This window comes from Sus scrofa, chromosome 15 (genome assembly GCF_000003025.6).
Source record: "Sus scrofa isolate TJ Tabasco breed Duroc chromosome 15, Sscrofa11.1, whole genome shotgun sequence".
Classification (NCBI taxonomy): domain Eukaryota; kingdom Metazoa; phylum Chordata; class Mammalia; order Artiodactyla; family Suidae; genus Sus; species Sus scrofa.
In genome coordinates, this window is record NC_010457.5 from 98,238,817 (window position 1) to 98,527,174 (window position 288,358).

At 34.5% G+C, this 288,358-nt stretch overlaps 1 long non-coding RNA gene across 4 annotated transcripts; it reads right to left on the reverse strand.

Annotated features, from left to right (window-relative positions):
- Positions 12,106–219,182, reverse strand: LOC110257012. Of its 4 annotated transcripts, none has more exons than XR_002339148.1 (3): positions 218,865–219,182; positions 210,578–210,661; positions 12,106–14,114 (listed from the first exon to the last, which is right to left on the reverse strand). It is a non-coding gene; the product is annotated as an uncharacterized LOC110257012 (long non-coding RNA). The 4 variants fall into 4 exon arrangements; XR_002339147.1 differs by lacking the exon at positions 12,106–14,114 and adding an exon at positions 131,288–131,930; XR_002339150.1 differs by lacking the exon at positions 12,106–14,114 and adding an exon at positions 204,408–206,873.

Below are 288,358 nucleotides of genomic sequence, written 5' to 3' on the forward strand. Positions count from 1 at the left end.
GTAAGATAGGTATTTGGATAGGTGGTTGAATAAATGATAGATATATAGATATATAGATAGATAGACAGATACGTTGATAAACAGATATATAGATAAACAGAGCTGTGGCTTGAATTGTGTTCCCCCAAAATGTATGTGCAAGTCCTAACCCTTGGTAACTGAGAATTGAGCCTTATTTTGAAATAGTCTTTGAAGATTTAATCAAGTTAAAATGAGGTCATATTGTATTACGGTGGACCTAATTTATAAGTTTGTAAGAAACTACCAAATTGTTTTCCAGAATGTCTATGCTTTTTTACATCCCTCACCAAAAGGGTATGAGTTCTCCACATTCTCCAAATTCATGTCGTCACTATTTTTATTTATTTTTGTTTTAGTTATGATAGGCATGTAGTCATATTTGATAGTAGTTTTAATTTACATTCCCTTAATGGCTAGTAATGTCAAATATCGTTTTATTTATACACTTAAGTGCCATCTATACAACCTCATTGGTGAAATGTCTGTTCTTATCTTTTGTCCAGTTTGTAGTGGGTTGTTCATCTTTATATGGTTGATTTTTTTTTTTTTTTGTCTTTTTAGGGTTGCACTAGTGGCACATGGATGTTCCTGGGCTAAGGGTCCAATCAGAGATGTAGCTGCTGGCCTACACCAAGCTCATGGCAATGCCAGATCCTTAACCCACTGAGTGAGGGCAGGGATTGAACCTTCATCCTCATGGATACTAGTCAGGTTCATTAACCACTGAGCCATGACAGGTACTCCTATGGTTGTTTTTTGAGAATTTTAAAATATATTCTAGATACTTGTTTTTCTTTGATATATGATTTGCATATATTTTATCCCAGTCTGTTGCTTATTGTTGTCATCTTTACTTGGTCTTGTTCCAGAGAAAAGTGGTTAATTCGGGGTGCAATATATCAAATTTTCTGTAATAGATCATGCTTTTGGTATTAATTCTAAGAACTGTTTGAGTATATCTAGATTTCCTCCTAAATGTTTTTTTTCTAAAATTATAAGCCCCAAGGCTTAAAAGCATTTTATTTTCAAATAAATTCCATAGATCTGTCTTTGAGCTTACTGATCCTACCCTCTGTCTTCTCCACTTCATTATTGAGTCCAACCAGCAAGTTTCTTATTGTATTTTTCAGTTTATGATTTTTATTGTATTCTCTTTTATAGCTTCTATTTCTTTGCTTAGATTTTGTTTTTCATTTGTTTGAGGAGAATTTTAAGTTACGTATGGAAGTATTTTTATGATGGCTGCTTTAAAATCCTTGTCAGATAACTCTAAAATCTTATTCATCTTAGTGTCAATAGCAGTTGATTATCTTTACACAAGACATTTGCGATGGTTGTGTTGTTGTTTTTATTGGTGCTTCTTAATAAACATCCTAGATATCTTGGGTATTGTGTTAGAAGACTACTGGCCTTATTTAAATAATTTATTCAGCAGTAAGTCAATTTATTTAAGTTTAGCATGCAGATCTAGGTCTACATTTGTGAGCTGTGATTCCAATGAAACCTAATTTTCAAGGCTGTGTAGGTGCTATTTTCATCTGCTTGGTTTATCTCTTGCCGGTAGAGTCCTCCCGACTTTTTGCTGATACTGTTTGTGAGATGGGAGTTGCTTCTCAGGCAGAGCTGCCTGGTGCCTCAAATGGGGAAAAGGCCTCACCAGCCTAGAGGAACCAAGAGCTTTTCCCAGATCTAGAGCTCCTTGTAGCATGTTCTCTCCTGCCTTTGGGGGAGGAAATGTACTTCCCAGCCTGAGTACTTGTGACTAGATCAAACTTGACAGTACTGCTTGCCTGTCTGGTACCTCCAATGAAGAAATAGAGTTCTGAGGGCAAAGAGAATTCCTAGATTGAGCACTTACTGTGGCTGGGTCTTTCTCGACTGCATACCCCACAACCTCTATGGCCCTATGTCTCTTGGATGGGGAGGGGATTCTCAAGGCCAGAAGAAATCAAGAGCTGCATCTGCTTATTGTAGTGTGAGGTCCTCTGTAGGTGCTCCAGGGCCATGTGCTGTTTGAGTGTGGAAGGGATACCTCAGTGCTGGAAGAGAAGAGGTGTACTTTTCCTGGCTTCTTATTGTCAGCATGAGTTTTCAATCTATCTCCCTTGATGGTTCTTGAGTATTAAATTCCAGTTGAGGAGGTAGAATATACACTTTAGAAAATATGTAATTAAGAAAATCCACCAAGGCATAGTGCCTAGCAAATAAGTAGTGTACTGACTTTGGTTAATTAAAAATTAGAAATGAAAGAACATTTGTGTCTTTGGATATATGTGTCTTCACTCAGTTTAGTAGACTCCCCTGCAATTCTTCTTTAGCATGTGTAGATCTATCCAAATAGAGCTCACAAACAAGCGCAATTTGATACAACTCAAATTATATGTGATGTGGAAATATTTTGGAGTTTCTAATCAATTTGTAAAGTAGTTTATTTTGAATTTTTAGATTATCTCCTAAAAAGATTGTAAACATTTGATATAATAACTCTTCTAACACAGTAACCGAGAGCTACATATATTGCATATTGCTCCAAAGTATTATATAAATAATAGCAGCAAAAATATTTATTGAGCTCTTACTGTGTTAGTTCTCATCAAAATATCTTATATGAACATATTACTTTTATTCTTATAGCAATCTTATGATTTAAATAGTTATTACTCCTCTTTGTGTATGAGAAACCTGAGGCACAGGAGCTAAGTAAATACCTTGCCTAAGGTCACATAGCTGGTGACAGGGCTGAGACCCAAACACAGGGATTCTGGCTCATATTCCTGGGCATACTACTAGAAAAAACTTTTAGGACAGTAATTAAAAAATCCAGACAATTTATGGAGCAAATAGAATAATTTGTGAATAATATGGCTATACCAGATTTAAGAAAAAAATGATAAATTTTAAGATAACCAGTTCGTTACATCTTTTCCTTAATACACGTAAAGGGAAATGCATATATTGGTTTGAGTTAAGGTGATTTTTCTTGTTAATGTGAACATAAATGTTTTGCTTTGTCAATGCCCAGAGTGTTTTTGCATTTTAAGACATTTTTACATAAGAAAGAAGAATTCTTCAAGTGAGCTCTAGTTTGTATTTTACAATAGTTCTTCTCATTGTCTACTCAGACATCCTAGGCTACTTCACAGTAAACAATGCAATGTTTGCTTCTTTTTAGTTATATGTTTAATCTTTGGTCTCTTAAAATTACTAATATACCTACTAAAAAATGACGACTGATTTTTAAATGACCCTATGCACTTCGATAACGTTACTCTAAAGCTTTCCAAGACCTTATATGTTCTACTTTTGCTTTCAAAGTTTATGAGCGTTTAAGAGGAAATTTAAGGACACTGATAATTTACTACTTGTGTGCCACATTTTAATTTTATTTTCCATTTTCTCATGTTAATTTTACAATCCAGTGTAAAACAAATTTTTGTTGCTGATTACTACTAACTGACAATATTATCAAATCATATTGAATCACAGAGATGTTGTAGCCAAACTGAAATCGCTTGTGATTATTTGGACTAATCTATGTGTTCACTGGTGTATGTAAAACATTTGTAAGGAAATAATAAATGCTGTATGTGATTATGACTATGTCAAGGGGTGGTGCATAAATTAGTAAAATTCTGCACTGAGGAAAAGTAATTTAGCTAGAAAAATACAGATAGTTAAATGTAAAACGATTACATCATATTTTCTTAGAAAACATTTCATCAAGTAAAAGTCATTTAAAGTTTAAAAATAATTTATTTTGCATTATTATCCAAAGATAAATGGATGAATCAATCTTGGATTTTATTACTTAAACTATAATACTATACAATTGTTCTAATGAGAATACTTTTGCAGGCATAAATTTTTGGCACTTCCTAGTAAATTTTGAAGAGAAATATCAAGAAAAGTTCTTAGGTTAGTAAGTTCCATGATACCTGGTTTTGCGAACATTGCCTTCTATTCTTGATGAAACTTTAACTCATGTAACTGTATCTCTTTGCACATAAATAGAATGGGAGGGCACAAATGATGTAAAAGAAGAGCGATTATATACTAAATAACCACTTACGAATGTACAAGCTTACTAAAGTGAGAGGGTCTTTTCCATACCTGCAACCTCTCCATCTTTAATAGAATTTGGTTATTCTTCCAGTTATTTTCTAGAAATAATAGTGTTTTTAATGAAAATCACTTTACAAGCCTGTTTCATTTGAGAAACACTTTTATTGTTTCTTTTAAGCAAAAGTTTTGTAATGTGCTATCATCAGAGAAGAAATTTTTTTTCTTTTTTTTTCATTTTTTTATTACTCAAATTAATTTATCACATCTGTAGTTGTATAATGATCATAACAATCTGATTTCACAGGATTTCCATCCCACAGCCCAAGCATATCCCCCCACCCCAAACTGTCTCCTCCAGAGACCATAAGTTTTTCAATGTCTGTGAGTCAGCATCTGTTCTGCAAAGAAGTTCGTCTGTCCTTTTTTCAGATTCCACATGTCAGTGAAAGCATTGGATGTTGGTGTCTCATTGTATGGCTGACTTCACTTAGCATGATAGTTTCTAGGTCCCTCCATGCTGCAAAAAATGCTGGTATTTCGTTCTTTTTGATGGCTGAGTAATATTCCATTGTGTACATGCACCAAATCTTCTTGATCCACTCCTCTGTCGATGGACATTTAGGTTGTTTCCATGTCTTGGCTATTGTAAATAGTGCTGCAATGAACATCGGAGTACGTGTGTCTTTGCGAGTCATGGTTTTCTCTGGATAGATGCCCAGGAGTGGGATTGCTGGATCAAATGGTAGTTCTATGTTTAGTTTTCTGAGGCATCTCCATACTGTTGTCCACAGTGGTTGCACCAATTTACAATCCCACCAACAGTGTACTAGTGTTCCTTTTTCTCAACACCCTCTCCAGCACTTATGTTTGTAGACTTTTGGATGATGGTCATTCTGGCTGGTGTAAGGTGGTACCTCAGAGTGGTTTTGATTTGCATTTCTCTAATAATGAGTGACGCTGAACATCTTTTCATGTGTTTCTTGGCCATCTGTATGTCTTCTTTGGAGAACTGTCTGTTAGATCTTTTGCCTATTTTTTGGTGGGGTTGTTTGTTTTTTTGGTATGAAGCTGCAGAAGTTGTTTGTAAATTTTGGAGATGAATCCCTTATTGGTCGATTCACTGGCAAAGATTTTCTCCCATTCTGTGGGTTGTCTTTTTGTGTTGTTTAGGGTTTCCTTTGCTGTGCAGAAACTTTGAAGTTTGATCAGGTCCCATTTGTTTATTTTTGTTTTTGTTGTCAATACTCTGAGAGGTGGATCTGAGAAGATGTTGTTGTCGTTTATGTCAGAGAGTGTTTGGCCAATGTTTTCCTCTAGGAGTTTGATAGTGTCTGGTCTTCTATCTAGGTCTTTAATCCATTTGGAGTTTATCTTTGTCTATGGTGTTAGGGAGTGTTCTAATTTCATTCTTTTCCATGTGGCTGTCCAGTTTTCCCAGCACCACTTATTGAACAAGCTGTCCTTTCTCCATTGTATAGTCTTGCTTCCTTTGTCATAGATGAGTTGGCTGTAAGTGCATGGGTTTAATTCTGGGCTTTCTAGCCTGTTCCACTGATCTATAGGTCTGTCTTTGTGCCAGTACCATGCAGTTTTGACGACTGTTGCTTTGTAGTATAGTCTGAAGTCCGGGAGCCTGATTCCTCCAGCTTCATTTTTCTTTTTCAGGATGTCTTTGGCTATTCTGGGTCTTTTGTGCTTCCAAACAAACTTTAAAATATTTTGTTCAAGTTCTGTGAAAAATGTCCTTGGTAATTTGATAGGGATTGCATTGAATCTGTAGATTGCCTTGCGTAGTATAGTCATTTTGATAATATTAACTCTTCCAATCCACGAGCATGGTATATCTTTCCATCTATTTGTGTCATCTTTGATTTCTTTCAACAGTGGCTTGTAGTTTTCAGAGTACAGGTCTTTTGTTTTGAAGAGCGATTATATACTAAATAACCACTTACAAATGTACAAGCTTACTAAAGTGAAGAGGGTCTTTTCCATACCTGCAACCTCTCCATCTTTAATAGAATTTGGTTATTCTTCCAGTTATTTTCTAGAAATAATAGTGTTTTTAATGAAAATCACTTTACAAGCCTGTTTCATTTGAGAAACACTTTTATTGTTTCTTTTAAGCAAAAGTTTTGTAATGTGCTATCATCAGAGAAGAAATTTTTCTTTACTCACCCAAGTTGTATTTGACCGTGTGCTACTATCATGGTAAATAATTCCAGTATTTGAAATTTAAACTTTGCTTTAAAAAGGGGAGTTATTTCAAGTTATCAGTACGGCCACAATTTAGGTAGTAGGAAATATAACAAATTAATTAAATGCCATTATTCTAATATAAAATTTAAGCACAGTTTTGAGTGTAGTACTAAACCGAGGGCAACTTACATTTAAAATTAGGTGTTGGAGTTCCTGTTGTGGCACAGCGAAAATGAATCCCACTAGGACCCATGAGGTTGTGGGTTCAATCCCTGGCCTTGCTCAGTGGGTTAAGGATCCAGCATTGCTGTGAGCTGTGGTGTAGGTTGCAGACATGGCTCAGATCTGGTATTGCCGTGGCTCCGGCATAGGCCAACAGCTGTAGCTCCAATTAGACCCCTAGCCTGGGAACCTCCATATGCCACAGGTGCAGCTCTAAAAAGCAAAAATAAATAAATAAAATTAGGTTTTTATTACTCAAAAAATACAGGAGGAAGGTACCTGATGAGAGTCAATGTAATAATAATCCAAGGGAGCTAGATCTAATATATTTGTAGAAAGCAGTCTACCTTTCAAATAAGTCAAAAGTAAGGTATGTGCACCCCATTAGTTATGGCAGGTCCTTCAATTTTCTATTGTTTCAATCATTTTTAAATTTAACTAAAGACAAATAATGGATATAAGGAAGTTTATTTTGCCAATTCAGCAAAACTGGATAAGTTCATAGTTACCTTTCAAAAGTGTGTTTATATCTGGTATCGATGAGATGGTATAGGGTGCTCAGTAAAACTATAAACCATAGAAATATCACAAACGACAAGTGAAGGCAAAACCTGAAGTGTGGTAAGTAAGGCCACATCAGACTGGAAAAACAACAGTATCAGAATGTCTTCACATTCCCGGTGCAATGGAGAAAGAAAGCTTGACTGGGCATTTCCTGTCCCCCAACCTCTTACCTAAAACAGAAAGCAGCACAGATAGTATCATTCTTTCTTTAATTCAACCAGGGGTCCCTCTGACGGTACGAGGAGAATCAGAGTATCCACGCATGCATGTGTACTCACACACACACACATGGATCTATGGTAATAAAGATTGGTGGAAAAATAAACTCATCAATCAATGGATCAAGAACTCTAAAATAGACCTACACAAATATATTTAACTAAATTTTGACATACAGGTGCTAAAACAATTCAATGGAAAAAGGAGAGTCTTTTCAACAAATGTTGGAATAATTGAATATCTGTAGGCAAAAATATGTATCTCAATGTAAATCTCAGGTCTCAAACAAAACTTACATATTTTTTACCCTGGACTTAGATGTAAAATGCCACACTATAATTATTTTGTAAGAATAATAGTAGAATATATCTGGGATCTAGAGATAGACAAATAACTCTTATAATTAAGATCTTAGGAATAAGCAAATAATTCTTATATACTCATGTATTATTAAGAATATTACTCAACCTTGAAAAAGAAGGAAATCTTGCTGTTTGTGACAACATGGATGAACTTTGAGGATATTATGCTAAGTGCTATAAGTCATTCAGAGTTAGATAAATACTGGACCTGGATGGTATCATTTATATTTAGAATCTTAAAAAAGTCACACTCATAGAAACAGAGTAGAAAAGTGGTTGCCATGGAGCTGGAGGAGGGTGGGGCAAAGAGAAAAGCATGCATAATTTGACCACTTATAGCACTCAGAGTTAGTGACTGAAATAATTTCTCTAGGTATCTGAAGAAGAAAAGAATAAAATTATTAGGTCATAAAAAATCTATAGAGAAGGTGGGAGGAACTGAAATTGAGGAAATTATTGGGATAACGGTTTTTACGTGAATCACAAGCCAGTTGTCAAGATATTGTGGTGGGTGCTTTGTACACCGCCATAACTTCCTCCCATAATGAAGATAGTGGTTAGACATTGGCGTGTGGAGTCCAGCCACTGCACATTCTGAGTGTGTCAGAATCTGTCACCAATTGCCAAAGCAGGAAGATGGCCTCTGTCTCACTTTTGCCTCCCAAATCTGTCACAGATTTATGTCCTTCTCCAAACCTTAATCTCATTTCGGTCTCAAAAAGCAAAGGCAGAGAGTTCCTGTTGTGGCTCAGCAGTTAATGAACCTGACTAGTATCCATGAGAACGCAGGTTTGATCCTTGGCTTTCCTCAAGGGGTTAAGGACCTGGCTTTGCCATAAGCTGTGGTGTAGGTCACAGATGTGGCTCAGGTCCCGTGTCACTGTGGCTCTGGTGTAGGCTGGTGGCTACAGCTCTCATTGGACCCTGGGAAGCTCCATGTGCCATGGGTGCGGCCCTAAAAAAAAAAAGCAAAGGCATCTGAGAAATATATTTTGAGACTGACAGTGCCTGAAATTCCTGAGTAATATAGAAAAAGATGTGAAGGATGCCACCTTATTAAGTGCTGAGCCTTATCCTAGTCTCTTGTCCCATTATTTTGTACAGCCTATACTTTATATCATAGATTTTCTTTGTCCAATATGTGTTGTTATATTAGCTATCAATCTTCTCAGAAACCAAAATAGACATATTATAGTTGCTCAGCATATATTATTGAATAAATCTATGAACTTTGGCTAATAACCCCAAAGTCCCTGGACACATCACTTTTAAGTAGCAGGAAAGCTTGCTAATAGATTAGCAACAGGAATCTATTTTCCCCAATATCACTACTTTCTCTCACATTCATCTCCTTTTCTTCTTAATCACAAAATGTCAGTAAGATTTTGCTTACATCCAAGAAGTCAACTCTTTTGTGAGACAATAGAGTGGTTTGGATTTTGTTCAATCCAATCTTGCCAGGGCTATAACCAGTACATGTGTGTCAAAGTTTCTGGTATGTGTGCAGCAGGAGTCCTAGTTCAGAGTGTCACCACCATGCTTTGTCCTCATTTCAGTTTTTGTGTTGTAAGAGTTATAAGAGTCTGGCTATATTAGCCACTTAAGGGCATCTCTTTTGTTTACCAGAATATAATTCACTATGTGCTCAGTACGAAGAAATTTTCTCACGTATAGAAAGTAAATAAATATTGGTCAATGAGTGAATGAACAGACATATGAATAAAATGAATGAATGAACCAATAATGAGGAAATCATACTTCCTTGCTTAGGTCGGTGCTAAATTTTCCAGGAGGGATACTCCTCTAATGAAAACCTTAAAACCTTTTGTCTATAGGAAAGGAAAATAAATTTTAAATATTTTAAATATTTTACTTCCTTCTCTTACATATGTGAGATTTATAATAGATTATTTATGGTGAATGGTTGCTTGCTTGACTTAAAAAACAAACCAGAAACTGAAATGAATTGTGTAGGGCATTTACAGTGAAATATAAATTAATTTAAAATATTACTCTGTAGAGTAATATAATTCTTTAATAAAATTAATAATTAAAATCTATGTTTTAAACTATAATATGTAATTATTATAAAATCACTGTTCACCTGTGCCCAATGTTTAATGTGAAGTAAAATGGAAAAGAAAATCTGCTTTACTCACTTTATCTGAGTTTAAAACCTAGAAGAAGTCAGGGGTGGCAGATGGCAGGGTAAGACCGTTATGAGTTTTGGTTGCCACTGAGACTGGCTGAGCAATGTCAAAGGCAAGATAGCCACACTTGCCAGATTTCAGCTTAGCATTGCCTCATGTAATAATTGCCTTTTTCTCTTGGAATAAAATACATACCATGGTCTTTTAGTAATAACCTGAAAAAGTAGGTAAATTTAAGTTACACATAATTCTTCAAATGCTTCTCAGCTTAATTACGCCTTATGTATTGTTGTTGAGATTTGAGAAAAAAACTCATTCTTATTAGTCCAGGTGATGTTTTGTTTTTATCTTCCAAAATAAGAAAATAATCTACCTTTTTCTCAGCAATGCTGGATCCAAGCCATGTCTGCGACTTACACCGCAGATCATGGCACCAAAACCTTAACCACTGAGTGAGGCCAGGGATTGAACCCACATCTTCATAGATTCTAATTGGGTTCGTTAACCACTGAACCATGAAGGGAACTCCTTGCCTTCTTTATTCTGTGGATGAAGAGAGTTCCACTGTAATATTGGTGGCCTCAAAGGGCAAACATAAATTAGATTGTACTAAAATGCCAGCCTCAGACATAATTTCACAGCTTGTAATTATTTTAATGAAAATTGTGCTACTTGTAGAACACAAAATTTAGCTTATATTCAGTCATTTTTCATGGCCATAGAAGCAAAATTAAAATAACCAGAGTTAAGCATCTCTCATTTATTCTAAGATATTCTATTTAATTATAAAAACCATAAGCTTTTCAAAAATATGAAATAAAAATCTTAGCTAACTTTCAGAATACAGAATTTTTATTATAGTTCTAAAGTCTAAAACTGTTTTCATCGTGGACTTGGAGAATAGACTTGCGGCTGCCCAGGGGGAGAGGGAGAGAGTGGGAGGGATGGGGAGCTTGGGGTTAATGGATGCAAACTATTGCTCTTAGAATGGATTTACAATGAGATCCTGCTATGTAGCATTGAGAACTATGTCTAGATACTTACATTGCAACACAACAATGGGAAGAAAAAGTGTGTATACATGTATATGTAACTTGGTCCCCACACTATACAGTGGGAAAAAAATAATAAAACTGTTTTAATTACATATATAATATAAATATTACCTGTTAAAATCAGTTATCTTTGTCATTTTAACTAATAAAGATTTGAGATCCAATTGATTTCCTTATGCTTTAGAATTTAAAATCCATAAAAGACCCAATTCTATCAAATTTTATTTCTTCAAAAATTTTTGTGATATTTGTAGAAATCATATTAGTGATAATTGTCTGCTTACACTCTCCTAGCAGGAGAGAATCAGCAAATGACATTTTAAATATCTCCCACTTTATTATAAAGGAAATGTTCTTTAAATAAGGTTTATTTGAAATATCACTAAGAGGCGTAGAAAATAAAAGTGAAACAGCTATTTCTAATAACACTAAAATAACATCCAACTGTGGAGTCAGGGAGTCACAGTTGAAGAAGACAGAAAGAATTATTTTAATAATCAAATTTTCTGGTATTTTTTTTAAAAAATCTACCTTTTTATACAGAAAATCCTATTATCAAGTCCTTTTAAAAATAATTCTAATAGAGCCAGAAAATCATCCCCACTTATGACTCTATACTTTCTACACATGATTTCTTGTCCAGTCCGTGGAAATAGAATTCCATGTGTGTTGGAGCCACAAATTACAAATGTGGAAATATAACAGTTCCTACAGTTTAACTGCAGTGAGCCTGACATCTGGCAGCTACACTGCTGGGACTCTCCACTTGAGGGCAATTCTCTGCTCATTTTTAGGTTAGTGTAACATTTTCCCTGTGTTGCAACTTGTTGTGTCTCTAGTATAAATCGTTCTGAGATAGAAAAGAACAGCTGAGCATGAACTGATGGCAAGGGAAGGGAGCTCACAAATAAAGCCATTCTTCCTTATTCTTTCCCTCTCTCAAGAGGAGCATATGTTATATATGGCATATCACTTATAAATAGCATCAGGTGAGAAGAATGGTGACGTTTCTCTCATTCACTAGAGGTTGTAATTTGTTCTAGAATTTACTACTCTCTTAACTTTTTAAATTGTTTTTGTGTTTTTAGGGCCACACCTGTGGCATATGGAGGTTCCCAGGCTAGGGGTCCAATCGGAGCTGTAGCCACTGGCCTGTACCACAGCCACAGCAATGCCAGATCATCTGTGACCTACACCATAGCTCTTGGCAACACCGGATCCTTAACCGACTGATGGAGGCCAGGGATTGAATCTGCATCCTCATGGATGCTAGTCAGATTATGTTTCTGCTGAGCCACAGCAGGCACTCCTAGAATATACTACCCTCTTATCTTTGATTTATCCTATATTTTTATAGTTTGATTATCCTAAGTTGTTTTAAAATAGTTCCCAATAGTTATAAACGAGTAAATCAGTGCTTGAAGTTTCTAGGTCCAAAAGGTATTTCATGAGTTAGTTTTACCAAGATGAAATAATATTGGAATATGCTGTATTTTATAGTTATTTTAGAAAATGCACAATAGCTATTAGCATAACAAAAGCCATGGGAAAATAAGAGCTAAATCTTCAGTTAAGTTTTGCTCACCAGAATTTCTTAACTTCAGTGGCCCTTTTGACATAGATAAGTACTGTGTGGAAAAAGGTGGGAACAACTGAAAAGAATGATTTGGTTAAATAACAATCAAAAAATGCACATCTGTAGAAATAAATTTTAACACAATAAATTCAATTCCTAGTGAAATTTGATAGAAGGTTTAACAAGGGTAGTAAGTAATATCAAGAGGCTTTAGGCCATCTGCTTTACAAGACATATCCATGGGAAATGCTGGAAGACAGGCTGATATTTTTACTTCCTAGGATGTTCTCTACAGGTACTGTCATTATAGTTCATTTTAAACCAGGAGGAATCATAGATAAATAATACCAGCCATTTTTTACCATTCTGAATATAATGCTCTCATGTCAGCATAGTTTTAAAAATATAATCATCAATATTATGGAATTATGTGATGTGTTATTCTCAAGATCCAGAGGCAAATATCTTGACTTTCTCAATACCGGGATACAAACATGCAATTTTAAATAACAAGAATGTCTTTCAGTAAATTGTATGTTCCATCTGTCACAGTTTTCACATTTTACCATTGACAACATTTGTGATATGATCTAAGAAATTGTTCCCAGCAGGACCCATCATACTGAATAATAGTCTCTTTTATATGAGCAGGTTGTTAAATCAACAACACTTCCAATTTCAGATTAGAAATGAAAATCAACACTAAAGTTACTAGATGAGTTAAACTGATGAATTCTTATAGAGAACTATATGTGTGAATTTAGAAATGTAGTTAATGCAATACAAATAATTTTTTAAATTAAAAAAGATTATTAAAATCTGATTCTACTGTAGAAAGAAAAAATATGACTTCTTTCCTATGTGTCATACTAATTTTTATAATTAACTCAGTATATTTTGGGGGGTTCATTCAAGCTCACCTCAACCTCTAAGGCAAATATAAGAAATATTGCAACTGGTGCTTTTTTGGGGGTTATTTCTTGCTTCAGAACAAGCTACCCTAGAATATGGTGGTTGAAAATAATTTTGTTTTAGTTATATTTTTGTATGTAATTCAGCCAGGCCTCTCCAGATCTATCCTCTTGTATGTGGTATCTACAGGGTTCACTTAGAAGAATTCAGCAAAGAGCTGACTGGTGTAAAAGATCTGAGATAGCATCACTCATACGTCTGATGCCATTCTGGGAAGTCTGGAAGGCTGTGCTCAGCTAGGCATGTTTCCATCTCCTTGCCATATCATTTCCTCTCCAAATGATCTATCCAGCAGAATAGTCTCATTTCTTACATGGATTCCAAAGTGAAAAATAAAAGGCTTCTAGTCCTCCGAAAGGCTAGGTCTGGATCAGATTAATTCAAGTAGTCACTGAGCAAGACTCGATATACAGGGAGTGAAATTAGACCTTAATTTTTGATGGAGGGGTATCAAAGAATTTGTGGACCTTTAAAACCTCCTCCAGTCTACTACCTACTGAAAAAAAAATTACATTTCTCTCATATGCAAAGTATATGCATCTATTCCGACGACTGCTGCAGATTCATCACATTAGGAGGTTGATGCAGATTCCAAGGTATAATCTTCTAAATCAGGTCCAGATGCAGATCAGTCACCTTGGGTGGGGCTCCTCAAGTACAATTTCTCTCTTTCAGAAAATGGGTGAAAGATAGCATTCATTGGTCCATATCAATTCTGAAATCAAGCAGAGCATATGATTAGCATCTTGTTCTATTTTGTAAGAGAGGTTCTTCATTGCTTTTAGTTCTATCTTCCGGGATCTTGGCTAAAATCTCTTAATCACCTTTTTCATAAGGATGACCTGTATTTTTGGATGGTCTGAGTAGTTTCTTAGCCTATTTCCTGCTTATAGAAGGGTTGAGGCATTAAGGGTTGTTTTCAATGATCTTTCAATTCAAACTCAGAATACTTCTGTGAGGAAAATTCTCTTAAGAACCTGTAGGTTTCCTATTTATGGTATTCAGAGTTACAACATGAGACAAAAGCTATATACACAATCTTCAGACAGGCCAAATTTTGCTTTGATCTGAGTTACATGCTGTGAAACAATGACCTTAAGATTCTTCAAAATCCTAATGGATATTTTCTTCATGTTTTTCTCAGGTGTCAATAAAATGTTTTAAGTCCATACCCTTGGTACATTCATCTCTGTGCCATACTACACTGCAAGTGTCCTGGATTTTATCTTTGTTTTGAGTCTGTTTATTTCTTTGCAAGTCTTTTGGCCTCTAGAAGGATTGGGACCTAGTTTATTTTTTAAATATGATTTCTTAAAGTTACAGTTTATTTACAGTGTTGGGTCAATTTTTTGCTGTGTAGCGTAGTGACCCAGTCATATACATATATACATACACACACACATTCTTCTTTTCATACTATCTTCTATCATGTGCTGTCACAAGAGATTAGATATAGTTCCCTGTGGTGTACAGTAGGATTTCATTGCTTATCCCTTCTAAATGTAATTGTTTCCATATTCCAACCCCAAGCTCCCTGTCCATCCCACTTTCTCCTCCCTTCCCCCTCAGCAACCATAGATCTGTTCTCTATGTCTGTGTGTCTGTTTCTGTTTTGTAGACAGGTTCATTTGTACCATATTTTAGATTCCACGTATATATGATATCATATGGTATTTGTCTTTTCTTTCTGACTTCACTTATTATGAGAATCTATGGTTGTATCCAGGTTGCTGCAAATGGCATTATTTTGTTCTTTTTTATGGCTGAGTAGTATTTATACATATATATGTGTGTGTGTATATATATATGTATGTATATATGTGTATATGTATATATATATATATATATGTATATATATATACACACATTCTTAATCCATTCATCTGTTTGTGGACATTTAGGTTGTTTCTATGTCTTGGCTATTGCGAATAGTGCTGCAATAGCATAAGGGTATATATCTTTTTGAATTATAGTTTTGTCCAGATATAAGCCCTGGGGTGGCTTATAGTAGTTCTATATTTATTTCTCTGAGGAAACTCCATACTGTTTTCCATAATGGTTGTACCAATTTACATTACCACTGTAAAGGATGGTTCCCTTTTCTCCACACCCTCTCCAGCATTTGTTATTTGTAGACTTATTGATGATGGCCATTCTTACCAGTGTGAAGTGGTACCTCACTGCAGTTTTGATTTACTTTTCTCTAATAATTAGTGATGTTGAGCATCTTTTCATATGCCTATTGGCCCTCGTATGTCTTCTTTGGAGCAGTGTCTATTTAAATCTTCTGCCCATTTTTTGATTGACATTCAAATATATATATAATACCACTTAGCAGAATTCCTGATACATAGTATGTACTTAGTGAATATTTCCTGTTACTTTATTATTCATTTTTAATTTTATAAATAACTTTATAAAAATCATCTTTGCCTTAAAAAATGCAAGCTGAAAATTAATTTCTCTACTCTGACTTTCTTTATCATTTGAACCATTATTTTTATATCAGATATCTTCTCTCTTGAATTCTTTGTTTGGAAAATTAATAAGATAGTTTTATTGTTATTAGAATTATAATTAATGTTATGTAGATTTATTAATTGTATCAAGCATTGTGTTTATATTTTACCAATGTTTACAGATTTATACACATTTTATTATAGCCAATTTACCCTGGGCAAAGAAAAAAATATATTCTTACTTTTTTATTATGTATAAGAAGAATATTACTAATCGTTGATATATTTCAAGGTAACATCTAATTTTTATAATGTTATCACAAATAAATTTCATGCAAATAATTGTGAAGAAGAAAATACTTCGAAAAAAATCACAATCTAGGAAAATCTTTACTAACTAGAATGATATGAGAGAGGAAAAATAGAGGGTCCATTATCTTTGCATTATTCATGTTTTAAATTTACTGACTGTAAAATACAGGAAAAGGCAAATAAAGCTATATAGTAGTTTCTGAAAAGGAATTTCAAGAGAAACAGCCATGAAAACTTGAAGGAACTATTTTTTACCCTGTTTCAAATGCCAGAAATGATCGTGACTTGCTTGTCAATTTTAGGTCACTTGGAAAGGATATAGTAACTGTGAAGTCATAAATTCCTGGAGTGAAATTGCTACAGAATGATTGAGGAACATGCTTCAAGTGAATTGGCTCTAGTCCTAAGAACTATCTATTCAAATACAGGAGAGAGCAAGCTAAAGTATTTCATATGTATCTATTATTGTTTTTTACAAGCAACTTTCAAGATCATTCATTTTATACAAATTTATGAAATCTAATACAAAAATCTTTATAAATAATGTTCAAAATATTCATGAGGATACTGGAGATCACTGTGTGGTGATAAATTTTGTATGCTGCATATAAAAGTAATATGGATAATTGGCAGTTAGAGCTATTTTTCCCAGGACTACGGCTTTTCCTTTTATGTATCATTTACAATATATACCAAGGGAATAAAGATAAATGATGTTTCACTACTTTTTATTCTTATAATTTTTTTTACACATGTCACCTATCACACCTTAAACTTAAATTGCACCCAACTAGCTACATAATAACTGTAATTCTTGGAATGAAAAATAGAAATTGATGACACTAACCAATTAAATTTTTAACATTTTCTACATTATTTGGGAACAATAAATATATCATAATAGGCAAAAAGCAACCCAAGTTCACACACACACACACACACACACACACACACACACACACCCCAAAACTCATGATTTTGCTAAGTTGGCAAATGCAAATATTCTTGTCATTCAAATATTTGTCATTCAAATTTCTGACTCAAATTATTTTCCTTAGTCATCACCTGACAGATTTCAGACTAATGCATTTAGATCACATTTAAGTATATGTTGGAATGTCAGAGAATCACACATGTTCTCAACAATGTGAGGTGTAAAAGATAGCTAAGAGATGTATAAATAGAAAACGCTGATTGAATATTTGTATCACCATCTGAAATTTGAGAGGTATATTTACAGGCGAAAATGACATCTTTGCACTCCGGCTCAAGATCTAACTAAGCTGAAAATTAAAACATAGTAAAGAATAATCAAAGGAATCACTGTTGCTTAAACGAATGAGAAATTCCTTTCCTTCTTTCTCTGCCCCCCCTTTTTCTTTTATGTTGGGGGAGGTGTTTTATGAAGAGTGAGAGGGCTGTCCTCAGGTAGCTCTCTTGTTATAAATTTGGAAAAATCTGTGGAGCCATTAAAACGAAGACATATGAAGAACATTTTAACAGTTATTTTCTCAATAATGGAAGAATAATATATTTATATCAATACTTGTTAAAAAAATACTCTGTCACATTTTATTTTCTCTATAATGTTTCTTACATTACCCTCAGAATCATCCAAAGATGCAATTGCGTATCTCATGTAATATGTATGGATTGTCCCTAATTGGGTATATTCTAATACAGACTCAATAACCACTGGTAAATGTGCTTCTGAGAAAATATAAAAATTTGAAGAGGGGGAACAACATAGGTTTAACATTGTATTACAAACTTTGTATTCCATAATGTTTTATAGTTAAATATGGTATTGCTATTGTGTTCACATAATTTTTATTAAGGCTTTAAAAAAATATAACAGTTCTTTTGAAGAATTATCCTAATTCTGGATAATCTAGAAATAGTATGTGATAAATTTGCACTTTCCATTCATATAAAATAGGCAGCCATATGTTATCATGTCTTCAAGATAAAGGAAAGCATATGACTCATAGCAGTTATAGAGGTTGAATTACTAATTCTGAAATTTCAAGCTGTGACTGAGGTAAAGTAACATTTTTTTTTTTTAATTTAGAAGTCAGAGTGAGATGCAATTAAAATGAGGTGAAGTTTTTAAAATATTTTATCGGTGTATATTAGATTTACAATTTTAAATTAGTTTCAGTTGTACAGCATAGTTATTCAATGTTTTTATAGATTATACTCCATTTGAAGCTATTGTAAAATGTCTATATTCCCTATGCTGTACAATATCTCTTTGTAGCTTACTTATGTTTACATAGTAGTTTGTAATCCCCTGCCTCTAATTTACCCCTCCACTTTTCCCTCTCCCCACTGGTAACCACTAGTTTGTTACCTATATCTGTGAGTGTTTCTGTTTTGTTATATTCTTTATTTGTTTTATTCTTTGATTTCACATACAAGTGATAACCTACAGTATTTGTCTTTCTCTGTGTGACTTATTTGACTAAGCATAATACTTTCCAGGTCCATTCATATTGCTAAATATGGCAAAATCTCATTCTTTTTTATGATTAGGTAGTGTTCCATAATGTGTGTGTGTGAGTGTGTATGTTTACATATATCACTTTTTTTATCCATTCATCTGTTGATGGGCACTTAAGTTGCTTCCATATCTTGACTACTGTAAATAATGATGCTATGAAAATTGGAGTGCATCAGTCTTTTTTAATTAGTATTTTTGTTCTCTTTGAATATGTACCCAGGCATGGAATTGCTGGGTCATATAGCAGTTCTGTTTTCAGTTTTTTCAGGAACCTCTACATTATTTTCAACAGTGGCTGCAAAAATTTATATTCCCACCAAAAATACTCGAGTTACCTTTACTCCACATCCTTAACAAAATTTGTTGTTTTGGGTCATTTAATGATAGTTGTTCTGACTGGTGCGATGTGATATGTCATTGTGATTTTGATTTGCATTTATTTAATGATTAATGATGTTAGCATTTTTTCATGGGCCTGTTGGCCATTTGTATACCTTCATTGGAAAATTGCCTATTAAAGTCCTCTGTCCATTTTAAAATGGGTTTTTTTGACATTGAGTTCTATGAGCTATTTATATATCTTGGATATTTTCCTCTTGTCAGTCATATTATTTGCAGATATTTTCTCCCACTCACTGGGTAGTCTTTTAATTTTTTGATGGTTTCCTTTGCTATGCAAAAGTTTTTAAGTTTAATTAGGTCCCATTTCTTTATTTTTTTAATCTTATAATGATTTTAATTTTTTCCATTATAGCTGGCTTACAGTGTTCTATCAATCAATGGTTTGGGAAATAGGTCCCATTTCTTTATTTTTGTTTTTATTTCCTTTGCTTAAGGGGATGAGATTAAAAAATAAATTGCTATGATTAATGTCAAAGATTGTTCCTATCTTTTCCCCTAGGAGTTTTATGGTTTCCAGCCTTACATTTAGGTCTATGAATTTTGAATTTTTTTTTTTTTTTTTTTTGGTATATGGTGTGAGGAAATGTTCTAATTTCATTCCAGAAATGAAATGAATTTTAATAATTTTCTTTGTTGATTGTGACCAGCTATACCATCAGTGCAGGTTCATGAATTATAACAAATGCCCCACTGTGTGCTTGTGTAAAGAAGGGGTACACAGGATATCTCTGTACCTTCCCCTCATAGTTGGCTGTGGATCTAAAAATGTTCCAAATGGTAGTCTTAGTACATTTTTTTAAAGTAATGCTGAACAAGTACACAACAAACCTGTAACATTAGTTGAGTAAATTTTATGACCAAATATTAAAACTGAAACTGGTTTTATCTACAAGGAAAATAGGAACTAAAGAGCACTGAACGGAATAGCCAGTTTATAGGCATAATTTAGAGGAAATACAACAGTCCAAACATTTTAGAGGTGGAAAATACTTAGTTGTGGCCATTAAGAGAAAGCTTCATAGAAGATGGAATCAAGAGCATAGAAGTAACACCCTTTTTGAAGACCTCTGAAGGTGTCTAGTGGATCGTTCTTACTCTATAGAATTGCTCCCAGAAAGCTTAAGGACACCGTGCCACAGAAACTTAAGGTGCCAAATTTACCTGTAATCAAGTTTAGAGATTAAAAACTATCTCTTAAAAATTATGTTTATGGATCTTGAACATGAAATTGACTTCAGTGTTGTACTCTTATACACCTGGATTTCGTCATATGATGACTTGGGGAGCTTTTGCTTCAAGGAAGAGAAGAGACAGGAGGAGAAAATCCAAATCTTAACTACACTTTTGAGCCAAGCCCAGCCATGCTCAGCTAAATTAAGTGACTCCAATCTAACATGAAAGTGGGAGAGCAGGGAAAAATTTAAAAAACCCGGTAACAACATCAAAAAAAAAAAAAGATGCTTAATTCTGTAAGGCAGTGTATTTCTTCTTTTTCTTTCTTTTTTGGCCACACCCATGGCATGCAGAATTGCCTGAGTCAGGGATTGAACTCACACCACAGAATCAATCTGAGCTGCTGCAGTGACAACACTGGATCCCTAACCCACTGTGCCACAGGAGAACACCAAGCCAGTGAATTTCAACTTTGTGTTTTATAAAATGATAATCTAGATTGCTTCATTGCAATAACAGCACACACCAAAATTTATTATATAACTATAATAAGCCAACTTTGTGTTAATGTGAATACAAAGATGTGTAGAAAATTCTCTTTGACTATATTTTAATCAAATTGCTAGTGATGTCAAAATAACATAACATTTAAAATCATAGTAGAATTTTTCTTTTTTTTTGGTCTTTTTTTTTGCCATTTCTTTGGGCCACTCTCGCGGCATATGGAAATTCCCAGGCTAGGGGTCTAATCGGAGCTGTAGCTGCTGGCCTACCCCAGAGCCACAGCAACGCGGGATCTGAGCCTCGTCTGCAGCCTACAGCACAGCTCAGGGCAACGCCGGATCGTTAACCCACTGAGAAGGGGCAGGGATCAAACCCGAAACCTCATGGTTCCTAGTCAGATTCCTTAACCGCTGCGCCACGACAGGAACTCCAAAAAAAAAAATCATAGTAGAATTTTTGATAGGAAGATGGCTAAAGAATTACACTACTTAATGCAGGTCATTTCTTCCCTCAAATTCATTATTGTCTGGGAGTTCCCAGTGTGGCTCACCAGGTTAAGAACCCAACTAGTATCCTTGAGGATGTGGGTCTGGTCCTTGGCCTCATGCAGTGGGTTAAGTACCTGCCAGTTGCTTCAAGCTGCAGTGTAGGTGGTGGATGTGGCTCAGATCTGGCATTACTGTGGCTGTGGCGTAGGCTGTCAACTGCAGCCCCCAATTTGACCCCTAGCCTGGAAATTTCCATATGCCGCAGGTGCAGCCCTAAAAAGACAAAGAAAAAAAAAAGTATTATCTGAATTTGTTTGTCTCAATGATTTTCCCTTTCTCTAAACCTGTGATTTTGCAATCCCACGTGATTTTAGGAATGTTAAGAGCTTACATTTAGTTATGGTCAAATTGATAAACTAGTAGACATCACACACATGAAAATGGTTTTTGTAGAGCAGATATCTCAAGTGTTACAAACAAATTTATAACTTACCACCAGTGTGAGGATTATCTTCTTTCTAAGTCCTTGATTGAGCAGGACCCCAGTGTTTTGGGGGGAACATAAATATGTTACTCTAAATATGAATACATAAATAAAAATAAAAAGAATGGAGAGTATCTAAATTAACGTATGCTGACAATTTAATTCTGTTTATTTGCTTATTTGTTCAATGCCTGTTGAGTGGGATTTTAGGTTCTCAAAATGATGTCTAATGGTGTAAATCCTAAAATAGAAGAATAAACTAAAGTAATGTATTTCTTATTGCAATGATGAAAAAACCTTAATAGACTTTGGGGAGATGCTTTGGGTCAAGGATCCAGCATTGTTGTCACTGCTGTGGCTCCAATCACTACTGTGACTTAAGTTGATCCCTGGCCCAGGAACTTCCGCATACTACAGACACAACCAAAAAAAAAAAAAAAAAAAAAACCACAAAACAACACACTTTAATAGATTCTGAAATAAATAGCTGTTGTATAATAAATGCATTACGAAAATATATATGTATATATATGTTACATTTGTCAACTTTTTTAATATGTATTATCTATTGCATAAACATTATATCATATATTACTATATAACTTTATCACTCATTCAACAAACAATTTGCAGGAGTTCCCATTGTGGCTCAGAGGGATAAGGACCTGTGAGGAGGTGGACTGGATCCCTGGCCTTGCTCAGTGCGTTAAGGATCCTGTATTACTACAAGCTGCAGGGTAGTTTGCATATGCACCTTGGCTGTTGTGTAGACTGACAGGTGCAGCTCCAATTGGACCCCTGGCCCAGCAATTTTCATAAGACACAGGTGTGGCTATGAAAAGAAAAAGCATGTTTTTATATAGAGACTAAAATATAAAATCCAAATGTTCTTCCATTTCAAAGTGTTTTTAACTTATTTTCTTTAATTTTTTTATTCAGCTTTCATTGGCATTTCATTTCATACCTATATGAATAAATAGATGAAAACATCTCCTGACTAAAAGATGAAAACTACTTTAGTGAGTTATGATAGAACATGTAAGTAAAAGATTCTTCCATTTTTTAAAATAGGATAAGAAAAAATGATAGCTTACCCTTTATTTTTTGTTTGTTTGTATTTTTGCCATTTCTAGGGCTGCTCCTGCGGCATATGGAGGTTCCCAGGCTAGGGGTGTAATCAGAGCTTTAGCCGCCGCCCTACACCAGAGCCACAGCAACGTGGGATCCAAGCCACATCTGCACCTACACCACAGCTCACGGCAATGCCAGATCCTTAACCCACTGAGCAAGAGCAGGGATCAAACCTGCAACCTCATGGTTCCTAGTTGGATTCATTAACCACTGAGCCACGAGGGAACTCCAAGTTTACCCTTTATTTTAGACTGTAACAATTGTATTAGAAAATATTTGTGCATCATGTTTAATGTATTAAATCATATGGATAGCCATCGAGCATTAAGTAAAAATGAGAATGTTGTTTTTTAACAATTAACCCTACTACCTCCAAGTTTTTCATGCCTTTTTTTAAAGAGGCAAATTAAGATACTAATATATCAGTGTCATTTGCACAATTCAGTCTCAAGTTTCTGATATATTACTCATCATTATTTGTCATGTTTTGTACAGATTTACAAGCTTTATTATGAATTTTGCATTCTTCATCATTTACAGTTAAATGTTCTAATACTTTCACATAGTTAATAATACATTATAATCCATTAAATAAAAGCCATGTTTAATACCCTTACATTTGATTGTTTTAATTAATAATTTTAGACTCTTTTAAAGAAGAGAATGACAAGGTTAAAAGTAAGATCATTTTGGGGTAGTGGAGGAATCCATGGAAAGAAAAAGACTTCTTAAGACTAAAAATTAGCTATAATTAATGTCCATTCTTGAGTGGACAGTTTATTTGCTATATGGATTCAAGTTGACTGACATCTTTATTGATTAATTTTATTTTGTCAAAATATATATGTCTTTAAGCTATAAAAGCTTTTATATCAGTTAGTCTAAAGTGCTATCTGAAAACAGCTGCAGGGTAGAATATTTAAAACAAAATCAATATTGAGTCTCCTGTTGTTGATAAATAATATTTTGCTGACCTTCACCACTCTGAGTGACATTTTTTTTTCCTGCTTGGCAAACAAGGCACAGGGGCTAAGGATACTCACTGTCAGATATTCCTTGGCTGCCGGAGGTCAACAGAAAAATGAAGGTAGTCAAAGAGATGCCACCAGCTTCTGTGCCAGACGAGCAAGATTCCAGATTTAGGTTATGTTTATGTGACATTTATCTAATAAGGAAGGCCAAGCAGAATGATAAATGCTTTTCACTGTGTCTGTGCAGAAATGGGTTTATAAACAAGCACCTGCCATAAATCACAAAAACAGCTTTGTCAAAAGTAACTAGAGACTAGATGCATCTTTATAATTACTTGAGACATCTTGTGTCCTGCTTTCATATCCTCCAGTGTGCTCTTAGATCAACTATTTTATTGTGCTTTAAACCCAAATTACTTTCATTCCATTTAATACATGCATTATGGCTAGAACACTTTTAGGGTAATTCCTTAATTATTGCATTAGAATCTATAAATATGTCTGGGTATGATGGTTAGATGCCAATAATAAAATACCCCAGATGAACCTACCATCTTTGTCCAATTTTCCAGATCTTTTTTTCCTCAATAGTTATCACTCTTTCTTTTAACACATTTGATCTTTTCACATGTGTATAGTAAGTTAGTGATTTCCAGATTTGAAAAAAGACATGTTCAGAGAAATCAATATTTTAGTCTGGATAGTGGCTGAAAGATTTTATCTGGAAGTTTTAACCATGTTAAGCAATATATTGAAGAATAAAACAAATGAACACTTAGTAATAGAAATAAGACCAAAAGTGTCAAAAAATTTTTTAGAAAGATATGATACATTGAAAAGTATTATGTCACGTTCTAGCAATTTTTCACTCTACAGTATTATCAACCATCAAGGAATAGTTTGAGTGCGAGAAGATACTCAATTCATAATAGATATTCACAGCATAAAGAATAAAAGTTTAGAGAGAACAACAGCTTGAACATAAAAGCAGATTGAATTTGACTTCCTTTAAAAATTTATTTGTATTTCCTCCTGTGGCTACAATACTTAATTGATGCACAATTGCTCTAATAGTGTTTCTTCATATTGGTTTACAAAAGAGCTTTGCAGTAATCATAGAGTAGAAAGTGCAGAGCTACAGAATAAATGTCTTAGCACGTAGGTCAGCCCATTTAATTTCTCTTTCAAATTCAATTGTTCACCTGCTGTGCTTATTAAATACAAGCATACTGTCTGTATTTGAATGCACTGCCTGTGTCATTTTGGCACTGTCTACCTACTGCCTTTGCCATTTCTAATGAGAGCTGCCTGTGTCAGAGCAAATCTCTAGAATTAAAATTAGGTATACTTTTTGACATGCATTTTGTAGATATTCAAATTACCATATAACTAATTTATAATCATGGCATCGCCACTGGCTAATCAACTTATTATTTTTATAGTAGCTTGAGGAACAACACACACTGCCAAAGGGAACATTTTAAATTAGTCAGGTTAGTGAGTTATGTGAGTTGCTTGGTTATTATGAACAATTAAGAATGCTTTGGGATTTCAATACATTTAATGTTTGGATACTCAGGTATTTGTTGATAGACTGATGGAAATACTATGTAAAGAAGAACAATTTTTTTTTTTATTTTAAGCTGGTCAGAAACAACAAAGACAATCATTAAAAGTATCTGGAGATTGGAGATTGGAAATCCCATCGTGGCACAGTGGTTAACAAATCCAGCTAGGAACCATGAGGTTGTGGATTTGATCCCTGGCCTTACTAAGTGGGTTAAGGATCCGGCGTTGCCGTAACCTGTGGTGTAGGTCGCAGACGTGGCTCAGATCCCGCGTTGCTGTGGCTCTGGCATATTCGGGTGGCTACAGCTCCAATTCGACCCCTAGCCTGGGAACCTCCATATGCCGCAGGAAGTGGCCCTAGAAAAGGCAATAAGACAAAAAAAAAAAAAGTATCTGGAGATTGATAAAAAGGTTTAAATTGGGGAATATTTATTTAACAAAAACTACTGAAACTTGGAAAGAACAGTGGGAAATCATAACATTCAGCTATACGCTGCATAAATTTCTCCTCCATCCCCACATGCCAATACACCTGTACCTTGTAGAAGGCCTGTTCTTCAGGGCATGGAGGCCAAGTGACAGTTTCTTACTCAGCTCCCTGAAATGGGAGAGACATTCTAGATGGATTTATCAGCCATCAAACAGGACATATCTTACTTTCCACAGTTAAAGGGGACAAGAATATTTTCAACAAATGATGTGGGGATAATTGGAATATCTACATGCAAAAGAATAAAACTTGGACCCTACTCCATATCACACACAAAAATTAACTCCAAATAGTTCCTAGGCTGAAATCAAAGAGCTAAATCCAAAGGTATAAAACTCTTACAAGAAGATAAATCTTTGTAACTTTGAATTAGGTAATAATTTATTAGATATAACACCAAAAGCACAATTGATAAGAGGAAAAAAATAAATAAATTGGACCTCATCAAACTTAAAAAAATTTTTTTTCTGAAAATAATCCAAGCAAGAAAGTAAAAATGTAAAACACAGAAAGTGAGAAAACATTTCCAAATTATTTATGTTATGAGGAAACTGTATAAAGAATACATAAAAATTCTTATAATAATAAAAGAACAATGTATAGATATACAAAAAATGCAAAATAGACAACCCAAGTGTTCATCAGCTTATGAATATGGAAACCAAATATGGTAGATTCATGAAATATTATTCAATATTATTAAATATGATATTGATGCATTCAATATCATAGATGAACCTCAAAATGTTATACTAAGTGAAAGAAGCCAATCACAAAATACCATATGAAATATAAATAAATTTTTAAGTAATTTTTACAATAGGTAAATCTATAGAGACAGAAATTAGATTAGCGATGGCATGGAGGTGGAATAATGGTTGGGAAGAAAAATGATTATTAACAAATACAGGGATTTTAGGGATTTGGGAGTAGGTGATGAATATATTCTAAAATTAAACATTGATGGTTGTACCACTCTGTGAATATACTAAAAAACATTGATTGTACACTTTATTTTTTATTTTTATTGTTTTCTTTTTAGGGTCACACTTGCAGCATAAGGAAGTTCCCAGGCTAGGGGTCGAATTGGAGCTACAGCTGCCATTTTATGCCACAGCCACAGCAATCTGGGAATCGAGCCACATCTGTGACCTACACTACAGCTCACAGCAACACGGAATCCTTAAGCTACTGAGCTGGGCCAGGGATTAAACCCACGTCTTCATGGATACTAGCTAGGTTCATTACTGCTGAGCCATGACAGAAACTCCATGATTGCACACTTTAAAAGTATAACATTTTTATTATGAAACACATCTTAATAAAGTAGTTGAAAATTATAAGAATATTTGTAAAGTTCTGTTCAAAGGTTTAAAAAGCAATGACCATACATTCATGTTTCAGATGTTGACAAAAGTTTATTTTCTCTGAATCACTGAAAATTATTGGTATAAGATCTAAAAGAAAAAGAAACCTAGAGAACTAAGCCCATTACTTAAGACTAAGAAGCTGAGCTTGTAAATACCCCATGAGTAAGAAAAGAAAATGTATGTCATGGCCTCTAAAGCAAATGAGGAAAAGTAAATGTTCCTCCACTTGAACTGTGGTCACACGGCTGAACAATACACATAAAGCTGTACTGAAAATAGACCCGATAAGGACAAAAATTCTTGTTCAAATCGCATCAATCTTTGATAAAATTAAAAAGGATATGAGAATACTGTGATCTTAGCCTAGCCATCTTACAGAACAAATTTAAATCCTCTCTGGAATGAGATTTTACCATTCAGAACATTAAATTGTATGCGAATTGTCATATACAATAAATTGACCAAATGGAAAGAACACACAATAGAAACAATTAAAGGGGATATAGAAATTTAGCAAAAACTTTGAAGTAACCCTTCTTCTTATGTTTGTTTAACTAAAAGATGAAGATAAATATTTTTATTATTGAGGTGGGGCACTATAAAATAAGAAAAATAATTAAACTATGTGGATGACTTAGTATTTTAACCTCAGTTTATGAGCAATTAGAAGAAAATATATAGACAGACAAAAAATGGATAATAGAGAGAAAAGCCAAAAGACTTGTTTGCAATATCGTGAAACATAGCAATATACTTTGATTTTGATCTCCAGGAGAAAGGAGGCGGGGTTGATGGGAAACTTGGAGATAAAAGCAGTAATGTCAGCATCATGGTGGCATGAGATGCCTTCTTTTTCTCTCCTTCAGTCTACAACTAGCAGAAAATCCGTAACTCAAAAGGTTCCCTCTGCCAAATTCGCCAGGACTTTGGAGAAGCCCACATATCTGTATTTCTGAAGGTGAGTATATTGGAACATGTAGAGAGGGCAGAACCTAGGGAATATCAGAAGCAGTACCCACATTCACAGCCTACTGGCTGCAACAGCTGAGCCCACAGTCCCAGAAAACCTGGTAATAGCATCAGAGGTGGTGCATACAACTACAGCCTCCTGGTCACAGTGGTGCCCATGGTCATAGTGAACCAGGCAGCATCAATGGCAGGGCTCCTACCCCTGTGGTGCTGCCCATGACTCCAGGCCCCCCTGTCTGTGGCAGAAATTCTCTTAAACCTAACAACCCCAGGCATGGTGAAGGTATCCATAACCCCATCTCTGCCCTTGACCATTTCCTCCCCAGCTGCAGCAGCAGTGCATGAAACCCAGTTGAATTCAGGTGCAACAAAGATGCCCACCTTTCTAGTGTTCCTGGTAGCAACACCAGTCACAGCCGTGATATTGGCAGCAGTAAGTCACCAATGACCCTGGAAGCACAAGCAATGATGATAAGGGCACTGACAACACTTGTGGCAGAGACAGTAGAGAATGGAAGGTGTGAATTCTCAACTCTAGCCAGAGGCAACTCAAGTGAAAACAAACAAAATCTTGGGCTATTGCACCACCTACTGAAACAAAAGAAAAGCCTCTATATTAAATTGTTAGAAACAAGGTAAACAAAGCTTTACTGATAAGAAAGGTGTTCACTACTTCAAATGTGTCAGCAGGGATCCACCCATCAAGCACCATAAAGTACATGGTAACATAGTATCACAAAAAAGAAAAGGACAATTCTGCAGAAACAAACTTATGGTCATGGAAAACTGCATTAACTGATAGAGAATTCAAAATAGCTGTCATGAAGAAACTCTACGAGCTACAAGAAAACTCAGAAAGGCAGTTCAATGAGCCCAGGCATAAAATTAATGAAAAGAAGTTATACTTTAAATACCAAAGAGATTAGGAATATATAAAAACCAAAATTCTGCAGCTGAAAAACTCAATACATGAGATAAAGATTACATTAGAAATCACTGGAAATATGATGGAAGGAAGCATATAGAAGAGAGAATTATCAGTCTTCAAGATGGAAATACAGAAGTGACAGCTATAGGAGAGAAAACTAAGATTTAAAAAAAAAAATGAAGAACCTCTATGACAACATTTGAGTCCAAGAAAAAGCTACATAAACATAACGGATATCCCAGAAGAAGAAGAAAGGTAGAAGAGAGCAGACTTTTTTTTTAAAGAAATAATAACTGAGTACTTCTCAAACCTAGAAAGGAATCAGACATACAAGTCCATAAGGGTGATATAACACCTAATTATCTCAGTGCAAAAGATTTTTCATGACACATGTTACATTAAAATTGTCAAAAGTTAATGATAAGGAAAGAAAGACCTTTAGAGGAAACTAGGGGGAAAAAACCCTGTAACCTACACAGTTAGCTTTGTTAGCCTATCAGAAGATCTTTCAGTTGTAACTCTGCCAGCCAGGAGAGTAGAATGATAAAACACTGAAAAATAAAAACTGTCAGCTAAGAATACTCTATTTAGCCAAGTTATCCTTCATATATAAAAGACAAAAACTTTCCCAGGCAAACAAGGCTGAGGGAGTCCATCACAATTATACCTGCCTTATAAGAAATGTTGAAAGGAACTCTTCTACCTAAAATGAAAAAAAAAAAAAGCTACAATTTTGCAGCTGTATGTAAGAATAGGCTTTAAAATATTTAATTTAAGCATAAAGGTTAAAAAGAAAAAAATAATTAAAAGTAATGACAGCTACCTCAACTGGTAACAAACTCACAACATAAAAAGATACTACAAAAACATAGAAGGGGAAGAGGAAAAGGATGGCACCTATACAGGCAAATGAAGATAAGATGCTATTAACAGGACTATTTCATTTTGAGATGTTTTATACAAACTTCATGGTAACCAGAAAATAATAATCTACAATATAGACACAAAGCATAGAAAAAGAAGAAACTGAGAAAAACTGAGAAGAAACTGAGAAGTCCATGAAACTGAAATGGCAGATAGAAACACAAAGAAAATGCAAATCCAAACCACCAAGAGATATCACCTCATATCCAGTAGAATGACTATCATCAAAAAGACAAAAACAAAAAAAAAAAAAAAAAAAAAAAGCAAACAAACAAAAAATAAGTGTAGGGAGAATGTGGAGAAAAGGAAACGCACTGTTGATGGGAATATAAATTGGTGCAGCCACTATGGAAACAGTATAGAGATTCCTCCAAAAGTCTACTACCATTTGGTCTAGCTATTTTGCTTCTGATTATTTATCCAGTGAATACTTGTGAATACTTTAGTTTTCACACTCTTTCGAATATATATATATAATATATATTTTTTCACCCCTATGTTCATTATAGCAATATTTATAATATCCAAGATATGGAAACAACCTAAGTGCCCAAGAAAGATGATTAGAAAAAAGATGTTTTTATATATATATATATGTAATGGAATACTATTCAGCCCTAAAAACAATGAAATCTTGCTATTTATGACAACATGGATGGAAATTCGACATTTTACATGCCAGGTGATGTAAGTCAAATGGAGAAAGACTGTGTTTTCACTCATATGTAGAATATAAAATACACAAATAGATGCAAAATGAAGTAAAACAAAAACATAGATACAGAGAAGAGATTTTTGGTTATCTGAGAGGAAAAGGGGGTTGAAGGAGGATGAAATGGATAAAGAAGGTCAATTTTATGGTGATGGATGGAAACTAGACTTGGTGTTGAGTATGATGTAATGCATACAGAAATTGAATTGTAATGTAAATATGAAACATATATAATGTTTCAACCAATGTTACCTCAATTTTAAAAAAGTGAGAGATAACATTATAAATATTACAAAATGAACAAGTCATCACACTACATATTTAAAAGTACTAGGAACTCTAAAATTTATATACAACTTTAAGTAGAGAAAAATTATATATGTGTATAATCATTAAAGAAAAAACAATGACAGATAATTTGTCAATAGAAGCAATTAAGTCCAGGAGGAAAAATGGAATTTTTTAAATGAAAAATATGATTGCCAAACTAGGAAGAAATAAGAATTTGCTCTAGCAAACAAAACTAAATAAATTCATCCTCATTAGAACCATGTTAAATAAAATACTGTGGACAGAGGAAAAAATATTAGAAGAAACCTCAAGATGGAAGAAAATGATAGTAACAGAAAGGCAAAATATGTGAAAAATTTAAATGTATATTTATAGTATGAAAAATAAAGATGTTTTTGATGTCTAAAACATGGCATAAATCACAGTGGTTAGGTAGAATCTATGTGTTCTGAGGTCTTTCACTATATGGGAATTTGTGACAGAATAATATACATTGATAATAATGCTTTATGTAAATTACTCAGTATGCTTTAAAAATAGCAAAAGTAGATATAACTGAAAGAAAAAAAGGAGCTTCCCTCTGTCCAGTTCCAAAGGTCCATCAATAAACTTTGAGAAAATAATCTACCCATGTATTGCATATCTTGAATAGGCTATAATTATCCACATTATATATTTATCTTAACGATCACTGTAATTTATTTTTAGACTGTTTCAATTTTCTACAGCTGTTCCAATAATTATATTTAATAGCTATAATACAAATAATTTTTCAAGAGTAAATCGATGTGAATGAGAGCATAATGTTTTTGTACTGTGCTTCCATTTAATTCTATATGAAAATTAGTGCCAGAATTTGAGAAAATTAAATATATCTTTGGCTGTAATCTCAATTTGAGATGTACCAAGTAGTTTTATTTAGGCCTAAACAACTCTGAATGCTCATGATTAATCTTACAGCCATAGAGCCTTAGAGTAATTACTATAACAAATATTACTAATAATTAAAATGTATGTAGCACTCACTCTGAACTAGGTAACGTTCTACAGGTTTGAATATCATCTCATTCTCACAGCCACCTCACAACTATTATGACACCAATTTTACAAGAGGAAACTGAGGCACAGAAAAGTTAAGTAACACCCCTATGGCACACTGCTACTCAATGTCTAAGTGAAATTCTAATTTAGTAAGTCCCAGTTCGAAATACACTGCTTTTAGTCTCTAATCTCTCCCTAACATTTAAGGAGTGGTAGACACTGGCCTTTTAGAAATTGTGTTGAAATGCCAATATATGGTCTGGCAGAAGAAGTGACCAGTTAGCACCCCCAATGCCCCCCCCACTTCCAAGCTAGTTGACATCGAGTAGTTTCTAACCTTTTAGTTGTAGCTTTGGTAATTGTAGAGACTCTGGCTTTTGTAGGAGACACCAGGAATACATCAATTTCCATGACACATGTGAAAAGTTAGAAGGTGGCTTATAAAATGCAAATGAAATGCCCAAATGTGTTTGGCAAACCTATTTTGTTATTTATAAATCACTAAGGCTCAGCTTTGGAGTTGAGAACCCTTAGCTTCAAGGATATTTAACAGAATCTAGCAGTCCAACAGTCTGTGCAGCAGGTTTATCCCCCACTACCTACTGAATTTCAAATTGTTCCCCTTTTCTGTCATCTGCCATTTGTTTGCTCAACCCTCTGTGGCTACACCCTTTAGATTTCCAAAATATCAGTGGGAGAGGGAGGTCTTTATCTCTCTGGAAGATTTCTTTCTTTCCTTTTTTTTTAATCTTTTTAGGGCTGCACCTGAGGCATATGGAGAGTCCCAGGCTAGGGGTCAAATCAGAGCTGTAGCTTCAGGCCTACACCACAGCCACAGCAATACCAGATATGACCCACATCTGCAACCTACACCTCAGCTCACAGCAATGCCGAATCCTTAACCCACTGAGAGAGCCAGGATGGAACCTGAGTCCTCATGGATAATAGATTCGTTTTTGCTGAGCCACAATGGGAACTTCTCTGGAAGAATTCTTAAGACAGCATATAATATACAATAGAAGGACATTACACTCCTTCTCAAACAGAAGTTGTCTCATTATCTCCTGGGTTGTGTCTTAATGCTAAGTCATCAATTTTCAAACCAAAATTAAAGGGAACAGTGAAATGGACATTACATATGCAGACTAAAGATAGATGAAATGGAGATCTTACTTAAACACTGATTCAGCTTATGTTCACGGCACAGGTAAATTACAGAAACATTTCTACCATATCTACTGTGTAGTGCAATCTTAAGGAAGCCAACCTAAAATGGGGGAATTTAAGCTGGAAAAGCAGAAGAGTGAATGTGATTGGGTACATTACTGGTCCTGCTGTAGGTACAGCAGATTGCATGGTCTTGGGAGCTATATAGAAATAGGTTATATGAACTGCTACAAAACCCTTCTGAGTAGAAGGATGAAGAGGAGAACCCACCAGTGTCCTACTTTTCCCTGCCTCCCATTGGTCCCAGTCTGCTCTATAGACGTCTGCTTCCCACACTACCAGATTGTATCATATAGACTCTCCAGGTAGCAACTGGGGAAGCTGGTAGATGGTAGGCAGGCCCAGGAGCATATGCTTGGCTCTGCCATAATGGAAATAATGCACAGAAATTCTTCTTAGGCCATGTCAATCCTAAGCAAGTGACACACATCTGTGGCTGTATTCCCTGAATACCATACCCTAGAGTACAGACCTCCAAGAAAGGAAAAAGAATAGAGTAGGAAGAGGATAGGGCAGAACTCTAAGGAGAAAAGGCTAGAAAAAGGAATATAAGCTCTCTCTCTACAGGTCCTCTGGGGAACAGACAATTATTAAGATGCAAATTTTCATCTTGTATGCAGTGTAGAACCAAGAGGCCCTATAATCAGGTGAAGCATGTCCCCTTATTTAACGCTGGTGTCACAGTGCCCCAAGACAACTACTAACAGGATCAGCTTTCAGCAGTTGATATTAATCCACCTTGCAATAACCCACTTTTCAATTCATCCACTAAATCCTGACTATGTTCCATGTTCTTCCTTATCTGTCCACACAGATATCAGATTCTACTCTTTGAGTTTGACTTAATTAGACCTTGATTGCCCAATAAAACAGATCCAAAAATATTTACACCTAAATGAGAAAATCAGCTTTTCTTCTTCCTTACAAAGTTTGAAGGAGGTGGTGGGCACAGACATAATTCTTTAAGGTTTAGAAAATTATGAAATGGAGTCTTTTTTTCAGATTCTACATGTAAGTGATAGAATTTGATGTTGGTGTCTCATTGTCTGACTGACTTCACATAGTATGATAATTTCTAGGTCTATCCATGTTGCTAAAAATATCATTATTTCTTTCCTTTTAATGGCTGAGTAATATACCATTGTATATATGTACCACATCTTCTTGATCTGCTCCGTCGATGGACAATTAGGTTGTTTCCATATCTTGACTATTGCAAATAGTGCTGCGAGGAATTGGAGTACATGTGTCTTTGCGATTCATGGTTTTCTCTGGATAGATGCCCAAGAGTGGGATTGCTGGATCAAATGGGAGTTCTATTTTTAGTTTTCTGAGGAATCTCCATACTGTTGTCCACAGTGCTTGCACCAATTTACAATCCCACCAAGAGTGTTCCTTTTTCTCCACACCCTCTCCAGCACTTGCTCTTTGTAGACTTTTTGATGATGGCCATTCTGGCTGGTATAAGATGGTACCTCACAGAGGTTTTGTTTTGCATCTCTCTAATAATGAGCGGTGTTGCACAACTTTTTATGTGTTTTTTGGCCATCTGTATGTCTTCTTTGGAGTATTGTCTGTTTAGATCTTCTGCCCATTTTTTGTTGGGGTTGTTTGTTTTTTTGGTATTGACTGGTAGGAGGTGTTTATAAATTTTGAAGATTAATCCCTTGTCAGTCGCTTCATTTGCAAAGATTTTCTCCCATTCTGTGGGTTGTCTTTTTGTTTTGTTTAGGGTTTCCTTTGCTGTGCAGAAACTTTGAAGTTTGATCAGGTCCCATTTGTTTATTTTTGTTTTTGTTGTCAATACTCTAAGGGGTGGATCTGAGAAGATGTTGCTGTCATTTATGTCGGAGAGTGTTTGGCCTATGTTTTCCCCTAAGAGTTTTATAGTATCTGGTCTTATATGTGGAATCTAAAAAAAGGACACAATGGACTTCTTTGCAAAACAGATATTGACTCACAGACTTTGAAAAACTTATGGTTTCCGAAAGAGACAGGTTGGGAGGTGGGGGGATGCACTGGGGGTTTGGGATGGAAATGCTATAAAATTGGGTTGTGAAGATCATTGTATAACTATAAATGTAATAAATTCATTTAGTAATATAAAAAAAGAAATTATGAAATGGAAAAACCACTAAACAATTACAGATAGCTAGCACACTTATGAAAATATATTCAATCTCAGAAGTAATAAGAGATATGCAAACTCAAAGAATATATATTTTTGCCCCAAGGTTTGCTAACAATTATGTCAGGAAGCATATGGTGAGATGGGTCTACTTATTTGTGAGGATGCAACATATTAAAGCATTTTGGAAGAATCTGGCAGCATATAACAAATTTATAGAGACAAATCCAAAACTATAACCTAAAATAGGCATGTGTATTTGTATGTATGTATTATATATGATAATGGAATCATTATGTAGCGTTGATAAAATAACTCTGTATAGCCATTAATAGGTGACTGATTATAAGTATCATACTTTGAAAACTAAACTGCAGTGATTCATAATAATGGAACAGTTCTAAATGACTTGATATGGAAAATATTAAAGAAAAATGATGGTGTGTTAAAACCAATCAAGGTAAATTTAGCACTTAATTTGGATTTTTAAAGATGCAGAATTTCATTTAGAAAAAAATACGGGATAAAAATCCCAGTATTCTCAGTGATTAAAGACATGATTGCATGTATTTGGATAGAAAGAGTTACAGAAGAATTTCACATTGTGTAATATATACTTTTATATCTTTTTATAATAATTATAAATGTATGCATTATTTATAGAATATTAAAACTGATTAAGCCCTGCAAAAATATTAGAATAAAAATAATGTCTTTTACACTTGACAGTTATAGAGAATTGTAACAGCATTTGATGTTTAATCCCTCTGTAATCCTATGAAAATAATAGACTATCGAGGTAACCAATTGTTGATACTCAGTGCTTCATATTTATGAGAGAAAATAAACTCTCCAGGTGAATTTTCTGAGAAATAGCAATCTTTTCTAACAAATAAATATGATCTATTAATTTTCATATTATCAAATATATGCTTTTAAATTGTTGTATTGAACTTTAAAACACATATCAAGTACACAAAAGCAAAGTTAAACAGTCTTGTATGTCTGGGATAATGGCAACTTTGCCAAGAGATATAATCTGTTTTATATATCACTAGATTTGATTGGTTAATATTTCATTTAGATATTTATTTCTATGTTTGAGAGTAATGGCCAAAGTAATTTGATTTATTCAAATACCCCTGTTGGTTTCAAGGTTACTCTGGTCTCCTAGTGCATGTTGCCATATTTTCCATCTTTTCCCACCTTCTGCAACTGTTTGTGTAAGTTTCTTATTTCTGTCAATGTCCAATGTCATCAATAAAATCATTCTGCTTTGGAGATTTTTTTGTAAGATCTTATTTTTTTCTTTATTTTAATTTTTTTTGTTTTTTTAATTTTTAGGGTCGCACTTACAGCATATGGAAGTTCTCAGTCTAGGGGTTGAATCAGAGCTACAGCTGCTGGCCTATGCCACAGTCACAGCCACAGCAAGGGGGAATCCAAGCTGTATCTGTGATCTACACCACAGCTCATAGCAATGCTGGCTAGATCCTTAACCCAGTGAGGCCAGGGATCAAACCCACATCCTCATGAATCATAGTCGGATTTGATAACCACTGAGCCATGAAGGGAACTTCCTTTTTTTGTAGTTTATTTATTTATTTATTATTATTATTATTTTATATAATGATTTTTTCCATTATAGCTAGTTTCCAGTGTTCTGTCAATTTTCTACTGGACAGAATGGTGACCCAGTTACACATACATGTATACATTATTTTTTCTCACATTATTATGCTCCATCATAAGTGACCAGACATAATTCCCAGTGCTATACAGCAGGATCTCACTGCTAATCCATTCTAAAGGCAATAGTCTGCATCTATTAACCCCAAGCTCCCAATCCATCCCACTCCCTCCCCTCCCCCTTGACAACCTCAAGTCTATTCTCCAAGTCTATGATTTTCTTGTCTGTGGAAAGGTTCATTTGTGCCATATATTAGATTACAGATATGTGATATCATATGGTATTTGTCTTTCTCTTTCTGACTTCCTTCACTCAGGATGAGAATCTCTAGTTCCATCCATGTTGCTGCAAATGTCATTATTTTGTTCTTTTTTATGGCCGAGTAGTATTCCATTGTATGTATATATACCACATCTTCCTAATCCCATCATCTGTCGCTGGATATTTGGGTTATTCCATGTCTTGGCTATTGTGAATAGGCTGCAATGAACATGCGGGTGCATGTGTCTTTTTCAAGGAAAGTTTTGTCTGGATATATGCCCAAGAGTGGGATTTCTGGGTCATATGGTAGTTCTATATATAGATTTCTAAGGTACCTCCATACTGTTCTCCGTGGTGGTTGTACCAGTTTACATTCCCACCAACAGTGCAGGAGGGTTCCCTTTTCTCCACACCCTCTCCAGCATTTGTTATTTGTGGACTTACTAATGATGGCCATTCTGACAGGTGTGAGGTGGTACCTCATAGTAGTATTGACTTGCATTTCTCTAATAATCAATGATGTTGAGCATTTTTTCATGTGTTTGTTGGCCATCTGTATATCTTCCTTGGAGAAATGTCTATTCAGGTCTTTTGCACATTTTTCCATTTGGTAGTTGGCTTTTTTGCTGTTGAGTTGTATAAATTGTTTGTATATTTTAGAGATTAAGCCCTTGTCAGTTGCATCATTTGAAACTGTTTTCTCCCATTCTGTAAGTTGTCTTCTCGTTTTCTTTTTCATCTCCTTTGCTGTGCAAAACTTGTCAATTTGATTAGGTCCCATTGGTTAATTTTTGCTTTTGTTTCTGTTGCTTTGGGAGACTTACCTGAGAAAACATTTGTAAGGCTGATGTCAGAGAATGTTTTGCCCATGTTCTCTTCCAGCAGTTTGATGGTGTCTTATCTTATATTGAAGTCTTTCACCATTTTGAGTTTATTTTTGTGCATGGGTGAGGGTGTGTTCTAGTTTCATTGATTTCCATGTGGCTGTCCAGGTTTCCCAGCAATGCTTGCTGAAAAGACTGTCATTTTCTCATTTTATGTTCTTGCCTCCCTTGTCAAAGATTAATTGACCATAGGTGTCTGGGTTTATTTCTGGGTTCTCTATTCTGTTCCATTGGTCTGTCTGTTTGCACCACTACCACACTGTCTTGATGACTGTGGTTTGTAATATTGCCTGAAGTCTGAGAGAGTAATACCTCCTGCTTGGTTTTTGTTCCTCAGCATTGCTGTGGCAGTTCTGGTTCTTTGGTAGTTCCATATAAATTTTTGGATTGTTTTTTCTAGATCTGTTAAAAATGTCGTCATAATTTGATAGGGATTGCATTGGATCTGTAGATTGCTTTGGGTAGTATCGCTATTTTTACAATACTAATTTTCCAACCCAGGAGCATGGAATATCTTTCCATTTCTTTACATCTTCTTTAATTTCCTTGATGAATGTTTTATAGTTCTCAGCATAAATCTTTTACCTCCTTGGTCAGGTTTATTCCCAGGTAGTTGATTTTTTGGGGTGCAATTTTAAAAGGTATTGTCTTTTTGTATTCCTTTTCTAATATTTCATTGTTAGTATACAGAAATGTGACTGATTTCTGAATATTAGTCTTATGTCCTGCTACTTTGCTGAATCTGTTGATTAGTTTGTGTAGTTTTTGGGTTGAGTCCTTAGCGTTTTCTATATATAGTATCATGCCATCTGCATATAGGGACAGTTTTACCTCTTCTCTTCCTATTTGGATGCTTTTTATTTCTTTTGTTTGTCTGATTGCTGTGGCTAGGACTTCCAATACTCTGTTGAAAAACAGTGGTGAGAGTGGGCATCCTTGTCTTCTTTGAGATTTTAGTAGGAAGGCTTTCAGCTTTTCTCCACTGAGTATTTGCTGTGGGCTTGTCATAAATGGCATTTATTATGCTCCCTCTATACCCACTTTGGTAAGAGTTTTTATCATGAATGGATGTTGGACTTTGTCAAATGCTTTTTCTGCATCTATTGAGATGATTCATCCCAGGTTCACAAGGATGGTTCAACATACCCAAATCAATCACATCATACACTACATTAATAAAAGTCAAAAACCCTTTCTGTAAGATTTTAAATTGCTGCATTTTTTCTTTAACAGATGAGTAAGTGTTCAAGTTTTTTTTTCTTTCTGTCTGCCTGTCTTTGTTAGGTTTTTTAATGTTTTTTTTTTTTTTTTTCTTCTTACAGCTGCACTTGTGGCATACAGAAGTTCCTGGGCTAAGGGTTGAATTGCAGCTGCAGCTGCCAGCCTATGCTGCAGCCACAACAATGCCAGATCTGAGCTGCTTCTGTGACCTACACTGCAGCTTGCAGAAACTTGGGATCCTTAACCCACTGGGCCAGGTCAGGGATAAAACCTGCATCCTCACAGACACTATATTGGGTACTTAACCTTCTGAGCCACAAGGGATCTCCTTAGTTTTTAAAGGATTTTTTATATCATGTAAGTTTATAAATGTGTTGGCATAAAATTGTTCATGTACATTATTGTTTGTTGTGTATAGGTATGATAGTATTCTTTTTTTCATTCCTCATATTTTACCCTCTCTCCACCCTTTCTTATATCATCAATTGCTATCTTTTTGAGAATTTTTCATTGAATTTCTGTATTTTATGTTTTCAATATCATTACTTTCTGCTATTATTATTCTTTCCTTTTATTTTCTGTACTTTAATTTGTTCCACTTTTTAACTTCTTGCAATAGGTAAAACATCACTGATTTCAGCATTTCGTCTTTTACATTTATGTAAGCTATGCATTTCCTTTTAAGGACAGCTTTAGATGAATAAGACAAGATTTCTTAGGGACACTCCTTTGTTAATCCTCAATTCAAAATATTTTATAATTTATGTTGCAATTTTTCATGAATTTTCTAACATTTGCACATCTTGTATTTATCCTAGCCATCCTAATCCCATAGTGACCAGAAAATATGTCTGCTCTTATTTTATTTTTTTATCTAAAAATATTGTTGACCTGGTATAGGAATATGGCAACTATATGTATGGATATGGATTTTTAATATCTCCTTTTATGTATATATTGATGCTGTGTTATCAAGTATATAATTTTTAAATATATTCCTGTTGAACTGACAAATGTTTTTCTTTATATGTAGTAATATTTATTGCCCTAAGGACTATATCACCCTTTTTTGATACACGTAGATTTATAATAATATATCATTTCTCCATGCTTACCTTCAATACACTTGTAACTTTATTTTTACAATACATCTCTTATAAAGAGCATACAGTATGTTTTTTTTGAAAACTCATAAAGAGGAAATATTAACTCATGGCCTAGAAGGTAAGTGTTCCCTAGAATAATTAGATCAAAATCTAACACAATAACATTCTTTCATTTTATTTTGAAATTAACATAAACAGTTAGTATGAAGTTTAATAAAAACCCATTACCCTAAGGTACAGATTCCAGTTCTGGGGAAAATGGATTAATCTCTCTGCAGCCTTTCTCTCTCAGTGATTATAATTAAAACTTCTGGCCAAATGGAACCAACACACAAACACACACAATGCCTGAAAATACTGAAAAGTAAATAGTAGTATGGAAATTGCGAAGGAAAGTCAAAATCTGAAGAAAGATCAAGCAAGAGGATGCAATGATTTTTTTTTTTTTAATTTACTTCTTTCTTGCCCTCTTTTATTTCCCAGTTGTTACCCAAAGGTGGACCAAATACATAACTAGGTAACAGGAGAATTGAGAACAAACTCCAAGAGAGGCCCATCTTTCTGGACAGTGGGCAAGGGAAAAAGGTGTCTCTGAGCCAGAATATGAAGACAGAATCCACATGATTGGCTTTTTTTTTTTTTTTTTTTTTTTTTTTTCCTGTCCTGAGCCAGCTCTGAAGCTGGCTCCAATCCCAGATCTCTACGGCCATTGCCATCTTGGGGGTGCAAGTACCCTAGACAAAATCTGTGCCTCTGAATAAGAGAATGATAAAAGGGACCCTGGTGTGTAAAAATATGAAGGAAGAATCCTGTTACTGGTTGATTGACTAAGTGATTGATTGAATTTCTCTTTTAACTGTGGGAACTGTGTGAGAGCTCTAAATGCTAAAACTTAAAATTGTAAGAAATATCATTTCTGGCCATTACAACTGGTGAAAGAGTGGTTGCATGAGAAGAGTGTAGGGAAATCCTGGAGAGGAGGATTCCGGAAAAGGATCTTTGATGAATGAACACACATAGATCCTTGGGCTCAGTCTCAAACTGCACATGTTCAGAAGTAACCCAAAGAACTATAGTGAAGGCTTTGAGGATTGAATTACAATAGAACATGTCTGAGTCCTACATCGACCCTTGAGTGGGGCATAGCTAGGCTATCTCAAATACCACCTGCAAACACTTTCAAAACTCAGTCATTGTTTCAGCCACTGCCCCAGAAAGTCAGAGGGAACTTGCATTCAGAACCTGACTAGCCTTCCAGCTCACTAAAACGGAACCAGTAACATTCCCCAGAGGATTTTAACAGGATACAGAGTCTCAAAACAACTATTCACAATATCCCTGTAAGAGGCAATAAGCATATTCCACTTATGTTTTCTGGCAGGCAAATCAAAACAAAACAAAACAAAAAACGTATAAAACCAGGACAGGAGTTTTGAAGAGAAGCTTATTTGAGGAAACTCTGAAATAACCACTGTGACATTGACAGGGACAGCTCATGGACAGTTTTTAGTTCTGGGTTGAGTTGTAGAAAGGGAACTCCTAAAGTTCAGAGAGAAGTGTGGAAATCAACCCCTCTTTCGAATTTCTTCTCTTAGTTTCTCTATTGTCTTAAAACTCTACACAGGCAATCCTTCACAGTCCATGGCAGTGATAAAGAGACAGCTGGAGCTGTAATTCTGACAGAGAGAAATATGACCCTCCATTTGGTTGAATTGTAGGTACAAAAAAAACAAAATAGGCAAAGTCACAGAAGCACAAAAAATCTTAGTTTGTCTTGAAAAGACAGAAAATTCAGCATGGTGATAAGGGTCAGCCTGGTTAAAATGAAAAATAAACCTCAGAAGAAAATGACCTTATGGATCAGAAAATAGGATAGAGAGAGACATTAGAGTGAAATACTCTGTGATAAACTCATGTCACTCTCTGAAAACTCTAGATTAATGCAATAATCACATACAGTGAGTCAATATCTATGTGAAGATAGAAGACAGAATAAAGGGCATTTAGTGAGAGAAATAAGATTTTCATGCAAGGGTGAGAGAAAAAGGAGTCAAATTTGTTAAAAGCACAAAGGTAAGTGTTAGTCCTATGAGTCCTATCCTAGATGCAAACATAGGATGAGGGGTGCAGAGATTTATTGGAAGGAGTGAAAGAAAAGGAAAAAAGGAAAAAAGGTAAGGAGAGTTTTCAAACCATATCACAGGCTGATACCTGTAAGAGGAGAAAAGGAGTGAAGAATTGGGTAGAAAGACACTCAGCTCACACTTCAGTTCTGAAAAATACTCAACTGGCTGGTACTAGAATTTAGAAAAAGGATGTTGGTAAGACTAACCACAACCCACATAGCTGAAATCAGCTTCAGTGTTACAATGGGTAATATCTCTCCTTCTTGCAAAATCCACTTGAAACAATCCTTACCTCATCAGGATGTGGCAGGTCCTGACGGTATGACACAAACATTATTCCTAAAGGCTCAGAGATCTTGGTGATTAAACTTAGATCATGGTGGTCTCTGGCACAGAGTCTAACATGGCCTGGTAGCAGATATACCTTGTAGGCCCTTGAAACAATTACTGTTTCCTAGTAAGAGGACACCATCTTTGGGCATCCTGATCTCCAACTACATGGAGTCCAAAATTGCAAGGAGAGGAAATGCAAAGGTCTTTATTGGGTCACTGGAAGATAATGTAGGTTACTATAATAATGTAGGCCAAAATAATGTAGGTCAAAATTACTATAATAATGTAGGTCAAAATAAGGAAAGTAGGTCATTCCTACTTTCGTCCTTGACTCCCAGACACATATATTCTTTGTTTCAGAGACAGAGTTCTTAAAGAAATATCTGATTTGGTGCCTATACTGTGTCTAAGGATTGAAATTCCATCCTTGTGGGGCATTGTCTATGACCCAGTGCTTCAGCTGTGTCCATAGTAGTTCATTCTATTCACTTATGAAGTTAGCTGCCACTGGATGGAGCAGGGGCAGATCTTTGAGTTCATTCTTGTTTTTAAACTTTGTGACTGTATACAAGCTGCTTATACTCTTTTATATGCATGGCTCACGTATCAAAGCAGATACAAAGGATGTTGTATAATTATGACATCTGAAGACCAGATAAAGAACAATTTATCTGGTTTAATCTATCTTCGAGCACATGATATATTATTCAGAAAAAAATAGTAAATGGAATATTGTACTTTCTACTGGGTAATCCATGACCCCTCTGAAAATAAGATTCTTAGTAAATTTTTATGAAAATGCTTTTTCTACTATGTCATTACATATGTCAGTAATTTTAACACTCAATGTATAATTTATCAACTACAACTTTGGTGAAATTTAAAAGCATAATTGCTTTTACAAAACAGGGTAAAGAGCTCTGTATTGATTTCCTTTATTGATTCTAGAAAGAGGTCAGTTTCCTCTTTGTTTCTATATTTCTTAAGAAGGTGACACAAAGATTGCCTGAGGAATGTATGAGCTATAATTTGAGTGGAAGACTATTACAATAACAACAACTATACCAGCAAACACTATATGAATATTTATGTTAAATTTACCTGTATTGATATCTATACATAGTCATTCATCGACAGCATAAGTCTACAAGTTTGAGAGGGAGACATTTAGAGGATAAGGCCAACAAAAGCACTACCTTAATATTGTTTGTGTCCTCATTTGTGGCTCCTGGTGGTCTGGGCTGGATCTTAAAATTTCCTGATACTTAAATAAAGCATGTCTAAGGCCAATCACACTCTAACTCAAAGCAAACTGACTTTCCCAGAGGTCCAGAGCTTGTGATAACTCTCTAAATATGCTCATAAAGAGATCCAAAAAAAATAAACTAAAAGAAAGTTGCAATGAAAGAAAGACCCAGAAGGAGTATTTCTTCTTAAGCCAATAGCAGTAAAACAGAGATGTTTACTACAAGATTCAATCCTCCTTGTCATCTGCTCTCATTTTTATAATATGTACATTATCTTAAAAGGCTCTGTCAGTGTTTCTCAACCATGGATGCCCATTAGGCTGTCTTGAGCAAATATTTTTTAAAATTTCAATGCACAGACTGCACTGAAGTCTGATCATTTAGGGATATACTATCCTGTACACTGACAGACGTCATTCAATTGTTTTGACAACCATTGGTGATATTTGATTGAGTTCATAATTCTCTTAGGAGTTGAAAAATGTTTTGCTAATTTTATTATTCTTCCTACATTTATTATGTGAACTCCAGTTGCAAAGTAGAGTTTTACCTGCCTCCTATTTTTTCAAGTCAATATGTACCCGTTTTTTTTAGTATTCAATATAATTCATTATCATCATTATTATGTTGATGTTCAAATTATGCCAAATCTGGCCATGGAATTCCCTTTAATTTAACTCCTGTGTCCCTTTGATATATTCAGTAGGATCGAAACAAGATAAGAATGCCCATGTCTATATGACCACATAACGCTGTACTGGCATTATTAACCAATTCAGTTAAATGAAAGAAAGCAAATAGGCATAGGAACTTAGGAGAATTTTAATAATCTCCATTTGTACATTACATATTTTTAATAAAGAAAATACTGAAAATAATTGTATTTACAGTTAATTTAAGAAGTAGAGGAGTTCCTGTCATGGCTCAGTGGAAACAAATCTGACGAGCATCCATGAGGATGCAGTTTCAATCCCTGGCCTTGCTCAGTGGGCATTGCCCTGAGCTGTGGTGTAGGTCACAGAAGCAGCTCAGATCCTGTGTTGCTGTGGCTGTGTTGTAGGGCAGTGGCTACATGTCTGATTTGACCCCTAGCCTGGGAATCTCCATATGCCATGGGAGTGGCCATTAAAATAAAACAAAAAAGAACTAGACCTAAAGCAATAGATTTAAACTAAAGAACTTGGAGAGAAACATTAAAATAAAAAAAAATAGAAACGTAAAATAGAAGAAAAGCAGCCAAAGAGTTCAATAATACATAGCTATTTTTGTACTTTTTAATTATGTCTGTATTGAAATATACTTGACATATAACACATGTAAGTTGAAGGTGTACCACATGTAAAGTTGGTACATTTTAGTTTCAGCTAACCCTTGTATCACTTTTCTATATGATACCTTTTTATCCACTTTGCTGGGTACTTAATGAGTCCTTTAAATCTGGAAAATGTTGTTCTTCAATTTGGAGACAACTTTCTTATCTTGATAAGCTATTTTTAATATCAATATGAATGACAAACTCTAAAATATATCATAAGCAAGTATGAGTTTGAACCTGCTGTAAGTATGTAATCATGGAACATTAACTGTTGTTCCCTTCTCATCTCTTGCTAAGCCCTGAGGAATGTGCTGAGTTTTTGCCTGCCCTTGGCAATAGAGATTTAGCCAAAAGCTTCCAAAGTAATTGGATGGAGCACAAGGATAAGAGAAACCTCAAAAAATGAATAAAAGATCCTATTCTGTCCTCATCAGGATCAAGTTACCAGGAGTCTTCTTTGGGATTTTATCAAGATGTTGAACTGCTTCTCTGTAGCAGAAATTGTTGCTAAGACTTGAGTGTGCTCCTTCAAGCAGTTAAGTGATTTCACACTTTACCTACAATATGGTAACTTTTAGTCTTTCTTTCACCATTTACCATCATTCTTGTGTGTCCTTTCAAACTCTTAATAGATCTTACCAGGAAAAAATATTTAGAGACAAATCAGATAAGCAATCCTAAAACAAGTAAGAGTAATTGTTAAATAATACATTGAACAACTGTATACCGATAGATTTTTAATGTAAAATAAAATTTTTAGAAAATATAAATTTATAAAGACTGAAAAATAAAATCTGTATATATTAATGAGCATTAAATATGAAATAAAAGTTCATACCAATAGGAAAGCTATATATCTTATTTCTTCTGAGGATGAATAATTTTTTTTTTTTTTTTTTTTTTTTTGCTTTTTAGGGTTACACCTGTGGCATATGGAAGTTCCCAAGGAGTTGAATTGGAGATTCAGCTTCTGGCCTACACTATAGCCACCACAACTTGGGATCCGAGCCACAGCTGCAACCTTCATCACAGCTCATGGAACACTGGATCCCTGGCGCACTGAGTGAAGCCAGGGATCAAACCCATAGCCTCATGTATACTACATCGATTCATTTCCACTGTGCCACAATGGAAACTCCCAGGATGAATAAATTTTGATATCAAAACCCAGGACGTGGAGGAAGTACAAGAGATGAAAATTTCAGACTAATCTCATGTATAAATATACATGCAAACATTTTAAATAACACATTAGGAAATCAAATAGTTTTTTTTTAAAGTAAATAGTAAATAAATATATCAGAAAGCAGAATCATTTAATATCCATATGGTAGTAAATGTCATAGTGTGTAGAGAAAAAAATTTGACAAAATAGTACCTTAGTTCATGCATTTAAAGAAAACAAATTTTAGCAATCTATTTTTTTTTTTTCCGCTTTTTAGGGCCACACTCCCAGCATATGGAAGTTCCCAGGCTAGAGGTCTAAACTGGAGCTGCATCTGCTGGCCTATGCCAAAGGCTACAAATGTGGGATCAGAACCACATCTGCAAACTGCACCACAGTTCACAGCAATGCTGGATCCTTAACCTACTGATTGAGGCCAGGGATCAAACTTGAGTACTCATGGATACTAGTTGGGTTCAACTGCTGAGCTGGATAGGAACTCCACAATCCAAAATTTTAAAGGGACTTTTAAAAAAATGATAAATATAACAAAAAGATATAGCAAACAATGTACTTCAAGGTTAAGTCTAGAAGCATGCTTATTGAGACAGGAATAAGCCAGCTATAGCGCAAGGGAAAGAGACACTGTCCATATTTGTAGATTATATGATTTTTATGTATTTTAATATAAAATATAGAGACAAAATATTTATTTTACTAATGGTGCAATAATGTTCCTGGATGCAAGATATAAATGATAATAATAATTGATAGCAATTTTATTCCTCATGTGGAAAAATAACTCCAGATGGCACTGAAATCTCCTTTCCTCTCCAATTTAAACTACTTCATTAGTTTTCTGTTGTCTTAATCTTGTATAGTCTTTACCACACCTAAACTTTGTAGGCTCCTTTTTCCCAAGAAGGCCATAACCTTGATAAAGAAGTTTCTGTTTGTTCACTGTTAGAGTGAGCCCCTTTCTCAGAGTGTTCTCTATGGTGCATCCTGATAGGATCTGCCTAAACACAACTTTTTTGAAGTAATAAGAGTTTGTGGAATGATGAGTGTTTTGTTGCTTCTCAGCTTGAATATTTACCTAATAAAGATTATTTTACATTTAAACTGCGGAGTTAGTATGTGTCAGTGATCCTATGTATGAAACTATAATTATGCATTTAGAAAAAATAGGGGAAAATATACATACCATTACAAGAGCAATTCCATAAATTATCTAGGACCAAATCTACAAGAAAAATATACAAAATCCCTGAAGAAAACTGCAAACTATTTTGAAGACTGAAAATGAGACATGAAAAGATATGCATGGATACTAATATTCAAACAGCAAATTATAAAAATGTCTATAAATCTATAAATTAACATAGAAATTGATATTAAAAATCCAAGAAAAAATTATATAGGTTTCATGTATATGATAACATATAGTAAAAAATAAAAATATAACAGCGTAACTTAGAATAGTAAACATATATTTCAACTGGTTTCATATATATCAGACAAGTGGTTACTTCTGTGGAAAAAACACATTATTAGAGCTACACATATGGGGATGAAATAAATCTAAATTTCTTTTTTCTTGAAATGAATGAGATTTGACTTTAAAAGTTAAATATTAATTTTGAAAAACTTGGTCATTGGTATATGGATGTTCATTATATGCTTTAAAAGATTTCTATATATTGAAATATTTAATGACACTTTTTTTTTTTTTTCCTGTTTAGGGCCATGCCTAAGGAATATGGAAGTTCCCAGGCTAAGGGTCAAATCAGAGCTACAGCTGCTGGCCTGCGCCACAGCCACAGCCACAGCAACAACACTGGATCCAAGCCACTTCTGTGCCTTACACCACAGCTCATGGCAACACCGGATCAACCCAATGAGTGAGGCCAGCTATCGAACCCACATCCTCATGGACACTAGTTGGGTTCATGACCACTAAGCCACAAAGAGAACTCCCAACACAACATTTTAAATACTTGTGGTTCAAAGCTGTATCAAATAGGGACAAATTTTATAGCTGAGATTTAAAATTGAGAATGACGTTGGTGGTCTTTTATTTTGTAAAGACTGTATTGTTTTAGAGCAAATATAGTAGCAAAATCGAGGAGGACATGTTGTGATAGTCCCTCTGCCCTGCTGCCCCCACACATGCATGACCTCCTTCATTCTCAGAATATCCCACCAGAGTACTTTGTTAAACTGATGAATTTACGCTAGCACATTATTAGCACCCAAAGTCCACTGTTCACATTACAGTTCACCCTGGGTCTTGTATATTCTTTGAGTTTGACAAATGTATAATGATGTATATTCACTCTGGTGGCCTCTTAAATTCAATAGGACATCATGTTTTTTTCTGAAATATATCTTATAATTTCTTTAAAGACTGTAGAAGACACATTGAATAATATAATGATATATAACAATATAAAAGATAATGAGAACAAGATTTGCATTTGAGATTTAAAATAAGGCAGAAGGAGGAATATAAGAACTACATGAGGAGTTCCCACTATGCCACAGTGGATTAAAGATCTGGAGGTGTCTCCGTGGAGGCACAGGTTCAATCCCTGGCTGGGAGCTTCCGTAAGCTGAATGTGTGGCCACAAAAAGGACTACATGGATCTCATGGCCTAAATATTATCAATATAGATTAAGTAGTAAATCAAGATTTTCCCAACTGAATTTCCTTGAGGATTCCAGAAGACACGCTGAATACTATAACGAATAATATTCTCAATAGATGATATTACCTCCACAGAGGTGAGCCATTGCAGAGGTGAACCATTTATGACCATATCATATTTCACCCTTAATGAAATCTGATCATGTAATTTTCTTAAAATATAATTTTATAAAATAGGATTTAGATGTTAGAATTATTGTTAGCTTTGGATCTGACTTTTTGTTGATCTTTTGACTAAAAGGTAAATCTTGCAGAATCTGAGAAATATATATTTAATAAGTCATGCAAACTCTTCTTAAATCCCAGCCATCTTTGCAGACTTGGCAGCTGCTGGAATGTAGCCAGAATGCCAGAAATGAAATAATGTAAAGTCCCACTGAACACACCAGAGGAGTACAGACACTGTATAAGAAAGGGTATCCAACCCTAAAAAGTTACTCTGTAAGGATTATTCTAAGCCATTGCATATAGGGGTGGTAGAGAAACTAATTTATAGATATACAGAAATGACAAAAGCCCAGTGAAACAATATTACTGTTAATATTTAATGCATCATCTTAATAGGAAGCAAAAGATCTCTGCTTTCTCATCTCAATATTATCACAGGCAATTGCTTTTATTTAGGTGACTATACATAAATATAATTAAACCAGTTATATTTTTATTTCCCATTATTAAAAGAATATTAGACCCTAATTACTTAGTAGTCTATAATCAGAACTATTTCTGCTGTAGTTTATTCTTTAATAATATTCCATACAAGTTTTCTTAGATTAGTAAATTGATTCACTTATGCCCACAGTAACAATAACAGCAATAAATAGTTTCATTCTCATCCAGTATGTATACTTCCCCATGATAATATCAGGCTAATTTAAAGCAAGTGAAGTGTTTATATTCATGATTATCATTTTTGAAAAGTCACAGAATTCTCTTTAGTAGAAAAGTTACTTTTTAAAGTCATGATTCCATGAGCTAGTGTGTTAAGTAAACAAGAAAAAAAAGGTGGAGGAGTCTGCCAGGTATGTTGATATATAAGATTTTGATTACCCTGTCTAGCAGCAAATACACAATGACATTACTGAAATGTGAAAAAAAATTATAAATACAAGCAATAGTAATTTGTGCTTTATTTACTACATTTTTTTCTCCTAATGAGGGATTTTAAAAAGCTTTTTCTCTACATGAAAAGGTGAATGCTGCTCTATGAAAGGCAACAAGTGTGCTTGTTAGAATCTTGCTTTTGGAGTAATTAATGATTAAGGATATAAACAACAGAAGTCATTTTTTGTGTTATTGCTAAGGCAGCAAATTCTGCCTGACATTTCCACAGCACATCCTCCAATTAAGAAGGCAGCTGTCATATTACCTGAATTGATAATCTGTTCATATGTCACCAGAGAATGAGAGGGTTCAAGTTTAGAAATTAATGTTTCCTTGGATTTTTGTCACTGACAACAAGAAAAAAAATCATCTTGATTGTTATGGCTTTGCAGAGTTAGTCTTGTTTTCTGTAGGTCTGAATTATTAATAGTGGTACAGGGCAGGAGTCTTTAAAAAACAATGCAATAAAAATAAGGATTATTTATCTATCTTCTGTCCTTCGTGAAGACAAAAATAAAAGACTGAGATGTATGATAAATGGTATGTTTGAGTGAAAAAGTATATATGAAAGCTTATGAAATTCTGTCATACCAAAATTGATTTTAGAAATCAAGCTAAAGAATTAATATAATAATAAAGTTTACAAATCCTTATACTATGCCTTGCACATAGCTTCTCTGCATTGCCCTCCAAATACTTTTCATCTATGTTTCCATGTTCCTTATAGTATCTTTGATACTAAACATGATGTCACACACACACACGCAGAGGTGTGGAGACTGAAAAAAAATCAAGTTGGCTGTTTTTATGTGTTTTGTAGTATGTGCATCATCAATTTCTTTGCCTTTCTTTTTTTGGAAAAAATGTTAGCCTCAAATCCAAATGTTGATATGATGACAAAGGTCATCAGGTAGAATAAAATATAATGAGGGGAAATCAGGTGAGAATTTGGAGAGGAAAGGTGAGAGAGAAGTACGGAACTGGGTAAAAGAGGAAGAGAGGGAAGAGGAAGAACATGAAGAATAACAGAGAGAAAACAAGAACAACAAACAAGAAACATTGAAAATCTGCATGCTTCTAAGCACCTCATTTGGGGAAAGTAAAATAAAAGACAGTTTAAAAAACTTTAAAACTGAATCTTAATTGGTTTAGAAAATTCATATTGCTCTTTCTAATCCTTTAAAATACTACTTCCCTTCAATTCTCTCTCCCATTACATTTCTCCATACTCTGCCTATCAGTCATTTGAGTTATATCTGTCTAATACAAAATGTTTTAGATCTTAGAAAATACTAGAATTACAAATGAATATCAATTAAAAAGTCAATTCTAAAATTAAGGTATATGTTTATTTCCAGGATATTGTGACAGTGAAGTAAAATATTAATTTGTGTGATAAAAGTTAAGACATTTATATTAAGTGAATAAAGAAGTTTATAAGACAAAAAATATGATTCCAAAAATTTGAGTAGAACTGGAAAGACATCCTGGTCTATGGAGACTTGAGTTTGCACCTGTCATGATGAGGTGCTTTTGAAACTGAGTACAATGCTCCCCTCCTGCTGTGGTTGAATTCAGAGGTGAGCAGAAGGAATGTGACATAAGACACCAAAAGCATCTGCTACAGGAGTTAAGAGTGACTGCAAAGAGTGGCTGGCCTGAGTAGTTGAAAAAAGGAAACTTGCAATGGTTGAAATGAGAAAAAAAGTATATGGGGCATATTTTTGGTCAAGCTGAGTTTAAAGGGGCCACTGTTGCTCAAATAGAAATGTCAAATCGTCAAGTAAATCTGGCTTTCAGTTTCTATTCTGAAAATACGCATTTAAATGCCATTAGCAGGTTAATGGTATTTAAACACATTACTATGTTTTTGTAAATAATTTGATTCCTTTTTCTATATTCTATCTGCCCATTCCCCAGCTCTTCAAATGTGACCAACCTATTTACAAACGATGGCATCATTTATATTTGAGCTCCATTCTAAACTACCTTGAGCTCATTTATATTCCTTAACTGATTCTAAGTCATGTTTTCAAAATCTATCACATTCTCTGGTGAAAATTCCTGGTCTTAAAGAATCCCATTCTTCAGGTTATTCCTGCTAGATTGCCTGTAATTCAGGTTGACACAGACTCATGCTTCAAAATTTCACATAACTATCACTGCTGCAGAATATGCCCAATTTTGGAACTCCACTTCTGCCTAAAAGTGAGATTTCAGTCCTCAATCCAGTTGGGCTTCCTCTCACGGATATCATCAGACATGAACCCCTACTTTTATCTTGTTTTGCCTATTCTTAGCTTTTTGCCAATATTTCTGACCAATGATATTTGTATATCTAGTAGAACATTATGTACCATTGGTCATGAAGTATATGATGATCATACTTAGTGTTTTAAAGAAATTCATTTTTCATTTTCAGTCATTTTAAATTTTCATTTCAAATTCATTTTCAGCCATTTTAAATGCACCTTTTGTTTTATACAGATATTTATTAATTTGTACTTCATTGGAGCTTGTCACTAACTGATTAATATTTTATACATGCTATAAAAATAAGTAAAATTTTTAAGTTCAAAATGTTCTGATACTGGAAATGAATGCGACTAGGAAGCATGAGGTTGTGGGTTCGATCCCTGGCCTCACTCAGTGGGTTGAGGAACTGACATTGCCATGAGCTGTGGTATAGTTTGCAGACTCAGCTCAGATCCTCCGTTGCTGTAGCTCCAATTCAACCCTAGCCTAGGAATCTCCATATGTCACAAGTGCGACCCTAAAAAGCAAAAAAAAAAAAAAAAAAAAAAAAAAAAAGTTTTGGTACTTATATGATTGAATCCATCTAAATACTTACACATAATAAATTCTGCAGTAATAAATCTAGACAATTATTTAACACAGAGTTAGTGTTTAAAAAAATCATGGCTGTAAACATTTTCATTCCATTGGCCATTTTACTCCTATAACTTGTCATCTCTTAATTGAACTAAATGAATAACACGATCTAAGTAGAATATCAAATAATAAAATTTCTTTCAAATTGTTACAGTATCTTACTACAAGAAACTAGAAATTGAAGACAAAAATAAACCCAAAGTAGTTGGAAGGAAGGACATAAATAAAGATACTAACATAAACCACTTTTTTTTGAAATTAGGGAAACAATAGAGAAAAATCAATGAAACAAAAAGCTGATTCTTTGAAAGGATTAATAAAACCGATAAAACTCTAGTAAAACAGACAACAGTGTAAAGAGAGAAGATACAAATTACAAATATCAGGAGTGAAATAGGGCATATCATCCATCACAAATACTGAAGCTGTTTAAAATGATAAAGGAATTACAAGCAATCTTAAACTAATAAGTTAAACAACTTAGATGAAGCTGACAAATTCCTCAAAATCTACAGACCACTAAAACTCAACTAATTGAAAGACTAATAGTTTATTTCAGAATTTCAAAAGCTCCCATAAAACACATCTGTACCTCCAGACAGTTTCATTAAAGAATCCTATCAAATGTTTAAAGAACAATTAACACAAATTGTGCACAATCTCTTCCAGAATGCAGAAAAGAAGGGAACATGTACTAGTTTCCTATTGGTGCTGTAGCTAATTTTTATAAACTTAGTGGCTTAACACTACACCAATTTATTTTCCTATAATTCGATATCTTATGGGCCTAACACCTAGGTGTCACCATGGCTAGCTCCTTCTGAAGACTCCAGGGGAGAATTCATTCCTTGACTCTCCTGGCTTCTGGTGATTGTCAGCATTCCTTAGGTTGTCGTCATATCACTTTAATCTCTGGCTCCATCTTTTTCAATTTTTTTTTATTAAATTATAGTTGATTTATAGTGTTGTGTCAATTTCTGCTATAGAGCAAAATGACCCAGTAGTACATATATATACATTCCTTTTCTCATATCATCTACGATCATGTTCTATCCCAATAAGTCAGATATAATTTCCCTGTGTTATATAGTATGACCTCATTGCTTATCCATTCTAGAGAGCTTTAAATTTGTTTTTTTATTTTTCTTTTTTGCCTATCCATTCTAAATGTAATAATTTGCATCTACTAACCTCAAACTCCCCATTTATTGCCCCCCTGGCAACCACAAGTCTGTTCTCTATGTCTGTGAGCCTGTTTCTATTTTGTAGATAGGTTCATTTGTGCCACATTTTAGATTACACATATAAGGGATGTCATATGGTATTTGTCTTTCTCTTTCTGACCATTTGTGCCATATTTTAGATTACACATATAAGGGATATCATATGGTATTTGTCTCTTTCGGACCTACTTTACTTAGTATGAGAATCTCTAGTTCCATCCATGTTGCTGCAAATGGCATTATTCCATTCTTTTTATGGTTGAATAGTACTCCATTGTGTGTATGTACCATATCTTCTTAATTAATTTATTGGCTATTGTAAATAGTGCTTCTATGAACATATGGGTGCATGAATCTTTTTGAATTGTGGTTTCATCTGGATATATGCCCAGGAGTAAGATTTCAGGATCATATATTCTATATTTAGATTTATAGATCATAATTCTAATTTAGATTAATCAGGAACCTCCATCTTCACATTACCTTCTTCTCCAAGTGTATCTAATTTCTCTCTACCTACCTCTTATAAGGACTCTTGTGATTAAAAAAATACTTAGGTATATTTTTAACAAAACATGCATAGACCCTATACATTGAAAATTACAAAATGCTGATGAAAGAAATCAAAGAAGACCTAAATAAATAGGCAAACATGCTATGCTTATGTACTGAAAGACTCCATATAAGGAAGATGTTCATTCTAAAAAATCTGTAATTTTAAAGCAACTGCTATCAAAATCCCTGAAAATTTTATTTTGTTAGGTTTTACATAGACGAAATTACTCTAAAACTTATAAGGGAAGCCACTGGTCCTAGAATAGCTAAAACTATCTTAACAACAACAAAAAAAGGTGAAAAAAATCACTCTACTAAATATTAAGGCTTATAATCATGATAACAATGCCTTCATGGAAAAGGGTTAAAAATACAGAGAGCAGAACAGAACAGAGGACACAGAAATGGAACCTTAAAAATATACTCAACTGATTTTTTAAAAACTGTGTAAAAGGGAGTCAGTGTTTTCAATAAATGAACAATGGAACAAATGAACATCCATAGGTAAAAACAACAAAAATAAAACAGAATCACATAAATTTCACATCTTATCCAAAAATGACTCAAAATTGATCATGGAATTAAAAGAAAAAAAAACTTTAGAAAAAGATCTTCAGGATATAGAGCTAAATGAAGTTCTTAGATTTGACACTAAAATAGTAACCAATAAAAGGAAACATTGACAAGTTAGACTTCATGAAAATTCAAACCATCACCCTTTAAAAATGCATGTGAAAGAAAAGAAGACAAAATGGACTGAGAGGAAATATTTACAATCCACACATATGATAGTGGACTAGCATTTAGAAAATACAAAGAACTCTCAAAATGTAACCATAAAACAACAAAAAAATCTAATTAGAACATGGGCAAAGGATATGAATAAATATTTTACTTAAGAGGATACAGGATAACAGAATTCCCATTGTGGCTCAGTGGTAAGGAACCCAGCTAGTATCCATGAGGACACCGGTTTGATCACTGGCCTTGCTCAGTAGGGTAAGGATCTGGCTTTGCTGTGAGCGATGGTATAGGTCACAGATGCTGCTCGGATCTGGTGTTGTTGTGGCTGTGGCATAGGCCAGCAGCTGCAGCTCCGATTTGACCCCTAGCCTGGGAACTTCCATATGCCATGGGTGTGGCCCTAAAAAGACAAAAAGGAAAAAAGATTATTAAATCTTTTCACCAAATATTTATTCCAGGTACTGCAACATTTTAAATTAACATTTTTATTATAAACATTATAGATTAATATGCAGTTTTTATTTCTCTGGGATAAATGTACAAGGATGAAACTGCTGAGTCATATGATAATTACATGATTAGTTTTTTTAAAAAAAAGTCAAAAAATGTCAAACTGTTTTCCATCACCAAGTATGACCAATCCAGTTTTCTACATTATTTGATGTTGGTACTTTTTCGTTTTGATTTTAGATATTCTCATTTTTAGTAATACCTCATGGTGGTTTTAATTTACATTTCACTAATGGCTAGTGATATTAAATATCTTTTGTGCTTATTGCTATCTATGTATCTTCTTTTTTTGTCTACTACCTGATTCCTGAACACATACAATTTTCTTAGTTGTGGTTAATACGTCATAGAAAGAGGGGGCTCTGATTTAAAGGTTGGATTACATTTTGAGAGATGGCATATTGTCCTTGCAGAATATGGCTTCTAAGCTAATTTTAGCTGTGCCTTTAAAAGTCTGCTCTGGTATTCTATGAGGACAACTTTTCTCAGTGGTGCAGAATATGATATAGCAATCAGATTCCATGGTCTTCAACCCATTCCTTCCTCTCCTTTGCTACGAAATGACGTGTGTGGTTGGGCTATAATTTATGTGTTACCATGCCTGAAGACCAGATTTCATGTAAGCCCCTAGAGAGGACTAGGCTCTTTAAGCAGAAAGTGCAAACTCATACAGAATAGGTATCTGTTCCATTAAGAGTGAGCAAATAATTGTTTCAAGATAGAAGCAGCTTTATATACTCAATTTGCCGAGTGATTGGTGAGGGTCCTCCATGAATTGTGCCATACCGAAAGCTTAGTTTTATTCTCTGATGCTGGAGACCTGCTGGTGATTCTTCCCACTTTACTCTGCTTATGTAAAAGCATTTCAATTATTCTATTTCCTTTGCATTTCTGTGTAAATATTAGATTCAGCATGCCTGCTGTGATTTAGATTGACTTTGTGTGAAATCTATTTGGGTAAAATTGATACCCTAACTATTTTGTCTTCCTGTCCATGCACACCATGTATTACCATCTATTTAGGTCCTCTTTCACTTCTCTCTGCATCATAAGCATTAGTCTTTTTATTTAGTCTGTTAATGTGGTGGATTACATTGATTGATTTCAGAATATTGTACTAAGTTATTCCCAGCATAAAAACAACTTGGCCATTATAAGAATATATGTAAAAGTGCATATGTGTGTGTCTTTGCTGGATTTTATTTGCTAATTTTTTTAGGGGAGAGACTTTTTCTTGTGTTCATAAGGGATATTTTCTATAGGTTTTTTTTTTTTTCCAAGTAGTATTTTGTTCCTATTTTTGTATCACAGTAATGGTGGCCTCATGTATTGGGTTGGGGAGTATTTTTCTTTTTCTATTTCCTAAATGAAATCGGGTTGAATTGGTATTACAATAGCTTTAAGTGTTGGTAGAATCCTCAAGTGAATATATGTGGAAATGAAGGTTTCCTTTTTGGAAGATTAACTAGGAATTCAGTGTTCTTAAAAAAAAATGTAAGAATAGTCTTTTACTTTGGGTGAGTTTTTCCTAGTATTTTCTTGTAATCATGTCTAGTGTCTGCAGGGTCTTTGTTGTTTTTCTCTCTTTCATTATTGACAGTAATAATTTTGGTTTTTTTTTTCTCTCTCTCTTTTTTCTTTCCCTGCTGTGAATTCTAGTGTTTGCTTGAGTTATAAATAATGACTGAAAGGTCAAGAGAAAAAAAAAGGAATTCCCCAATTTGAAATTAACATGTTATTGATACAGAAGCATACCTCTTCCTATTATAATAGTCTCTGAAAAAATTGTATCACCAAATGAATGGAGATCTGAATACTATAAGATTTAAAACAGGTTTAATAGATCCTATTTTTTCCCTGTAATATAGGGTTCTAAGAGTAGGAAGAAAGTACATATGTGAGAATGAACTTATCATGAAAATATTCAGATTTCAAATATTTGTACTTCTAATTCTTTATACTCTCCTTTACTAACTCAATAAAGTGAACTAAGGTGCTAATTCTATATAATAGTCAATCTTATTTCAGAATTATCATTATTTTCTCTTTGTTTTCTCTTCTATGTAGGATTTTTAAGCTCTGATAAAGGAGATTACCTACCAGTTCTGATTAGTGCAATTACAAATGAATTATTTCCTATTTCAGTTGATATGTGAATAAAATAAAGCAAACTTTATCTATTAAATCTTTACATTTTAATTCCCAGTAAACCCTCTCTCATATTCTCCATCATGTCAAAAGCAACCACACATATTGTGAGCAACTTTCTGTCTAAATCCTTCTCATTCTTTCTCAGGATAGTTGATCTCACTTCAGCAAGTTTGGTGAATTTGCTATACATGATATTTTTCTATAGTGATAATAGTTCTCTGAGTGTAGGAAATTCTCATACTTAAAAAGATAATCATTATTTTTTTATATACCTTCATCCATATATTCTACTCATTGAAAAAAGTACTTTTCTCTTATCTAGGGTGAGCTACTTTTACCACTATTATCTCCTCAAGGTTTTTACTCCCTCAAATTGTGCCCTCTTCTTTTTATATAATAAATGTTTCCACCTGAAAGGTTCATCCCACAAGATTAAAATCCCTCAAATCCCCCTGGCATTTAAAAAAAAAAAAAAAAAAAAAGGAGTCTCTTCCCCTGTCTAAAAATATACCCACATTCTTATTACACTTAATTTTCTCTTTATTTCCTAATTCATATCTTCACCTAAGTTTCAGCATTCCCAACATTATTGTTAACTTGCTGTCCACTCACTCAAAAACACAAAACTCTTGGGATTTATTACAGATCCATGCTGAATTCTACCTCCACTACCCAAGTCATTATCAGCAGTGTTGCTTACATTGTGTAATTGTACTTGCTTGGTATTTTTTCCTGTTTGCATTCTCCCATCATTTTAATCATGGCCTTAGAGTCTACATCTTTTTTTTTTTTTTTCAATTTGGCAATACTATAAATGTCTCCCTGTCTTCAACATTTTCCCCTTCAACTTACCACATTGCCAATACAACAGTTTTTGTAAGAGACATATTTTGCTTCCAGTGCTCAGTGGTTCTCCTTCGTTAACTGTATTATCATGGTGAAAATATCCTTCATATCTAATTCATTCATAGAATTCCCAGTTGTTACAGCTTTACCTTTAGTGTAGCTTCTATACAGATGCATAATATAGAGAAATGTACTTTAACTTATTTTACAAAGGGATGCGGAAGAGGAATATTGGATGATGAATCAGAAACACAGGAACTCAGAGTGCCTCTCCTGGCTGACATTTGAGCCTTTCTCCCTTAGTTTCACAAATGTAAATTAACATGCCACATCTCATATTATTGAATTATTGTGAAGGTGTGATAAATTGTACAGAACTCATTTATGATAATTTTTCTACTTATTTGGAAAGTATCTACTTTTACTTAGTGGCCAAAACTATTAGATCAAGCTATGTGTTAATTAACTCAGTATGTAAGTTTTTTTAACAGTCTGGCATATTGTTGCTGGATTTAAGTTAGTATTTATGAATGTTAATCACAGCAGAGACTCTCTAATCCATATTTCTTGCTTAGTATTTTCCTTACATATAATTATTTAATGTTCTGAAAAATATTTCAAGCAGAAATAATAATACTGGGTTGTGGGAGAGAAATCCTAAGTGCCTTGCCATTTTGTTGCAGATCTCTGAATAAAAATGCACTATTTTTATATTTTATTAACCATTTAGAAGTCAAAAGTTTTCAAATTTTCTAACTAAACAAAAACAGCCACTCATTGTGGCAGCTGACCCACATTACAAGTATTGCAGCATAATATGCCTTTTAGCCAAAAGACTAGTAATTTACTTAACCGAAGGCATAATTGGTGAAATTAAACTCAGTAAGCATTAGTACACTTATTGAAGAGTAGTTTAATTATATTTGGCTTTATTAGCTGAAGCAACTAAATAGAGAAGTTTCTCTGAACTTCAAATATTTAAAGAAAACAAATACAAGACAATTTAATAAAATTAACTACTTGTGTTAATTTGGTATTCATTACTTGCAATACTCATTATACTGTAGTGTAGTTAAGAGCTTGATAGACTATTCACATTTACTGTTATTCAGAGATAATTCAAATATATGTTCCAGAGGGAAAAAAGACTTCTTTTTAGATAAACCATGGATATAAATTTTTATCACTATAGAAAGAAGCTTTAGATATTTACAACTAGTTACTCCATTCTCCCTAATTCCAACATCCATAGACCTAAAGTACCTTATTAAAAAAAGATACTTCATGTACTTTTCAAAATTTAAATAACTCAATGTGTTTTCCTTTTATTTTCTGTTTGGGGAAAGGAAAAAGGGATGGCTTGCTTTACTTTTACGGCAAATGAACACATACTTTTGCTTATATTTTATGTATATTTGTATATTATGATATTAAAACATTTGTAAGCAATTTAATTATTTCAAAATTTCTAACAAAATCTACCCTCATTAATAGGAGATATTCTGAAAAAAAATTAGAGATGCTCACAGTCATCTACATTTCACATTTTCCTTTTTTGTCAATGGAGTTTGGGGTCACATAATTTCCAATAAAAACAAAGTGATTGAATTTCTTAAACTGTCTCTGAAAAATTTTACAAAAAACAGAAAATGGAACTAAAAACTGATTTACCCATATTTTTAAGACAAATTATCATTAAAACATTTAACCCTGTCAAGATTCAAACCACTGTAGCATAAGGGGACAATAATGAATTTATAATCTCCAAAATGACTATAAACTGAAAGTACTTGTAATTTTTACATGCATATTAAGTGAGAGAAATTTGTGTGCCAAAATAAGATTGAGAGAAATAATATAGGGAGATAAATATAATCAGGGCTCTGTAAATAAAAATATATTTAAGAAATTATGTTTTATACTAGAATAACTATAATATTTAAAGGTAAAGTGTTGCGAGACATGTCTCTACAATATTTTCTTAGCCTCTTTGCTGAAAAATCCCATCTTCCTGCTTTACTTTATCCCATCTTCCTGCTTGAAAAACAATCACAGTGCTGGTAAATGACTTAAGCTTAAGAACAAAGACCTAAAAGCATAAGCTATTCATAGGGTCAGCTGAATGAGGACATAATGAGTTGGTCTAGGCACACAGGACCTGTGCAGATTGGCACACCATTTGCACAAGCATGATATGTTCTCTAAGGGATAAGAGAAAGAGGAACCTCATGGCCAAGTGGTTTATAAGTGGTCATTAGCAGAATATGCTTAGCAAAGAGAACCAAGGTGCAAACCTAGGCACACTGGGTTGCTGAAAATAGGCATGCCCTTTGTGGAACCACAGTGAGGATTCTCTGGAATGCTATGCATAGATAGCTAACTCAAAAGTTATGTGCCTAAAGGTCAGAATAAAAGCTTAAACTTTTACTAGCTAAGTGGCTTTTAAGATAATAAAAGAACTTATAAAATAATAAACAATAGTAAACAAACCCTATATCCTCCACCCATAGCCCCTTCTCATTTGATGTCATCCTAAAGAGCACAACAAAAGCAGTGTGGTTTCTTGAGGCAGTGCTCTTGGTCCCTGAGACCTTGAGTCCCCCTGGTACCCACCTTTACTTAAGATAAATGTCTCTGTGTCTTGTTTTATGTTAACTTTTTTTTCCTTAAGTTTCACAGCACCCGTTCTTCAGCCCTATCCTGCTGAGCTGGTCTTGGCAGTAAAGGACTAATCATTTCAGAAATAATAGAGTTTAAATTAATTTCTCAATGTTTTCCAATGAATGAGACCAGTGAGTGATATGAATATGTAAGATTAATATACTTGTCTAAATTCTACTGTATTTACAGTAAAAACTATGTATTATACACTTTTGTGCATAATTTTATAAATTAGAATAGTTAAGAAAGTTGCCAAATTCTTACATATTGTATATGACAGAGCTGGAACTTAAAATTATGTCAATTTGATTACAAAGTTTCTTTTAACTTTTAAATTTTGTTACAAATATTTTCCTTTATAAAATGGAAAATTAATATTAAAAATTAATCTTTAAAAATATCTTAACAATCACTAAGTAGTGAGATACTTGTAAAAGAAGCAGTGCTATTTGTAGTATTGATATAAAGGCCTTATTAATAATGATCTACTGTAACATGAAGGTGGACAAAATCAAATACAGAAAAACATTTACTCATTCACTCATTCTAAAATGTCATTATTCTTAAATCATTGTTTTCATAACATTCCAAGTGTTAGGTAGGATAGGGTAGGATAGGGTAGGGACCCAGAATGCAAAGGAATGGATACAAGTATGCCACAAAATATAAGCTGTAGGATTATTTAAATTTTTGTGTGTGCATTGTATTTTTTCTTTTTAGCACTGATTTTTTTTCTCAACCTATGTTCTAGTTCTTCAATACAAGTGAAAAAAAAAGAATAGTTTTTAAGATTTCCTATATATTATTGCACAAAAGAAGTAGATAAGCAACTTCTTTCCCCATGTTAAATTTGAGATTAAATTTCAATCCATTAGTTTACTTCCACTATGGCTGAGTAAATTCTTCATTGATCCTACCTTCCTCAGATAACAACTCTAAAAATGGATAGAGTTAAAGCATTTTTTTAAAAGTAAAAACAAACAAAAAAACCCTTGAAGTCATGGGAAAATAAACAAAAACAGGAGACAGATTCTGGAGGAGAATAAGCTATCAGCATAGGATGACTTCTTTATTTTCCTTTCTGACCTATGGAAGACCAAGTTAGTACAGCATAAGCAGATAGAAATTTCAATAGAGTTTCCCTGCTCTGGAGAAGCTGTGCAAGAGATGGGGCAATCTATATCTGTTGGATAGTGAGGTGGGGTACCAAAGAGAGGAAACTCAGATGCTGTGTATAAACTTTGCCCAAACTCTATGCATGCTTGGCACAGAACACTGCTCAGGGTATACAAATTCAAACGAGATTTTAGCTACCAAATAAGATGCAGAAATTGCACTTTGAGTCAAACTAAGTTAATTGTCTGTTTAAAAAATTAATCAATACACTTAAAAATATATAATAAATCTAGAGTTTTCAAAATAGAACAATAAAGGCATCCTGAGAAAAATCCAGAAGTACTCATACAAACAATAAAAAATGTGTCAATTCTCAAAGAAAAAACATTGAGCCTCAAAACGACATATATGTTTGAATTAACAGACACAAATTTTAAAGCACTAATGAAAGCTAACTACACATCATAGAGATATACTCAGAAGAGCTAAACACTAAACACAGCAAAATATTACTGTGAAAACTTTAAAAGTTCTGTGTAAACACAGAGATATCCCATGTTCATGGACTGAAATAGTCAATATTGTTAAGACGTCAATTCTCCTCCAAATGACCTATAAAGTCAATGTTTGCCTAAAACAATTATAATATTGATATGGAAGTAAAAATATTTAAAATCTAAAGCAATCCTAAAAAGGAGAAAAACATTGTAAGGTTTACATTATCTTACTTCAAGGACTGCAGTAAAGCTATAGCAATCAAGACAGCATGACACTGCAATAAAGACTAACAAATATCAATAAAAGAATATATAGAGAAATCAGAAGTAAACTCAGATTTATAAGATCATTTCCCTTTGGATAATGATGTCAAAACCACCTAATAGAGGAAGAGAAGCCCTTTCAAGAATTTTTGGAATAACTGGATAACCATGGCAAAAGATAATTTTGACTTTCCCTCCAATTGTACTCAAAAATTTGAAGGGCACAAACTTTACAAGCCAAAATCATAAATAATTTTTTAAAAAGATAGACACTACTGAATTAGATATATAGCATTTAGTATTGAAGCTCATAAAGTAAAAATTACCCAAATGTTCCCTAGAATAGTACTAATAAATACACTGCATAGAGGTGCTGATTGAAAAACTACTTTTATTTTCTATCTGTGACAAAATAAGCTAAAAATTGAAAAAAGTGTTTTGAAATTTTAAAGCAATATGACATTGCCAGCATATTATCCATGATTCTCCTATGAGAGTTTTCTGAGTGTTGCCAGGATAGCATTTCAAAAGTGTGGTCTGTGGACAGATCCTGATTCAGGAACTTTTTTTAAAGTTTCTCTACAACAACATAAGCCTAGCCATTGAAAGGTAATGTTATAACATTTTGATTGCAATATGAGCCATTACCAGGATGTTGACTGGTGTTGAAATAAGTTCAAGTTTCTTGAATTTGCATGGTGAGTTAAATGTGGGGCAAACTGTGGGCAGAAACAGATTAATTACATCACAGTATTCTTTATTTTATTTTATTTTAATTTTATTTTATTTTATTACATCTGCACCTGTGGCAGATGGAAGTTCCTAGGCTAGGGGTCAAATTGGAGCTGCAGCTGCTGGCCTACCTCAGAGTCACAGCAATACCAGATCTGAGCTGCATCTATGACCTATGCTGAATCTCTCAGCAACTATGGATCCTTAACCCACTGAGCAATGCCAAGTACCAAAACCACATCCTCATGGATCCTTAACCCACTGAGCCACAACAGGAATTCCGAGAAACTTTATTTATAGTTAGAAAATTAGTAGATAATCCAGGGATGTAAAATATTACTTAAATTCTAACTTAAAAAAAATCTAAAGTCTACTGGTATTATTTGTTAAAAGTAAAAAGAAAAAGAAAAAGACATGTATTTCTCAGTGTGACAGCAGCAGTAAACCAAAGGACCATGATGGAGTAATTTTGAAAAATAAACATCAAATTGTACTGGTTTTATACGAAATGTGATAATTCACAGTGTTTCATTTTATAAGTATAAATAAAGTACTAAACCAATATGTTTTCTGGCAGACATGTACTAGGTAATAGTGTCACAGAATCATCAAAACTTTAGCAAAATTAAGAGACAAATCATAAAATTAAGTTCAAAATGAAGCAATAAAAATTATTTGAAATAGTTTTGAATTTAACTGCTGTAGTGGCATACATGCAAAATACCTTACTGGCCCGTGAAAATATTAATTGAAGGCTTGCCAAAGATATTTACCTGAGTGTTTGGTGAGGCTGTGACAGTATAGAACAAACTCAGTCATTTTATAACTTTGATTTACCCTCTTTTTTTCAAATCTCCAAGAAAACAAGCAATAATGGTTGTTTAGATTAAAAATTTTTAAATGCATATCTTATTATATAAAATGAAAAATTTATGTAAAATATTCTAACAGTACTTGCCATGTTGATCATTTACTACTTATAAATTCAGGGTTAAGCACTCTACAAGTATCATCTTTTAATTTTCCTGTTATGCAAATAACAATTGCAATCTCTTTCTTCTCTCTGTATATATACGTTAGACCATTATAATGTATTTTATATAATCAGGATGTATTAATAGAAATATGCAATCATAAAATACATCTATGTCAATATGTGAAATGTATATATGCCTATATTTATATTTCAAGATTAAATTCTAAAATAATTACACCCAAGAATGTTTAACGTCACTGCTAATGGTTCTGTCAGGTTCCTCTGCTCTGCACTATCTCTCCCTCAGTCCTTGCTTATACACAACCAGTATTTGGAAATGTAGGGTGTGAAACACTCTGGTTGCACCAGGATAGAGCTCTCATGGTCTTGCTGTGCAGGGATGGAGGCAGGTGGTCTCCCTGGGCAGGAGTAGAGTGGTTCTAGGTGGAAGGGAGTTTTCCCCTCAAACCAAAAAGGCAATGTGACAGCTCTGAAGTGGGCTCTTTTAAATGAGCCACAGAGGTTGCAATCTTGATAGCAATCAAGAGTCAGGTAGCAGTGTACAGCAAGTTTTATTTAGGCCCTCAGAGAGAGCGGGCCACCCTGTGGTAGGGACTGACCCTGGCTACAACTGGGTCTCTCCCTATATTCCTATATCATGGACCTGTTTGGGGACCTCTATTCTCTTACTCTAGGCCCACTAATTTCCTGTCCCACCCGCCCCTGTGCTGTATGTGGTTTTGAGCTCAGTATGGGAGGTGAGTTTTGATCTTCTGATTTGCTCTGGGCCAGGACACCTTATTTGTATGGGAACAGGTTATACAGAGATGAGGTGAGGAAGGGGTGACATTCCTTCTCCAGTGGGAAGTGAGGAGCCCAGGCTGGTCAAGGGCGGGAAGGGGCCTTTCAATGTGACATGGCAGGAGGCTCTTGGTTTTAATCTCCTTGAACAGGACCTGAAGTCTGTAACCATTCTACTACAATTCTCTTTTATCTTCTGGGAAGAAATATTTAAACCTATCCAATAAACCACATGGCTAGTATGTAAATACTTTCAATGTCAAGAACTGGTATCACCCACTTTTTGAAAGTTCACATTACTTTGGTTTTACAAAAGACCTACCTTAGTACCTCTTTTCACTAACCAAAGAAATGGAAAGAGGGTTCCTGCTTTTACCAAAAAGGCAAAAAGTTAAAATAGCATTCAACTTTTGTATTGCAGCAGGTGTAACAGAGGTACTGGGTACCTTGAACAGAGTAAGTGGTACCACCAAGCTCCATCACCAAGATCTATTTTCAGCATCTCATCAAGCCACCATAGCTTTGAATTGTGTCTGTGAGCATCTGTGCTTTATCTTGATTTATTTTGTGCATTTGTTAGCAAGGTATGTATAAGGTAATTGCTTCTTCACTTTATACCATTTCAGTTTAGAAAAGGTTTCATAGGAACATTCTACTTTCAGATAGCAGGGGAAACCTGTACCACATTTCTAGCCATTTTGTATATCTTTTTAAAACATGCTATGAATGATATATAGCTGAAGTGCAAATGCTTCATATACTCATTGTGAAAATAAACAAATCCCAATAGCAATTCACTGCCCAGTGTGAGTCTACCATACTGTGGAGATTTGTCTTTATTATGCTTTTGACACAAGTAAAGAATGGGAAATATAAAAATCCCTAAAGCTTTTGCCTTAAAGACTTCAGGGTTTATTCAGCAAACCCTCATAAAATTCAACCTCTCAGCAGGTGAAACTACTGTACAGTAACTTAGGAAGAAAAATAAGGATACACTTGTCTCAGATGCAGCATCTTAAAGCCACTAGGGATATTCTTTGCATTCTATGGAGTCTGTGTTAAGCTAATACATTACACCGTTACAATTTAGTGTGTTCTTTTGTTACTTTTAAGTGGTTTGACTATTTCTGCCGCTGTGTCCTCAATAAGAGAGTGGTAATAGTTGTAGGATTAATGAAAAAAGTTGAACTTCTGAAAAGAAAGAGCAAGAAAAGAAGAATACAATTTTTAAAACATATGCATCCCCTAAATTTAGCATTTGCAAAATAATTAATGTTAAAATGCTAGGGTTAAAATTGAGCTTACTATTTTTATTAGTCAGTTATATTTGGCTGAAAATCAAACCTCCATGATTTTAAAACAATTTTTGTTATTGACCTTCATTATAAAATTGCAGAAGTAGCTCACCAGACTAAAATTTGTTATCAGAATTAAATGTCATAATAAGGTCAATTAAAGATGTTTTCTTGAGGAATAATAGCATAAAGTGTTGCTATTTGTAAAATTTTGTGCCCTTCCTCCCCCTCCTCCCAAATCCTTATGTTGAAGTACTAACCCCAATTTGGAGTAAGAAAGTAAGGCTAAATGAGGTTGGTAGGTGGGGCTCTGGTCTTATAGGATTTGTGTCCTTATAAGAAGACACACCCAGAGACCTTGCTCTCTGCAGGCAAACAGAAAGATTGTGTGAAAACACTGCTTGTTGGCAGCCACCTACAAGCCATGAGAAGAGGCCTCAGAATGAAACCTGCCTTGCAGCCACTTTGATCTTAAAAAGCTCAGCTTCTAGAACTGTGAGAAAAAAATAACTATTGTTGAAGTCACCCAATCTATGTATTTTGTTATAGCAGCTTCAGCTGACCAATACATGATGTCTGCTGGAATTATTGGTTTACCTTGCCTTTTTAATATTTTTCCATATTTGGTGTATTTTTAAAATTTTGGCCTCTGCTCTCTAAATTTACACTCAATTACAGATTCTGAACTGATAGAAATTTTCATAGTTAAATGCATATTTTGATATATGTGTATACATCATCCCTCCCAAAACATTTGGGTTACCTCATACAAATGGGAACTAAGAATCGTCAACAACATATTCCTATAAACAGAATAAAATGATTATTGTTCTGAAATACACCACTTAGCTTTAAACTTGAAACTCTTACTGGAATAGTGTAGAGGAAATTTTATATTTTATGTTAACACTTTATCATGTGCATATTTTAATGATATTATGGTTTTCATTATTGTTCTTTAGGATTATTGTATATGAACGTATACCCAATGATTATAACTTTTCTCAAGCCTTCTCTTAAGGTTAAATACTTAGAAATTTAATATTTTTATTATTAGAAATAATACTGCAATAAAATTTTCCTGCACTTATCTTTTTCTTATTTTGAATTATTATTTTAAGGAAATGCCCAGAATTGTAGTACAAAATCTTGTATGATTCTAAGTAACTTTGGAACCCACTAGTAGTATGTGAAAGTATCTGATTTGATTTTAAATAATCAAAATTTGGTATTATTTCTTTAAAATATGTGCACACACTGACTTATACATGTGAGATTGAGAGTAAATAACACATTCCATGATTTATAACAACCTCACAATACAAAACAAATAAAAATTCAAGCAACTAAATACATCCAAAACTATACTGCATTACAGAACACACAATGGAGAGGTAAACATTTTTTTAAAATCTTGAAAATCAATGAAGAAAAGTATGCATATTGGAATATCTTTTTTTTTTCAAAATATTTTATCAAATGATTATTTGCTTATTGATTCTTGGTTCCTGAATCAATTACAGTTGCTTCTGCTATTAATACCGTTTATGTGTTCATGAAAAACCTCATGGTCTGAAAAATGCCTCATAAAATATAATAGCTTTATGTTTATTATTCTTTCAACTTCTTTGGAATGTTCTTACCAAATATCTAAAAGGCAACTATAACAGGTAATTGAAGAGATATATGTCAGCCAGCACTTGTATTTAGACTTTTTCATTTTTGCTAGCATGGTGGTATTACACTGTGGTTTCCATGTTCATTTCCTTTATGGTTTATTAGGCTGAGTAGCTTTTCATATACTTATTGCTCATTTGGCTATCTTTATTTTTTAATATTTAACATTATAACATTTTTTTAACATTTGCTCTGATGGCTTGTCTCAGAGATGTCTACTCTTGGTTCACCTCCCTATTTATACAATGTATCTTTTTTATATATCAATACATATCTTCTATTTCAGGTAGAGTTATTGAGTTTGTTTCTAAGATATTAGAATGATGATTTTGTTGCATTGTTTTACTGCTTTTATTTAGACATTCCAATTATACTTATGTTGGACTATTTTTGCCTCATTATATATAATCTTTTGTGTGTGTGTCTTTTTAGGGCCACACCCATGGCATATGGAAGTTCCCCGGCCAGGGGTCAAATTGGAGCTGCACTTACCAGCCTACACCACAGTCACAGCAATGAGGGATCTGAGCCACATCTAGGATCTATAACACAGCTCAAGGCAATGCCAGATCCTTAACACACTGAGGCCAGGGATTGAACCCACATCCTCAGAGACACTTTGTTGGGTTCTTAACCCACTGAGCCACAAGAGGAATTCCTATATATAATTATTTTATGTTTTTTTAATCCTTCATTTTCTTGGATCTTGTTATTCTTATCTTTTCTATGTTCTTTGATTATGTCTATAGTTTCATCTAATATCTCTTGTGAATTTAATAATTAGCCTTCATTGTATCTGAGAACTGTGGTCCTGGTCAAAAAATAATTTATAAAGGTGGGAAAGTATCTTTGGATTAAATAATCTTAAATTTAAAATTTCACTTTCAAAAATAAGTTATTTATAAATCATCATGCATAAAAGTAGCTAGAAGGTAGCTATGGAGGAGTTCCCTCATGGTTCAGTGGGATAAAGATTCTGCAATGTCACTGCAGCTCTTGTTCTGTGGCATATGTTCTATCCCTGGTCCAGGAACTTCCACATACCTCCAGAAAAAAAAAAAAAAAAAAAGCGAGAGAAAGAAAGAAAGTATCTATGGAGAGCAGCTTCCCCCTTTCTTTTTTTTTTTTTTTTTTTTTGTGTGTGTGTGTGTGTGTGTGTGCTTTTTAGGGCCCCACCTGCGGCATATGGAGGTTCCCAGGCTAGGGGTCGAATGGGAGCCAAAGCTGCCGGCCTATGCCAGAGCCACAGCAACACCATATCTGAGCCATGTCTGCTACCTACATCACAGTTCACGGCAATGCCTGATCTTTAACTCTCTGAGTGAAGTCAGGGATTGAACCCTCAATCTCATGGTTCCTAGTCGAATTCATTTTTGCTGCACCACGATAGGAACTCCAGCTTCCCCTTTAGCTCTGGCAGGTATATTTGGCAAATAATTGGAGGAATAATTTTCAATGAGCATGTAAGAAATATTAATGGACAATTAAAGAGAAATCAAGTTCATAAATCTAGGAAAAAGAAGAGGTTATTGTAAAGAAAGTGGTGATAAAATGATTTTCAGATGCCAGATAATATAAAAAGGATAGGATAACATGTACACTAATAGTAGGACTACAGTGAATTAGAATGAAGGAAGAGAAAGAAAGGGTTGGTACCTAAGATATATTGTCTTCTGGGTTCCTGGATATTCCTTCGTCCCATTGTTTTAGATCTTTGCTTCATCTAAAATGCAATCAGGTGTAAGGAATGATTCTAGAAATGATTAGTTTTCAGCTACAGTATGATGTTATTTTACTTCATATTGTTTAAAAGTTTAAATATGAAGAAAAATAATCCATACCAATGATTGGAAATTGTCCAATTCTGGTATCCTAGATTAATCTTTATCTTTCATTTCCTTAAAGATTTCTAAGTCCTTCCATACTCAAATATTTGCAATTCATTTTTATTTAAAACAGCATTATCAATCAAATATTTGCATATCAAATATTTGTAATATTTGAATACCTTTTCTTTTTTTCTCCCAAAGGACCATTTGGAAGCAAAATAAGCAATAGCATTCATTTAAATGTTTGTACAATTTGAGCATTTGTTAATTCCCACTAAGTGATTATTACTTTGTTTAAACATCTATGAATTATTCAGATAAATCACTCAATTTGTGCCTCTGAATGGGAAGGCTGACAAATGTCAGTGTTAAACCTATCAATTCTAACTTACCTCCTTTTGAGACAGCACTCTCTTGGCAAGGGTAGATTAGAAAACACTATGAAAAGACCAGCACTTCATTACCCAGAAAAGGATGACAGCCAAAGTCAATCCAAGGACACAAAATAAATACAGAGCTGCTTTAACAACTTGGCATGAGTTAACCATATACCCCTTTCTCTCATTCAAAGAACAAAATATCCAAAAGTAGCCTCGTGGAAGAACATTGATAAGAAACACATATGTAGAGGGCCATTTGGAAAATATTTCTCTTCAGACGACTATGTATGAGTATTTCTCCATATAATTGGGTCTATGGCTTCAATTACTTGGCTGTCCAAACAGTGAAGGTTAAGGGACTATGCCTTATCAGCAATAAGATAGCTATTCTCTAATGTAACACTTCTATATCTTTGGAGAAACTTCTAAACTACTTTTGCCTAAGCTGTAAAATATGAAAATAATATAATATCTTGATAAGAGTTTATAAGGATTAAGTGACACGGGGAGCACCAATTATATGATGGGTATATATAGTAAGCCTTCAATCAAGGTGAGTTTCTTTGTTGCACCACATTTTCAAATAACTTATTGTTCACATTTTGGGATGTGACTTCTTCATGTTTTGTGAAACTTACAGCTATGTGCAGTGCAGAAAAGCAATCTCAGAAGTGATTATAATGAAATATCACTCTAACGGCAAGCAATGAGGTATACACATTTAATGCTACAATTTAAATGATCAGATAAAAAAATAAGCCACCCCATTTCTTTGTATGTATGTGTTTGTATTCTGTTAAATGTCCTCTTTTGAATGTATGTCTTATAATGCCTTTATGTTAATAGATGATTACATATAATTCATAAATATATGTATACCGTGAATGTCTGCTAATACTTTTACTGGTATGTGATAATAAAAATTTTAAAGATTACTAGTTTAGTTAATAAGCAACACAAACTTTTGGAATATTTGTGAGGGCCTGCATAGATGTCCATTATAGAATAAATTGAAATTAATGGCTAAATTTCTTTGGGTTAAAATCTGACTAGGAACCATGAGGTTGCAGGTTCAATACCTGGCCTCACTCAGTGGGTTAAGGATCCGGCATTGCCATGAGCTGTGGTGTAGGTCACAGACGTGGCTCAGATCTGATGTTGCTGTGGCTGTGGGTGTGATTGGACCCCTAGCCTGGGAACCTCTACATGCCGCGAATGAGTCCCTAAAATGCAAAAAAAAAAAAAAAAAAAAAAAAAGTATGGAAGTGATGGATAAGATCATTTATAAAAATAAACAACAACAACAAAAAAAACAAAATCACTCCCCCCCCACACACACACAGAAAGAGAGAGAGAAAACCAACACCAAAATATTCCTGCCTGAATCTGGTTAAGCTCCTGACAAGAAAAATGCAAAGCAGAGTGCTCTAGGGCTAGTAAGAGAGGCCTGTTCTGAAGAATACTAAGCCTGTTTGCAAATGAGCATTTTTCCACTTGACCTCCTTGCCATATAAATTCAGTATAGCAAGGAAAATGGTTAAACTTCAGGCAACTGTTTAGAGATGATCTAAAACCAATATTGGATCCCCTTTTCACTTTGAATCTTATTTAACAAATTATTACACTTTGGTGAAGTTGCTTTTGGCAAAGTCAAATCAGTAATTTTTATTTGTTTTTCAGAAAAAAAAAGTATTGCATTCAAAACAGAAAAATACTAAAAAAGTTAAAAAAAATGGTTTTTCTAATATCACTGCTTGGATTTCTTTTCAGAGAAACATATGGAGAATTTTTCTCTTCTGTGTTTCATTAGATATATCAAATCTCCAAACAGATGATGTACCAAAACAACAAAATATAAAATAAAATAAAATAAAATAAAGTAGTATATTTCCTTAGGATTTGTGAAAGTTCAGTGCTATCACATCAGAACATAAGAACATATTCCCACCGATTAAGGAAAGACACAGTAAATGTAACACTTGTGTTTTCTTGTATTATCTCTAGTGATAAAAATAAGCTTTTCATATTCCTCATGTTTAATGCTCACTGGAGTTAAAAATGGCTAAATGGATGTATTTTTCTGTTTCATGGAATTTTTCTCGTATTATTAGAAACTTCTCTTCTGTCAATTATAGATGTAGCAAGATAGGTAGAAGATGTTTATGTTAAGAACTACTACATTCTTCTGGTTTGCAGAGTATTAAACAGAAAAATAATTTGATTCCAATATCCAAAGAGAGATGAAAGTAAGACAAATTCTAATAATATCATAATTCTTTATGTTGTCGAATAAATTCTGTTTAGCTTACTATATGTTAGTGATTTTAATACAAGTATAGTGCTAAGTGCTTAGATTCAGACAACACCTCATTGGCAACTTGCATTATAAATGTAAAAGTGCTATCATTGGAGGAAAAACAAAAGAATCATGCATTGGGTAGCAGGGCGCACATGATCCCCCATTTCTCATTATGCCAGAGAAGAATTCTCATACCAAACTGTATACCTCATGGAATGGGCTCTGTAAGAGGATGCTTCCCCCATGAAGCTCCCATAATTGTCACAGAGAAGGCTGAAGGTGACCATGTATCATATGGATAAGTCTTTTTGGTCAAGAAAATACCCTGATTAAAAAGGGGAGCCTCCTGAGCACAGTGATATCTCATTGTGTTTTTCACCTGATTTAATGATATTGAGGGTCCAGGGTATGTCTCTCTTAAAAAGCTGCTCTTAAACAACTAGAGCTATCCTCATAGTGCTGCTATCTTAAATTTAAATTACATGAATCAAGAGTTGGAAGTGGCTTCCACTTCCATATTCCAGCTAACAAATACCATTGCCATCAAGACCATTTCAGCAATTTACAGGATAATCTAACGTTTCTTTAATTAGGAGGAACAGGACGTTACATAGATAATTTTATCTACTTGATTTTTCCATCAAACTGCGTATGACTGGTCTATTGTCGTGTGGCCAAAGAAAATATATACTCATATATCATAAATAATTACATATAGATTTAAAAATAAATGTCTTAATTTTGTCTATCCAAATTTTACTTTATCAGATTGACATAAAGAAAGAATAGCATAATCTTTATAAAACTTTATTCATTTGGTGGCTTATAAGCTTATCTTTTAATTCCTTCAATCTAAACCAATGTAATGTGCTTGCATATGTTAAGGACATAATTTACGTCATGTAAGTATGATTTAAATTTGAGAACACGTGCAATGTGAATTGTTTAAAGCTTGTAAGTTACACTGCATTTCATGTTAATTTGCTGATTAGTAACACCATATTTTGAAGATCTGTGAATTCAACTGGCTTCACTTTAATTTATTATAAATGAATGTGATTAAATAAGTAATATTAAACTTCATAAAATATTTATCAAGATAAAAATAACTTCATACCACTTTTATTATAAATATTGCTATACTTTTCGAATTCATAAGTATTGATAAGAAAAAGCAAATCATTGAATATTAAGGAGATAAAAGTTATATTTTAAAAATACATATGTGGTAAACATAGTACTCATTTAAAAAGATAAAATAGGAATCTCTGTTGTGGCTCAGTGGGTTAAACTGGACCTGATATTGTCTCTGTGAGGATGCAGATGAGATCCCTGGCCTCACTCAATGGGTTAAGGATCCATTATTGCCACAAGCTGTGGCTTGGATCTGATGTTGCTGTGGCTATGATGTAGGGTGACAGCTGCAGCTCCAATTTGACCCCTAGCCCAGGAACTTCCATATGCTGTAGGTGAGGCTGTAAAAAGAATTAAATAAAAATCTTCAATAACTTAAGAAAAGGAGACATGCTAGATGGATATTTATACAGATAGATATATAGGTAGACACGTAGAGAGATAAACAGTTTTACATTCCATTTATATTCTTTCAAATTTGAGATCACCATGTATACATAGTTTTATGTTTTGACTGTTGGAAACACATTGTATTGAGAGTATTTTTCTTATAATTACATTCATACTCTATGGTCCCAAAATATTTCCATCATGTAACTAAATCTTAACATTCTAATTACTGCATTCTTTTTTTAGGATAAATACATTTCATAGAAAGCATCATTCCTGTCAGACTATCTCAAAGATAACTACAAAGAGTTAGAATCACTTAATCAAATGGTAAAACTCAGTACCATTTTAAAAAATTGTTTTGACTGTAAAATATTTTATTTTTCACAGATAGAATAATGGCTAGCTGCAAAGGAAGCCTTCCTAATGTAATCTTCAGCCAAATACTAAACAATCTTTTGGAAACATATATTCTTTTTCTTTTTCTTTTTTTTGTCTTTTTGCTTTTTTAGGGCCACACCTGTGGCATATGGAGGTTCCTAGATTAGGGGGTCTAATTGGAGCCACAGCTGCCAGCCTATGCTAGAGCCACAGCAACACCAGATCTGGGCTGTATGTGTGAACTACACCACAGCTCACAGCAACGCCAGATCCTTAACCCACTGAGCAAGGCCGGGAATCAAATCCGCAACCTCATGGTTCCTAGTTGGATTCGTTTCTGCTGCGCCATGACGGGAACTCCCTGGAAATGTATATTCTTTTAATACAAAACCTGAATCTGGAAGTATAAAGTTAATGTTTCTATGGTTACCTCAACATCAAAAGAAGAGATTAGTTTTTGAAAACAAAGCTAATAGCATTATTTTTTCCTAAAATCTGGTAGAATGTTTTATTAGCCTGATGGTTTAGAAGTTTAACCAGAATTTATCTACCTTTTTATCAGACCTGACACTTAGAATTACTTCTAAGCTGTGAAGAAAGCCTAAGAAACAACAAAACAAAATGAAATATTGTATGCTAATATTTTTTTTCTTCCTTGCTCAACCAGGATCTGTTCCATAAAGGAATGTGACCTCTTAATCTAACTTCAGTGTCTACTGTTTCGTAGTTTGCACTTTTGCTTTGTGACTTTATATAGTTCTTCAAGACTGTTATACCCACTTTTGCCAGTGTCTGTTCCATTCTTTATATTCTCAATGCACTTTTAATTTCAAAACTTTTTTTCTTTAGAGAATTTGATAATGGGTTCAGCACATTTCATTTATGAGTAACATATTAAAATCATTAAAAACTCATTAAATATGTCTGTTTGCATGTTTTCCTTTTTAAAAAATGAACTTAGCCTTAATTTGATATGTTTTCATAATTGTTTTGCTTAGTGTCTTTCCATCACTTTAAATCAGAGTGGTTTGTAACACTGGATGTTTACTGGAATTGACTGAAGTGTTTACAATAATCCACGGCCTGGTTATGCTCTAATTAATTTAGAATCTTTGGGTGTGGGTCCCAGGCATCACTATTTTTTTAATTCTACTAGACGATTCAGTGCTCAGCAAAGTAGAGAACCATTGTACTAATGGTTAGTAATCTTTCTTTGACCACATATTTACTTATTTCTCATATTGAAAACTACTACTGAATTTTTCTCAATGTTTGTAGTTCGGCAGGCAGTGAGAAGGGTAATTTTTATTATTTTTAGTTTCTTATACAGCTTAAATTTAATCTCCATATATGTTATTAGTTATCTCATAATTTTTCACCAAATTTACTGATACAACGTGTATAAATAAAAGTGCCCCTTCAATGAGTGCCCGAGTGTATATACCTGTGTAAATAAAACTTAATCGAAACACAAACTTTTTTTCACCAAAAAATTCTCTCTGGAAGTTTCCATGTGGCACAGCAGGTTAAGAATCCTGCATTGTCAGTGCAGTGGCTTGGGTCACTGATGTAGCATGGGTTCAATGTCTGGCCTGGGAACTTCCCCATGTTCCCTCATATCTATCTGCTGTCAATTTCAGCCAACCTAGGCCAGCATAATCATTGATGTCATTCGTGATTGGTTCTACCAATCTCGGCCAACCTAGGACAATGTAATAATTCTGTCACTTGAGATTAGCTCTACCTATTCTGGAATTTTATACAAATGAACCATATAGTAAGTTCTATGTTTTGTCGGGCTTTTCTTGCCCAACATATGTTTGCTATTTGTTTCTTTAAAACTTTTCTTTGCTCATTTTCTTTCTTATTTCAGCTTGGTTCTCTTTATCACATACTGTTGCCTTGTGTATTCATCATGTTACTTTATCTCACCCTTTCCTACTCCTTTTTAATTCTCTTAATCCTTTCTAAGTGTCTCAAAATACATTTTTCAGGTCGCTGTGTCTAGTTTCTATAGCAAATATATATTTCAGAAATGTTATGCTATTATTTATCTATCAGGGTCATATTCATGTTTATTTTGTTTTGCTTATTTATTTATTTTCATCTAGAACTAATGTTAGTTCACCTAATATTAACATTTTGAGTGTTAATTCAAAAGATATAGTCATATCAAATAATTGTTAATAGACTAAATTTCATGGAGCAGGTCTGCTAAGTCACAGGAACTTACTCCCCACAAATACATCTAGCAATATGCTTACCTTTGCTTCAAACTTAGCAATTAAATTTCAGAATTTGTGCCTCCTCCGAAACTGTTTTACTGTCTTTGCATCCCTGATTTCTTCTAGTTTCCCCTCTGATAAAGTCTCTAATTACAGGAAATAAGAACCTAAGTTAGGTAATACAGCAGTTGACTCAGTTAAAACAAACAAATTGAGAGAAGAAGAAGTGTGGTTTTTTTGGCATTTGTACAGATAATTGGGGAAGGATATGGTACTTTTCACATTTTCAGGAGCTTAAAATTAAATTACGTTATGTTACAATATATTTTTCCTCCAAGTCTTATTGCCCTCCAAGTTGTCAGATATAACTTCCAATATATTATCTGTTTTTTTGTGTGTATTGCTGAGAATTTTATTCTTTTATTTTTTTAGGATGATTTGAGATAAATTGTGATAGGGCTTAATATTTGGATTATATTTTTGAATGTAGGCCTGGGGATAATTTTTAAATTAATTAATTAATAACTGAAATTTAATAGACTTACTATAATAGTCTTAAAACAGTAGTCCTGACTCATAATTTCTTTTTCTTTTTTTTTTTTTTTTTTAAGCAACTGCTGCTTCTGGATGAAGGGGTTTAGAAGGTCTCACCTGAATTTTTTTTTTTAACTCAATGAATTTCATTACATTTATAGTTGTACAATGATCATTACAACCCAATTTTATAGCATTTCCATCCCAAACTCTGAGCCCATTCCTCCCCACCCCCCAACCTGTCTCTTTTGGAAACCTCAGTTTTTCAAAGTCTGTGAGCTGACTCATAATTTCTGCTACACATTAGCAGTAATCAAAATGAGGTTAAAGTCCCTCAAAACTTAGGCTACATTTTAGATACATAGAAAGAAACTAAAGATAGCTCAGAAATATTTATTTGCATATATACACAGCCATGCTTTAGAAAGTTGTAAGATATTTCTTTAAACTGGAGTTCATCTCTCTCTCTTTCTCTCTCTTGGCAACTGAGTATTTTTCTTTCCTAAATTTGTCCTTTTCCCCTCATATTTCTCTAATGAATCTATTCTAAGTTATTTTCCATATAAGTTCCATGAAGTAGCAAAATATGTCCCCTCCAGTTTTTTATGTGTATATGTAAAAAATCTAGCCATTCTAGATAAAACAGATTATTTTAAAATTTTCAATTAAATGTTTTATATACACAGTTGTTATTTCTTGATAATGGAGTTGAATTATGACCAACACAAGTTATTTCTATTTCTAAATAGCAAATTCAAATTAAATATTATCCCAACACCACAATTTGTTAATGCTTAAAATATAAACTTTTAAAGGATATAATAAAAGATCTTTTGAAATAGAAGGTATCAGTCAATATTCTGTTTCTACTTTTGTTAACTTACACACTGTGAATGAAATAATGTAATATCAAGTACTCATTTGTATGCAAAAAATGATTTGTATGAAATTAGCACTCTTCCTTATGAGAGTGATTTCTTAAGGAGTAGAGTTCCCAACAATTTACAATTAACCTTTAATTAGAAAAAAAGTAAAACTGAAAACAAACTTTTACAGCCTATCAAGAAAGTATAGCTGCTAATTTGAAATACAAGTACTGAGATGATGAAAAACTTTTAAGACACCAAGTAAAATTTCAATGTAATTATTTTTTAAAATAAGAGCATGTAAAATAAATTCAATTTTGATTTATTCAGCAATGTGTTTTTTTGCTTCTGAGGTAATTCCACTTTTTTTGCCCAATGATGGAACTGTTAGAAATAAATATCTGATCATATATGAGAATGCTCATGTCTGCCATTATTAGATGAGATTTTATACTGTATTTAAGAATTTTATAATTATATTATGAGAAAGAAATTATTTAAAGGCCAGAAAGGATGTTCATTTACTTTCAAAATTTCACAGTAGATTTAACTTGAAAAAATAAGCATGAATATCTTGAGAACTCAGACAAAACTAGAAACCTTCAGGTTGCATTGTTTTCTTTAATTTTTGGTAACACATGAGTTGTTTCCTTGTGCCCCTTTGGTATTTGCAGTGACAATGTTTATAAGCACAGGATCTTAACAAGAAAACTGGTTAAACTTCAAGATGTCCAACTATGCCTTAATCTGTGATGACCTAGAAGTTAGATTTTAGGCAATCAAGTTAAAGATTCTGGGGCAGCATTTGTTCAGATTCATGTGCCACTCCTTCATTGGCATTTATCAGTTTTTTCTTTAAACAAAAATTTTCTTGGATGATAACAACTAAATAAGAAATACATGAAAACACATCTCTTTGAAAAGAAGAATATTGGAGTTCCTATTGTGGTTCAGCTGAAACAAACCTGACTAGTATCCATGAGGATACAGGTTTGAGCCCTGGCCTTGCTCAGTGGGTTAAAGGATCTGGCATTGCTGCTTGCTGTGGTGTAGGTCACAGACACAGCCTGGATCTGTCATTACTGTGGCTGTGGTATAGGCCAGCAGGTGTAGTTCTGGTTTGACTCCTAGAATGGGAACTTCCATATGCCACAGGTACAGCCCTAAATAAATGAATAAATAAATAAATAAATAAATAAATAAATAAATAAATAAAAGAATATTAAGAAAGTTCATCTTCAAAACTAAAGTTGTAATCTCGGATTAGGATTATAATGGACTCTAAAAACTGGATTGCACTAATCTTTTCTCTCAACTTAGTTATCTTTATACTATTTTAGTCTTTATAAAAACGGCTCTTCATAGGGTGGTTTATTTAGGACAAAATAAGAAAGTTCAATATTTGAAGAACTTCAGTTTGGTCTACCTACTGCTGATTGAAAAATGTCTATATTTTTTTTTCTCTTAGTCCTAGAAATTAGCTGGGTTATGGTTGATATGAATTGAGTAATATCAGAAAAGTTTGCCATTTTTCACAAATTACTTCTCCAAAGTGTTTATTTTACCCCTGAAATCCACAAGATTTACTTAGATTTGTAACTAGCACAAGTATCTAGTGTATAGTCATTAAATGTTAAATGAATGAATCAGGCAAATATTATTTAAAGTAACACATTACTATATTATTGATATTAATCCAAGAGACCTAATCAGATACCTATGGGAAGAAATTATATCTCAGACTATTATGATTTTCTGGGAGGAGGAAAATAGGAACTAAAACACTAGAATAATGGTGGGGACAAGAAGTCTTTTAAAGCTGGAAGTATGAGTGAAAAGGGTTGACATTTTGAAAAGTAAAGGAAGAGGGTTAAAAACAAATAGATTAATACTGAGGTAAATTTAGGTACTTCCTAATTTAAAAAACATCCAATATAGAACATCCACAAGTATTTAGAGACCAATTTCTAGTTAAAAAATAAAAAAACCCAAAGTTCCAGCTCAGTGCCAAATTTCAGAAAAATTCAGAGTAGAAAGGTAATTTGATAGGTTTCAGAAATGGAGAAGTCTTTGAGTAATATTGTAATCCTAGTCTCTGCATATATCCTATCTAAACAGAATCTGCTCTGGAATCATTCTTTCTGGTAATCTCTAAGGTGAGAGGTTTGTATAAGACCAGAGTGGAAGATTCAGGAACATTTTGAGTAACTTTAGGCACAATTATGTGAACAGCTGTCTCCAAAGTCACCGATGGAAGATCTTTTGGTAACCAAGTGCCTTTTTACTTCACAGCTTTGTAAATTGCCATAAAAATAAAATAAAATAAAAAATAATAAAAGAAAATAAAAGAATAAAATCACACTGTCCTATCTATGTATCTATGTATCTATCTCTCTATTATCTATCTATCATCTTTCTATCTACCTATCTATCATCTATTTTTCTATCTATATCTGTATAGACAAGAGATATCTAGCTATCTGCAGCTGAGCAACAAATTCTCCCCAAACTTAGCAAAAAAAAACAAACAAAAAAAAAAAAAAAAAAAAAAAACAAAAAACACAAGCAATTGGCTGGGGCTGTAGAGCCACCTGAAAGCTCAGCTGAGGAGGATCCATTTTCCAACTCATTCACATGGAGCTTGGGAGGCCTCTGGTACTAGCCGTAGACATCAATTCTTTGCCAAATCAATCTCTCCAAAGGGTCGCATGTAACATGGCTGTTTGCTTCCCTAAAAGTGAAGATTTCAGAGAGACAGAAAAAGATATCCTTCGAGGCCACAGCTTTTTGTATAGCCTTATCTGAAAGGTAATTCCATAACATATGTCATTTTTTATTCATTAAAAATGAGTTATTCAATCCAGATATGACTCACACTCAAGAAGGGAGATTACACAAGAGCATAAATGTCATGAAATGGAGATCATTGAGAGCTATCTTAGAGTTTGTCCACCATATTCACACACAATAACTCAAAATGAACTGTTGGGTTATGATTTAAATCTTACTTTTGTTATAAGGGCTTTTTTGTTTTGAAGAATTAAGGAGCAAAAATATAGATTTTTAAAAACACTGCTTTTGGGGTCTAGAAAAACATCACCTTTTTTCCTCTGCTCATTTCTAGGCTTCCTTGAAAAAACTTGCACGTGTGAACAGCTCGACATACTGCAATCAGAGCATTTTATCACGGCTTTCAGAAAGAAATTACCTCTAAATTATGCAAATTGCCTTAATCAACTGGATAAATATGAGTGTGAACAAAACGCAAAGTGTTGTTGGAAATTCATTGATATGCATGTTATCATATTCATCATTCTTACTGTTAGTGAATGGCCTGTGAGAGCCCCAGAAAAATATGGGTTTCCTGTTGTAGTTTCTACCCTCTGCTATTTATCTATACTTTGTTGTTTTATTATTGTTACTGTCAGTCAATTTGACAACAATGTACATAAAGTCATGAAAAAAATAAGTGGGTGTAATGTTGTTTGTTGACTGATTATGTGAAAGAGCAGTTTGGTAATGTTTGTGGTTTTTTTTCAGTTTTACTGACAAAGATTGACCTAATTTTCTGGTTTTTGTATTAAATGCATAAATACACATATGAAAACATTTTTAAAAGAGAAAAAAATACACAATAAAACAGCAATCTCATTATTAATAGAAAATTACATTTGAAATCATGAAAAATATACTGACTAAAGACACAAATAGATAAAATATATTGTTTAGCCATATGACTGTACAAAAATAATTAGTGCAATTGGAAAGGATATTACGCTTAATTTTATTCATTGTTATTTCCAAGTGAACAAGAATGTGAAGTTATTGAGATAAAGACTGCAAAAAATTATTTATGGAACATCCTCTCATATCTTATGGACAGTGTATTATCCAAAAATGTGCCCTGAATGATGGTTGATTCTAACATTTATTTTAAATAGCGCAAAGCTATATTTCCATGATAGAAATTTTATTTTTTTTCTGAATTTCACATGTTGAACTTTTCTAATTTTTTAACCCAAAGCTATTGCTATTATGCAAAAGTCTTTCATTTTACATAAAAATTTGTTTTATGTAAAAAATGAAATTCCACAAGTATATATTTTCTTCCAAAACTCAAAATTCCCAAATATTTAGTCATTTTTCATGGTCTGTTTCACCATTCCTTTTGTTTCCCTACAGTTCCTATCTAATTACCACACAGCACATCATTAGGATTACCACGTTTTGAATATCCACAGGGAAATATAGCACTCAATGAGGACTTTGAAGTTGAAAAAGTTTGCTGCATCCTTGGCCCTGAAAGAGAATTCTAATTGCATTTAGAATCTAATAGATTTTAGTCTGATATAATGTTAGCATGCCAACAATATTCCTACATGCTGCAGTAATGAGGGAATAGCATGAATACAGGGTCGAGAGGTAGAAGTTAGAAATACAGAGGTAGAAATACAGGGTCAAGAGGTAGAACAGAGAAGAAGAATGCATCTGGAGAGGATTTATTAATTGCTCTCAGGTTTCTATGTGGCTGGCTCAAAAATCATTTTTCTAGAAGGGTCATATGCTGCATACATAAAAAAATCATTTCTCCTTTTGGCAAGAGCTCTCAAATAAGTGTCTTTCATGAAGCAACCATCATGTGCTACTATTGCAACTTATGTATTACACAGACTGACAGTACATTCAGAGATAGGGCCCTTGTTCAGCAAATTTTGCCCAGACCTCAGCACTGTATAAATTACTGTGCATCTAAAGATTATTAATATTGGGTCTGTGTCTTAGGAGTGTGTTCTTTATAAAGTTTTTGATAAAGTATTTTCTCTGGAAATAGTCTTGTCTTCCTGTTTGAGGCTTAAATTGAGTATTTCAATTACTAATGTAATAAAGTAAATAATAAACTAGATGAGACTTTTTTAAAAATTAACTTTCTGCATTATAAAATAACCATACACATGAATATTTCCTGTCTCTGAAATTTTATCAGACATAATGCAATAATTTAGAAAAAGTAATAGCAACATAAGATAAAAAGAGCAAAAACTTATAAAGCAGAATTTATGAAATACTGCACACTTTCAGTTGGTTCATGAGTAAAACATATTTTCTATTAAAGATCAATTTGGATTTTGAATAATTTAAAAATTCAATCTGAAGAGATATGATGAAAACACTATTATTGATTTATTTGTTCAGCAATTTGCAATTATCCAGCAGCATTTAGCAAGTGCTTCCTATTTTTCTGGGTTGCCTTAAGCTAACTAGTGGAATAAAAGTGCTTATGGGATTGTGAGATAAAGAGCCAATAAAGATTGTTTTTGACTTAGGACAATTCTCAAATTTGTAGGCAAGTCATATGGGACCCTGAGTAAGTAGGGCTGTCTTCTCCAAGACCTAGTTTGTTCTGGTCTTGTTCCTAAGCACTCAGATGTAGCCTACTCTCCACATTGTTTCACGACTTTGGTCTTGGTTTCTGGGTTTCTGACTTGCACTTTTTCTGCTTGAGCCAATAGGATCATGGGAAGGATAAGGCCTAACTTCTAGGAGAATGTTCTCTTCCATTTCCCCTGGTACCTCCAACCCCTCAGTTTAGCAAACACGAATTAAGCAACCATCATTCATGCTCCAAAGCAGCCTCCCATTAGCAGGGATCTAACAGATTAAGTAGGGGGTAATGGCACTAAGCACTTGCAACCTCCCAGGACAAAGACCACGTATGTCTCAAGGTGGCACATTGTGGGGATCCCTCAGGAAGGTGTTGATGGCTGGCTAGATTGTGACATGAGTGACAGTTCTCAGTTCAAGCTCAGACACTTTGTGGGCTCTCAACTTCATAGCTCATTGGAGGGGGAATACAAATGAATGGGGTCTAACAGCAGCATCATTTGGATAGGAAGGATGTGATTGTGTCTCCCTATTTCTACAGCCTACCTTTCTAACCTTAGAAATGGCTTTCTTTCAGCTTGTAAGTGATGGCAGGGAGAGGTTCACTTTTGACTGATGTTTTTACACATAAGCATAACTCACTTTGAGCAGGGAAATATTTTGGATTAACTACTGCTTTATATTGCTTTACTAACAATATATAAGACTGAATACCAATAATGAGCATTTTTAAATCTACTTTCTTGACTCAATAATATATCCAAAACTAAATATTAAAAAAATCCCTCATTATTACCTGCCTGAAGTATATATAGTTTGCTGTTTTGAAGTATACTTGGTATGAATTCTAAGTAATGTCTCAAGAAATAGATTGTTTATCCTGGCATATTTTCATCTGAATTTGGAGTTAATTTCTTCTGTGATTGACATGTTAGATGAGATAATGTAGATAAATGCTTAGCACAATGGCTGGTATATAGTAAATGCTATTACACACTTGGTTTGATCATAAATGATAACCAGAGAAGAAAATTTTACAAAACTGTCTATTAATTAAAATTAATACAATGATATTAATTTTAATACGTGCGTACATGAAAAGTCCACCTACTTTAACTCTTTAAAAAATTCTCAACTACGTGCTTAATAAAGTAATGGTTTTTGCTACAGAAAGTTGGCAATCCTGAGTGTATATCTGGGCTAATGTGGTGCCTGACTGTCTGTGCCCTCTGCAAGTGAAGGCAGACTGAGAAGGATTTTTCACTTCTCCAAACGTCAGGCAACTCTGACTGGACAGTCAGAATGGTCTTTAATAAAAGGCAGAGTGGCAGGATGGTGTATGTGTAGCCTAATAGAGCACTTTATCTTCCAACACTAAAAGTGCTTAACAATAAATCCTTTCCCACCCATACATCAGAAAACCTATGTAGCTCGCTTTAGTTCAGCCAAGAGAAGCTAAATAACAGGATTTATTTTTATAAACTTCAGGTTCTATCTGGTAAGGATTTGCCACCTATTTGAAACTCATCGTTGATGAACCTGGTCAGTTCTGTTTGTAACTTTTTTTGAGACTTTCTTACACATTTATCTGAATAATTTTCCTATTGTCAATGCCATGAACTTTAGGGTGAAGCCACTTAATATATTGATAAAATCTTACTCTGCACAATAGAAATAGTTTGTTTATTATAAATATTTATTTATATGACCTTTAAAAGTTTCATTCCTAGAGCTAAGATTCATACAACTTTACACTTCATTATAGAAGCAAAAATATTTTTGAAACTCATGGACATTATAGCTCTTTGGAGTACATTAGTAGCAAACTTTTAATAATGAAAAAACATGACTTCTAAAGGCACAAAGAGCTAAGACTGAGAGAGGAAAATTATTGACGTGCCTCAAAGATATTACAGGTTCTGTTCCAGATCTCCGAGATAAAATGAGACACACGAAAGTTTTTGTTTCTCAGTGCAGATAAGTTACGTTTACATTGTACTATAGTCAAATAACTGTGTCGAAAAATACATAGCATTATGTCTAAAAAATGTACATATCTTAATTTAAAAATACTTTATTGCTGAAAAATGCTAATCATCATCCAAGCATTGGGGAGCTGTAATCCTTTTGCTGAAGGAGGGTCTTGCCTCAATGTTGACTGCTACGACCAGGGAAGTGCTCGCTGAGGGTTGAAGCAGCTGTGGCAATTTATTCAAATAAGGCAGTGAAGTTTGTCCCATTGATTTACATCCTTTCACAAATGACTTCTTTGCAGCATATAATGCTGTTTGATAGCATTTTATAGCATTTACCCACATCGAACTTTCAAAACTGGGGTCAGTCCTCAAACCCTGCTAGGCTGCTTTATCAGCTAACTTTCTACAATACTCTGAATCCTTTGTTGTCATTGAAACAGTTTTCACAGCAGTAGATTCCTTCTCAAGAAACTATTCTCTTTGCTCATGCATAAGAAGCACTCCTCATCTGTGCAAGTTTTGTCATGGGATTGCAGCAACTCAGTCCCATCTTCAGGGGCCACTTACAATGTTAGTCCTCTCCCTATTTCCACTGCATCTGCAGTTACTTCCTTCACTGAATGTGAGCCCTTCAAAATCATCCATGAAAGCTGGAATCAACTTCTTTCAGACTCCTCTTAAAGTGGATATTTTGAACTTTTCCTATGAGTCACAAATGTTCTTAATGGCATCTAAAATGGTAAATCCTTTCCAGAAGATTTCCAACTTACTCTACCCAGGTCCATCATTGCAATCACTGTCGATGGCAGTTAGAGCCTTAAAACGTGTATTTCTTAAACAATGAGACTTGAAATTCAAAATTATTCCTTGATGCCCGGGCTGCAGAATGGATGTTGTATTAGCAGGAATGAAAATAACATCTCCTTGTACATCTCCATCAGAGCTCTTGAGTGACCACATGCATGGTCAATGAGCAGTAATATTTTGAAAGGAATCTTTTTTTCTGAGCAGTAGGTTTTAACAGTGGGCTGAAAATATTCAGTAAACCATGTTGTAAACACATGTGTTGTCATCTAGGCTTTGTTGTTTCATTTATAGAGCACAGGCACAGTAGATTTAGCATATTTCTTAAGGGCCCTAGGATTTTTGCAATGGTAAATGAACACTGGCTTGAACTTAAAGTCACCAGCTGCATTAACCCCTAACAAGAGAGTCAGCCTGACATTGACTTCTCTCTAGCCAAGAAAGTCCTAGATGGTGTCGTCTTCCAATTTTAGAGGGTGCTTTGTCCACAGTGAAAAATCTGTTGTTTAGTGTAACCACCGTCATTAATTATTTAACTAAATTTTCTAGATAACTTGCTGCCACTTCTACATCAGCATTTGCTGCTTTACCTTGCACTTTTATGTTATTGGAGATGGCTTTTTTTCCTTAAACCTCATGAACCAACCTCCACTACCTTCAAGCTTTTATTCTGCAGCTTCCTCACCTATCTCAGCCTTCCTAGAACTGAAGAGATTTAGGGCCTTGCTCTAAATTAGGCTTTGGCTTAAGGCAATGTTGTGGCTGATTTGATTTTTTCTCTTCTAGACCACTAAAACTTTTTCCATGTCAACAATAAACTATTTAGCTTTCTTACCATTTGTGTGTTCACTAGAGTATCACTTTTAATTTCCTTCAAGAAGTTTTCCTTTGCATTCACACATTGACCAGGTGTTTAGCCCAAGATGCCTAACTTTCAACCTTTATTAGCTTTTAAACGTCTTCCTCACTAAGCTTAATCTTTTCTAGATTTGTTTTAATGTAAGAGATATGTGACTCTTCCTCTCACTTGAACACCTAAAAACCATTGTAGGGTTATAATTAGCCTAAGTCTAATATTGTGTCTCAGAAATAGAGAGGCTTATAACTTGAATTATGAAATACATACTCATGAATACATATTTATATAATTAAATGATTAAATTAATAAAGACATTTCTCATGCAAAAGAAATTAAAAAAGACATTTCTCATGCAAAAGAATTCCAAATAAATTATGTAGATACTCCAGGCTAAAAGGGAGGGCAAAATTCCTCACACCTTAGATGTGGGATGTACATAGAGACTTCCATCTAAAGAGCACAGCATGGAAAACAGAAAAAAAATGAAAGTAACTCTGTAAAAGAAACCTGACAAACACCACTTCAACCAGATATTTAAGACCAACATTAACAGTCAGAAATGACACTAATAATAAGTACCCTTGCCATGATGTGATAAAAAAGCACTTTCACCCTGTGATTTTCCTCCCCCAAACCCATACCCCAGTCTATCTATAAGTTAAAAACATCAGATACGGGAGTTCCCATTGTGGCTAGTGGGTTAAGAACCCAGCTAGTATCCATGAGGATGTGGGTTCGGTCCCTGGCCGGTCAGTAGGTTAAGGATGCAATGTTGCCACAAGCTTTGGTGTAGGTTGCAGACGCAGCTCAGATCCCACATTACTGTGGCTGTGGTGTAGGCCAGCAACTGCAGCTCTGATTCAACCCCTAGCCTGGGAACTCTATATGCTGCAGGTGTGGTCCTAAAAAGACAAAAAAACAAAAACTCATCAGATACATTCCAAGAAAAAAGAAGTCTGACAATATGCCTGACCAGTACTCCTCAAAACTGTCAAAGTTATCATAAACAGAAAATCTGAGAAATTTTCATAGCACAAGGAGCCTTAAAAAAGTCATGACAACTAAATATAAAATGAATGAGATCCTGGCACAGGGATAGGACAAAACTAAGGTAATATGAATAAACTATGGACTTTAGGTAATAATACATCTTTTTCTTCATTAATTGTAGCAAATGCACCTTATTAATATAACAGGGCAAACTGATTACAGAGTTATATATAGGAATTGACTGCACTATCAGCTCAATTTTTCTAATCATAAAATATATGAGATTGCTCAACTACTTTTAAGTCAGAGAGAATCAACACATATCAACACAATATATGCTAGTGAATTTTAATATATATGTTAAACACTGTAAAACCATTTTTTCTTAACATATTTAAATATTTATCAGGGTATATTTCCTCTTATAGGTTGATACTTACTATCAATATAGTTAATTTTTAAGGCAACAGCATGTATTTAACTTTTCATATTCCATCATCTTTTTCCCTCAAGCCTAGAGCATTTCTAGACTAAAATTTGAATCAGTGCCTTAGGTAAGCTTAGCATTCAGGGTTGTTTCTGCAAGTTAATTAAAAAGAAATTAACAATAAAATTTTATTTGACACTGTTAAAATTAATCATTCTCTTTAATTAAAATATGATTTACTGAAAGAATTGTTTAAATGAGGCTTTAAAAATAGCTAAAGATAAATCTAAGCCCTTCTACACCTAATGCAACTGCTTTTGTCAAAGGTATAAATATGGCATGATATTTTTGTTGTTTCACTTAAATATAAACCTGTAGGGTATATCTTCCTCCTAAAATCACCATATAACGTGAATATATTTTTATGAGCAACCAGGCCACTTTTCAGATAGTTATTAATGCTCTTCCATTATTAGATTACTTTTCATAGAAACTAAGAGAAGCTAAATTTTAGTTCTCAAGACACAATTAATACATTTTAGTGCGCAAGTTTAATTTACAGAAGATATCACATAAAGCAGAACAAAATTTAATTAAAAAATTTATTGTTATTGTGTTAGTTTACTATGTCTGCCTCAACAAAACACAACAATCTTGGTGGCTTATACATGTTACAGGAGGTCCTATAACGTATCTAAGTTTTTTTGTTTTTTGGGTTTTTTTTTAACAGATATTTGGTCATTCAGATGACATATGAGAAAAATATGTTTGGTCTTCATTCACAGCTCCTGTCTCACGGCTCCCCAAACCTGTGGACATTTCCTGAGTGATAAAAGCAATGAATTACTATTTCTTCTCTGTCCTTAGTTTCTGAAAATGCTTCAGAAAATGCATTTTGGATCCCACCCAAGGGTGGGAGCTGGTTGCCAGGAGAACCAACCATGCGATTAGAGGGTTGGAGGCTTCAATCTCATCTTCTGATTTAGGAAGAGGGAAGAAGGGTTGCAGACTGAGTTAATAATCCCGGCCAATGATTTAGTCAATCAAGAAATGTACTGAAGCCTCTTTACAAATCAAAAAGGAAAGTTTTTTGGCTTTTCTTCAAAGAACTTTCATTTTGGGGAACTGTTAGCTTCCAAAGTCTACCACCCAGGCCCATGCTCCAGGAGAACAGTAGTTCTTTTCTTTGAGAACCTCACTCTGTGTAACTCTTCATGTGGCTATTTATTCCTATTCTTTTTTTTTTTTTTCTTTTTTCTTTTTTTTTTTTAAAGTCCACGCCAGTGGCATATGGAGGTTCCCAGGCTATGAGTCTAATCGGAGTCACAGCTTCCAGCCTACACCACAGCCACACAATGCAAGATCCAAGCTGTGTCTGTGACCTACACCACAGCTCACAGCAATGCCAGATCCTTGACCCACTGAGCAAGGCCAGGGATTGAACCCACAATCTCATGGTTCCTAGTTGGATTTATTTCCACTGCACCACTAGGGGAACTCCTATTCCTATTCTTTATATTCTCTTATAATAAATTCTCTTATAGTAAATATAGTGAGTAAGTGAGTTTTCCAGAGTTCTATGAGCTGTTTTAGCAAGTTAATCAAAACTAAGATGGGGTTCATGTGAACCTCTATTTATAGACAGTCAGTCAGAAGCACATGTAATAACCTGGGCGTGTGACTGCTGTTGAAGTTGGAGGGTCTTCTTGTGAGTCTGAGCACTTTGCTTGTTGAATCTGATTCTATCTCTAGGTAGATAGTGTTAGAACTGGGTTAAATTCTCTGACATTCTGCCAGGGACTGAGAATTGCATGTTGGTTTGGGGACGCCTCCATACACATGTTTGAATTAGTCAAGAAACCTTTTCTATTTCTGTTCCCCCTCCCCCAACTCCCAGAGTTTACATGATGAGATCCTAATGTCCAATGTGATGGTATTGGAGGTGGGGGACCTGAGGTTTAGGCAGAACTAGCACATAATGCTCTCTTAAGAGAGGTACATGAGAGATCTTTTGCACCTTTCCACTCTCTGAGGATAGAGCACAGCCACTGACTATGCCCCAGAAAGAAGACTCGCACCAGATCCTGACCATGCTGTCAGCTTGGTCTTAGATTTCCAGCTTTCAGAACTATAAGACATAAATTTCTGTTATTTGTAAGCCACCCAGTCTGTGTTACCTTATGCCAGCCTGAGGGACTAAGTCAGCTTCTATCCACTTATTTTTTCATATATAAACTACGCTCTGTATTTCAAAATGTTTCTGTATAGTAACTTAAATCTTCTAGGAATCGACATCTCTCTTTAGTTTGTTTTTGATGTTATGTTCATTGAGGTTAGTATTTTGTGTCAAATTAACAAAAAAATATTTCTCTATTTATATATAATCCAATATTTTTTTGCATATGTATTTCTATTGTTTAATGAATTACTACTTTTTTTTATGGCTATAACTTCTGCATATGGAAATTCCAAGGCTAGGGAAACTACGCCATAGACACAGCAACACTGGATCTGAGCTGCATCTCTGACCTCACAGAGATCATCTCTGACCTCGAGCTCGCAGCAATGAGTAAAATAAGTGAGAAATTCAATTACAATTTGTGTGTATATAATGGTAATATCTTCACTGATTGTTATATTTATTTGTGAAAGAACTGAGAGAAAATGTCAAATAAATTTATAATGGTTAACTCACTGAGGCCAAGGATCAAACCTGAAACTTCACAGACACTATGTAGGGTTATTAACCACTGAGCCACAATGGTAATTCTGAATTACTACTTTTTGTATATTATCTAAATGATTTGCTTTAATTTTCTTCTCAAAGTCAAAATAATTCTTGTTTATGTTTTTATTGATGTTATCATTGGTCATATATTTCCCATTATACCATTATATTATTATTTGAAATTTTCTTTCAGTTCTTTCACAAATAAGTGTAACAATATGTAAAGATGCTACCATTTATATATACTCAAATTATAATTGAATTTCTCACTTATTTTACTGAGATATTCCAAAATTCTCACCAAATTGAGTTAAATTTTTTTAGCTTAATCAGAAACTTGAATAAACATTTTGTATCTCATTTGAATTTGAGCTGCTCTTCCAAATCTTTAAAAATAAGGGTTAGAGTCTTTAAAATGTTGCATTATGCATAGTTCAAGATTTAGAGAACTTTCTATGTGCAAACTATATCATTACATTTACCCACTAAAAATTCAACTTCAAGTGTGTTTAAAACTCCATCTATCACTGAAGTGAAAATAACACATAATTATTTCAAAATACCAAACTAGTCAACAACCTCAGGAACTGTGCATTTTCTTCAATAAGATTAAAGCAATGAGCTGTGCACAACACAGTTTGCATAATTAAAGTTTTAAAAAGTGCATCAGCCCTTTTTCCTCACCTTTCAAAACAGTTTTGTGGTCACTTTGACTGGCATTGAATATTGTTCAAAAGTAGGATACAGTCATCTGGAACTTGTTTCACTTGGTTGAATTAAGCCACGGATATATTTTTTCTTAAGAAAAAAGTTTAAAACCATTTGTAGGAATTTCTGTTACACTAAAAGGGTAAAATTGTCTCTAACTGGTCAGTATTTTGTGTCCAAGTTCATTTTATTGTTTATTTTCTATATTATATTTTCCATTTTTAATTACTTTGTTATTTTCAAGATAACTAAGTCACTTTTTTTCAATTTAATAGTTTTTGAAATGTTCATGAGACAATTCATCAGCTTTGGCATTTATTTAGATTCAATTTCTGTTGCTTTGAAAACCACCACTTTTGGCAAAAATCTCACTATCAAAAGTAAAAATACAATCATCGCAACAATTTTTTTCATGCTTTCAAAATAACGTTTCATTTTATTTGTGCTTAAAGATACTGATCTACTGAATTGTATTTGATTAATGTATAATTCAAATAAGCACAGCATTCTGTACTCTAAGGAATCTTCATGTTTTCTGAAGATTCTTACACTTAGTCTGAAAAATCACATTAAATGTTATCACTTTTGTTAAAATCAGTTTATAAGCCCATTAAAGTTTGGAAATTTTATTTTTTAACATTATGTTTTGAAAAGCATCTCATTTTCATTGCCTATCCTGTTTGAGGATCCTTATTATAACCACTATTTTTAATAAACAAGATATCTTTCATTAGATAGGCCGGCATGAAAGAGTATGCTACTTTTCAAAGTCATTACATTTATGAAAAGGAAGCTACGCTAACATCTATACATTCTCTATTGACTGTAATTTGTGCTTTTCTTTATAATTTTAAAAAATTTTTTGTTTAGGCTTAAGGAGTATCCTCATTCTTACAAATTTTAAAAAGTTTCTTCTATTATCATTTATGTGTATTTATTTGAATTTTTTACCTTCACAAATTTAGTGTTTTCATTCAATTGCATTAAATATCAGTTTTTGACATCATCAGGGCCTACTGGTTCTTTCTTTAAGCTTAAATTCTTATGTATTCCATTGAGACAGTTCTCGTCATAATAAAAAATAAACTAAAATTTAGCCATATACATAGGCAATTTAAGTGAATTTTGAAAATTGACACTATGTATGTCTATCAGCCCACTAATGAATATTGCAGGAGTTTTTCAGCTGTGACAATTGTTCCTTCAGGTGATCTTTACCGTGTTTATCCCAGTTTTGTGGGTTCTTTCATCTAGAACCCCAGAGTACTTTAAGAGAGGATTCCTCAGACACTAAAGACCATCTAGCATGTTGGGATGCATAAAACATGAACCTTCAACAGACAGACTTAATCCCTAATTGTATACTACCACATATTTCCCCCTTATAACACCAGGATATTGAAACTTTTTTCTTTGCATGATCTCAACAAAATGTTAAGATATTTGTATATAATGCTATATATTACATTATTAAGTATATTCCTGTGAGGAGAAAACCACTATTTTAATAAACTTATAACATCTGCCTACAATTTTATAGGTTTGATGATGAGAAGCATTTTCATACAATAGGATTATTCTTGTTTCTCCTTTGCCATATTCTATACATTTCCTGTACTAGGGGCCATAAAACATGTACTATTAAGAAAAGACCACTGGCCTTGCATCTCTGTGCCAGGATGCTGGTGGGTCGGATGAGTCTGTATCATGCACGAAGTATTTACAGAAATCATGCCTACTCAGAATGCCTACTCAGTAAACCAAATACACATAGAAAGTGGGGAACCACACCAATATTTCCTGTTAAGTCAAACTAAACATAGCAGAAGATGGGTCACAGTGATAGACAGGGCCCGCCTATGTTAGGCATGGAGACCCACATGAAGTTTAGCAGAGGACAGAAGTAATAGCCTCAGAGAACTTGAGGGCCTTTATAAGATTGTGATAATTATTAACTACTGAATTCCAGCCACGTTTATCTGTTAAAATTGTTAATTTTATAATTTAGTTCTAATTACTTTCAACTGGTGTTGTGGGATAAAAGACAAATGAAAAAATAAAAATAAAATGGAATATATAATTTTTACGATGGATATTGTTACTTTATATTTTTTTCCAGCACTCAAGCATGATTTTATTCACTTAAAGTGCTGATGTACTCCAAATCTGTATTTATGTAATCTCAGACCCAATCTTTGGGAAAAGCAAGAGATGTCCTCTGAAATTAAATGTTCAATAGCTAATTACAGATGTCATTTAGTCGTTTGCTATAAAATATTTAAGTGAAATAGGCAAATTAAATTTGAAAAGAAAATGCCGAAGTGACAAATAATATTAAATTCCACATTTGCACTATCCTAACACTGTATTCTCTGAGGTAATCATTAAGATAAACATGAAAACCGGTCCAGTTTCATCAGTGCATTATTCACTAGGTAGAAGGCATGTGAGCAGATGCCTGAAAAAAGTATAGACATGATACATGAGGATCACTGGGAAAGACCTCTCAGACAGAAGGATCAGTGTATATAAAATATCTAAGGGAGAAACCCACTTATCATGTTCAAGAAAGAATTAAGAAATGTGTGTCAGAAGGAGAAAGAGCTATGAGATGAGCTAAGGCGAATCACCACGGACACTCCAGTGGAGATAGCGCCATAAATATTCCATGTACTCCATTTATGCATTAGAACTAACTGAGGGGTCAGATCCTATTTGCCATATTTTAAGGGTATCTGTTCTTACGTTAAGAAAAGTGAGATGGGAGTTCCCGTCATGGCTCAACAGAAATGAATCTGACTAGCATCCATGAGGAAGCAGATTCAAATCTTGACCTCGCTAGTGGGTTAAGGATCTAGCGTTGCCATGAGCTGTGGTATAGGTCACAGACGTGACTTGGATCTGGAACTGCTGTGCCTGTGGTGTAGGCTGGCGGCTACAGCACTGATTCAACCCCTAGCCTGCGAACCTCCATATGCTGTGGGTGTAGCCCTAAAAATATAAAAAAAGACAAAAAAAAAAAAAAAAAAAGAAAAGAAAAAGAAAAGTGAGATGCCACTGGGGATCCTGAGCAAAGGCGCAATGTGTCCTGACTTACACTGTATTTATTTATTTATTTTTTGGTCACATCCATGGCATGTGGAATTTCCAGTGAAGAATCAAACTTATGCCACAGCAGTGACCCAAGCCACTGCAGTGACAGACACCAAATACTTAACCTACTGTGCCACAAGGGAACACCCTGACTTACACTTTAAAAGTATAAATTTGGGAGTTCCCATTGTGGTTCAGTGGGTTTAAGGAGCCAACATAGTGTCCATGAGTTCTAACCCTGGCCTTGTTCAGTGGGTTAAGGATACTGCATTGAATGAAGTAAGCTGTGGCATAGATCACAGACATTGCTTAGATCTGGTGTTGCTATGACTAGCTCTGATTTGACCCCTAGCCATGGAACTTCATATGCTGTGCTGCAGGAATGGCCATAAAAAGAAAAAAAAAAAAAAGTGTAACTGGTGTGGGGTTGAAAATAGACTCTAGGGACAACTTAAATAATTTATGTTAATGCCAGAAAAAAAAAAGGATCAAATTCTTATGTGGTAAAACCATGAATTTTTGAGGAAAAAAAATTGCAATAGTGGCAAACTACCTATTTGATTTTGGAATTCAAATATATTTGTAGCATTTTATTTATTTGATAGATGTGTGTTTATTATTAACTTTTATAGCCTGCATTTCTGCAATTTATAATTTTATATGGATTAAATATCTTCCTTTTTTGTTGTTGTCTTTTTAGGGCTGCACTCACAGCATATGGAGGTTCTCAGGATAGGGGTCAAATTGGAGCTGCAGCTGCCTGCCTCTGCCACAGCCACAGCAATGCCAGATCCGAGCTGCATCTCTGACCTACACCACAGCTCATGGCAATGCCTGATCCCTAACCCACTGGAAATCTAATTCATTGCTAATGCAAGTATAAAAGGTACAATTTCTTTGGAACACCAGCAGTTTACTACAAATTCAAATTTACATCTACTTTGTAACCAATAATTCCACACCTAGGTATTTAACCCAGAAAAAACATAAACATATCCTCAAAAACCACTTAAAAACCAAACCAAACAACACTCTCCCCCCACATAGGATCTTTATCTATAACAGACCTAAATTAGAAACTAGTCAAATTGTGTACTTAGAATCAAATCTTATACAACATTAAAAAGTACTCAGGAGTTCCTGTTGTGGCTCAGCAGGTTAAGGACCTGACATTGTTTCCTAAGGATGCACGTTTAGACCCTGACTTTGCTCAGTGGATTAAGGATACAGCGTTACTGCAAGATGCTGTGTAGGCTGTAGATGTGGCTTGGATCTGGTGTGCTTGGGCTTAGTTCCCTTAGCCTGGAAACTTCCATTTGTAGTGGATGCAGCCATAAAGAAAAGAAAAAAAAAATAGAGTCAAATACTAACACACGTAGCAACATGAATTAATCTCAAAAACATTCTATTGAGTGAAAGAATAGCACATAATTTATGATTCTATTGCGACGAATTTTAAGAACAGAGGCAGAAGTAAATATGTTGTGACAGAAATCAGAGCAGAGTTTGCTTCTGGAGTGTAGAAAATTGACTGTGTAGGGAAGGAAAAATAATTTTCTTTTTACTCTTCTAGGTTCTTGGCTGAGACCATTCTGTAATAAAAGGCAGATTAACAAATATAAAACAAACAAATTTAATAACATGTAAATCTCTTCTATGTATGGGAGATACCCAGGAAAACAGAGTAACTAACTGAAAGGGTCCAGGCCATCCATTTAAATACCATCTTGCTCTAAAGGCAAAAGATATAAGTAAGGGGTTGGGGGAGCCAGGTGTGGGAATTTATCAGAGAAAACAGTAAACAAGGGTAAGTTATTAATTAGAATTAGGTCATTGCCTTCCCCTTCCATGAGAGTTTCTAGAGAGTCATCCTTCTCTTCCTAGTACTAAGAGAGAGATGCCTTTGGAAATGGAGATTTTCCTTGTAAATGCAAATGTCTCTTACAAAAGGGTAACTGCTTCTCAGTTTTCAGAGCTAATCCTATATCTGCTGTTTCTTAAAAATAATCCTCATGCTAAAAAGCACGTTTTGGAGTGGCAAATTCTGCTCCCCTTCAGCTGTAAAGAGATATAACGGAATTCCCTTAGGTTGGTGAAATGTTCTATGTTGTGACCAAGGAGTGGGTTTAATAGCTATGTACATTTGTCTAAACTGAAATTAATTTAAGATCTCTGTATTTACTATAATCATTTAAAGACAGAAAAAGTAGACACTTCTTGGAAAAATGTTTTTGGAATTTGGTTAGGGTAAAGGGGAGAAGTGTTGAATTTTATTATAAATCTTGTATTACTCTTATTTGTAAAATATGTAGTATTTATAATTAGAAAAGAAGATTAAGAGACATGTACCAAGTATAGCATTAAAGCAAATTAAAAAGCAGAATAAAGTTTTGTAGGGAGATATGGTGAGCCTTTAAATAAACCACTCTAATAGGAGTAATTGATTTAAAAATTACATATTTTTTTTATTCTTTTCCTTTTCTGAGTATCTGGCCTTTGCCCTGGACTACCCTAGGTGTCCATCTACTTAGAAGATTAAAATTTGTTACAGATGGAATGAAAAGAGAAATGCCCAAGCAATATTAATTTTTTGACATTCATATTGGATTATGTACCAAACAATAGCTTTGCAAGACAGGCTATTATCTTGAGAAAGGATTTTCCAAATCCTTTTATTCTCTCTTCCCATATCAACAACTCTAACTCCAGACAACTGAAAATATTAAATTTCCTTGTGGCAAGGAGAGGATGCAGAATTCACTTGTATCAGCTAGGCAAAAAAAAAAAAAAACAGAGGAAGAGTGGAAACAAATTCAACTGCTTTCCTGGATTGAGGTATTGGGGAACAGGAAGAGAGAGAAGTGACTATCCAAAGTAGGTCCTGACTTCACTGCCTGCTGACTGAAACAAAAATTCACTACGTGAGAGTTGTGAGTTAAGTTCGTGGCAAAATGAGAACTACATCCCAGAAGACAGCTTTTCAGATAGCTCTGAGAAACTGCTCTAAAGAGGTTGGCAGGGAAGTCAGTATATATGTGATTTTGGTGAAGTGGGGAGATACATGCAATTAAGCACATGTTTTGGCAGAAAGTTGTTAGTCACGAGGAGCAGATGTCTCCATTAATGATTTTATTGCTTTTCCAGATATGAGAAGATTACAAGAATTTGGGTTCATAAAATCTTCTGAAAATATCTAACTATCTGAAGGCCTGTTTTGCCAGTTTTTTTCTGGAGCACAAAGTACCTCCTTCACCCCTGATCTCCACCCTGAACTCCTTTCAAGGTGTGTTGAAGGTCAGTGACTGCAGTGGCTTGTGACTTAAACCTTGCAGAGGCAGATAAAAAGTGACAATTTTCAGATGGCATCATGCTTTTTTGAAAGTGCTGCCTTCAATGAGTAAAAGAACTGAGAGCAAAGAGAGGTCCCATTGGCCCTGCTATCCATTTAGGATCTGAAAAGAGACCCTTCTCTTCACAACCAACAGCTATCTATGGGTATTGCTAAAGCAGCATGGTCACGCAGAAGTAGGCTCTAAGATTTTGCCATCTGAGTTGCCTCTGACTCTTTCATAATACAGAGAGATTGCAGATCTCCACGAGAGTCAGAGGGAATCTCTAGTAACGAAACAAGGTGACACCAAGGCAGCAGCAGAAGAGAAATCTATCCAAATGACTAAGGGTTTTTATCCCAGTTAGAGAACATTTGCAAAAAGGACTAATTGAATTAATAAATCAAAGATAATTTATACTTTGAGCCAACATCATCTGTCTCCCTGTGAACCAGTATATAGATGAGGGTACAGGGGGAAGGCCAAATAAGTCATAGAAAACTTTTTCATTCTGTTATTTTAGGTTGCACCCCTAGTGTATGGAAGTTCTGAGGCTAGGGGTCAAATCAGAGCTGTTGGCCTACGCCATAGTCACAGCAAAGCATGATCTGAGCCATATCTGCAAACTTTGCTGTTGCTTGAGGCAATGTGGGATCCTTAACCAACTGAGTGAGGCCAGGGGTTGAACCCCCAGCATCCTCATGGATACTATTTGGGTATTTAACCTGCTGAGCCACAATAGGAACTCCAAAACTTTTGTTTTTAATAGCATTCTTCTGAAGATCTGGCTTTTAATAGAGGTAAATTTTGCACTGACTATATTCCCATTTTTAACCTCACTTCTACTATATGTTATTTAAGATTTATAACCATTTTTCATACTTTTATTTCTTCATATTCCTCTTGAGTTTTATCCCTTTCATTTCCTACAGTCTGATTTTTGATTGTTTACCCTTCTCTAGAATTTCCCAATACTTTACCCAAAAAAGAAGACTAAATTAAATATTGAAAATTGATAAAGAACTTAAAGTAATAATTTGAATATGATTTCATTTTCTCTTATTTATACTATTTATGGATTATTTACTTTATGTTGACTAGATAAAATACGCTAGGATAATTAGAAGCAGTTGCTTTTTTGTTTTTTGTTTTTGTTTTTGTTTTTCTTTGGTCTTTTTAGGGCCACACCTGCAGCATATGGAAGTTCCCTGCTATCAGAGGTCAAATCAGAGTTGTAGTTGCTGGCCTACATCACAACCACAGCAACACAGGATCCGAGCTTGGTCTGTGACCTACACCACAGTTCACGGCAACGCCAGATCGTAACCTGCTAAGCAAGGCCTAGGATCAAACCCACATCCTCATGGATCCTAGTCGGGTTTGTTACCCTGAGCCACGACAGGAACTCCCTAGAAGCAGCTTTTAACATTAATTTTAAAAATGGTGTCTTACAAGAGTATCCAATAAAATGCAGTATCCAAAGTATGTAATCTTTAAATGAGCAATACTGAATTCCAGCTTCCCAACACTCACTAGAGTGAAACCCCAAACTTACTGCTTTATAGCCCTTGACAAATTACTGAGAGAAGAAATAATATCAAATGAAAATAGTTTAATTCTCGAATGTATTCCTTCATAAATTTTATGTTAAATACCATTATTAAATATCTTCACAGTTAGAAATACAGGAAACACTAACATAGAAAGCCACAAAATAACTACTTGAGTCAGAGATTTGCACTGGTATTATTTTTTTCAAAGTCAACATAAATTTAACTTATGCTGACAAACTTCATCAACTTGGTTTAAAAATAAGTAAAATATTTCAGAAACTTTAAAAAGAATCCCAAATTTCAATACATTTTAGCACCTCCTCTCCCTCTAGCCCTAAAGAGAATCACGTCCCCTTCAATCATCCTACAGGTTTTATTCGTGTGTGTGTGTGTGTAATCCCCAGAAAATAGTCCATCATTTGTAATAATAAATTCATCATGATTTTTATCTTCCCCTAGCTGTCACGTTAATAATTGCCATTGATAATTCTCCTTGAAGACACTGTAACTTTAACTTTCAAAGGCTATTATCATAAAAAAAAAAAATATAAACTCCATGTAAGAATTGCAATCCTTGGAGTTCCCGTTGTGGCGCAGTGGTTAACAAATCCGACTAGGAACCACGAAGTTGCGGGTTCGGTCCCTGCCCTTGCTCAGTGGGTTAACGATCCAGCATTGCCGTGGGCTGTGGTGTAGGTTGCAGATGAGGCTCAGATCCCGCGTTGCTGTGGCTCTGGTGTAGGCCAGCAGCTACAGCTCCGATTAGACCCCTAGCCTGGGAACCTCCATATGCCGCGGAAGCGGCCCAAAGAAATAGCAAAAAAAAAAAAAAAAAAAAAAAAGAATTGCAATCCAGATGTTCACAGAACTACCAGGTTGCCATAAAAGACCAAAGATCTACAGAGGCAGGCAACTTAGTCACTTCCATAACCAAGAACACACTTTGTCACCAGGCACTAAAGTAGCTTTGCTTATTATCAGCATCTCACAAAATGTCACAAGGCTTTTGGACTTTGATTTTTCAGAGGTAAGAAATACAAACCTACCCCAATCTATTGACCTCCTTCCCTTCTGGTTTTGTTCTGTTAATCTCAAGAGTAAACTCATGCTGGGATTAGATTTGCCATGTATTCAAAATCTGTGTGTGTGTGAGTGTATAAATACATTTGTAAGCTTATATGTGTGTGCATGTGCTTGTGGGCATGAATGCATGGGTTTTTTTTGTGTGTTGATGGTGATTTAGTTTTGTTTGTTTTCCTCATCACCAAATCAGTAGTTTAAATCCCTGGACCCAGTTCTGAAACATTTCCATTTCAGTTTGCTTTGGTTTTCATGTCCAGAAGAACTGATTTTGTTGTTTTCAGCCCACTGGTTTCCTCAAATTAAAAAAACTCTTGATCACTATTAAAGTAGAAATCTGCTGATTCTTTACATATTTTTCTGGTTTTGTGTTGTTTTGTTTTCCTTCTCCCTGCCCTGCATAAGCAAAGATTTAACACTAGATTTTGGCCACAGATAAAGAAATGTGTGCTTATTCCAACTTTGACGATCTCTAGAACAACTACTGTCCTTCTTCATGTTTCAAAAAACATGAATAAACAAAACTTTTTCTTTAGTTTTTGATAACTCTTATTTAATAACATTATTAATAGGCTAGTCAATGCTCTTAAAGTAATAAACATTACTTAGAGAAGTTTTAGGTTCACAGCAAAATTGAGTAGAAGGTTAAAGAGGGTTTTCTGCCCCCAACTCCATGCAGTCTCCCCCATTATCACTGTCCCTTACCAGAGCATACTTTTATTACAATCAATGAACCTATACATTGACACGCCGCTATCATCCAAACTCCATAGTTAACATTAGATTTCACTTTTATTGTATATCCCATGGGTTTGGCAGATGAACAATACAATGTATCCACCATTGCAGTATGATACATCCTCTATGTTCTGCCTATTCATGCCTTCTTCACTACAAACCTCTGGCAAAAACCGATGTTTTTAACTGTCTCCATAGTTTTGCTTTTACCAGAGTGTCATATACTTGGACCCATATAGTACATTGCCTTTTCATATTAAATTTTCTTTATGTTCTTTTTTGGCTTGATAGTTTATGTTTAGCATTGAATTATATTTCATTGGCTATAAATTCCTCAGTTTATTTATTCAGTCTCCTACTAAAGGACTTCTTGTTGCTTCTCAGTTTTGGAAATTATAAATTCAGCTGCTATACACATCCCTGTGCAGATAACATAGGATCTTCCCTCTTAACAAAATTTTAAGTATACATAAAATATTTTAATATAAGTGCAGTGTACAACAGATCTATAGAACTTAATCTTGCATAATTGAAACTTTATACCCATTTACGTAGCAACACCTATTTACCTATCTCTGTTAATAGCCAATTTACTTTCTACTTCTACGATTTTGACTATTTTAGATACCTCTTGTAAGTGGAATCATCCAGTATTTGCTCTTCTGTGATTGATTTATTTTACTTTGCATAATGTTCTCAAAGTTCATCCATGTTGTCACGTATGGTAGGATTTCCTACTTGTTTATGGCTGAATAATATTTCCCTCCTGTTTATACATACGTATATAACACACACACACACACATATATATATATAAAATGTATGTATATACATGCACACACATATGCATTCAAAGGAACATGTATATATATCACATTTTAAAATCCATTTTTCCATTGGTGGACATTTAGATTGTTTCCACGTCCTAACTATTTTAAATCATGCTGCAACAAACATGGCATACATATGTCTCTTTGAGATCCTAATTTTAATTCTTTTGGAAAAACACTCAGAAGTGAGATAGCTGAATCATATGGCGATTCTATTTTTAATATTTAGAAGAACCTCCATGTGTGTAGGTTTTGGTGTGGGCATAAATTTTCTATTTATTTTGGTAGATACCAAAGGACATGGTTTCTGATCATGTGGTGGGAGTATGTTTAGTTTCGTAAAAAAAGGCTGAACTCTCTTCCAAAGTGACTATCCCATGTTGCATTCCCACCAGCAATGAACAGACTTCCTGTTGCTCCACATCTTCACCAGTAGGTTGTCAGTGTTTGGGGTTTTTACCATTTTAATCGGTGTGTGGTGATATCTCATGGTTTAGCTTGTAATTCCCTAATGACAGATGATGTTGAACATCTTGTCGTATGTTTATTTGCCATCTTTTCATCTTATTTGGCGAGGTGTCCATTCAGATCTTTTGATCAGCCCTTTTCATAAGTAGTCCACACAGCAAAACTCAACCAACATGTGTTATCAAGAGAAAAGTTGTTTCTCCAGTTTTTGATTAGTTTTATTTTAATCACTTAAGATAATTATATTTATTGGAAAGGCAAAAAAGTCCACTTAAAGAATAATTTGCTACCATTTCTTTTACATATTAGGAGACAGAGCAAAAAAAACTCTTAGTAGTAAAGATGATAATTTATAAGGAGTCGACAATGGATCTTGAATGATGAAAAGTGAGTAGGCAAATGCCTTCCCCAGATAATGTTCTCAAAGGAAACCAAAATAAAAAGTGAGCTGAGTCACTTTATTTAATAAATAAAAAGGATGTTGAATTTCTGAGGCAACATAAAAACTAAAAGATAGTAAGACTTGAGGAAAAAAATATACATATAGAGAGGAGAGAGGGAGGTAGAAAATAAACTCAACCTGACTGAGGTGGAATTTTACCTGGGATGTGCAGTGGGTACAGTTTTTAATAATACTAAAATGCACATTTTCAGTAATTTTTTATTTTATAATTGCCATTTCAGTAAATTTTTAATTCCTCGGGTTCTGTGTTGTCAGCTAATAAAAAGAAATGAAATAGTATGGTAACAAAAGTGGCCTAAAAGAGAAAATGGTGAACACAGGGAACAAAAATAGATGACAGTGAGAAAATAGGCTGCAGCATATGTGACAAGAGAACAGAAATTCCTTAGAATAAAATTCTGAGCAGTAGAATAAGACTCTTCTAGAATTGTGAAGGGATATTTTGTGAGACTCCCCAAAGTTATAATATGGGGGCATGAGGCATATTTTTAATAATAAAAATTATTAGAAAGCTGGAAGATTTGTTTCATGTAGATTGGAGTTGTTATTTTTGTCCAAATGCTTAGCTATAGAAAGTTTCCAATTAAATTAAATACTCATGTATTCAGTTTCAGTATTTGACATATTTAATCCCTTGACTTTTGCTCTCCTTTATCTGATATTCTTAAACTACATGTGAATGAAAATAGTTATAATTTATAATAAAATGTACACGATAATTTAAAATATATTGTAACAAAATTTCCCTTTGTAACTTTCTTCTTTGCATATATTTAGAGACAGGCTTAGGTTACTTTATAATTTTATAATTTTACTTTATAATTCACCTAGATGAAATGGACATTGTTATTTTTTATTTGAACTATGAAGCAAATACATATATGTTTACTAAATTTAATTTTTTAAACTTTAAAAGTTTTTACTTTTTAATTTTAATTTTTCTTCATCATATAGTTACCTCTACTCTTAATACAGGCATTTTACATTAGCGAAAAATACTGATTTCCAGGCTAGTTCTCTGTGGGTGACTGCATTTAAATTCTTTCTCTCCAGAGCATTAGACAAAAAAAAAAAAAAAAAAAGGCTCATGCAAATATCACCTCCTTGGGTGGGGAGAAGTATAGTCACTCAAATGAGTGGGCACTAATGAATTGACACAAGTGATTCTCTCAATTAAAGTAAAAGCGGAATTCCCGTCCTGGCAGAGCAGAAACAAATCTAATTAGGAACCATGAGGTTGCGGGTTTAATCCTTGGACTCACTCAGTGGGTTAAGGATCCAGCATTGCTGTGAGCTGGTGTAGGTTGCAGATGCAGGCGGTGTTGTGGCTGTGGCATAGGCCGGCAGCTACAGCTCCAATCAATTAGATCCCTAGCATGGGAACTTCTATATGCTGCGGTTGCAGTGCTAAAAAGACAAAAAAAGAAAAAGAAAAAGAACTAAAGGGCTGGATATTTTAGCCAAAAAATAAAAAAGGAAATGCAATATGTTTATAAAAATAATGTCCATAAAATGAAAAGATATCTTGATATTTTGTACATGATTGCACTGTCCCTGAATTGTTATTAAAAATGTGGAGAGGAGATAAAATTAACATTTCTCTTCACATTCCACAGGGGATATTTTTGGCATGTAATAGGCTTTTATGTTCAGTGTTCATTTTCCTTCATAAACCTTGAATCGTACTTGATTACGCCCTCATCACATTCAATCAGTCATCCAGTTTCCTTGATTCTACTAGGGTAATCTCTCTCTCCTTCCCCAGTCAGTTCCTATTCCCTTTGCTCCATTTGAGGGCCTTCCTATAATTTACCACAGTTGAAATAATAATTTATTTCTGATCTCTAGATCTACTGAATTGTCATATCCAAATCTTTCACATAATGAAAAAAAAACCATAAAAATTCCAAATACATACTGATATCACTTAATTCTCAAATAGATACAGTTGTTTGTAAAATCTACCAGAAAATAGCCTAACTCCTTGCATTCTATCATGGCCATTATTACAACATCATCATCATCACATCACCATCAAAATTTCTGGAAGTCCACTTTCTTAACTCCCCAATCATTTTTAAATCATGAGGCTTTACTCTCCCCATTGATCATTTATTAACAAGTCTTCTGCACTGTGTTTTATGCTCTGTGTCGAGTCTTGCAAACATAATAGTAAATAACATATGAGCTCTGGAGTTGCAGTTGTGACTCAATGGTTAATGAACCCAACTAGTATCCATGAGGATGTACATTCCATCCTTGGCCTTGTTCAGTGGGTTATGGATCCAGCGTTGCCATGAGCTGCGGTGTAGGTCACAGACATGGCTCGGATCTGGCTTTGCTATGGCTGTGGCATAGGCTGCCAGCTGCAGTTCTAATTTTACCCCTAGCCTGGGAATCTTCATATGCCATAGGTGCAGCCCCAAAAAGACAAAAAACAAAACAAAATATATATGTATGAACTCTATTACTGAAGACCATTCAGTCATGAGACATACATGTAAATAGAAATTTAATACTGTAGCCAGTGATGCAAGGGTATAGACACCAAAAGATCTGAATTTGGAGAATATTTGACTGTTTCTGAAACAAAGCCAAATAAGAAGTACTACAAAAATGGCAAGTGCTCAGGAATTATGTTGAATCAGGGTTCTGGTAGGTCAGAGATCCCAAACTGCTTGTATCTGGGACTTGGCCAGTGAAATTTCTACTCTGTAATTAGCATCTTTGCACCATTTGTACCAGAGCTTTTGACTACAAAACTAACCAATGACCATTAGAAGAGTCTACTCTATGGTTTGATGCCCTGATCCACCATTGTCTATTCAGTTAGTTTGTTACAATTATAACAATGTCATTAAAAAATAAAAAGTTGTTTTTTTAAATTCCTGAAGGGATTCCTGTCCACTCAACTTAGTAGTGCTTAAAGCTCCTATAACTATGCTTATTACATAATTAAATACAAATCAAAACAAAATAAAACCCTCAAATCTGGGACAAATGCCTGGGCAATGTATTCACAAATAAAAAGCAATACATATTTTCACCCAATTTTCGGAAAAAATACTGTCATGGGTATCCTCTAAATTCATTTTTGAAGATATTTACTTTAAAAAAGTTAGCATTTAATGTATAAAGTCTTGATGTGAATGACTTTAAGAAAGTAATTTCATGGTTAAGTGAGAAAGAATTATATAATAATAACATAATATTAAATATTTTGTGTCTCCAAGACTATGCAAAGGTCACATGCATAAACTTGTTTTGTGAAGTAATCAATAATATATGGACTCTTTGTTTTTGCTAAATAGAAATTTGAATAGCCTGGAGAAATCTCTTTTTAAATAAAAACAGTCAAGTTCCTTGACTACAATTTGAGGTCATGGCCTTTAGATGTGAAATGTTAAGTGACACCTGAAAATCAACTCATTTATCCAGTCACTATTTTGTTCACTCAACAGGTACCACAATTAGAAACATAAAAATGATTATCAATCCATCACATTCAGTTTCTTCCGGAAAATTATAACATTGTACTAAACAGCATGTATAAAACAATTCCCAGTGAAGTCATACAAAAAATAAAATTTTCCAGCAACTTCTAAATAAAGACTGAAGGGAGCAAATCCATTCGGAGCCCTTTTGTACTACTGTGGGGCAAAAATCCCTCTCATGACTTTTGTTTTTAAGCCAAGAGTAGATCAGTGCCATTAGATCAATGGCTTGATAAAGAGTCATGTCACCTTATTTTTAAAGCTGAGAGCTAATCATTTTGGAAGAGATGAGTAAAGTTACGTGTCAAAGAGCTTCTTGTGAGGAAAATGGGTGAGATTTGGAAATTCACTTCTATTACGATCAATAGTAATAGAAACCTCATGATGGATCAATGATGGTATAAAGAATCACTGATAGGAAAGCACCTGGAGGCAAGAAAACAGTGACATCATAAGAGAAGGGAGTTAAGTCATGGCCTGAAGTTTCATCAAGGAAGACTAATACCATTTTAATTCTGGTTCCTGAGCTTGGAGCCTCCCCAGTACCAACTACCTTAGCAAAATTTGGACATTAGAAATAGTCTGAGCATGTGAGCATAAACCTCAAGAGTACAAACCTCAGAAAACTCTGTATTTTTAATATAATTTGAACAATCACAGACATTTAGTAAAATATTTTACCCAATATGTTAAACAAGTTGTTTTTAAAAATAATATTTTTAACTGGCTTTTCCAGTATAGCCAGTTTATGCAGATACATATTACCATAGAAAAAACTAATACCTGATTAGCCAGGAAGGCAATAATGGATTTCCTCAAAATAGAAGTGCCCTACCCTATGGCTATTTCTAACCCAAACAATTCACTGTGTTACATAAATGTTATTACTAAAAGAAATGGAGAATCTGAGGGTTAAAAAAGAAATGCATCTATATACAATTAAAATGTACACTTTTAAATTTTAAACACAAAGTTTATTTATTGACTGTTTCTAAAGTTAAATGTTTTTGTTTGTTTCTTGACCCAATAGTGTTTTTAATATATACCCTAAACAAAACGAAAAGACAACCCATAGAATGGGAGAAAATCTTTGCAAATGAATCGACTGACAAGGGATTAATCTCCAAAATGTATAAACACCTTCTGCCACTCAATACCAAAAAAACAAACAACCCCACCAAAAAATGGGCAGAGGATCTAAACAGACACTACTCCAAAGAAGACATACAGATGGCCAAAAAACACATGAAAAGATGTTCAACATCACTCGTCATTAGAGAAATGCAAATCAAAACCACTGTGAGGTACCACCTTAAACCAGCCAGAATGGCCATCATCAAAAAGTCTACAAACAATAAGTGCTAGAGAGGGTGTGGAGAAAAAAGAACACTAGTACACTGTTGGTGGGATTGTAAATTGGTGCAAGCACTGTGGAAAACAGTATGGAGATTCCTCAGAAAACGAAACATAGAACTACCATTCGATCTGGGCATCTATCCAGAGAAAACCATGAGTCGCAGAGACACATGTACTCTGATGTTCATTGCAGCACTATTTTCAATAGCCAAGACATGGAAACAACCTAAATGTCCATCGACAGAGGAGTGGATCAAGAAGATTTGGTAAATATACACAATGGAATACTACTCGGCCATTAAAAGGAACAAAATACCGGCATTTTTAGCAACATGGATGGACCTAGAAATTATCATGCTAAGTGAAGTCAGGCAAACAATGAGACACCAACATCAAATGCCTTCACTGACATGTGGAATCTGAAAAAAGGACAGAATGAACTTCTTTGCAGAACAGATACTGACTCACAGACTTTGAAAAACTTACGGTCTCTGGAGGAGACAGCTTGGGAGGTGGGGGGATACTCTGGGGTTGTGGGATGGAAATCCTATAAAATTGGATTATGATGATCATTGTACAACTACAAATGTAATAAATTTATTGAGTAATATATAAAAAAAATAAAAATAATAATTCCATGAAAAAAAAATACATGACTTAATCACCTGGGTTATGGATACCTAACAACTTAAAATATACTGATAGACTAGTAGTGGATTATGATTCTTTTAAGAGATGGATAAGACATACATACATAATAAGAAAGATAATTTTTGGAAAGTTCTGTAGCTTTAGGTAATAAAATTGATCAAAATATCAATAGTGGTAATTATTAGTAGATCATGCAAAAGTACTGTAACATATTAAACTGGCACTTTGGAGTTTCCATTGTGGCCCAGAGGGTTAAGAACCCTACATAGTCTCTCTGAGGATATGGGTTCAATCCCTGGCCCTCCTCCATGAGTTAGGGATCTGGCATTGCCCCCAAGTTGCTGCATAGATCACAGATGTAGCTCGGAACCTACATTGCTGTGGCTGTGGCACTGGCCAACATTTGATCCGTAGCCTGGGAACTTCCACATGGAGCAGGTGTGGTGGTAAAAAGAAAAAAAAAAAATACAAAAACCAAAAAACAAAACAAAAAAAGAAATGGCACTTTGAATTAAACTGCTTTGGTTTTACCCTGATATGTTTTAAGGGGCTGGGAAAAAAACAATATTAACTTAAAATTTAAAGGACTAATGGGGATTATCTGATAAATTTTATTACAAATATAATACTATTAAATCAAGTCACTGGGGATATAGGCATTGTATTGAATTATGTGTATTCTTTTAACTACATTAAAACTGAAAGAGATTTTATACTACAGCATGTGAGTAGGAAGGCACTATTCAAAGTGCATGGTTTTGGTTGTTCATGGTACTGATTTGAAAATAGATTTGAAGAAGAAAACATGATCAGATGTCTTCCTAACTAGTAACATAAAATATGTTAGAAAAATCTCAAAGTTTAAATGCAGAGAAATTTAGCACAATAACTATCACAGTGTTCCTTAGAAAAATAGAGGAATAAGATTTTTTTTCCTATTTTTACAGGATTTCTAAAACCCATCATCCAAACCAGTGCATTAATTTACCATATGCATTTTAGATGTATGACTTGGATATTTCAAAGTTCTAAGGAAGAATCAGAGCATATTGCTGATTTCACAAGACTCCAACTCCTAGGGTTAGCTGGTTGCTCAAATGAGTCTAAAATTCCTCCATGTTTTACCCTAAGGAAGCACCTAGCCACTGGGACACATGAATCTTGTACAGGGCTAAACTGAGGAAGCACACTTGTCTTTTTCCAAAAAGATACAATTTTAAAACTAGGTAAGCATGAGAGTATGAGGGAACAGTAAGTAAGACCAATGAAATAAGGGAATCAGTATTAATTTTCAGTGGTGTTTTGTATTACTATATACTCTAAAGACACAGGAGTTACATTTAATTTAATACCAATGAAATACTTTAATTTCCTTTGTCTGGGTCAAAATTTTAACTTATTCAATGCTATGGTTTCTCATGAAATGTCCATTAATGGAGTAAAGTCAGAAAAATCAACCAACTAAACACAATTTTTCATATTTCATTTTATGGTATATGCTCCAAGGTGATTAGTTTGAAATAAGAAAATCCTCTTTAAAGAAATAAAAAGTATGTGACAATATTAAGGAAATCTCTGTAACAACCACAGAGGAATACATTATTGTACCTAGATGAAGTGGGAAAGATATAAGTTCAGAATATGATAAGTAATTTTCCCCAAATGTGACATTGAATAGCTGAGTGTGGATTTAGTGTTTCGTCCTTGTTGTTTGACAGGGATGGCACCTACCTGCAATACACTTTTTAAAATAAAAATCATAAAAAGTTGCCTCCTCTGAGTTAAAAAATTAAAACTACCCTTTTTTTGGAGGGGAGAGGAGTATATTTTTCAAAGCTCATGCAATCTTGTGCTGCAGACTGGATTTCAGTCCCCCATTGGCCACCTATCTAGAGCCTTTGTGCCCTGAGTTACCACATTCAGTGGTCCCATTTCTCCACCACACTATGCTGCTCTTATAAAGAGTTTACCGTTATTATTTTGAAAAAGTTTATGAAAGATAAGCACAACAAATAATATTAGAAAGAAACCTGTGCATCTACACTCTGAAGTAAGAAATGTTAACTAAATTTTGCACAAGAATGTTTTTTAAAAAGCAAATATTATTGCAGATAAATTCGAGGTCTCTTTGTTTTCCATCCTCAGTATAGTTTCCTTTCTACAGAAACTCTTATTGTACATTTGGTATGAAATTTTCTATGCCAGTTTTTATGGTCTTACACATTTACATATTTGTAGCTGTATACATACATGCACAAAGTTTATAGAGGCATATATATACATATGAGTCTTATTTACTGGTTTTTTTTTTTCCTCTCTTTTTTTTTAGGGCTGCATTCACATATGGAAGTCCCCAGGCTAGGGGTCGAATCAGAGCTACAGCTGCCAGACTACACCACTGCCACAGCAACGCAGGATCCGAGCCATGTCTGCAACCTACACCACAGCTCATGGTAATGCCAGATCCTTAACCCACTGAGCAAGGCCAGGGATCAAATCCACATCCTCATGGATCCTAGTCGGGTTCATTAACTGCTGAGCCACAAAGGAAACTCCTTATGTACTGTTCATAGACAAATATATTTATATATACATACTATAAATATAAATATGTATATATAAATGATCATAACATTGTTTATTTTTGAAAAAATTAAATTATATCATACTGTGCACATCATTTTTTAAACTACTTTCTATGCATGAAGATTTAGCTAATTTTTTCTACCACATAGTATTTTTACATTATTGAATATTTTATTTTCTATTCCCTTATTAGTAGAAATTGACTATATTATCACTTTGCCATTTTTATAAATAATAATTCTTATCCTTGTGTATGTTTGCTGGGAAAAAAAGGCATATCCTTATATTTAGTAGGGTTCAATTTTTCAATATATTTCATAATTAATTATATAAATTATAAACCTACCACACCAATTAGGATACTTCTGAGCTTTCTTCCTTGTCAGGTGCCTAGAATGCTGTCAGTCAGAAAGAGGTAAGAGATTGTATAATTTCTCTGAAGAATATGATCTTCAAGAGAGAGAAGACGAAGAGGATAGCACATTTTGGAGCCTCCCAATTAAATCACATCATAATTCTTGCAAAAAGTCAGCAGCCAATAACAACCATATTCATATACAGTGCTTTCAATTGGGATTTTAGTACCACACTTTTATGTAGGAAGTGAAAGCTGAAGATCTTCAATATATGTTTGAGAGAAACTTCAAGCTAAAATTAAGTCTCAAAAAGAAGGAAGAAAGGCAGGAAGGAAGGGAGAGAGAAAAGAAGGAAGGAAGGAAGAAAAATAATGGATAGAAGAAAGAAAGAAATGAGAGAAAGAAGACACGAAAAATAAACTTGGGAAAAAATGGAACAGAAGAGGGAAGAATAAACTTCCAAAAATATTTCATTGATATCCTGAAAGATAAAAATTATATATCACCCATCTGAAACAAAAAAGGATTAAAGGATCATTGAGAAATCTAAACAAAAAGATCCTTTGGAAATTAAGATTATGAAAGTAGAAATAAATATCTCAATATAGTTATTGGAAAATACGGAAAAGAATTTTCCCAGGAATTTGAGGGGGAAAAAAGAAATAGAGACAGAAACCAGAGAGCCATAATAAGAACAATAGGGCATTTGTTCAGAAGGTGAAATTCATAGTAAGAGTTCTAAGGAAGAGAGCAAGAGAGAGACAAGGGGGAAATGGAGGAAAAGAATGTGGGAGAGGGAATTATGAAAAAGACATTCAGAGATATTCTCCATTACCCAAGGTCATAAACTTCCAGATTTAAACATACCAAGTACAAAAGCTTCCTATAGCAAAAGACTTACACACATCCTGAACCACAGAACATAGAAAACTGAGATGATACCCAGGTTTTGTAAAGCCAAAATTCGGTCCAACGCAGAGTCAGAATAAAATGATCTAATGTTTTGTAATAGCAACATTTAAACATTAGAATAGTTAATACAATTTTAAAATACAAAGTACTTCAAAAATATTTCAAAAATAGAATGTTCTACTGAAGTAAACTCTCAATTGAGAGTGTGACTTCAATAAAGATGTTTTCAGGCATACAAATTCTAAAAAAATAAAGAAAAGAAAGAGAAGAAACACATATCTGCACTTTTCAGGGCAGCTACTGGCAAATTTGCAGCAGCAAAGCAATGAAGCAAACCTCATCTGATTGAGCATTAAACACAAACACAGATCTTAAAACGGCTTAGAAGGAGTTGCATATAATCCTCCCCTATGTGTCTGGCTATTCAAAGCCCTCTTATGCATTAGGCATTTTGGATTCCTTACAATCATCAAGCCAGTTCTACTTTGGCACCCTTTATCCACGTGACACTTTCTGATAGACTGACCAGCATGCAGATAAATTGGTAGAAGTTTGATGATGTCTAATAAAATTTTAAATATTCAATGAATTCCTGCTAGTCTTCTTTAGATGTTAGTAGTCCTTAACTGTACAAATTAGTCCATGAACTACTCATGCTTCTGTAAATTTTAACACTTTTTTAGAGTGAATTTAGGGCATTCCTTTCAAGTAGTACCTATGGTTAAAGTATGTGTTGAAAATGTAGGGAGATAAGGATGGAGAGGCAAAACTTTGACTAAAGAGAAATACTCATTTTGGCAAGATATCTTTAAAAAAGTCAAGTCTGATTATGTGTTTTTCTTGGGGGTTTCAGTATAGCAAAGAAGATCATTGAATGTCTGGAATTTTACCTCCTTTATTTTGTTAGTTCTTTGTTGTACTCAGGATTTTTCAAAGAAAGAGAATCAACGGATGATATAAAATCTGGGCTGGCAAGTCAGAAATCCAGAAATTTGTAAGGCAAGCTAGAAGGCTACAGTTTCAGGTAAGAGTTGAAGTTGCAGTCTTGATTAGGAAGATCAAAAACTCAGACAGAATTTCTGTGTTGCAATCTGGAAGTGGAATTCCTTCTTCAGGAAACCTCAGTCTTTGCTCTTAAGATCTTCAGCTGGGAGTTCCCACTGTGGCTCAGTGGAAACAAATCTGGGGATGCAGGTTCAATCCCTGGCCTTGCTCAGTGGGTTAAAGATACTGTGCTGCTGACACTGTGGGGTAGGTTAGAGAAGTAGCTGGGATCTAGCATTGCTGTTGCTGTGGTGTAGGCCAGTGGCTACAGCTCGGATTCAGTCCCTTGCCTGGAAACTTCCATATGCCACTCCTGCGGCCCTAAAAAAAAGAAAAAAAATTGTAGTGATATCTAGATTGATGTTTGACCAAACAACTGTGTACCATAGCCTAGCCAAGTTTTAGACATAAAATTATTCATCAAGACTCAGCTTAAATGTGCTAATTTAGTAATATTACACAATATCTGTAGGGACTAATGCAATTCCAAGTCATTATCTGAAGAATTTTGACATTTACAAAGATAGGCACACGTATTTAGATTATAGTGAGGAAACATGTAACAGTTAAGAATTCTCTCAGGAGAATCTGAAGCTTAGATGTAGACAAACCCACGACAGATGCAAAAGAATATGTATTATGGTTGGAATAAACTGGAAGTGTATGTGATGTTTTAAGGAACAGTTCTTATGGTATGTTGGGCTCTCTCCAGACTGTGGCTTTAGGACCACACTGCAGAGAGGTTAAAAACCAAGCCAACTTATCACAAGAAATCAAAGGATATTCTCGGGTAAAATAAGCAAAGAAATTGACACTGAAGTGTTTAACAGAGCAATCATTTCCTTATAAAATTTGTTTTTAGGAATCCAAAAAAAACGAATCATTAACCTAAAGTTTATAGTGAAAATTTGCATTCATAGAGAAAGATGTTGCCAGTTTCATAGGGTGCATAACCCCAAAGTCCCAGAGTGGACTTGAGCAGTAAGTTAGGGAGTCTGGTGAACATTTGTTTTCTATGAGCAATTCCTAAGACACTAGGACGACATTGACAAAAAACAAGCAAACAAACAAACAATCAAAACAGTGAGGAATTACAGGATATAACAGAGTAGTTTTTGGTTTAAGTGTCTTTTTTTTTTTTTTTTGCTACTAAAATGCATTTCAAATTGTTTATTCTAATTTATTTTGCAGGGTTTTTTTAGCATATTTCTCCTACGTCTTTTTTATTCCATTCTTGCCTTCCTTAGAGGTAATAAGGTTAGCTCATTTATCTGTTTTCTGCCATTTTGGGAATTATAGCCTTTATTTATGATGTATTTTACATAATTTTAATTGTTAAACCTATATATCATGTTTTTACATTTCTTACAAAATAGTATCCTATTCATTATGTCCATCTGCTAAAATATTTCCTATCCCATAGTTTATCTATAATCTTAATTCATTGTCTAACCAAAATAAAACTAGCTATTATTACCATTGTTATTAATTACAATTGTCATTTTATTCTATTGATAGATAATAAATTTGCAAACTAATTCAGTAATATTTTTGGAACAATTTCTTCGTACATTCCACCTCTTCTGGGCTTACTTTTTTTTTTTTTTTTTTTTTTTTTTTAGGGCCACATCTGTGGCATATGGTGGCTCCCGGGTTAGGGGTCTAATTGGAGCTACAACTGCCGGCCACAGCCATGCCAAATCCAAGTTGTGTTTGCAACCCACACCACAGCTCATGGCAATGCTGGATTCTTGACCCACCGAATGAGGCCAGGAATTGAACCCACAACCTCATGGTTCCTAGCTGGATTCATTTCCACTGTGCCATGACAGGAACTCCTGGGCTTACTTCTTGACGATGAATATTCTGTAGCATTCATTTTGCATAATTTCTTCAGTGATAAATTATTTTATTATTTTTTATTTATTGTCTTTTTAGGGCGACACCCATGGCATATGGAGGTTCCAGGCTAGGGGTCAAATTGGAGCTGCAGCTGCCAGCCTACACCACAGCCACAGCAACACCAGATCTGAGCCACATCTGCGACCTACGCAGTTCACATCAACACTGAATCTTTAGCCCATTGGGCAAAGACAGGCGTCGAACTTGCGTCCTCATGGATGCTAGTTGTATTCATTTCCACTGAGCCACAATGGGAACTCCCAATGATAAATTATTGATTTTGTGTTTATTTTACTACTGCATTTGAAAAAATTAAAGTGTAACATTCAAAATTATGTATTTCTTCTGGCTGCTTTTGTTGTTGTCTTTTCATACCTATTACTGTTGATGAAAAATCTACTGTCAATTGAAAAGCACAATAAATAAAATGCCATTTTAAAGTACGTACTCAATATAGTGCATGATTATGATATTTTCATTGGTGAAACATAAGGGGAAAAATATTGCTCTATCAGTGGTAAATTAGTGCCCCACAAATGTATAATTAGGCTGCTGTAGGGCTAAAACAAGAGATTAATACATGAAATAATAATCTTGGACCATGAGCTCTCAATCAAATGATCTGGCTAGGAATAGTCCTGAGAAAAAGAAATATGGCATTATATAGTCTGTATAGAATTTTGAAATAGTGATAAACTAACAGAAATATATGCCCTGCTTTTTGTTATCACTATGTGCCTGCAATTCTAAAAAATGTCAGTCAAAACATACTTCTCTCAGAAAATATTTTTATTGTTCTAAGTTCTAAACAATATTTGTGCTTACTATTAATTTTAATAACACTATGGAAGTATCAGGTTGGCACATTTTATTACTTTTTCCTTCATAAATATTATATTCTACTTGGAATTAAATTCTAATAACTGTCAATTACATAACTAACCCTCAAAGCACACAAACTCTTCGACATATATTTGTTTTGAGATTAAGTCCAAAGAGGTTGAGAATTGTTGAGCTAGTTTTTAGAGAAATATGGGTCTCCAGGCTCTCATAGTTCTACATATTCCTGATTTGAAGCAGTAGTTTCAAAATAAACAATGATAGCACAGTGATTATAAATGTAAAGAACAGAATTTAATTTGGTTAAATGCTTAATTTGGGGTCAAAATTTTTATTTGTGTTTATAATTTAAAACTGTGAAACAATGTGCTAACTGTAAGGTTTAACTTTTTGTTTTGGGTGTAGCAAATTTTAGTCTGTATATAGACATAAAATATAGCTTTAAAAGTAAACTTTACTCTTTTAAAATAATTATTTTTAAAATAATGAATCAAGAGCATATCTTTTATCACTATAAGATTTTTCTGAAAGTAATTGTATTGTAGCAGAAAGGAGAGTGTTAAAAAATATCCACTACGTATATGCTAGGCATGCCCTTGAAATTGTCATTCTGATGCACACACACACACACACACACACACACAATTATATTAAGTTTATTGGAATGAAACCTGTGAGTGAGCCATGGCTAATTCTTCAAAGCAAAAATCAACATGTAAGTACCTTGGTAAATAAGTAGTTGACTTTCCTGGGCAGCTGCCTGACCTCACCATGCCTTTTTCCTCCATAATCTACCGGTAAAAGATGGGCAAAAGATCTAAACAAGCATCTACCACATGAAAGAATTTATACAGATGGATAGAGTAAACATATGAAAATATATTCAACATATGTCATTAGGGAATTCTAATTAAAATAATGAGATACCATTACACACCTCCTAGAATGGCCAAAGTCCAAAACACTGACCACAGCAAATGCTGCTGAGGATGTTGAACAACAGGAACTCTCATTTATTGCTGGTGGAAATGCCAAATGGCACAGTCACTTTGAAAGACAGGCAGTTTCCTAGAGAACAACACATAACCTTACCAGCAACTGTACTACTTGGCATCTTCCCAAATGAATTGAATGTCTGCACAAAAACCTTCACATGGATGCTATATTAGCTTGATTCAAAATTACTGAAATCTGCCAATCCCATATGCACACCAGAGTATATGGAATGTTTGGCCAATGGGGAACTGCTGTTTGCACGCAGAACTCTACCCAACATTCTGTGATAATTTATATGGGAAAAGAATGTGACAGAGAATGGTGTGTGTAATGTATAAGTGAATCACTTTGTTGTAGAGCAAAAATTATCACAACCTTGTGTATCAACTATGCTTCAATAAAACTTAAAAAATACCCCACAAAATTACTGAAACGTGAAGCAACTAAGATGTCTTTCAGTTGGACAGGTAAACTATGGTTCATTTAGACAATGGAATGATTCAGCACTAAAAATAAATGGGCTATCAGGCCACAAAGACATGGACAAATTTTAAATGCATATTACTAAGTGAAAGAAGGCAACCTGAAAATTCTATAGAGTGTATGATTCCAAAACATATATGACATGCTGGGAAAAGCATACTATGGACAGAGTAAAAATATCAGCAGTTGCCAGGTGTTAGAGAGGAGGAAGGGATGAATAGGCAGAGCCAGAGGATTTTAGGACAATGAAACTATTCTATACCGTACTGGAATGGTGGATACAAGTCCTTGTACATTTGTCAAACCTATGGAATACACAACCCCAAGGGTGAAATTCAATGGAGTATGAGTAATAAAGATGTGTCCATATACTTTTCATTGACTGTGACAAATATACTGCTTTGGTAAGGGATACTCACAGTGGGAGAGGCAGTGCCTGTGTGAGGGCAAAGTCTATATGGGGACTCTGTACTTTCTGTTCAATTTTGCTGTGAACCTACAACTCCTCTATGAGAAGTTTATTAATTTAAAAATATATCAATAAAAGTAAAAAATGTTCACAAAAAGACATTTTCCAAATGTCACATTAAATTATGAGCAGCATTTGGTTCAGCATTTTAGAGAACTGGTTCGCACATGGTGAATATAGTGATTTAGAAAATAAGAAGAAATAGTGTTTTCAAAAAGACTAAGGTCAAACTGCCCATGCTGAGGCCCCATGGAGCCTGCGCATGAGTTTCCCCCTGCTGGGCTCTGCAACTAGCACTTCTTCTCTCTAATGACAGAGTTTCATACATGTGCCAATTTTTTTTTTTTCACCAAATGGAATTGTAGCAGGCCTGTCATCAGGAGTAAAATGCTCTAAAATACTTTTGGATTTGGTTTCAAGAAAATTATTAGACACATGATTTTATAAAGAAAAAATAAAAAGTAAAAGGAAGAATAGATTCAGGGGAACTGCTAATAGATTTAGATTATAATTCTTAAGAAAGAAAAAAAAAAGATTTTCTCAAGGGAAGAAGAAAGCTAGTAAGGTATATTATTACGGAATTGTTAGATATTGACATTCTTACTGTCCATAAAGGATAGAGACCTCATTTTTTCTGCATAAAATGTTTTATGACGCTATTCTTTTTTTCCCCTCCTTATCATATAATGATAATTTAGCTAGTTCTCTTGAGAATTGATTATCTGACATATAGTATTTCCTCCAAAATAAATTTTAGTTTAAGAAAAACTCTACCTATGTTATTTCTTAAATAACTTGATTATTAAAAATTAAGAATTTGAAACATTCAACAGGTTATGTGTGTGATTATTTTTTGTAGACAATTACACTGAGATTCTTTCATAAATCTCTTTCAAAATAAGTAATTTAAAAACTAATGGCTGACAGTAATTTCAATATATTCATTCAAAACTAGACATAGGCACCCATATTCACACACATAGCTGTTGACCTTGTCCTTTAAAAATATCTCCCATAATTTTATTTTGCAGTTTTCCCCCTTTGATTCAGTATCTTCTGTTTTCAGATTTCAGGAAGTGAAATTTTATATTTGAATTTATGAACTTGTCATTTTCTAAACATCCTAAATCATTTTATATAATTTATTTAGCTTCACTGGCATGTGCAAAACACCTAACAATTTACTTCATTTGGGAATCATTATTATTTCTGTCAGAATATAAATAAATACTTTAAATAATAATTGTGTTGCCACAAATTTAGTCTCTTTCCAAATTATCTGCCTTGATTGCCTTGCTTGCAAAAGCTGCAGTCGTTATAACAATGCTCACATCCACTCAAATATAAATGTGTGCCTTTATGTGTGTATACCAACCTGTATTATTTTACTTTAGAGTGTCCACCATTGTCTTCTTTTCTACAGGAGGAACAAAACAACCAGGATACAATTCTTAGGACACAGAACATTTGGAACATGGCAGAGGGTTCTGAATGAGTATTTTGGAGCTTAACAACCTAAGTTGTTATCCTGGCTCCTGCTTTTAACAGTAAACTTGTATAAGTTTCTTAACTTATTTATATTTTAATTTCCTCATCTGAAATAGGGGTAATAGTTTGCTATATATAAAATACTTTGAAAACTTGGCAGGGAGGTAGGCAGTTCACGATGGCAACATAGGAAGTTGTTGAACTCATCTCCTCCCACAAACACAATGAATCTATAACTGCATATGGGATAGTTACCTCTGCAAAAGACCTGAAAACTGGATGAACAGAGCCCCTATAAACAAAGGAAAAATGAGAAACATGGGAGATGGGTAGGAGAGGCAGAGACATGGTCTTATATCCAAACACCCAACTCCAGGTATGGTGATCCATAATAAGCAGGCATCTCACAAGTACAGAAATTTTCTTAAGCAGCAAGAAGTTTGTGCTCCATATCAGGTATCCTATTCCTTAGATCTTGCTCTAAGATCTAAGGAGAGACAAGCCCCCAAAACTCCTGGCTTTGAAAATTAACAAGGATTATGTTCTTAAAAAAAAAAAAATTATAGGGAATAAAGAACCCACTCCTAAAGGACTCATTCCAAGACTCACTCACCCCAGTATTTCAAAAACATTAGTTTGAAAAATACCAGTATGGCCCAGACCATACATGAAGAAGACTATTTACTACCTATGCCACAGGTGCGGCAACACCAGATCCTTGAACCTAGTGTGTCAGGCCAGGGATCAAATCTGCATTCTGGCACTGCAGAGAGGTTGCCAATCCTGTTGTGCCAGAGCAGGAACTCCCCACTTAGTAATTTTAAAGTGTGTGCCAGAGAGGCAGGAGTCTACTGGGACTCTCTCTGGGGATGAAGACACTGAAAGGTGCATTTTTACAATCTTGTTCTATCTTGCAGTGCAAGCACTGGAAGATACCATTTTGGAACTCTTCTCTAAACTGCTAGTATCAGGAGGTATGCCCCACTGAGACCCTGTCCACCCCCATGAAGTTTCATGCCACAGCTGGTCCAGGAAAGAGCCCCACCCACCCTTATGCCAAAGCAGGCAGGCATGCTCAGCTCAAACAGGGGATTCCCCTTGAATACCTATCTTTAATGCCTGAGGGGTAGATTGTGCTTCTGGATACCATGGGCTATCTCTTATACAAGGCCGCTCCTTCAAGATTGGGAAAGGTAGCTGATTTCACCTAATGCACAGAAACAAACACAGTGTGTCCAGCCAATGAAGGGACAGAGGAATATGTTCCAAACAAAAGAACAACAACAACAACAAACTCAGTAAAAGCCCTTAATTAAATGGAGATAAGCAATCCACTTGATAGAGTTCAAAGTAATGGTCATAGAGAGACTAACCAGATTCAGAAGCAGAATGAATGAACACAATGAGAATTTCAACAAAGAGACGGAAAGTATAAGAGAGTATAATACAGATGTTACAGGGGTAAAAGATACAATAACTAAAAAATATAGTAAAAGTGTTCAATACATACTTGATAAAGCAAACAGGAAAATGGATCAGAAAGCTGGTAGACAAAGCAATAAAATTCACTAAACAGAGCAGCAAAATAAAAAGTATCTTAAAAATTATGGACACAACCTAAGGGACCTTTGGGACAATATCAAGCAGAAATAACATTTGCATTAAGGGGGTTCCAAAAGAAGAAGAGAAAGAGAAAAGGCTGGAAAACTTATTTGAAGAAATAATAGAAAAAGACTTTCCTAACCTAGGGAAAGAAATAGACATTTAGGTCCAGGAAGCCCAGAGAGTTCCAAATAAGGGGAACCCAAAGTGATCCACACCAAGATACATTACAGTTAAATGAAGAAAGTTGGGAGTCCTCTTATGGCTCAGTGGGTTAAGGATCCAATGTTATCACTGCAGTGGCTCAGGCCACTGCTGTAGCCCAGATTTCACCCCTGGCCCAGGAACTCCCGCATCCTGTAGGTGCAGCCAAAAAATAAAAATAAATTAAAATGGTAAAGTTAAAGATAAAGAGAGAATCTTAAAAGGAACAAGAGAAACATAATTTTTCATGTGTGTACAAGGGAACCCCCACAAGGTTATCAGCAGATTTTTCAGCAGAAGCTTTGAAGACCAGAAGGGAGTGGCATGACATATTCAACAGGCTGAAAGGAAAAAAATTTCCAACCAAGAATTCTCTACCTGGCAATGTTGTCATTCAAAATTGAAAGAGAGATTAGGACCTAGTTTCCAGATAGGCAAAAGCTAAAGGAGTTCATCACTGCTAAACTGTTCGTACAAGAAATGTTAAAGAAACTCTTTAAATTGAAAAGAAATAGCACTAATTGACAACAAGACAACCTACCAAAGTAAGAGTCTCACTGGAAAAAGAAAAACATATAAAAAAGGTAATGCAACAATAACTTATAAAACAAGTATGAATATTAAAATAAAAAATATAAAAGTACTAAGCTTAACTAATAAATAGTTAAGGGATGCATAAAATGTGACATAAAATCAAAGTGACATAAAAATAAAAAATATGAGGTGAATGAATAAAAATGTCAAGTTCTGGAATGTGTTAAAGTTTCTACCAACTTAAACACAGACATTTAAGTACATAAGATGTTATATGTGAACCTCAGGGTAACCACAAAGAAAAACTTTCTGGTAAAGACACAAAAGAAAATGAGAAAGGAATCTAAACAGAGCACTAAAGAAAGTCATCCAGCCACAAGCTAAGAGTGGATAATTACCCAGGACATTGTAAACATTCAATAAATGTTAGTTCCCATTATTAAGTATGTATTAGAAAAAATAATCCAGGAGCGAATTTAAGAACATAATCAGGTGGCTGTTAATAAACACTTTACTTTTTCAGTTAGCTTATGAGAACAATTCACTTTTAGGACTGTGTCTCTCAGGGAAGGAGGCATCTCAGCAAAAGCACCAGCTCCTTGTTGTTTAAGGGCTCTGAGTCTGTTCAACCTAACTCTGATTATGTTCAGAGGTAAAGAATCATCAGACAGGCCCAAAATGTCATAGCAGAGTCTTGGACAGGCAGATAAAAAGCAGAAGACCTGATGTTGAGTGACAGTATTTATGTGTATAAAATGTATTTTTTACACTGATCCTTTATCATAAAATTTTGTTGAATTCATTTACTAGTTCTGAGGGTTTTGTGTGTGTAAAGTTTTTCTATATATAAGAATTCATCTGCAAAATTATTTGCAGAACAGAAATAGACTCACAAACTTTGGAAAACTTATGGTTACCAAAGGGAACAAGTGAGGGGACTGGGGGTTGGGGATGAAAACATTCTAAAATTAGGTCGTGATGATGGTGGTACAACTATAAATATAATAAAACCCACTGAATTATTTTAAAAAATAAAAATAAAAAATGTTTTAAAGAAAGAATTCTTTATCTGCAAACAGATGCAATTTTATTTCTTCCTTTACACTCTGGATGATTTTTTTTTTTTTTTTTTTGGTCTTTTTAGGGCCACACCCTAAACCTATGGAGTTTCACAGGCTAGGGGTTGAATTGGAGCTGTAACCACTTGCCTACACCACAGCCACAGCAATGCCAGATCCAGGCCATGTCTGTGACCTACACCACAGCTCATGGCATCCTCAACCCACTAAGCAAGGCCAGGGATAGAACCTGCGTTCTCATGGATAATAGATTTGTTTCTGCTGACCTAGGAGGTAAATTTGGGGTTAATAGATGCAAACTATTTCCTTGGAATGGATAAGCAATGAGATCCTGCTGTGTAGCACTGGGAACTATATCTAGTCACTTATGATGAAGCATGATAATATGAGAAAAAAGAATGTGAATGAAAAGAAAAATGAATGTGTGACTGGGTCAACTTGCTGTACAGTAGAAAATTGACAGAACACTGTAAACCATCTATAATGGAAAAAAATAAAAATCATTATAATTGAAAATAAAATAAAAAATTTCTTTTCTTGCCTAATTACTCTTGTTGGAACTTCCAGTGCAATATTAAGTACCAAAGGCAAAAAGCAATGTCTTTCACTATTCAATATGATGTTAGCTGTTTTGTTATTGCTGTTGTTGTTATTATTTGGTTTTACTTTTAATGCCCATAACCTCAGCATATGGAAGTTCCTGGGCCAGGGATTGAATCAGTGGCTTTAACCCATGTGTAGGGCTGAGAAACAAATCCTCACTTCCACAGAAACCCCAGCCCCTGCAGTTTGGGTTGTTAACCCAGTGCACCATAGTGGAAACTCCACTGTTGGTTTTTAATATATGTTCTTTATCAGGATGAAGAAGTTCCTTTCTATTCCTAGTTTTTTGTTTGTTGGTTTGTTTATTTTAAATAATGAATTTTGTCAAATGCATTTCTTGAATTGGTTGAGATAACTATGTCATTTTTGTGCTTTAATCTATTAAAGTTGTGCATTACGATAATTGATTTCCTTATATTAAACTAACTTCTCCTTCCTGAGACAAACTCTGCTTTTTCATGGTATATAATTATTTTCATATATTGCTGGATTCATTTATAATATTGTGCTAAGATTTTTTTAGTCTATATTCAAAAGATATATTGGTCTTTAATATCCTTTTCTTGTGCTATCTTTATCTCATTTTCATTTCACAGTAGTTTGACCTATAAATACTTGTTAGTATTCACCAGTAAAAGCAATCAGGACTGAACTTTTCCTTGCAGAAATTTTAAATTATTATTTACATTTCTTTACATTTCACAATTCTGTCCAAGATTTTCTATTTCTCCCTGGGTTGGTTTTGCTGGTTGTAGCTTTCTAGAAATGTTTCATCTTTTCTATGTTCCCTAGTTTTTCTAACATACAGTCTTTTTTATAGTATTTCACTGTAATCTGTTTTTATTTCTATAAAGTCTCCTCTTCTTCGATTCTTAAATTTAGCATATGAGTCATATCTCTTTTTCTTTTCTTGGTATTTCTAGCTAGTTGTTTGTCAATTTTGTGACTCTTTAAAAATGTTTAATTTTGTTGAATTTCTCTATTTTTTAATTCATTATTAATTTCAGCTCTACTCTTTACTGTTTCCATTTTCTTCCAGCTTTAGGTATAATTTAATCTTCATTTTCTTGTATCTTCAGATGAATAATGTGGCTATCAATTGATGTGCTCTTTTTTAATATAGGCATTTACAGCTATAAATTTCCCTTTAGATATTGTTTTAACTTCATTTCCTAAGATATTATGATGTATTTTTTTCATTCATCTCTAGTTATTTTCTAATTGTTTTGTATGATTTCCTCTTGATTAATTGGTTTTACAAGAATGTGTTATTCTCCCAAATTTCCCTCTTTTTGATTTCTAATTTTATTCTATTGTGGTTAATTAACATATGGTTTTATTTCAAGCCTTTCATTTTTTTTTTCTTTTTTTGGTCTTTTTAGGCCCACACTGTGGCATATGGAAGTTCCCAGGTTAACGGTCGAATCGGAGCTGTAGCTGCTGGCGGATGCCACAGCCACAGCAATTCGGGGTCTGAGCCAAGTCTGTGACCTACACTACAGCTCAGGGCAACAATGAATCCTTTAACCCACTGAGTGAGGCCAAGGATCAAAACCACATCCTCACTGATTCTAGTCAGATTTGTTTCTGCTGTGCCACAACAGGAACTCCCTCAAGCCTTTCAATTTTTTGAGGCTTACCTTATGACCTAGTATATAGTAGCCTAGTGTAAAGTATCCCATATATGTTTGAGAAGTATATCTTAGTCTGCTGTTTTCTGATGGAGTGTTCTTTGCAGGTCTCTTAGGTCTAGTGGGTTTATGATGTTGTTCAATTCTTTTATATCTTTGTTAATCTTCTACCTTGTTGTTCCACCTAATATTGAAAGTAGGGATATGAAGACTACAACTATTATTAAATTGTCTCTTTTTCTCTTCAATTCTGTCAGTTTATCCTTCACATACCTTTCAGTTCTACTCTTTGGTGCCTATATATTTATACCTTCCTGATGGCTTCTCTTTTTATCCTTGTGAAATGCACTCTCCTCTTTTAGTAACACGTTTTTGTTATAAATCTATTCATATACTAGTACAGCTACTCTCACTTTCTTAGCATTGCTGTTAGAATAATATATGTTTTTTCCAACACCTCTTTAAATCTGTTTGTAAAGATGAATCTAAAGTATACCTAATGTATACATCGTCAGGTTGGTCTGGTTTCTTTTATCCAGTCTGTCTCTGACTTTTGACCTACTTGCTTAATTCATTTATATTTAATGTAAAAGTTCTAGATCATACAATACAAAAGAACTCAAAAATACAATGAAAAATCATTATAAGAATTCAATTGTTGCACTAGAAAATACCTCTTAAAGAAAAAGAAAGCATTAAAAGAATAACTGAGGGACATCAAAGACATAAGACATATAGAAATCACAAAGACGTAAATTCAGCCAAATCATTATAATGTTAAATGGGAAAGAATTAATCAATTAAATCGAGTCAAAGATAGTCAAACATGATAAAGAAATAAGAACAACTTGATAATATATAGAAACTCTAATCCTATATAGCTCATTTCCTTTTCTCCATTTTTTTGTGCTATCATTGTTGTATACATTATCTATACATGCCACCATCATGGAGCTAGAAGCTTCCTCTTAACTGCTTATCACCGTAATTTCCATTGTTTGTCTTTGGCTTGACCTCTTCTGTGCTTTTTTCCTAATCAAAAGTGAGTTAAATTGCTCTCTGCTCTCAAGGCCCACCCCTCCCCTAAAAATAAGCTGTGTGCCATTGCTTTGGAGCTTGGGACAGGAACAACAGTTTACTTTTCTGGGATTGATACTCCTGTTCTACTTTTTGGGTTGCAGGGAGGAAACTGGTGTTTTTGATTTGTCTCTCTTGACAAGAAATCTCTCTCCTACTATGGATCGAGCTAGAGTTAGGATGAGCAGGACCAAATATTCTTGGCCTTTTGTGGCTGGTGTGAATCTTCCACTTTAACAAAAAAGGGTGAGTGAAAGAAGGAAGCTCTGACCTCTCACCCACATTTGCCTGGAGTAGAGCTTCTATACAGAGCTACATATCCTCACTAGGTAGTGAGATATGTGGGTGGTCTACCCCTCCAATGAATAAAATAGTAACCCCAGACTGATATCTGAAATGAGATGGAGCCCCATCTTTCTGATCCACCCTCCTATAGGAGAGTTTCTGTCTCGCTAGATGGGAGCTAGTGGGGTAGCAGATTGTGACTTGAAAGGCCATAGTTTCTCAGATTTAGTTGATTTCTGGGATAACTATTTCTCCATTTATTTCATGATCTTAGGTTAATTTCCAGAGGCCAGAAGTGTGTGTTTGCGTGTGTGTGTGTGTGTGTGTGTGTGTGTATGCATGTATATGTGTGCACATGTGCTTGTGTGTTTAAATTTTCATCTATTATGGTTGCTTTTCTGGGGAGGAGATTCAGGAAGTTTGCCACATCATTGTTCAGTGTCTCCCTTCTTGAATGGCACTTCTTTTATAATATCAACATGTATTTATTTGAATAATTATTTGAATCTTTCATTAATGTATTCCCTCTTTTACAGGTAGATCAAAATTATGGATATACTGAGTTACACTAGACATATGGTTTGGTACAGCACTTGACCTTGAGTAGTGAGTTAATTTCTTTGAACATTCATTAACTGATCAACAAATTTTTTTAATGATTTTTATTTTTTCCATTTTAGTTGGTTTACAGTGTCCTGTCAATTTTCTACTGTATAGCAAAGTGGCCCAGGATCAACAAAAAATAACTATATTATTTCCTGAACAGAAATTTTACTAGAATTAAATCATGTCATTCACCTCCTCTCTAATCCACTAACTTTCCCAGCTTTCTCATAAAATTCATACTTCTTGGTTTATAATATAATTGTAACTAATCTCTAGTCCAGGCCTAGATCTTCAGTGCATTTTAGCCTCTAGTTTTCTTTCTTGAATGTATTTACAATTTGTCTTAGCTTATGCCTCAGGAAATATCATTTCATTGCCTGGCATATAGTTCCTCTATGTATCTTTAATCCCACTTAGTTTTCAAACTTAAGCATAAGTATAAACTTCCTTGAAGCCTGGTTAAGACCTCCAGTCTATCACCATCTTAATTAACTCTCCTTCCTCTGAGATTTTATATGATTCCATTAAGAAATAGTTCCAACACTTTTCATAGTTTATAAAAATCTGATTTATTTTCTGTTTCATATATTTGGTAGATTAAAATATTTTGACCATATTCTGTTAATCTGCCAAATGTATAACACTTCCTTTGACCTCAGTGTTTGAGTCATTTTAGGAGCTTGAATAAAAACCCACAACAGGAGTTCCCATCGTGGTGCAGTGGTTAACAAATCCGACTAGGAACCATGAGGTTGCGGGTTCAATCCCTGCCCTTGCTCAGTGGGTTAATGATCTGGCATTGCCGTGAGCTGTGGTGTAGGTCACAGATGCGGCTCGGATCCTGAGTTGCTGTGGCTCTGGTGTAGGCTGGCAGCTACAGCTCTGATTCGACCTCTAGCCTGGGAACCTCCATATGCTGCGAGAACAGCCCAAGAAATAGCAAAAAGACAAAAACAAACAAACAAAAAAAACCCACAACAGTAAAAACAACAAAAAAACCCACCTTATTCTCCCCATCAAAATCTTCTATACACAGAGCCCCTTAATGGTCCTTAGTACTTATTTTACTGCAGAGCTTTTCAGCATGGGAGACCAGACACTAAAAAGTTATGGAAATATAAATACTTTATTTTTTGGTTATTCAAGTTGATCCCTGGTTCCTCTGTTTCTGCAGATTCAACTAACCATGGACCACTGTATATATCTGCGTATAAGTGGGCCCATGCAGTTCGAACCTGTATTGTTCAAGTATAAACTATAGAAGTATAGGTTTTTGTAATTTATAAGTAAATTTATTTTAAACCCCCTCATTTGGCCCTTCTCTAGATTGGAAATGTTATTGCTATGGTCTGAATATTTGTAAACCATTTGTATTGTATGGTCTGAATATTATGGCCACAAAATTCATGTTACACTCCTAACCTCCCAAGGTAATGGTATTAGTATGTGAGGGCTTTGGGAGGTGTTTAAGTCATAAGAATAGAACTATCTTAACAAGGATTAATACCATATAAAGGAGTCTCCAGGCCCTTCCACTATGTAAGGATACAAGGCACAGCCTGCAAGCTGGAAGAGGCCCCTCACCTGACCATGCTGGCACACTGACCTCAAATTCCCTATCTCCTAAACTGTGAGAAATAAATTTTAATTGTTTATAAGCCACCCAGATTGTGCTGTTTTATTATAGTAGCCCAAATGGACTGAGACAGATGTAATTATTAATATTTGTTAACCTTTTCGGGTTTTTTTGGGGGGGGCACTGGTGTGGAATATGGAAGTTCCCAGGCTAGGGGTCGAATCAGAGCTGTAGCTGCCAGCCTATACCACAGCCACAGCAACATGGGACCTGAGACTTATCTGTGAACTACATCACAGCTCACAGCAACGCCGGATCCTTGACCCACTGAGTGAGGCCAGGGATCGAACCTGCATCTTCATGGATATTAGTCAGGTTTAGGTTCATTTCTGCTGAGCCACAACAAGAACTCCAATTATTAACCAATTTTATACATAAGGATATCAAAATTGACAGAGGTTAAATGCCTTTTCCAAAGTTTGTGATACAACTCGCCACTCTACAAATCCATCATAATCAGAACACCAATTCATATCTCAATATTTTTCTCTGATGTTGAGAATATTTTCCTTAAGCTCTATCTTTTACAATGCAAAATGAGATGACAGGGAGAAATGACAAACTAGAGCAGTGGTGGCCTGATAATAAATCTTATTTTTCACCTAAAGGGCTTTCTCACATGGAGACAGTCCACTTGGTTTAGGTTTATTAGACACATTTAATATCATCTTTACATTTTTCAAAAGCCAGCAAGAGTTTGTTACTAGGAGAGAGAGAGCATTTCCCCTTCACAGCAAGAGACATTCTTTTAGATAATCCTTAGAACAAGCTAATGCTGAAAAACCTGATGGCATGAGGGAAGAGACCCATGTTGGAAAGGGAATAGGAGTTGTTTACTAAGGGAAGAAATGCCAGTATCAGGTGCAACAGTCATCTAACAGTAGGAATACTTGTTACATTAACAAGATTTACTGACAGACTCCATCTGTGTCTTCTCACCAAACAAGGTCACTCAGTCAGATACTATGGAGCCTAATGAGGAAAGTGCCAGGTCTCTGGAGTGTTAATGGAGGTTCACTCTGGCTTACGCCTCAGGCACTGGCAATATTTTTAGGTCTAGAAAATAAAATAAGGTACAGAAAAAGGTCATAATTTTTATCGAGCTGATCCACCTTGAAAAATAGCTGTGCATGTAAGTGAGTATGTTTAGTATTTTTTTTCTCTTTCCTGAGACTCAAGGTTACTCTTCTATTCTTCTTCAAAGTGGTCCTTAAGGGTCTTAATACTTCACCTGAACATTAAGTTTATATAAGTTATTTGGTTAAAAGATTTTTCTACAGCTTTACAATTTTTATGTCTAAGAAAGGAAGTATTTACCAAAAGCTAAAGGGCTGGTTTTTTTTGGGAGGGTTTTTTTGGCGGGCGGGGGCGGGAGGTGCAGGCAAATATTATTAGCTCTTTTTTTTTGCAGAAAAATTCTCACAAAACATTTTGGTGCTTTGGTTAACATATCTTTTAAAGTTGGGAACTAGATGCCTGGATTCATGTTGTAGCAATGGCTTTTAAATAGCTTTTTTGGCTTAGGCAATAGCTTATCATCTCTGAGCCTTACTGTCCCTACTGAAAAAACAATGGATTTACAATAAAAGTGAAGATCCTTTCCAATGTAATATTCTCAAGGCTCATTAGCTATATGTGACCTTATGTGCTCTCAAAAGAATTTCAGTGCACCTCTCCCAATACACATTCTATTTAGCTCTAGTTTGTTCACAATAACATCATGATAGAACACAACTAACTTCTTGATTTTTATCATCCTTGTACGTTATCCCCTTTCTGCTCATTAATTTATTGTTCCATGTATATTCATAAAACCTTGCAGCATTTGCTTCATCTTTCTTTATTAATTCCAAATTTCTTCATAAAAATAAAAATGAATAAAACATTTTCTGGTCTGCCATCTACTTCAACTCTTCTCAGATAAGATTCCTTCATTAAAATCAAACTAAACACAGGAGTTCCCGTCATGGCTCAGTGGTTAACGAATCCGACTAGGAACCATGAGGTTGTGGGTTTGATCCCTGGCCTTGCTCGGTGGGTTAAGGATCCGGTGTTGCCGTGAGCTATAGTGTAGTTTGCAGACACGGCTCGGATCCTGAGTTGCTGTGGCTCTGGCGCAGGCCGGTGGCCACAGCTCTGATTAGACCCCTAGCCAGGGAACCTCTATATACCGTGGGAGTGCCCCTAGAAAAGGCACAAAGACAAAAAAAATAAATAAATAAAAATAAAAATAAATAAAATCAAACTACACAGAAACTTACTGTGATACTACTGTCACAAGGTAATCAATTGCTTCATTTGCTATAATAAAGAGCACTAAAAATATCTCGTCTTAAATTTAATGGAAAGAATTTTCACAGACTAAATGAAAAAAAAAAAAACCTACCCTTGTGAATTTGCTGACCTTTGGCAGTTCAATTGAGTAGAGAACTTCCTAGGACAATTTGAAAATTTTTATTCAGCAAATATTTCTGAAAAACTACTGTGTCAGTCAGGGGGATCAAGAAAGACAACAATCTTAAGACTTTTTGAATCTGAGATATCTGATCTAGAAGATACCATAGAGTTTGAATAAGAAGAGATAGATTAATTGTATTTTTAATTTTGGAGGGCCATTTCCTTGAAATTTTGGAGCTAATAAACCTGGCTAATGAGGCAATATGCCTGAAGATAAAATAAGAGATTAACTATTAACTGTCAAATATTATGAAGGAAACAAAATGGTGATGAAGAATAAGTGGCCAACAGGGGACAGGCACTGGCTCCTACTTATAAGGAGAGGGTGATCAGAGAAGCCTAACTAAATAGTTGAAAATATACCAATGTATGAAGGTTGAGGAGGAGTCAGTCAGGTGAAAAACAGTGCAGAAGTGTATGTGAAAGTCTAGGCCAGGAAAGAGTTGGAACTCTTTTTTTCTCTTGAGGACTTTTTTAAAATGTCACAAAACAAATTTATCATTTTGATAGAATGATTTTATAATTCCTTTAATTTACATAAATTCTCTTTGGATATCTCCAACTGTGTAACACAAAAAGATAAACACTGTATTTCTTATATCCATAAATTACTCTTACAGAAAGCATCTCAAAAGTTAGTATTTTGGGACAGAATTTCATGCACTTCTTTCTGTCTCCATACCTTAGGAAAAAAATACTTAGTTCTTTGTACTCTTCATATTTCACAATGTAGTAATCTGATATTCTACTAATTTTTCTCCAACCTTCCCACTCCCAACTCCTCCATATACAGACTCACATATTTAAGCAATTATCACCTTCAAGTAATGACCATTTCTGGAATATGTTGTTAATTTCAAGGCTCTATTATACTCTTGCTTTCAAAAGAGTACTTTCTTCATTCCATTTTTGATTCTTTATCATTCAACATTAAAGTTCTACCTTATCTTAGTACACTGGCCATAATTCTATTGTCCAAAACATATTTCTCCATAATTATTTCCAAGAGCCTACATCTAGATAGGAGGCAAAATGAGAGCACCCAAGAATCAGAAAATACCTCATTCATGTTTTCCGCCCAGTATTTATTCATCTCTTTATTCTAGAACCTCAACAATAGAAGTTGCTAGTACAAATTTGCTGAGTGAATGGATTTGCCAAAAATTGTGAAGAAATATAAAATAAATATTTTATTTGCTATTTATGTGCCATTTTGATTTGAACATACTTTCTGAAAGTGAACCATATAAGCCAGTATGGATGGCTCAGAAGTCATTAACTTTTTATAGATCCCAAGGAGGAAGAATGTCTAATCCTATGTAGAGAAGTGTTTTACTTTTTACTTCTTTTAGTCACAAATTATTTGAAATATAATGAAGGAATTTCTTCAAAAGATGATCCCTCACTAGGGAAATATGATTAATGCATAAAGTACAAAAGCACTAACATTTACATAGAATATAAGCATAAAATATTTAGGGTCAAATTTAGATTTAAAAATTCTAAGATCACTTATTAACCATAGCACTCTGTTTCCTCAAATATGTGGCTATCACTTCAAATCTTTCTCTCCAACTGCCAATGCACACAATTAAGAAAAGTTTGTAACTAAAAAAAGGAACTTTTATTATACTTTACTTATACTTGATACTTATATAAAACTTAAGTATAAATAATTATAAACATATATAAAATCACAGAAACTTGTTGAGATGTGCATGATTTGCTGCTCAACATTGTCTGTATGAGTCTAACAATGACTGAATTTGCTAGTTCTTAAGAAAAATAAAAGCATTTTGAGAAAATGTCCTCAAAATTGTTCTGTAAATTGGTACAGAATGTGAGGCAGAAATAAATATTTTAGTTTTTTATTGTTTTGTTCTGTAGTTATTCTTCAGGGTAAAACTATAAAAAAATTCAACCTTCAAGCTTAGCTTCCTTATGCTGCAAGTGCGGCCCTAAAAAACTCACAAAAACAAAACGACGATGACTTATGTAAACTATTGTTTATATAACAAAATTACAATAAAAAATTTATGTAAACTATTGTGATTTAAAAGAACTACTCTTTGACATTTAAAATTTTGAGAGAATAAATTCTCTTAAATTTTGCAATATTTGCTTAATCAGTAAATATTTAATTAATCAGTAAATTCTTGAATATAATGTAAATAAAGTTGGATATCTTTTTAATTAAATAGTTTCATTCTGTTTTTCATTTTGGTGCATAAAAGATAATGACATTAAAGATAATTTAAATCTTCTTTAAATAAGAGAAAAAGAGAGTTATCCATAAGAATGAGAAAGGTGATTAAAATTTTTGTGCAGAAGTTTAGAGTACACAATGGTTATTTGTGTACACATAACCACACATATGACTTTGCTCAGTGGCTTAAGGCATTGCCACAAGCTACAGGGTAGGTCACAGATGCAGAACATACCTATTCTTTTTTTTCCTTTTTATGGCTGCACCTGAAGCATATGGAAGTTCCCAGGCTAGGGGTTGAATTGGAGCTGCAGCTGTCGGCCTACACCACAGCCACAGCAACACCAGAACCAAGCTGCATCTGCAATCTGCCCTGCAGTTTGTGGCAATGCCTTAACCTGCCAAGCAAGGTATGGGATCAAGGATCAAACCCAATCCGCAACCTCATGGATATTATGTCAGGTTCTTAACCTGCTGAGCCATATTGGAAACTCCTAAAACACACAGATTCTTGTGTCAGTACATGTAATATATATTTTATTTGATACAGTGATTATTACTGTGAGATCAAAGATATTCTTTTTAATATGCCTTGTAATTGTATGTCAAGGTACAGTCCTGGACCTTTCAAAGCAGTCTTAAGGAGAGAGGACAAGATGGCGGAGGAGTAGGGGGACACACTCGCCCTCTCCCACAAACACAACAAAAAAAGCACATCTACAGAATAAATGACTCGCACAGAACAGCAACCATTCGCTGGCAGAGGAACCTAAACTCCAATAACAGCAAGAAGTTCGTGACATTACTGGGCAGAACGGGAGAAAAGAGGAGAGTGAGAGAAGGTGAATCCGAGCGGGACGGGCGCTCCCGAAAGGGAACTGCGGAGGAGAAAGGGATCCCGCACCCTGGAAAGTCACCTACACGGGGGAAAGATCAAACGAACTGGAGGAATCTCCAGATGCAGAGAAGAGTGTAGCAGTAAGTTGGAATACAGAAAAGCCGATCAAGAACCGAATGGACCTTCTGAACTACGGCACAGTCACCAAAAATTGAGACACCTGGGTGGGGGCTGGGCACCGAGACCTCCACTCCAGAGGTTAGTCCACGAGAACGGGCTGGGGGGGTAAGCGGAGCGGAAACTGCTTGGGAGGTCTAGAAACCATTTGACGGGGCAGAGACTGCCTGGGAGACTAGAAAACAAAGCTGTCGAAGAAAAAGGGAGCAATACTCTAGGGGTGGGGAAGTGGAAAGCCGCATCAGAGGGAACCTGGGAGAAGAGCCTGGTCTGCGCCCATGCTGGGGAGGGGAGAGAAGAAGGGGTGGGTCCCCACAGAATACCCCCCATGCCACAGCAAGCTTACAGGCCCACTAGCTAGCTGAAAGCTGTGCCTCCCAGTGCATCCCCTCCCCCCACCCCCTACACTCTCGCCGAACCTGGGGCTGCTGCCATCCAGGAGGGCTGGCCTCAACAATTGCCTGAAGCCTACCACCACAGGGGCTGTCCCTGCACAGGCCTGCTTGCCCTTTGGAGGGGCTACACTTCCGCAGAGCAGCACCAAACACCACCAGCCCCCGAGAAAAGGCCTGCAGCCCAGAAAAGCTAGAACAAGCCTAGCCAAGCCGTGAATAGATCTGCCTAATTCTCCGATGGTTTCTCTGAGTCAGGCTGCCCCGGGGAGGAGCCTCTTGGGTTTCCAACGGCCCTGCTACCCGCCCAAGCCCCCAAGCCTTCCACTCCCGTGGAATTGCTGCTCAGCACCACCAGCCCCCTGGAGGACCCCCTGCAGCCCAGAAAAGCTGCAACAAGCTTGGCCAGACTGTGAAAAGATCCGCCTACATTCGCAGGCCGTCCTTCTGAGTTGGGCTGCCCTAGGGAAGAGCTTCTTAGGTTCTCAGTGACCCAGATAGCTGCTCCAGCCCCCAGGGGGTGCTGCACTCCTGAGGAACAGCTGCCCAACACCGCCAACTCCCTGCAAGAACCCCACAGCCTAAAAACACCAGAGCAAGCTCTGCATGACCAAGCGAAATCTGCTACCATCGTGGTGTGGACCTCCCAGGCCTGTCTGCCCTCAGGAAGCCCTCCTTTGCTTCAGAGAAACACTATTAGCCCCATCAACACTCCAGAAAAGCCACACTGCCTCAAAAAAGATTGACCAACAACGCCAGCCCTCAGGAAATATTCCACGGCAGTGACAAGGCAAACACTGCCCGATAACGGAGAGTACAACTCCCTCAGGAGAAAGAAAACAACAAGCAAGATGAAGAAGCTGAGAAACCACCCCCAGTCAAACCAACAGGAGAACTCACCTAAAACAGTCAACAATGAAACAGATCTCTGCAGTCTGACAGACCTGGAGTTCAAAAGAGAAATAGTGAAAATACTGAAGGAATTAAGAGAAGATATGAACAGTAATGCAGACACCCTCAGAAAGGAACTAGAAAATATAAGGAGGAGCCAAGAAAAACTAGAACATTCATTTGCAGAGATAGAAACTGAACTAAAGGCAGTAAAAACCAGAATGAATAATGCAGAAGAACGAATCAGTGATATGGAAGATAGAATAATGGAAATCACTCAATCCGGTCAACAGATAGAAAACCAAATCAAAAAACTGGAAAGCAATATAAGAGACCTATGGGATAATATAAAGTGGGCCAATCTACGCATAATAGGAATTCCAGAAGGAGTAGAAAAAGATAAAGGGATGGAAAATATATTTGAAGAAATTATCGCTGGAAACTTCCCAAATCTAAAGGATACTGGGTTCAAGATACAAGAAGCAAAGAGGGCCCCAAACAAACTGAACCCAAATAGACCCACACCAAGACACATCATAATAAAAATGGAAAAAGTTAGTGATAAAGAGAGGATCCTAAAGGCAGCAAGAGAAAAACAGAATGTTACCTACAAGGGAACGCCTATAAGATTATCAGCTGATTTCTCTACAGAAACACTACAGGCCAGGAGGGAATGGCAAGAGATATTTAAAGTGCTAAAAGGAAAAAATATGCAACCTAGAATACTCTATCCAGCAAGAATATCATTTAAAATAGAAGGGGAAATAAATTTTTTTTCCAACAAACAAAAACTTAAAGAATACAGCAACACAAAACCCAGGTTAAAGGAAATATTGAAAGGGCTTCTCTAAACCAAAAAGAAGGAAGGAAAGGGAAGAAAAAAGAAAAGGAAAAAAAAAAAAAAAAGAAGAGGAAGAACTAGGACTGAGGAAACCGCAATCAGAGAGCAGTCACTCAAATAAGCCAGCATACAGATTTAATCATGAACATGCTTCAGACAAAATAAAATTAAAAAGAAAAAAATAAAAAAGAGTCATCAAAACCATAAAATATGGGCAAGGGATGTTAGGAAGTAAATAACCCTTTTTGATTGTTTGTTTGTATGTTTCTCTTCTTAATTTTAATATAGTAATGAAGTGTTTTAACTTACAGGACCATCAGGCTAAAACACACAATTATAGGAAGGGGTTAGCATACTTAAAAAACAGGGCAACCACAAGCCAAAACCAAATGTTGCATTTGCAAAACTTGAAAAAAAAAATACACTCAAGCAGATAATAACAGGAGACCATCCAACCAAAAAAAAAAAAAAAAAAAAAAGAAAGGAAGAATGGAGAACCATAGAATCAACTGGAACACGAGGTTCAAATGGCAATAAATAATTATCACCTTAAATGTCAATGGACTGAATGCTGAATGACCCAATCAAAAGACACAGAGTGGCTGAGTGGATAAAAAGGCAAAAACCTTCAATATGCTGCCTACAAGAAACTCACCTTAGGACAAAAGATACATATAGATTGAAAGTGAAAGGGTGGGGAAAAATATTTCACGCCAATAGACATGACAGAAAAGCAGGAGTCGCAACGCTCATATCAGACAAAATAGACTTTAAAACAAAAGGCATAAAGAAAGACAAAGAAGGACACTATTTAATGATTAAGGGATCCATCCAAGGAGAGGATGTTACTATCATCAACATATATGCCCCAAATATAGGAGCACCCAGATACATACAACAAATATTAACAGACATAAAGGGAGATATTGATGAGAATACAATCATAGTAGGAGACCTAAATACCCCCTCACATCAATGGACAGATCCTCTAGACAGAAAACCAATAAAGCAACAGAGATCCTAAAGGAAACAATAGAAAAGTTAGACTTCATTGATATCTTCAGGACACTACATCCAAAAAAAGCAGAATACACATTCTTCTCAAATGCTCATGGAACATTCTCAAGAATCGACCACATATTGGGACACAAAGCGAATCTCAATAAATTTAGGAGCGTAGAAATTATCTCAAGTATCTTCTCTGACCACAATGCCATGAAATTAGATATCAACCATGGGAAAAGCAAAGAGAAAAAACCTACTCCATGGAGACTAAACAACATGCTACTAAAAAACCAATGGGTCAATGAGGAAATCAAGAAGGAAATTAAAAACTACCTTGAAACAAATGATAATGAAGACACAACCTCTCAAAATCTATGGGATGCTGCGAAAGCAGTGCTCAGAGGGAAATTTATAGCAATACAGGCCTTTCTCAAAAAAGAGGAAAGATCCCAAATTGACAACTTAACCCTCCACCTAAATGAATTAGAAAAAGAAGAACAAAAAAGTCCTAAAGTCAGCAAAAGGAAGGAAATTATAAAATCAAAGAAGAAATCAATAAAATAGAGACTCAAAAAACAATAGAGAAAATTAATAAAACCAAGAGCTGGTTCTTTGAAAAGGTAAACAAAATTGACAAACCCCTGGCCAGACTCACTAAAAGGAGGAGAGAAAGAACCCAAGTAACCAAAATTAGAAATGAAAAAGGAGAAATCACAACGGATACAGCAGAAATACAAAAAACCATAAGAGAATACTATGAACAACTATATGGAACAAGTTTGACAATCTGGAAGAAATGGACAATTTTCTAGAATCTTAGAGCCTTCCAAAACTGAATCAAGTAGAAACAGACCAACTGAACAGACCGATCACTAGAAATTAAATTGAAGAGGTCATAAAATCACTCCCTACAAATAAAAGTCCAGGACCAGATGGCTTCACAGGTGAATTCTATCAAACATATAAAGAGGAACTGGTGCCCATCCTCCTTAAACTCTTTCAAAAGGTTGAAGAAGAAGGAATACTCCCAAAGATATTCTATGAGGCCACCATCACCCTCATTCCAAAACCAGAGATACCACCAAAAAAGAAAACTATCGCCCAATATCATTGATGAATATAGATGCAAAAATTCTCAACAAAATCTTAGCCAACCAAATCCAACAACATACCAAAAAAATTATACACCATGACCAGGTTGGGTTCATCCCAGGTTCACAAGGATGGTTCAACATATGCAAATCAATCAGCATCATACACCACATTAACAAGAAAAAGTCAAAAATCATATGATCATCTCAATAGATTCAGAAAAAGCATTTGACAAAGTCCAACAACCATTCATGATCAAGACCCTCGCCAAAGTGGGTATAGAGGGAACATTCCTGAATATAATCAAAGCCGTTTATGATAAACCCACAGCAAATATAATCCTCAATGGGGAAAAACTGAAAGCCTTCTCACTCAAATCTGGAACAAGACAGGGATGCCCACTCTCACCACTGCTCTTCAACATAGTTTTGGAAGTCTTAGCCACAGCAATTAGACAAACAAAAGAAATCAAAGGCATCCATATAGGAAGAGAAGAGATCAAACTGTCACTGTATGCAGATGACATGATACTATACATAGAAAACCCTAAGGACTCAACCCAAAAACTACTTGAACTGATTAATAAATTCAGCAAAGTAGCAGGATATAAGATTAACATTCAGAAGTCAGTTGCATTTCTGTATACCAGCAATGAAATATTAGAAAAGGAATACAAAAATACGATACCTTTTAAAATTGCACCTCACAAAATCAAACACCTCGGAATACACCTGACCAAAGAGGTAAAGGACCTATACGCCGAGAACTATAAAACTTTAATCAAAGAAATCAAAGAAGATGTAAAGAAATGGAAAGATATTCCATGTTCATGGATTGGGAAAATCAATATTGTAAAAATGGCCATACTACCCAAAGCAATCTACAGATTCAATGCAATCCCTATCAAATTACCCATGACATTTTTCACAGAACTAGAACAAACAATCCAAACATTTATATGGAACCACAAAAGACCCAGAATCGCCAAAGCAATCCTGAGAAACAAAAACCAAGCAGGAGGCATCACTCTCCCAGACTTCAAGAAATACTACAAAGCCACAGTCATCAAAACAGTGTGGTACTGGTATCAAAACAGACAGACAGACCAATGGAACAGAATAGACAACCTGGAAATAAACCCTGACACCTATGGTCAATTAATCTTTGACAAGGGAGGCAAGAACATAAAATGGGAAAAAGAAAGTCTATTCAGTAAGCATTGCTGGGAAACCTGGACAGCAACAGGCAAAGCAATGAAACTAGAACACACCCTCATACCATGCACAAAAATAAACTCCAAATGGCTGAAAGACTTAAATATACGACAGGACACCATCAAACTCCTAGAAGAAAACATAGGCAAAACACTCTGACATCAACATCATGAATATTTTCTCAGGTCAGTCTCCCAAAGCAATCGAAATTAGAGCAAAAATAAACCCATGGGACCTAATCAAACTGAAAAGCTTTTGCACAGCAAAGGAAACCCAAAAGAAAACAAAAAGACAACTTACAGAATGGGAGAAAACAGTTTCAAATGATGCAACTGACAAGAGCTTAATCTCTAGAATATATAAACAACTTATACAACCCAACAGCAAAAAAGCCAATCAATCAATGGAAAAATGGGCAAAAGACCTGAATAGACAGTTCTCCAAGGAAGATATACAGATGGCCAGCAAACACATGAAAAAATGCTCAACATCGCTGATCATAAGAGAAATGCAAATCAAAACTACCATGAGATATCACCTCACACCAGTCAGAATGGCCATCATTAATAAGTCCACAAATAACAAATGCTGGAGGGGCTGTGGAGAAAAGGGAACTCTCCTGCACTGTTGGTGGGAATGTCAACTGGTACAGCCACTATGGAGAACAGTTTGGAGATACCTTAGAAATCTATACATAGAACTTCCATATGACCCCGCAGTCCCACTCTTGGGCATATATCCGGACAAAACTCTACTTAAAAGAGACACGTGCACCCGCATGTTCATTGCAGCACTATTCACAATAGCCAGGACATGGAAACAACACAAATGTCCATCGACAGATGATTGGATTCGGAAGAGGTGGTATATATACACAATGGAATACTACTCAGCCATAAAAAAGAATGACATAATGCCATTTGCAGCAACATGGATGGAACTAGAGAAACTCATCCTGAGTGAAATGAGCCAGAAAGACAAAGACAAATACCATATGATATCACTTATAACTGGAATCTAATATCCAGCACAAATGAACATCTCCTCAGAAAAGAAAATCATGGACTTGAAGAAAAGACTTGTGGCTGCCTGATGGGACGGGGAGGGAGTGAGAGGGATCGGGAGCTTGGGCTTATCAGACACAACTTAGAATAGATTTACAAGGAGATCCTGCTGAATTGCATTGAGAACTTTGTCTAGATACTCATGTTGCAACAGAAGAAAGGGTGGGGGAAAAATGTAAATGTGATGTATACATGTAAGGATAACCTGACCCCCTCGCTGTACAGTGGGAAAATAAAAAAAAAATTATAAAAAAAAGCAGTCTTAAACAAGCAACATATTATGTAATGGAATTCAGTGATTAAGTTACTCAGCTCTGTTTTTTCTCATTTGATTCCTCTTAACTCTGATGGTTCCTAAATTTGGCTTTCACTCCAAAACTTAATCCTTGAATTGACCACATCATATTTGGCAGATTTGCCCTACAAGGGCAGAGTTGAGAAGCAAACCTTATTAGCAAAACCCATTCACGCAATTATGTTCTCTCAAGTCATTTAGATAGCACTTCATGCTTGATATTCAAAGCACTCAGTATTACACCTAGTAATTGCATCATTAAGGACAATAGAGGTCTTATGTCTGGGTTAAATGTCATAATACATAATGATTAGGGCAGTTCATTGTCTCTACAATCGCAGTCCAGTTGTATTAAAAACTGTACCCTTCCAACATTCCCATATGGCCATATTTTATAGACTACATCCAAAATTTTGTGTTATTTTTGCAAAATTCTATTTGTTACTGTCCTAATGACCTCCATCTTGGCCTGGATCATCTATAATCCTGACCCTAGTACTCTATCTGAGTTTATCCAGGGCCAACATAATTATTTATACAGTAATTATATACTGTCAGTGCATTTTTTCATGGCAGCCTGTAACTAAATAACCATGAAGTGTGAGAATCACACAGAAAAAGATGGACAATTTTGATTATGTAGGCTTTTTAATGATTTTTTTTCCTGATTATGATAATAACATGTTTTAAACAGCAACATTTAGAAAAGTATAAAATATAGGCAAAGATGATCCTTCTGGATATTTTGGTTTATTTCTTTTAAGGGAAATAATAAAAAGTAGATAATATTAGTACTACTAATAACCATAGCTATTATTTAATGAGAAATTTTTATGTCTGACACTTTGAGCAGTTTTCCATATATTTACCTCTTTAAATTTCCAATTAATGCTATAGTTAGGTATTGTTTATCTCACTTTATAGATAATCAGAAAATTTAAGCTTTCACAAGGCAGAGAATTATTTGGTATAGTAGTCATGATTCAAACCAATATCTCTCTGACTCCTTAAATTAATATGTTGATCACTACATCTTAGGAAAATCACAGGATGATCATTGATATACACTTTTAAAAATTGTTATACAGAAGTGGGGAAATTTGGAGTAAGGAGTGAAAAAAAGACAACAGAGTCTTCTGCTCTAGGTAGATGGGCTTAAATGTGCTGAGAACTTTCTGAGCACATATGTAAGCACTAGGTGGCTTAGGATACAAGTTAGTTGACATGCAAGGGACAAGTCATCCAGTATACAAACTAGCCTCTCTGTAGTGGAAGCTAACTGATAAGTATTGAGATGAGCCTCCAGTTATTTAAACGCTTTGTGTCTAGTAACATAAGAAGAGCCACATGGACAGTAGGCAGGATAATGGCTTCCCTCAAAGAGATCTAAGTTCTAATTCCTAGATCCTGTGAATATATTAGATTGAATAGCAAAGGAGAATTGAGGTTGCAATGGAATTAAGGTTGTTCTTTAAATTACCTTGAGATGAGGAGATTTATTAATTATCTGGGCGGGCCCAGTGTAATCACTGGGTTCTTATAAAAGTGGAAGAAGTAGGCAAAAGAGAGAGTGTCATGGTGAGGCAATGTGGGAAAGATTGGAATGGCTATTACTGAAGATGGAAAGAAGCAACAAGCCAAGGAATGCAGGCAGTCTAGAACAGGGACAGAGGCAAGAAAAACTATTTTTCCTTAAAGGAAAGTTAGTCCTACTGGTATTTTGATTTTAGATCAATCACACCCACTTTAGACATCCAGCTTCTAAAAGTATGTGACACATTTGTGTTGTTTTAAACCACAGTTCTTATGCTTTGATAGAGAAACTACAGAAAATTAATACAACATGATTTTCCTTCAGACATCCCTTTTTTCAACCATGTAACCCCTTGATGCACATCTAAGCCATCAACCAATTCCCAGATGGATCATGATTCCCTCCATACCAAAGAGATAACCACATGTATTACTCGCAGTTCCGTCCATTTACCACTGCTTTTTGGTTACCTTTGAATTAGACCGTAGTGAGGCAACCATCTATTTTCAACTCGGCATTATATCAATATGAATCCATGAACTGGGTTTCACTTTTTTTCTTCCTCTACCAGCATGCCATAGGAAAATTCTCCTTGAGGTCATAGGTTTGAGCTGAGTGAAATGTGTTAGTGTATTAAAAGTAAATGGCATGGTTTTAGAACCCCCTGTTTGTACTATTTACTTAAGCCCGCTAAACAGGCTTAGCCAAATCCTGAATAAGCCTTTTCTATCATATTGCAAACTTTTGACTTGACTGATTTAAAAAATCCAGCTTATGGTGTTAGTTCCTATTATGTAGTCACTTGATGTTTCATGATTAGCTCCTCTATTTGTGCCTAGTATCCCAGGAAAGACTTTTCTAGTTCTAAGTAGTTTGGTGCTTGTGGACTCCATAGACATCTATATCTGGGATCCTGGGATCAGCGTGGGCTGAGTGGCAAAGCAGCTTGTGGGAGAATCCCAACTTGGTACAGAGCCCTCTCTTCTAGGGCGCTACTCAAAACTGCAAGCCAATTAGGCCATACAATATGTGCTTTAAAAATGAGCTTTCTAAGAGTGATATATGTATACTGTATCTCAAAGTGTGGTATATAGTATCTCCACAATCCAAAAAGTTTCATCAGTGGTTTGCCTTTAGCTAAGAAAGGATATAAAGATCATTGAACTTCTAAAAAGTGGATCAATTTTCAGACCATTGAATCATTCTCAGTTTTAAGGCACACATTTTTCAATTTATTTCTCTTACAAGGACATCCAAAGCACCTGCCCTTTTCTGTACATTAGGTCCAACAAGCACAATGTCATCAATAGAGTGATGTTTGCAGAATGTCAAGTTAATCAAGGTCCCTTTAGACTATATTGTAATACAGAGCATAATTAACATAACTCTGGGATAACCCAGAGAATATGAACTGCTCCCTTTCCCATGTGAATGCAAACTATTTTGATCTTTTTTGTTGAGGACTGACAAAATGTGTTCATCAGATCAGCAGTCACATACAAAGTTCCAAAGGCTGTGACAGTTTGTTGCAGTGCAGAAATTACATAAGCACAACAACTATGATTAAAGTTATTACTTGATTACATTTTTAGGGGTCAGTTGTCATTCTCTATTAACCATCTAGGTTTTCCAGTGGTCATTCTGGTGAACTAAACAGACTAAAATGAGGTCCATAGCCCAGATAGGGTGTCAAGGGTTTCTGCAATCCCAACCAGGATACAGTGTTACTTTTATTTGACTAATGGTGGGGGGTGGGGGAGGGGGGTCATGACTATTTTCCAGAGCTTGCATTTGATATTTCTACGAAGGTGACTTTTACTCTATGACCAGAAAAGTAATATGTGTGCTCTACATATCTATTCTGATTATGCTCTTAGGACCAGAAAAATAACCAAAGGGTGGTGCCTGAAATCCACTGCACCATAAGTGAATATTTTTTAAACCAGAAATTAATTTCATATCTTATTATCTCACTCTATATCCAATACAGAAATACGAAGTTTTTTTTTCCCTGTCTACAGTCACTCTGGCAAATTGCGACGGGTCCGTCTGAGAAATGAGTGAGAAATGCAGCACCATTTTAGAGTCTTTGTTCAAGAGTAAAGGAGTTTCTCTTCATTTGATGGACTCTAGGTCTGAAAAATGGCTCAGACCTATGAAATTAGGTGAGAAATTTCCCATTTTGGTGGCTGACATCAGCCTTCTGATAAATTTTGATAGATTTTAGTCATATAAATCAAGGAATAAACTTATTTGCTGTCAATATATCCTGTCTTTTGAATATCATGGTCTTTTAGCCATCACTACAATTTCTTCAGGTCAATGTTCCCTGGTTGCCACTCTGCCCTTAATGACTGTTATGGTAAATATGCCACTTTCTCTCTCAAGTTTAAATCATGCTTACTGGCCTTTGCCCTTCCAGATTCCTATTACTGTTATTAAATTTAAAGAACCCCCTTCATGGCAATAATACATAATGTTAACCCTAATAAAAAAGATAGTTATCACTGAGATTCTCAAAGATGCCATTAATTCTTCAGTAGTTAATACCTTAATGCTTTACTTAAAGAAATGGGGTCATTTCTGGGGACCAGTTAGATCAAAAAATAATCTATTCTAATACATTTGCATTCACCTCTCATAGTCACCAGACTTCTTTTTCAAAACTCTGTCAAAGTGGTTCTGACATGTCCTCCTTATTTTCTCTAAGACACTATGTGTCCAAGCTTCAAGGTACCATACCTGCTGAATCATGGGCAAGAGCCTCCTTGTGATAACGTTCTTATTCTACCTATTAGCCAGGTACTGCAGCTATTTTGTTGAATTAGTTTTTTCCTTCTGTAGAGGGACTGGATTTCTCACTCATGTTGTGATGTAACTATACTTATTAGAGGCAATGAATGTAGGCATGAGTGGAACTTCAGGGAAACAAACATCATCTAGTGAGGCTTTTATCTCACAAAGCCTTTGAATCTTCTCTAAATAATGGGAGGTTCCTGAAATCTTATGAGATGGAAGCAGCAACTTTTACTAGTCTGGAGAGAAGAATAATCTGGGGTCTCAAGTTTATCAAGCACATCTATCCAAATGCCCTCATCCTATTTTGCTGGGAACCACTTCTTTTCAGGGCCAAAATTTAGTATAGAAGACTTTCTAAGTTTCTACCTTCAGGGCCATTTTAAAAAGTTTTATTGAAGTATAATTGATTTACAAGGTTGTGATAATTTCTGCTATACAACAAAGTGATTCAGTCATACATACACATATCATACACATACATATATCAAATCTCTTTCAGATTCTTTCCCCACATAGATTTTCACAGAATACTGGGAGGACCATTTATGTAATCCTTAGTATCAAATTTTGGTCCTGATTTGTCCTACAGTCTTCCCTCCAAATACAAGAGATAAAAATTTTCTTCCTCTTTTTTTTAAATTGTACTATGGCGTTCTTCTGGTTTTCACAGTATGGCCTGAGTTGATAGTTGATAATCTAAGGCTACTATTTCCTTCTTAAGATTTCTAAGGCATTTGACAAAAGTCAGCCAATACCATAATCATTATAATTACTATGCCTTTTGAGTGCTATATTAACTTCATAAGCAAAATTTCCCCTTCCTTCCCTACATCATATCAAACACAGGGAGACATTTACCACTGGTAACAATTCAGCATAGCATGCTTTACATGAACACTGATAACACAGCCTAGGGTAGATTTCTGAAACTACTCATTCTATATTTTTAAAAATTCTTTTATTTAAATTTTTAGTTTTTATATTGAAAAAATCTATTTAAATTTCACTAGTGCCAGGCATATAGTGATGAACAAAACTGAATCAAGTTGCTCCCTTATTGGAGCTTATATTGTAGTGGAGGAGATAGTCAATAGGAAAATAATTAAAACATATTTTATTACACATGGAAATACATCTTTTAGAACAATAAGGCATGGAAGAAGGTTAGTGAATTCTGGGAAGTGAATTCTTGTTTTTAAAAAAATAGTAAATAAATTTGCAGGAATTAAGGTCTAACAGTTTTTAAGTGTGGTTTTCCCACATGCTGGCCTCTCAGAAAAAGAATCAGGCTCCTACAAAAATCCATGGAAATAAAATATAGCCTAATGTGTGTGACAATAAATTCAGGTTTACCGGAGTCTCTAACCTCATGTGCCGATCATCCTAGAAAAGAACAAGGCAGAAGGAATATTTCTAACATTTATTTTATTTTTTCTTTTTACAGCTGCACCTGTGGCATATGGAAGTCCTGGACCAGAAGCTGAATCAATGCTGCAGCGGGGGCCTAGACCATAGCTGCAGCAATGAGGGATCTGAGCCATATCTTTGACCTATGCTGTAGCTTATGGCAATGCTGGATCCTTAACCTACTGAATGAGGATGGAGATTGAATCCACATACTCACAGAGACAACTCTGGGTCCTAATCTGCTGAGCCACAATGAGAACTCCTCTAATATTTTAGTAGAATAACAATGGGCCAGTGTGGCTATAGCCATAGTGAGCAAGGGGGTGAGAAGAAGGAGCAATCAGAGAGACCAATTGGTCAGATAATATAGGGGTTTCTTAGCCTTCTTAATAGGACACTGGCTCTGGATGATTATCAATGTTTGTATTGCTCTAAAATCAATATGTTAAATCCTAATACCCAATACGTTGGTATTTTAAGATGGGAAATTTAGGAGGAGATTACTTCATGAGGGCAGAGCGTTAATAAGTGGGTTAGTGCCCTTATAAATGAGATTACAGAGTTTCCTTGACCCTTCCACTATATGAGGACACTGTCAGAAGATGGCTATTAACCAGAAAGCAGTCTGCTACATGTGAGATAGTTTTGGTATTTTCATACTCCCTAATTGCATAACTATATTTATACACCTCGAATATATTTATTTTATAGTCCAATGTATCTCAAATTTGCTAACACATAGTAATCACTTTGGACTTGTTTAAAAACAAATTCAAAGAACCTTCTGCATATTCTGACTCTCAAGCCTGGTGATCTGTTTGTTTAACGAACACCATAGGAAATTCTCAAGGTCAGACAAGTTAGGGCATGGGAAACAACAGATGGCAACAAGTTGTGATCAAGTGTGATTATATTCTACTTCTTGGTGTGACATGGAAATTTTGTGAAATTTCAGCACATTTTAATTTATTACAGTTATAGACACTTACAGGTTCTTTAAAGAATAAAGATTTATACAAAAATTAAATGTAGAAACTTGTCAGAAGTCTCTGTTGCCTAACTCAGGTTTCACAATGGATTAATATTTTAATTTTATATAATAATAGGAGCAATCACAGGAGTGAATAACCATTATCATTTATTGAGTGTTTACTGTACAACCTGTGCTGTGGTCTCATATCTCATTTAATATTCCTACAATCCTTTGAAAAACATTATAAGCTCCATTTTATCAACAAGAAAACTGTATTACAGACATTTTGTAACTTGACCAAGAAAAGATAATTATTCAGTGACAGAGACAGCATGCAAACTTGGGGGGGGGGGATCCAAAATCTGTGCTTACAATGACTTTGGTTTTATTTATTTTTTTAATACGACAGAGGGAAAAAGTGATATAGATGATTAGATTTTTCATAAGCATGTATATAGGAACTATGTATGTATAACTAGGTAGAAAAAAGTAATATGGAAGCTATAGGACAAGATAGAAATATAGGTCAGATTTTACTTAAAGAGAAATAAAGCCACTGCAGCATGGGGGCATCATCTCAGCCATGTAGCCCAACCTCCTATTTTCAGATTAGGAAATCATGGACTATGGTAGCAGTGACTGCATTCTCAGTACATCAGGACAGAAGGAAGACTAAAATTCATTCTTTGCACACATACCCCCCTCTTATGTTTCCATTCCATCTATGTATTAAATTGTCAGATAGCCTTAAGCTGGCTAGTACATCAGACCTATATTTTCATACTGGATGTTCAAAAAAAGGAATTAATGATGCTAAGTGTTTACATCACAAATTCCCTTAATGAAAAATATTCCTGATGGCCTGTAGGTAACTCTTAGTAGCGTACCATGTGACTTAGATTTCAGGACATTTCCAATAGGTGATTGAAATCTTTCCCCGCCGCCCCCCCCCGTCTCCTGCTGGGCTCCATCTACTCAGTTCTCAATCCAAATGTCAACCACTCAAGGACACATTTCCTGACCTTCTCATTAAAGAAGGACTTCTAAATCTCCCTTTCTCTATTTCACATTTAGTGCTTTTTTAAAAAAATACTTATCATCATTAACTAAAATCTACACTCCCATTTATATCTTATTTGCTTTTATTAGTTTTATTTCAATGAAGAATAATTTCATAAGGTAAATTTATTTTCCAGATTCTTTTTCATTTTCACTTCCTAAATTCCTGGAACAGACTACACACACAAGAACTAGGACATGTTACTTATTAAAAGCAATAATAAAATTCACCTCTCTGAAGCTCAGAAAATCTGCTTTTCCTGAAGGTTGCAGTTTTGTTAGTCATAAGGTTATCTACAGAAGAAGAGATAGTCAGCTAGAGGTAAAAATATCAGCATTAGTCATGATTAGCTGATTACAGAATATGCAGACAAAGGGTTTGCTAACATTCCCTGATTTAGAAAGACTCAGCCACTAAGTCTCAGGGCCTACTGGATAAGCACAAAATTCCCCTCAGGTGCAGGCTTTTACTTTCATGCAGAGAAAAATCTAGAATGAGTCTTCTTTATCTATAGGCTGAATTTAAAAATAAAAGAAAGATCAGAGGGCCTCAGCCTTTCCTGACCATTTCTTTCAATGAGAACAACCAATCATATATGCTAGCCTTTATCCAGTGCAGAGGTGAGAAAGAAGATAAAGAACTTATTTCTAAATCAGTGTGCCCAAAAGGAAACCTGAGATCACAGACATGGTGCTCTGCCTCTCATCATCCCCAGTACTGGTTTTGACGAAGCTGTATATTTCATGTTTTATTAAAGACTATCAAAATTTGAATAAATTAAAAGTATATTGGGTATATGTCAATATAGGAGTTTGGGATTAACATATACACACTACTTTATATAAAATAAACAACAAGGACATGGGAATTACATGACAGGTTTAGTAATATTAGTTCTGTGTGATTTTTCTTTTGATAAAATTCACATTTTTCTATCTCTAACAGATGCTTCTTGATTTCTTTATGCCAGAACAAAATACCTAACATTCCATTTATCCCTTACAACCTCACCCAACTTCCTTGGTCAAATCAAAACTGAGCTCAGAGATGATTCTCTGTTCTCAAACTTTCTTACCCTTCCTGTGTTCGATTCCTATCTATTTCCCTCATGTTGCTCTCCCCTTCCTTGTATGAGCATTATACATTCTTGCCTAGGATGCTGTGATTTTCAGTGATGCTTGGTGGGAATATACTTCCATCCCTCTTTCCTCTTGGGCTTAAGCTTTTCGTTTTGGCCAACAGAGTATGAGCAAACCTGATATAAGCCATATTCTAGCAGACACTGTGAGCCACTGTGTGGGTGGATTTTGCTCTTTTCCTCTCTGTTTAGTGAAAATCAAGTCTTAAATAAGGGATGTTTCTTATCTTGGGTCATAGAAATAGAAAATTCATGGAGCAAATCAATATTAGCTATTCCACAGCTACTCACATTCACTGCATCGAGAAATAAATATGTGTTGTAAACCACTGAAATTTGAGAATTTTTTGATCCCATGGAAAAGCTGTCTAATAAAATTCATATGGACATGTTTCATTTTTTTATTTAACCCTAAGAACAATCTATTTGTGAATATGGTAAATAATATATTCTGTATGATTTACCTATTTTCATCTGTTTGTGTATGATCAATATTTTTATCCAAAATCCTTTGGGATATGGTTTTGGAAAAAGAGAAGACATATATCTCTGTCATAAGTCACCCACTTTTTAAATAGAGATTTGAAAATCAATCCTAAAAGGAGGACACACATAGCAGGTCCAGTTTTAGTGTATCTTTATGTGGCCTTTTCCCAGGCCTCTGAATTTCCTATGAAATTTGCTACTGCTAAAGACACTCTATCCACAGGTAAGATATTGAGAAGCTGATTAAAAAAAAAAAAAATCTTTGCTGTTGCTTTAATTCTCGAGCTTACATTTTCAATAAAGAAAGACACACTAACATACAAACACTGGTATAAGGAAATGTTTGATATTAGCCTTTTCTTGTTCTTGGGCCTAATTTAACATCATCCAAAGTACATCATTATCCAAGAAAAAGGAGAAAAGGCAAAATCAGTTTTCTAACATCCCTGAATATTCCTGCGTTATACTTTTAATTGGCTCTGAAAATCCGTATTCCTGCAAAGACTATTTCATCAAAAGATTTGACAATCGTCTTACCAATTTCTGAATTTATATTCTCCTTGAGGGAAAGAATCAATCTTTCTTTTCTCAGAACATCTACTTAGTGTCTAACTTGTTACCCCCAAAACAGTGGGTATTTAGGGAATGTGTGTGAAATAAATATATGTTAGTTTAATATTGTTTATTAGTTAGTACTTTCTAAGAAACAGCAATATTAACTAATATTTTACATTAATGAGAAAAAATTTTGTACTATTATATGTATTAGTTTATGCTGTTTGAGTAACCAAAGGGATGGGTTGAGATGTTATATAATTATGGAATGGACTTTTTAAAAATAACAACTAGAAACTTTCAGGAAATATTCTAATGGAGAATAAATACAGCATTCTGACATGAAACAATCTTGTGGAACTACTTATGCAGACAAATCTTCAACAAAGAAAACACTTTTCTGCCATTTTTCATTGGTGACTTTAATCATGAATATTTCTCTAACAGGGATATGGGTCATAAATTGTTTTTGTGGCCCTTGTGTGAATATGTACTCAAACATTGTCAAGCATGAAGGTCATCAACAGAGTGACACATTTAGATAAAGTAATATTTCTTTAAAAATCCTGTGTTCTCTATGATGAAATGGTGCTAAATTGGCCTGAAAATAAATAATAAAATTATATTCAGTAACAGGATGATAGAAGGGGAAAGGAAGTCTTTATTAGAAATGACAAAGAATGGGCTGGATAGTTTTAAAATTAATGCAAGATCTGTTCATATTTTTTTAACGAAATGTAGAAGCCAAGAAAAGTTAAGTTAGAACACTATGAAGGTTTTTGAATTCTTTCCACAGACAACCCCACTGATACTATCCTTATTAAAGGAGAGTAAATTGCATGTCCCTAGACATCTTTGATTAAATAACCAATAAAACTGAGATTATTGGCCACCTCTCTGAGGCATTGGAATACTACTAACAGACTGAAAATTAACTCCCCAGTGGCAAGGATATTTTTTGTTTTATTAAAGATTTATATAAAATATTGCTACCTGATATTTTATTTATTTATTCATCCTTATAGACTTCTTTATAAAAATTTTAAATGTTAAAACAGCAAACTGAATTGCCATGGCATGTGGCAGAAAGTTTTGTTTATTACACAGTACAAAAAGATTATTCTATTTTTTAATAAGTGGTAGCACTAACTTCTGTCTTATGTAATTGTGTCCTTTCTAGCCTGCTTGCTTACAAACAAATGTACAATTAGAAAATGATTAATTTGTAATGATAAACAGCAATTTAGTATACTTTGAAGGGAATAAAAACTATTGAATATCACATAATCTAATATTAATATCACTGTTATTAGAAAGATAAAATAGGATTGAGAACCTCAAGTTAACTTAAAGTTCAACTTACTCTGCTATTGTCATTACAAGTTTATATAAAGAGATAGAGGAATATATAGATCTAGGTAATTACAATTTCTAAAAATGTATATGAAAATACACAATTTTTACTTTTATCTTTGACACCATTGTTGTTATATTGTATTCTCAAAGATAACTTCCAACCCCAAATAATTTAATGTGTATTTAGAATTCTTTATAGATGCATTATTATTTACATATTTTATACTTATATATTTGAATAAGTATAAGATATGTAAGGAAATAAAATTATTTTTTTTATATATAAAATCAACTTTTACAGAGTAGTCTAAAACAGTGAATTTGGAGCTGAGGGGAAATAAACAGCTGACATAGTGACATAGTTGCCTCTTTTTTTCTTTCTTTTTTTTTTTTTTTTGGTCGTTTTTGTCTTTTTTGTTTTTTTTTTAGGGCCACACCTAGGTTCCCAGGCTAGGGGTCTAATCAGAGCTACAGCTGCAGGTCTATGCCACAGTCACAGCAGCACCAGATCTGAGCCGCGTTTGCGGCCTACACCACAGCTCATGGCAACACCAGATTGTTAACCCACTGAGCAAGGCCAGGGATCAAAACCGCAACTTCATAGTTCCTAGTCAGATTCGTTTATGCTACACCACGAAGGGAACTCCCTGCCTCATTTTTTTTTTTTTTTTTGGCCACTCCCATGGCATGGCATGGCATGTGAAAGTTCCAGGGCCAGGTATCAAACTTACACCATAGCAATGACAATGGCAGATCCTTAACCTGCTGAGCCACCAGGGAACTTCTATGCCTCTTTGATATTAGGAATACCCATTCGTGCTTTGATTATTTTTAAATATATATTTTGGTGTGACATACTTAATATCAGTAGAAAATTAAAAGCATGGATTATTATACAACATGACCCTCTTTTACAAACTGTTGTTTCTATTTTCATCTTTATTGTTTTATTGACTGGAATTTAGAAAAATCAAACATATTTTAAGTACATACTCAAGGCAAGTACCTTTACTATGTTTATGATAAAATGACCCTGTCATATGTCTATTTTGTTCTTTTACAATGTGAAAGCTATTATCTCACCACTACAATTTCATCACTTTCAGCTTGTGTTTAATATTCACCTTAATAATCTGCAAGGCAATATCTGTAGCATTTATTCAAAATATTTATATACATAAGTACACAAATATAGACCTTTTTAAAAAAGTTAATATCATGAATGATAATTTCAAATATAAAAAAGGAAATAAATACACCATTTCTCTATAATCTGTTTTTTTGTTTTTTGTTTTTGGAATAAGAGAGAAAATCACTCAGTGATTTCAATTTTATCCTGGGAAAGTGAGTAGACTAAATTACACTTTATTACTTTCAAGTAGTTAATTAAAATAGGTTGCTCACTGACTCATTATTGCAAAACAATGTTTTATTTACATGTGAATGAGCAAGAATCTTTAAACTACAAAATCTAAATTCAGCCTGAGGCCTTGGGCTGTTTTTTGTTTCCTTCCAAGAAACTCATAAAAGAATGGACAAGATATTTTAGAAAAAAATAAATATTAATATATCTATTACACTAGATGATGAAAAATACATACACACATATATATATAAACACTCTTCTTCAGTAGGAGACAAGATTGGGTACTATTAGGGCTTCATTGATTAAGATGTGGCAGTCTTGATTACTCATTGGTGGTAATTGTGTGTGAGGATCAGGAGATTGGGGTATATGAAAATTCTGACGCTTGATAAATTAAAGCTACTGTCATTCAGAGAGAAATTATATTTTTCACTGGTCCCTCTCACCTGCATTAGAAGCCAGGGCAAATATGTATGAATTAAAATTATCCCCTAGGGTCTAACAACAACGATGGTGATAAAGGATATAGGTCTAATTCTCACATAAGCACAATGCACATTCATTATTCTTTATTCATGGGTGACTCTCCTCTTTTACAAGTGGTAATTCTGGGATCAAGGCTGCTTCTATCTTGTAGCCCCATCATCATCATATTCAATATAAGAATTACAAAATCTCAGTTATCTGCAGTAAGCCAGTGGAAGGGGGAAAGAGCACAGAGGATTGAAAGTGAGAGATTTTTTTTTTCAAGACCATGGTGCACCATATGGTGCACTCTATTTCTATTCACATTTTATTGGCTATATCTTAATCACATGACTCCTGATGACTGCTAAGGAGGCTGGGAAAATGCAGTTGTGTGCCAAGAACAAGAAATGGGTTTGTTGTAGTTGTTGTAGTTTTCTACCTAAGAGGATTTATATTGTATTGGTCTAAATCCTCATAAATTTAAATATAAAAAGTAAAGTCTGACTACCAAATGCTGGATTATTTCTCTATTTCTTAAGGAAATAAAGTTACCACATAAAAATGTTCTTTGGACTTTACCATTAACAAACTATTCTCATTTTTATATAATTTGATCTAAATTATACCTATTAAATAACTTTGTCTCATGGCAAACCTTGTTATTATTTTTATAGCATGGAGAATATATCTAAATATTTCTGTAGAGGTTACTATGTGCCAGACACTGTTCTAAGTGTTCTGCAGGACTTAGGTATTTAATCTTTATAGCAACCATTTGATGTAACATCTATGTCATCCCCACTATATAGATATAACAATGGCCCCAGAGAAGTTAAGTGATATCTAGACAGTGGAAAACCTTGAATTTTGAAGCATAGGTGTTTTGCTCCAGAGTCTATAGTTTTAAAACCTTAGTATAAGTTCAGGAAACCTATGTTTTTCTTTTATCTTTTTTTCATTCCAACTTCCAAGGTTAGTTATTGTTCTAGATTGTTTCAAGCAGGAGACTTGTGGATCATTCATAAACCATATTAGCTTCAAAAACTACTTCTTATCAAATACACTGCTTGTTAAAATTGCTAAAGGTAATTTATAATTTCCTTACATATTTGTGGAACTAAATGCAAACTTTATCATAAAATTGCTATTTGACTTCTTTATACCGTAGCATTTTGGTATGTCCTAGAAGATAATATACCATTAGCACAGCTGTAAGCTTCTAGGAAGTTTTAGATGCATGAGCTACATTAGCAGGTTGTGAGACTATGCAACTAAAAGTGTTCTCTGGCCAGAAGAACCCAGAGTTATTCATAACCAGGGTATTAGTCTTATCATCTCTCTTGTTGTCAGGGAAAGACACTTTGGAAAAAAACAAGAGATGATCACTAATCTTATTTTCAGGAATCACAAAGGGACTTTTGTCAAGCTGCTTATCTCATAACAAAGAGAGATTTTTCGAAGTATTTTAATTCAGTCCCTGATATTTTCTGTGATTTATCTTGACACATGCATTTTCTTGCCAAATTTTATAAGATATGTGTATGTACATGATCTTTTCTTTTCTCTTCAGTATATGCCAGTAGCAAAGCTAATTATTTGTTAAGTAATACATTTAAGGATTGGCAGTAGGTCTAAAGATGACTTCCCTAAAGTTCCTCCTAAAGGGATGCTTCGTTTAAATACTAGATTTACCAATAAATTTTTAATAAACCAAATTTATTATTTGAAAGGAAGCTTGCTGTATAAATCCACAAAATGATTTAGTCACATCTCTTTATTGGATCTCCTGTACAGTCTACCACTATCAATAATGACAAAAAAATATAATATTATTATAAGCACACTTATTGAGTTCCTGATATTTTTTTCAGTATGTTAAGCAATTTAAATATATAGAGCCTGTATAGCTTTAGAATAGCTAGGATAGATTTGATGGAAAGTAGACATTTCCCTTGTTTGTTTTTACTTTGGATAAAACTGTAGTCCAATGTTTCCAAAATACCCACCTTCACCCTGTGCAAAAAACAAAACAAACAAACAAAAAAACTCTACAGGAGAAAGTATACGTTAGAAAGAATAAGATGAATCAGTCTGTTCAAATGTTAGATTTTGGAGGGGGCTGAGAAAAAAGAAAATCCTTTTCTTTCAGACATTAAAGGTAAAAATAACTTTTTCTCTGCATAATAGCTGCTTAAAAATAAAACTAATTTTCATTTCCAAAAAAGTTAAAATTTTCTCTCATAATTTATACTTTGATAATTGTCATCTCTTTTTGGATAGCAACCCCCACCTGAATTTTTTAAAAGTTAATGAAAACACATAAACACATACTATACATATGTTACATGCACATATGCTACTGCTTGCAATTATGATTTTGATCATTTTGAGTATAAATGCCCTTTGCATCTTCTTCCTCTTATTATTCCTAAATTGATGTAAGTTAGGAAATCCGCTAAATATATTTGTTAGAATTGTGTGTAAAATAAGAGTAAGAAGGATCTGAATTGAAATCTGAGGACCTTTTTCATGATTATTTTGCATGAACTTTATCAGACTGGATTTTGCCTATTTAATTCCCTTCTCTATAGAAACTCAATTCCTTGAAGTTTTAGTAATTTAACATAAATGAATGAAATGATCTTCAATAATACAAAAGATATACACCTTAATTATATTCTAGCAAATAGAAATGCCTAATTATACTACTTTTTAAAAACCTATTTTGAAAAACAGACTCACAGACTTTGAAAAATTTATCATTACCAAAGGAGACAGGTTGTGGGAAGGGAAGGACTAGGGGTTTGGGATGGAAATGTTCTAAAATTAGTTTGTGATATTGGTTATACAACTATAAAGATAATAAAATTCATTGAATTAAAAAAATAAAAACCTGTTTTGGCATTGCAAAACAACCAGACAGCTTGCATCAAGTCACAAGTAATCAATAATTTGTTACATTGGGATAGATGCTTTGTTTTATTTACAGTTTGTCATTTGTATTAGAATAAATGATGTGGCCATAGATCACCCTCCAGTAAAGAAGCTTTGACGCTAGACCCTAAAGCTAAGCTCATTGTTTCAAATCCTAGATCTACAATTTTATTGGGTAGAGATTTGGGGAAAATTTCTTGACTATTCTTTGAATGTTATTGTGAGGTCGGACTTAACCACATATAAAGTATTTAGTGTAGTGCATGGAGAGAGGTAGATCTCAAGTGAAAGGAAAGTAATGCAATTATTTTTACTAATATTCCCTTTAGGGTGATTATATCTTTCTCTGAATTTTTACTTTTAAAATAAAAGTGTTTGTGCTGATATTCTGCATTTCCTATTTACTTATTATGAGGACTCAAAATATTCATATATTCCATTGAGGACATTAGCGGTAACAAGCAGATTAAGAATGAACAAATTACTAGCTTTCCTTTAGTTAAATTGTATGCACCATATATTGGTGATTCTCATATAACATCAGACAAAAATTGTGAAAACATTGTTTCTTTCCCAAAAGCATGAAGAGGGGACAGCAAGAGATGTAATTAGTGATTACTATATAAGTATATTCCTGCAGATGACTTTACATAGTATGTGTATGTGTTGCTATAATTGTGAGTGTCTGAGTTAACAGAAATGATTAGGTGTGAGAATATGACCAAATGACAGAAATAAGGGTAGGCTTTTATTTTCATAACAATCTATTTGGATATACCTCATCATCTTGTACATTTACTTGTAAAATCAACAGAAGGAAGAAAACATAACTCATAAATATTGCTTACAACTTTGAAAAGAAGCATATTTTATTTAAAAAATATGTAAAAGGTATTTTATTCAACTCAGTTCATTGTCATTATAGGTCTAAATAAACTTACAAAAATAATAGAACTTATGGTTCAGAGTGAAAATCTAAGAATGTCTCCCAGTGTGCATGATGAATTCAAATCATTTAATTTCAAACATGAGAGAAGATATTTATATGAGTTAGTGGGAAGGAAAGTGCTGCAAGACTTACTCTAAACAATACTGTCCTCATATATTTTCAGTATTTAGTCATAATGAGACCATTTCTATGGAAATGAGACTATCACTTAGTAGTTTCTTGCAATTGATTCATTCATAATAGTTCTTTGAGATCAATGATATATTTTAATGCAACTTCCCAGGAACTTCCTTTGTCATAAGAACCAAAGGCAGCAAAGAAATATTTTACAGCAATATAATTCACCATGTTCACAAACCACGTTTACATTTTCAAAGTGCATTGAAAAGTTAAAAGATGGGACTTTATATCAATATTATAATAATTAATAACAGTAGATCCCTTTTGTGTCTCAACATGTTTCTATCATAATTCTATATAAAGTGTACTCCATATGGTCTGGGTATCAAAATCAGAACAGTAACAACATAGAGTTGACCTTAGTCATCCTACTATATGAAAAGTCATTCAGAATAAAATGGATTGCAGGTTCTTTAAAATTAATATTTTGTTTGTCAGTTGACACAGCAAATGTTAATAAAATGGGTTTTAATCAGATAGAACTGGATTTGAATTTGGCTTTATAACTTCACAGGAAAATATTCTTAATGTCCTTTTACTTCAATCTTTGTTTCGCACATAAAATGTGGTTGATAACATTCCCCTCATGGGTTTGTTTATGGGAATATATGCCTGAAAATTCAATGACATGATGAGTCCAAAGTACATACCAGAATGCCTAGAATATAGTAAGTGCTTGATAATTAATATTTTATTAGTATTTACTTAGAGTATACTAAGATTGTGTACTGTACTCCTGTTTTAAATCTGGAAAAATATCACAAAAATAAAATTGTCACTCAATTCAAATTGTTCCTTCAGTTCTAGAATAAATTTTCATTAAGGAAAACAATATATAAATCGTCTAACTCTCCTACCAATAAAAATAATTTCAAGGAACAGGTTAACAAAATTAATTATTTAGCCAAATCCTGAAAGGGATCTTTTAACATGAAGCAATACATTTTCACTTTCTTATTAATCATGTCCTCTGGTCATTACATGCCCTTTAGATATAGAAACACTGATTTCAATGAGCATACCCAGTTGTTTTTCTCTATCTCATAGCAGAGTTAAAACATAAAATATTTGAATACTCTATATCATTTAATAAAATTGAAAAATGAACTCATTAAAAGTGCTTTATGGGGGGAATTGGATGAAGATTGTCAAAAGGTATGCAGTGCTGGGGATGTAATGTACAACATGATAAATATAATTAACACTGTTGCATGTTAAATATAAAAGTAGTTAAGAAAGTAAATCCTAAGAGTCTCATTACAAGGAAAATATTTCTTTTTCTTTTATTTTGTGCCTTTGTAGATGAGGGATGTTCACTAAACTTATTGTGGTAATCATTTCATAATCCATGTAAGTCAAATCATTGTGTGTCAACTGTATCTCAATAAACTGGGAAGAAAAATAATTGATTGATTAGTTTTAAGGCCAGTTAACATCTGTTTGAGGAGATCATTCGTTGTCAAATTTAGTTGACAGCATTAATCAATTTGACCAAGGTATTAGAAGTTTTTTCAGTATTTCACATTAAATTTATGTTCAACATCTATATTAACTTAGTCTGGGTAACATAGAAAGGAAATTTTAAGATGCAGTATTGCGTGGCAAAACACTCTAAATCTAGAATTTGTACAAAAATTTATCAAGAAGTAAAACCTATCCCTCAGAGCACATATAATTTATAATTTTTGCACAAAATTGGTTTTGGTATTGGGTGGAATGACATAAATGCAAATTCTCTCATACCCATGCTGATTTTTTTAGGACAGTGCTTTTGGAATGAGCATTAGAGCACAATTCCACTTAATGTTTCTTATTCCATTTTTGTTAATCACTCCTTATATTTTATGAATCATTTAAACACTGGCCACTTATTTTTGACTTCGTATAAGGCTTAGGGAAGATAGCCAGCTCTCTTCCTTCTACAGTTCCAAGCTGAGAGCCACAATTAGGTCTATCATTTCTTTTTCATATCTCTTGTCAGTAGCGAAACTGAACTTAGAAGGGGAATATTTGAAAATGTTACTAAGTGTGGAAGACTGGGATTCATGGTGCAACTCTTCTCTTACCACCACTGAGTAAATACGGATGTTTGGTTTTATTTCTCTATTCTTCCATGGAAAAGAAGGACAGATCATAACAACAACAACAAAAAAATATATACTGAGTGCTAACTGCAGGCTAGTATAATGCTAAGCAATTCACAAATATTTTTTTCATTTAATTCTTTGCAATGAATATTGTGGATGGGTAATATCAGTTTTTAAAGAAGAAACTGGGGACCTAAAATATTAATAAACTTATCAGGGACTGTACAACTAGAAAGTAGCAGTGCCAATTTCAACCAGGTCTGCTTCTATCCTAAATCCATAGAGTTCTACTAATAATAATATCTATCTCAGAGATATTGTTAAATAGCTATTGTAATTTTTTTTAGGAAATATAAAGTGAAATAGAAGTGATAGTTATTATTGGAACTTATAGTACTCCAACATGGCTTTGTCTCTCAAGGCTTGTGCATGTGAATTAAACATTCATCAGCACTCAGGTTTTAAGTATAAAGATAAAAATTCTTCTATATAAAGTATAAAAATAAATAAATGAATTATTTATAGTAATAAGGAGACAGTGTAAACTGAAGAAATAAAAGAAATAAGAAGATACTATGATCATTAAAATTATTAAACATACAAAAAGAATCATGGTATTTATTCATTTGCTGTTGCTTACCAAAATATTAAGAGAACAGTTGCATAAACTGTATACTCAGCATATATATGTGTGTGTATACATGTGCTTTTTAAAAGCTAGTTATAGGAGTTCCCGTCATGGCTCAGTGAAAACAAACCAGACTACTACCCATGAGGATGCATGTTTAATCCCTGGCCTTACTCAGTGGGTTTAGAATCCAGCATTACCATGAGCTGAGGTGTAGGTCACAGATGCACTCAAGATCTGGCATTGCTATGAGTGTGGTGTAGGCCAGTAGCTACAACCTGATTTGACTCCTAGCATGGGAATCTGTATAGGTGGCCCTAAAAAGACCAAAAAAAAAAAAAAAAAAAGCTAGTTATAAATTATATGAGCTCTGAGGGATAGGTTCTGTGAGATAAATTTGTTATATATGTATAGATATTTTACATATTTCATGCAATTTATCTATATATGTCACAGATACATGCAAACGTTTAGACGAATCCACCCCAAAGAGATGATTCTCCTTGGATATTGGTATTTTAGGTCATTTTTATTTTTCATTGAGCTTTTCTGTTTTCTTTGCCTTCTGAATCAAGTAAATAGAAAATATTCTACATATTAATAAAAATCTTGATTAGCCACAAAAAACTAAAAAAAAAAACCCCAAAACTGTTTATTCCTCATGTTACACTAAACCATTCATGAAACTGTCTTGTGTATGAGAGTATATCTATAACTTCTACTACAGAATTAGAATGTATCTAAAACAAATATCTTATAAAGCCTATTTGTTTGAATCAGGGTTTCTCAACCTCAGCACTATTGACATTTTAAGCTAGATAATTATTTGTTATGGAGAGGTTGGCCTGTGCATCATAAAATATACTCTTGCATCCCTGGCTTGTACCAAGCTGATGCCCTTTATAGCTCCTCTCCCACACCCTCCACTCTCCCTTGCCCTGTTGTGACAATCAAAAATGTCTCCAGATATTTCCAAATGTACCCTGGAGGAAAAACCACCTCTGGTTGAGAACCACTAGTTGGAGTTAAGATCCAATATAACCAGTAGATTGAAACTGGCTGACACATCTTATTTAATATATAGGTACCTGGTGTTCCCGTCATGGCTCAGTGGTTAACGAACCCGAGTAGCATCCATGAGAATGTACTTCAATCCCTGGCCTCACTCTGGGTTAAGGATCCGGCTTTGCCATGAGCTGTGGAATAGGTCGCAGACATGGCTAAGATCCCAAGTTGCTGTGGCTGTAGTGTAGGCTGGCAGCTTCAGCTCTGATTTGACCCCCGGCCTGGAAACCTCCCTATGCGTGAGTGCAGCCCTTAGACAAATATTCCTGTTCACTCTCTCCATCCTTTTTTTCTTGCAATTTATTTTTTAAGAAAACCAGTAGTTTAACTCAATATCATTTTCCACAGTCTGAATTTTTGTAGATGACCTACCTTTTGTATAATTGAACACATTTCTTTGTTCTTCTACTTCCTATAAATGGGCAGTTAGACTTAAGAGAGGCTTGATAAGATTCTGGGTCAATTTTCTAGCAAGAGTACTTCAGAGTTGTCATCGTGTGCTCCCATCAGAAGGCACATGATGTCAGGTTATTTGTACATTTATGATATCAGATCATTGCCCACAACTAGCATTTTACTCAAGGTTGCCAAACTGAGATATCTTAATGTCATTATGTCTTTTAAAAAATATATGACCTTGATTTATAATATTATAAGAATATATTTTCTCTCATTGACAATTTGGTTACCTTAGGTTACACATCATATAAAGATGCAGGAGAAATTCTGGATACTCTTTATTTAATTTTTTTCAAATATATATTTTAGTTATTACTATATTTTTATTTGTATATTTAGATAATACTCTTGCTTTTCACACATTTCCTAGTGATAATAATGATTTTTTATTATACATTGATTTACAATGTTCTGTCAAATTCTGCTGTAGAGCAAAGTGATCCAGTCATACCTATAACTTCATTTAGCATCACCCAAAATCTACCAATTATTTTTCCCATTTTAAATTATCTTTTAACTCAAGGATTTAAAGGTATTTGTTCTATTTCATCCATCACAAATATTATTTTTATTTTTGTTCATGTTTTCCATTTCTGACCAGGAGAAGCATTTCCAAGTGGGACCCATTTGATATGATCACAGTCATATGTATAACTTTCATGCTTTGTACTCTAGCTAGATGCTTACACTACATGTAAAATAGATCCTTGCATTATATATAAAGTTATACATTATTTGAAGGTAGATTCTAATGAAATATATATATTATAACCCCTGGGTCAACCACTAAAAGTGGTAAAAGGAAGAGGGCATATTATATATTCCCTCTGTTCCCTCCAAGCCATGCTGAGTCCATTCTGCCTACCTAGTGACGCACCTGTGATTAAGCAGCATCTTCTTTACAGTTATCTTTAAGTTGTTGTAGCCACTCTCACCTTGTCCTTTACTCACACGTGAGTAAACAATCTTCTAATTAAATTCATCTTATTGAACACTCTGAATATCATATCATAGAATATCAAATAATTCAAGGATTATAAGAATATTTGTTTTGGGGAGGAAGTATTACTGAACTCAACTTGGGTCCACTTGCCCAACGCACAGCAAAGCCGGTCTACTGACACTGAGTTGTGGTGAAGGAAATTACAGCAATTATTGCAGGGCACCAAGCAAGGAGAACTGTCAGCTGGTGCTCAAAAAAACTGAGCTCCCTGATGCCTGCAAGAGAGGGCTTTTAAAGTCAGTGTGCGGGAGAGAGTCACAGCTCCTGAACAATTCTCTTTGATGGTGAAGTAGCAGGGTGTTGTTTTAGGAATATCAGCCATCATCCTTCTGATCTGGTGTCTATGTGCTGTGGTCAGCATGCAGTTAACTTCCTCTACCTGATGGGGGGTTTAGTATCTGTAAAACAAACTCAACATTGTGGCTCAGGATATTCTCTATAGCCCTTGAGGAGGAACTAAAAGGTCCTAGAACTATTATTATTTTGTTTTTCTTGATTGCTTTATTTGCTTCTGTATTTTCACACTTTTCCAGTTAAATTTGCTCTTTGGAATTGGGGGAAGGCCTAGAAGTTTAAATCTTTTCTACAAACAAGAGGCAAGGGACATAGTAAAGGTGGGGGGGAGGGTGTCTGTCCCTGGGGAAGGTTCCACAGAGTCCTATGTGGTTTCAGAAGGTGAGCAGGGAAACTCAGTGATAGAGAAATCTAAGTAGAAAAATTAAAATTAAAAAAATTAGATTAAAACTTAATTCTAAAGGATCAGAAAAGGTTGTGTGAGAGAGAGAAAGAAAAGAAATGATAAACATTAACTATAAAAGAAAATAAATAGATTGAAATTGAAGGAAGAAAAACAAAAGGGCAAAATAAAGTTATGAATATTATAAAATAAAATAAGCATGAATGATTATGCCAATAATTTTTAAACATTTAATAACAAAATTTCTATTAGCTATCATACAGTTAGATATTTTTCTGACTGCTCTGAAATCACAGGGACAGAGGAAGACTTAACCAATCCAGGGTGGTGCATTACAGAAGAAGAAAAAAAAAACCACATGGAACAAAAAAAGAAAAAAAGAGGAGAAACAAGAAATCTAAAAAAAGCAAAAGGCAAAACTAAACAGGAGTTTCTCAGCAATTAAACCTACAGCAAAGCTATAAAGGGATGAATGAAAGCCAAACAATTACTAAGTAAAGAAACTAATCTGAAAATGCCACATGTTATGTGATTCTATTTATATGACATTATTAAAAAGACAAAACTATAAGAATAATAAATAGATCACTGGTTGCCAGGGGTTTAGGGAATGTGGAAAGGGTGAATAGATGACCAACAAAGGATGTTTAGGGGCAGTGAACTCTTCTGAATGACAATATAATTGTGGATACATGAAACTCTGCATTTGTCAAAACCCAGTGAACTTTACAGCATAAAAAGTGAAACTTAACATATACAATTTAAAAAATCATTTAAATGTCAGGGAATACCATCATGAAATACAGACTATGATGAACTATTCTAACTATATTAACAAAGGTACTAACCTCACTAAATGGAGCTAAGGGAAGAACTGCTGACCTAAGAAATTTTAGAAATAGTGGAGACTGTAAGACTAAAGGCAAAAGGAACTGTATATAAACACTGAACTCTGTTGGCAAAGTTCTGGACCATGGGGGTATGGGTTAAAAATTTGAACCTGAAATTCTTGTATACTGAAATTAAGCAGGCAAACGGATGGCAGATACTGGGTGTGTTGGTGTGGGGATAACAGAGGAGCAAAAGGGGAAGTCTAGCATAACCCAGTTGGTATTATATTAGAGCATGAACTCATATGCAGCTGAATATAGATCCAGATCTATATATCTATATATCCACAAATGTTTATAGCTGTGTATATATGTACAGGTAATTATACACACACATATCTTATTTCTCTCTCAGTTGCGAGATCCTAGAAGCAAGGCTACTGCAGTGGCAATAAACTTACCCATCACCCAGATCTTGATTTCTTATAGTACTCTAACCCAGGTCCCTTTGGGGAAAAAGGAAATATCTGATACTAAGGCTTAAGATTGTTTCGGAAATATACAAGATAAGTCTAGAGAATCTTGTAGTACCAGAAAGCAAGGAAGTGCTAGGAATAAATAAATAAAAGATGTCAGAATTCCTGTCATGGCTCAGGGGAAAGGAATCTGACTAGCATCCATGAGGACACAGGTTCAATCCCTGGCCTTGCTCAGTGGGTCAAGGATCTGGCATTGCCATGAGCTGTGGTGTAGGTCACAGGCATGGCTCAGATCTGGCTTCACCATGGCTGTGGTGTAGGCCAGCAGCTACAGTTACAATTCAACCCCTAGCCTGGGAACCTCCATATGCCACAGTGAAGCCCTAAAAAATACCTAAATAAATAGTGTCAACCAAATGACTAGTAACTATAGGGGCAAAATAGCAGCTTATTTGAAGCCTTAGAATTACAATTATTACAGATTCAGGAAGATCCCAGGATAGTGTCCCACTGGACAAAAGTGGGCAGAAATTTTTATGAGAAAAGGGGGGCAGTTAATGCAGGCTTAAACACAGGTGGGCTTTTTTCCTGGTTTTTTTTTTTTTTTTTTTTTTTTTTGGTATTTTTAGGGCCACACCCACAGTATATGGAAATTCCAGCCACAGCAGGATCTGAGCCGCATCTGTGACCCACAACACAGCTCATGGCAGCACCAGATCCTTAACCTACTGATCGAGGACCGGGATTGAACTTGTGTCCTCATGGATACTAGCTGGGTTTGTTACTGCTGAGCCACTATGGGAAGTCCTCAAACACAAATTCTTTACCGAGAATTTGGATGGGTGGGTAAAACTGTTTCCACACACACAATTGGGTTATGGAAAACATCTTATCTGTTATTAGGGAAAGCTTTGTTTTCCTTAGTCCAGAAAAAGTTCAGTTCTCAGGATTAATTTTTCCTTTTGACAATTCGGCAATGATTCAGCAGTTTTATTTTAGAGTGTTCAGCAGAAGTCCAGCACAGGCAACAAACCCAGAGGTCCTCAGGTCAAACCTCAGTCATTCCTGACACAGTTCTTTTTATAAAGGAAAATAAAACTATGGTGACATGTCCAAGGGACACTTTCAATAGCCAAGAGGGAATAGTTTGAACTACAAAATAAATAATTTTAGAATGGGATCATAATCAAAATGATTAAATATCCATAAGTCCATACTGATATAAATAAATGACCAAAACAAATAAATGAAGTGTCAAAATGCATGCTACATATTAGTACTTCATACTGTCTCCAGCTATAATCCAGAGCCACATGGATCAGTGAAGAATTACAAATAAAAGGCATATCTTATCTTTCAAAAAGGTGGAATATAACTCTCCTCTTCATAAGTTTGGATTGTGAATAGTGACTTCCTTCCAATGGGTGCAGTATGGAGAAAGTGAAGGGTGAAAGAATAACTTTATGATAAAGAAACTTGACAAATGTTGCCTCATTCTCACCAGTGATATGAAATGGTTTGAAATGATATGACTAGAAAGGCACTTTACATCTGTGATCTTTTTCCCAAAAACCTGAAGTCCAGCCTAATTATGAGGAAATCATGACCAGATGAGGGTCACTATATAAAATATCTGAGCAGGACCCTACAAAACAGCTTAGGTCATGAATAATAAAGAAACTCTGAGAAACTGTCGCAGCCTAGATAGATAAGCCTAAGGAGACATGATGACTAAATATAATGTGGTGTCCTGAATAAGATTCTGGAACAGAAAAGAGACATGAGGTAAAAACAAAGGAAATCTAAATAAAGTGCGGATTTTAGTTAATAATAATAGGTCAATATTGATTCATTAATTTAAAAAATATATTTCCTCATGGAAGATGTTAATAATGAGAAAGACTAGGTGTGAGGATATAGACACACAGTTCTATGAATCTACAATTGTTCTAAAATATAATAGTTATTAAGACAAACATACTATGTGCTAAAAACACTGTATAAATTTTGTCTGCCCTCCTACTTGCTGGATATATTTTCTCCTCAAATTTCTACTGAAGCTCAAGTAATATTTCAATGACATCCTCAAATCAAACAGTCATATGTATCTGACCAGGATCCAAAATAAATTATCTACAAATCTAAGGTCTGGTCTCTTTTCGCCAGTGTACTAAAATTAATAAGCTTGTAGACATCCTTTATTTGAAAGGAGTTTTTGTTTACCTTCAAGCAGCAATAAACATCTAACACTATGGGTGGAATACATAATCTGTCTATAAGGTCATGTAATAAAGGAACTGATAAAACTAAGAAGTTATAAATTAATAAGAAATACGTCAGAATCATCTTCCTTACTTTATAGGATTATCATAGTTCATGGAAAAAAAATGATAGGACGTCTAAATTTATCAACTTTAAATGTTTCCATGAAATATGAAGCAAACAGTTGGTGCTTATAATATTATCAGAGTTAACGATTTTGCAGTTTACTTATGCTTTTAGACTAGATCATCTATATTCACCAATATAAGCGGCTGAAACTATTTTCAACATCTTTGAATTTTTATATTTATTTAAGTGCTTACAAATTTTAGAAAACTTATACAATCAGATTATTCGCTACATGAGATAATGTGATTAAGGAAAGAACTGTGGATCACGATGACTTTTATGCACCTAACAGCATTGCCAAATTTAAATGCATGCCTTTTACTTTGACTTTTAAAAGAAAGCAACCCATTGATTAATGATGGTTGAAATTTCTTTTCTCCTTGTGTCATTCTAATTCCTGAAAGTTATAGCAGGTCAGAAAACATCTGAGTGGTTTGTTCAAGAGCCAATTACTTTTATGAATACATTAAGAGGGAAAATGTTCAGTATATCACCAGAATTTAGTGGAGGACTGAAGTGAAGCTTTAAATGCTTCCTTCCCAAGTTGCCCTTATAAAAGCAAAGCAAACACAAATATTTATATTTATGATGATGATTTTCTTCTGAATTTTGTTATATAATATATATTTGAAACTAATATAAACAATTCAATTGACACATGGATATATACATTAAGCTGTATTAGATGCCAACATATTTGAGACAAATCCTTCACATAAGAATAAAATTTATAGAAAAGATTTCATATAAGTTTGTCATCCTTTGCTACTCCCCTTGAAAGTGAATAGTAGTTAATCTACTTAGTTTCATAATCAATAAGCTAGCTAATAATACAAGAACATATAGAGGGAAACAGTTCAAATTTAAGGATTTTTAAAACAGTGTCTTGTACCTGGCTTCCAAATGATTTAGGCAAGGATTTCTCATGTTGGAATTTCTAATGATATTCATAAGCATAGGAACATGACACACATTTACAAAGTTTTAAATGTAAATGTCTCAGGTAAAACACCCCAGAAAGTCATGTCCCATCCTGAGGCTAATTCATTAGCACTTCACCTATGACAGTCACCAGCATTAACTTTCAAATGAACTTTCCTAACTGCTAAAAATAGTAGGAACATTTGTTATTCCTGGAATGGTTTTACACATTGAATATTCATTTTAATGTCCAAAATAATGCCTTCAAGATACAAACAGATATAAACTAGTATACCCTGATAATTTTGTGTCTAGATACATTCAGAGACACTTGAAGATTCTGAATAGAAAAATCAAATAACTAAAAAATAAGGTATCCTTATATGAATGATAATCTTCATAAACAATGTTGCTAATAAATTACCATGTGAGATTGCCATTATGTTTTGAATGGGCAATATCCATTTTTTGTCCTGTCATTTAAGCCATTCATTAATTGTGACCTCTATTTCAACATGGTGATGTTCAAAATGGCATGCACAATTAATTATGTATGAGGTTTGTTCAATACTTTCTCTGAAAGTTTTGTATTTTCTGACTGTACCAATAGCTTTCAATCGAGTGAATACTGCATAGGATTAAATACCTAGGAAAAGATTATAGATAAATAAATTCAATGTTTTATGGGAATGAAGTATTGTCATTATATTACCTTTCATTTGTACAATGTAATAAAGTTTGCCAAATTGTTTTACACTGTGTAATACATTTAAAATTTTGAGCTATGCATTGGGAGATATTGCTATTTCCATTTCAACAAACTGAGCAAAATCATAATGAGAGGGGTTGAAGAAAGAAGCAAAAAAGTAAGAGTCAAAGAAGCAGAATAATGGGCAAGCTCTATTAAGGATGAAATATATATGCAGTCTTATTAAAATTGCAGGGGAGCTGGATATTCCATAGGAGAATTAAAACTGATGTAGTCGTCTTATCAAAGTTAATCTAATGGATATTGTTTTTCAAGGCCTGAATTTTAGGTCCCGGCTTTTTAAAATGTCTCTTTCTGTTCCCTATTCTGTCTGTGAAGAAGTAAAGAAGCATCCTAGTGATCTCAGATAGACAATATTTCCTTGTGCCCACAAGTAGTACAAGAGGAGCATGTGAAAACTGGCAATGCAGCAAGCTGGGATTCTTGTCCCATGAGTTATAAATACAGGCAGTTAGCATCTATTAAGTTCTCTTTCTGTATAAAGTGCTGCAAGACTAATGTCGTCCTTTTTTCCCTGCTAGAGTAAGGAGTTTACAATTTAAGACTGCCAGGCTTTCAGTTTGTTATATCGTGAGAGATAGTAAGCCTAATCATTAAAACCAGTTGTCGTTATTTGGATTAAGGCAATGCAGTTGTTATTATTTGACATTAACAAAAACTTTTCTTAAAAATTACAGGATCTTGACTCTAATACATTTTTAATCTAATCCTATTATTACTGGTTTAACGGTTCTCGTATCTTCATTTTACCAATAATTTAACACTATGTACTTATTATTTTACTATCTTTTGGGATTTCTGAAGCTAATAATTGACATATTAGAGTACTAAAAAATTAATTCAGTTTTATCATTGCCAATTCTTTGCTGGAACTTCTATATCATCAGCCAGAGAGAGAAAGTATAGGAGTAAAGCAAAGAAAGTTAAATAGAATCCTATTTATTAGCGTTACAATTATTGATTTAATATTTTAAGAAAAGAACCTGTGAGTGAAATACGTGGTTCAAAGTCATAAATGCAAATTTGTGTTACTAACTCAAATCCATGTACTCATTACAGGTAGCTATTTTATAAGTCTGTTCCCAGAATTTGCTTACATTTTTATGGAAAATTTTGCATCCTCTCACACAAAGATCATGCAATTTTTTATTGATTCTAAGGTAGTAGTTAACTTCAAGAGAAAACTGCCTATGCCACAGTAATAAAATGGAAAAAAATTAAAGAGCATCCATAGTAAATGTCTCTGTTAATCACTGTGACAGTCAATTAGTAAATTCATATTCTGTCATCCTAAAGTAAATATATGTGATAAACTATTTTCTATTCTTTTAGTTATAGATTTCTTTTAGGAAATGTTGTCACTAGTTTTTCTATCTATTTTTAACAAGAAGAGACCACATTTTGTCATGTTTAAAATGATGCGTATAGGACTTTTTGCAACATGGTAGCAGTGACAGAAGCCTAATTTTGAATCTTTCTGAATTTGAACATAAAAACAGATAGCACATTCATGGAAAACATTTAAAACAAACTCTATTGCAATGCACCTCTTCAAAACACAAAGAAGTAGGGCCAAATCATGAAGAGCCACAAGACCTGCCTTGGATCCACACCCGAGCAAGGGAAATTAACAGGAAAAATGAAAGACCTGAGAACAGGAAAACCCCACAAGAACAAACATATTAATTCGAAGGTGAGCCAAAGTGAGCTAAATAATTATAGACCTTACTCTTAGAAGGAGAAGGGTCTATCTGCTACTATAATGTGAGCAAATGAAGGAAAACATGTTTGAATTCAATTAGCAAGTGGTATTATGTTCCTAAATTACTGTTGATAAGACAATTTAACAATAGTGCCTTTTATTTGATGTTATGATTCATTGTTTTTCTCAGCAACTTCTCAGTGAATATCCTCCAGGCTAATTTTTTTTTACATATACATAATTCTTTAAGACTAGGTTCTTGGATGCTATATTCCTTATTCAAAGAGACTCAAAACTTTTGTTATACTGTCTTTCAGCAAGTTTAAATGTATCCTTTATCCAGCAGTCTATTGAAACCCCATGCTTCCCAGAACACTGCAAATATTTGATACATATTTACTGACTAAATATATAGATAAATGATAGATTGTATAGTTAAGTAAATAGATTAGTTTCAGACCACTATCTTTGGGAATCATTGCAGCCATAAAATTATATAACACTGTCAATCTCAGAAACAATGTCAACAAAAAGTATGCACTCATTCTTTCTCTCCAATGGGCATTTTATTTATTTATGTAGATAATTTTTTTTTGTTCTCTGCTTTTGATTTTTGTTTATTACCTAAGTTTCAGGTGTTAAGCAATACAATTTGGCATCCATATATACCACCTCAAATCACTTTTCTACTTAACCACTGAAAATTAGAAATTTTAGCTTTGGCAAATCTTTGTAAAACACGTTTTGCTTTTTAGTAATTGCTATACCGAAGTTTTAATTTTGAAATTATTATATCTATATATCTTTTTTTTTTTTTTTTAATGGCCGCACCCTGGCATATGGAAGTTCCCAGGCCAGGTGTTGAATCCAAGTCATAGCTGTGACCTCCATCACAGCTGAGGCAAGACTGGATTTTTTTAACCAATTGTGACAGGTTGGGCATCAAATGCACTCCTCTATAATGACCTGAGCCACTGCAGTTGGATTCCTAACCCCCTGTGCCATGGTGGGGACCCCTGAGGTTACCTTCTAAATGAAATTGCTATTGTTTAATAAACTTATCTAGCTTGGAATCAAAAACTTTGGCATTAAAATTGATTTTTTTCACATTCTGAATGAGTTTGTAACACAAATGAAACCATTAGTACCCAAGATTGTGAAAATTCTACCATACTAGCAGTAGAAAATTTTGAGACAAAGGCTTTAAGAATATCAGAATTGAAATAATTAGTTGAAAAAAGATCTTTAGATTTGCTAAAGTAATATTTCACAAGACACCCTCAAACAAATTAAAACATGTTAAAATTCTTTTATAAAATAATTTTTGTGGTTTCTTTTAAATTTTAAATTAAAAAAAAATTTTTGGATGCACCCTCAGCACACGGAAGTTCTTGGGTCAGGGATCAAATGGAGCCGCAGCAGTGACAATGCTGAATCCTTATGTGCTAGGCAACCAGGAAATTCAAAAAATATGTGTGGTTTTAATACAACATGAATACATATTTTTCTCTAGTTCTTTTAGATGGTTGACTGAGCTAGAGAACTAATATTGTTTCAGAATAGATTTTCTTACTGTTAATGAATGGAATAAAATGCTATATAAAATTATTAATAATCTATAAAACCTATAATATCAAGCATTTTTACGGATTATTCCTCTTTATTAGTATTAAGAATAATACCTATCATTGTAATTTGTAGGATAGACTTACTCAATTTCCAATTTATTTATTTATTTTTTATTTTTGTTTTTTTGTCTTTTTTTTGCCTTTTCTAGGGCCGCTCCTGTGGCATATGGAGGTTCCCAGGCTAGAAATCTAATCGGAGCCGTAGCCACCAGCCTATGCCAGAGCCACAGCAACACGGGATCTGAACCGCGTCTGCAACCTATACCACAGCTCACAGCAACACCAGATCCTTAATCCACTGAGTAAGGCCAGGGATCAAACCTGCAACCTCATGGTTCCTAGTCAGATTCGTTAACCACTGTACCACAACGGGAACTCCTCAATTTTCAATTCAAATAATGTATTCTACTTGATATATACCAAACTAATTTATAAATTTTGCTGAGTTTCACTACTAGTTATGTGACAGTGTTAAAATGTTATTTCTAGATGACTTTTTTGAAAAATTGTCCAATCAGTTGCTCCGTACCTTCAGTGATCATGGAGTTGTAGCTAGAAATTTGCCTTGAACTTTCCCTTTTGCAACATAATGGGTTGATTTTTCAAAATGAATGATACTTTGATAGCTTAGGCCATAGTATTGAAACTGGGAGATCAGTAGAGTTAAACTGGAATCTTATTAAACTGAAAATTCCTGCCCCCCTGCCTCATACTTCTGACTGATTTATTGGGGCTGGAGTAAGGATAAGAATTCAAGTTAACAGAAATCCAAATGGTATGTACTAGTGAGACAGATTTGGGAATCAGTGATGTAAAGAACTATATAGTCCTCTCTTAGTTGAGGGGCATATGTTCTAAGACCCCCAGTGGATGCTTGAAACCTCAAATAGTACCAAACCCTATACATACTGTGTTTTTTTCCTATACATACATACATATGATACAGTTTAATTTATAAATTAAGCACTACAGAAGATTAGTAACAGTAACTAGTTATAAAATAGAGCAATATACTGCAATAAAAATTATAGAAGTATAGTCTCAAAATATCATATTGCACAAGATTAATGCCTTTTCCATCTTAACTATGCACTTCTTCACAGTGTGGTCATAACTTTTGCAGTATGAGGTATTAGAGAAAAAATAGCACAAATTTCTTCTTCCTTCTTCACAATTTCACAAATATGAGATTTACCTTACCACAGACCTTAGCCACCTCAGCATATGATTTTTTTTTTTTTTAGTCAGAATGTTCATGTTTCATTTAAGAAGCATTTATGTTTTCTTTGATATCAATTTCCATCACTACTTTTTTTTTTTATTAGGAAATAAGTTACTTGACTCTCATAGGACTATGGTACTATGAGAGTCAATCTGATAAATCAAGGGGGCTACTAAGAAACTATGGGATATACTGGACAAAGGCATGATTTACATCCTGAATGGGACAGAGCTGGTTAATGAAAGATTTCATCATGCTACTCGAAATGGGTGTGTAACCTACATTTATGAATTGTTTATTTCTGAAATTTTCCATTTAATATTTTGGACTTCCACTGACCATGGGTAACTGAAACTGCAGAAAGCAAAATCATAGAAAATGAGGGGTTATTGTATATATAATAACACATGTGTGCCAAAGGTCTCTCTGATTTTTTTTTAAAGGACCAATAAATCCTTCTCCTAATGCCCTTCACCAAATCTAGGAAAAAGGAAGTGAATTGTTCCTTCTTGGTATAAGTATATGGATCTGAGGGGAAAAAAAGTATTTTGAGTTTGGAAAAAAGCAAGAGAACTTACTCTGGGAAAACATATGTTCAAATCTGAAGATCCAACATGAAAGTTTGATAGATTTATAAAAACCCGGAGCACTAAAATGATTATGGTACTCTTAACGTGTAATCCAAAATGAAAATATTAACAATTACACATGAGTATTTGAGTATGTTCTAATCTTTCCTATTTTGATGTCATTAATGTTTCCTGAAATAACAAATAAAATTATTTTAAAACGATTAAAATGACTTTTCATTTGATGCCCTGGGCCATGATTTCTTCAAATATTTTTCTGTTCCTCTTTTTTTTTCCCTCATTGATTCCAGTTACACATGTATTAGAACTCTTGAAGTTGTCCTAAAACTTACTGATTCTCTGTATATTTTATTTATTTTTTGAGTCATTTTTCTTTCTTAGCTTCATTTTGTATGCTTTCTATCACTATATTTTCAAATTCCCTAATTTTTTATTTCTTCAATGCTTAATCTATCATTAATCCCCTTCATGGTTTCCGCATCTTTAAACTCATCATTATAGTTTCCACATCTTGAAAATTTTTTCACATCTCAAAATGTCTTTTTGTCTTCAATGTATCTCTAAAACATTTTATTTTTGAACTAATAGAATTCTTTCTAATGTTTTGATATCCCTTCTACTCATTATAGCCTCTTCATCAGTTTTTCACTGGTTTTAATTCATTTTTCTCCCCATTCTTTTTGGTAGTTTCCTGGGTTTTTTGTTTTTTTTGTATGCTGGATAGTCTTTGACTGGATGACAAAACATTGTGAATTTAATTTTGCTGGGTGCTCTATATTTTTGTATCATTATATATGTTCTGGGGCTTTGATCTGGGATGCATTTTTTTTTTTTTTTTTTTGTCTTTTCTAAGGCTGCACCCCCAGCATATGGAGGTTCCAAGGCTAGGGGTCTAATCCGAGCTGTAGCCGCCGGCCTATGCCAGGGCCACAGCAACGTGGGATCTGAGCTGCATCTGAGACCTACACCGCAGCTCACGGCAATGCAGGATCTTTAACCCGCTGAGTGAGGCCAGGGATCAAACCCACAAGCTCATGGTTCCTAGTCGGATTCATTAACCACTGTGCCACGAGGGGAACTCCTGGGATGCATTTTAGTTACAAGAAAATATAGCATTGCTCTTAAGATTGTTTTCATTCTGAACTGAGGCAGTATTTGTATAGAGTTTATTAGTCTTAATTATTGGACAAAAACTTTCTCAGTACTCTGCATTGTCAATTTTGAGGATTTCCAGCTAGAATAATGGAAACAGTCTATTCCTGACCCTGTTTAAAACCTGAGTACTGCTCTCGTTAGGTCTTTTAGGTGCTCTCCCCCAGCCTAATTACTTTTCTTATTTACTTGTTTTAATCAGTACTCTATGGAACATTCTAAAACAGCAATCTGCAGCTCTCTAGAATGCTCTCTCAGTTCAGTACCTCCTTAGCTTTCATCCCTTAAGACTTTTTGGCTTGGGTTCTTCGTTTCTGCCCCATGTTTTATAAATTCTTTCAAGATAGCACACTGTGAGTACTGTAGGATTTATCTCATGAATTTTCCACCTCTCACTATCCTTCACTGACTGATGGCCTATCTTGAAAACCTTTGTTTCAGACAGGAAGTAAATCCAATTCCTGTTTAATGCCCTTGTCCTGAATGCGACTTTTTTTTCAAATTATAGTTGAATATATCTATATATATATATATAGATATATATATTCTTTTTCAGATTTTTTTCCTTTGTAGGTTATTACAAATTAATGTAGTTCCCTGTGGTATGTTGCAGGTCCCTGTTGTTTATCTATTTTTTATATAGTAGTGTGTATCTGTTAATGTCAAACTTCTATTTTATCCGTCTTCCCCTTCCACTTTAGTTACCATAGACTGGTTTTTGTATCTGTGCTGAATATACTTTTTAATCAAGAAAACTTCAAAATAAAAGGAAGTGCAGTATAAAATGGTAAACTCGATGCATTAATCTTTAAAAATATATTGACTGTAAAAAAATAAAAATACTGTGTTGGTGATTTTGAAATATATACAAAAATTTTCAACCGTGAAATAAAAGGGCACACATGCTTAAAAGGCTCAGTAATGGGTGAAAGTGTTCTAAAGTCCTTTTCTGTTTGAGGAAATGTAAATGTGTCATTAATATTAGCTATTCACAAGTCAATGATGCATGCTGTAATCTAGAGTAACATTTAAAAAGTTATAAAACTATATATAAATTTCAAAGTAACAGAAAAAAAAATGACATAATGGGAAATAGCTAGATAATGCCAAGGAAAGCAAAAGTCAGGGGGGGAAATATAGTACAAGTAAACCAATAAAAGCACAGATTAATACAGTAGATCAAAAATTATGTACTATTAATTTCATTAAGTAAATTTGTACTATGCCACCCAATTAAAACACAAATATAACTAGACTGAATTAAAAATTAGACAAACAAAAAGACAAGCCAAAAAAAAAAAAAAAGATTCAACTATCTTCTGCATACAAGTATTCATCTAAAATTAAAGAATATCAAATGGATGAAAAAGAAAATTTAGAAAAGATATGATTTGAAAATATTAAAAGAAAATGGTCTAGATATATGGATGTCAAAGTAAATATCAAGACACAAAACATCATTGATGATAAAGAGGAAATTTCATAAGAAAAAATTTAATTCACCAACAAGAAAATAAAAATTCAAAATTAGTATTCATCTTTAAAAATATGGCCTTCAAAAATAAAAGAAGCAAACATTGGGAGATCTGCTAGAAAAGAAGTGATAAATATGAAATAATACACATGTTCCTCAGCAAGTTAATGAAAATAGGCGAGAAATAATGTAAAAGTAGACAAGATTTGGAAAAAGTGGTTAACGATTTAATATAAAGATCTCTCAGCAGCTACAGAAAACTCAATCTTTTCAAGCATATCAGATGATTTTCCAAATATTCTTCATATATTCTACCATAAATATGTCTCAACCACTGACATTCTTTGGATAAATTAGAAAAAAATAAAAACCAGATAACTTGTAAATCACTATATTTTTTAAAATTTAAAATATACTTCTAAATAATGTATAGGTTAAAGAAAAATACCATGAAAGTCAGTTCAGACAATTTAGACCAAATGATAAAAAAGAGTTTGCACATCAAAACTTGTGGAATGAAAAACTGTAACCTCTTAGAAAATTCTTATGCAAATTCACTATTAGGAAAAATGTTAAGTTAAAAATAGCAAAGTATTACAAGTATAATTTGGTTATTTAAAAGGTATTAAAATTTTAAATCTTCCTATCAATTTAATTAATTTCAAACACCAATGCAATAAAAAAATTCTCTCCATATATGCATAAAATGTATGTTCAAAAATACAATATGTTTTCATAAGTAAAAAGAAAGACTAGCAAACTAGAAATCAATGGATACATCCTTAATTTGATAAAGACCATTTACCAGAAAAAAAAAAAACCCTTTAAAATGGATATTTAGACAATATATTTATTAGTAAAAATATAAAAATTTTAAATATGAGATTAGGACAAGAAAACTGTTTATATTGCCTAGATATGTGTTCAGGTAAGAGAGGCAATAGAATTAATTATGTTAGTAGTTTATGACACATGTGTTATCACTTTGAAAAATTCTGCTCTCAATTATAACTGCAGTGACATCAGATCCCTGCTGAGCCACAAGGGAACTCCAAATTTATACCTTTTAACGGAAAAGAGTCTGAATATATTTTATCATTTTAACTTTTTTCTGAGTCCATGTGTTGCATGCTTTTATACTCTTTTATAAATATATTTGTTAATATGATTATTAAAATACAATAATTATAAAATATATTATATATTAAAGTAAATCGCTATTTCTGGCATTAAGTTTACCGATTAGTTTATTAATTTCTCATTTTCTGCTTTATTTTGTATTTTATTAACCTAAAAAATAATTCTAATTAGAATTTTATGTCTTTTTCATTTTGTAAGTTTACATTATTGAGAAATTCAGATAGATAACCTGAGAAACTAGGTAAAATGTAAATTGATATCATCTTAAATGTAGTTGTACTAAAAATTTTGTTGTTAAGGTAATGGACCTTGAAAACTTACTCATTTAGAGGGCATCATGAATTAACACTTATATTTCAGAGATTTGATAAACTTCATTATTAATATAAATCACATTATAAAATAAATACAAATATATGATATACACATAAAAAGACCAAGTATTAGTCAAGAATTACTTTTTTTTTTTTTTGTCTTTTTGCCTTTTCTAGGGCCGCTCCCACAGCATATGGAGGTTCCCAGGCTAGGGGTCTAATCGGAGCTGAGCTGCCAGCCTACACCAGAGCCACAGAAATGTGGGACCCGATCCGCGTCTGCGACCCACACCACAGTTCACAGCAACACCGGATCGTTAACCCACTGAGCAAGGACAGGAATGGAACCCGCAACCTCATGGTTCCTAGTCAGATTCGTTAACCACTGTGCCATGACGGGAACTCCAAGAATTACTTTTCTTTATTCACCTGGTTTCTAGATATATAAACATATCTAGAAACCATTTCAAAACTGGGAAAAGGCTTACAGAAGATGATTACAATTAGTGTTATCATCTAGAAGATGAAATTATATTTTATATATCACTGAATACATTTATATAATAATTTATTCAATAATAAAAGAGTAGTTGACAATGTAACACATTGCCCAAAATGAAAGATTGTTTGATATAGAATTAATAAAGTACTAAAGATAGAATATACTTCATAATGCTAACAATTTTATAGTAATTAATTGACTAAGAAAGCAAAAAAAATTGTTCAAAATAACTTGCTCTTGAGGTGATTTTGATTAAATGTTAAGTATCATAATTTAGTTTGATTACATACAAAATACTCCCAATAGTCAAAATACATTTTATGAGAAATACTCTGTTAATTATAATGACTTTCTTAATGATCAGTCCCAAATTCTGGAATGCCATCCTTTGACATGAGTTTTAAGTGTTAACTGAAGGTGACAATTAAATAATAAGGTACTTATAAATTTTCCTAACGATAATTAATCAATCAGGGACTTTAATCAAAGCATCTTGATATTTTTGGTGTGTATTTTTAGAATGTAATCAAAGTCATGTGATACTCTGTCATTTTATGTGGTCAGAATATTCGGGAAACACATACTCAAAAGATTGCTAGGTACAAGGCAACGTTTTAAATGTGAATGGGAAAAAGAAAACAATTGTCCTAAGGGAACTGAAATCTAGTCGTGGAGGTTATGCTACAATATACAAATTACTACTAACAAATATAATCTAATAGGTGCTATACAAACCAGACGGACGTTTTAAAGATATTGATATAAATGGATAGTTACTTCCAGTCAGAAAATCAGGGAAGATTTTGGGATAATTTACATTTTTGATCATTAAAAAGGCAAAGATTTGAACAGATTCAAATCTCATTGAAAGAAATGAAGCAGAAAAAGTTGAGTACTTTCTAGAAAATGGCCATATAGATGGATGCATATAATAAAATTAATGGCATGAAAGATACTTTGCTATTAGACTGTGGTAGGTCCTGGGATCCCAACAGAGCCTGACTGTTGGGATTATCTATCTAAATATTGTTTAATAGAGAATGTGGGAATATAAACATGGGAGAAGAAAAATTATAGTTTTTATTTAATAAAAACTATTTTTGTTTAATAATCTTTATAGCATTCTCTTTTCCATGAATTATATTCAGAAACTGATTATTTCATGTTTGTTCATGTTTACAGGGTGACTTCTGACTACAACTTTAAAAGTCTGCTCTTTGCCAGCAGATAGGTAGTGTTTCTAAGCATGATCATTTGCAAGGAATACGGAAAACACATTGTTAGATACTTTACAAAAAGCAATGGAAAGTTTCTACTTTCAAATTTTCATGTTAAAAAAACTGCAGTTTTGAAATGAGTTAGTTTCATCCTCAACTGTGTATTTTTTAGCCAATGGAGAGATCCAGGGGCAATTTTGTATTACATTTTTATCAGTAACTTTTTATACTCGATTACTTTAACAAGTACTTTTAAATTTTACAATACTTCTAGAAAACTACCTCTAGGTTCTTACATTTCTAATCAACTTTTATCCTGAAATATTTGTAATTTTTCTCTTGAACTTCTGAAGCTTTCCATATGTTGCCAGGAACGATATGATACAGAATATATTTTATTTTCCCTCTAGGTTTATTCAAGGTAGGCTTATAAGAAATAATCTGAATTTTGAGTTTTTATGAGACCTCACACAAAATGTAGTGATGGCTATAATTTTCAGAACTATTGGTTGGAATTATATTCCTATATTGCACAAATGTTTGATCAACAAGTAGGATTACATATATGAATCCCTCTACCTATTTTCTAAAGATGTTTTACTTTATCAGTCCTCTTACATTCCATTCCATTTTTCCATATTTCAAACAAAATAACAATTCCAGGAAGGACTTGCATTTCTCAACAAAAACATTTATATTTAATACTTTCTCTTGATAAGCACTATAAGGATCTATATTTTATCTTTCCAGATTAAAAATTTAGCATGACTGCTTTACTTTCTAAAACTATGAGTATGAGATTCAACTTTAAAAGGGAACAAATAGGAATATAAATTTGGCATAAAAAATGACAGGGAAGATATTCCATGTATCTGGAAACAACTAGTGTTGATGAAATGGATAGAAAACTCAAGAGTCAGCTGTTTTCTTTATTTTAGGCATGCAACAATTACTGGGAAATACAAACTCTTTGTACATAGAGCCTGTGCAGTACATGCTATTCAAATATGCCTGGTCCACATGCTGTGGACTGTTGGCTCTTCATGCCTTTCAAATCCCTAGGTCAGCAGCAAATTCTGTTTTTCCAAATTGTTATTTGATGTATAGAAAAGAAGGGTCCTTTTTGACATAGCTTAAATGTTTACCAGCTTCTCTTGTATGATTTCCCCTATAGTATAGGTACTAACTATAACTGTTATAGATTTGTAATTCTTTAACAGAGGTATCAGTGGTTTAAAAGAAAACGACAATAAAATTAGAGTACATGAATTTCAAACAATAGGCAAATACTTACTTGTTTGTAGCAATGGAAGTTTAATATTAAATAAAACAAAATGCCAAAAATCCTCAAGGGGTTTAGATTCTAATGGAACACATTGAATTCAAGGTAGATTAGTAAGAATGCCGTTTAGTCACATAGTGCTGATTTGCTTACTTCTTGAGCTAAAATGATTCTATGTCTATCTAGAAAATGTGTTTTCTTTTTTTATGGATTTTCCTAACACACAGCACTTCCAATGAATATTGTTCTGATAATTGCTTCCATTAAACCAATTTAGAAACCATATATTTTATGTACGGATCAGAAAGGAAGCAAATTAGATTCAAAGTCATACTGTGCTAAGTTCTGTGGCTACATATGAAAATTAAAGAGTATTGAGAAAGGCTACTTTATTTCGGATCCCATTGTCAATTGCTTGACTCTGCTAACAAAACAACAGTAGGAATCTGGTTTCACATCTTGACAAAGCAGCACAGTAGTCTTTTACTGAACAGGAACAACGTTATACTGTAAATATTTTCTGAAACCACAATTCATTTTCTATTCCTGAAAGATGTTTGCAGCTTTTCTTGTAAGCTTTTCTTGTAAGGTTCAAACTTTGTAATATGACTGAACTAGGACAGTAATATATATATTACACAGATTAACTTGCTTAAGTCCTTAGTGAAGGACTTTAGATTTCTATTTGAAGTTCAATAACTTTGAAGGTATTCCTTTTTCTATTATTTTTTTTTGCTTTGGCCCTGATCATCTTCCTTTCTGTTATTATTTAAAGAAAGAAGTGTATTTTAGAAAACCAAACGTTATCATAACCTCAATTTGAAGAAAAGGTATTGTTTCATATAAATCTGCAGTCCGGTTTATAGCTAATGTTGTTTCTCATTTCCAAAGTGTGAGTACAAAGTAAGAGAGAATTATGCTAATGTTTAGAAAAACTTAGAGAACAGGCTCTTCCTCCTTATCTGGCCCTACTGTCATTGCCTTACTTCTGTTGCTTTGCTTCTCTCAACTACATCATTTCATCAAATTTAACTGCGAGTTAAATTTCCTCTTTGAGGGAGTTCCCTGGTGGTTCAGCAAGTTAAGGATCTGGCATCTCGCATTGTCACTGCTGTGGCTCAAGTCACAGCTGTAGTGCTTGCAGGTTTCTGATCTCTGGCCTGGGAACTTATGCATGCCATAGGATCAGCCAAAAAAAAAAACTCTTCTTTGAGTCTCACTTCATGGTACGTCTAGGTTTCTTTTTAAGCTAAAAGTTTATTATGATGTTTTCCTGAGCCTGGAAATGTTTAAGTGATAGAGTTTGCTTAAGTTGACAGTTGACTGTGGTGAGGCAGAGAGTTGGAATGACAGAGAATGAGAGGGTTCTGGCTTTTCAGGTTTTATCAAGCAGAAGAATGAAAATTCTGTGCATTGCCTTGGACTGGAGAAGACTATTTTGCAGAGTGGATGATGATTTTTATCTTCTTAAGGATGTTACGAGATTTCCAACTACTATACTACTTTCAGCTTCTACTTCTAGAAATATCTAGTAGATGGTTATTTGGTTCAGGAAGACAAGGAAGAGATCACCTTGGGATTTAAATTTTGGCTCAAATATGATGTCTATAGCAGTGGAAGGAAGGATTTGAAGTATATGGGGTCATTAGAATTGTTGCAGCGTGGGAGAACAAAAACAGAACCTTGGATAACAGGAACAAGTAGGGAAAACAGGGTTGGTGAGAGATGTAGAAAAATGAGCATTTAATGATATTTTTGAAATAAAAAATAAGTGATTAACTTTTTTTCCCCTTCTTTTTAGGGCCTTGCCCATGGCATATGGAGGTTCCCAGGCTAGGGGTCAAATTGGAGCTGGTCACTGGCCTATGCAACAGCCACAGCAACACCAGATCTGAGCCACATCTACAAGCTATACCATAGTTCATGACAACACCGGATCCTTAACCCACTGAGCAAGACCAGGGATCAAACCTGTGTCCTCATGGATGCTAGTCAGATGCATTTCTACTGAGCCATGACAGGAGCTCCAAAAAATAAGTGATTAACTATAAAGGCCTATAGATAAAAGCATAATACCCACATTATCAAGAAAAGGGTTAAAGAGATGAATATAGTCATGGTAATAATACTCAAACTACGCTAGACTCAGAAGTGGAAAACCTAATTTTTTGTCCTTGCTTTGAATTTAACTAAGGGCATGATATCTAACATACCTCTTATTCCTTCTGAGACTTGGTTGGTAATAAAAGGATGACCAAGGAGACTTCGAGATTTATTTCAGCTTTAAATTCCCATGGTTGCTCTATTATTTCTCCAAAATATACCACACTAGATAATTGCAACAATATTTGAATATTAAATCTCTATAACATATAACTAATGTTTAGCCCCCTACTAATCTATTCAACAATAATTTTCTTTGCCTATTAGCCCAGTGCAAAATACTGGGAAAAGAACACAGAACAAATACATTTTCTGGGTTTATATTTCTTAAAATCTGGGTGGAGATAATGAATATAAGCTAAGAATTACATAAAAAAAACACACTAGGGTAAAAATGCTATAAATGGAAATTAGAACAGTGTGACATGCAAAGTCATAACAGGAACTAATCTATCACAGGCAATTTAATATAATAGCATTTGGTGAGACATTTGATGAGAAGATGGGTAAGAATATACTATGTGAAGAGGCTGGGAAAAGAGAAGACATGGTGATAGTAAGGTAAGTGTGGTAGTGATGATGTGATGGAAGCAGAGTGAGCAAAAAGAATGTAGCTTAGAAAAGCTGGGGAAATATTCAGGGACAAGAACATGCAGAAATGTGTTATTTGTGTTTAAGATACAGATATGGCTGAGTAGAATTCCACTGTATACATGTACCACAGAAAGGCAGATACCACATGATGTTACTTATATGCAGAATCCAAAATATGGCACAAATGAACCTAGCTACAAAATGTAAACAGACTCACAGACGTAGAGAACAGAGGTGTGGTTGCCAATCAGGAGGTGGGAGGAAGTGCTAGGGAAGGGAGTTGGGGGTTAGTAGATGACAACTATGACATTTAGAATGGATAGACCAGCAAGGTCCTACTGTATAGCACGGGGAACTCTATCCAATTTCTTGGGATAGACCATGATGGAAATTAATGTAAAAAATAGCTATGTATATATGTATGACTGAGTCATTTTGCTGTGCAGCAGACATTGACACAATATTGTAAATTCACTATATTTTAATAAAGATACATTACAAAATCCTTAATATCACCCTTAGGTGATTACAAAGCCATTGGGGGATTTTGAAACTGAGAATAATGTGATCCAATTTGTATTTTTTGAAATTACTCTGGTTACTATAATAAGGAAGTTCTGAGGAAGATAAGAGTAGGATGTTGAAGGAGGTATTGTCAGGCTAGTGAAGTAGCAGAAATAAAATGTGATGACAGCTAGAACTAATGTGATAGCAGTGACAAGGCGGAAAAGAGGACTACTTGACATACATGCAGAGTAAAAGAAAATAGCATACCTGGTGATAGGTTGGATGCAGGCAGGGTGAGTGAGGGAGATGTAAATGATGACACCCAGATTTCTAGTCTGAGCCACATGAAAAATGGAAATGTCATTCTCTATGATTGGGAGCATTAGGGGTAGATCACACTTAGAGAAGAAGATCATAAGTTCAGTTTTGCATACATTAAATTTGAGAAGTTAATTAGGTCTTGTCAACTCCATTGCTTGTCTATTTTTTTTTTTTTTTTGTAAATAGATTGCCCCACACTTAGAGTGTTGCACTTCACTCATTTTGTATTTTTTCATTAATTTAATATCCTAAACTTTGGAAAATTAACCTTATCCAACCAGTAATTTAAAACACATATTCTTTAATTCAATAAATTTTTATAAATTTCACAGATCAAAATGATGATGTGCATCTAAATAGAGTCTTCAAAAATAAGGATACATATTCTGAAATGGAAATTCTGTATAAAATTCATACTGAAAACCATTTTTGGATATATACAAATCTATAATGGACCTCAAAGTTCAGGGTTGATATTATGAGAACATAAACATTAATAGGGAAAAATAACAGTGGAAAAAGGCTTTTCATTAACATTGTGGAAAAAGAAGAGGAATGATGACAGCTGTGTCAGTAAATATTATCTGAAAATGGTTTCAGGTGATATCATATAAACAGTTAAGTTTAAAAGATATTCTCCCAGTTCATACACTTGAAAGTCAAAATCCATACATAATTAGGATTTACCCTTACAAACAAAAGTAACTTAGTTTCACTACTGGTGTGTTGCTTTGGTTTTAGATTTTGTTTCGTTGTTGCTACTGTTTTCCTTTGTATAAAATCAAAATTTGTAATCCAAATTTGGACAGAATTTGTTACAAGTTTTTGCTTTATTTTCTCTATCAAGCAAGAAGCTATTTATTCACTATAATACTGAAGGTTGCTCCTTTGTTGAGTACATTAGATACTGGCATGTACAAGCCTTAGGGTTTGTTTTGATTTCAACATTTGGTCTCTTGGTTTGAAAGTCAAATAAAAATAAAATTAGGCCTTTTTTTAAATTGTTGTCGAGCATTTTCAAACTACTTTATCCCATGCCCTATCCTACCTCATCTTTATGTGAAACCATTATTTTTTGAGTGCCAGAAGCAAAATTTTAAAAAGAAATAAAAATTTAATTGCTTTATTGTGTCTGTCTATTTCAATTATTTGAATCTCCACTATGTGCTGTTAGCTGAAGGAAAGTGCTACTGCTTTTTTTCTCTGTTCTTTGTCTAACCTCTATACCTCACATGAGTATTGAGATTGAAATAAATACCAACCAAAAAGAGTAGTTAATACAAACACTGAAACTCATGGTGTGCCCTACCTTATTCTAGAGAATTGCTAAAGCATGACATTGCTACACTGGGACAGAAATTGTGAAAGTGCTTAGGGAACAGAAAGCACTGGTATAAAAAGATAAAGAGAAAAAAAATTAAAAATGAACAATATCAAAGCAAGTGAGTATGGTGCCTGATAGGTGGTGCTAAAATTAGCTTGGTGAAATAAATTAAGATGACACCAATTATAAATGGATAATATGTGGGGAAAAAAATCTCATTTAGAAAATATGTCATTACACATCTAGATAAGCCACAAAGTCCTACTATTTTTCATTGCCAAACATAACACTTTGTGTGTTACTGATGACTGGATTTTGTGGACCAAAGGGGGGAAAATGGGTATTATTTAAGTCTAGAATAACTTATTCATTTTTCTCAATAATTAAATTAGTAAATACAACTTAACTTTTTCACTTTTATTTTTCCAGTAAATAAAATATTAGAAAATGTCTCCAGCTTATTCTCCTTCATAGAATGAAATAAAATATGTTCCTTATGAGTTTGAGAAAAATGGACCCTGGACTTCTTGTTAAATGGGGGAGAGTGATAGACTTTAGAGCTAATATACCATAAAAATACTTTTATTATAGAAAATCTATTTTCAATCTACCAACATTCAGTACTCACCTCTCTCCATGTTAGGGGAAATAGCCTATTGCATTACTAGGAAGGTATGGCACAAACATCACAAGTTGACTTCAGTGATTGACAATCTTGTATAATTCCTGTATTTTGAGTGTTGGTGGTTCTTCTAACTTGCTCCTAACCAACAGAATATGACAAAAATGTAGGGATGACACTGCCTTGATTAGGTTACATTATATGGCAAAGGTGATGGTTTTAGCTTCGTGAGTGTGTGTGTGTGTGTGTGTGTCCACTAGAGAACCTCTCCTGCTGACCTTGGAAAATGAGCTAGAATACTGTAAAATTCCTTAAGGATGGAACAATGTGTGTGGCAGGACAAAAAATGCACAAGTCAGGTAGGAGCTCAGGACTGCTTCCAGCCAATAGCCACTAGGGTGATGGGCCTTTTCAAATGGTTTCATCTCAATGGTTCATTCTTATTCAACACTCATTACTGAGAACCAAATGTATACCAGCTATTTTATTAGGATAGTATAATGAATAAATGAGTGAAAGGAAATGATTGCCCTTAGTTCAATATAGATATAAAAACAAGCTTTATACTATAATTACTAAAGATTATTAGATAAGGTTATCTATAAAAGTCCTATGGGATTTTCAGGTAGGCATTGAGAAGGCTGAAACTGATTTCTGGGAAGTAACTGCAGAGAAAATTTATAGCTCAAAATGAACAGCTCAAAACTCTAAAATTCAGAGTTTCCTGATGGCCTAGCAGTTAAAGATTCTGCTGTGGCTCAGATTCAATTGCTGACCTAGGAACTTCTGAATGCTGTAGCTGGCAAACAAACAAACCAAAAAAGGAGCAAAGCAAAAATAAATAAATAAATAAATAAACAAACTTCCTCATAAGAAAACCCCTCTAAAAAAGAAACCCCCCAAAATATAAAAAAAAATCACAATATGCACACTGTCTTGAATGTTCTGCAGATTCATGTAACTTTAAACTGCAATTCTAATGTCATATTAGGTAACTGAGTTAAAGCCTTGGGAATGTTACCAGGATAGTCAGACGAGAGACACCTGAATAGATCCATGGGCCTCAAAGGACACACTCAGTGAACAAGAATTCTATGAAAGTCAACCCTACACACATGGATAGTAAGGAAATGCTTAAATCTTGTCTCTGAGTAAAGGAGAAAAATGTCTCTACTGAGAAATTTAACCAGCCCTCAAGTGGACTGGTAGCCTGAATACACACTACCTGTATGACACAAAAATCCTTCAAGGCCAGATGAGCCTATTTTTGAATTGTTCTTGGTAGTATACTTAACAGATTACTGAAATAAATATATCTAAGACATTCCTTGTAAAGTAGCATGCTGGAAACTGTTAGTCATCTTTGCCTAAGGGGCATACAATTTCCTAACAAGTTAGGTTATTTCCTTGAAGGTGGCTAAGGGGTTCCCAAGAGACATTCTTTGGCTTCTGCTCTTTTTACTCACTGAGTTTAGATTGCCCTTAGCAATTATTTTACAAGATAGTTGGGCTGCGGACTAAGTAAATGAGAATTACCCAGAATAATTTTTTTTAATTGCATACCTCTGTGCCCTACTCCAGGCCTGGGGATGTAAATTCTTAATATCTAAATTTGAGAAATTGGACCACATTGTGGGACTGCTCTTTTGTAAGTGTTGGAGAAGCCAATTAATGTTATTTTTATCATAAACAAGAGACACTTATAAGAAGTGCAGCACCAAAACTAAAGAGGAAAATTTTAAGGTGGGGGGCAATAGCAATTATTTAGAAGTTGCCTCCAAACAGAATGTCATAAAAGAAAGAGCTGCTGGCTCCTCTCAAATGTTAGCCTTGGAAGCAGTATGGAAGTGAGAGGGACTGTGATAGACTCCAGAGGCAAATAACAACTAAAACACACAGGCAGCCAATGATGATAATAACAGAACTATGGGAGACCATCAAGAAGACAAAAATGTGTCAAGAGCCTAGTGTTTGGCAGGGGGTAAATGACAGCCTAGTGAGGCATATGACAAGGCACCATAAATACAGGAGAGGTGGCATGAAGCTTTCCAGCTCTGACTCTTTCTCTCTCACTCATACCCCAAACTCACAGTGGTATAATGATACCTGGCCCACAGCCGCCAGGAAAGGAGCTGTATAAATCATGGACTCTGAAGGCATTACAACATTAGAGGAGTTTGGATGCATCTTGGGTTAAGAGATATTTTAACAAGTGCAGTTCAGCTTGCTGTTATTGATACTTATATTTCCCTTTCTATTCATACTGATATTTTCTTTTTCTATCCCAATGGGATAGATTAGCTCAATAGGAGGTGGTCTGGGGAAAAGAGCAGTGCCCAGATTACACTGGGAAGGCTTCATAAAATCAGAATGATAAACCCAGACTGCAACACAAAAGTTCATCTGAATCTGAGGAAGTCACCCTCCTTCATTCACCAGTGGGGTCAAAATTCTTATAACCTGGCACACTGTGTAATAATTTTCATGTGATATAAATTAAGAGGAAAACATGAAATCATTGAAGAATACAAGCACTATTTTAAAAATGAATAAAACTAAGCCTCACAATAAAACAAATAATTTAAAACAGAGGAATCAGAGGAAATAAAACACTCATAAAGAACTCAAAACATAAAACAAAATGTAATAGCTATGGAAGACAAAAGTAGTGTTTAATACTTATATAAGTTCCAGATAGAAAGGTAAAACCAATGTATACATCTAAGGATAACCTGACCCCCCTGCTGTACAATGGGAAAATAAAAAAAAAAAAAAAAGAAAGGTAAAACAATGCATGAGGAGAAACACTTGAAGAAATAATGACTGGCTGTGATCTAGAATTAAAGAAAGATACAAACTATCAGATTGATAGGTTACAGAGAGTCCAGAATAAATAAATAAATAAGGAAGAAAAAAAAACCACGCAAACCTCACAATTAGATATGGAAGTAGAAATATAAACCATTAGCAACAATAAATAAAGTCAAATGCAGAATGAAAGAGCAAGTCAACCACAAAAGGACAATCCTCAGATTGATGACAGATTTAACATAAATACTACATTACAGAATAAAATGGACACATTTTCAAAATGTTTAAAAATATTTTTAAATGCTTTGAACATAGGTAAAACATTATCTGAAATATGAAACCTCTAAAAATTTACCAAAGATTCTCTTTAATTGCTGTCTTGAACATTGTCAAGAAAAATTTTTTTTTAATTTTTTTAAAAAACCTTTCTAGGCTTGAGATCCAAAAGGAATCAATGAAATATGGAAAATAAAGTGAACAAATGATCCATTAAAGTATATTCTCTAACATGGATGTTGGATTGATTTAATAGAAATTTGTTTTTATTTTTTACCCTTTACTGTAAAAGACCCTTTCAATGTGAATTTGAGCTTTATCCAACAAACTTTTCTTCACCTCTTGGCCATCCTAGTGATCTGCTTTAGCTGATAGAATGCTATAGAAGTGGCAGTGGCCTCTTTCCTAGCCTGGGCTCATATCATACCCATGCTTGCTCTCTTACACGTTTAATGATGACACCAGTCTGCTAGAAAAATAAAAGGCATGGGCCCTAGCCTTGAATGACCCACTAGTGGCCAGCTGATCTTATATTTTCTTTAATATTCCATCACCTTCACAATGGATGGTTCCACTTCCTTGAAGAGTCCATAATAGGATCATCTGCCATAGTTTATTCTCAACCACTCTTCAGGCTCAAGTTTTATACAGAACATTGTAGACTCTTCGAATTGAAAGAAAACTTAAAGGTCATGTCCTTGTCTAAACTTTCAGACACTCCTCTTAATCCAGAGAATTTATTAGTTTCCCTGTGGCAGATCACAATGTTTCCCAGGTCAGATCTTGGTTTCTGTTCAGAACTTTCTTACTTCCACTGATTCTACCCTTTATTTAGAAGCAATAGATAGAGGCTTAAAAAAAATACTTTGGTTTATCTTTTCTCCCACCTAACATATATCAAATCTCTTGAGAACCTTTAAACAGTATTTATGGAAATGGCCCCAAACCTAAAAAGACCAAATGATCATCTTTTAAGGTGCTTTAGTGAAATAATAATTGGCCATTAGCTTGAAAATATCCATTCTATTCATTCTGATGTTGGTAGGAATGTTATGCACAAGAACAGAAAAGTAGTACACATTTCTTTAGGCAACAAAAATAAAAGATAATTGTTGACTTACAGACTCCAACCCCAGGAGGAAAGAATAAAAGATGAAACCAGCTAGTTTCCACTTTTAAAATAAAAGATTTCACTGTTTCCTGCTAGTCAAAAACCGAATTTGTTCCAACAGAAACACCAATCTACAAGAACAATGTCTGGGCCAACATTCCCATAGATCAGACCTGAAGGAAGAATCTTGTGGGGAGTTAGTGTGGGTGGAAAACAAGCTAAATGCTTCCCCCAGGGTTCTACCTGTGGGTAACCACAGGGCATCGGGGCATTGAGATCACTTTGCAGAAAGCTAATGGGGGTCTGTACTTTGGATATCATTTTCCAAAACACATTAAACAGCCCTAATGCACTCTAGTGGGCCTTTTATTACGATCTTAAAGCAAACAGAATCAGATCCCTGAAAAGCATTGTTATTGATATGTTTACCAAAAATCTATGTTGCCATAAGTAAATGGAAGTTACGGGTAAAGCATTTCTGACATGGTAAGGTGTGACGGCTCTGGGAAATTCCACAGGAAAAGAGTCATTTTAAATTAATACAGATTGAAAATTTTACACTGTTTGTACATTTTTTAAAAAGCTTGAGCATTTTAAGTATTTTAATCTAGATGGATTTGTTAGTCCTGAGTGTTTCTTGCTTAAAAATCTGGTGATAGTAAAGTTACCTATACCTTAAATATTAATTTTTAGAGAAACAAATAGTACATTTGTTAATATTATAGGCATAAAAAGGGGAAGAAATATTAGGTAAAGAAGTCCATTAAATAAAAGCATCATTAATATAAAAGCAAGTGTTTATTTCAACAGCAAAACCAAACTGTAGTATAAAAAATAAAAAATCATATTTGTAGACCATTAAGCAAACTCAAAATATTAGTGAAGATTTTCAGCTGTCTTCAATAATTTTATTATCTAGTAAATTAATTTATTTATATATTTGTAATAATAGTTAGCATAATAAAAACATAGGTGCTGTGATTTTAGGCATTTCAGTTTTGAACAAAGAGAATAAAAACATTCATGCTTCTTTCCACAACACAGTAACTTAATTATTCCATGTGGCCCTCTTAAGTATAAAACTCTTAGAAGAAGAATTTTAAGATTTACCAAAAAAAAGGAAAGTCCTATGCTTTTAATTATATGGCTAACTTTTTAAGGAAAAGTCTTAATGATCAATTTATTAGGACTAGAAGGGGGAAATTTTAGCATGAAAATCTTTTTGATATGATAAAAATAGTATTAATGTGTTCATTTTTATATCACAGAATGTATATTACTCTAGGAGAATACTCTAGAAAAATGGGCATATGATGATGATAGAAAAGTAAGCTACACATCAACAAGCTTGTCTTACTTTTAAACAGATATGTTACACATATATAGAGTTTTCTACTTTTCATTCTTTCTTTACTTTGCAGAAGCTAAATATATTTCACTAATACTGATTTAAAAATCATCATATATCCCAAATCATTGATGAAATAAAGGTTCTCCAATTTGGGGAAAAACTGCGTCAGTAATTGATTCTGGAGAACTGTCAAGACCAAATGAAAAAATCCTGTCACTGACTTTAATAATCTTTTGACTTTCATCTTTGCTGTATACATACATGAAGGCTGGGAATTGTATAGTAATAAACAGTTTGTTAACATTTTTAAAAATAAATGAAAAAGGAGGCATTTTTTCATAAAAAGTGGTATTTTTGAAGGCTAATGCTTATACTTTTCAACAACACAATATTTAATTGGACTATATTTCACCTCTTTGCTTATTTTCAAACATAGGTTTATAAATGTTAACAAGTATTTATTGTGCACTTGAACCATTAATAGCAGTGTAAAGTGCTTTTGAAAATAAGGATGAATAAAAAATAGTATTGAATTTTGTACCCTTGACAATGAGATAAGACAATGAGTCCTGTCATTAAACAAACTTTACTGAAGGGATGAAAGTAGAAGATAATTTCTTTTTTTTTTTTTTTTTCCTGTTGACCATTTAAGCCTGAGTCTTTCACATCTTTAGAGAGAAAAAACTAAATTTCAGTTAATTTCTCTAATTTTTTATTATATTCAGTCCACCACTGACTATAAAACAAAATCAAACAAATATCTAGCTGAAACCAAGATCTCAAAGAACTGTACTCCCATGTTCAATGCAACATTATTCCTAATAACCAAGATATGAAAACAGTCTAAATGTCCTTCCATGTATTAATGGATTAAGAAAATGAGGAATCTATATCTATAGCTATAGTATATCTATACCCAGGCCAAGCTTTCATGAAGATTATGTTCTTTGTGATAGGTGGTGTGCGCCAGATTCCTTATGGATGAGTGGTCTCTGGAACACTGGTGTTCTCATCCTAGGACTTCCCTGCTGGCCCTTGCAGATCTCTCAATATCCCAAGATTCTGCGAGATAGGGCTTCCTCTGGAGAGCAGCTGCAGTTACACTGCCTTGGGCCTGATACCACCATTCTCTGAGCTTCCCCTGACATTTAGCACATCCCAGCCATCCTCTCTCTCCTTTTCCTTCTAAAGGACCTGCACTTTCTCCCGGCACACTCCCAAAGCCACGTAACACATCTTTTGGATTCCAACTGCACATTTTTTGCCTTCCTTGGAATCCTCACACTCCAACCACTCAGAGCAGACCCCTGGCTCTGGCACATGGGTGTCCTCCATGGTGTTATAACACACACACATGCACATACACACACAATGGGTTATTATTTAGTGGGCATCTTAGTTCAAGGGAATTGGGTAAAGGGACATATCATCTGAGCGTATCACCAAAACTGAAACCCAAACAAAAAAGCCAACCCAACCAAAAACTCAACCCAAACCAAAAATCCACAACCCAACTTAGGAATATAGAAGTGAGCATACGGTATATATATATACAATGGCATATTATTCAGCCATAAAAAGAATGAAAAGCCATTCGCAATATGGATGGACCTGGAGATTATCATATTAACTGAAGTAACTCTGACAGAGAAATACAAACATCATACAATATCACTTATATGTGGAATCTAAAAACATGATACAAAAGACCTTATTTACAAAAACAGAAACAGATTCACAGACTTTGAAAAAACAAACATATGATTTCCAAAGGGAGAAGGTGAGTGGGAGGGCTAGATTAGGAGTTTGGAATCAGCACAAACACACCATTGTATATGGAATGTATGGTCAATGGGGATCTGCCATATAGCAACAGGGAACTCTACTCAATGTTCTGTGATAGGTAACATATGGGAAAACAATCTGAAAAAGAATAGATATTTGTACATGTATAACTGAATCACTGTGGTACAGCAGAAACTAATACAACATTGTAAATCAACTATACTTAAAAAAACTTTAAAAAGGGAACAAAGAAAAGAAATGAGCACCAAGGAGATAAGTGACGACGTGGAGGTGAAGAGTAAGTGGGGAAGAACCTGAAAAGTTAGTCCGAAGAAATTCTTTTTTTTTTTGGTCACATTTGTTGCTGTTGCTTGTGCTATATTATGGGAGTAATTCAGGGGAGAGATTTTTACTAGGATGTAATCAGCTGAGTTATTAGCTGTCCAATAAACCAAGTCTTAAAATGCATATTTAAAAGGCCATAAAGAGATATTTAAAATATTATAAGATTGGACCATATGATTTTCCTATATATTTTTATCTTGCTTATTTAATGTTTCTTATAATCTAAATGTATTATTTTGAGCACTATGGATGTTTTACATTTTTTAATTATTTGTTTACTTGTATTTATTTTTTATTATTTTGACCACATCCAGAGCATGCATAAATTCCCAGGCTAGGGATCAAACCCATGCCACAGGAGTGACCCAAGCCACTTCGGTAGCAGCACTGGATCATTTAACCTGTTGAGCCACACAGGAACTCCCCACATTTTTTTTAAAAAAAGGATTTGTTTTGATTTATAACTATCAAACAATCAAGAATTAAAGTATTAAAAGAAAAATCATTATTAAGAGGAGATGCGATAAGTCCACTGGCTGGCTTTTCTTCTCTAGCCTTCAAACTGAAGGTCCTTGTTTACCAATGTAGATCATTCTTCAATTTATTATTTTGTAAAACATTAAAACTTCTAATGCTAGTTACAAATTATGGTTACATAGATTTCTGTAGCCAAGGAAACTTTTCACATCTTACATCCAAATCAAAAAAATTTAATAGGATGTAAATTTGATGATATATCAGTTAAATTACTGTTACTTTCGATTGGTTTACATGGTAGAATTCTGAAGGAGCAAAACATAATCTCAGTATCAAAAAGCACATGCATGTTACTGTTTTGATTTCCAGTTAGTAATTATACAATCAGTTAAACTGATCATTCTGGAATTAATTCTTCCAAGGTATCAAAAGAGTGCTCTGACAACTGTCATTCATGAATTTTACAATGTTCTGATATAATGATAAAAACTTGTCAAAATTGTATTTTGCTGCTTAAAGATATTTGTGCATTTTGTGAGCTTTTAGAAAGCAAAATTCTGCCTCTTTATTGACACTGTTACTGTTACTCTTTATATATTGATATATATATATATACTTCATATATTGATATATATTGATACTCTTTATTGATACTGTAAATTGACACACTAATTTATCTCAGAACATCACAAGTATTTCCCAAAATAGTTAGATGATAGACTAGGTAATTATTATCCATCATGCTGAGATATATGTGTGCAGTTGCACCAACAACCATAGACTATTTCAGCAACAAAGAACCAAATAAAAATGCCACCTTATTAAGTATCTCTGCTTTTATTTATTTAGTTCAGATTTCATTTATAGAAACTGAAAGTTACTAAATTTGTGGAAGTAAGAAACAAATTCTGTATGTTTGGCAGAAAATATTTATAACTTTTTTTGTACATACAAAAATATTAGCCATGTCTTAAGAAATTTACTTTGTTGACAGGAATATTTAATTCTATATATTTTAAAAATTTTCTCTCCTTACTAATAAATTTGATACTTTTTCCTAGATCATATTTTGAGTCAAAAGTATTACAGTTCAAGTAAAATAATCAGATGCAATTTTTTGGTCAAGGAAAATTCTCACATAAATTCTCTGAATCTTATTTTGATCTTTGGTAGCATACGCACTTGTTCTTAAATACACTCATAAATTATTGTCACTATAATTTTTAAAATATTCCTTTTCTATTAAAATAATGATAAAATGCCTACCTAAATATATCTAGGACAATGAACACATAGAAACATTGATTTCTTACAGTAACATTTATTCCTCACATATTTCACAAAGCAATTTTGAAGCTGGAAAATAGAACAATGAATTTATCAACTCAGGCTTAATTTGTGCTTCATTCAATGTAGAGAAATTTATAGCAAAATTGTAAGCTTTCTCAATTTTGTTTATTCCACTTTCATATCATTCACAGTAACCCTGATAAGAAAACCACACATACATATACTAAGCTGGAAGAGTCTGAATGTCTGATTAAATAGAAGCATTCAGAGATGTTTAGGTAATATTTCCAGAACTTCTCCTTTACTAGGTCCACCAATGTTTAAGGTGCCTAATGACTAGGTTATCCAAAAGAGGCCCCAACTGCTCAGTCTGAATTTCCTGGACAGTATGGTATATGGGAACAGAGCATCCTGTCTCCCAGCAGGAAGTGGGTACACCTGAATTCAGCCTCCCCTGGGTCGGGGTAGCTTCCTTACCTGGGTAAGAGGGCATTGCAATTTACCAAAGACCCTAATTTCTTCAGGGACTGCACAAACTAGGTCCTTCAAATAGTATATATCTAAACTAAATTGCATGGATCTCAAATTATTCTCCAAGTTAATCTTCTAATTCGGTTTATGCCATCTATAAACCAAATTAATACTTATTAGAGATAAAAATCTTTTCACTATTTTTCTTGTGTGTGTGTGACATTACAACTTATATCTTTAACCCTCTTTTATTCTGTAACCAAAACTTCAAATAATACATTAGCAGTTCCAAACTTTCCTTTTTTGTAGCAAAACTTCGTATCAAAGTCTTAAAGACATCATCACAGTGCATTAAGCATTAACACAGTTTGGAATTTATTTTACAGAAATCATTCCCAAATTATGGCCATACATTTAAGTTTTGGCCTTCTGTAATATTTTTAATATTTTTGGAGATAAACTATAAAACTTTCCAAATATATTAAATCATTATTTATTCATTGTTGCAACAAACATTTTAAAGATTCTCTTTTATATCAGGACATGAAGGCAGAGCCAATGTGAAAGCTCTAAAGCTACGTGTCCTGGGTTCATCTTTCAGCTCATCTACATGGTCACCTGTTGACTGAAGGCAAGAGATTTAGCTTTTCCTAGCTTCTAATTTTTAATCTGTATTAATAATATAATAATATAGTTTTATTTATGAATTTTACTTTTTATCGAAAAGCAATGTTACCAGTTTGCAAATAAATGTGAATATTTTTGAATTGTGATAAACTTGTTGTTGTTGTTGTTCATATTAGCCTTTAGACATGCTCATCAATAAAATGTTTTTTGGGGAAAAAGGAACAGTAATTTGTGAATTTGGTTAAGAACATTATCCCTGAAGCTGTACCACCTGGGCTTAACTAACAGGCAAAATGTGTGTCAGCTATACCATCTACTCAAGATACCTAAGCCAACTCTAAGGATCCTTATTTGTAGAATGAAAATATCAATAGTACTTACCTTGCAGAGTCGTGAGTGTTAACAGAAGTTTACTTATGTGACCATCAGAATCATGCTTGGGCTTAATAACTTTTCTCAGAGATTAGTTATTATTAGGGGCAAGTATATAATGAATGGTCCAAATCATGACACTTTTGAGATAAAAGGGTGCCCCATTAAAATTATTCCTGAACATAAACTATGCAAACACCCACGCAAACTGGGATATATGATCAGTTTAGCCAACAGACACTTGCTGATTGGAAGAAGTCTAAAATACCTGATAAAAAATAGAGATATAATGTTCATCAAATATAAAGCATTATTAAGAATAGGTAAAACATAGTTATTTGTGATGAATTCTGATGAAATTGTTATAGAAATGTTAAATTAAAAATAATTGAAAATGAATGTATGACAGAGGTGGACACAGAGCAATGAAGACTAGAGAACCTACAAAGAAAGTTATAAAATATACATACAAGGTTGTATGTTGCAAAAAAGTAAAGAACTTTGTCAAAATTGATAAATCCCTTAAACATTTCTTACAGGAATTATTTTTTATAATTACACTGTAACAGCAAAATGAGAAAAGCAATGAATGGCATTTTGTTGTTATATACTACTCTCAAAAATTATGCCAAATATTATTCAGTTTAGGAATTAGTATACAGTGGCAATTACAACCTACTTTTCTTTTTTCTTTTTTTTGCCACATCTGCAGGATATGGAAGTTCCCAGGCTAGGGGTCAAATTGGAGCTGCATTTGTGGCTAACACCACAGCTTGCGGCAAGGCTGAAGCCTTAACCCACTGAGGTCAGGGATCGAACCCACATCCTCATGAACACTATGTTGGGTTCCTAACCTGCTGAGCCACAACAGGATCTCCCAACAACCTACCTTTCACAAATGAAAAGTAAACATTTTCATTGGCAATTGCTTTTATTTTCAAGTTAACTCCCAATATGTATTTAACATTAAATATGAAATGTTTTTTCAATTTTGAGTGGATTTACCTTAATTTTACATTTTCCAATGCCAGCTCTCCTTGACAAATAGGAAGGCCACTGTGAAGATCAAATAATATGAGGCAATAGCAGCACTTATCAGAGCGCTTGATGCGTGCAAATTTAACATAGTTTAAAATTTATTTATTCATTTTTTAAAGATTAAAAAATCTTTACTGTGTGAATTTTTCAGTACATTATTTTGAAGTTTACAGATCTTTAGTTTTTAATACAAACTATTTTCTCCTATACTAAACAATGAGATTAGAACAGTGAATGAAATAAAGATGCTACTCTCTGAATGCTTACTCTGAATAGTTGGAGATTCTGATATTCCAAATACATATTACAAAACCATCTCATAAGTACTATGATGGAGATTAGCTAAAAGTTGGCTAGGGGTGTGGAGGCAGATAACTTAGAGAACAATTTTAAACCATTTTAAATCATCCAAGTGTGATCAAAGAGCTAGCGAGAACTGCAGATCTCTCAGTACTTAGCCAACTCTGTCCAGACCACTGCACTGAAGACTTGACCAAACTCTACGAAGATTTCTTTCAGATCCTTAGAGTGACTCCCAGGTCCTCTTAAAGTGCCTACCAGGAGGATTTATTGTTTGTTCTAGCTAAAATCTGATAAAGGGCAGATAGGCTGTGAACCCCTGCTTAGAGCAGCTACTTTAGAAAACTAGTAATTATAAATCCTTTCTCGCCCTTTGAGATGTAAATCCACCACCACAAACTGTTTCCCCAAGGACTTGAGAGCTGTCTTTTTGAAACGTGAACAATCATAACGATAACTCTCCTTCTCCCCCCCAGTCCCTGTGAAGAATAAAGGCCGGAATTAAGGAGGGCCTTACTTTAACCTAACAGGCCTGCCTCCTCTCCTAAAGATAGAAGGTTTTTTCTCACTTTTGGATAAGTGCCAATTAACAAACCCAAATGGTCTAATTTATCACATGGACCAACCCCCTTAATACACCTCAGTGCCTTTTCTTTCACACACCTTAGCTTTTAAAAAGTCTCTAGTCTTTTATTTCAGCAAAGTTGATTTCTGTCCAAGCTGGGAAATTTTCCTTGTTGCAAAAATTATTAAATAAAGTCTATCCTCACTACTTTTGTGTTAATTTCTGGTGTACAGCAAAGCAATTCAGTTATACATATATATATATATATATATATATATATATATATATACACACACACACACACACATTCTTTTCCATTATGGTTTATTATAGGATACTGAATATAGTTCCCTATGCCAAATAGTAGCACATTGTTGTTTATCTATTTTATATATAGTAGTTTGTATCTGCCAATACAAAAATCCTAATTTTTCCCTCTCTTACCCCCTTCCCCCTTTGGTAACCATATGTTTATTTTCTTTTTTATCAGGCTACACCCACAGCACATGGAGACTCCCAGGCTAGGGCCTACACCAGAGCCAGAGCAGTGCCAGATACAAGCAACATCTGTGACCTACACCATAGCTCAGGGCAATGCCAGATTCTTAACCCACTGAGCAAGGCCACAGACCAAACCCATGTCTCATGGATACTAGTTGGGTTCATTAACCACTGAGCCACGATGGGAACTCTTGGTAAACATAAGTTTATTTTCTATGTCTATGAATCTGTTTCTGTTTCCTAAATCGGTTCCTTTGTGTCATATTTATATCCCACATACAAGTGATATCACATGATATTTGTCTTTCACTTTCTGACTTCACTTATCATAATCTCTAGGTCCATCCATGTTGCTGCAAATGGCATTATTTTATTCCTTTCATTCCTTTTATGGCACTGTATATATGTACCAGAGCACCTTTATCTATTTATCTGTTGATGGACATTTATGTTGCCTCCATGTCTTGGCTATTGTAAATAGTGCTGCAATGAACATTGGCAAACATGTATCTTTTTTGAGTTATTGTTTTCTCAGGATATATGCCCAGGAGTGGAATAACTCAATCATATGGTAGTCCTATTATTAGTTTTTTAAGGAATCTTCATATTTTTTCCCCTATCTGTTGTACTAATTTACATTCCCACCAACAGTGTAGGATATCCTGACTACTTTTAACTAGTGCCCAGTTTGTTTATTTTTTGCACTGGAGTACCAAAGAGCATTTAAGAAAATTTTGCATTCCTTAACTTCTCTGAATAGCTTTAAAAAAAACCCTATCATTTGGGAATTCCTGTCATGGCTCAGCAGAAATGAATCTGACTAGTATCCACGAGGATGCAGGTTCGATCCCTGGTCTCACTCAGTGGGTTAACGATCTGGCATTGCCACAAGCTGTGGTGTAGGTCACAGATGGGCTTGGATCCAGTGTTGCTGTGGTATAGGCTGGAAGTTGCAGCTTTGGTTCCACCCCTAACCCTAGAACTTCCATACACTGCAGGTGTGGCCTTAAAAACAACATCAACAAAAAACCTTTCTATACAAGGAGTCAGAGCAGAATCAGGCAGCTGCTCAGAAGGAAGGAAATGTAAGTGCTCGTTGTGCACATCTGACATCTGGGGCCTTCTTGTCCTCCTTGCTCTGCTCTGAATCTCAGAGTAGCTGGGTCCTTTCTCAGATACTGTTATTTTTTTTTATTTTTTTGCTTTTTAAGTCCCCTGTGGCATACGGAGGTTCCCAGGCTAGGGGCTGAATCGTAGCTACAGCTGCCGGCCTACAGCACAGCCACAGCAACACCAGATCCAAGCCATGTCTGCATCCTACACTGCCGTTCAAGGCCATGCTCAGTCCTTAACCTGCAACCTCGTGGTTCCTAGTCAGATTTGTGATTTGTTTCTGCTGCGCCTTTTTTCTTTTCTTTTTTTTTTTTTTTTTTTTTTTAATCTGTCTGTTATTTTTAAAGACATTTAGCAAAATGGGAGGGTGGAACCTAAGCATAACCAGTGTTTTCTCTTCTTTTCCCCCATAGTGTCTTTCCAGGTTCTGGCTGTGGAGGGAGCCCATACTGGCTCCTTCATCCCCTAGAGACCCAGGCCCTGGCACTCTCTCCTTCTCCGCCCTCATCTAGGGAGAGTTCTGGCTTTAAATGGCTTCCTGCTCCCTGCTCTTGCTAATTAATCTCAAGTGTCCTCTCAGTTTTTCCAAGATTGTGTAGCCAATTCCCTACATTACATTTTCTCTCTTAAAAGTGTAACATTGTGTCTGTTTTTCTGCCTAAACCCTGATGGATACAAAACCCCTGCAGGAAAAATGCAGTTAATAGTGTGAGCAAGCAGTAGGAGATAGTCAGAGGTGTCTTAAACTGTAAAACAAGTCAATTCTTGTTCTAAAATAGCGATTTGTGTCTTACAGTTTCCCCATAATTATACGATAAATCTCCATTTATGTGCCATTTTAATAAAATGAATACAGCTAATTTTAGAAGAGAAAAAATATACGGTGAATCCATGTTTCTGGAATCACAGTTCAGCTTATCATACATGTCATGTCATCTAAAATAGCAGTGCTAATAATAACCATGGCAATAAGCAGTTAGTAGAGCCCCATCCGGGAGCTTCATAAGTTCAAAAACAGCAATGGCAACAACAACAATAACAATAAAATTATACATAGCTTAAACTGTCATTCCCCTACCCAAATCAGTTTCTAATTCATCTTCTAATTAAAGCTAATCATTTTCAATTTTCCCCTCCATACGAACACATTTATTCATTCATAAATATGTATTGTCACCCAGAGCAGTGTGGAACAGCTATTTATCACTTAAAAAATAACCATATTTTGTACATTATAAATTAGCCAATGTAAAAGCTCTTGTCTTATAGAGAACTCTTTTATTGATTTGTATTATTTAACAATTAGGCAGTCTTGTGATTTCTAAAAACAAACCAAATCAACCTACATTTTTTTCTTTCTAAAATACCTATAGATTTCTTAAAGAATGGCTCACTATGGACCTCATGTAACAGAATCACTTTAAGTGCCTTGATAAAGTTACAGATTCCTGAGCCTGATCCTATATCTAATAAAATAGTAGCTGGTCCTAAACATATGGTTTTTTAGACAGGTTCCTCTAAACATTCTGATACACAGTAAGGTTTGAGAAGCACCAATACAGAGAAATGAAATAAATGTATTTAGTTCCAGTTGTAGCTCATTTCACAAAATAAGATATCAAATATTTGGAAAATACCAATATGCATATATCAATATAGAGATTTGGCTTACAATAGTGAATAGTGAAGGATTTGTGGATGCAACAAATGCTTTGTATGTATAAAAATATATAAGCCCTTTGATAGGCCTATCTGCTTATGAAATCAGATCAGAAATTTAACAGAGGGAAAATAAAGAGCAAATACAGGACACAGGACTACACAGAAACTTCTATTGTCAAAAGGAAGCACATAGTGTGAATGGACATTTAATAAGCTATATTGGGCAATAATCAGAAGATTCTAATATAAGTGATTACATTAGCAGAGGCAGTTGAAAAATGTAGTGCTGATTTTATATAATGCTATGTAAGGGCTATGCAAAACAACAGTTTCAACAGAAATAGCTTCGCTTTATGTCAGTTTTCAGTTTTAGATTGTTCCTGGCAATTGACCTATCTGGCTGGTGTTGAACGTATTCATTTGACCATGTGGCCATGGATCTTCCCTAAGGGATCAATATGAGGCAGAGCAAAACTTTAAAAACTGTAAATCAGATCTCCATAGTTTGCAACTCAAACTAAGGTTTAGTCTATATGCTAATGGTTGTAAAAATGAATATTTACTTCATAGCCTCTGTACATGTCACACTCACCCTTCTGTGGCCATCCTAAACTCCAGTAACATGGTACTAATTGCATCTGCTGAACTTAGTATGGTCTTTCAAATAACTGTTAATTTTCACAGTACTGGTTTTAAGTGAAGTTCACATCTCCCTTCCACTTGGATTCCTCATAAATGCTGCCTATGATGACTTTCCCAACACACAGACCACAACCACTATTATATTTTATCACTTTCCTTAGAGTACTCAAAGTATCTTCTAATGACGAAAGGAGGAAAAAATATATTTTAAGCATAGTTTAGCACACAGTAATCTCAACTTTCATTTTCTCTGTTCTTGTGGAAGGAGAGGTCTTTTTATTTTCTGTTTCATGGTACTTACAAATAAAGCATCATGAAAAATTCCTGTTTGATAACGTCACCCAAAGTAAAGCTTCATGATACCCAATGATATATTCTATGCTATAATAATTTGGTTTAACATTTAAAACAATGAAAAATAAGGTATATGAATTTGATGAACTGAAGAATAAGGATATCATAGAATTTGTATATCATGAAGTCTCTTTTTTTGCTAAATTTCCTAGAAGAGAAATTAAAATAGTGTTTTATGTAAATGGAATACAGTTGTGAAACATGACAGAGGTTAATAGTTATGTACTAATTGGAGAAGTGACAATATTAAACATCTGAACTAAGTTGATTTTGTTATACTAATATAGATAATAAAGCTAATTTTATGATGAAAGCATAGCAAAAAGCATAATACTATTGACTTTTTGAGAGAGAGACAAATAAGTACATATTTTGAAATGAATAGAAATGATAATTGGATTGAGTTGGGTTCACCAGTGAAACGCCATTATTTTCCATAGGCCTGAAGAATGGCCCCAAGGCAATGATCTCAATGCAACATGTATGTGATACCAGATAGAAAATCTTAACAGTTAGGGAAATAACTTAATCCCTGAGACTCTGTAGCCTGTGAATTTTATTCAGAAGTTTCTGATCTACTTCCAGGCACAAAAACGACCCACCCACGTAATTCATTTCCTTCTTAATGCCCTTGGGCAGTATTTAGATGATGGGATTGAAATAAATCAATTTTTAAAAACTAGAAAGTTACTTATGATGGAGCATGATAATGTGATAAAAAAGACTGTATACATGTATGTGTGACTGGGTCACCTCGCTGTATAGTAGAAAATTGACAGAACACTGTAAACCAGCTATAATGGAAAAACTAAAAATCAATATTAAAAAAACAAGAATTGTCATTAATATGCAAATTTGCAAAAAAAATGGTTTGCCAGCACTTTGGATATTCAATAAGATAATATGTATATAATATAAATATTATATACATAATTTACCTTGGGCTTTATTTTAAATAAGAATGTACAAAACAGGATCACTACTTCTCAAAACCTCTACCATCTATCAATGAACTACACTTCACTTGTTTTCAGTGCAACAGTCAAATGTTCCCTCATACTATATACATTTAGTTTGCAAGGACAGGACATTCTTAGAGCATAATGATTTCTCACCCTATTTGTACTGATTCCTAAGAGCCTGATGTCACTCAGAAATAGTGAGCTAAACTAAAGGATGTCAAAACATTTGGGGATCATATAGACAGTTCTGTCCAAGTAGTACTTTAAATCAGTTATTTTTCCCTTTTCCCATAGAAAATCTGTCAAATATATATTCTTTTAGGAATCGAGAAACTTAAAGTATATTAAAAAGTATCAAATTCAAGTTTTATCAATGTGACTTTTAATACTTAAATTGTCCTTCAGGAAATTTGAAGTGAAGCAATTTTAGATTTAGTTATATATTTTATAATACTATATAACCCTTCTAACAGTCAAGCACCTTTAATTTTTAGCTAACTTAAGCAATTTTTATTAAAAAGGAGAATAGAAGACTGTAAATCTTTCAAAATAATAAGAATCTTCAAATTCTTACACAAACCTAGTGAAACTTGATTTTAGTTTTTTCATGTTACCATACATGTAGATGCAAAAATTTTGTTGCATTTTCTTAATATAATGAATTGTTTTAAGAGTTTAACAAATATCATAAATATTTGCATATTTCTACAGTATCTAAACTAATGTATAAAGTATTTTAACTACTTTATATAGAAATAGTGGATTGTTCTCTTTTATATTTTCTGAGTGGAAATCCCAATAACTAAATGAGCAAAGGATATTAATAAACAATGTAAAAAATTTTTTTTCACTGGTTTATGTAATGGACTAAACTGAACAGGTCTCAAACAGAAAATGATTTTAAATTTTGTTCATAATCTAGCATTACCTTTGTCATATCTTCCTACCACAAACATGGTAGATACTTGGAATAGAACTCATATACTTTCAGGTACTAGCAGTCTCATTTTAATTCCCAAAATTGAATATGACAATCCCCAATTGCAATATTCACCTGTAATCCATTCTAATGATCCCAATTACCACCACCAGAAGTAGAAGTTTAAGCCCCCTAGAGAATTCTGAACTAGCAGAGAAGCAGTGAGTTGATGTATGTTCTTTAGTTCTTCTTGCTCCACATTCTTCCTCCCTCATTTACTAAGGGCTCCTGTACTCTCTCACTTCATCCTCCTTATTGTTGGCAGAAGCTCAAAACTCGGCCTCCATGCACTAATGCTGAATTGAATCTCTGAGACAGTTTTGGGTTTAGGAGAAAAGAATAGCTGTGTTGCTTTGCTAGGCAAAGTGAGATACAACTGCCTAATACCTTCAAAAACCATGTGTCCCAAACCAGGTGATTTGGTGAGGTGTTTTATAGTAAATGGTTCACAGGTGGGGTTTGCTGATAAGGATCAATGTATGTGAAGGGCCTTTCTTCCTTCAATCTGTCCTCACAGTCTCCTGATGAGCTTCTGTTGTTCTGACGATTATCAAACTGTGACCTTCTCTCTGAAATGAAGAAGTCTTCATCAAGTAGTTAACACCTTCCTTTAGTGGGGGTTTTAGCTTTGCAGATCTCAAAGATATCTTTCTGTGTAACACTTGAGGCAGAACCAGGACACTGCCTCAAGGCTTCACTGTTGCTTTCTGACTGTTCCTCCCTTGTCTATGCATCCCATTCCTTCCCTGATTAGCAACTGTATGAACCTTTCTTTGGAACTAAAAGTTCACAGAGGTTGAAGCCTATTCCCTGCAAACAAGAAAGGAGGAACACAGAAGGGCTTCCTGTGCCCAAGAGCCCCAAAGGGTCTTGCTCAGTTTAACTATCTTTTCCCCTTATTCAAATTTCTCTTTTTTTTTTTTTTTAACAGAAATAATCAGGGAAGGTCATTAAGTCCTTTTACTTTCATTATGCTATTTGTTGATTTCTCTTAGCTTTTGAATCCTGGTTTTCATGCCATGAGATATTTCTACAGGTTTTTAGTGAACTCCTATAGGTGTCCCAAAAAGTTTCAGGCAGTACTGTTCCAACAGGTTTGATATGGGAAAATTTATGTTTGCAAATGTTTAAATATGACCCTTATCAAAATTATCAAAAACTACATGATTGCTGATTTACCAATGGGGCTGACTTTCTTCTGTATCTTTTAGATAATTAAACATTGATTATCTGAACAATGTGTATAGCTTCTCTTTCAGTCAGTCTTTATCTCTGGGTGACAATTTTTTTTTTTTTTTTCATACCATGAGTATACTTGTTAACTGAAGAAGTGGAATTGAAACAAAGAAGCTGTTTTCCTCTATGGCTAAATCTCTCCAGCAAAGTGTTGCATATGAACAGCAGTGGTATTGTCATGTTGGCCCACTGGTCTTCTAATCATCTAATATTTGAGAGGTCTAAATCTTGACATGTGATTGCACATATATCTTAGATATTGAGACTGGATGTCCTGGAACTACAAAAGAATATATCAAGCTTGGTAGATTGGTGGTAAGGCTGAATCTGTGGGAAGTTCCAGGGCTACTTGGTATATAAGGCAAAGATGAGTCACTCCAATGAAACAAGTTATTCTCAGTGTGTCTTTGACTTATCTGACCTTACATTCTGAATCCTTTATCAAGCATCCTCAAAATCCAATCCCAACTATAACCACAACAATACAAATCCAATTGGAAGAGACAAAGAGTATTACTTCACCCTAATAGAGTGATAATAGTTGAAATATGTACTATTGTCAATGATTCTAATTCTATAACAGATAACCTAGGGAACATCAGAGGCTTGTCAGAATAAAAATAGATATGACACCACAGAATAACACAATAGGAAAAACATAAAAGTAATTCTTACCATGTGTAATGATTCACTGTAAGAATTTGGTAGTTGGCACTCCATGGTATAATTCTGGATACCTGGTTTCTTCATTTTGCAGCTCTACAAAGTGAGAGTGAGGCAGAAAAATAAGCCAGGTAGTAGGTGTAGGAGCATGGGCTTTGATACATTCTTTGATATGGCTATTGATTAACATTTGTGGCTTAAGGGCTCCAGGGAGTAACATCCCCACAGGTCTTGTTTACTATAGAGAGTGTACCTACACCCAGATGGGCATTAATCTCTAACCCACTCTTCAACTGATAGAAAAGGAGTGAGGGGAATGGTGACTCAGTCTACAGAAAGAGAAGGGCAAAGAAACCATGATACTTAAGGACATTTCTACCCCCAAAACCCCTATTGGACAAGGACTGATATAGATAACTGGGCAAGGCCAATGGGAGAAAACCACATCTTTCTGGACCCCACGTTGGTAACCCCCATTTTTAAGGGATAAAAACCCCTATAAGACAATAGAGAGGGGGACTCTTCTTCCCCCTCTCAGCCTGTCCTGGGAGCTGTTCATTTCCTGGGAGATGTTCATTTCACTGCAATAAAGACTTTGATTGCTTGCTGCCTGTGCCTTCAAGTTCATTCTTTGTCTCTGTGAACAAGAACCCGGATTCTGGTAACATATTTCTGGCATCAAGAGGGCATTGGAATTTTCTGCTTCTAGTCAGGCCACAGCAAAAGACACTGGAAAAGCCTATCATCTTTACAACTATGGCTCTGAGGGGGACACGTTATTTTGCCAACTTTGCATTTGTTGTAATTAGTTACATGGGTCCTCCTACGTACTGAAATGTTCCTCAGTCTCTCAAGACCAGGCAGGCTCATCTGCATTCAAGAAACCTATAGAACAGTGGAATCAAGGCATTAAGAATAGTTCAGAAATCCCTTTATTGGCTTCACAAGTGGCAGTGGTGGTGTGGCAAAGTCCTATCTACCTTTTATACTAGTACTGAATGAAGCCAGCAATTTGTCCAAATGTTACATAAGAGGTGGTCATCATCCTGTTCTACTGCACATGCCTTGCCCAGTTACCTATATCAGGTGTGAAATATGCATAAATATCATAATAGCTGCTGTGTCATTCCTCACTGGAACAACATGGAGGCTAGGCAGAAAGAGTCCAAGTTGCTCCATTTTCCCCACATAAAAATTCTGTAAAATGCATTTCTTGAATGGTGTCTTCTTTCCAGCAACAAATCTAACTACAGAGGGAAACATGACTGCTTCCATATTCTTAGCTTTCTAATAAACATGCACTGAAAATAGCATGAAAAGGTACAAATACAAATGTAGGTGTAATTATAAATGTAGGTATAAAGAAAAAGAAACTCTATATTTGAATTATTTGGTATATCCCATAAGAAGTTAATGAAAAATAACAGTTGCATAAAAAGTTAAGTATGTATTACCTATATAGCTACAACTATGTTTTAAATAGAATACTTCCTTATCCAGCATTTATGAAAAGCAAAAAAAAAAAAAAATTCAGGTTATTCTGATAATAATCTTAAATAGCAAAATTAAAATCTAATATCTAATATTTATAACTATTTTATATGCTTTACATATCATATACTATAAAAATCCTAGAACAAATACATGGGGTTCTGTTGATACTTCCATTTTAACAAAATGAAAAGTGAAGCCAAAGTGGATGAATTTAAGTGACAAAGCCAGATTTGAACTCAACCCGTCTAATAGAACAATCTTCACTTTACCCATAATGCTGTGTTGTCTAATTTACACATGATAATTTAAAACAAAAATTTTGGATCTCAGTTTGGAATTTAAACAAATGACATGTTGAGCAGACCAACTATTTTCAGAATGCATACATATATTGTTCTTTTCAACCCAAATTACATAATATATGCCTAAGAACAAAGTAAGATACTGCAATGGACAGAGAAATTCCAACAATAATCAGAGCTCTTATCAAACTACTAATAAAATCAAGAGGCAAGGAAAAGCCCAAGATCCTCAGATTGGTTCCCAGGTACTTTTCTTTCACCTCAGATACATTAGGCCTAGGCTGATGTTTTTAAGAGAAATATGCAGTCACCTCATTCACATGAATGAATCTAAGTATAATGCCACTTTATACTTAAGACTTTTACACAGGAAGCCATTCACCATAAACCATAGATTCCAACTACTTTTGCCAAAAGTAATTCTATCAGCTATACGTAGTCCATAGATGAGCATATTTCTGCTAGGGTTTTTGTTTTTGTTTTTTCCCCTAAATGATCAGCCATTAGTATGTTTTTACAAAAACAAGGACTGGGTCTCCAGAATTCTTTCTTTCCTAGGAACACCATTCTATCTTTTCCAGATAAAAAGTGAATGAATTGTACAGCTTCACTTTTAACCACTTATGTGCCAGTGGTTATAATGGGGTTATATGCATTATACTGCTTATACATTCAAATTTTAATTTTGAATACACAGTATTATACAAATGTGTTTACCTCAGCAAAATTAAAAATGTTGAGATGGCATGAAAATCATTCTAATAACATTTCGCTAATTTGGAATCATGTTTAAAAACTTAACAATTAGGAGTTCCTGCCATGGCACAGTGGAAATGAATCCAACTAGGAACCATGAGGTTGCAGGTTTGATTCCTAGCCTCACTCAGTGGGATTATAGATCCATTGTTGCCATAAACTGTGGTGTAGGTTGCACATGTGGCTTGGGATCTGGCATTGCTGTGGCTGTGGCATAGGCCAGCAGCTACAGGTCTGATTAGACCCCTAGCCTGGGAATCTCCATATGCCATGAGTGTGGCCCTAAAAAGCAAAAAAAAAAAAAAAAAAAAAAAAAAAGTTAACATTAAGCACATTTTCAAAACCTCTATTAATATGACTTTTCCCTCATTATTCTGGCTTATATATCATGAATCAATGTAACTGCACATGTACAACTCTTCTAAGTTGAAAAGTTCATTATGTATAGAGCATAATAAAAAATATAGAGTATGACTATTTCAACAGCAAATACTTAGCAATACTGATAATTTATTATTTAATAGTTCTTATAAGATAGAAATTGTTTCTATAAGCTAACATGATAAATGGGCCAATCATCTGCAATATTAGATTTATTTTTCACAATATCCTTGCTAGTTTTTATTCCTTAGAGATTGCAATCTAAATTGTTTTTGCTACAGAAGACACCTAAATTACTGTAATTATAAACATAACACAATGTACATAATATATGAAGTATATATATTAAAATTGTGTCATTTTTAGATGATTTTTTTATTGCTCCTAAATGTTCTCCTTGTTGCATTTTGCTTGATGCATTTTTAATATTTTTTTCATTTACAAGAAACTAAGTGATAAAGTCTGTTAATTCAATGATACTTTTGCCAAATGACTTCTATTTATTTCATGTGTGTATATTGAATATACTACACCATTTCAATATATATATTGAAAATTCTATACCATTTTTCTGCACATTGCAATCTTTTCTACTCTTTGCATTGTCTATTAGTAGAATATAAGCAAGTGACTTAGAATAACAATTTGATATTTTCTCATCACAATAACGAAAGGTCCCAAATCATGCCCAAGTAACTTCTGACTTTCATAACACCTTTGCAAAGTCCATAAGGAATCTAGAAGTAAAGGATCAAACATAGCATCTAACTATTTTAGTTTTTTGTATACAAAATAGGAAAAAAAATACAGTAGGTAGTAATCAAAAGCATGTTTTCTGACCCTTATAGTTACTCCTTTATTATTGTCAGATACATAGGGGAGCCAAACTTGCCACCCCAAAATATTTCTTTGTTATGAGGATTATTTTGAGCTGAAGTGCCGAGACCAGCTCAGCAGGATGGGGCTGAAGAACAGGTGCTGGGGAACTTAAGGAAAGAGCCAATACAAAACAAAATGCCAACACAAAACAAAACACAGAGATAGTAAAAGTGGGAACCCAGGGGACTCAAGGTCTCTAGGACCAAGAGCCCTGCCTCAAGAAACCACACCACTTTTATTTTACTCTTTTGATGAGATCACATGAGGAGGGGCTATGGATGGATGATCAAGCAAGAAGATTGGAAAAACATCTTGAGACATTTCCCCCTTTTTGTTTTTACAGGAGGACAAAAATAGATCTTGCAACTTCTTTTCTTCATTACTTTTTTTTTTTTTGTCTTTTTGCCATTTTTTTGGGCCACTCTCGCAGCATATGGAGGTTCCCAGGCTAGGGGTCGAATAGGAACTGTAGCTGCCAGCCTACACCAGAGCCACAGCAACTCGGGATCTGAGCCACATCTGCAACCTATACCACAGCTCACGGCAACGTCGGATCCTGAACCCACTGAGTGAGGCCAGGGATTGAACCTTCAACCTCATGGTTCTTGGATTCGTTGGCCACTGAGCCACAACAGGAACTCCTTCATTACTTCTTAAATCTCTCACTTTGTGCATCTGTAGACAGAACACGAGTCTAAGTTAAGTCTCACGTGGAACTCCTCGGGTTTCAGCCGTGCTTAGACTGACCAATTTCCAGGGTGGCCAGAGCAGGGCTCAGCGTTCTTTGATGATGGTGAAGGGGGTCTCTGGAACTTGACCATGAGGGGATTCTCTAGGTGCTGCACAGCCTCCCAGGTGTCCATGTCAGCCACAGATGCAGACTTCTTGACTATGATGTGGTAGCAGAGGATGGTTCCACGGGGTAATAACTGTCACCTTTATAGCAGTTGGGGGTTCTATGCGACCCTTAATTTACAAATGTTAATCAATAGCCATATCAAAGAATGTATTGAAGCCTATATTCTCAATCCCCACCCCTGAGTTGGAGACTCTGTGGGAAAAGGGGTGACGACCACTCTAACTTCTTCCTGCTGAAAAGGGTGTCATTGCAGAAAGCAGTTAGGTCTCCACTCATGGGACGGTCAAGTGGGCCTTGATACATTGCTTTGGATACCCCTTCTATCAACATTTGAACATTGATAGCTCTTAATCAAGATGTAATGAAGCAAGAAATACAATTAATTATACAGGGTCTGAATAAAAGGATCGAGATCACAATGAATATGGTGAAAGAAACATTTTCATTAGGAAGAGGAGGTCAGCTGGTTCCACAAAGCAGCTCCAAAAGCTAAAGCTGGATAGGACAGCTCATGAATCTACTGTTGAAGATCTAACAGGGAATGAGACATTCTGTGAACAATTGGGAATACAACATTTAGATTTTATAATAACAAGGCCTTAGTTAAGAAAATACAGGAGCCTTGATTAGGCTCCATTGGCATATATTTACCCCTCTCTTTTTATTTTTTTATTTTTTGGGGCATTCTATTAACCATAGTCTGTGAAATAACAGATTGTGAACTGAAAGGAAATAATATATTGTTCAGATTAACCTGATACTTTACATGAGCTTCTGCATTAATCACCAGGTTTTAATACTAATAAAAGAAAAGCTTTACATTTGACTGATATACACTATCATTTTGCTAAAATGTGAGGGATTGCTGAGTAGTTACGTTGTGAGTCACATGGGAAGTCCTCATTGCCATGTGAATTGAGGCTTTAACCTCTTACAAAATATCTCTTTCTAAAAGAGGAGTTGGAGTCTGGAGCAATCAGAAAGGCATTGAGAAAAGAAAATGGATTTTCAGTCACAACTCAAAGGTTGTGTAAAAATTTTGTAATCGGCTTGCCAGAAACATGTATATGGCAGATTCATGAGGGAGGGGCCCAGGATTGGAGAGAAGGACTGAAAAGTGGCTCCATATTCAGGAGGAAGTCAATAGTCTTGTCTTCCTATATTTAGAGTCACTTAGGGCTCCTAAGTGGTGATTAGGACAGGAGCCATTATGGAAATGTCCTGTCAGTCTTGATCCTGGGCCTGAGGGGTCAACCACAGAGACCTTAGTCTTCAGGGGCAGTCCCTCTTCCAGTGATCTCCCCAACATATGGGGCACAGCTGAGTCTAAGGGCATTCCCATTTAAAGGATCCCTCATTTCCACAGAGGAAACAGGTTCCAGGCATAGGTCTCTGCCCTAGTCCTCTCACCTTGGAAACTCCCAGGTTGACTCCCTGTAGTGCTGTAAGTAAAGCCTCTGCCTTTTCTCTGTCTCTCATCTTGTTCTCCTTTCATTCTTCCTGGCCCCGATTATAACATATTTTAGCTGCTGCTCTGAGGAGGTGCTCCAGGTCCTGATCAGGGCCAAAAGCCAATTTTTTGGAGCTTTCTCCATATATCTGGCACCGATTGAGCTATAAATTTATCCTTAAGAATTATTTGGCCATCCATTGTTTCTGGGCTCCTTAGTATATGTTTTCTCAATGCCTTTCTGAGTCTAAGAAAGTTGATGTACTCTCTTGTTCCCCTAGTAAACCTTCAATAGTTTTTAATGGGCTTTACTCATGAGGATTGTAATCCCTCCACTATATAAGTAACAAAATGATTTCTATGCCAATTGTGGTTATCTCCCTCATCAACAGACCAACTGGGATCACTCATAGAAACCACCTGACACCCTGTGGGGAATCTTGTTCTATCTCTTTTAATTTGCCTCTGGCATTTATAGCATCATTCCCTTCATCTTCCCCAGCTTTGATTTGAGCAGTTTCGAAGATGTTATGTATATATATATTTTCTTTATTCTTGTTGGCTTGATTGGCTGGAGACTGTCCAAGAGAGTAATTCATTAACAGAACACAGAGGTTGATGGCCCATACAGACAGGAATCAGCTTCCCCTTAGGGGACGAATCCCATAGTTCCATAGGAACCATTAAGCAGTATGACCCCCTCCGTAGCCCTGCATATATTCCAATGAATTTGATTTTTCATTCTCTTGAAGGTACAAAAAGTCTTGTCAGGCATCCCCATATTAACTGGTTTCACCTGCCGGTAAGTGAAACTCCAGCCTGTAATTATTTGGAGTGAGAGGTTTTCTTTAAATTAGCCACTGCTTGGGCTAACATTGAGGCCTTAAAGGACTCCGTCCCCACTCCCAGACAGGCTTTAATATATTCAGTAATGTTAGCTTTTCCTTTTAAAAATCCATGGCCTTTTTGCAATCAGTATTTGCATTTTCACATGTTAACAATTGAAAAATATTATCAGACACCTCAGAGTTAGTAATTTGTCATTTTAATGCATCTTGTAAATGAGCTAGAAATTCAGTATAAGGTTCCTTTGGGCCTTGTAGGATCTTTTGAAAAGAAGTATTTATTTGACCCTTAGATTCAATTTGATCCCATGCCATTAAGCAACATTGTCTAATCTGTTCAATAGCCAAATCATTCATTCTCATTTGATCTTGAGGATTATTCCAAAGGCCAATCCCTAACAATAGTTCCACTGTAATTGGAAAATTTCGAGCCTGATTATGATTAGCAGTAATTTAGGCATGATCTTGCCACCAAGACTTAAATTGTAAATATTCACTAGGTGATAGCACAGCATGGGTTAAGTTATGCCAATCAGCAGGAATCACACGATTTCCTTCAGCTACTCCCTGCATGATTCCTTTTGTAAAGGGAGAATTAACACCATAGTTCTAAACAGCCCGTTTTAATTCTTTAAGAATTTTAAAAGGAAAGGGCTCATGAATGAACTCAAACTCCATCAGGGTTGGCAGGATCAATGCCTGGAGCCGCTGTCTCCCTGACAGTTATTGGAAAGGCTAAATCTATGGCATCCAAATCACCTTCCCTTCAAGCCTGTAATATCCCCTGTTGAATGGATGATAGATGGTGTTCAGGGATAATGCTCATTTTCTTTGCAACCCTAGAAGTAGAGGCTTGATGAGTCCTCATTACTTTACTCCTAATAGGAGGCGATTGAGGAATATCAGGATCAACAATTGGAGCTGAAGGCTCAGGAGCCAAATATTCTCTATGATAATTTTGTTCAGGGACAGCATATTTAGGTTCTTCCAACAAAGGTGTAAACTCCCCTTCTTCTTCCTCCTCTAAGTCCTTCATGGTCTGTGGAGGTTCTAAAACTGATTTAATTAAGCTCCAAGTACTCCAAATAGACACAAGAATTGAAACACCCTCATCATGCAATATTTTAAGTTCTGTACCTACCATTCCCATATCTTTAAATCTAATGTTTCTAATGTAAGAAACCAGTCACAATTGTTTTTCAATAGTCTGAAAAAGTTCCAAAAGCTTACTTTCACTTATTTTTGGACCCCCTTTTTTAAGGAGTTTTCCTAACAAATGTAAGGACTATAGTTTCCTGCAATTATCTTATTTCCCATTTTACCCTGTAAATACCTGAGAGAGGGAACGTATCCACAGGATTTCTTCAGTGCGGCCACGCAAAATTCCTCCCTTCTTCTCAGGGCTCCACAGCACTTACAATGAATAAAAATTCCCACTGTATTCGCAGTCCTTGGTTCTTCATACCTGCCTGTTTGCCCACCCCACGTTGGGTGCCACTTGCCAAGACCAGCTCAGCAGGATGGGGTTGAAGAACAGGTGCTGGGGAACTTATGGAAAGAGCCAACACAAAACAAAACGCCAACACAAAACAAAACACAGAGATAGTAAAGGTGGGAACCCGGGGGAATCAAGGTTTCTAGGACCAAGAGCCCCGCCTCAAGAAACCACACTGCTTTTATTTTACTCTTTTGATGAGATCACATGAGGAGGGGCTATGGGTGGATAATCAAGCAAGAAGATTGGAAAAGCATGTCTCCTGACAGTGGATGATCAAGTAAGAAGATTGGAAAAACATGCCTCGTGACACTGAAGAAAATTAAAACCCAAAAGACCAAGGAAGAAACTTTGCCTTGACCCCAAACTGCAAAAAAGAATTTAAATAGAGGCCCTTAATAAAGCTATCATCAGAGATACCAGCAAAGAATAAGGGGTAGGTGGTGGGGGAAACTCTGGGCAGAGCCTAGAAATCAGAGTCCACTCTGTGTCCCAAAGTCTCATTAAGGCCCAGGAAACATTTCTTTTTTCAAAGCATGTGCTTTTCCATTTCCATGTGTTTGCCTTTTTTCCCTTTGTAAGTCCTAAACCACTACCCCACAACATCCTCTTTTGTTTTCAGCTGAAGATGATATTTAAGGTGAGGGTTTCAGCCATTTTGTCGAGTTACTTAGAAATCCTGGATCGTCCCAATGTGTACATGTTATTAAACAAGTTCGATTTTCTCCTGTTAATCTGTCTCATATGAATTTAATTTTTAGTCCAGACAGAAGAACCTAGAAGGGTAAAGAAAATTTTCTTCCCCCCTGACAGACATTAATGAATATTATACAATTAAATTTCAAAAATTCTTTTATTTTACTCTATAATGTCAGATATGTACAACATTACCTGAATTGTTTTTGAAGGCAAGCAAAAATTTCCAATGATTTAGTCTTTTGTCATCTAAATTGATAAGACCTGTTATTTCATATTATACTGCTAAATTCAACTATTTTTTTTTTCTAAAAAGTGTTTTGGCATTTTTTTTAATTTTAAAGTTTTATAGTTCACAATGTCTTCAAATAAATCATATATTTTTCTTTGTACTAAATGTATAAAATGATGCATGAGATGACCACAGGTGAATACTTTCATGATAGGATGACAGGTGCTGGTTTTATACACTGAAGCATATTATTAACTAGGCCTGCAGCTACAGAACTACGCTAGGGTTTATAGACACAAAGCTGAAGGACTTCATAACCATGAACTGCTCTTTGACTCACAGAAAGATATATGTATAAGTACATATGCATATATATATATATATACAAATATAGATGCATACACACATGTATAGTGAAATAAAACTATACATAGATACATACAGACATACATAGATGCATACAAACAACAAACATAGATGCATACACACAACACGTGTGCGTATAGTGAAATAAAAGGCATATTTTTATGGCAAGGTAAGAGAAATTTAAATTAAAAAATCTCTACCCTTTGGTCCCCATTCTCCCCTCACTGATTGTATATCTGCATTACGCCTTACCAAACCTCCCCCATCTGCAGGTATACCTACTCAACCATAAAGAGCAACTTTCTCCTAGCATCAACAAGACAACTCTTTAAAAGACAGCATTCCTTCTTGATCTTGAAAGAGACTACATGACCTACCTCAATGACTCTTAGATCTGGATTATATAAACAGTCAATAGTACTTCATTGTACAGCCCTTTGTCTTGAAACACTTATATAACTGTGCCTTGATTTCTAACAGATAAAGCATTCTGAGATGCTCTCCCCCAGTTAAAATCCTCAAATTTGGCTTGAATAACATTTTCCATTTCTTTCTTAGATCAACTGATTAATTCTTCATCAATAATACATGATCTTTCAGTCAATAATTTTATTGACTTGATCATCTAACAAGAAAAACCTTCACTCTAATTTCTCTCCTATACAATTTAAGCCTTATTTTGCTGGGAGAATGATCCTCTGGAAATTAACTTCTCTCCAACCATCTATCCATTTCAGTTTCAAAATTTACTATTGCAATCTAGTGCGCTTAACTCTCAGGAGCTATGGATGGTCTTGCACTGTATGGTATCATTTGTCATGAAAAAGCAGAGACCACCTCAACTCCAGAGGCCCATGGGCTCCTGGTTTTACTATCTGTCTTTTTACCTGAGGCTATACATAGCATTTCCTATACTCCAAGCCATGTGGTGCTCCTGCCATATGTTGTTATACTCAGTGAAGGCCAAACAACTATAGCCTCTCTATTGTTTATCATCACCCCACTAGCAGAGGTGAAACCACGCCAGCAGTTACTATGCAAAAATACAATAGATTGGCAGGATGCTCCACTGGCCTAGGCAGCTTTTTGCTATGGAGACTGCTTATTATTGTAAACTAATTTCAGGGTTTTAGTAGTATAAGAGTGTAACAGTAGCAGCACTGTTAGTTGCATATTCAACACTGACTTCCCTTTTCTTTCTTTAATTAAACTGCAGACTTTTATATATATATTTTTTCATTATAGCTTGTTGACAGTGTTCTGCCCAATTTTCTCCTGTAGAGCATTGTGACCCAGTTACACATACATGTAGATGTTTTTTTCTCACATTATCATGCTTTGTCATAAGTGACCAGATGTAGGTCCCAGTACTACACAGCAGGCTCTCATTGCCTATCCATTCCAAAGGCAATAGTCTGCATCTATTAATCCCTAGTTCCCAATCTATCCCACTCTCTCCCCCTCCCCACTGGCAACCACAAGTCTGTCCTCGAAGTCCATGATTTTCTTTTCTGTGGAAAGGTTCATTTGGGCCATATATTAGATTCTAGATACAAATAATATCATATGGTTTTTGTCTTTCTGTTTCTGACTTACTTCACTTAATATGAGAGTCTCAGGTTCCATCTGGGTTGTTACAAATGGCATTATTTTGTTCATTTCTATGGCTGAGTAGTATTCCAATGTGTACACATACCACATCTTCTTAATCCATTCATCTGTTGATGGATATTTGGATTGTTCCTATGTCTTGGCTATTGTGAATAGGGCTACAATGAACATGTGGGTGCATGTGTCTTTTTCAAAGAAAATTTTGTCTGGATATATGCCTGAGAGTGAGTGGGATTGCTGGTCATATGGTAATTCTATGTATAGTTTTCTAAGGTACCTCCATACTGTTTTCTATAGTAGTTGTACCAGGTTACATTCCCACCAACAGTGAAGGAGGGTTCCCTCTTCTCCATATCTTCTCCAGCATTTGTTATTTGTGGACTTATTAATGATGGCCATTCTGACTGTTATGATGTGGTATCTCATGGTACTTTTGATTTGCATTTCCCTAATAATCAGTGGTGTTGAGCATTTTTTTCATATGCTTGTTGGCTATCTGTACATCTTCCTTGGAGAAATGTCTATTCAGGCCTTTTGCCCATTTTTCCATTGGGTTGTTGGCTTTTTTGCTGTTGGCTTTAGAAGTTTGTAAATTTTAAAAATTAAGCCCTTGTCAGTTGTGTCGTTTGAAATTATTTTCTCTGATTCTGTAAGTTGTCTTTTTTTTTTTTTATGGTTTCCTTGCTGTGCAAAAACTTGTCAGTTTGATTAGGACCTATTGGTTTATTTTTGCTTTTATGTCTGTTGCTTTGGGAAGCTGACCTGAGAAAACATTTGTAAAGTTGATATCAGAGAATGTTTTGCCTATGTTCTCTTCCAGGAGTTTAATGGTGTCTTGCCTTACATTTAAGTTTTACCATTTTGAGATCATTTTTGTGCATGGTGTGAGGGTGTGTTCCAGTTTCATTGATTTACATGCAGCTGTCCGGTTTTCCCAGCACCACTTGCTAAAAAGACTGTTTTTTCCAATTTTATATTCTTGCTTCCTTTGTGAAAGATTAATTGACAAGAGGTGTATATGTTTATTTCTGGGTTCTCTATTCTGTTCCATTGGTCTGTCTGTTTTGACACCACTACCACACTGTCTTGGTGACTGTGGTTTGTAATATTTCTTGAAGTCTGGGAGTTATGCCTCCTGCTTGGTGTTTGTTCCTTGGGATTGCTTTGGCAATTCTGGGTCTTTGGTGGTTCCATATAAATTTTTGGATTGTTTGTTGTAGTTCTGTGAAAAATGTCATGGGTAATTTGATAGGGATTGCATTGACTGTGTAGATTGCTTTGAGTAGTATGGCCATTTTTACAATATTGATTTTTTCCAACCCTGGAGCATGGAATATCTTTCCATTTCTTTACATCTTCTTTAATTTCCTTTATGAATGTTTTATAGTTCTTAGCATATAAGTCCTTTACCTCCTTGGTAAGATGTAGTACCAGGTATTTGATTTTTTGGGGTGTAATTTTAAAAGGTATTGTATTTTTGGATTCCTTTTCTAATATTTCAATGTTAGTATACAGAAATGTGACTGATTTCTGAATGTTAATCTTATAACCTGCTACTTTGCTGAATTTGTTGTTCAGTTCAAGTAGTTTTTGGGTTGAGTCCTTAGCGTTTTCTATATAGAGTATCATGTCATCTGCATAGAGTTACAATTTTACCTCTTCTCTTCCTATTTGGATGCCTTTTATTTCTTTTGTTTGTCTGATTGCTGTGGTTAGTACTTCCAATACTATGTTGAATAACAGTGATGAGAGTGGGCATCCTTATCTTGTTCCAGATTTTAGTGGGAAGGCTTTCAGTTTTTCTCCACTGAGTATTATATTTGCTGTGGGTTTGTCATAAATGGCTTTGATTATGTTAAGAAAAGTTCCCTCTCTACCCACTTTGGTAAGAGCTTTTATTGTGAATGGATGTTGGGATTTTTCAAATGCTTTGTCTTTATCTATTGAGATGATCATGTGGTTTTTGACTTTATTGTTAATGTGGTGTATGATGTTGACTGATTTGTGTATGTTGAACCATCCTTGTGCACCTGGGATGAATCCCACTTGGTCTTGGTGTATGATCTTTTTTGTATTTTGTTGGATTCGGTTGGCTAAAATTTTGTTGAGAATTTTTGCGTCTATATTCATCAAAGATATTGGCCTATAGTTTTCTTTTTTGCTGGTATCTTTGGTTTTGGAATTAGGGTGATTGTGGCACCATAGAATTTCTTTGGGAGTGTTCCTTCTTCTTCAACCTTTTGAAAAAGTTTAAGGAGGATGGGCATAAGTTCCTCTTTGTATGTTTGGCAGAATGAAGCAATCTGGTCCTGGACTTTTATTTGTTGGGAGCGTTTTTATGACATTCAAATTCATTTCTAGTTATTGGTCTGTTCAGTTGATCTATTTCTTCTTGATTCAGTTTTGGCAGGCTGTAAGTCTCTAGAAAGCTGTCCATGTCTTCTAGGTTATCAAACTTGTTGGCATACAATTGTTAATAGTATTCCCTCATATTTTTTTGTATTTTTGTAGTATCTGTTGTGACTTCTCCTTTTTAATTACTTATTTCATTTATTTGGGTTTCTTTCTCTCCTCTTCTTGGTGAGTCTGGCTGGAGGTTTGTCAATTTTGATTACCTTTTCAAAGAACCAGCTCTTGCTTTTACTGATTTTTTCTATTGTTTTTTGCATCTCTATTTTATTGATTTCCTCTCTGATCTTTACGATTTCCTTCCTTCTGCTGACTTTAGGTTTTGTTTGGTCTTTTTCTAACTCATTTAAGTGGTGGGTTAAGTTGTCAATTTGTGATTTTTCTTCTTTTTTGAGGAAAGCCTGTATTGCTATGAATTTCCCTCTGAGCCCTGCTTTTGCAGAATCCCATAGATTTTGAGTGGTTTTGTCTTAATTATCATTTGTCTCAAGGTATTTTTTAATTCTCTTCTTGATTTCCTCATTGACCCATTAATTTTTTAGTAGTATGTTGTTTAGTCTCCACATCGTCAGTTTTTTCTCATTTCTTTTCCTGTGGTTGATTTCTAGTTTGATGCCATTGTAGTAAGAGAAGATACTTGAAATAATTTCTATACTCCTAAATTTGTTGAGATTAGCTTTGTGCTCCAGTATGTGATGGATCCATGAGAATGTTCCATGTGAACTTGAGAAGAATGTATATTCTGATTTTTTTGGATGTAATGTCTTGAAAATGTCGATTAAGTCTAATTTTTCTATTGTGTCCTTTAGGATTTCTGTTGCCTTATTGATTTTCTGTCTAGAGGACCTGTCCATTGATGTGAGTGGGTTTTTAAAGTCTCCTACTATGATTGCATTCCCATCAGTTTCTCCCTTTGTGTCTGTTAGTATTTGTTGTAGGTATCTGGATGCTCCTATATTATGGCATATATATTGATGATTGTAATATCTTCTTCTTCAATGGTTCCTTTTACCATTAATTTGTGTCCTTCTTTGTCTTTCTTTATGGCCTTCATTTTAAAGTCCATTTTGTCTGATGTGAGTATTGCAACTCCCACTTTCCTGTCTTGTACACTGGCAGGAAATATCTTTTCCCATCCCCTCACTTTCAATCTGTATGTGTCCTTTACCCTAAAGTGAGTTTCTTGTAGACAGCGGATTGAAGGTTTTTTCTTGTTTAGCCAACCCGCCACTCTGTGTCTTTTGATTGGAGAATGCAGTCCATTGACATTTAAGGTGATTATGGACAGTTATGTATTTATTGCCATTTTAAACCTTGTTTTCCAGTTGATTTTATGTTACTTTTCTTTTCTTTTGGTTGGATCATTTCCATTTATTTTATGCTTGAGTATTTTTCTTTTCAGGTTTTATGAAAGTAATGTTTGGCTTTGATTTGTGGTTGCCCTGTTTTTTAAGTATGTTAACCCCTTCCCATACATGCTTGCTTTAGCCTGATAGTCTTATAGGCTCAAACACATTATTAAAATAACAAAAAATCTATATTTTCTTACTTTCTTTCCCTACATTGTATGATTTTGCAGCCTTATATATTTTTTAACATCTTCATGTTTAGATCTGTATGCTGGCTTATTTAAGTGACTGCTTTCCAATTGTGGTTTCCTCCATCCTAATTCTTCTTACTTTTTTTTTTAATTTAGAGAAGCCCTTTCAGAATTTCTTCTAGAATAGGTTTAGTATTGCTGTACTCTTTTAGCTTTTGTATGTTGGAGAAATTCTTTGTCATCCCTCTATTTTAAATGATATTCTTGCTGGATAGAGTATTCTAGGTTGCACATTTTTTCCTTTCAGCACTTTAAATATATCTTGCCACTCCCTCTGGCCTGTAGTGTTTATGTAGAGAAATCAGCTGATAGCCTTATGGGGGTTCCCTTATAATTAATGCTTTGCTTTTCTCTTGCTGCCTTTAGAATCCTCTCTTTATCTTTAATTTTGCCATTTTTATTATAATATGACTTGGTGTGGTCCTGTTTGGGTTCAACTTGTTTGGGGCTCTCTGTGCTTCCTGTATCTTGATATCAGTTTCCTTGAGATTTGGAAAGTTTTCAGCCATAATTTCTTCAAATATATTTTCAATCCCCTTTTCTTTCTTTTTTTTTCTCCTTCTAGAATTCCTATTATTCATACAGTGGCCTGGTTTGTATTATCGCACAGTTCTTTTGTATGGCTTTCATGTTTGTTTCCTTTGGTTTTCTTTTTTTTTAATTTTTTTTTATTTTCCCACTGTACAGCAAGGGGGTCAGGTTATCCTTACACGTATACATTGCAATTACAGTTTTTCCCCCACCCTTTCTTCTGTTGCAACATGAGTATCTAGACATAGTTCTCAATGCTATTCAGCAGGATCTCCTTTGGTTTTCTATCTGCTGGGTGTATTCCATTATTCTATCTTCCAATTCACTAATTCATTCCTCTGCACTATTCATTCTGCTCTTTAGTAACTTTAGCTCAGTTTTAGTAACTTTAGCTCACTGCTCAACAGTGCAGGAGAGTTCCCTTTTCTCCACAGCCCCTCCAGCACTTGTTATTTGTGGATTTATTAATGATGGCCATTCTGACTGGTGTGAGGTGATATCTCATGGTAGTTTTGATTTGCATTTCTCTTATAATCAGCAATGTTGAGCATTTTTTCATGTGTTTGTTGGCCATCTGTATATCTTCTTTGGAGAACTGTCTATTCAGGTCTTTTGCCCATTTTTCCATTGATTGATTGGTTTTTTTGCTGCTGAATTGTATAAGTTGTTCATATATTCTAAAGATTAAGCCTTTGTCAGTTGCATCATTTGAAACTATTTTCTTCCATTCTGTAAGTTGTCTTTTTGGTTTCTTTTGGGTTTCCTTTGCTGTGCAAAAGCTTTTCAGTTTGATGAGGTCCCATGGGTTTATTTTTGCTCTAATTTCGATTGCTTTGGGAGACTGACCTGAGAAAATATTCATGATGTTGATGTCAGAGAGTGTTTTGCCTATGTTTTCTTCTAGGAGTTTGATGGTGTCCTGTCTTATATTTAAGTCTTTCAGCCATTTGGAGTTTATTTTTGTGCATGGTGTGAGGGTGTGTTCTAGTTTCATTGATTTGCATGCAGCTGTCCAGGTTTCCCAGCAGTGCTTACTGAATAGACTTTCTTTTTCCCATTTTATGTTCTTGCCTCCCTTGTCAAAGATTAATTGGCCATAGGTGTCAGGGTTTATTTCCGGATTCTCTATTCTGTTCCATTGGTCTGTCTGTCTGTTTTGATACCAGTACCACACTGCTTTCATGACTGTGGCTTTGTAGTATTTCTTGAAGTCTGGGAGAGTTATGCCTCCTGCTTGGTTTTTGCTTCTCAGGATTGCTTTGGCGATTCTGGGTCTTTTGTTGTTCCATATAAATGTTTGGATTGTTTGTTCTAGTTCTGTGAACAATGTCCTGGGTAATTTGATAGGGATTGCATTGAATCTGTAGATTGCTTTGGGTAGTATGGCCATTTTCACAATATTGATTTTTCCAATCCAGGAACATGGAATTGTCTTCCTTTTGAACTCAATGTCTGTGAGACTGCAGAGGTCTGTTTCATTGACTACTTTAGGTGACTTCTCCTATTGCTCTAACTGGGAATGGTTTCTAAGCTTCTTCATCTTGCTTATGTTTTTCTTTTTCTGTGAGTTTAGGGAAGCCAAACTCTAGTCCTGCAAGGCTACCTCTATGCAAGAGCACCCCTTTGTATTTTTGAGGGGGGGTTACTATTTATTTTTGGTGTGGGAATTTGAATATTTGCTGTCTCTTTCTTTGGTGTGAGTAGGCTGTTATCCCCTGGATAAACAGTGTGTGTTCAGGGAGAGGGAGGCAATGGGTAGGGCTAGCAGTCAGTGCCTGGTCGCTGAGCTCTCAATAGCAGCAAGGACCTGCAGGAAGGTGGCATAGGCTACTCCTAGTTGCAGGGCCTGGCAAGTCATAATGAGCTGTAGGCAGATCTACAAAGTGTCCAGAGCATTTGGCAGTAGCATAAGCAGGGTTTGTGTGTTCCCAGGGGAGTGAGAGCAACAACAGCTAGTGTTCAATTGCAATGCCCTCCTCTGAGGTGATTGGAACTGCAGGTGGTGCCTGTTCAGGGACCCCTCATGGGAGCAGACCATGACCATCTCTGGAGTCAGTGATACCTGTGGTGTTTTGCCCCCATCACTTGTAGACTATTAATGAAGCACTTAGCCCACATAGGAGGTGCTGGGTTCCTGGGAAGGGACAGTGATCAAGCATCTGGGCACTGACCAGTGTGTTTGGCAGTGGCAGCAGTAGGGTGGGTGTGCTCCCAGGGGAGCAAGAGCAACAACAGGTGGTGTTCTGTCTCAATGTCCTTCTCTGTGATGCCCTCTGAGGTGGTTGGGTCTGCAAGTGATTTTTGTTCAGGTATCCCCAGTGGCAGTGGGCCATGCCCACTTCTGGAGTCAGAGATAACTGCAGTGGTTTCCCCCCACCACCTGCAGACCATACAAGAAGCGCCCTGTCCCACTTAGCCCATCCAGGAGGTGCTGCCCCAGGTGCTACTAGTTATAGGGTCTTGGGAAGGGACAGTAACCAAGTGTCTAGGTGTTGCTCAGAACATTTGGCAGTGGCAGCTGCAGGGTGTGTGTTACTAGGGGAGTGAGAGCAACAGTATATGGTGCTTGGTTGCAATGCCTTCTTTTTTCTTTTTTGCCAACCCTGAGGTGGCTGGGGCTACAGGTGGAGCCCACTCACAGGCCCCCAATGGTGGCAAGTCACACCTCCCTCTTGCCTCTAAGACAACTGCTGCAGTCTGTCGCTGCAGCCTGTAGACCATTCAAGAGGCACCACATCACACATAACCCCCTGATACCCTTAGCTAACATAAGAGGTCCCTGGCCACTGGTAGCTTACACAAGAAGTGCCCAGTCTCCTGTAAAGGAGCAAGAGGTTTCTCACTGCCTGGAACCTGCACCAGAGCCGCTCCACCCTCTGAGAGCCTGTGGGTGGACATGCATGGTCAGGTGCAGGGAGTTTCCTATGGCATTCCGCCCCTCCTCCTTTCGCCATCCCCAACAATGGCGCCTTGCCTCTCCTGTGGGTCTGGACCTCCTCCTAGAGCCTGTAGCACACTGCTCTCTCACCCATGTGCACTTCTCCTTAGCCCCTTAGGCTGTCCCCACACACTCAGCCCGAGTTCTCTCCCAAGGACTGACCTCCAGACCCTAAGTCTCAGTGCTCAGCCCTCATCTGAGTATCTCAGGCTGTGGAGCATCTCAGGCTGTGTCCGGGCCAGTGGTTTAGATGATCTGTGTGGCTCTCACTCTGCTTTGCCTTCCTCAGTCCAGCTGGTGCACTTTTCTTGTAAACTCTGAGGTCCCTCCATCTTGGCTGATCTTTCTGTCACCTAGGTGGCTTCCCAGGATGTGGGATCCTTTTCTCCTTCACAGCTCCCTTTCAGGAATGCTAATCCTGTCCTGATTCCTTTTCTCTTGTCTATCTCTTTTTTTTTCTTTTGTTCTACCCAGTTATGTCAAGGGTTTCTTGCCCTTTTTGGAGGCTTAAGTTCTTCTGCCAGCATTTGGTTGCTCTTCTGTGCAAGGCGTTTTACATGTAGATGTGGGTTTTTTTATGTGTTTGTGGGAGGTGAGTGAGACGTCTTACTCCTCTGTCATCTTGCTCCACCCCCAATAACTATCTAATCTGCAGACTTTCAAAGAAAACTCTTTCCAGCTCAGAGGTGAAAGTCAGTCCTGGCCATTTTACATTCCTCTAGCTAATGATAGCTTTAGCAATTAGAAAGCAAAATAATTCTAATCGATTAGCTAAAAGAAGACTCTTGCTGGGTGCTTTTGGAAAAGTTTTCCAGACTCACAAAAAGGGGCACATAAAGGAAAGTAGTCTCTTTCCCCTCAGTGGGTGCTTTTGTGTCAGTCAATGATGCCTGAAGTTGCAGCATCTAAGAGGGGGCAGCCTGAGGATAAAGCTGACAATGGCAGGACAGAAAAATCATGGATCCATGATAAAAGAGTTCAGTCATCAAATTAATTGCCCTGTCTCTGGACTCCTTCTTAAAGATTAATACTATATTTTCTTTAAATTATAAAAGCGGTGGTAAGAGAATTTCTGGTTTTTTGGTTGGTTATTTTTTTTTTTTGGTTTATTTATCTTTTCTTTTTCTTGTCTATTGTCTAATTAGGATATAAAACAATTGATCTTTCTATCCAGATGCCATGAAGATTCATAAAGGTTATAAGGTAATATGCATTCATAAATTCATTATCTGAAACTACCTATAGGGCCTAATACCACAATCCATCAACTATGATGGTAATCAGTCTTGTTATATATACCAAATATTTGTATACTAAAGTTGAGTGGAAAGAAACATCAAAACCAGTTCTGAAAAAAATTTTAGGAGGATGTTTGTTTTTTTTTTTTTTATAAAAGGATCAAGGGGCTTAATTTACTTATTCTTCTTGAACAATTAGAAATCAGACAGAAATCAGAGACATGGCTACATACATATCTACCCATTCCTTAACACTCCAGTAAGGCAGGAATCCATGTTACTCCCATTGATTGATGATCCTCCTTGAATCCTTAATAGACGAGACAACTCATTCTGTCTAGAAGTCTCAGACTGGGTAGAACCCAAAGCTCATTTTATATTGTTCTTGTAAATTAATGTAATAGGAATACAGAATCTCTTTTCATAACTCTCACCATCCACCTCTTTGATACCCTTCCCACCAAAAAGGAAACCACTCTAGATAGTTCTCTATATGTTCATTTATTTACTGTAGCAAAAGTCACAAATTTCTTTCTATAAAAAGTCATTCTTGGATATGTTGGCTTAGAGTTCACAGGTATAAGCTAGTGGAATTCAGGGCGGGCCTCCTTAGTATGTGCCACTTTGGCTTGTGAGGTATTTTGAGCAGCAAACAATCAAGACCCAGCAGACTCAGGAAGAGATTATTATGTCCCTCTTAACTGCCTAAAAGAAATTTAGATAGAGAACCTGTACCAGGAAAGAGAGCTATTACCAAAAATAACATTTACATTAGAAAGACTTCTCTCCAGGGCATGATGAACATCTGTCTACCAAAGATTTGCTCTTCTTTATTTCTTGTGAAATGTCTTTCTCTCCTTTTAGTTCCAGACCCCAGCCCCATGCACCTTAACTCAGGATTATATATATACCTCAACTGCCTCAGACTGTCCAAAAGTCCTATATCTTTATCATTCCTGTATATTCAAATTTAAATGTGTTTCCCCCCTCCTGTTAAACTGTCTTTTGTCAGCTTAATTATTAGGCTAGGCAAAGAACCTAAAATGGAAGAAGGGAATAGTATTTCTCCCTTACAAATCTTTAGATACTTTTTACATCTTTCTTTGAAATTCAGGTTTTTTTTAAATACCTTATCTCCTTTAATATTAATTCCTACCTAGAACTCTACCTGAAGACTCACATCTTTCTTCTCAAGATATTCTCTTTTTATTGCCATTTAATATTTTAAATTATCACCAGTTCCATTCTATTATTTGTCTGCTTATTACAGGAACTCCTGGAAAAGTTCTTCACTTATTCTACTTCCAGTATTTTTTTTTTCTTTTTTTGAGTCCTAGCAACTAGTATGTTCTACTTTTGTTCTTTAGTTTTCTGTACTAATCAGTATACTGTTTACTGCTTCAATCAAGGATTGCATTTACGAATCAAGTTTTCCATTTACATGTAATTACTCTTTATCTTAAATGGATTTTTCTCCATAAGTGCTTTATCCATTTTTATGAATACAGCATCTTCGTATATCTTTAAGGGAATATAACAGAGAAATTTTTTATAATTGCTTCCTGTTTTCTTGCCTATGTCTGAGAAAAAAAAAAAGAGTGAAAGAGTAAAAGAAGGCGAAATTAATACTCTGAAGTTTAAATGCTTACCTAGGATTTGCAGTATCATTAATAGCTTACTTTGTTCTTGTGTTCTTTTGCTGTTTGTTCATTTGCAAAATAGCTCAGTTTCTTGTTCTTGGAGGAAGCTAAAGTGTGCTAGATTTACATAACAATCTATTCAGCAAGTACTAATGGAATACTTTCTGTGTACATGGAACTCTTCTAGACGCTACATATGAGATTGAAATAATCAGAAAGATTTCATCTCTTGAAGCTTACATGATAGAATAGCACTCTCCAATGTAACTTTCTACAATGATAGAAATAGTCTGTTCAACTATGAACAATTATATGCCAACAAATTTGACAATCTGGAAGAAATGGAAAATTTCCTAGAATCTTACAGCCTGCCAAAACTGAATCAAGTAGAAACAGACCAACTGAACAGACCGATCACTAGAAATGAAATTGAAGAGGTCATAAAAACACTCCCTACAAATAAAAGTCCAGGACCAGATGGCTTCACAGGTGAATTCTATCAAACATATAAAGAGGAACTGGTGCCCATCCTCCTGAAACTCTTTCAAAAGGTTGAAGAAGAAGGAATACTCCCAAAGACATTCTATGATGCCACCATCACCCTCCTTCCAAAACCAGACAGAGATACCACCAAAAAAGAAAACTATCGCCCAATATCATTGATGAATATAGACGCAAAAATTCTCAACAAAATCTTAGCCAACCAAATCCAACAACATATCAAAAAAATCATACACCATGACCAGGTAGGGTTCATCCCAGTTTCACAAGGATGGTTCAACATACGCAAATCAATCAGCATCATACACCACATTAACAAAAGAAAAGTCAAAAATCATATGATCATCTCAATAGATGCAGAAAAAGCATTTGACAAAGTCCAACAACCATTCATGATCAAGACCCTCGCCAAAGTGGGTATAGAGGGAACATTCCTGAATATAATCAAAGCCATTTATGATAAATCCACAGCAAATATAATACTCAATGGGGAAAAACTGAAAGCCTTCTCACTCAAATCTGGAACAAGACAGGGATGCCCACTCTCACCATAGTTTTGGAAGTCCTAGCCACAGCAATCAAACAAAGGAAATAAAAAGCATCCAAATAGGAAGAAAAGGGGTAAAACTGTCATTGTATGCAAATGACATGATATAATACATAGAAAACCCTAAGGACTCAACCCCAAAACTACTTGAACTGATTAACAAATTCAGCAAAGTAGCAGGATATAAGATTAACATTCAGAAGTCAGTTGCATTTCTGTATACCAGCAATGAAATATTAGAAAAGGAATACAAAAATACGATACCTTTTAAAATTGCACCTCACAAAATCAAATACCTCGGAATACACCTGACCAAAGAGGTAAAGGACCTATATGCTGAGAACTATAAAACTTTAATCAAAGAAATCAAAGAAAATGTAAACAAATAGAAAGATATTCCATATTCTTTGATTGGAAAAATTAATACTGTAAAAATGGCCATACTACCCAAAGCAATCTACAGATTCAATGCAATCCCTATCAAATTACCCATGACATTTTTCACAGAACTAGAACAAATAATCCAAAAATTCAAGAAATATTACAAAGCCACAGTTATCAAAACAGTGTGGTACTGGCATCAAAACAGACAGACAGACCAATGGAACAGAATAGAGAACCCAGAAATAAACCCTGACACCTATGGCCAATTAATCTTTGACAAGGGAGGCAAGAACACAAAATGGGAAAAAGAAAGTCTATTCAGTAAGCATTGCTGGGAAACCTGGACAGCTGCATGCAAATCAATGAAATTAGAGCACACTCTCACACCATGCACAAAAATAAACTCCAAATGGCTGAAAGACTTAAATATAAGACAGGACACCATCAAACTCCTAGAAGAAAACATAGGCAAAACACTCTCTGACATCAACATCATGAATATTTTCTCAGGTCAGTCTCCCAAAGCAATCGAAATTAGAGCAAAAATAAACCCATGGGACCTCATCAAACTGAAAAGCTTTTGCACAGCAAAGGAAACCCAAAAGAAACCAAAAAGACAACTTTCAGAATGGGAGAAAACAGTTTCAAATGATGCAACAGACAAGGCCTTAATCTCTAGAATATAGAAGCAACTTATACAACCCAACAGCAAAAAAGCCAATGAATCAATGGAAAAATGGGCAAAAGACCTGAATAGACATTTCTCCAAAGAAGATATACAGATGGCCAGCAAACACATGAGGAAATACTCAACATCGCTGATCATAAGAGAAATCTAAATCAAAGCAACCATGAGATATCACCTCACACCAGTCAGAATGGCCATCATTAATAAGTCCACAAATAACAAGTGCTGGAGGGGCTGTGGAGAAAAGGGAACTCTCCTGCACTGTTGGTGGGAATGTCAACTGGTACAGCCACTATGGAGAACAGTTTGGAGATACCTTAGAAATCTATACATAGAACTTCCATATGACCCTGCAATCCCACTCTTGGGCATCTATCCGGACAAAACTCTACTTAAAAGAGACACATGCACCCGCATGTTCATTGCAGCACTATTCACAATAGCCAGGACATGGAAACAATCCAAATGTCCATCGACAGATGATTGGATTCGGAAGAGGTGGTATATATACACAATGGAATACTACTCAGCCATAAAAAAGAATGACATAATGCCATTTGCAGCAACATGGATGGAACTAGAGAATCTCATACTGAGGGAAATGAGCCAGAAAGACAAAGACAAATACCATATGATATCACTTATAACTGGAATCTAATATCCAGCACAAATGAACATCTCCTCAGAAAAGAAAATCATGGACTTGAAGAAAAGACTTGTGGCTGCCTGATGGGAGGCGGGTGGTGGAAGAGATCAGGAGCTTAGGGTTATCAGACACAACTTAGAATAGATTTACAAGGAGATCCTGCTGAGTAGCATTGAGAACTATGTCTAGATACTCATGTTGCAACAGAACAAAGGGTGGGGGGAAAAAATGTAATGTATATAAGTTGATCCCCTTTCTGTACAGTTGGAAAATAAAATAAAAAAATAAAGATAAATAAATAGTCTGTTCAACATGGCATCCAATAGCCACATATAGAAAAGTCTTACATTCTACTTAATGAGGGTAATATGACAAAGAAATACATTTTAAATTTCATTTAATTTATACTCAAATTTGAATAGCGACAATTAGTCACTGTCTTTGTACAGGACAATATATATATATATATATATATATATATAAATGAGAGACAGATAATACGTAAGAAAAAAGATAAAATGTATTTTCAGATAAGGAGGAATTTTGAGGGCAAACAAAGCAGTGAAGAAGAGTTCCCTGGTGGTTCAGGGAGTTAAGGATCTGGCCTTGTACTGCTGTGGCTTAGGGTACTGCTGTGGCTCAGATTACTGCTGTGGCACTGATGTGGTTCAAGCCCTGAATCCCTGGGATTGAAACTTCTTTCAAAATTTCTAATGCATGGTAGTGAGAAAATTGTTGTAACATATAGGTTTCATTATAACCATATCCATGTTTGCTTATTATAAATACACTCTATTCTACAACTATGGAGCCACATCTTAAATATGTTTGCTATATAAATTTACAAGAATTTGATGAATTTCACTTATCCATGTAGGTGGTATTTCACAAGGACAATACCCAAATATAGGTGTTATTTTTCATTAGGCACTAATTTTTATAGTTCTAGTAATAATTGACTCTCTTTTTGCCTGTGTTCAATAATTCATCCTTCTTTCCATTAAAATCTAGATATATGGGACCATAAAATTATATAATTTGGGAAACTCTTTTTAAGAGCAATTGTAAGAAATTATGGACAAAATTAACTAATGAGTGACTATTGATTTAAAATAAAAAATAAATTAAAACCAAATTACACACTTTTTAAAAGCTGGGAAAAAAACTTAACCATTAATAAAAAACAAAATGTATTAAAAATTATTATAATTATTACACTTGATATAACCTTAGTGTACTTTTATCCTAAAATTGTTGTTTGTATACATTTTGGTTGCTTCTTCCTATGTCAACTATTTTGCAATTCCATAGTCTATTGAGAAGAAGAGAAAATAATTCAAATGTTTTCTTCTATCTTTATTTTTAAAAATTTTATTTATTTATATTTTTACATTAAAGAAAAAGTGTTTAGGGAAAAACAATAACATTATGATTTGGTTTTGGCAAAGCTAAATTCTTAATTTACTCTCTCAGTTTTTACCTAGAATGTACTTCTTTTGACATGACCCTCAAATTTATTGTTTCATATTTTATTGGGGTATAGTTGACTTATAAAGTTATATTTAAAAATCAAAAAAAAGTAAAAAGCAAAAAAAGAAGTTGTGTTAGTTTCAGGCATACAGCAAAAAAAAAAAAAAAATCAGTTATACAGATATATATATCGATTCCTCTTCAGATTCTTTTTTTTTTTTGCTTTTTAGGGCTGCACCCTGGCTTATGGAAGTTCCGAGGCTAGGGGTCAGAGCAGAGCTGCATCTGTCCACAAAGATCACAGCTACAGCAACACAGGATCTGAGCTGCGTCTGTAACCTACACCCATCTCATAGCAATGGCAGATCCCCAACCCACTGAGCAAGGCCAGGGATTGAATCTGCATCCTCATGGATACTAGTGGGATTCATTTCTACTGCCCCCCCCCAATGGGAACTTCCGAAGTCTTTTATATCTTGATAATTTTATCTACTTGTTTTATCAACTATTAAGATAATATTTGAATACAATTGTGAATTTGTTCCTTATTTCAGTTCTAAGAAGTTTTGCTGTAGGTATTTTAAACACTATTATTAACTGCAAGGACACTTAGGATTGTTATAATCTATATTATGGATTAAATGTCTCCTTTATAAATAAGAAATGAGCTTATTATCTCTGATAATACTCTTTGGCCTAGTGACCTGTGTCTTATGGTAATAAACCCCAAAGTGCCTTTCTTTTTTTAAAAAAGTATTTTTATTTGAAAAAACTAAGATTTACAGAAAAGTCACAAAGACAGTATAGACTCTTCTCTACACTCTTGATTCAGCTTCCTCTCATGTTAAAGTCATATCATTTTGGTACATTTGTCAAAACTGAGATCAACACAAGTTCGTTACTATTAACTAAAGAACAAACAGTTTTGGATTTCACCAGTGGATTTCACAAGTAATGTCATTTCTCCAGGATCGAATCCAAGATATCACATTGCATTTAGTCACATCTCAGTCGCCTCAGATCTGTGACAGTTTCTTGGTCTTTCCTTGTTTTCCATGATATTGACTGTATTGAAGACAGTTTAGTCTTTTATTTTGTAAAATATCTCTCAGTTTGTATTTCTTCTTTTTAAGTTTAGAAAGGGATTATAGGTTTTGGAGAAGAAGATCACAGAGTGAAAGTGTCCTTCTCATAATGAAATGTAAGAGGGGTAAAAAAATATTAACATAGTATCACCCGTGACTTTACCCTTTATCACATAGGTTAAGGTAGTTTTAATGTGCGTCTGTCAGGTCCGTTTACCCTTAAGTTACTATCATTTCCTTCTCCACACTCTTTCTCTTTTTTTAAATTAATAATTCAATGAATTTTATTATATTTAGAATTGTACAATGATCATCTCAACCTAATTTTAGAACATTTCCATCCCAAAACCCTAGTCCACTCCCATCTCTCCCCCAACCTTTCCCCTTTGGTAATCGTAAGTTTTTCAAAGTCTGTGAGTCTGTTTCTGTTCTGCAAATAAGTTCATTTGTATACTTTTTTTAGATTTCACATATAAATGATATCATATGGTGTTTGTCTCTCTCTAACTTACTTCACTTAGTATGACAATTTCTTTGTCCATCCATGTTGCTGCAAATGCCATTATTTTATTATTTTTTATGATTGAGTAAAATTCCATTGCACATATGTACCACATCTTCTTTATCCATTCCTCTGTCAATGGACATTTAGGCTGCTTCCATATCGTGGCTATCGTATATTGTGCTGCAATGAACATTGGGGTATATGTATATTTTCAAGTCACGTTTTTTTTTTTTTTTTCTAGATAGATGCCCAAGAGCAGGATTGCTAGATCATGTGGCAGAATATCCATACTGTTTTCCATAGCAGTTGCACCAATTTACATTCCCACCAAGAGTGTAAGAGGGTTCCCTTTTCTCAGCATTTCTCCAACATTTATTATTGGTAGACTTTTTGATGATAGCCATTCTGCCTGATGAGAGGTGGTACCTCATAGTAGTTTTGATTTGCATTTCGCTAATAATTAGTGATGTCAAGCATCTTTTCATGAGGTTTTTGGCCATCTGTATGTCTTCTTTGGAAAAATGTCTGTTTAGATCTTCTGCCAATTTTTGATTCTTTGAAAGTGAATCAAGTCCTGCCCACACTCAGGTGAGGTTGCGTAGCTTATCTCCTTGGATACAAAATTGTCTAGATATATTATTTGCAAACCTTCTGTAAGGAAACACTGTCCCTTTCTTTTTATTCTTTAAGCAACCATTTGTTTATATCAGAATAAACTTACACATTTATTTTATATTTTGTGATAAAATTACCACTATGTTGTGTATTTTGTTGTTAAATTTGTTTTTCTTTACCTGTGTTCCCTTGGTAACCGATTTCAAGACTTTCTTCTTTCCTAATATAAGCAGTTCACATTACAGTTAGTTACCTTTATTTTTTTAAAGCAAGGCTTTAGGTGCACTTCACAGATTTCGATAATAGTTCTTCATGTTTATTGTTCTAATTAAATCTGCAATGTCTCTTTAGATTTCTTTTTTGTTTAAAAGTATATCTTTTAAATATTTGGAGGATTTTCCAGATAATTGCTCATTATTGCTTTGTTCAGAAATAATGCCTTCTATGATTTCAATCCTTTGGAATATAGTGCAGCTTATTTTATGGTCCAGGACATGGTTTATCTTTGTGACGGTTTCACACGTGCTTGAAAAGAAGGTCAACTGGGGTATACTATAAGAATCCTAAAATGTCAATTAGGTCCAGTGTATTTTTACTGTTCTTCGAGTCTTTCATACTCTTTGGGGGGGGTGTCCAATAGATCACTGTGCTTTTCAGAAGTAGACTCAGGTACAATCAGACTGTGAATGACATATCTGACTTGAGTCTCTTAACAATATAGCATTAAAGATCACCAACCTAAAAGGTGACAAACTGATGAATTAAGGTCTTTCATACTCTTAACTAATTTTTTGTTTACTTGTTCTATCAACTATTAAGAAAGAAGTGTTTATAACTCTACACTTGTGGATTTATCTATGTTTTTCTTTCAGTGCTATCAGGTTTTCCTTCATGTAATTTGAGCTCTGTTATTTCACTCATACACTTTTAGGATTGTCTTCTAAATTAAATTAGCCCTCTTTTCATTGTGTAATGTACTTCTTCATCCCTATAAATCCATGTTCCAAAGGTTATTTTCTGTGATATTAATATATAAACTCTAGTTTTCTTTAGATTAAGATGAATTTAATATTTTTAATCCTTTTAATTTATCTTTGCCATGTTATAAATTTTTAACTCTTCTATAGATGATATATTTTGAATTAAATTTTTAACCTAGGAGATGGTCTAAAGATAATTTTTATTTGCATGTTTATATAAATGTATACAACTCAATATGATTATTGTATGGTTACTTTTTTCTTTTTTGTCTTTCCAGGGCCCCACCTGTGGCAAATGGAGGTTCCCAGGCCAGGGGTCAAATCCGAACTGCAGCTGTCTGCCTACACCACAGCTATAGCAATCCAGGATCTGAGCTGCATCTGGCAACGCAGGATTCCCAATCTCCAACCAGCCGTGAGAGACCAGGATTGAACTCGCATCCTCATGGAATCTAGTCAGATTCATTTCCGCTCAGCCATGACGGGAACACCTGTATGGTTACATTTAAATCTACAATGTTGCTATTTGTTTTATACTTGTTCCATGCACTTTTTGTTCCTTCTTTTTCTATTTCCTTGAAGTGTCTTCGATTAATTGAGTTTTATAAAATGATCAATTTTATCATCACTACTGACTTTTTTTTTTTTTTGTCTTTTTTTGTCTTTTCAGGGCCGCACCCGCAGCATGTGGAGGTTCCCAGGCTAGAGGTCTAATCAGAGCTGTAGCTGCCAGCCTACACCAGAGCCACAGCAACAAGGGATCTGAGTCACATCTGCGACCTACACCACAGCTCACAGCAATGCCGGATCGTTAACCCACTGAGCAAGGCCAGGGATTGAACCCGCAACCTCATGGTTCCTCGTCGGATTTGTTAATCACTGCGCCGCGATGGGAACTCCACTACTGACTTTTTAGATTTAAAATTTTTTTTTAATGTTTTTATTTTTTATTTTTTCGCCACTCCTGCATCATGCAGAAGTTCCTGGGCCAGAGATTTTACCTGAGCCACTACAGCAACCAGAGATGCTGGAGTGGTGATATCAAATCCTTAACCCATTGCACCACAAGGAAATTCTTAGATTTTTTAAAAAAAATGTTTGCTCTAGGAGTTCCCGTCATGGCTCAGTGGTTAACGAATCTGACTAGGAACCATGAGGTTGCAGGTTCGATCCCTGGCCTTGCTCAGTGGGTTAAGGATCTGGCATTTGCCCTGAACTGTGGTGTAGGCTGCAGATGCGGCTTGGATCCTGCATTGCTGTTGGCTCCAGCATAGGCTGGCAGCTACAGCTCCAATTGGACCTCTAGCCTGGTAACTTCATATGCCACAGGATGGCCCTAGAAAAGTCAAAAAGACAAAAAAAAAAAAAAAATTGCTATAGGTTTTATAATATGCATCTGTAAATTTCCACAGTCTCCCCACAACTTCATGTATAGTATAAGAAATATATAATAAACTCACATTTTCCCCTCTAAGTATTGTTTGCCTTTTTATTCTACACATTATAAACCATACATTATATTTTTTACTCAATTATCCTTGAAAGAGATTTAAACATAAAATATGTTCATTATATTTACCCATGTATTTTCCATTTTTTGGATTTTTTTTTATTTCTTTCCCCCTCACTACTTTTAAGATTATATTTTATCTCTATTTTTCAGCCATTTGATTATTACATGCCTGGATGTGGTTTTCTTTATTTTTCCTCTGCTTACATTTAGTTGACTTTCTTATGTCTGTGGGATATAGATTTCAACATATTTAGAAAATTTCTGGCCATCATTTCCTTAAGTAATTTACTATTTTTTCCTCTCCCTTTTCTCCTTCTAATAGTCAAATTACCTGTATACTTTACTGATTGATATCTCACTCCTAATGGAAGCCACATTTATTTGTATTTAGTTTTTTTTTTCTTATCATGCTTTATTTTATATAAATCCTATTGCTATCTCTTTAGGTTCATTGGTTCTTTTCCCTGCAGTATTTAATCTTATTTTAATATCATATAATGCTTTTTTCCAGATATTATCTTTTACATTTATAGAATTTCATTTGTTCTTTTTAATATCTTCCATTTATTTCCTAATGTTTTTGAATATATTTATGAGATTTATAATGTCTATTCATTTCATCATCCTTACAATCTCTGGGTTATTTCTATTAATTGCTATTATTTTTATTCCTGGTCATTAGTCATGTTTTTTCTGCTTCTTTGCACATTGATATTTCTTTTTTTTCCCCGTTTTTTTTGGCCAAGCCCACTGCTCATAGAACTTCCCAGACCAAGGGTTAAACCAGCACTATGGCAGTGACCCAAGCTACAGCAGTGATAACACAGATTCCTTAACCACCAGGCCACCAGGGAACTTGACAATTATTTTATTGTATTCCTTATATTGAAATTTTACATTGTTACCTGCAGGCATTTTTTTTTTATCCATTTAAAGAGTATTGAGCTTTATTCTGGTACATAGTTTGTCACTTACAGATATATGACACTTTTGAGGCTGGCTTATGAAGTTTTTGTTTTTGTTTTAAAGTGGCTTCAGAGCAGCTTTTATTCCAAGTCTAACTTAACCTTGTTCTAAAGGCATATTCCTGAGGACTCTACCAAGTGTTCCATACATTTCAAGATCACTTTAGGAACACAGATTATCCCCAGCCTTGTTTCATCTCTGAGAACTGTTCATCCTACTACTTCTCATGGTTCACCAAGCTTTGAAGGTTTCTTCTCAGACATGTTCACCTCAGTACTCAGCTATTATCTTCAGCAAACCCTCTGGAAGAATTTAGAGCTTTTTCATTATGTACAATTGTCATTTTGTTGTTTTGAATTGCCATGCAATTCCCATCATCCCTCAGTTCTTATCTCTTTCTTTTCAACCCAGGTAACACACCAGGGCTGTGTTTCAGTTCTCCTTACTTGCACTGTGGTCTGGAAACCATCCTCAGGCCACAGCTGAGCAAGATAGTGCCCATTTTATTCATTTCTCTTTTTCTCAAGTTTCATACTTTCATAGTGTATATTTTGGCAAATCTTTGCTTCATATATTTTATTTAGTTTGCCATTTGTTAATGAGGGGGCACTAATTCCTATAGTAGTTATCTATAGTGGAAGCAGAAGTTATACATAGTTTCATCAATTTCTAACAAGTGGTTTATTTAGAAATAAAGAATATATTTTATTACAAATTCATCTAACCAGCCAAATAGGCAAAGCAACACAAAACTAAACTTTATACAAATATTTGGATAAAATTAAACATTGTGTCATACTGTAGCAAAGAATGTTTCATCACTCTTATTTATATTAAGTAAATATTTTTAGTTAACACCTTTTCACTATAATTTGCTTAAAGCAAATTAACCATAATAAATGAATAACAGAGCCCATGTAGACAGTTTTCTTAATACTTTAGTTAGCCTGCTTGTATTCTCTCAAAACTATTTTTGCACACAGGAACATAAGGGGAATTACAAATATATGCATTTCTAGAAATTGCCCTAGTCTTATAATATTTATCTCTATTTCTGGATGGCATATAACAAATTAGTTTAGAAATAAAAGATTTTTAAAAATAATTAACATCCACTGATACTGAATTTTTTTTATTTGTGGCTTGTGTGTGTGTTCTTTAATATGTCCAAGTTTTTATTTTTATTATTATTTTGATTGCACCTGCAACATGTGGAAGTTCCCAGGCCAGGGACTGAAGTCAGGCCACAGCAGTGACAATGCTAGGTCCTTAACCCACTGAGCCACCAGAGAACTGCTTATATGTCCAAGGTTTTGATAAGAAGCTGTATTTTTCCACACATTCTCTACATACTTAAATACATCCATTTCCTTTCTAAATGATACTTTGACCTTGTCTTAGTCTTTTCAGCTTGCTAAAATACTATCAACTCAGAGGCTTATAAACAGCAAACATTTATTAAAGCTCACAATCTGGAGGCTGAGAAGTTAAGATCATTTGCTTGTAGATTAGATAGATTCTGTGTCCCCTGAGGGAGCTCCGCTTAGACTATTTTATCATTTCTGTTACCTAAAAGCAAGGGAGATCTCTCAGGTTTCTTTTATCAGGGCTCAGATCTCATTCATGAAGATTCTGCTCTCATGACCTAATCACCTCTCAAAGGCTCTACCTCCTACAGTCATCATCTTGTAGGTTAGGATTTCAACATAATGGATTTTGTGGGGAGGGATGGGAGGCAAGAACCCATTCAGACTATAGGAACTTTTAAGAATATAACTTGAAACTAGCTTACTATTTTACTGTTGTTGTAAGTTCATGGTATACAATCCATTGGTCTAATAAACATATATTGAAAATTATTACCACCACAGCATTAGCTAATATCTCCATCATGTGAGATAATTTCCATTCCTTTTCTGTGATGAAAATATTAAAGATCTACTCTCCTAAGAACTTTCAAGTCTATAATACAATATTATTGGCTATAATCACTCTGCTGTATATTAGATCCCTAGAACTTGTTAGGTCAGTATGCTCCCGAAAGGGATGCTTTCCCTGTTCCTTAATCAAGTAAGACTGTTTCCACCACTGTTTCCAAAATGTCACCTCTGTGACTATTGTTCTCACTCATTAAACTATGTTCCTGTTACTAATAAAGATACTATATATTTTGAAAATATTTTATTGGAGTAAAGTTGATTTAGAAAGCTATGTTAGCTTAAGATATAAAACAAAGTACATCAGTTATACATATACATATATCTGTTGATACAACAAATTATAGTGGCAGTTTCTGGATAATTATCTTTGTCAAGATTCTGGAAAAACTCAATTGCCTCCATTATCCTCCTATGGCAGGCTAAAGAAATCTATTCATAATGCCACAATGTGCTAATGTAATTCCTTATTATTTTCCAAAAAGTGGTTCCCAAAATTTCAGGAAGGGATCATATATGCAATAAAACCTTAATTTACAAAGAAAAAGGAATAATTCCTACATAAAAATATCTCAATTATTATAGGATTAACTTTGTGCACCTTCTGCATTGTATGAATAGGTAGACATGCATCTCAGAGTGGTTTTATTTGGATGTTTCTGCAGACAAAGAATAAGTAAAATGCTCAAAATAGGGCTTCTTCATTGGGTGTCAGGGCAAGACACAGTGCTGACTTTTACAATACATTGATGGAAATTCTGTGGCTCAAACCTGATGAATATTATGTAGAATAATAATAGCAAATACTTTTACCCTTTATTTAACCAATACTTTTGATCAATGTTGTCATATCCCAGAAATTTAGGACTCAGACCATCCAAGACTTCTCCTTTAGACCCAGCCTTGGAAGGACAAATATGATAGAACATATCCTGAGAAACTGGTCACTCCAAGTCTTATAATATGGTTCTACTGCTCAAACTTTGAAGTTAGGGAGTTCCCATCGTGGCTCAATTGTAGTGAACCTGACTAGTATCTATGAGGAGATGGGCTCAATCCCAAGCCTTGATCAATGGGTTGGTGATCCAGCACTGCTGTGAGCTGTCGTGTAGGTTGCAGATGTGGCTCGAATCCTGAGTTGCTGTAACTGTGGTGCAGTCGGACAGCTGCAGCTCTGATTCGACTCCTAGCCTGGGAACTTCTATATGCCACAGATGTGGCCCTAAAAAGGAAAACAAAAAAAAAGAAAACAACAACAAATAATAGTTGATGTTAAACCCAAGACCTTGTGAGCTGAGCTGAACCTGTGAGCCTCAAGCAGTAATGTTTCTGCAAAGCAAAGAATCCCTTAATTACCTAGGAGAAAACTGATCTGAGATGACTCAGGTTTCTTTATTCTGAGCCCATCCTAAGCTAGAAGCCAATATGTAATTGTGATATGAAAATTGTTTTCTAATACTTATAAAGGGAGAAGTTGAAGAAAAACAAAAAAACCTAAATGGTTACAACTCTGAAACAAGGAACAGAGAATATGATATCATTAATTTTATTTGCTTTTCAGCTGTTGCTCATTACAAAATGGATGTTCCTGTGGAAAAGGAAATGCTCTCTGCAAAGTCAGTTGATGAAAATGAATTACTGCATTTCACAGATGTTTTCACTTTAAAATGGAATATTATGATGGTGCTAAAACTTTTTACCACCATTACTGTAATTTGCATACCATTACTAGCGATGTTTATATTTTGAGAAGTTGAAATGTTTTTGAGCTCATCATAACCTAGTACTAATGATTCTCAGTACATCTGTGGAAAACCAACATCTAGGCAGTTTTCTCCAGCTCAATCATCTTTGATGAGTTTGTAGTGTCTTCTAAAATATTCAACTAGGATTTTGTATGTACTTAAAGATTCTGCTTTATGTATACACAATCTGAAACTTAAACGGAAGGTAACAAATCAAAATTATGTGGCAACATAGGCATATATTTGAATTCTGGCATCTGCTTTAATAAAAGTATTTTAGTGGACTTATGCTATATTTTAAGAATAGCCAGATCATTTCATTCTGGATTCATAAAGAATGATGCTTTGTTTACAAACAATGAAGTAAATTAACCTTAATTTATAGTCTGAGGTTTAGAAAAAAATCTAAATGTTGCAGGTGCCAGTGAAAGAAGACTCTAAAGAAAATACTTTTAAATGAAAAATACTTCAGGAAAGAAATAATCAGTAAAATTAATTCAGGAATTAAAGAATGAAAACCAAAGGTAATAAACAATTAGCAGATGTGAGTATTTTTTTATAAATAACCATAAAGTGGAACAAGAGCTCTCAATGCATAGTGTCATTATCCATTATCTTCAAAATGAGGATAATTTTCAAATACATCTGAACCATTCTGAATGCAACTACATTTTTCAGTTGCCTATTTTCCACATAATCATGAAAATATCTTGCCATTAACCATGCATATAATAGTAACGCTAAAATTATGCAAACAGTAACTTGCATTATGTAGCATTTTCTGTACAAAGTTTCAGTTGCATGAACCTTCTAGTTCAGTACCATATGAGTGTGTGTTTGATTAGCTTCAAGCAAAATAAAAACTCTAACTTAAACAAATTAAAAGTGAATTACTTTCCATGTTAAAAAAATTCAGAAGTAGGTTGCACAGGGCTAGTGTGGCAGCTGCCCAATGTGAAGGACCCAAGCACACATCTGTTCTATCCTCAATATATTATTCCTTAAGGTCACCTCATGAGTGAGTAAGAAGATGGTTGCTCCAGCAATCATATTAAATATTCAGAAAGAAAAAAAGGGACGAGTATATGTCTTCTTTTTTTTTTCTTTAGGCCACACCCACAGCATATAGAGGTTCCCATGCCAGGGGTCGAATTGGAACTCGAGCTGCTGGCCTACACCATAGCCACAGGAATGGAGAATCTGAGCCTTGTCTGCAACCTACACCACAGCTCACGGCAATGCCAGATCGTTAACCCACTGAGTTAGGCCAAGGATTGAACCTGCAACCTCATCTTTCCTAGTAGGATTCATTTCTGCTGTGCCATGACAGAACTCCAATATCCTCTTCTCTTAAATAGACTATCCTGTAGGTCCACCATAGCATTTCTGCTTACATTTTACAGGCCAGAATGTAATATCATCATCACATCCAGCTACAAATGATGATGGGAAACATTTAGGAGTAAAAAATGGAGTTCTGATGTTAAAGATAAAGGGAAGAATGAATATGGAGATTGCAACTAGAAACCTCTGCTACATACTACATTTGATTTTATTATTCTGGGCCTAAATTTGGGGGCTGGAATATTGTTATCCTGGCTTTGTAGTGTCAGCTCTAGAATCAAAATCTGGAGGTTTTTTTTTTTTAAAAAAACAACATGATAATTTTGACTCTAGACTTTCTTAAGTACCAAGATATTGTACTGCATGATGCTGTTTCATTTATGTATGAGAAAGCCCAAGCAGTGACATAGAAGAATGTAATCTTTTGACATTAGTATTCTCTGGTTTAAATAGGGCTACTTTCTTGTGAAATAAACTTGTTTATTTTGAATCTATTACATGTGCTTTCTGGTGTAGCCAAACCTGACTTCTCTAATCAGTCTTTCATAACACATTTCCTGTTTTCCATTTCTTTTTTCCTTTCTTTAAGAAATTTCTCTCCCCTTGCATATAATCCTTTCAATTTTGAAGTCCAGTTCCTGTGTTATTTCAAAGCCTTCTCAGAAAACAGTGTTCTGCAGTTAAAAATAGGGTCTTGGAAATCAGGTATTCTTGGCTTAGGTTCTGTCTTGATTCAAGTCTAGATTTATTTTTCATAAAAACTTCAAGCTTCATTTTCTGTAAACTGCATAATAACAGTATCCACTGTTTAATATTATTACAAAGTTTAATCAAAATCATGTATTACAGTATATTATGCTACGATGGTAGAGTAGATGGACTGGAGCTCACCTTTTTCTCACAAAAACACCAAAATTACAACTGCTGAACAACTATTAATAAAGTAAACTGGAAATTACCTAAAAAAGATATCCTACGCTCAAAGACAAAGAAGAAGTCACATTGATATAGTAGGAGGGGTGCGTTCACAACATAAGCAATCCCTTACCCACCAACTGGGCAACACACAGACTGGAAAATAACTGCTGCATAGATTCTCCCACAGCAGTGAGAGTTTAAAGCCCCACATCAGGTTCCCATGCCTGGGGGTCTGTCATTGGGAGGAGGAGCCCCTGGAGCCCTTGGTGTTGAAGACCAGCAGGGCTTGTACACAAGATCTCCACAGGACTGGGAGAAAAAGAGACTCCATTCTAGGAATGTATGGGATTTCATGTGCACTGGGTCCCAGGGCAAAGAAAAGACTCCATAAGAATTTAGATCAGACCTACTTGCAGATCTTAAAGGATCTCTGGGGAAAACAGGTGGCAGCTGTGGCTCATTGTGGTGGAAGGACACTAGAGGTGGAGGTCTCAGGAATATTCATTGGCATGAATTCCCCCGGAGGTGGTCATTTTGGAAAAATATGGTCCCACCCATCAGGGCTGAGAAGCCCCAGGCCAAATAACATAAAGGGTGGGAATGCAGTTCCACCCATCAGCAAACAGGCTGTTGAAAGTCCTCCTCAGAACACAGGCGCCCCTAATCACACTCAGAGACAAAGTTCCACCCACCAGAAGGATAAGAATCAGCTCCACCTACCAGTAGGCAGGCACAAGGCCCTCCTATCCAGAAGCCTGCAATAAGCTCCTGTACCAACTTCAGCCACAAGGGGGCAGACATCAGAAGCAAGAGAGGCTTCAACCCTGTTGCCTGAAAAGAGGAGACCACACAAAATCTATACCAAAAAAAAAAAAAAAAAAAAAAAAAGGCAAAGAAATATGACCCCAAAGAAGGAACAAGGGGAAAAACAAAAACAGAAAAGCAGCTAAGTGATCTAGAGATTATCAACCTCCATGAAAAATACTTTAGACTAATGACAGTAAAGATGATTCATGACCTTGTAAATAAACTGGAGACAAAGATTGATAAATTACAAAAAACACTGAACACTGAAAGAAATAGAAGATTTAAAGATTGAACAAGAAGAGATGCAAAAATACAATAACTGAAATAAAAAATTCACTAGAAGGAACCAATAGCAGAATATAGGAGGCAGAAGAATGACTATGTGAGGTGGCAGAAGAATGACTATGTGAGGTGGAAGGCAGACTGGTGGAAATCACTGACATGGAAGAGAAAACAGAAAAAAGATTAAAAAATGTGACAAGTGATCCACATTAAAAAAAAATGAAAACGGTCTAAGAGAACTCTGGGACAACTTTAATGCACCAACATCTGCATTATAGGAGTGCCAGGAGAGGGAGAGAGAAAGGGCCAGAGAAAATATTTAAAGAGAAAATAGCCAAAAATTTCCCTAGCATAGAAAGGAATCATTCACTCAAGTACCATATAAAATAAACCTAAAGAGGAATACCACAAGACACATATTAATCGAACTGAACAAAATTAAAGACAAAGAGATAATATTGAAAGCAGCTAGGGAAAAGAAACAAATAACATACAAGAGAACCCCAATAAGGTTATTGGCTGATTTTTCAGCAGAAACTCTGCAACCCAGAAGGGAATGTCAGGATATACTTTAGGTGATGAAAGGAAAAAACTTCCAACCAAGATTACTCTAACCAGTATGACTCTCATTCAGATTTGAAGGAGAAATAAAAAACTTTACATACAGGCAAAAACCAAGATAATTCAGCACCATTAAACCAGCTTTACAACAAATACTAAAGGAACTTCTCTAGGAGTAAAAGAAAAGGTTATGAATGGAAACAAGAAAATTACAAATGACAAGGCTCACCAGTAAAGGAAAACATATAGTAAATACAGGAAATCATCCACACACACACAAACTACCAAAACCAGAAATCCTAAGAAGAGGAGGGTACAAATGCAAGATACTAGAGGCACATTTGCAATTAAGAGACCAGCAACATGAAACAATCTTGTGTGTGTGTGTGTATATATATATATATCAAAATCTCATGGTAACCACAAACCAAAAATCTACAATAGATATACACACAAATAGGCAAAAGCAATCCAAACACAACATAAAAGATAGTCATCTAACCACAAAGAAGAGAAGAAAAGATATCAACAAAAACAAATCCAAAACAATTAATATAATAGCAATAAGAACATACATATTAATAAATACATTAAATGTAAATGGACTAAATACCCCAATCAAAAGACATAGACTGTCTGAATGGATACAAAAATAAGACCCATATAGACTGTCTGAATGGATACAAAAATAAGACCCATATAGACTGTCTGAATGGATACAAAAATAAGACCCATACATATGCTATCTTCAAGAGACCCACTTCACTTCCAGGGACACATACACACTGAAAGTGAGAGGATGGAAGGAAATACTTCATGCAAATAGAAATCAAAAGAAAGCTGGAATAGCCTTACTCATACCAGACAAAATAGACCTTTATTTTTTTACTTTTTTTTAAACCCTTTTTGGAGACCACTATGGACTTGTGTTCCCCCAGAATTCACACCGAAACCCTAACCCCCAATATGATGGTCTTTGGAGATGGAGACTTTGTTTTTGTTGTTGTTGTTGTTGTTGTTTTGTTTTTGTTTTTTGTTTGTTTGTTTTTGTCTTTTTTGCCTTTTCTAGGGCTGCTCCCACAGCACATGGCAGCTCCCAGTCTAGGGGTCTAATTGGAGCTGTAGCCACTGGCCCATGCCAGAGCCACAGCAACGCTGTGTCTGCAACCCACACCACAGCTCACGGCAACACCAGATCCCAAACCTACTGAGCAAGGCCAGGGATTGAACCCGCAACCCCATGGTCCCTAGTCAGATTCATTAACCACTGGGCCACAATGGGAATGCCCCCAAAACAGACCTTTAAATAAAGAATGTTACACAAAGAAGGACATTGCATAATGATCAAAGGATCAATTCAAGAAGATTTAACAATTGTAAATATATATGCACCCAACATAGGATCACCTCAATATATAAGGCAACTGCTAACAGCCTTAAAAGGAGAAATTGACAATAAGACAATAGTAGTGGTGGATCTTAACACACCACTTACAGAAATGGATAGATCATCAAGACAGAAAATTAACAAGGAAAAACAGGTCTTAAATGAGGCATTAGATCAGATGGACTTAATAGATACTTATAGAATATTCCATCCAAGAACAGCAGAATACACATTCTTCTCAAGTGCTCATGGAACATTCTTTAAAATAGGTCACATTCTGGGCCACAAATCAAGCCTCAGTAAATTTAAGAAAACTGAAATCATATCCAGCATCTTTTCCAAAAACAATGTTATAAGACTAGAAATCAACATGAAAAAAAACTGCAAAAACACAAAAACATGGAGACTAAATAACATGTTATTAAACAACAAATAGATTACTGAATAAAAAGAGGAGATTAAAAAATACTTAGAAACAGGAGTTCCCATCATGGCTCAGTGGTTAATGAATCCAACTAGGAACCATGAGTTTGCAGGTTCGATCCCTGGCCTTGTTCAGTGGGTGAAGGATCTGGTGTTGCCGTGAGCTGTGATGTAGGTCACAGACACGGCTTGGATCCTGTGTTGCTGCATCTCTGGTGTAGGCTGGCAGCTACAGCTCCAATTAGACTCCTAGCCTGGGAACCTCCATATGCCACAGGAGCGGCCCTAGAAAAGGCAAAACAAAACAAAAAAACCCTTAGAAACAAATGACTAGGAAGACATAACAATCCAAAACCTATGGGATGCAGCAAAAGGCATCAAAAGCATACCTCAAGAGAAAGAAAAATCTCAAATATCTAATTTACACCTAAAGTGACTAGAAAAAGCAGAACAAATAAAATCCAAGGTTATCAGAAGGAAAGAAATCATAAAGATCAGAGCAGAAATAAATAAAATAGAAATGAAGAAAACAGTAGAAAAGATCAATGAAACTAAAAGCTGGTTCTTTGAAAAGATCAACAAAATTGATAAACCCTTAGCTAGACTCATCAAAAAAAAGAGAGAGAATATTCAAATCAATAAAATTAGAAATGAAAAAGAAGTTACAATTGACATCACAAAAATACAAAGGATCATAAGTGACTACTACAAGCAACTATATCCCAATAAAATGGATAACCCCCCAAAAACGGACAAATTCTTAAAAAGGTTCAATCTTCCAAGACTAAACCAAAAAGAAATAGAAAGGATAAATGGACTAATCAGAAGTACTGAAACTGAAACTATGATTAAAAAACTTCCAACAGGAGTTCCCGTCGTGGCGCAGTGGTTAATGAATCCGACTAGGAACCATGAGGTTGCGGGTTCGGTCCCTGCCCTTGCTCAGTGGGTTAACGATCCGGCGTTGCCGTGAGCTGTGGTGTAGGTTGCAGACACGGCTCGGATCCTGCATTGCTGTGGCTCTGGCATAGGCTGGTGGCTACAGCTCCGATTTGACCCCTAGCCTGGGAACCTCCATATGCCACGGGAGCGGCCCAAGAAATAGCAAAAAGACAAAAAAAAAAAAAAAAAAACTTCCAACAAACAAAAGTCCAGGACCAGATGGCTTCACAGGAGAATTCTATATAAAATTTAGAGAAGAGCTAACACCTCTCTTTCTGAAACTATTCCCAAAAATAGCAGAGGAAGAAACACATCCAAACTAATTCTATGAGGCTACCATTATCCTGATAACAAAACCAGACAAAGATACCAAAAAAAAAAGAAAATTACAAGCCAATATCACTGATGAACATAGACTGAAAAAATCCTCAACAAACTACTAACAAACTATCATACTATCCCACAATCCTAATCCTGGGCATCTATCTGGAAAAAGCTATGACTTGAAAAGATACATATACCCCAATGTTCATTGCAGAATTATATACAATAACCAAGACATGGAAGCAACCTAAATGTCCATCAATAGAGGAAGAGATAAAGATGTGGTACATACATACAATGGAATATTACTCAGCCCTTAGGAGAATGAAATAATGGCATTTGCAGCAACATGGATGGACCTAGAAATTATCACACTAAGTGAAGTTAGACAGTGAAGTTAGTAAGTTAGTCATGTCAAACATAATACGATATCATTTATATGTGGAATCTAAAAAAAGGATACAAATGAACTTATTTGCAGAACAAATAGACTCACGGACTTTGAAGACCTTCTGATTACCAAAGAGGACAAGTTGTAGTGGGAGGGATGGACTGAGGGTTTGGGATGGAAATGTTCTAAAATTAGATTGTGATGATGGTTTTACAACTATAAATATAATAAAATTAATTGAATTAAAATAAATAATTTGATACTTTGTCAGTTATATAAGTTCTAAATAAATTTACACTACTATTTAACGCCCACAGCACATTAATTTATCTTTATGATTCTCTATAGACTTTATAACTAGAATTACACAATTTTAATATACCTTTATAGTCTATTATGTATTTATTACTTCCCACATGTTAATTTTATCTCCCCAATTGTCTATGAAGTTCTTTTTTTTGTCTTTTTAGGGGCACACCCACAGTATACGGAGGTTCCCAGGCTATGGGTCAAATTGGAGCTGTAGCCACCTGCCTACTCCAGAGGCACATCAACGCAGGATCAGAGCTGCATCTGCGACCTACATGACAGCTCTCTGCCACACTGGATCCTTAACCCACTGAGTGAGGCCAGGGACAAAACCCACAACCTCATGGTTCCTAGTTGGATTCGTTTCCACTGTGCCAGGATGGGAACTCCAAGAAAGAAGATACCTCACCAAACATCCTTGGAATTTTTAATTAAGGGAATTTTTTAATAGGAAAACATTAAGTAAATGCAGACATAAATGAAAATTCCTCAACATTTAGGGACTGTATTTTCATGAAATTTATCACTAGCCAATGTCACATGCATCTGTCATTTTTCAACTTCCCATTAAAAAGTTAAAAATATCAATCTGTATACTTTCTATGTAATTATGTAATAGTTGTTATGTGAACATTAGCAAGGGCTGCCTTTTTGGTAACTGGGCCGTCATAAAGCAGCCTGTCTGGGCTGTTTGTTATCTACATCTTTGTGACTTTGACAATATCGTTTGTTCTTAAACTGTAAAGGAATTTCAAAAGTTGCACACAGCATTTACTGCAAGTGTCTGTGAAGAATCCATTAACAACCACTGAAACCATGGTCATATTTGAGTCTTATATGTTTTTAAAGGGAAGGACACTTAATTGTAACATATTGTTCCCCAAACTCTATGTGCCTCAACTGTCAATCAGACAGACTTCTTCCCACTGAATCCAATGAAATATATAAAGCTTTTTAAAAAGTGTTTGTTTGACAGGAAAACAAATCTGACCACTACCATAGTTTAACAAGGGTTTTGACTGACAGGTTAACAACTAAACTATCTACCCTTAGCCTGTGTTGGTTTATAACATTTCCAAAATTTAAAAAATATATATTTCTAGGATTCTAATTTCTATATGCTTTTTTTGGTCTCATTTTGAGGAAGGCAGCTTAAATCAGAAAAAAAAGATACAATTATAATGATGAGAAATAACTAATTTGATCAGACTACTTTGGAAAATTTATATCGTTTAACATGTTTAGAGTCAGAAACACCAAAAGAATTATTGCATTATAAAAGCCAAATAAATCTAAATGATGAAAAAGAACAGCTAAATGAATTTAAAAATAAGAAAAATAAACAGTCTGATCCTATCTAGCAGCACATTGTCTTAACCACTAGGCCACTTCATCCCCAGTCCTGATACTATTTAGATATTTAATATAAAAATGTATTTTTATGATTTATTAGTAATCACCTCATTTTACTTACAGTTCAGATTTTGGTTATAAAAATTGTAAAGTTTTGCTACAAAAAATAAGTAGCAACTGCACATGGACTGTTTCCATTATTGTAAATTCAGTTTTGATACAGGTGCCTGCATTTTTAATTCAGTTTTATTATAGACACAATATGTTTTACTTTTATATTCAATTATGTTCTGAAGGAATAATAAATGTTATATATTACATATCAAAATAAATTTCATAATAATCAAATATTCTTTGTGGGGATTCTTGGATTCTGTGTATCACCTAACATGATGTTCATCTGTGAGTAGCAGCAAGCCCTGAGTTACTTTGGATTATAAAAAAAACAAAAACACAATTAAGAATTATCCTCGCCTCTGAGAAACTTATATCATTGGTTTACCTAAAATTTATTCGATTAATTAAAAACACCTAATAGTGATGGCTCAAATTTTCTTAACTCTGGACTCTAAAATTACGCTTACCTCCAACAAGCTTATCTCCTGCCATCATTTTTGGACACATGTATGTAATTGCAATTCTTAAATTTGGTAATAAGAACTAGTAAATATAAATGAAAACAAGGATAAGCTTCAGTTAAATACATCACTGAATAAAAGAAACAAACAAAAAAGGACTGAAAAACTAAAGAGTCCCAGGAATATTGCAGTATTCCAAGGTATTCACCCTAGTCCTTTGGATAGGAATACTTAATTCGCTTTAATTGCTAAATGAATGAATATGATTTTGTGTCTTAAGGGGAAAAAAACTCATGAAAAAAATCAATAAAAAACAGAAACATTATCATGTGACTGAAAACCAGCTGATGAGAGAGCAGGAACTCCTAGCCAAATAAAAGAATAAAGAGCATCTGTCTTATTTATACATGAAGAATTTTCACAAAAACATTGTCACACTACCCAGAAACAAGACAAATTTTCTCTCTTGTTTCTTCACTGATCCAAAGCTGCTTTTTTACCTTAGCTTTCATTCTGTAATAAATTCACCTAAATGTGTATTTCTATCTGAATTTATGGGTTAAACTACTAAGTTCAGGAAGGAGTAGCGTGAGAACACATTATGACAGTGTATTCCAACAACGCGAGGGACAGTCATGGATACAAATGAATTTCCAGGAACTCTGAGCAAAGAGAGGTTGAGATAGCTGTTTCTTCAGTTCATTCCTCCTCTATCTTGCTACCAAACTGATGACACTGTCTTTTGTGGGTACATTTGCACCGGGGCTTATCCAGGTTCTGTGGTCTCTCTGGTCTCCTGTAACACTGTCCTTTCCCCCTGTCCTTTCAGTTCAGCTGGTGGCATCAGTTTTCTTCTGTGACTAATCCCTGGATAGTTTGCCATTCCGTGTTTATTCTCTTTCACTCTGCCCACACTTCTGTAAATAGACCCTTTGTTAAATTCTGTTCAGTTAAACCCCAGAGGCTGCCATCTACATCTGCCTAGGGCCAGTCAGAACAATTTTTGACATGCACTTTCTTAAAAGCCTAATACTGATGCCATGATATCTCACAGTGTGTCTCACTTCTTTCTCTAACAACTACAAAAATAGCACTTACTCTCCTGTGTGAAATGAGATAATCAAAAATGTATTTTGGAAAGAAAGCTAGAAATGACAAAAGAATAAACATCCCTTGGGATTGATAGGAAAAGAAAGCATGCACTATTCTTCTAAGAATAATGTGCTAGTTGTCAAATGGATTACTCAGTAAAATATATTTACCATGTTGTATCATCTTACCTGACTTAAACTGGAATAAAAACAGGAATAAAAAGGTAAGAAGGTAGATATTTAGTGTTTATGAGCATGGGGCATGTGTGAATATGTGTGAGTGGTATAGAAAGAACTTAATACTGATAATGTAATGCGTTAAAAATTCTTTCATGAAAATTCCAAATTATCTGATTATTAACAGAAGGATAAAGGTTTGATATATTGCAGAATCATTAATGATTGAGCAATTTAATTATTGAGATCTCTTGAAACACATGATGAAGTATATATTAAAAGTTAAATTAATTTATAAGAAATAATAAAAATAGAATTTAGTGCCCTGCATTTCATTTGTTTCCCAAATTTCAGTTTATTTCCAAACATGATAGTGTTTTGAAGGTGATTTTTTTCCCATAGGTAAGAGATCTTCACTTTTAAAAAGACTTAGGTTATGAAATAGAAAATTCTTATTTTAGAATATATGTATATAAATTATCACCAATCCTTTGAAGATCTTATAGATAACATTTTCATTAACATTATAACCTTTATAGTATTTTTTTTCCCACTTTTTAGGACTGCACTTGAGGATTATGGAAGTTCCCAGGCTAGAGTTCTAATTGGAGCTACAGCTGTTGGCCTACACCACAGCCACAGCAACATCAGATCCGAGCCACATCTGCAACCTACACCACAGCTCACGTCAATGCCAGATCCTTAAGCCACTGAGTAAGGCCAAGGATAGAACCTGCAACCTCACAGTTCCTAGTTGAATTTGTTTTCCTGTGCCATGGTGGGAACTCTACAGCATTTTTCAATTAGTTATAAAATTTTCTCTTTTGCACCACACATTTGCAAACAAATTTCCACTAAAAGTAAACTATTTAGGAGTTCCTATTGTTGCTCAGTGGTTAAGAAGCTGACTAGTATCCATGAGGATGTGGCTTCAATCCCTGGCCTTGTTCATTGGGTTAAGGATTCGGTGTTGCAGCAAGGTGCGGCATGGGTCTCAGGTGTGACTCGGATCCGGCATTGCTGTGCCTGTGGTGTAGGACTGCAGCTGCAGTTCCAATTCAACCCCAGCCTGGGAACTGGGAACTTCCACGTGCAGCAGGTGTGGCCCTAAAAAGCAACAAACAAACAAACAAACAAAAAACAGTAAACTATTTATAGCAAGAGATGGATAAATACATTTTGGGTTAAACTTGTTTACTGAGTTCCTTGTTTTTCCACATAGATAATCCTGATAAGTAGATTTTAATTAATGAGAAATGCATTTTTAGTTTTAGGAGGGTTAAAGAGGAATTTCAAATGGCATATTTATATTCCATGTCAAACACTGATGCTAGTCATTAAATAATTGCAATAACTCAATTTTAAAAATTCTACTGCTATAAAATTTCAGTTTTAAGAAATATTGAAAATTTTGTAGTAAACAGGAATATATCCTTATTAGATTAAATAAGTTAAATACTTACAAAGTGATATATTGAGAGTTTTAATAAGCAGATATCACCAGATCATGTCTGTTAAGAGTGTACACTTCAGGAATGCTGATGTTGGACAGCAATTCATGGTTCAGTGGCTTTACATGCTTAGCTTCGATAAATCTGTTGGAATGAGACAGGGCAGGGGGCTCTTCTAACTTAAAAGGGAGAGAAATTAATCGCTGAATTTCAGAATTATTTCTGTGAAAGATTACTTCCAGCCATTCTGCCCTTTGTTTTCTACATCTAGTTGAGCATCAAAAGCACTTCAAGTGCTGCTTCTCCAAATATAAGTGCACAGGAAACTGTGGATCTTGTTATGATGTAGATTCTGACTCAGTGGGGCTAGAGAGTCTTTATTTTAAAAACAAGCACACATGTCTTTCTATTTCAGCCAACCTGCCTTCTATTTGAAAATTAAGGCCTCTGATTCTTTGAATAGAAACTGGGGGGAGGGGGTCTACCTCCTTTTTGTCATCTGAATTTTAATCTCCTACTCAACGGTCTGTAACAGAATTGTCTCAATGAGACTAGAACACTTAAAAGTGTTACAAAAAGCACAACTGGCACACTTTTCCACATACAATAAATAATTCTTTCTAGGACTAAAAAGGTATACATTTTAATACTGGGAAGTCTCACACAGAGTTGTCTGCAATTTTAATATTCCTACATTTGGGTAGATCTAAACATCAAGGTTTACTTACGGATTACATAAATGAATCCTGGATAGTTTTTAGGGCTGTAAATGTCTATTCATAGATATATGTATATAAATATATACATACATATATATGAAATTATATATATGTGGCTTATTCCTTAACTATTGACACAAATAATTTACAAAGAGCATATCATATAACCAATAATGTTTTCCATCAGGTGTGATTCATATGCCTTAGGTTCTAATGACACATGAAAAGGGGTTCATGGGGAAAAAAGCACAAGAAAGACCTTTAAGTGTTTTTCAAAGATAATTAGCAACAATTGTAGTTGATAGGAGTAAGAGTCTGAATGTATAACTCTGACACCATTCATTCATTTATCCATTCATTGAGCACAGAATATGCATTAACTATTTTGTTCCAGGTACTGTTTTAAGCAGGGGTAATTCAGAGGCAAATAAGATAAGCAAAATCTTTGCTACTGTGAGCCTTATATTCTACTGGAAGAAGCCAAACATAAACCAAAAAAAAAATGTAATATTATATTTAATATTATATAATGAAAAATATTATAAAAATAAAATTAGTTGGTATCTTTTTGAACTTGTGATAACTAAGCAGACAGAAGAAAGAAGTGAGGGAGAGGGGTATGTGTATGAGTTTCTAGGGTAATATCATTCTTGGTAGATAGGACAGCAAACTCAGAGGCTCCAGATCAGGAATTTCCTTGGAGGACTGGAAATGGAAGGAAAGGAAAGGAAAGGAAAGGAAAGGAAAGGAAAGGAAAGGAAAGGAAAGGAAAGGAAAGGAAAGGAAAGGGAAGGGAAGGGAAGGGAAGGGAAGGGAAGGGAAGGGAAGGGAAGGGAAGGGAAGGGAAGGGAAGAAAGAAAATGAGAGAGAGAGGTTAGGGGGACAGGGCTGTGGGAGGAGGAGGGGAGTGGATTATATAAAGTCTTCAGGTCATGAGATATATTTTGCTTTCACTCTATGTGAAACTACTGCAGGATTTTGAGCAAAATTTTTGTCTTGTGTGGAAAATGAATGAGAAGGAAGAATAAATAAAACAAGAAAACAAATTAAAAGGCTTATTGAATTAAAAGTGAAGCAGGAGAGAGATGGTGGCATTTCATAATTGAGTAGCAATGTGTGGGGGATTGAGAAATATTCAGAATTAAGATATTTTGAAAAAATTAAGATGCAGAGGAAGACTTTCTGGTGGACTTTAAGAGATCCTTTTCTTAAAAGAACTCTCATATATATATTTTCACATTTTCATTCTTTAATACACAAAAAGAACATCCCAGAAACAGAACAGGTATTAACTTATTAATGATGAAGCACTATATAAAGAAGCCCCCTCCTCACTTAGTAAATAGGAATATAATATAAATAGATTTGAAAAGAGGTCACATAATATAAGTAAGTGGGAACACTTCAGGATTAAATGCAAACCCTAAAGTTGGCTGATTTGATTTTTACTAAGAGAGATGGGACATGACTAATCATCAGTAGATTTTCATAAATCTTTACCAGAAAATAACATTTTAATAACTGTCTATGCATAAGCATGAGGTTTTAATAATTAAAAGCAGAGAATATGACAGAAGTTATACATCCTTGCTATTTAAAGCATCTTTAAGAGTAATTTAGATATATCCTTTTCAGAGAAGTGTTAAAGAAAAAATAGACTTTCTACAAATGTTCTGATTTGACAATGTTTCTAATATCTAATTTCATCCACACAAATGTAGGTTGTTGGAAAATAATTTCCCCCCTAAACTTCAAGCATATATGGGCAGAGGTTTTACCTATTTTTTTTTTTTAGGTGATAATAAGATGAATCAAGTGAAAATTAGTGAGCTAAATATCCAAGATTGATGAGTGTTTTCAAATACTATTTCCTTTGGCAATTTTAAGTGAACACAAATACTATACCAAAACACGTTTTCAAATGTAATTTCATATAATAAACATTTTAAGAAACAGACTTATAAAAAACAGAATATTATGGAATAAAAAAGACTTTTTTTTTTTTTTTTTTTTTTTTTTTGGACCTTGCCTGCAGCATGTGGAAATTCACGGCCAGGAATTGATCCCACGCAAAATAGAGCCTCAGCTGTGACAACACTTGATCTGTAACCTGCTGAGCCACCAGGGAACTCCAAGACTATCTTTTTTATTAAAAAGCTTAGAACAAAATTCAGCATTCTGATGATAAGATTCAGAGCAACTATAACTCTAATTTTTTTGAAAAGAGACATCCAAATATTTACCAGTCTTGATTCTTATTTTTTTCTAAAGAAAGACATGGGGATATGCTGTTGCAGTGCAAAAGTCCTTCTCAACAGCTTTATTTAACCTTTTTCTTGCTCAAGACTTTCTCATTCACTTCTAGATGAAACTTACTGCCCCTGGATTACACATAATTTTAATTAAAGCTGAAATATGGACTCTGACCCTTACAATAATTTATCTCCAGATAATGAGTTACTCTCTGAGCTCAAAACCATAAAATATAGAGAAGTTAGCCAAATAGAAAAAAGCAATAGAAAGGAGAACCATATTCTTAGTAGTCATATTCACCATTTTTATAATTACTGAGATACTCAGAAATATGTGTCAAAAGAAGTCTCACAAAACACTTAGGTTTAATACAGAAGGTGTAAATTTAATTCCACAAATAAAATAAATGGAGTAATCTTTAATTTTCAACATTTTTCTTTTCCTTTTTTTTTTTTTTTTTTTTTTTTTTTTTTTTTTAGGGCCATACCCATGGTTACATGGAAGTTCCTAGGCTAGGGATTGAATCAGAGCTGAAGCTGCCGGCCTATACCACACCACAGCAATGCCAGATCTGAGCTGCATCTGCGACCCACACCACAGCTCATGGCAATGCTCCTTCCTTAACCCACTGAGCAGTGCCAGGGATCAAAACCGTATCCTCATGTATATTAGTTGAGTTGGCTACTTCTGAGCCACAATGGGAACTCCTAATTTTCAACAATTAAATAATTTATTTGGAGCCCTCATTTCTGTGGAATGGCAGAAACTTAATCTCAGTCAATGCAAAAACTTTGCATTTTCCTGAATATATTTTTAAGCTACTGGGGCACTGATATCCTGCCAAAGAATTGAGTGAGAGCCTTTTGGTCCATCAACCGTCTCTCCCTGCATGTGTCTGTAAAGAATACCCAATTTCCAATTTCTGTTTTCCTTGAGAAAGCACTATTATACACAAAATGAAACCATTTTTAAAAAATTGGAGTATAGTTGACTTAATTTCAGGTGTACAGCAAAGTGAATCAGTCTTTAAACTCATACAACTTTGCATTTTCTTTCAATAATTCCATAAATTTATGGCTCTCATTATTATTTTTTTCTTTTTTGGCCATGTCTGCAGCATGTGGAAATTCCTGAAGCCAGGAATAAACCCATGCCACAGCAGCAACCTGAGCTTCGGCAGTGACAACACAAGTTCCTTAACCTGCTGGGCCACAGAGAAACTCCCTCTCAATCTTTTGTTTAATCATGTCTTCCTTTATACTGACACCACAGAACTGTAATTAGATCCAGTGAAATCTACAAAACACTTTTTCTTTTTCATATCCATAACTAGGGAATGAATCTATAATGTCAGTTATCAAAAACACAACTTTAAAAAGTTTCTTTCAAATGATTACTGATACTTTACCACTTAATTTATTATTAAACAAATCCAACTAGTATCCATGAGGATGCAGGTTCAATACCTGGCCTCACTCAGTGAGTTAAGGACCCAGTGTTGCCTTGAGTTGTGGTGGAGGTCACAGATGCAGCTTGGATCCTGCATTGCTGTGGCTGTGGCTGTGGCCAGCAGCTGTAGCTCTGATTAGATCCCTAGCCTGGGAACTTCCATATGCCATGGGCGTGGCCCTAAAAGAGCTAAAATATATATATATATTATTCAAGGACCACAAGGAGAGATCTTTCTCAGTTTCTGTAGTTCCACTGCCCTGTGTAGCTACAACTTTCTCTATCACAGCCATCATCTAACTGATCTCTAAGATGGGACTTTGTTCCTAGATCATAATTTTCCTCCCCATTTTTTCCCCTCTAATTACCTCAGTGCCTGTGTTGATGGCTTTTACAACATCTCCAAGTGAATAGTTTTGTAGCCCATCCCTCAGTCTCAACACTCCTATTAATGGGCACAAATTGAATCCGACCACTTTCAGAATTACTTTCATATCCAAGATTTTAAATTCACCCTTGCACGTTAAGCTTTCTTCCAAGGGAACATCATCTACCATAAAAGCCTTAATTATAATCTCCATCTGAGTAATTCTAAAACATGACTATCTGTTCTTATCCTTTCTCCTCAATCAAGACATCTCTTTTCTGGATTTATCAGGTTTGGCACTGGTGATTTAAAACAGAACTGATTAACTTCCTTATCAAAATTCCTTCCCTATTTTTTTCCTATATTTAAGTTCCCTACCATATTTTCAGTCACAGGGTACGAACTTTTAAAGATATGTTTAACTTTCAATGTATCTTTCATATTTTTGTCTGTTCTATGTTTTCAGAGAAATGAACTAGATTTTTCCCCTATGTTTTTCTAGCTCAGGACCTCACATTCCCTGATATAGCAATTATAAACATTTTCACCTTATTTCAGCCACTTTTCTCCAAAAGGTGATCTCACACATTGCTGTCATGGTTGTTTTTCCAAACACAGATCCCATCATGCCACTCTAACATTTAAAAAAGCCAATAAATATTTCCTCTGCTATTAGAATAAATTCCAATTCCAAATTTCAAAGCTCTCACTGATCTATACCCTTCGCCAGTAGGCTATAACCTCAAGTCTCTCAGAACATTTATCTTAACATTTTGTATAATTTCTAGCCTTCATAAACCTTATAGTGATACTTAGACCACTATTCCCTTTCCCTACAGCACTGTCACAGATCATCTCACTTAGTAATTTTATCCCTTTGTACTAGACACCCACATGAATATGCACACACACACACACACACACACACACAAACTTACAATTTTTGTCACTTTGAAAGGAGTGTGTAGAATTGCTTCTGCAGTAGTCTAAGTTGAAAACTATCACATTCATCTGCATCTATTAAAATAATTTTAAAAAAACTTACTTCAAGCTAATTAAAGAAGAGAAGTGACCCAGAGTTCCTGCTGTGGTTCAGCTGGTTAGGAACCTAACTAGTATCCGTGAGGATGCGTGTTTGATCCCTGGCCTCATTCAGTGGGTTAAGAATCGGGCATTGCCATGAGCTGTGATATAGGTTGCAGATGCAGCTCGGATTCTGTGTTGTTGTGGCTGTGGTGTAGGCAGGCAGCTGCAGCTCTGATTCAACCCCTAGCGTGGGAACTTCCATATGATGCAGGTGAGGGCTTTAAAAAAAACAAACAAACAAACAAAAAAAAAGTGACCTAATAATTTAGATGTTATGAAAAAAAGTAGATTGTGTTGCACTCTTAGTGCAGCCTCTGGTTACATGGCATGACACTTAATAGGCATTTGTGGTCTAGGCATGGTTGTGGCCTGTCCCTTCCAAAGATACAGTGCCAATGGTTCTTTCTGGATAAGACCAAGTTCCACAGGTGCCTCAAAGACTGCTCTTGAGGTAAGGTCTTAGGGACAGGGAGGTTAAGAGAGATTAACCTCCAGAAAATACCTTAACAAAATGTAAGACTTCCATTGTTTTAATCCTTTCTTTTAATCTTTCTGAAAACTTTGTCAGAAAAATATGTCAAATTATCATTGTTTCAAATGTTGTAGCATACTTAGGGAGACATTTTATTACTCAAGACATTCTTTTCTATAGGTTCAAATAATTATATAAGGCTAAAGTATATAAACCCTAGCATAGGCAGTTTTCAGAATCCACATTCTTGGGAGAAAATTATATCAACAGACCTTAGGACAAAAAAATTTTTTTCACTGATATTTTTCTTTTAATGTGTCTCTTCAAGTAGCTAAAATTAAAAAAAAAAAGGATCAAACAAATAAACGTAATAAATCTTACAGATACATTCATTGCTATGTACTTGATGAAGCATAGATTAAATCTCAATAGATTAAAATGTTTGAACCATTAGATCAGGCTGTAGTGAATTTTGAGATAGAAATCACAGAAATACTTTTTTTTTCAAAATTCCACATCTTATGAAATGGAGGTTTCAAATTGAATCTACATCAATACAGACTATATTTCAGTGAGAAAGTAAATGGTTACCTATCTCTGACAGTAGGAGAAGCCAGGGGACAAAAATTGATATGTGAATTAAAATTTACTAAATATTTGTAACACATATTTAGCTGATTTTAACTATCTTCTCTCACTGAAGTAGATATATATATATATATACCAGGAGTTGGATAAAATGATAGATGTACACAAAGAAAGGAAATGGGGGGAATTTCTGGGGAGAATAATGTTTTTTAATTGAAGTATAGTTGATTTACAATGTTGTATTAATTTCTGCTACACAGCAAAATTATTACATACACACACACACACACACACATATTTTACACACACATTCTTTGATATACTCTTTTCCATTATGGTTTATTTGAGAATATTGAATATAGTTCCCTGTGCTATAGAGTAGAAGAACCCTGTTGTTTATCCATTCTATATGTAGTACATTGCATCTGCTAAAAATATATTTTTACAAAATACAAAAATGATATAAAGAATAAAAATTAGATTTTAGGAGTTCCTGCTGTAGCACAGTGTATTAAGGATCTGGCATTGCTGCAGCTTGGATTTGATCCTTGGACCAGAAACTTCCAAATGCAGCGTATGTGGCCCCCCCAAAATGTAGATTTTTAAATTTCTTAGGCATTATAGTATTTTATTGGAAATTGCATTTCCAGTATAGCATGTGGAATTTACAATTTGTAAGATTTCTTACAAATGCCACTAGTCACATGCGACTATTTACATTTAAATTTAATCTATTAAGAGTAACTAAATTAAAAATTCAATTCTGGAGCTCCCATCTTGGCGCAGTGGAAACGAAACCAACTAGGAACCATGAGGTTGAGGGTTCGATACCTGGCCTCACTCAGTGGGTTAAGGATCCAGCATTGCCATGAGCTGTGGTGTAGGTCTCAGTCCTGGCTGGGATCTGGCATTGCTGTGGCTCTGGCGTAGGCTGGCAGCAACAGCTCTGATTTGACCCCTAGCCTGGGAACCTCCATATGCCGCGGGTGTGGTCCTAAAAGGACAAAAGACAAAAAAAAAAAAAATCAATTCCTTCATCACACATTTTGAATATTTAATAGCCACATGGGAATAGTGGCTACAATATTGCACAGCTATGGGCAGCATTTGTAAAGACTGCTAGACACTACCTAATTCCTGACAGCACATTGAACTTTTTCATTTTAAACAAGTCCTTATATTGTTTTTTTCTTGAAAAGGCTTGTCTTGGGAAGCTTTTCTAATTGAATTCTAGTTAAAAAAAAAAATTTCAATTTTTTAAAAAATCATCACTAATTCCCAGGTCTTCTTATACATGCGGTAACCATTCCTCAGAGAATTGTGTAAGCTTAAAAGAGAAGTAATCCCTCGTTCAAAATTGAACATATCATTAAAAGCTTAAAGATAATAAAAAAACAAGAAGACTTTGATGAGTACAAATATTCTTCACTAATTAAAAACTTTTAAATCATGTTTATGATTTTAAAATACGAGAAGATATTCCATAATTTAAAAATAGAACTATTACAGAGTATTAGCATGTTAATAAGAAGGTAAAATTGGCTCCTTTTTGATTTTTCAAACACCGTAAAGCTTTAACTAATTGGATAAATTGCTAAATTATTACGATATGTAACCTTCATTAACATCACAAATCACCGTCATCTTCATTTATTCTAGTAATTGTACTTTAAAAACTAACAATTATAGTTTATATTTATTGCATACTTACTATGTAGATTATTTCACTTAGATCTCATTACAACCCTATGTTTAGTATCTCTATTTTCTGATGCAGAAGTCGACTCAGCATTTAGTTAACTTGATCAAGATCACATTTCTAGAAAGTAGAGCAGCTAGGTTTTTAAATCTCAAAGAACACCTCTATTACTCAAAACTTTCCATGATAACACTGATACTCCATTTGTTTATTCAACAAAAATTTTTCAGCATCCTTTGTGTACATGTGTTGTATATTCACGTATACATACTAAATGCTATTCTTTTCTTCCCTATGGATATAACCGATAATATGTACACAGACACACACACATGCTTTTGAAACTAAACTGAAGATTTACATCATATATTTTATGAGGATAATGTAGATATTAACTATAAAATTTAATATTTTTTCAGAGTATTTTAATTTTAATTATTTATTTATATTCTATTATTATTATTTTTTTTTTTGGCTGCACCTGTGGCATATGGAAGTTCCTGGGTCAGGGGTCAAATCTGAGCGTAGCTGCAGACTATGTCACAGCTGTACCAATGCCAGATCCTTAATGCCCTATGCTGGGCTGGGGATAGAACCCATGCCGATGAAGAGAGAACACCAGATACTTAATTTGCTGCAGTACAGCAGGAACGCCTGAAGGCACTTTTTAAATAAAATATTTCAGAGTCTGGACTATGTGAATTCCAGTAATTATATAGCTTGGTTGTGAGGAATTGCTTTGTTTGTATGTCATTTCAATTTAAAAGTAAAATCTGATAAGCAATGAGAAAAAGGCAAATAAAAAAAAACATATTATACCTTTCATAATAATATAAATAATAAGTGAAACTTTGAACAAACTTATTTTCAAAGGCAATTAATTATAAATATCTAATTTCACAAAATGCTGGCTTTACTAAAATTCTGTTACTTGAAAGATAATTCTTGATTCCAATCTGAAAGCCTAGTCTAATATTTAGTATGCATGCGACATATTTGTGAAGACTTAACCACCTGAATAATGTATTTAATCAAGAAACTTAAATGCGATGTGTTTTTCAATATCTGCTGATTAGAAAAAAACATTATCAGCTCCCTAAAAATTTGAAACTAAGTGCTAATAGTATGCATGATGTTCATTTAGAGTTTAGATTTAAGTACTGAAATAAAAGGTGAATATAAAAACTCCAATATGCTTTATGGTTTAACCCATTGTGCATTCCTCCAACTCCATAAACTCAAGTGAATAAGAGAGATCTCCAATTTAATGAAAACAATATATAAATTTTTATCATAGTTCTTAGATGAATAAAATCTTTTTTAAAACACATCTTTCCACTTCTTTTCATCTGAACAGTTGAAAGAAGGTCTAATAAATATGAAAATTTGAATATGGAATTACTCTACAGTACAACGTGGTAAGTTCCCCAGGACATTATACTTGGGAAAGAAGTCAGAAATGAAGATTTTATGATATGCCCCTACCAGTTACATTGTTTGAACTCCAGTTCATCCCTTTCTCACTCCCAGGGCATTCTCCTCCCCCAAACTGTGAAAAACACAAAGAACTGAAAATGTGGCTGAATATAGTTTAAAATAATTCAGAAAGTGCAATATCTGTCCCAGTTCACTGATATCATTACCTTGGCTGTTGTCAAGATGCCTAACATTTATTTCTCCCCAAGACAAGTCATTCTTTCTGAGTGCTTCTGAAAGCATCCTTAGGAGGGCGCTCTTCCTTTACAGTTAGGAAATCCTAGCACAAGCCATCCCACATAAATAACTCACTTCGTAGGGGTAGGTCTTTCCTAAACTTAACTATAGATCTGCAACTTTCCAAGTTCTCCAGAAGGATCTAGTATGAAACTCATACAAACAAACATGGAAGCACACTTGCTTCCTATATGAATTTTCCAGGCAGCGTCTTCTTCCCTCACCAGTAGGAGTCATTAATTAATTACTAATTAGTAAAATAATTTGGAAGCTGAGTACTAGCTTCAGTCAAGATTTACTATATGGCTACTATGTTCCAAGCACTGTGCTAGAATAATAAATATAATAGTGAATCAAATCTGTTACGTCCATGCCCTACTGAAGCTTAGTCCAATGGGACAGAAATAATAATCAAATAAAGGCACAACTGACAGGCACATTTCTTTGCTTAGAAGTTTTGCATGTTTTCCTCTCCATGAAATCTTTGCAGCACTTGCAAAGTTCTGAGTAATATTCCTGCCATTGGATGGAAAACAGAGAACACAAAATTCCTAATGACATTTCTGACATTTATCTGAAATGTAACATGTTTTTCCCTTGTCTCTTTTTGCTCAAACCATACTGCTGTCAATGTATTAAAAAGTCTAGTTGAATCTTTCAGAATGTTAATGCTCCATGAAGAGGAAATGGATTGAGCATAGACTTTGGTGTGCTGGCCAACTAGAACAACCCACATAGTAGCCAATTCCCTCAATTCTTCCCATGTTTAATGAGTTTTGACTGGAAATCTTTATATGGAATCCTCTGCATATGCAAAGTGTTTTTCTCCCAGAGTATGCAAGTAACTATTGCAACCTTATAAATTCACATTTTATCATGTATATGATACCAAGATTTCTGTTTTCTGAATTCAAAGGCAAACTTTCTTAATCACTACTTCTTAAAGAGACAGCACATCCAAGTGACTACATATTCTTTGAGTATAAAGTACAAGGATTTTACAATAACTTTTACAAAAAACATATGCATTCAAGTCACTTCAACATTCTGCCTTCGCATTCTCATTTACAAAATAGAATAACATTTTGTAAAATAACATAATCCATGCAAAACATTTGAAGCAGTGTCTTGCACATAATGCAATTATATTGCTTTATTTATATTACTTGATATATAAATGCATATTAATTGATATATAACAAACATGATATACACTAATTCTAGGGTTTTGCTGTTGTGGTAATTCTATAGATGTTAAATAAATTAAATTCATTTTGTAGAGATACACTTTTTGAATTCCCAGAAAGTCCCCCTATACACAGCAGATATTTCACCAGTAACCAGTTAATATACTCTTGAAAATAATAGCTGTATTATTGCAATATGCATTGTCAGGATAGCATGTAAACCATTGACTTTTATGTACATTCACAGTTATCATTTATGGGAAGTAACATTTCTATATTTTGAGCTCTACTTCATTTATCTTGTCTAGAATTTCTTAGGGATAACTCTTTAAATATTTTTTAAAAGTAGCCTCATTTTGGCTTACCGTGGAGTTACTCTGAAAAACATCATGGCCAGCAATGTGTTCAACATCTATACATGTCCCTTTGCACCAGTTACATTTACATTTGTCTGATGACCACATTTTCCAGTCCTGTAATAAATGTTATAAACATGAGTATATCTTTCTCTGCCATAAGGACTGATCATCTAACAGACAGATACCTATGAAAGAGCATGTACAATAAAAAGAGGGAAGTCTTGATTAGCATCACAAAATGTGCATAGAATAGATGGGATATAATTAAATCCTACTGATTGAGCCAAGTCATTCATAATGAATTAACACTGAAGATGTGCTCCAAAGGAGACAGAGTAAAGGGAGAGTATTTAACAAAGAGGGAACAGCCCAGGAAGGTAAGAAGATGTTGAAAACTATGCTTTGATTGGGAGAAGAGTGAGTACTTCAGTTTGGGTCAGCATTGAGCACCTTGGAGAAGGGACAGGCAATACAACTGCAGTACAAATTACAGTTGAGTGAGAATCCTATAAGAAAAGGCTAATATTCACAGAAAGGATTTTATGTAAATTAATGTGGAAATAGACTAGAGCATAGACAGCATGAGGTGAAAATGGAAATACAGAAATTACAAAGGAAACAAGTCAAAAATTAGACATGGGTAGACAAATAGTGGGAAGCGACATGGGATAAATGGAATTTTGGAGATGGAAAGAAGAAAGATTTTACTAGATTTGGAGACTGATTGGAGCTTGGAAGAGAAAAAAAATAAGACAGATAAGGATGAGAGAAATAAATATTATAGCTGATTGAAATGATCTGGGTTGGAATGTTTAGCTCTACACATCTTGTATAGTAGGCAAAACCTAGTCATAGGTCACGTAATGTACAATAAACACTATTTCTATAATAAATCAATTTGTTACATACCCCATTTTCATTCTGCAATGGAGATAAGCTTTCAGATATTGTAGTTAATTCTGACTAAAATTATACACTCTTTAGTTCAATATTCAATTAGATTCATGTATAATTATTTCAGGCAATGCCAGAACACATTTAGTCTTTCTTCTTTATTCAAACGTATTTTTCTTCCATGTATATTAATTCCATTTCTCTTTTTACCAGCATTTACTACATACGTTTATATTCCCATGATAACAAGAAGTATAGGAAGAGTGAATCGGCACACGGGCATGTAGATTTTGGGGAGGTTAAATAAATGGTACATTTATTAGTACATAAGAAGCCCAGAAATTGGGTTCACATGTATGCCATCTCCAAGGGAAATGTGAACACTTCAGCACTCATCCAGCCACTCAGTGCAGGAGCTGCTCACACCAGCTTCTAAGGGCCAATTATGTGCGCATCTCCCTGTTCACTGACTTCATATTGGTATCTCAAAATCAGCAATGGTGAGAATTTTATGCTGAGGAAATTTTAGCAAAATGCTATATATCAGAGTCCTCTTCCCTCACTTCCAGAGCTGTTAAACATTACCCCTAGCTATGCCTTAGCCATTTCTCCATTCTTTTTTCTCAAGGACTCAACAGCAACAAGGGTGTTTGTGGAGTCTTATCAGAAAACTCTCAGTGATAGCAGGTTATTAGTTCTCTCAATTCATAAGCCATTCTTAAATATCACTAGAATGTTCTCTTATATACACACCCCTGATCTTTCATCTGAAAATCATTTGTGGGAGGAAAGACAAACATCTCTTTAACTCTCTGTCACAAAATTACTCTCTTTATGCAACTGGCATGGCAAAAGCCAGAGTGTCAGTTCAGAATTTGTCTAACTCTGACTTAACCACTTAGAGTTTGGCAATGTCCACCCCTCACCCATGCTTAACTGTACATATAAATGAGAAGAAATATGTTCTGTGGCCCCAGTTTCTGTCTTACATGTAATTTATATTTAATGTGATGATAAGAAGTACCACAAAAATATAGGCTAAATTCAGTATATATAATGCATTATATTCCTTAACCTATCATATATGTTAATTAAATTTTTATAAAATCTAGTAGAAAATAACCAACATGTTTGGAGTTTTGGTGGCACAACTTAAGGATCTGTCATTTCACTGCAAAGGCTTGGGTTGCTGCTGTGGTGTAGGTCCAATCACTGTTCTGGGAAATTCCACATGCTGTTAGCATGGCCACAAAGAAACAAATAAAAAGAACAAAAAAAGAGAAAATCACCAAAATGTTCAACACTCTGAGCATGTAAATATTTTTTAATTTTTAATTAAACATTTTAATTTATTTAGTAATAAAATGTATTCAATAAAAAGATAATCCATGTCAACTAGTGTTACATGCTATATTGAATGATTAGTGACCTCAAAGGCCTATAACACTTCAGAAAAGAAGACAAAATTTAACTAATTAAAGTTTAAATAATGGAATAACTTTGGTAAATAAATAAATAAGTTTAAGAGATTATGATACCTATTTGGAAAATATAGGACTTGAAATGGATCATGAATTACGATTCAGAGGATCAGAATGAGAAGGGGCTTCACAAATTGTTTTAGGTATATCTGAAGATAATGAAGTCCTTTGACAGTCAGAAATAATGGGAGAATACAGAAAAATTGGGGAATACAGTTGTCAAAAGAATGAGGGAACACTTTAAGAAGTGTCTTTAAATGCAGAGAATTCAGGGATTGATATCAAAGGCCAAAATGGTATATTATAAATTACTAAGTGGCAGCAGCACCATGAAAAGTGTTGCTAGGGAAATATTTCTTCCCTACTCTTGATATTACCTTCTATGTGGAGGCAGCCTCTTCCTGCTCCTCTACTCCTTTGTTCCATGGGTGCTAGTTTATTTGATTGAGAAATTGAAAGGTAGCATTTCACCTAAGTTCACTTCTCTTCTCTTCTCTCATGGAATTAGGTCTAATTTATTCTCCTCTGTCTCCTGGCTGAAGCTGTCACATTAGGGTCTGTGCCAGTCTAGTGCTGTCTGTCTAGGTTGGTAAATCTGTCATGCTTTTAGGTTTGAGTATGAGCACATTTGACTTTAATATTAACTAGATTTTCTAACATTGTCTTCATTAGTATATTGATAATTTTTTGTACAATTTACTTTATGCTTTTTGCCTTATTTTAAAGTTTGTTGAGAATTTGAAAGGGAAGAAAGATGCTCTTTATTGGACCAGTTAATAGACCCCAACATCAGGGTGTTAGAAAGAATAGTCTCATGAATTCATAAATTGAGCCAAGGAGGGAATGAAGGGTAAAAATATAGCTAAACTGCTAATTAATAAAGTATTTCAGTGTTCAGTGATATGTAAAATTGGACAAGGTAGTGGCTTTAAAAATAAAGATTAAAAAGCATATTTGGAAAAAGAAGCAGAAAAAGAAATTCTGTACAAAAGAATATGTTGAATTTAGATGATCAAAGATAAGCTTTCTACATGTGAAGAATAGTAGTTCATCAGAGAATGGAACTTAAATTTCTTAAAATTAAAAAAACTTAATGAATTTATATTTTTTCATATATTGGCATACGCTTTACTTAGTTTTAAGAAAATATTGTTCTTGATTATTTTTAATCATGCAATTAAAAAATTACCTTGTCCACCTAAATAGAATGTTTTCAAAACAAGTTAATCACATTTGCATTTCCTCCTTCAGCTTCTTAATCGCAGCTCTAATCAAAACTGAATGAACTTTGCCAAAGAAGAAAATTTATAGTCCATACATACACTGCTACGCTTGAAAGATTCAGATGAATCTGCTAATTAGCTATCATAATTTTGCCTGAGTTCACTAGAACTCCCAGAAAGAGACAGAAAGGGGAAAAGTAGCAGACAAAATCAATTGAGACACAGTCTCTCTTATTTATTTTGTCCTGGACAAATCTGTGACCTTGTGTTCCTCTCCACTTGAAATATGTTGCAGTACCAATCACACTTCACTTGGGGATCTAGGGTTCCAGTTTCAAATAAGATGTGGAGTTTTTCACATCAAGTGAGAATACTATGCTTTACATTTTATAAAAGTTGTCATTTTATGAAATGGGGTTTACAAAGTTAATAGTGGAAAGTGTTTTCCAAATCAGGTTGTTTCCATCTGGTGTTACCTTCTGTATTGGTTGCTTAAATAAATCAGATAGGCTATGCCATGTAAATAGGATAACTAACACCATAAAAACCTCTAATAATAATAATAATAATGATATTTAATTGTAACATATTATATGCCAGATATTTTTCTAAGCAATATTGGTGGTTTCACCATGACTTGTTCAAATTTTTCCAACAATGTGTATAAATTAATTATACATGTTTGTATGCACAGTAAGGGTAAGAAGCTCTTCTTCATATAATAATGACAATAATAATACATATTTTAATTCGAAGAAGCCACAATCATAATGTCTGAGTAGAAACATGATTATAGTTATGAGAATACACTGGTATATAACTCTTTTCTCACCCTGTCATGTTGTTTTCTAATAGATTTAGAGGAGACAGATGTTTTAGTCTCCTTGAATTCTCTGTAGCTTCTCAGTTTGTAACATGTACAGAATTGTCATGGTTAGCAAATTAGATGAGGAAATAATGAACTCTGAGAAGATGAGGAAGAGGCAGGATAAAATGAGCGAGGCCAAGTTACATGTTAACAAACTGAAAGAAAAAAGAAACTGGAACGTACTTGTAGTTGTGACTACAGACACCATTAGAACTCCCAGGCCAGAAGTTTATTTATTTCTTTCACATCCTTGTTGCAGTTTTGGCTGCAACATTAAGAAACCTTTGAGGACAAGCAATCAGATTAAACATTCTGTTTTGTACCAGATTATATATCTGCTAAAACTGAAATCTTATGTCCTAGCCACAGCAATCAGAAGAACAAAAGAAATAGAAGGTATCCAAATTGAAAAAGAAGAGGTAAAATTGTAACTCTATGCAGATGACATGATAATATATACAGAAAATCCTAAGGACTCAACCCAAAACTACTCAAACTAATCATAAATTCAGTAAAGTAGAAGGATATAAGATTAACATTCAGAAATCAGTCGCATTTCTGTATACTAACAATGAAATATTAGAAAAGGAATTCAAAAATACAATACCTCTTAAAATTGCACCCCAAAATTTCAAATACCTGGGAATACACCTGACCAAGGAGGTAAAGGACTTATATGCCAAGAACTATAAAACATTCATCAAGGAAATTAAAGAAGATGTAAAGAAATGGAAAGATATTCCATGCTCCTGGGTTGGAAAAATTAATATTGTAAAAATGGCCATACTACCCAAAGCAATCTACACATTCAATGCAATCTCTATCAAATTACCCAGGACATTTTTCACAGAACTAGAACAAACAATCCAAAAATTTACATGGAACCACCAAAGACCCAGAACTGCCAAAGCAATCCCAAGGAACAAACACCAAGCAGGAGGCATCACTCTCCCAGACTTTGGGCAATATTACAAAGCCACAGTCATCAAGACAGTGTCGGACCGGTACCAAAACAGACATACAGACCAATGGAACAGAATAGAGAACCCATAAATAAACCCTGACACCTCTGGTCAAGTCATCTTCAACAAAGGAGGCAAGAATATAAAATGGGAAAAAAACAGTCTTTTAAGCAAGTGGTGCTGGGAAACCTGGACAGCCACATGGAAGTCAATGAAACTAGAACACACCCTCACACCATGCACAAAAATGATCTAAATCGGCTCAAAGACTTAAATATAAGACAAGACACCATCAAACTCCTAGAAGAGAACATAGGCAAATCATTCTCTGACATCAGTCTTACAAATGTATTCTCAGCTCAGTCTCCCAAAGCAACAGAAATAAAAGCAGCAATAAACCAATGGGACCTCAAACTGACAAGCTTTTACACAGCAAAGGAAGCCAAAAAGAAAACAAAAAGACAATTTATGTAATGGGAGAAAATAGTTTCAAATGATACAACAGACAAAGTCTTAATCTCTAAAACATACAAACAACAGCAAAAAGCCAACAATCCAAATGAAAAATGGGCAAAAAATTTAATAATCATTTCTCCAAAGAAGATATACAGATAGCTAACAAGCATATGAAGAAATGCTCAACATCACTGATTATTAGGGAAATGCGAATCAAAACTACCATGAGGTACCACCCCACACCAGTCAGAATAGCCATCATTAATAAGTCCACAAATAACAAGTGCTGGAGAGGGTGTGGAGAAAAGGGAACCTTCCCGCATTCTTGTTGGAAATGTAAGCTGGTATAACCACTATGGAGAACAGTATGGAGGTACCTTAGAAAACTATACATAGAATTACCATATGACCAGCAGTCCTACTCTTGGGCATATATCCAGACAAAACTTCCCTTAAAAAAGACACAAGCACCCACATGTTCATTGCAGCACTATTCACAATAGCCAAGACATGGGAACAGCCTAAATGTCCATTGACAGATGATTGGATAAAGAAAAAGTGGTATATATACACAATGGAATACTACTCAGCCATAAAAAAGAACAAAATAATGCCATCTGCAGCAACATGGATGGAACTAGAGACTCTCATACTAAGTGAAGCAAGCCAGAAAGAGAAAGACAAGTACCATATGATATCATTTATATCTGGAATCTAATGTACAGCACAAATGAAACTATCCACAGAAAAGAAACTCATGTATATGGAGAGCAGACTTATGGTTGCAAGAGGGAGAGAAAAGGAGTGGGAATTTGGGGTTAATAGATGCAAACTATTGCCTTTGGTATGGATAAGCAATGAGATCCTGCTGTATAACACAGGGAACTATGTCTAGTCACTTATGATGGAGCATGATAATGTGAGAAAAAAGAATGTATACATGTATGTGCAACTGGGTTACCTTTCTGTACAGTAGAAGATTGACAGAACACTGTAAACCAGCTATCATGGAAAAAATATAAATCATTATAAAAAATAAAATAAAACTAAGGAAAACAATATAATAATAATAATAAAAGAAATCTATGTCCTGGAAATTTTTTGTACAACCATAGATTTTAAAATACATGTTTCCTTAACCCAAAATTGCCATAGATGAGAAAAAAATATGAATAATACCTTAGTAAAATTAAGTTGTGAATAAAATCAGATGCCTTATAATATTGATTAGGAGTACAGGCTCTGGAACTAGACAACCTGAGACCAAATCACAGCTCTGAACTACTGGACTGAATAACCTTAAGTATTTTTTTTTCCTCTCTCTTCCTCCATCTCCTCATCTAAAATTAAGAGTACCAACATACTTACTGGTAGAAGACTGTGAGAGTTAAGCCAATTATCAACAATATTGTCTTTGTGACTTTATTTATGCTACTTGAAAGCTATTTGAATCTTAATATTTATATGGAACCACAAAGACCCTGAATTGCCAAAGCAATCTTGAGAAAAAAAGAATAAAGCTGGAGGTATCACCTCTGAAACTTCAGGGTATACTACAAAGCTACATAAATCAAAACAGCATGACAATGCCAAAATAACAGACACATAGATCAATGAAACAGAAAAGAGAGCTCAGAACAAAATCCATATACCTATAGTCAATTAAACTATGACAAAGGAGGCAAAATATATGATAGAAAGCATACAGTCTCTTCAATAGAGGTGCTAGGAAAACTGGGCAGCTACATATAAAACAATGAGTTAGAACATTTCCTCCCATGATATACAAAAATGAATTCAAAATTATTAAAGACCTAAATGTATAACCTGAAATCATAAAAATTCTAGAAAAGAAAATAGGCAGAACATTCTTTGACATAAATTGCAGCATTATTTTTGTACATATCTCTTAAAGCAAAAGAAATAAAGGCAAAAATGAACAAATGGAACCTAAATTAAACATAAAAGCTTTGTACAACCAAGGAAATCATCAACAAAATGAAAAGACAACCTCCTGAATGGGAGAAAATATTTGCAAATAATATGACTGACAAAAGGTTAATATTCAAAATATTCAAAGAGCTCGTACAACTCAATAAAAAAAGATCAACCCAATCAGAAAATGGATAGAAACCTAAATAGACATTTTTCCAAAGAAGATATGCAAATGAATAACAGGCACATGAAAAGATTTTCAGCATCATTGATTATTGGAGAAACAAATCAAAACAACAATGAAATAGCACTTCACAACTGTCAGAATATTTAACATCAAAACATCTACAGATAACAAATGTTGGCAAGGATGTGGGGAAAAGACAACCTTTGCACACTGTTGGTGGGAATGCAAATTGGTGCAGCCAGTATGGAAAACAATGTGGAGATTCTTCAATAAAACTAAAAATCAAACTATCGTATGATGCAGTTATTCTACTTCTGGGTACATGCCTGGAAAAAAATGAAAACACTAATTCAAAAAGATACATGCACCTCAGTGTTCATAGCAGATTTACAATTGCCAAAATATGGAAGCAACCCAAACAAAGGTCCATCAACAGACAAAAGGATAAAGATCATGTGGTATACATATGAAATATTACACAGCCATATAAAAGAATGAAAATCTGGCATTCACAATGACATGGATGGACCTAGAGGATATGATGCTTAGTGAAATAGGTCAGAAAAAGTCAAATACTGCATGATATCACTTATATGTGAAATTTAAAAAAAAAATCAGAGTATTTGTAGCAAAACAGACTCAAAGATATAGAGAACAAACTAGTGGTCTCCAGTGAGGAGAGGGAATGGAGGAGGGACAAGAGAAATGTATGTGACTAAAAGAAAAAAATTACTCTGTATAAAATATAGATAAACAAGGGTATATTATACAGTATAGGGAATTATAACCATTTTTTGTGATAACTTTTAATGGAGTATAATCTGTATAAATGCTGAATCACTATGCTGTACACCTGAAACTAATATATTGTAAACCAATTATACTTCATAAAAAAGAAAGCTACTCAAAACTTGAATAAAGGAATTTTTCAGATCTATTCAATTACTTAACTCTCTATAAGGCCTAAAAATCCCATAAAACCCAACTCATCCTGAAATTTGATTTACATAAAAATATTCAAAATTATATGAAGCATTCAACACAGTAATATGTTTTCTGATCACACTGCTTTCCTAATGTTAGATTTGTTGAGCTTTTAACTGAGATTTACAGCAAAAAGATTTTTTTTCTTATATTTTTATAATTTGAAGGCAATGATGCAATGAAAAAATAGAAACTAAAATTAAGGGTTGTTAGTAGTACTTGGGTCAATTATACAGCAGGAAAGCAACTGAATTATAAAGGAAGCATTTTAATATATATTACATATTTTATATATAATATATATACACATATTGTATTTTAGTAAGTGTTCTCATTCTTTTCATTGTAGGAAGTTGAGTCATTTAGGGTACAGTCATCAATGCAGAGTGAAGGTTTAATGTATAGATTATGCAGCTTTCAAAGAATATCAATATACTTTAAAAATCAAAGGAAAAATCCAAATTTTCAACTCTCTTCATGATTCAAAAGCTGAGAGGATCTATAAATAAATTACATAAAAATTAAGAAATGTTTTTGTGGTGCAAAATCAATTTGAGAATATTTTTAAAAAAATAATTTCACTATTGACAGGTCTGGTAAATACAAAACTGTGTATTCTTTACTATCTTGATCAAGACCCAGATAGACACTTATACAATTGACTAAAAGAAATTAATTTTCAGATAAAAGATATTTATTCAAGAAGTAGTAAAGCATTTGTCCTTAAGTTTTTCCTGTTGAAACATATTAGTCGTGACATTTATGAATAATATACATTCTAAAGTTAAAATATACCTCTGCAAACTTTATATTAATAGTTCTGGGAAGAAAGTGACTCTTCATGTTCTGCATAGACAACAGATTGATATTACAAGTTTTGTTTATAATACTGGCAAAAGCACTTGAATATTATAAATGAAAAAGTCATCTGATTATTCAGTGAACACATTCCATCTCTCGTAACAGGGTAAATGGATATAGTATTTGCTAAAATTTAAGAAATAAGTTGGAGGAAAATGTTCTTTTCTATTATTCTTTAACTGTATCTTTCATAACAGTCTGTGCTATAATTTGCTTTATTTCCTCTCCATTTTCCTGTTTCCAAAGCACTATCTCCCTTTGATTGAGGAGCTGCTTTGACAGAAGATAATGAAGCCCATGGCACTCAGTGGGGTGTGCGTCACTGCTGACTCTTGCTGCTGCCTTTGTTTTCTTTCCCTAAATTCCTCTGATTTTCTCAGGCACAATCAGAAACAGTTATAAAATCCATGAGCCATTCTAAATATTTTATCACCAAACAGTTGTTTTTAAGAGCCTTTCAATCTTCTAGGTCTTTTTGTTTATCGTTAGAAGTGGTAAACTAATAATCATTAGTAATATCAAAAAATAATATCATTATTTTATATCCAATCTTCAGCATAGGAATGAGAGATGTTTTCTGCCTTGGGGAAGGCGATCATACTGTGCACAATTTATATAACTTCTTATGATGGTTCTTATCACAACAATCATAGCCCTTTGTACCTTGTACTGTCTACCTGAAGTCTTCTTTTAATGACCTGGTCTGCTGTAATTTCCTGTATCAGGAACCACTCACTCTTTCGAGAGAGTGATCTTGTTAGACTAGTGTTTATCGGAATCCAGTTCTCATTCTCTTTCTGTCACAAGAGAGACTATATACTTTTCAGGCCACCTGCATAGGAGAATGGTTCCTAAAACCACTCTGACCAATGAAATAGGAGGAAATATGATATCTATCATTTCTGGACTGTGAAAACATCACAGATGATTCCCCATGTTTTCTTTCCTCTTGCCATGGCCATCATGGCCATCAAGGAGGCTAGTTGTACTGATGACACAGCTGTATGTGATACTTCCATCAGCTCTGTGAAACTGAGACACACTCCCCCCATCCAGACATACCTGTCATTATTTAAACATGTAGGACATATAGTGAAAGTAAACAATTATTTTTGTTTGTTAGACCACAGAAATTTCCACATAAGCTATCTAATATAGAGTAGCTATTTACACTTTCTTTCTTTTTTTTTAAGAATTAAGGTCACTAGACAGGATAAGTGCTATTGACAACCTAGAATTATTTAGCAGGACATATGTGAATGGTAGGACTAAAATGTCCCACTATTTGTTTCCCTGTCTGTCTCTAGAAAACAAATTCCTAGAGAGAATCAAAGAACAAGGGAATAAAGTGTGTGTCAAAGAGGTAGAGATAGGAACTGGATTAAGAGGCTCTGGGAGAATTTGGAAAGAGCTTAGCGTTTGGATTCTAACCCTACTAACTGAATCCTGTGTTCCATTCAACAAGTTCATCAAAAATACCTGATCCACTACACATAAGAAATGCAATGTAATTTGTAAGAGTGCCAATAAGATAGGTTTTGATATTCAAAATATGACAGCAATTATTATTATTATTATTACTAGGATAATAGTCTAAAATGTATGCTAAAATGTACAAGCTAATTAGTGTAAAATAATAATACACAAACTTCATCCTTTCCTGATGGTAAGAAGTGTTCTCTCCCACTAATTTCGACTTTCTTTCAATGTTAAGTTTGAGTACTTTCAGGTTTGCTATTTATTTTCATGCTTCCTTTCATATCAGCCAGCACATTGTTGAACAAATGGTGAGTTCTTACTAACTTAGTTGAACTCTCCAATAAATATTTAGCTTTGAGAAGAAATCCAGTGAGCCAAGGGAGTACTTAGAGTTCAAACTGCTTGGCTTGCTTCTAACTTACCTCCAGTTTGTGCTGAGTGTGTACTAAAACGAGTAGAGGATAAAACTGCCCAGATAGCAACTACAAATTCAGGAGACACAAAATCACATTATGTATTCCTTGAGGATGGAAATCATACATTATTAATCTTTGTCCCTTAACATATAACATTGCTCACACATTGTGATAATAATAAAAATATTGTAAATAACTTTGCAAGGGCAATACATCATTTGTGATTTTTTTTTCAGGAATTTAGGTTCTTTTTAAAATTTCCTCGTTTTTTCTCTTTAAATGATTTTTTTTAATTCCATAAAATTAAGATGACTTAAATTTCTATTAAATGCTGTTGAGTTTATTCATGCATAACCTATAATATATAATCCCCACACATAGGTGAACATATACCAAATTCAAGTATAATCTTTAGATCTTGTTTACAAAAAATGCAGCATTTTTACTGTATTATCCATTGCCTCTAAACTCATACTTCACTGACCAATTTCTGTCCTTTGCAAGAAAAATGTAATTCCTATACACTGTACAAATAAACACAAGAGAAACAAAAATAACTATGAGCAGGAATGCTTTAGATAAACTTTTTGTTAAGAAACAGTAAACCATTTTTTTAATTAAAAAAACACATTTTATAAATCACTTTGTATTCCTTGATTTTAACTTGGTAGCAAATAACTCTGAGACTCAAACATGCAGCAAAATATCTACCATATAATCACTGACTCAAAATTATGACCATTCAGCACCTGTATGTATTTCCTAGGATATGTCCACAAACATAATTTTGCATTAAAGTGTCAAAGTCACAACAATCTCACATAAAATTCACATTTTTGTCCTATTTTGACAGTTTTAGCAAAAATTGATTGACTATATTGAAGTACCTTTTTCTCTGAACATACCTTTATTTGTATTTGAGATACTGCAGTAAAGCAAATCTTAAACCTAACAATTGTCTTGAAATAGGAAGAGATTTTTCTCAATACTCTGAAAGGAGTTCTTTTCAATCATTTCAAAGAGGATAAGTAACTTGCTGAGTCATCTGACAAAATGTCCGTAGCTTATGAAGATAAGGATTTGTGACAAATTCAGCTATTTCAAATTTTTCATAAACATTTTTTTGAAAGTTCACATTGAAACCCAGAAGTAATAATGACATTAATTTTATTGAAAAAGACTTTTTTTCTAAGAGGATTTCTTTTTTTATTGGAGACAGAAAAATAGAGAGATGGATATAGCGATTACATATATATATTATGATTATATATATATATATACATATATATATATATATATACACACACACACTTTTTTTTTTTTTTTTTTTTTTTTTTTTTTTTTTTGCTGCATCTGCTGCATGTGGAAGTTCCCAAGTCAGGGGTCAAACCTGTGTCATACTAGTGACCTGAGCCACTGAAGGGACAACACCAGATCCTTAACCCACTGTGCCACAGCAGGAACTCCCATATATTCTAATTTTTATCATTTGGGTTTTCTTGAGTGTGGACCATATACATTCAAAGGTTGATGATTTATGGGTATTATCTGTAGCCTAAGATGTTTTCTGGTTCTAGTTAATCTTATTTTCATAAATATTGATAAACATGCTTTTTTGAGTAACTGTATTCTCCAATCACAGCTTTCCTATTCAAATTTGAGTGTGTTATTTATATATGTGTGTGAGTATATGTGTGTTAAATTTAATGCTAGTTGCAACACTTAATCACTGATTTTGTACAACTTGCTTGTGCTCTGCATGTCTTAGTAGTTTCACATATAAAATAGAGTTTTTGAGCATCTCTGATCCAAGGATTTTTCATGAAAATTAAATGAGATTATGGGCCAAAATACTTAATTCACTTCCTAGCAATTGGGAACAGTGAATCTTAGTTATCACTATTAGCATTATTTCATTTTCTCTATTTCATACAATTTATACAGTTTCAAAATGGATGACAGATGGTTGCTCTCTTTCAAATGCTTATTCTACCTAGTGTTTTAATTTTCTATTCCAAAATCTCCTCAAATCTGGAGGTCCCTTTGTGGTGCAGGGGAAATGAATCCAACTAGGAACCATGAGGTTGTGGGTTCGATCCCTGGCCTCGCTCAGTGTGGGTTAAGAATCCGGCCTTGCCATGAGCTGTGGTGTAGGTTGCAGACACAGCTGGGATCTGGTGTTGCTGTGGCTCTGGCGTAGGCTGGTGGCTACAGCTTCAATTCGACCACAGCCTGGGAAAGTCCGTTATGTCACGGGTGCATCCCTAAAAAGGACAAAAGACCAAAAAAAAAAAATTTCCTCAGATCTTTCAGAGAGCTTCAAGTTTTGTAATTTTAAAATTCTGAATGACATTATTTTGTGGACCCAATGAAAATACTTATATATTTTTATAGCTACATATCTTTGTTAGTTCTTATTAGCTTAAATTTTATAATATTATTATAACCATTTAACACATATTTAAGGAAATCTATTGATAGAGGAATATTTTGCTTACATTGAAATATATTATTTACTCAAGCTATACACTTGGATAAGTTTTGCACACACTTAGCTATTAGGCTTGTCTACCAGTTTTTGCCAAATTCCCAGAAAGTGTAGAAACAAAGAACAACTAAGAACCTTATAGTCAAAAAACTATCTTTCAAAACTGAAGGCAAAATAAGGATTCCCAGATAAATAAAAAGAGAATTCATTGCTAGTAATTCACCTTACAAGAACCCCTCCAGGGAGTTCATCAGGATAATAAATGTACAGCAGACACTAATCCATATCTAAAAAAATAGAAAGCGAGTAAAGGTAAATATTTAGGTAATTCTTATGGCAGATTTAAACAAAAACCACACCAATTATAACATTAAATATGAAAATATAACTGCGACTTTTGATTTAGTGCTTAATATATTTAATATTATTATTGCTATGATAGGATTTTTGTCTTCCATTTGTTTATTAGTTTTAGATTGTTTTGATGGTGACCAGTTTTGTGAATATACTAAAATCTATTTGACACTAAAATAGGTGAATTATAATGGGAATTCTATCTTCATGAAGCTATTAAAAATAAATACATGAATACATAAAAATGAACATATTACTACCAGTAGCATTGCTATCTTGTAATAATGTGGCATTATACCTTATGTTTAAAAATTATAATTACTAATACCATTTTAGCCAATGAGCCATTTGCCATATACTATCTCTACATGTGGAACTGTATATAATCTGTGGAAGATGGGGTGTGTTGTGCGAGTTTTGCTGTATATAAGTTTGTTGTTTTCATTTCCAGAATTGTGTGTTTTAGCTCTTAAACTTGCTTTTGAGCTTGTTCCAATTTCTTCAATTAAACTTTTGAATTCATCTTGAGAATTCAAATTAAGATATTTTAAGGTATAAATACATCTTAATAATATCGAATTAATATCTTAATATCTAATTGATATTAAGATAATTAAGATATTGTTAATAGCTAATTCAAACTTTGAATTAACTATTTTAAAGGAAGCATTTGCTCTCATATCTAATCTTGAAACCCCTCATTCTAGCTCTTCCCTATATATCAGATTTTTTTTTTCTTGACTGCATCTGCGGCATGCAGATGTTCCTGGGCCAGGATCAAAACTGTACCAAAGCAGAGTGACCCAAGCCACTGCAGTGGTATTGATGAATCCTTAACCCGCTGTGCCACAAGGGAACTCCTCTTAGAATTTTTAACATATTCAGAGCTGTACAAAGAAATTTGTCCAATTGTTAAGTAAATATTTTGTGCTAGATAAAACTGTCTCATGGGGCATCCTTGCCCCCAGTTTCTGCTGCTCTAATATCAGAAGTTGTCTTAGGCTCTACCTGAACAATTATTTCAATCATTTGCCAGCAATTTTTTCCTATTGTGCTTCTTTTGAATTATGTCTCTTCCTCTCTGTTTATATTTTCTAGCTTTTCTTAAAACTTCTAATCAGTTGGTTGTCAGCAACATTATCCTTATCATCATCTACTACAGAGATACTAATTAGCATGTACCAGGCACTACTCTTTATTTTTGCCTTCATAACCAATTTTAAGTCTTTAAACAGCCTGGTGAGAAAAGTACTTAAAATTCCATTTATAATTTGAGAAATCTTGGCTAGAGAAGTAAAGAGTTCTGTCTAAGATGACATTGTTGTTAAATGGTAGAACTGATATTCAAACTTGGGTCTAATTATAAAGCTCAAGCTATTTACCACCATACTGCTTATGGCAGGCAGGGCAATGGAATTTGGAACATATAAACATTGTGCTTATTTTATGTATTTTAATTCTTTTCTTTGGCTAACAAGAGAGTTTTCATGAACTCAGCTCATCATCTGGGTATCTGATATTTTCCTATTTGTCAGGCCTTTGGGAAAATAGATTATCCATAATTTAGTTGGAAAAAATTGTATATGAAGATCAGCATACTACTTTCCACTTTCTGAAAAATAAATCCTTGTCCAGATTTAATTAAATTAAAACTTCAAATTTAGATTAGTTAAACTGGCTGCTTTGAGATTTGCCATGCAAGAGTGAATGAATACAAGAAGGGTCAAATTATTCACTATGCATTTATGCAGAAATGAGGGTAAGTCACATAAAGTCACTTGGGTTAAATTTAATATATGTCTGTATAGCATAGCTTTAAATTTATAGGAATAAATGTGTTCAAGTTGTTTTTGCATCAAAGTATGACAGACCATTCTTGTATAATTTAGTCAGCATAAATATTTTGAGTTAAGTCTTTGAAGACAAAATTCAATCTTTTCAAATTTGGAGTGAATAAAAAAGACTCTTCTGCCATATTGTATGCATGAGTATAGATTTTGATTTTCTTGATTTTTTGATTTATCACTCTCTAAACACTTAGCTGCCTTTGTCTGAAGGTCAATTACTTTGGCTAAGTTGAAGTTAATTTACTTTAATTCCTTTTAATAGGTACACTGAGTTCCAAAATTGTGATTTTTAAAAATATTTTTATTACAGTGTTTATGCATCTTTAAAGTATCTACTTTAATTAGCCCCTTTGGAATATAATATGAAGTTGCACATGATTATAGATACTTTCAAATCACATTTCCTACTTCTGTAATCATATAAGCATGTGTTCACCATAATGACAACCATCAAGTTAATATAGATGTATAATTTGTTTTGGAAGTTAGCCACAGTCCTGCACACTCTGAACACAGAAACCCAGCCATATGAATGAATTATTCTATGTGGAGTCACAATCTGAATGGGCAGCTGTTTTTACTAAATCTTAAAAAGCAAAAATAAAGACTAAAACAAAGAAAAAACAGTATTGTGACCTTACATGTATCTCTAACTGTAAGTAGTTTCTATTGTTTTCTGTCACTATGTTTTATTTATGCTTTATTTATTTACTTATTCTTTTTTTCAGGTTTAGGACAATCATAAAAGAGATATTCAGTTAGGTTTCTTAAAATAAGCCTGATGAAAACCCTTTTTGAATCCCCTAAATGATATCTAAAGTGACCTTACAGTCATATTGTAGAAACTTTTTGAGAAAAAAAAAACTGATATGATCCATTTTTAAAAAACTCCCCCCTCACGTAATTGTATGTCACTGTTCACAACCATTTAATAATTGAGTTTTGAAGGTGAGAAAATATGAATATCTGGTGGGAAATTCCTTAAGACAAATATAAGTTGCAATATTCCTTCAAAGGAAGTCTGATTATCTTGGCAGTTTTCATATGGAGGTTTGATTTATTTCTATCCCTTATTTTCATTCAATTGCTATGGTTTTTGGACAAGTTTATAGCTTTTGGCAGAAGAAAATCAGTGACAATGACTTAGTGGAACCTTAATCTCATGAAAGAAATAAATGCTTGTCAATCAAGAAGTTTTAACCTTTATCATGTCTTGACCTTTACATTTTCAAGGTGAGCCTATTATTTGGTAGGGAGTAACACAAAACTCCACAGGATGCTCTATGATCAATACAATCAACAGACCTTCACACTGTATGTTTAAAGGTATTAAGAAGATAAACAAACACATCAGAATTTTACCAGTTGGAACAATCCTGTATTGGATGCTTGCCTCATTTGGGGATTTACAATTGATCGCTTCTCTATCCTGGACTCCACAGTGTTATAATTCTCTACAAAAGTAAAAGAGAGCTGCTGGCTAATTGTTAGCAAATATTTTGTTGTTTAAATTTTAGAGTTGAAGACATATTTATCAATTATAGAAACCAAAATATGAGAAAGGCATTTTCAAAATCATGTTTTGTAATCATAATATTTTTCTTTTATCCATCTATTAAATACATTTTGAGTACCTCCTATGTATAAGTGACTCTTCTATTCTCTGGCAACACCTCTTTAGAGCTATATCCTAACGTGAGATCAACCTTAAACATTTAAGAGAACATTAAATTATGTAATCAAAACTCCAGTAATAACTTGAGAGAAGAAGGATGTGACAAGAGTATCTGACTTGCCCTAACTTAGCATGGGTGAATAAGAGAA